We start from the raw sequence: 288358 nt of genomic DNA, 5'->3' as shown, positions 1-288358 counted from the left end.
AACCAAAGCACCACAGGGGTGGAATGGCAGAGGAGAGCAGCCAAAGCAACGAAGTAGCCAATTTGGAGACACAAATGACCTGGCACTTTCCCATAGTTAGACCCTAGAACAATACACAGGGACAGAGAGTGAATGTGACATTAGTGGTTTGGAGTGTATCCCTGTAGGCCAATACTCTGTCTATCTGTGTGTGTGTGTGTTGTCGCTGTGAGTAAGTTAGACAGTAAATGTGCCACAGGAAATGTCCATAACTCTGGGAAATCCTCTCGTACTGTGTTTCTGCACATGAAGATGAACATAAATAAATAATGAATTACTCATTCACTGTCATTCACTGGAGAAAGGCATCACTGATCATTACATTACTTATATTCTCACTACTAAGACTGTTTTCTACTTAAATCTAACATGAATTACTAACATGATCGTTACTGGTGAGAACAATAACCTGTAATGGACATCTGCCATGAACAGTTTGGAACTGTTTGACTTCATTTTCTCTTTCTTTCTCTTTGGATAATGTATGAGTTTGTGGATAATGTAAGGGTCAAGTTTACAGAGCAGAGTCCATTTGAACACCCCCCTCTTGTCCGTGAACCTCAGAATTTTCTTAAAGCTCAGAGTACATGAGTGATAACATGTTTGCTAATGTTCTCAGAAATGGTGGTTGCCATGGAATAGGGGTGTTGAAAATTATTGTTTCTATGATGCGGATGTGGACCATTCTGCATCAATGCAGTGACACAACATAATCAGTGTTGCTTGTTGATTTTCTGGCCTCGGCTGGACAATAAAGTTCTAAAGTTTAAAAACAGCCTCCTGTTAGGGACGCATTAGACGTAGCCGCGTTAGCCGTTTTCACTCTGAGAAGCTAACACCTGCTATTGTAAAGAAAATAGTGAAACCCTGCCAAGAATTGATGTGACTCTGTTGTGACGTGTTAGCAATAACGTGATTCTTGGACTGCGGTCACTGCGGAGTCTTATGTAACAATAACGGTACATTACATCGGCGAGGACTGGCAGATTATTTTGCATATGCTGCACACGAGAGCTGTTTATGAGTCTCATGCAGGTGCTCATCTGGTGGAGCTACTGGCTCATGTATGTCATGTTTGTGATGTCCTCTACATTCAGGAAGTGTCCTCTTTTAGAGCAGGAGACGGCTGCTGGAAACTGAAGCTCGACTGCAGAAGTATTAGTTTTGTTTTTGAGGATGGAACAATTTCTAACACAAATAAAGGAAGGCTAGATCGATACAATTTATTTATTTTGGTTTATAATGTAAAGACATTTATACTGACCCTTTTCTAAATAATAAAAAAGGGAGTTCATATTTATCTGACTGTTTTTATTCATTGATGAAGAAGTAGCCATGTACAGTAATATGGAAAATTTTGGATGCAACGCATCATGATGCATCGTGACATTGAATCGAGTCAAATTGTTCACAGGATAACTGTAATCAGATCGAATCGAAGATGCACATTCCTACCATGGAAGTTTTTTCACTGGATGGTGTAGTCATGTAGTGTTTTTCATTGGAATTTTATTTTATGTCAGAGGATATTGTTGATATTCTCAGTGGCGTGGTGTAATTGCTAGCACTGCAAAACACTGTTTCATTTAGGTGAGTTAGCAAGTAACTTGGTCAGTCTAATTGTTTATTGTTACTGAATTGAGCTCTGCAAACAAGATCCAAGTTGTGCGAAGAGGAAATTTCCCTTCAAATGTCCAAACCCAGCAACCCTCACTCCCCAGCTACTGCAAACATGGCGGCTGCCTGATAAATGGGCATCCCCTGTGCCTATAAACAAATCTCACACACATACACACACACACACACTCATGCAGAGGGGGCTCTGCACTCCATTCTAGCCCACTAATTCCTATTCATTTAAAACAGCCACCAGGGCACAGCGTAGCCTAGCCTGGCCCCAGACACCAGCCATTCATTATTCAGCTGCTTGCTTTATGAATGGCTTACAGGTGGATGCTACAACAGCAACTGAGAAACACTGCTCGTAAATCACAACACACACACACACGCACTTAAGTTTTTTTTTTTTTTTTGCCTTTTTTTTTTTTAAGGATACAGACCCTGAGGATGCAGAGCCCTGTGTGCGTCTGAGAATGGGGGGTGCACAGTGTCGTCAATTTCCCTCTGTGTGCTTTCTCTTGCTGCTGTTTAATTAGTAATGAGGACAAATATTTGTTTATTCCAACATCGTGGGAGGGGAGATCAGAGAGAGAGAGAGAGAGAGAGAGGGAGAGAGAAAGAGAGAGAGAGAGAGAACCCACCAGACTAAATTACTTTCCCCTTGTTTCTGTCAGAAACAAGCTGTCTAACTGTTGTTTGCTCTCCATAGGCAACCAATGATAGAGATGGCCACTATTCTGAGTCTGTGTGTCTCTGTGTGTGTGTGTCTGTGTGAACCAACACCAAAGCACAGGGCAGCTGTTTAACATAGTCTGTGCTATAACTAATAGATCTCACTGTGTTACATTTGTCAACGTGACACTTTCTCCTATATTGAGTTACACTCCAGGGCTCTCTCTCCTTCTTCTCCTCCCTTTCTGTGTTCTTCTTCACACTCCTCTTCTCTTGCTCTCTCACTCTCTGTTTGACCATCTAACCTCTGCAGTCTTTCCCAGTTTCTCTCTGCAAATCATGACTCAGACTACGCACAGAGAGAGAGACCGGCCTACCAGAACAATGCACTGGCCTGGTCAAGGTGTAGACACCGCTCTCATCCACAAACTATGATGGATGACAAGATGGACTGTGTGTTCTTTGAGAGTTTAGTCATGTTATATGTCAGGGTCCACTCAAATGCTCCTTTTATAGAACTACAAGACGCTGCTTAAATCTTCACATCTTTTTCTGTTCTTATCTGTGTCAGTGCTTATGTTCTATTTTCCTTTACCTCTGTTAAACATAAATATATTTGCTGCAGCAGGAATCTAAATTATCCACAGGAATCACTAATGTTTCATAGGAACATTGCAGTAACATTGGTTATTCAATCTTAAAATTTTGATTATAACATTATTCATATCTGCAATGGTCAAACTTATAACTATTTGTACAGGTTTTAACATGTTACAAAGTTATGGAAATTGTGAAAGGCAGATTAAATTTTTTTTGTTGTTGTTTCCAGTTTGTATTTCAGGCTCATAATTGGACTTTTGCGTTATCATCAGAACTGTATGAAAAGATAGCCGTTGCTGTTTTGGAGCTTTAGCACCAATAGTGCTCTTCTCCTCCTCAACGGCCCCACTATTATGGTTGTGGAGCTGTGCTTAGCTTGCAGGTGCTTCTTCAAATCTGAAGTAGAGCTCTTTGCAGCTGACAGACACTTATCATCCAAACACAATTTGAATTTTACTGTGAAATATAATAATATTTTCACAATGTAAAGGTTGTCCTTCTTGCCATCTCGCTGGCTGAGCTACACATGCACACTGTCACACTGTAGGATGGGATACCTTCCACTTGTACACTTGACTGCGAATGCATTTGCTCAGATTGCTTATTTGAAAATGCTTCAAATGACAAAAAAAGAAAAGAAAAAAAAAAAACCCTGAACAGATTTAGAACAAAGAAAATATCATCACAAATCATTACAAGATTAATTTGTAGGAACTTCTGATGAAAATGTACTTAGTAATACTAATGATGCAAACACACACAGTGTTAGATGAAAACAGAATGAAATAGAATAAGAATCAGACCTCATTATTTACCATAGCTTACTCTTTGTTCATTTGTATGTTTTGTGTGTTTCATGTGCACTGTGTGTGTGTGTGTATTTGTGTGAGAGTGGAGGTATTGCAGCTGTGATTGATGGATCCCTCTTTTTCTTCCAGATGCTTCCACTCAGCTTGTCTTTCACAGCCAGGCCTGTGATTCTGTTTCCACTCTGTCACTCACTCACCTAAACACACCTACACATCCTTGCCCATGCACACATGCACACACACACACACACACAAACTCTGATTCTGTTTCCAGTTCGTCAGTCACGCAGATACACACTGAGATATGAAAGCAGTATGTGACAGCGCATCTCATGGCGCTCTCAGCAGCCGCACACGGTCGCACACACATGCACACACACACACTCTCAGTGTTGCTCAGTGTTAGTTTTTGTTTTCCCCAGCTGACCTCTTGAAGAAAATAGCTTGTTTCAGGTTGTGCTGTCTTTGCAGTTGTCAGGTCGATGGATATAAATAGATTCAAAGGTCATAATTAAAATGTTATGCATTTGAAAAATTGTGTTTTACTGATCTGGTGCATGCATGTGAGTACTTCACATTCAGTTAACTAAAACTATATGGTTATGGACTAACTATATGGTTTGTTCATGGTTCAAAAAACAGATGCTCATGTAGACACTTCCATCCACTCCTGCTGAGGTCTTTCCACAAACAGTGACCCATACTTTGTGCTTTGCCACTGAATGTAATATAATTTTAAGCTTTTCAACCAAATGACAGCTCACAATGGAGTGACGTTTTACAGTGAAACTATTTAACTGCAGTGGTATATAAGCATAGTTAGAGTGGCCCTTTGCTTAGCTTGTTGTGTAGCAGTTAGAGACTAACCAATCCCTAAGAGAAGCAGCCAGCTGTGAGGTTTAGATAACATATGGGACTAACTACCTGCATGCACACACACACACACACACTTGCATGTACTGTGATTCATAACCCAGTGTGTTGCCTTTTGACACAAAGGCAATAGGAGCAGCGGCCTGTACAAGCCTGGACTTTTATTCCTTTCAATTTGTCTTGCTTAAAAAACAAACCAGCCGTGAGCCAGTGAATAAATAAATAAAGCTGTAGGCGCTGAGGGAGGGAGAAAGGATGGATGAATGGCCCTGTCTCAGCAGTGAGGAGGGGGCACCGGGGAGGGTGGTAGACCTACCTTGCAGAAGAAAGTCTGGGGTGTATGTGAGTGTGTGTATGTTGTAATTTTTTTGTCCACACATAGGTGCCTTTTTGTGTTGGCAGGTGTATATGGGCAAGCATGCTTTCTATGTAGAGTATGTTTGCATGTGTGCCATATTACAGAACAATAAGTGCAGATGCAGTTTTATGTTTGTTGATGTGCAAGCATGTCTTTGTCTATATTAATATTTGTTTTATGTGTATATGTGAGGTCTAAAAAAGCCTGAGCATGCATACCTGCTTGGATATATATGTGTGTGTGTGTGTGTGTGTGTGCGCGTGTGTCTCATGGCCTCCTGTTGATCACAGTGTGTGTATACAGTGACAACATTTCATCTATCAGAGCCCATCCCAGACAGACAAAAGCAGACGGGACTGCTCCTCTTCTCATCGTCTCAGCTTGGGACTGGAACAAGCTGAAAACTTTTGTTATCATGTTCTGTTTTGAAATGCTTGGTGGTTATTCAAAATGAATAATATTAAATAACAGTTGATTCTATTTCAATGGGCTTTATTGGCAGTAGTGTATTTAGATACAGTATAGCAAAAGCTCAAACAATTGAGGAAATAAGGAAACTTAAGTTTAAAAATGAATCTGTTTTCTTACACAGAAAACTCCCTCAAATAGGCTTTATTCATATTTTATACTACAGGCTTAAATGGTTCTACAGGCTTGTTGGTGTGAAAATCGTTTAGTTTTTTTGTTGGAAATGCTGTCATTAATACACGTACAAATCAATGAAACATTAAAACATTTTTGCTCCAGATAATTTTACCATCTTGAAACAAAATGAATAAAGGACAAATAAACCACCAGTGACAAGAGAATTGTTGTTAATTCAAGGATACAAGAATATGTAAAATTAACGATGATGATGTGTCACTATTTTGCTTTTCAGTTTTTAAGGAAGTAGAACTTTTAGCCTAAATGTGAGACAGTCAGATCAGTTCAGTCAAGGTATGTTTAATCGTAACACAATGACAACAGTGAAAAATTCTACACCTGTTATAATTCATAATAAGAAAACTCTTGTTTGTACAGCTGACTCAGCCATGTTCAGCAGAAAGACACCAAGTGACTCACGTTAGTTACTCATACTGTCTCTCTCCCTCCTGAACTGTTTTACTCTCTACATTTGGACAAAATCACACTACTCGATTTCTAAGATAATATACGTACTGTACATATTTAAAATAAATGTAAAAGGTAGAGTAAAATGAATTCTGCATGTGTTTTTCTTTAGGACACTCAGTCTTGATTTGTGAACATAAACAAGTCTCCCCTCTGGAGGTTTGGTGGATATGGGAATCATTACTTAACAGCAAGTAGAGCAAACACATTAAATATCTCATCCCTCCATCCTTCTCTACCTCCTCCCATCTGCTGTCCTTCTTGCTCCCTGGACTGCCCTGTACTTTTAAACACACACTTTCCTGACAATAACACAGCATTGATCCTGGTCAGTGCGCACACACACACACACACACATGTGGAGAGAGAGAGCTATACAAGTCAAAACCCAGGAGATTGTTCTGTTAGAAGTGGATTAAGGGGGGACATGTCACTAAGTGCTTGGTGTGTGTGTGTGTGTGTGTGTGTGTATGTATGGACGGTCAGGCCAATAAAGGGAGTATGTTTTATGACAAGTGAAACGAGCCCAGTGAGAAGCTGCCCAGTTCAATACCTCATCACACACACCAGATTGTGGATTGTGCTGTGTTGACGACACACACACACAAAAACTGATGTGTGTGCACCAGAGCTCATTTCACCACAAATAATCCGTTCCTGACAACAGTCACACTGAAGAGCAGTACACACACGTACACGTAATAACAGTAATCACACATATAACCAGTAATAATAAAATAAAAACTAAAAAACAAACAAAAACACACATACGGCACTGAGAGGAAGATGAGCAAGAATCTGAATTCTAAAATCATTCTTCAAAATAAGGGTGGTGAGGATTGAAATGTAAAGTTGTGAAGGCTGGGTGTGTCTCTGGTACCTTCCATGCATATTGATAGATTATGAGGTGGAATAGTATTTGCACAAAAATGTTGCAACCCGAGTTACTCTCTTGTTCAGGATTGTCCTGGATCACAGCTATTTCTGTTGGCTGGAGAGATCATGCAAAGCTGAGCAGATTACCGCAGTACATGCTCATTTGAAATGACGGCTCATGTTGTTAAAGCTGAAATCTACAACTTTATTGTTTAGAATATATAAATTCTTGTCATCTGCATAGTGGAGTGTTGTTACACATTAGGCACTAAACCCAGGTTTAACGTTGCTGGTTATACTCCTTGTATCACTGTGCTACCGTTCTGATTATCAAGCAAAACTGTTAATTTAATTTAATTAATTTTATCACATCAGCCGTGATTAAGAAATTATTAGAGGTATTGAGTTATCTGGTTTGGCAAAGAACATTCTCATAAATTAGCTACATACAACAATATGTAATCGTAATGAATCGTCTACCATCTTTGTTGTATTTTGATGATTTCTTGAAAAACCTCTTGCTGCCACAGAAAATAGCAGAAAGTCAAAAACTGTTGGTGTAGCCCTGCAATTGTCAATATTTTGCGCAGTTTCAGTAAGTCCAACGCCAAAGGCTTTAGACAAAATATGCAAAAATCCACAGAGGGCTGATTACAGCATTATAAGTGACTTTTTGTCATAAAACTGACTGAATAAAAGAGATAAATCGAATCCACAGCTGAAATGTCCATTTGAACATACTGTTTCGTGTCATGTGAAATGTAGCAGGTGGCGGCTGGTTCACAATTGAAACACAATGAAACACAATGGAAGCAGTTAAAGGTGAATGACTGGACATGTAGACTCACCCCAGCACAACCGGTGGGGAAATCAGTCAGTGTGTTTTGATGCCTGAGATGGCAACTTTTTTATGGAGGAGAGGCGTCTGTGGGACACTGATGATAGCGTTCCCATTTCTTTTGTGTCTGGGGGAGAAGGAATGCGAGGGCTCTTTAGACTTTGCAATTAAAAGATGTGTGTCCTGCATCAATAGGACACATTATTACAATTAAATCAGATATATGTATACTGCTTTTTAATGCCCATGTCTGATTTGCCTACAGCACTAATAAAGGTTACCTTATCTCAAGAGTGCAAAAACATATATGTCACTTTATAATAATGTATACCAAATTAACACAGATGCAGTCACTTACTATATACACACATGAACCTGCAAGCACACACACACATCCCTGCTTGGCCCAAACAACATGGTCCAATTAACAACTCCTTAATCTGCGCTCAGCAGACCCCCCACACCCAGAGCAGAACCCTCAGAACCCCGGCAACCTTTGGAATCGGCGAATCAAAGAGCAGACATCTCTCAACAAGGAAGTAATTGGCCTGACCCCGCGACCTCTCGTACCTTACATCAGGGACGCATCGAATCAAAACCGGCTACTACGAGACACACCCACACTGCTAACTAGCGCCTTGGTCGCTTAAAACGTGTGCACACACACACACTTAATGTATACAGTAACGCTCACACACACACACACACACACACACACGCACACACAAAGATGCGTCATTAGTGGCCCTGCTTCGCTCATCGCTCATTAGACACAAACTAGCGAGAGATGTTCAGTTGATGGGGAGGCGAAGAGGCTTCAACTGCTCACACACAGAACACATACACAGGCACATACAGACAAACATTAAAATGACTTGTCTTCATCTAGTGAGGACAAGACGTTGCAGGGCTAATAAGGCAGTCTTGCAAATAGGGAAGAAAGAGGAGAGGGGAGTAGGAAACGATGGAGAGACTTCCATTCCTCCCCACTGTTTAGAGGAGTTTGGATTGATGGTGGGACAGAAAGATTGAGACTTTTTTAATTAACCTCCCAGGAATGAAGAAATGTCTCTATGCTGCATGTATATACTAGAAAATACCGTCATTAGTTTTGTGAATACATGCATCCACATTGTAGCTTTAAGATAAAAAAAAAGCAAAAGTTCCGTTTTTTTCACAATTATGACTTTTACACCAAATTCACAGGAAGATAAAATCATGCAAAGCTTTTGTGTCAAGTTGAACTTCTAACTTCATGCTGCATCTTTGTGGTGTTAACAGATTAGTTGATAGCAAACTCTGTGAAGGGTGTAGTTTTCTGTAGGGGCAGTCATGCCTTAGAATCAAAAACAGAGGGGGGAATAATTTTAGCTAATGTCAATCCATGCTGTACTTTGGTAAAATATAAATTGTAGTACAAAGGCTCTGTGGTGTACTGTGAATAAATAAACACCAAAAGAAAAGGAAAGAAGGTGTCACAACAGGTAGGAAAAGTTCATACCTTTTTTAATGAGATAAAATTAGGCTATATGTTGTTGATAATTCCAAATCTTAAAAAAAAAAGAATGTATTGTATTAATAGATTTTTTGACCAAAAGGACACTGTAACAAGGTGTAAAAATGTACATATTATCATCAAGTTATTATTGCAAACATTATGGGCTTTATTTTTGTCAACCTGATGTGTTTGCTGTCCTTTTAGTTTTGTTTTGATATCTACCAACTCCTGAGGGAAATATCTGACCCTTTTCTCACTAAATCCTCCTTAATCTTAACTAGCGCTAACTTTATCTGCCATTTGGTCTTGGGCAGGTAGTGTACAGTGGGTTTTTAGAGCTTCAGCTGCCTGCTGTGGCTGGAACCAAGGCTGGTGAGAGCAGTAGCTGACTAGTGCAACTTTAAAATGTAAAGGTGGATGGATAAAAACATGGTTTCCCTGAGACTCTATACACTTTCACCAACAGTTAGCCAGAAAGGCAGATAGAACAACTCATCATGTGAAAGATCAATGTAAACTCAAACTCACATATTTCCAACAAAAGGCCTAGGAAACACTGCAATTCTTTATTGCCCCTCTTTCACTAAGCAGGGGAATTATTTAAGGCTGAAATGGTGCATAACTGACTGAAAAACATACACTGCACAATAATCACAGCCTACACATGCATCTGTCTTTAAATATCACCCATATTCACCCATAATAACACAGCATAATAAAGGTGTTTGCCAGCCATTGCGACGGTTGCTGTAAATGATGACACCCCATACAGGAGTTAAGTGATATTCATTCCATATGCACTACATGCTGTATGCTAATGAGGCCATTTTATTTACTGGACTTGGAGAAAAACTCATAAGATCATCCCTGTGGTTTATGTTGTTAACCAGGTGTAAATATGCTATTTGCATTGTTATCAGGGATAAATATGTTTCTTCTTCACATTGAGGGGACAAGCAGACTTAATTCCACATCAACATGCATTTAAATGGCACTAGGTTTCTGTGAGGGGGGGGTATTTATAGAGTGCACACTTTTCCCTGCCATGCATGTATTTGCACATTAATGTGCAAGTAATGCCTAGTACATATACACAAACATGCATTCTAAATATATTTAAAAACACACATACACAAGCACACACTTAGACACATGCACATTAATTCAAATGCAGACACAAACACACTCACAAATGTACATACAACAGCATGCAAATGCTCATACAATCACTCACACTATCACCCCTCTTAATTTGAACACACTCAGATACACACACACACACACGCACACACGATCACTCTTTTAAAATCACACTTGTACACACCCTCACCCTCCTCGCCTCACTACACACACACTGCACGGTACACAAACACACACGCTGTTAGTTAATCACCCTGTTAGATAGAGAGCGGACGCAGCCTATGCTAATGTCTCAGTTAATGCCTCGGTGGCTCTCCTTGAGAAATATATTTATCGCTTTATTATGGGCTCGTTTCTATAATTCATAGGAGGCTCACCATCTTAGATCACCCCCAGATGAATAGAGCCAGGGAGAGGGGAATTCACTGAGGTCTGCTGCTGATATGTCCCTCTTCACTTCTCTCTCTCAACCTCTTTTTTTCTTTTTCTCTGTGACTGTAGTTATGGATCATAATGTTATGATAGCTGTTGGTTGTACATGCGCCATTAATGATGTTGCCTCATGGGTGAGAGCAACTGTTTCAGCAAGTACAGACCCTTCTGGGAGCAATCAGAGAGAGAGAGAGAGAGAGAGAGCAACTGTTCTAATATCATCTTAACTTGGATTGGCATGAAGTATTGATTAAAAAAAAAAAAAATTGAAGGGCAACTCACACCAGCAGTATCATGATTTGTGGGTTGGTGTGTATTATCTTGTCAGGATACACCACTGTCTTAAGCATCCTACTATCCTGTTTCCTGAGTGTCAACTCTCCAGGAAAGCAGCATTTTGAAAAAAAATCAAATCCACTCCCCTGATTAGCACATTCCAGATAGTCTAACCACTTCTTCTGCCTATATGATATGATTTTTTGTGTGTGCCATGGGTGAAAATTTTTGAGGCTGATGTGTATTGTACTCAAGACAGCAATGCAAAGTGGCTCTGTGGAGCTGTAGAGCTTATTATATGAAAAGAGCGAAAAAACAAAAAACAAAACAAACAAAAATAACTTTTGAGATGGATAGAATTAGAGACTCAAAGTTTGTTTTTCCAGTTTCTGGAAATTGAAAGCAAAAATTTCCTGGGGAGTAGCGTTAGGGTAAATGTCTTTGGGAATTTATAGTATATCAGAAGGGTTTGTTGTGTTGGTAGCATTAAAATGTTAAGAGGGGTGTTTGGCAATATTACATAGGCAGGGGTTTTTTTTTTTTGTGTGTGTGTGTTTGGTGCTATCTGGTAGGTCAGTGATCTCGTAGTTGCTTAGACATTCCACTCAAAACCACACAGCAACCACTGCTGGCGAATGCTAAGGAGCTCACAAGTCATTATGATTCATCCTGTGGGGACCATGAATGTACAGAACGTCATGGCAGGTCATCATGATCTTATTATCAAGATTTCAATCTGGCGGAACCAGCTGTGTCAGTGACAGCTGACACTGACCAGTAAGAACAGGATGACATCTTGTTGCTGAGTATTAAAATTTTTAATTTATTCACATGCCCTCAACCAACGTGATGTGCATGTGGTCATTTGTTGTGGTACATCAATCATAGATAACCAGAACAGATTATGCTTACTTGTATTCAACAGATCTATAGGGCAATTGAATGGGTTTTCTACCAAAGTGCAGTGAATATGAATAGCTGGGTAAAGATGCCAGAGGTCATATAAAGGTGGGTCAAGCACAGGTTACCTGATCAGTTTGTTTTCCCCTGACTGGTCAATGTCGAAAGTTTACTTTCATGTCACTCTTTACTGGATGGTCAATCAGATACTCGTGCATTTGCTGAAAAAGTATGATTAATATAATTAATCAATTTCTGAAGCATGCTTGGAGCCAAAGATAACCACAAATAAATGAATAAAAGAAAACCCACATTTTAATTACTGCTACAGCAGGAGACTGATGTTTTTGTCACTAGTTTCTAGTTTACAGCATCATTGTACTCTGATGTGCTGCAGTGGTACCCTTTGTTTGGGACTATTTCTGACAGTGTGGGAGCCAGTGGAATACAGCTAAATTATAAATAATAAAATGCAAAAGAGGGAGGTAAAAAAGAAGAGGAGGGATTCCTCTTCTCTCCCTCCTGAGGGAGTGACTGTTTGCTCTGACATTTGCTTTGCCTACCTGAGTGTTTTCCCTAAATCATCCTGACTGCTATAAGCGATGGATGGAGGGAAAAGAGAGAAATGGTGGGTTTTGAGGGAGAGAGCAAAAGTGATGCAGGAATGGAGAAAGGAACTGTTAATTGAGGGAAAAGATAAGAGAAAAAAGTGGGAGTTAGAGAATAGTGAAAAAACTGAAGAATAAAGAGGGATCAAAGGAAAATGAAGGTATGCAAAGAATTGAAGTGGAGAAATAAAGGGAGAGATTAAACAATGTAAAAGCTTGTAGGTCACTTTGATTCATTATGTTAAAATACTACTTTTACCAAAAAAACACCATGTCAATGTACAACATGTAAGTTTGACAAAGGAGGGAGGAGGAAAGAGAGAAGAATGAGGGAATAAGTGTGCAAAAAGAAGAAGGCATCACACTCATGGAGGACTCATTTTCTCTCTGCCCGTATGTGTCACACACCATAAATGCACATCCACACACACACCATCCATCCACTTGGCAAGTATCTTAGAGCAAGCGTTGCCAGTGGTCCCTTTACTTGCTAAAGGGGTCAACGCTGCATTGAGGTGATTATTGTGTGTGTGTGTGTGTGTGTGTGTGTGTGTGTGTGTGTGTAATGGCGTTAGTATGTTGTGGCCTGACAGAGGCCTGGGTCACAGCACATTTACTCACTGACATGACTCTAATTACATGTCTCACACATACACACACACACATGCACACATGCACATACACTTCTAATTATGTCACACTGCTGTGTCACTGCACAGTGGAAACGAGGGCCACATAGGCCACACAGGCTACAAAGTAACGGTGACTTCTACGGTCTCTGATATATGACCCCTCTCTCCTCTGTCTCCTTTACTTGATGTGGATTGCATACAAAGATGTATTGTGTAAAAATGTGGTTGTGGTTGATATGACATTGACTGTATTCAAAGCTGTTGGGAGCAGATCATGACATTTGCTTGAGATAACATCCTCTCTGCCACATACACAAATCTGCAGCATGAGTGTTTCTCCAAAGACTGCATCAGACAAGAGTCATGACAGAACACATTTGTCTAATCACCACCAGTTATGATGCAAGAGAGAATAAAAGCTTAAATCTTTCTCCTAACCAGCTGCTTATGAACACAAGAGTGTTTCCCCTACCATTGTCTTTGCAGGTCCCCCCCGGCCAAACGGGACCCCCCCCACCCTCCCAAGAGAAGCAAAGAAAAAAATGTAAAGATTAAAAGATAATTTGGGATTGCGTCTCTCTCTCTCTCTCTCTCTGCTTCCTGTTTCATGTGAGTCTCTGTGTATGTGTCCGCACACAGGAGCGAAGAGCCCCAGAGGAGACAGGTGGATAACTCGCCGGTAAGTGCAGGATAAGCTCCGACAAGTGTTGAAAGTCGCTGAGTATCATAGACGGAGAGATGTCGACCCCAAACGTCTGAAAGTCAGACCAAATTATTAGTGTTTTTAGGCGCACTATCTGCCAACTGTGGCTATGCTGGCAGGGATGCTAGCCCTAGCTTATCTACCTTTGCAAGTATACAGTACAAAAAAGTTTTGGCAAATGTTCACATGATGATGGAAAGTTTAAGGAATCACCAAAGTTATTACAGTTCATCCTGAGGGAAACATGACTGTCAATGCCAAATCCATCCAGTACTCAAAACCACAAATGTTGTCCTCATGCGGCGAATGAGTAAATCTCTGAAGTCATCAGTATTCAATTTCTGGAGACAATGTATGTCTGTACCCATCTGCCTGGCATTCATCCAGTAGCTGCTGCAATATTTCATTCTGTCCCAAAGTGGTGGACCAACCAACACTCTCATTCCTAAACTACTAACATTAAAACCTGTGATGGCAGCATCATTCCTTGTGTTAACTGCATTTTGTTATTTTACTAACAGCAAATTGACACAGTTTGTCCTTTCTCTTTCTTTACTTCTCTCTCTTTATCTCTCTATCCCTCTTCCTCTTATCTTCCCCCTCCTTCCTCCCACTCTCACACTCTCTGACACACAATGACAGCATTATAGATCATTGGAGGTCATTTTATTTACTATGTGTGTGTGTGTGTGTGTGTGTGTGTGTGTGAATGGCTGACATTAGCTGACATTTGTCCTTTGCTGGACACGTTATGGCAATCACCCTGTATCATAAGTGTACACACACACACACACACACACACACACACATCTGTTGATGTGACAGAAAAGAGAGGTGAACAGCTGATTGGTGGTTAAAAAGAATGTCAGTAAAGGGGAGAGGGAGGGTCTCTGATATCTGAAGACCAGAGGAGATGATAGTCTTGTGCTTTTGTCAGAGCAGAAGGACAGATTAACAAGTGAGAAGGGGAACAAATCATTTTGTCTCTTCTCTATCCCTCTCGTTGCATTTACCAAACATTCATAATCATCATCATAATTGATAGTGAACAACACTTTATTATATTAGTGTGTAAGATGATCACTTATTTGTTTTGACATGTGATATACATTTAGACACACTTACTTCTATCAATCCATTTTACAGTTTAGGCTTATAGTGACATTCTAACAGTGAGCCTCAGTGATCCTGAACCCTAGGATGCCCAAACCACACCCATCTAAAAAGCTGCATATGCATTTTCAGTCCAAGGCCACTAAAGCACAAGAGGCAAAGTACCAACTTTTCCCTGATCGTGATATTGACAAGGCCTTGATAGAAACATTAATGAATTTGCATAAATCATTCTCCCATGCCCTTTGGTTATGCAGATGATGTATGGGAGAAATGAAAATCTCTGTTCGTTCGGTTTAATACACTCATAATCCATAGAGTGCTATTTCATCAGTCAATACTTGTTGTAAATGATGAATCGATGACAGAGTGTACAACTAAACTAGAGCTAGAAGGTTCTTCCTGGTGTATGACACCCTATGATGATAGACTGCCGATCTGCCCAGGGTGTACCCTTTGGCTCCAGCACCCCCCATGACCCTCACAGGATAAGTGGTATAACTGATGAACAGATGGATGGCTAAGAACCCACTGAGCAAGAAGCATTTATGGCCACAAAACCTTTTTTATTCATCACAGGTTGCCTTCAAGTTACATAAAACAAGGTTGAAGTTGTTTTCCAATGGGTAGATCTCAGATGGTCTAGCAAAATGAGGAAGAACAAATTCTGATGTCACTTAATAATGGAATAGGTCAGAAGAAACAGTGATATAACAGTAAATCTGTAGAGACAAAAAAACTTTACCACACTGGAACATATATCTACATATTATCTGTGTATCTGTGGCCAAATGTGGATCTGTATTTCGGTCATTGACATAGGGGCAGCTGAGAACCTCTGAAGGTGCAAATGGTCTGGAAGTTGATTAAGACTGAGGGGAGCACTCCACTACCTGCTTGCCCCTTAAAGAGCTCTTTATCCTGGACATGATGAGTCCCAAGGACCCCTCTCTCCAACCATCCAGGGATAGACTACAGACAACCAGGCAGGCCAGCAGACAGTGACAGACAAATGCAGAACAGAGAAATAAAGTGCCTCTTCACACTGCCAGTTAATAGTACCAGAGTGGGGAGCAGGGTGGAGAGGAACCCCTTGGCTGCCTGACCCTATGAAGAGCTCTCAATCCTGTGCTCACTGAGTCCCAGAGCCCCCCTCTCTCTCCTAGACCTCCGCCCCTCCAGCCCTGTGGGGTCAGAGCTAACCCCACAACCCTACTCTGTAGGCCTGGTAATAGGGCCTGGATGAACTCTTCAAGGGGATTAAAAGCCTCTTCTGTCCCCTGGGCTTGGGCTCTTTAAACTGGCTGAATTTCCACTGCCTGCCAAAACTGTTCCAAATACAGTCTTAAGACTACAGTTTTTAGATAAGTGATGCCAAGTGGGCTGACATTCTTGATGATGTTTCCTGGTGAAGACAATCTCATATTAACATTGAAATAAAGTCTGCAGTTTGGATAAAAACGTTTCACCTGGAGGACAGGTATAATTTAGGACTTAAAAACCAATGAATGCAGAAATGTTCCACAACATGGCAACATGGTTTTGGAGCTCCAGTGGAAACAAAACCACTGTTGGGGTAGGTGGGAGAGCTGGTGCATGGAGGACATGTGAAGAGGCAGAGTGGCAGTTAATTGGAGGGATGGAGTGGTGAACTGGAGTCAGGGTGGAGGAGAAGAGATGCAGAGATCAACACAGGTGAGAGGAGGGTAGATCGGGAGGAGAGGAGAGGAGACAACAGGATACTGAAGTCCCATTCTGAGCTACAGTACAGCATGGTGGTTTAATCATAGAATAGTTCACACGAAACAAAACTTGGATTCCTACAGTTTACCTCACAAGCACAATTTTCCAACTCATGCAGCAATTCAGTCTCAATTCCAGCCCATTAAATATCTCTAAAATTATATGTCATCAGTTTATATGGCTGACATCTAGTTTTTCTCTCATCAGTTTGCAGGTTTAGGAGGGGTTACACATGGCCAAGTCTATTGGTGAGATTTCAGTATAGTCCGCATACTTGACCAAGAAACAGTCTCACATATTACAACCTTGTAAAACCCCAAACTGTTGTTTAACTCCTGAGATTTTTAAAAGGGAAAATACTTCTATTACTACAGCTATTCAGCTGCTGCAACAAAGTAATATTGGTTTTTCGACAGTAGTGAGCATTCAACATACAGGTTTGAGAATATCCTTTCCATAACAGGTCCATAACAAAATTGTTTTCCCACTTTGGTGTGAAAAAATCTGAACGGCCTGCAGAGTCCTAATCTCAGCCTCATCCAAACAGTTTGAATGAACTCGAACATCAACTGTGAGACTTGATCAACTGATCTCTCCTCTAATAATGTCAACTGAACTAAACTACAACCATGAACCATAGAATATACTAAGATTCAAAATGTGTTCAACATTTCATCCATTATATGTCAGTACCTACATTAACAGAGACAATTGTGACAATGTACACCAATCAAAGAATGTGAGAATATATCATATATATTTATATTATACATATATTTCCCTCTCTCCCTCTAACTGTAATTCTGCCTCCCCCTCTGCCTCCTCCTGTCTTGTTTCTGTGTGATGGCATGGCACAGTGGAGGGTGCAGTCACGTTAGGGGCTATGCAGGGTTAAACTCTAGCACTCTCATTCTGTGTGGCAATTAGGCAAGCGCGCCTTTTGGAGCTACTGGGATTGCTTTAGTCACTTGTGGGAGGTAATTTGGTGCATTTTATGTAAATGTGACCTGGAGAAAAACAGTCGATTTTCTTCATTTGTTTTTTTTTCCCTTACAGTTTTACGCGTTTACTGTTAGTCTCCTTCCCCACCGCTTTACCTGTCTCTCCCTCAGTTGCCACAATGTCGACAAGCGTCTTCCTCCACCCACCTCCTCCCTCTCTCTTTCTATCTCTCTTCCCCTTCATCTCTCCTTCCCCTTCCATCTCCTTGGTCCACACTTTCCAATCTCCCACAACACCCCTCTTCCACCATACAAATCTCCCTCTTTCTCTCCCTCTCTGAGTCAGGTGACACCAGCCAGACCACTAATTAGAATTCTGTCACTAAGTAAATGCATTGTGACCGGTGGCTGACAGCTCCGTGTGTGTGTGTGCGTGTCCACGCGTGTGTGAGTGTGTGACAGTTTGGGCAGCTTGTTGGCGGTGACGATGGCAGCCGCCTGGCATTTTTAACGTGGCAAGGTGCTGCTCTCGCCACTGACCTGACAGTCATTTAAATTACACAGAGGATGGCTGCTGTGTGTGTGTGTGTGTGTGTGTATGTAAGGAGAATGAGAGAGAGATTGAGGAAGGACCATTAGTAGCTGTGGGATAATTCACTGACTCGCAGGTTGACTGATTGTGTAGCTGACTGACTCACTGACTCATTGTTGGAAAACAGACAGACAGATAGGAAAGGCTTGTTTACCATGTCAGCTCACCAATATAACACAAATCTCCCTCTCTCTCATTTACACGTACTCACACACACACACACACACACATGCACGCACTCACACACAAGCGTACAGAGAAAAAAAAATATATAATGTGAGGAGAGCAAGAGATGAGAGTGGGAGGAAAATAAAATAGTAGAGCTAAAAAAACAAAATTGGCTTTCATTGCCTGGCATTCAACTTTTGCAGCTTGATAAAGAGATTGACGGCGATGGAAGGAAGGAATGGGTGAGGCGGATAAATCTGTAAACAGCATTTACCTGTCGAAGGTTTTTCAGTCACACAGATGTTATCAGATTGTTTTCAAAAGGTTCACCATCCATCCTACAACACTGAACCACAGAAACAAACACTCTGGGCACACACAGGGCATCAGAGCCTGCAGTGCTCCAGCTTTTTATGACAAGCAGATTTAAAACTTTTTCAAGGTGATGTTTGCTAAGAGAAAATCTGAATTATGGTGCATACAAGCAAGTCAGGGGAAAACCAAAACAAATGTTATAAATATCAGTGTTTTCATAAACCTTTGCTTTCCACATCCACAAAGGTCCAATTCGCCCACTTTGACAGAACATCTCTGAAAAGCTTCTTATAGTGAATCAGGGGCCAAAATAAAAGAGTGTGTAATTCATGGACATGATGCACACTAAAACCATCTCCAGCATCTGTCTCTCTTTCTGCACAAGCCTCAGCCTACTGTACATTACAGTCAGAATCTAGACTTTTGAATAGAAATTATGGGCAAAAAGAGGAAGTTTAATATCTAAGTGATGTTTTAGTAATGCTATAGCTTGGATAACAACATGTACACACACACACACAGTCTCAGAAGTCATGAATTGAAGTATAGACATTTCCATCCCCACAGATGCAGCATAATGGGCAGATACTATAAATACATCAAGTAATATTTTCATATGATTGCGCTAGTTCAAGTAGATGGAACTGGAAAGGCTTCTTTATGTGTCAACACATTAAAAATTTCTCACAAAGAGAATAGCTGTGAAGTGAATTGATCTGATGTTTGACAGAATAACTGCAATAACACAAGGTCCAATAAACTCTCAACACTTTAAGTTTCCATTTTCAAGGTCAAGAATGAACCTTCCAGATAAAATTTAGTGTTGCCTTTCACAGTAACTGTTTTTTTGGTCCATGCAGACACCTTGTAAGCAGAACAGAGGGAGTATGATGAGTCAGGTTAGGCTCCTAAGTTTGAACCTTTTATGGAAATGATTTTGGTATTTGTGTTCGTAACAAGTTGGGATAAGTCTCAGTGTAGAGTTAGTAGAGGAAGGAGGAGGAGAGCCATCATCAAGAGACAGAGGGAGAGACTGTCACTTATTGACTGGAGCTGGCATTCTAACAAATAAACCCACTTGCTGCTCTCTCAAATGCAGACGCTCAGTCTGTGACTCCAGAGAAGTACTGATCACTCAGTGTGTCATGCCATCTCAGCTTTTTGCTGCAAAAACAATCGACGGCAGTTGATCATTATTACAATAATGTTAGAAAAGGTTTCCAGATTTGTCTTTGTTTCCTTGCTCTGTATCTGATTCCTGATTATTTAATGTACATACTTGACCAGTAAACATCCTCAACAACCTGATGTACCCTCAGCTGAAGCTCAAATTTGAGTTTAGATAATGGTATATGACATCATGGTGTACTCTGTCAAGCTAGCTAACGACGGACCTACCAATTGTGTGTTTGGAAATGTGCCTGTGTGTGTGTGTGTGTGTTTAGCTGAGACTCTGACTGGAATCAGAACTCACCAGAAGCTCCAGTTATTTCTGTTATCTCCTTTCAATCTCTTCAGATTTATGAAGCAAATTAATAAATAATTAATATGCCCTGGAATATGCTCTTTTTTTTTCGCTCAAGTTGAATAATTTGAACATATGAGTTCATGAGTTGTCAGTGTGAATTGGCAAAACCAAGGTCAATGGTGGGCAAAAATGTTTCAATTAAAAAAAAAATTAACGCATTTATTTCATTGCTTTATGAACCCAGGGTGGATCAGGCTAAGTAATAACAGAAATTTTGTTATTATTGTGCTAAAAGAATTGGTGATAAAACACAGGCAAATGTCAGTGAAATAGAGACAGTGGTTACACCCTGAAAAAGGAATATGGCTGAAGAAGTTTACATATAGATTAATGCAGAGACTGAAGAATACTATGAAAAAAAAAAAAAAATTTCTTCAAAGTTAAAGTCAACGCTCATCAGTGTTTATGTTAGGTTATCTACACCCTGGAGGTGGAATAGAACAGATTGTTTTTACAGCCATTTTATCTTTTGATGTAATTTCACATTTAGCTCCTTTACCTGGAGACAGCTCCAGGGGTGGAAAGTAACAGCAGAGTCACACAGTGATGGCTCTCAGCAAAAGCTCTCACCAAGTGACCATCACACCGCCTTCTCCTCCATTTTCAGCAGCAGAGAAAATGCACAAATAGCCCATTTAAAGAAAAATAAATCATGTACTCAAGTGTATGCTTTGAACTATGAGTTTACTTTTTACTGTGCATGTCCCTCTCTAGTGTGTCATTCACTCATCCTTCCCAAAGCTTGTTATTAGGTTGTCAGGATGCACATTTGCCCTCCATTTCCCTTTCTGGAAGAAAAGTTAGAGAGAGAGGGGAAAAAAGACGTGATCATTGGAAAATTAAGTCTATCAGAAAAAGGGGATATACATTTATTGTAAAGGACAAAGTACAAAACATTGCAGAGAGCGAGAGAGGCAACACAGTCGACCCTTACAGAGCAGTCCCTTTAAGGAAAACAGCACTCAGTGTCACCGCCAGCAGACAAGCCACAATGACAGCAGCATGGTAAAACACCTCTAATGCACCTCTATGGGTTTTTACTGCTTCTCGTATAGCAGCAAGGACACACACATGACACATGACTGTGCACGCATGCATACAAACACACACACACACACACACACACACACACAAACAAACCAGCGATGGGGACACTTGAGATTCACGTTTTTGTTTTTCACCGGGGCAACATGCTCCAGTACAAACTCACGTACACAATGTGGATATGTATTATTCACGCTTTTGTTTTGTACACAGACAACATGCTTGGTGGAGAGAGAGAGAGAGAGAGAGCGAGGGAGGGAGGGAGATAAATAACAGTGATAAGTCTTGTCTTGTCAGAGGAGAGAAGAATGGCTGAGTGACATATGATTGGTCTCCCGGTCGTGAAATATGCATGGCTTTTTCAGCAGCCAGAGGAGAGGAGTTAATTTAGGCCTCTCGCTATGCTCGGGGTAATTAAAAGAGATGATCGATAGTTTCCCCCCCGTGACTGATAACAACCACCACACACATACACACACACTTACACAGAGGCGCAAGCAAGCAAACATGCTTGCATTTGAACACACAGACACTGACAATGCACAGACAAGTGCACCGGGTACACATGCACACGCCAAAACACGCTCACACTTGCAGAAAAACAAACAAGGAATAAAGAAGCAGAACAATGGCACCTTATTCAGCCTGCATGTCACGTTATTGACAAAAAACTAATTTTCTTTTTGAGCATCTCAGTGCATTATGTCACCAAATTTACTGTATCTTATGATGGTGATGATAATTATAATACCTTTTTTTGTCATTACAATTACACTTTGGCCACAAATAAGTTTCCATAACTCATACAATCAGACTTTCAGATGTGTTCACATCTAAAATCATACAAGTGCGCATAGATATTTGAAACCTAAGGACTAAATGTTCCAACTTTCCTTCTTTGTGCCTTTCTTTCAACTGTTCAGAGACAATGTTAACTAACCTAAACATATCAGAATTAAACAACTGAGAAAACAGTCTCACCACATAGTATATTTAGAAGGTCTTGTGGAGCTTTCAGTCATATCTCATGATCTTCATCAGCAGATTCGAGTTTGCCTAGTTGTCATAGAATTGCATTGCATAACTTGAAGAATTGATATTGAATAATTCAAATAAAAATTGTGATTTTTTTTTAAAACTGGAACCTGCTCGTATAAAAGAACGACCCATGTGTGGAACACCTTACCCTGCTCTGGACTTGACTATGAGTCATCGCTAAAGAGTGAATGGTGATTTCATAATACTGAATGGCACTTTTTCTTCAGTATAAACATTACATTGTGCTAAGTGAGGCTTATCATCAGTCTGGGTGCAGGATCTGGTGATATCTTTTTTGGACAAAGAAAGATAACAAAAATACCAAGTCAAATGAAACACTATTATGTAATGCACTCAACTTTTACTTGCAAGTGTATCCTTTCTGCATTATTCCCCTTAAAAATAAAAATCCATTATGAATTCATACTGCTGTTCCTAGATGTTGATTTGTATTCTGTAGTCTGTGATAACAAGGCAGAGAAGAAGAGAGCTCAGTACTCCAATCTCTTCCATAAACAGGCACTCTGTCATCAATATTGTAGAGGAATCCATACTGCAGGACTAGAAGACTAATTAGAGCCAGCTCTAAATTATTTAACTCCCTCTGATTTTATTGATTTGTCAGTTTGGAGCTGCGACTCAGAGCTGTAAAATTGACTCTGCTGAAAGAGACATGCTCGTCTGCTGGTTTATGGCTGTCAGCACATAGACAGAGACAGACAGTGATGTACTAATACGGCCGCTTCACACATGCAGACACACACAGAACAAACAGAATGAGACACAACGTAATCGTACATGTGGACAAAAGCGCACATGCACACGGGATAATATAGTAAAAACATCAAGTTGCAGCATTAACCAGCTTAATTAACAGTTCTGCAATTAAACTCTCCAACATGTACTCAGCACACACACACACACACACACACCACACATACGCACTCACACACAATCTCGTATACTAATTACATATCTCCCTCAATTAACACAGATCTTCATGTGGAGTGCATGGAGCCCCAGGGATCCTAGTTAGCCACCTGTTACTAATATCTCAATTCAAGCATGATAACATCAGTACACACAGATGCACACAATCATACATTCCTCAATATTGGCCTTCAATCAAATGCACAAACCACAATAAACAGCAGTGCATTCTGAGCAGGCCTGACTCATCTGCCTTGTTAGATGTTTGCTAAATTGGTTAGATGCCTAATTGGTTAATTGCAGAGGGATTATGTTCAGATGACTGGGAATCAATTGACCGGGCACAAACATTAGCATGTATGATTGACAGAAGCAGGAAATGATCTCATAGGCTTTGAAGCAAATCAAGATCAAATGATTAACCAATCAGAGCAGATGTCAATTGATCTAGCAGGGCTGGAGGCGAGTTGGAGCTTATGACAGAAATAGTCAAATAAATGTTATTAATGGAACATTTGAACCTGCTCTGGATTGATATTGAATATTTTTTAATGTTTTGATAGATGCATTGATTTTGAAGTGCTGTTTGGAGATAAGGCTCTTGTTAAGGAAAAGAAAGGAAGGTTTTTAGTTTGCATGAATGATGGTATATCTAATCTAGTGAATTTCTCTTTTACACATTGAAGTCTGTTTAATTGTCTCAAGTGATGTCATTTGAGTCTGCGTGGGTTCGGACTGAAGACTACAAGTTTGAAAATGAACATAGTCTGGGTGGCTTTAGAAAGAAGTGAATTTACCAGAGCTCCTTTGCCATCTAACATGCCTGAAACCCTGACTACACTGTTGCTGTTGTATTGTGGGTAATGCAGGCATCCGGTGTTGATAAGGAAGAAGAATGCCTGGAATAAAGCTCCTGCTAATGTTGCCTCACTTTAGATACTCTTTAAAGTAGTTACAGCTTATCACAAATGACACACCTTATTGTTTAATCCTCAGTGAGCAGTGGAAGAGTCAGTGCCTTGCTCAAGGGCATCTAGCAGTAGTTGTTCAGGAAGAGTGGTGTGTCACTTATTTATTTTCTACTCACAGATGTTCCTTAATTAAAGAACAAGTGTTATTCCTTCACAGGCTTAAAACTACCAGTGCTCTGTTTCCACTGTGATGTACAATTCAGTTGTAACTGGCACTTTCCCCGATGCCCTGTACATGTGTGGGTGTAGGTGCTTAGTGTGGTGTAAGTTCACAGGTGAAATTCATAGGTCAAGCAGTGATTTAACAGTTACGTTTGGCCATCAGTGGGTTGCAGCTGCGGCCTCGTGAAAAAAAAGATTGGTAGATTTTATTCAGCTCTTTTACGTCTTTCATGACAATAATCTTTGGTTTTAATTACTCCAGTGTCAGTACATTTAGGGGAGTGGCCAGCATAACTGAAAACTCACACAAACACACTGCAGCTTAAACTCAAGTGTGTGTTTTGTTTTGTTTTTGTTTACTTAGCAGTTTTGCACGTTCAGCATCAGCTGTCACTTGCCAAGAGCTGTCTTCAGCAGTGGAAAACAACACCCATGTTAACTCTTGTTTTGCTTCAGTTTCTTTTTTCTGCTGAAGTTAGTTATGCTAACCAGCTAGCCCCTGCTCACTCAGCCTGTCTCATCACTTTCTGATACTGAGTACATTACATGGTGACATGTTTAATGTTGTCATGTTGGACACCAATTTGCCTAAATCCTGAACTTTTCAATGCTGACGTGTACGAAAGCAGGTAACTAACATTCCTGAATGACAAAGACCACTGGCAATTTCAGCAGCCAACACAACAGCAGCAGATGCTTCAGATGTTAGAGGATTGCAGTCAATCCATCACTCTCCAATCATTTATCAAGCTCTCTCACTCTGTCTTTCTTGCTCCCTTTCTCTCTCTCTTCATTTATCAAATTCTCCAAACCAAAAGAAAACCAGCGGACCCTGAGGAACACCTGGTCTGCAGTGACAGCAACCATCTCACACACACACACACACACAAACAATGAAAAAAGCTCCCAGCAACAAAAGAATTTCATTCGTAACCCCAGTGTCAATCAGCAGCAAAGAGATGTGACTATTTTTCATGTAGGTGAAACTGTGGCAGCTCTGCAAGTGTGTGTGTTTGTGTGTGCGTGAGTGCGTGCGTGCATGCGTCTGTGTGTGTATCAGGGCTGACTGGACACAGATTAGAGGTGGCGTTACAGGCCACTCCCTCATTGAGCAACACCTAGAGTGTGACTGCTGTCCTTCTCTATTACTCTCTCCCTCTGTTTAGCCCACTGCAACAGCAATTTCTTTTTCTTTCTTTCTTGTTTTGTCCACAGACCCACACCCTCAGGACCTGATATTAAAAAGCCCAGGATACTGTCATGGAGTTTTGTTGGTCATGGTTGGTCAAACAAATGTGTTGTCGAATCAACAAAGTAACAGTAATCAACATTTACCACTGCAAAGAGCATATTGTTGCAGAGGTGGGTTGAGCAGTCAGGAGCGACAGTTTCTTTTTAGGAGAATAATATGTGTAAGAATAAGAACAAGGTTGTTTTGAGAATTTTCTGTTGAATAAAGCACAGAGTCAACAGTTGTCTTTCTGTAGGTTTAATTCATATATTTGCAAACGGACCCACTGCAGTCCTCAAGAATGAGAAGCACAATGAGTACAGAGTACAACAGATTATAGGTTAAATGCAAAAGAAACAAGGTTATGTCTGGAGATGAAAAGGAAAACCTCTTCTTCTTATTCTTACTGTCTGTCTTGTATGTTGCCTGAGAGGTGACACCCACAACAAAAAGTCTGCCGATCATAAAACTGTCAGATCACAAAGGAATAAATATCACTCGGATGAATGTGTTAACATCGTGATCAACTCAGAGCATCTCTCATCAGGATTATGGTGGTTAGTTAATAAGACTGAAGCTGTAAAAGTTGGAGGGATAAGATTGAAAATTCCAGCAACACTTGTAGGAAAAGAGCAACTTTAGTATGAGACCAGTGCTTTTTGGCTTGTGGCTGCCATCAGGGCCATCATGCAACACATTATAAAGAACATTAATAGGATGGATATGAAACCAAACAAACAAACAAGAAATATTTCAACATGTATGTTGCACATACACACTGGACATAATGATACTATATAACACATTTTTGGTAAGAAGTGGTCTGCACTGCATGACCCCTGGACACCATTTTGTGTCACCAGCTGGCTCTTCTTAAACATCCCAATTTGTAAAGTACAACAGTAAAGCAAAAAAGAACTTGGTGCCAAAGCCTAACGTGCACTTAACAGTTCAGACTTTGTGCTAAACCAGACTCAGTGGAAAACCAGCATCATGATACGTTCTGCATTTCACTTGGTATGTGCTGGGATTGGCTGGAGCACAACTAGACTTAACAGAATAAGAATAAATGAGTCAATATTCTGGTTAGTGATAAATGCTGAGGTTTTTGTGCCATGGCTCAGTTTGATAGTTACTCTGTGTGAGCAGACGCCACATTACAACTGTCTGTCCAGGATATTAAGTGATTACCAAACCTACATTACATAGTGGTTAATGAACAACCTCATGATGGAAAGCAACTCACTGACTCCACCAATCAATTCACATATTTAGATACTCTTGGTCTTGGTCTAAATTACATGAACTGCATCACTCTGTGTGTACGTGTGTGTGCTGTATATATTAAGATATGCACGTATGCACCCAAAGACACACTTAAGTTTGCATGTATGTCTTAAACATACGTCTCTTCTTGTCAATAAATGCGCTTGTGTGTGTGTGTGTTTGCGTGTGTGTGAGGGGGCGACAGACATATCCAGTGGCAGTCCCATGAAGAATGAAGTCACCTGGCTTTCCCCTGTCTTTGAAGGTCAAGGAGACCCACTTGCATATTCATGGCCGAGCGCGTGCTTGCATTCGTGTGCTTTATGTGTGTGTGTGTGTTTTTGTATATGCATGCGTATGTGTGTATTCATGCGCGTCCATGTGTGAGTGTGTGCTGGGATCGATGGCTTTTAATTGTTTTTTCCTGAGCTGTGGAAGGAAGTGCCAGCAGTTATTGATTGGATGGAGGGATGGAAGGAGAGAGAGAGAGAGAGAGAGAGAGAGAGAGAGAGAGAGAGAGAGGATAGGAAGACAGAGAGAGTACAAAAGAGGAAGACGGAGAGAGAGAGACAGTGTGGCAGACAAGAAGGAAATGTGACAAGACAGGGTGGCGACATGGAACATAGAATCACTGTCTAGTGGGTGGATGAGGGGGGAGGTGTGTGTCTGTGTGTGTGTGTGTGTGTGTGTGTGTGTGTGTGTGTGAGAGAGAGAGGAGGGGGGTTTATGGGTGCCATGCGTGCATATCTAAGTGTTTGCATGGTTGTATGCACGCGTGTTAGTATGTGTGTGCATGTGTGAGGGGAATGTCACAGGGTGTCTGATCTGGATGCTACACACACACTGCATCCCACATTCACTAGGTGCATTATTGAGTCAGGTTTAGTGTGTGAGTGTGTGTCTGAATATGTGGGATTCATTCAGCTGGTTCATGTCATTGGCAGAAAAGGCCTAAATATCGTATCATTTTCATTTTCATTTAAAATGTTTTATCTCAACAGTAAATGCAGAAAATTTTTGACAGGTGAACAAGACAAAATAATAGGATATGTGTATTTATACTGCATGTGTAAACAAAAAGAAGAATATATGGATGGAACAATTAGGATTAACCTGCCTGCAGGTATTTGCTGTCCTAATACAAAAATGTCTTTGGGTTCTTTTTAAGTCTTGGAATGGTAATTTCCCATGATTTATTAATAAATAAAAAATCCTGCTTTCCAATATTTTCTTGTTTTATTCCAGGGAATGGTGAAAGTGTGAGAAACGTACTTTTTTCATGTGAACTTTAATGTGATTTTTGTTATTGTGAGCTCATTCTCACAGCCTAATAAAACGTACTTCATGTTGCAGTGATGTGTGTGTGTTAGAGAGGAACAAAAATAAACACATTTCTTTTTCTTGCTTCCCCAGCAGCAAAAGGAAATGATTTGCTAAAAGAGCTCACGTGTCAAGGCCATCATGAGTTGATGAATCATTAAAATAAATATTAAATAAACTGACCCAGAATCACTGTCATTGGCTGGTTTGACTCTCAGATGTGATGATGTGAGATGCAGACCCATCACTGCAGAGAGGAGGAGATATTACAATATCATAATAAAATCATTTTTCAGAAACCTTAATGCTCATGTAACTTACACTATATGCCACTGCATAATACCTGCAGGGTCTTTTAGATATACCTAATAGCCCAAGATCTGTACTGCCTTCCTCTCTCAAGAAATGTAATTTTATTTTTCATTTATTTATCAGTTCATTTTCTGTGAATAAAAATTTACCATCATATAGGTCTAATTGCTGCTTCTAGATAGTAAATATTTAATAAATGTATTAATTTTAGGTGGGAAATTGTGAATCTTTTTGTGTATTTTGTTGGCTGAAAAGGAGTCAAATTTATATAAACTGTATCTAAAAATACAGGACTTTTTAGCCCAGTTGAAACCTTGTATTTGAATTGTCTTAGCTGTAGAACACCTTAAAGTTTTTAAAACAGACATTAATGAAGTTATTAAAGGTTTTTGGTCCCTCATATTAAATTATGTAAATGAATACATCTTGTATTCAAATGAGTGTTGGGGGGGGCTTTTTGAAAGACACATTTATTTCCTTGTTAGCTTTCAAGTCACATTGTTAAACTTGGCTTTACAGCGATTAGTTTCTAGTGTTAGGAAAGAGAAAGAGAAAGAAAACAAGCGGGCTCACATTTGAGCTACAGGGCAAGATGAAATTGGAGTCAATGGTGTTGGTCAACCCTGACCCAGTGTTAGCTCAGGCTTGTTTGGATGAAATGTGTGTGTATCTCTATTGTGTGTGTGAGTGCATTTGTGTGTGTTAGTGTGTGTGTTTGGACTAAAAGTAACAAGCTTTATTCCCTAACAATGTTCCACCATGCCCTCATTACACACAGGTTAGAGTGGCACTCGGCCCTGTCTAGACAGCTAAAGAGAGCACACACACACACACACACACACACACACACCCACCTACACACAGGTGAGAGTAGACTGTGGCCCGGTTTCACTGCTGACCAGACCACAAGCCCTCAATCATAGAATAGTGAGAGGGAGAGATTGAGATGATGTGTGTATGTGTGTATGTGTGTGTGTGTGTGTGTGTTATTTCTTAATTGCATTTAATGCGATCTAAACACCAGGGCTGACCAGCTGTAACAGAGGAAAAAGGCCTGATAAAAACACTTGTGTTGTTACAGCTTACACTGTAGCTATTGCTGCTGTTTTTATCACTGCAGATACTGTAGCTGCTGTTAATGTTTATGCTTTTGATTATTGCTTGGTCCAGTTGTTATTGTTGTTTTGGTTAGTGTTGTTTTCATAGTGGTAGTTTGTTGTTGGTGCTGTGTTACTTTGTTTTTGCTGTGATGTTACATGACACTTTAATGTATTTACATTTCTTTATTTAGCAATATCATAGGTTCATATTTTATTTAGGTTCATTTGATTACTGTTTGTTGATGATTATTGACTTTTCTTTGTCCCAGATCAGACCCACATTCACTATTATATAATAGACACCTGTTTATTTACTCCATAGTGAACAGTAAATGTGTCATCTCTTCAGCATTTCAGGTCATCACTGTCCCTTTGACTTTATTTTTATTACAAATTCATCATCAGTTCTCAGACATTTCCAAACATTTTTATCGCAAGTTTTCTGGATATAATCATGTAATGAGGCAGTAACATAAAGTAAAACACAGAGTTCAGTCAGACTCTCAATGCCTTAATTATAATGAAATGTTTAACTAACCTGATTGAGAGTATTTTAGTTAATGCACAGCAGCTCAGCTGAACAATAATGGGCAATATCCACACAGTAATGTCCATTTGAACAATCAAGTTTCTGATAATAAATGAATGATAAATAAATATTTACTAATGGAGCAGTGCTTTAAATGACAGCTACATCTGCTTTTAAACTCAACACAAATTACACAGAAAAAAAAAAATCTTAATTTTCCATTTAAGTAGGAACAAATCTAGAGGTTAAATCCAGGAAAGTTTTTTTATTGTTACTTTTATTGTGAAATTTTTTAGGCAAAAACGGACATAATACATTGTGGTATTGGTAGCAAAAAGTAGTGTACATGCCATGGACATGACTTTTTATACAGGCACTATAAAGTGCATAAATTCAATGTGGATGTGGACATTCAAATGAAATGGCTGGGGGTAAATGTAGTGCAGTTCGTAGCAAATAGGGAACAAGTTTCAGTCACAGCCCAAGTGTCCAAGGACATGCAAGACAGTAAGGGTGCACATACACTCACTACCAGGGTCTCCACAGTATTTTCCCTCTCTAAAAGAAGTGTTTCTTATTCTTCCTCCATTGCACCCCAGTCTCTACATCTCTGAGTCTCTCTCTCTCTCTCTCTCTCCCCCACTCTCTGTCTCGCTCTGTGCCCAAAAACCTCCATTCCAAAAGACGTGATAATCAGCGTCTACTGAAGCACGGCAGAAAAACATTTAAGTGAAGACAAGGTGGGGTGGTGGTGGTGGTGGTAGAAGAAGCAGGGATTGGGGTGGTGAAGTGGTGTTTGGTTGGGAGGAGGAGGGTGATGCTGGTGGGGAGACTGCAGCGACAACACACACACACACACACACACACACACACATACACACAAGGCTTTGCTCTGCTCTGCCACACTGTCAAATCTGCCTTGTATTCACACACAAACACACACACACACAAAGATTCTCTGTAATAGATTCTCGTCTTGACACTCAATTCCGTGGCGAGACGATCCCGCTTTATCCCTCCCTGCATCAAATATTTAAACACTTGTATTAGTGGCTGTGTCATCCCCTCAAACACCCGCAGCTTAGGGCACCAATCTCTCTCTCTCTCTCTTTCTCTTTCTCTGTCTTCTTATTTCTTGTCTGTGTCTCCTCCACCCCTCTCTCACTTTCTTTCCTCATCTTCCGCAATTCCACCCCTAATATCCACAATGTTATCACCTGCTTGCCTCCCTCTACCACCCCATCATTTTATATTTTCAATACTTCAACCTTTTTTTCTCATGGAGTGTGATAGAAGGAGGGACATAGAGGAGGGTTTTTTTTTTTTTTTTGCTCCCCTGTTCTTTTCAGGCTTTTTGTCGCGGGCCGAGGGCCCTTTTCAATCCTAAGAGGCGAAGCTCTACAGATTGCAACAAGGAGAGGGGAAGATGGAATGGAGAAAGCTGGATAAAGGAAGGAGGGGAAAGGAGAAGGTGGAGGGGGAGAGAGTGAGAGAGAGGGAGAAGGGAGTGGGGATCGGTGGCGGCGGCTGTGCGCTTGAATGATGTCTTTCAAGAGGAGCAGTCTAGCTTGTCAAATCGCCGGCTGCGGAATGAATTGGCATATCTGTTGGGCTCGGCGCAGAGATGTCGCGCCACGGCGTTTCATATTCCTCGATAAGGCCAAATAACGCAATTGTCAGAGAGACAGAGGGAGTGTGACAGAGAATGAGAGAGTAGAGCCAGTTAGAAGAGAGAGGTGGTGGAGGGGGGAGGAGAGAGCGAAACTGGCAACAATGGAGTGTGTATGATAGACAGAAAGAGCTTTTACACCTGATATTCTGCCTGTCTGAGGGTTGTGTTATGACAGCCTAATGCAAACCTTTTAAAACCACTCAGCACATGAATCTGCCGGCTTAAATCTGATTGCTTGCCATTGAAGTTTTCCACCTTACGGCCAAAAAGAGCTAATACCATGACCTGCTCATTTTTGCAAGATTATTATAGGGCATTACTCCTTTAGATGGAACACAATAAAATACACTAAGAATGTCAAGAGAAGGAAAAGCATGATAAAGGTCACGAGCCAGATGTGAACTCTACAATACCTCCTCAGCCAGTGTTAGGACCCCACAGCACTGACACTGTCCATATAACTCTGCTTCTCACATTGAGGTGTTGGTTCCTTTTTGCATCACAAACTACAGAGATGATTTATCCTGCGTCTCTTTATGAAATCAGGCACTGAGTATTCATGGTTTCTAAAGCTGTTTTACACATAGAGATTACTTTATTTGTCATGGGGAATACTAAAGCAGCTGCTTGATGTCTTCTGTTGGTCTAAAGAAGCTTTGAAAAATAACCCTTGTGATGATATCCACTCAGGCTTGGACACTTGGACAATTTTAACAAAAAATGTAGGATGCTATGTTTTTGAAGCTTGACACATATTGAGACTCAAAGTATCCTGATCTAGTCCCCAAACTTTATAACAGTACAGTACTACTAGAAATCATTAGAGCACTGGTGCCCAACCTTTGGGTTGTCACCATTTACAACCAATCACTGCCTACGCCTGACCCACTTGTTACAGATCACACATGTCTGTTAGCTTTAAGTAACCTCTAACAAATCACCATCTATTAAATGCTTTTTTGCAAAGCCAAAAGTTGATATTTGACACGTGTACTAGGAGTAAACATTTTTGCATTTCTTTGTAAATTTGAACATTTCTAGTACATTTCTAGAGAGAAACATTACATTGACATTTTATTGACTCATTTGGCAGACACCTCTATCCAAAGTGAGTGTGGGACAACACTAAAGCTTCAGTGCAGTAGGAGACCTTGAAATAAGTACTTAGTGCTAAATCTGCTCAACAAGGCAGAGTACAAGGAGATCAGGTAAAGAAGTGCACTGAAGGTGCTGTATTAGATGATAAATGTGCAATTTGATACAAATAAATACTATTTTTGGTATTCAAAGCTCAGTCTGCTTTCCATCTTTGAGGGTTGCAGGGGGCTGGAGCTTATCCCAGCTGGCATTGGGCAAGAGGTGGGGTACAGCCTGTACAGATCGCCAGTCAACACAGGGCCAACACATAGAGACAACCAACCGTTCACACTCACTTTCACACCTACAGTCACCAGTTAACCTACATGTCTTTGGACTGAGGGAGGAAGCTGGAGCACCTGGAGAAAATCCACACAGGCACAGGGAGAACATGCAAACTCCACACAGAAAAACACCAGGCAAACTCAGAACCTTCTTGCTGTGAGGCCACAGTGCTAACCACTGCACCACAGCGCTGCCCTCAGTCTGATTTAAAATAACTTATGATCTTATTGTCATGGGTTTGGCCATAGTCTCTCTCAGCAGTAAAATGGAATCATCAAATGAATATCTGAGATCTGCATGGGAAATGTAACAATATCAAAAATGTATTTTAAACAACTCACATGTTAGCAGAAGAAGAAAAGTAGAGAAAAGGAGATTTGACTTTGTACTTCAGTTTTCTTGAACAATGAGGGATTTTTGAGTCACTGCCTTTTAGTTTTACCTGATCATTTGACTGCTTGTTTTTCCAGCCCTGTCAGACTGTAATTAACTGGGTGAGAGCAGTGTTATCATAACCAGTAAAACCAGTGGCAAAGCAAACATAGATCCATATTTCAATATTTCAACAGAGTTATCCTTTTAAAGACCAGAGATCATATCCTCTGAAGCTTTTATTTTTCACCATACCTTCTTCCTCTTGTGTCTATGTGTTGTGGGGGTTGGGGTGAGGAGGGGTTGTGTGATGTGTCACTGGGCTGTTGAGGGTTGTGCTGTCCAACAGCAGACTACAGTCTGGTTTGGGTCTGACAAACTGAGACTTGTTTGTTCAGTAGCACCGAGTCCAACAAGAGAGACTGGGAGAGTATCGTTAAGGGAGACCACTGTCTCCTGAGTGCATGATGAGGCGACATACCGTAACACACACACACACACACACATACACATACATAGGAAAGTGCAGTGGTGGGCTTGAGTCTGGTAGCGGTATAGTATGTGACAAACTCTGAGCAGGGTTGTTTGAAGCCGTAGTCCAGTTGGAAAGAAGAGGAAGACTGGACAGACTTGTCTTGTTTTTTATTACTACTGCAGGTGTTTTTGTGTGTCTGTGTGCGTGTGTGTATGCGTGTTGGGTACTGCAAAGGTGATGGCAGATAGAAGCTCCCCAGGTTCATGGTTACTAAGAAATATGCAAAAGAAACAAGAAAATGCTGTCAGACTCTGACACTGTTTCATACATGAATACCTACAGTACACAAACACACACACACACACACACACACACAATCACACACACACACACATACACAGATACAGTCTCATACACCCACATGCACACTTACTCCCACACACACACATATACAGATAGAGTCTCATACACACACACACACATGCACACTTATTCACACACACACACACATATGATAAAATATCCTCTAGTGATTGTGCTGTTGGAATAAGTAAAGTTTTCTGCTAATACACACTCATACATAATTCACAAAACTCTTTTCAGATAGAGATTAATGCAAAAATAAATATATATAAAAGAACATTAATGTAGTAAATCATGAGGGTGAATTTGAATTGTGTATTTGTTCGTTCAAAGTGATTTATCTAAAGCACCGACTTTGCGAGCTGCGATTCTTGTCGCCACAGAGAGGACAAAGTCTGTTTGTTTTAGTATATGACATCCCCACACCAACACATTCTCTGTACCTTTAGTGCCTAAAACTTTTGTACAGTGCTGTACACTGCTCTGTGACAGTAGAAAAATAAGCACAAGGTGGTTTCTCTAAAACATTTTTCAGATCAGTCTGAGAATTTTTCAAAGGTGCGTTCTTGCTCTCCCATCCTTCCCAACACTTGATTGCAGCCTTTCCTTCCCCTCCATCTGTTACAGCCGCCTCTCTCTTCTGTGGTCGGCCCATTAACTGGGTGACCAGTGGACTATGACAGGGTGGCCTGGTCATGGCAACACACAGCTGTAACATGGATGGTGCCTTCCACATTAGTGTGGTGAACAAGGAGCAGGAGCTTTTCCATTAGCACCTCCCACGAGCTGCCAAGATCCTGACAGAGAGCGAGAGAGCGCTACACAGACCATGTTTTCAAATGGATCTGAGCCACACTCTGGGCAGGGCTATCACCCCATATTCATACACTGAGGAGTGAGAGAGACTGCGAGGCATACTGTAGAAACCCAACCAACCCAAAATGACATGTAAAAAATGACCCTTTCTGAATGTTAACTTTGACTTTCTGGTGATTGAATAGTTCATCAGGGAAATAGATAATACACCACCCAGTCATTAGTTTTTGAGTTTGGTTGATGATAATTAGTCTAACTGACTTTTCTTTTCAGGTTTTTATTTTCTTGTTGGGATCAATAACTCTGATTTTGTCTTGCAGCATGTTGTACAGTGAATATGAGGTGTTCTCACACACATTCAATACAATATTTTAACTCATCGTAGCAGGAAATTTACAGCCCCTGGCTTTGTTCTATTTAGGTGTGTGAGTGAATTGTCGCCATACCCTTAAGCCAGGAGCAGAGGTAGCCACAGAGCCAAATCAGTGTCTGTATAAAAGGGAGAGCTGGTGTGGCCGAACAGACACAGACCAATGTTGAAACTACATGTCACACCCCTGATTCTGTGATGCCTGCATGCTGTATAAAATCACACACTGGGTGGCATTAACTCACCTTTGTGTCGTTCTGTGTAAACAAGAAAAGGTGGCACATTTGAGGGTCTGCACAATCTCTGTATAAAAGGTTTGACAGAGACAGATAACCATTCACACTCACATTAACACCTATGGGCAATTTTGAGATGCCATACTGTGCCAAAACAATCCTTGAAAATGAGCTCCTATTACAACCAATCTAAAATTTAAAAGGGAATTCCAGCAACATTTTCAATTTGAGGGAGGGTGTGAAAATGCCCCCAAAAATTATATTGGATTGGATTGGATTGTATTGGAAAAAGGTTTTCACGCTGCAGCTGAGGTGGAAAACTGCATCAAAGTATAAAGTGTTTATCTTGATGAACCAAGCCCTAACATTTGCATAAGGGCAGTGGAAGCATGTTAATTCACATTTTCTTTTGCCAGTTTTCTGTAAACTCAGTTACATTTGTGCTAGATTTGGATGGAAAACTAGCTTCCATGAAATTGAAAGACTTAAAAGACTTCAATACTACAATTCCCATGTTGTATGTTAAAAGCGTCTCCTTGTTAAGGCATATATCCCTAACAAATTCCCACTTCCTTTGTGACACAGGCTACTAAAGTTAGCATGCTAACCAGCTAGCTCCAGCCTGTCTTGTCACTTTCTGAAAGCAACTCACAGCAGTGTCCAGACTGCCCTTAAGAGGTACCGCTGTTCAAAGGGTGTATTATAACCTCATGTCTTGTAAATGCAACAATGGCAAAAACTCTTGGCAAGCAGCCATCACCACCGCCAGCCGCCAGCAAGAAACCATGTTCACACCAGAAAAAAATGCACAAATAAAGATTTTAATACTACAATTCCCACATTGTAGTATTGACTTGGTCTTTAAACTGAAGAAAGATATTGTGGTTGGCTCACAGCCAGTGTGAAAATATAGATTATTAGCTTAGTACGCAAATGCTCACGATGATTTTTTTTTAAACAAAACCCTACAAATGCAACTTAAATCGCAATGTCCACCTATGGTTCTTCATTAATTCCAAAGATTATCTAATTGTATTTCAGTGTTACCAAACATGCACATTATTTTTTGGTCTGTGATTCTTGTAATTTCCTATGAATGTGCTGCTTTTCTTTTCCATTTGATTCCCCCCCCCCAAAGTCTTGAGGTATAATTACAACTGAGGCATTGAAAAGGGTTACCTAGCATTTCATCAATGCTTTGCTTTTTAAAATTTCTTTGTTTCTTCTTCATCTCCAAAGGTAGCATTGACGTCTCTTTTGATAAAGTGATCAAATGATGAGGGTCTCATTTTCTGTGATCACAGGGCCACACGTTCCCAGGCAAAGTCTATTGAGTTCTTTATTTATTTCATCTTTTTTGTTTTGTGTTTCAGTGTCATCTTCTTCTCTTGTCTGTTCCCTTGTAATCTGATGTGGAGATGCTCGTTATGGCAGATCAAAGACAGCCATCTGCGGTCTGTCAGCCTCCCTCAGACAAAGTGGGAGGTGAGACGAGATGACGTACAACATGCATTTCACGTGAAAGACAGAGAGAGAGAGAGAGAGAGAGAGGGTCAATGAGGGGTGGATGTACTGACAGACTAGGACAGAGTGTAAAAAAGTTTGAAAAGCAAAATCCAAAAGAGCAAAAATTAAATAAACATACATATATACATGTATATTAAGTATATTGATCACAATAGTAAATGCTTTAAATTTCATTCAGTAATTGTAAATAAATGTGAGTATGGAGTTTCACTCTTGACCTTGGGAACAGTATGTGTGGCAAACTCATTTCAACTCAGAGATCCACTGACGGCTTTTTCAAAACGTCTCATGGTCTTCATCAGTGAAACTGAAGTGTCATTATAGTGTATCGTCATACTGCTTTCATTCTTCTCTGTCCCAGTTTTCAACACTGGATAAAAACACACACCACCATGTAATGCAGCCTCAGTGCTGAACTGTGCGCGACTGTCCTGGAAGAACTTCTCCTCCATGACACCACTCCACCAACTGTAGAAATCCATCTAGTAAAATCCTTTTTAACAGCAGACTTTTTAACATCCCTCTGTGAAAATAATTAAATGTAATTGATAATAGCTAAAGTCCATTTAGCTGCTTCAGTTTCAGGGTCCTGGTATTGTGCAAACGGACTCACTTTCACATTGTTGTCTTACTGGGACACAGAATAGAGCCATTGTTAATGTTATTAGTAACACCTACTTTCCTAATACAACTTCACACCCTCTGTATCTTTGAGTGAGCCTCATATTTAATTTGCTATATATTGCTTGGTTTGTCCCTTTGACAAAATGATGAAAGAAATTAATGAATGATATGGAGAGGTGTGCATCGATGAAAAGTTCTCTTTTTTGAGTGAGGCTATAGCATGGTTTACTATTATTCTAGGTTATTTTCACCAACAGTGACAAACAGTATGATACAATATAATCCTTTTTCATTACTCAAATTTTAACTTGCTAAGCAGAGGTGCAATTGATAATGCTGATATTATTCCAGTTGGGTGCTTCAGTGCCAAGGCCCTGGAATTGTGCATGCTGGCTGACTGGTACACCCAAAAGTTGCAGAGCCTTAATTGATGTTATTAGTTGCTTGTGTGCTCTTGCTGCCATGACAAGTCAAGATTTCTGCTGTGAAAAAGGTCCATTACCTGCACTTTAATACATGGCCGAATTTTAAACAAAACTTATGATGTTGTTAAACACAAGCACCTCAGTCCTGACTGCATCACTTTCATGCTCAAATGACGTTAAAGCACACCCTCGAGTGTAATATTGCAATTATACAACTATTTCCTACAAAGTAAAATGTATAATCAAGATCTGTTCATGTTGAGGAGCAATTTGCTCTTAAAATTAAAAGTTTTTTGCAAGTGTTTTTCCCATTTCCATGGAAATACATGGGGTCTGACTAATAACTGGAACACAATCAGTCACGTCAGACTCTATGTGTAATGGATCTGAGTTTACCACTACAGCAAATAATCAGACCCTTAGTAACGACCTAGCAACAGAAATGATTTTCTAGTCCCAGATGAGTGAACTCTGAGCTGACGCTAATGCTTTATCGAGGTCTCGGAATTAACCATACTAAATCAACAGCCTACTGCACAAATGAATGTTTACTTTTATCAACCGCGTTATAATAAAGATGCTGCATTTTTTACTCACACAGATGTAGCTTCTGCAACTACAAACTTTTACATGAATTTTAAGTTATAGCGCCGTGTCACCGACACAGCTGATGGAGAAAGCCAAGGCGCTTGCGCCGAGGTCCACAAGCATCACTGAAGTGCTCAAATGGCATTAAAACACACTCTAGAGTGTAACATTGCAATTATACAACTATTACCAACAAAGTAAAATGTGTATGACAGAGTAATATTTTTAGTGATGAGTAAGGTGTGCTGTCATGCTGATATGAGCACATTCTAAATGTCTTGTTGACCAATCAGATTGCTTGGTCGGAACTACTTATTGTATAATTGCTCATTTAAAGCTATGCTAATCAATATTTTCATATTAATAATGGATCAAATGACTATAGGTAAAGTGGGTCACTTGTAATGACAGACCAACTGAGAATTATGACACAACCCTGCTCTTTGCCCTCAGCTCTACAGAGCTTTTCAGCTTCTTTCAGCTTCTTTCAGCCCACTGTTTTAGTTTTATAGCTCCCAACTTTGTTTTCATTCAGCCTATAACAACTTCATTCCCAGCAGCAGTGGGCAGCTTTTGCCAGCAACAAAAAATTCAGATAATCTCACTGAACAATATGTGCTCAGTTCCATATAGCAGGAAGACAAAGTTAACAACTAGCTGATGAACACAGTGGATATTTAGCTGCTAAAGATTTTTGTTGGAAGGTGGCAGAGACCAAAACAGAGCTAAAAGGAGAGTGACACATGATGTGTAAACATGACACAAAGTAGTATGGTATGCTTAACCTGTATATAAATGATACATACCTTTTCAGATATGTCAAATTCAACACATTTAGATGTCACATCCAGAGCACAACCTTGCCTTATGCTCACACATTAGTACACATCAGTTCAAAACATCAGATTTATACATTAGTTGGTTATTCTGTTTAAATGTATTCTGCGATATCGAATGGTTAACGGTGACCAAAGGACAAGAAATTCAGTCATTTGATGTGTTTTCACTCAGACTGCATGTAAAAGTTAGCTGTAAGCTATCTACCTTAAATACTCCATATCAATTTGTGTAATGGTGACTATCCAATAAGTGCTTCTGTGATAAGTGCATAGATGTACAAGATGTAGCATGACAAGACAATAGCTGTCTGGTGATGAAGGGCACACATTACATGGAACAAGACACAGAAATGGACAAGACAGGACACTGTAGGCACATAATGGTACAAGACCCTCATTACACAGGATAAGACACTGCAGAGGACAGGACATTAAGTGATCGAACCGTCTCAAGAGAGATAAAAGAGATGAGAATGACAGAGCGAGGGACAGGGGATGAGAGAGTTGGGGAGAGGACGAAAGAATGAACGGAGGGATGAAATAGGGGGACAACTCCTCTCAGAGAGACCCTATCCCTCAAAGTAATGATGATGTCTTAGTTGGTTAAAAAGCAGTGTTAAGTATTGGCCGTGTTGAATATCAGGGAGACCTGGCTCAGAGAGATGGATGGCTTCTTAAGTAACAGCACCCTGATAGATATGTTGGCACAGGAGCCAGGCATTTGACGTTTACTGTAGGGAGAGGAGGGTGTGAAATATTACAGGGGCAGGGAAAAAGGAGAGAGAGGGAGAGGAGGCTACCAATGTTTCAGAAAGAAAGTCACACTTATTCAGTATAAAAAGTGACATTTTTGACATTAAATTTATCATACATGAAAAGGTAAACATTTCAATGGTTTACAGGAATGTAAAGGTTATCATGGCGTGAGCCTGAGCCAAAATGTCTACATTTGATCCTGCAGTTTCTGCCTTGATAACAGAGTGCTAAGAGCAACTGTTGGACTCTTCAGCCATGTTAGTGGCTCTGTGATGCTATAGGTACAGCAGTGCTTTTTGGCTAACTCATCAGCATTTTTAACATGCTCACAAAAGTCAAATGCATAAAGCATAGCATTGTCAGCTAACAATAACAGTGGTAATATATCACTGTTGTTCAGTGGATATACCACATTCACCATGCAGGCCTCAACAGTGTGAGTGTTTTGCTCGCACATGTGACGGAAAATGTGAAAAATGATTTGGGTGGACCAATGTGAATGACTCCAAGTACATATGTTTAGAAATTCCTTAGTAATCTGCTCGTTATGCTAGTTTGCCCCTGCATCATGCATAACTTATGTTTTATGTTTGATAAAGGGATACAAAATATTCACTGTTAAATTAATTTTCATTTGTGCCCCTAAGTTTTTTCTGAGCATCAGTGCCCTTAAAAATAAATGTAAGTACTGAGTCCTCTCATGTTAACCATCTTGGTTTAGCGTGTTAGCATACTAACATTATGTTTTTTTAAACAAAACCCTACAAATACAACTTAAGTCACAATGTCCACCTATGGTTCTTCATTAATTCCAAAGATTATCTAATTGTATTTCAATGCTACCAAACATGCACATTATTATTTTTTTTCTGTGATTCCTGTAATTTCCTACAAATGTGCTGCTTTTCTTTTCCATTTGATTTTTTCCCCTCAAAGTCTTGAGGTATATGTTAGCATTATACTCAAAGCACAGCTTGATAGAACTTGGAATAGCAATAGTTTTGCAGGTATTTGCTCATAAATAAAAGTATTGAACAACCTCAGCAAACAGTCAAATAATGTGACGTGAGTGAAGACTAGCTCTTGCTGCCATTGTCTCTCCATCTAACATCACTTCCAGTTGAATCTTTTTCCTTAGCTTTTTCCAGAATGCAGCAGTAACCATATTTTTGAAGAAGATGGATGGAAGATTTTGTGTTATTGCAGAAATGCAGCAGTTGTTTAATGTTGCAACCCTAACATTAGTCTTCTGTACCTGTCATCCACTGCATCTAGTGTTTTAGTAATAACCTATGGGATAGTGAGAAAAAGACAGACATGATGAACTGATGTATTCTTATGTGTTTCAGGTCAGAAAAAAGGGCATTCATTAAGTGAAGTTAAGTTTAGTGGAAATTCTATATGATCTGATCTATAATTCTTATGACAGGAAATTTTGTCGCATTGAATCTGGCAATGTACAAAATGGGAAGATGTTGAATTTTATTATCACTGGTGAAACATTTTCTTAAAGAAGAGAGTGCATGACCTTACAAATTTTTCATTATGACAAACACTTTTTGCAGAATATACTTTTGTAAATATCTGAAAGAGAAGGTTTATTTGTCATCAAGATGATATGTTGCTGAGAAGAAGGAAAAAAACAGACAAACCTGAAGCTTGCCTTTGAAAATATGTCCATTTATCATCACCTTTAGACTGCTCTTACCCTCGGAGGGTTATTTTGTCTGATGGGACTGAACCAGCCCTCCTCCCCAACCACTCCAATAAGTGTTTTTCAATTACTGCTGTCAGCCCGTAATCATCTGGTGATGAATAGTCTGATATCCAGCCTTTATATTCATCTGCCTTCTTTGTTAGATTGTTTCTAGACAAGGCTGCACTTGTGTGTGTGAGTAGAGGGAGAGGTAATGTATTTTTTTATTTACAAAGTATAGAAGGTGAGATTAAATGAATGGCAAAGTTAATGAATTTTGCCTTGTTTAATTTTTCATAACACAAACGAATATAAATGCTGCTTTTGTGAACAATTAAACCATCTGCAGTCATTCCTGAGAAGAAGCACAAGGTTTTACTTTGATCAAATATTTATGATTATTACTCATCATGGATAATTATTGCAATTTATTTCTCTTTTCCAGCTCTTTTGGTGCTTATAACAAAAGCAAAAGCACAAGCAAAAGTAGCCTAATATTATCATTAGAAGCATTATGTAAATACAGTATTATGCAAAAAGCTTGTAATTGCACCAAACGAATGGCCATACGAAGCAGACAGGGAAAACACTGACTTCATTGCTTTTGGGTCATTATAGCAAGAGCAGAATGGTCAAATATTAACACTGGAAACATTTTGTAAATACAGTAAAATCATTTCTATTATGTTTATGGAGGAAACAAAAACAATAAAATAGTTACAATGTGACTATTGATATTGTTTCTAAGTTGTCCTGTGGCCTCAGAAATCCAGGGGCCCTGTAAGCTTTAGGTTTTCGGTATAGTACGTGAACTGCTTTTACACAATTTAGTTGAAATTTTGTAAAGAAATATGCACCATAATATCAGGTGGCATCAGTATGTTTAAAACAAATATCGAAATGGAAAAGTGTCATTTCTTTGAATAGCCATGCTTGAAGGCTGGACAAAAAGCCTGTCATCACAGCCTTATATTAGCTGCAGCCTGTTGCCTCAGTGTCACTCTGTGTCCGAGAATCGCGTGTCTTCTGTTTGTCTTGTAGTCTTGATGCAATGAATGATGTTGCATGAAGACAAACTTGAAGTGACTGAGGAGAAGCTGATGCTACCCTGAGTAACTGGCAGCACACCACAGTAATAGACAAAATGCAGGGATGCAGGAAGAAAAATAAATATACTGTCTTTGGTGTGATTCTGCAAGTACAAAAATTTCACTGCCACACTGTGCAGCACTCCTGTCACTTCATACTCTGGAGCTGGACCCCAATATTCGACTATTTGTTGGGTAGGTATTCAGTTTTCAATTTTGGGATTTGGATGTTTGTTTTTTCCCTAAATGTGGGCTATCAATAGTGGCAAACTGCAAAATGGCATTCCACATATCAAGCATGAAAACTCCCCTGAACGCTGTAATAGTCTATTGTTTGACGGTGCAAAACTGAGACCATACTGGCTAGCAAACTCAACTTAGCTAATGTCTGTTGTCCAGTCACCACGATGAAGCTGCTTTTATCTACCATTTAAACAGTAGCGTTACACTAATAGGAATGTGCACTTACTTCACTTGGAATATAGCTGCAACTGATCCGAACTGATCTGACTTATGGAAGCAGTGAGATTTTTACTGATGCACTACAGCAAAAACAAATGAGACTTTGCTACTTCTACCTGAAGTTTGAAGTAAAGTGTTTTGAAATGAAAAACAAGATAAGGAGGATGAAAATATATTTTTTATTTTATCATAGTGTGACAAAATAACTCGCACTGCACACATCTAGACACAAACATGCATCCATGACCAACACAAACACATCTGCTAATCAGGTACAGCCAACGTGTAAATACTGTTGTGTTTTTTCCCTACATACTTACATGGTGGAAATCTTAAAAAGTAATTTCCTAGAAACAATAAAACAAAATCCATGTGCAGGCAGAGGAAGGACCCCCTGCCCTCCTCCCCTCCCCTCCCTCTTCCACCCTTCTCCGCTCTCCATCTATCACATCCAGCAGGTACCACAGGCCACTGACCAAGCCTGTCCTCCCGTCATTAGCCCTGCGTTCTCCCTACGCGATCCGTGTGGCTACCCCTGTCTCCTCTCTCCAGCCCGACACCCCATAATAATATCTCTTTCAACCTTCACACCGTGATAAATAGGAGCGTGCAGAACAAAAGGGATGGTGGCAGAGGAGGGAGGGAGAACAGAGGGGTGAAGTGTGGATTAGAATTGGGGTAAAGAAAGAAAAAGAGGGGAACTCTGACACAGTTCTTGTGTGTGTGTGTTTATCTGTAGTGGTCTGCTCTGTTAAAATATGACATGGTCAGGTTATAACTGGGAACCTTTTTTCATAGGATATATACAACCTTTATGCATTAGTTACAGTACATTTCCTAAAAACAAATTTAGATTAGTTTTATGAGAAACACAACATTAAAGCATGCTCAGCTACAAAATGGAGTCTAGGTGACATCATTAATATCATAAATATCAAAATTGCCATCAGTAAAATCACTCTAAGTCAAACAGCATAAAAATGTTTACTACTTAAAATTAAAACTGAAAATATAACTGAAATTGTGGTTGCACTTTTGTGCATGCACAGGTAACTTAGCACACATCATTAAGAGGAAAGTGTAGAATTTAATCTAATTATGTATAACTTTTATAAGGGCAGTTCACATTGTTATGGATGATACTGGTAAATGTGATGATATGATCCAAATGGCAAATTTTCTGCCATTTTCCCTGGGACAGAGTATCCATTAAAAATAACTTTAAAACAGACATTAAGAATAGTGAGGCAAATACTATATATACCAGCAAGCAGACATCAGTTTAAGAACCTGGCATATCTTAAACAGACTTTTAATACAGACTTTCTCATATACTGAAAACATCCAGTATATGCTTTTTTTTTTTTTTTTTTTTTTTTTACTAATTCTCCATTTCAAAGTAACTATTGTACTTTTTATACCCCATTACATTTAGTTAACAGTTATAGTTAACAATTACTTTGCAGATAAAGATTCAAGCACAATATGTGATCAGATCAGTGATCAGATAGCACAATATTATGTTTTGTTAGATTAAGATTAAGCCAACCTTTCTCAACCTACCTCAACCATCTGGTGAAATGCTGCATACCTATTAATTACTATTATTCTTCTTCTTATTATTATGAATGCATATATTCTATACTCATCAGATAATTAAATTTTTAAGTACATTTTGCTGATAAGACTTTATCTATACTATAATTGAATATTTTTATATTGAGATACTTCCACTATTATAAAGGATGTAAAAGTCACATTCATTTATTTGTCTCACAAGATTTTGTAAATTTACATGTAAATGAAGAATCACTTTGGTTAGTCTTTACCATTATTATTTTTTTCCCTTTATCTTTACCATTATGTTTATCTTTATGCTAATACAACTTGCAACTTGGAACCCCAATAACAACAACTCACTTTATAGATTCTGTTTTCCCCATGACAAAATACTGTTAAACATGAAGACTTGAGATAATCTGAGGAATCTGTATGGGATTATGAAGGATATAAAAAGTGTAATAATAAAACATTGTTTTACATTTCAGGATGTGGAATCGCAGGTTGCTTATCTCCTCCACTCTCTCCCAGTCTCTTTGTTTTTTTCATTCATTTAATAGTGCAAATAATAATAATAATAAAAAAATAAATCAACAGACACAGGGGGAGATGAAATCATTATGCAGAATCCCCTGAGACATGTTTTGAGTTTGATGTTTAAGTCATAATTAAAAAGTCTCTCTCCTCTCCTCTGTCTCAATCCCTGCTCTTGTAATATTTGTGTGATTTATTAGCACAGCCACAAATTACAGCTTTTTTTCTCTCTCTGTATGAGATATGTGTAATATTACATTTCAGCTGTTAAGCAAATTGTTATGTGTGTGTGTGTGTGTGTGTGTGTGTGTACAAGGCCTGTGCTCCATCTCAACATTTGCTTTGATCGATGTCGTGCTGTTTTCATGTCCAGTGAAGGACTGTGGATATGAACTAGTTGTCACATCTTTATCACCTGCTGAGATGAATCCTTCTGGTTATCAGTGGGGGGCTGGCTTACTGTGACTAACTAGGCATGTGTGTTTGTGTAATTGTCTGTGTTAATGTGTAGGTTACAGGTTTACTTTTAATATCAGTTTGAAGTTAGATAGTGAGTGAAACAATATGTCATGTCAGAAGAGGTAAGGTTGTTAATTAAGGTTTCCTCTTTTGTTTGTAACACTAAACAATGTTGAATTACTCTGACTTCCTCTCCCTCTTTCTATTTGTTCCTCCAGCGCTAATCCCTCCATTTTTTCCTCTGTCCATCCTTCCATCTATCCATCCATCCTTGCCACCCTCTGTCTCTCCCCAACTTGATTTAAGAGTTGCCTTCATGGCTGTGACACATCGCTATTTCTATCAGGGCAGATTAGAACTGTGTGTGTGTGTGTGTGAGAGAGAGAGAGAGAGAGAGAGAGAGAGAGAGAGAGAGAGAGAAGGGAGAGAGATATCCATGATGATTCAAATATAATAGCTCTGTATTGCTGCCTTCTATCTTCAACTGTACTGTTCAGGCTCAGAGATTAATATGTGTGCGTGTGTCTCTACTGTTGTGTGCGTGTGCATGTACAATAGTGTGGCTACACATTTTAGCGCAGACAGTAATATCTGCCATGCATACATTACCCATCCTCCCTATTATCCAGAAATCACGGGCAGAAGAATTAAAGTGAGCTTCCTCTCAGTCTTGTTGGTGCTTCTGAGCAGACTGAACTGCTGTTGCCTTCCCCCACAGTCAGAGGTTAAGATAGCAATCAGGACCAGACTGCAGATGGAGGCAGACATTTTAATATTATTTTAATATTCGCAGCGGCTGGTAATTGTTAAAGGACTGCCCCGTCCCCATTGCTCTCCCTCAGAGTCCTGGTAATTGCGTCAAAGGCTACAAAGCACAGAGACTACAGGGCAATGACCACAAGAACTGAAGACAGGAAACACGGATGGTAAAGTGGCTCCTGGACTGTCAGACCATTAGGATGATGTGGCTGAAGCAAACAGCTTTTCATTCCATTAATTGCTCTTATTTATTCTGATAATTTGTGTATTGGTCTAGAAAGACCCACAAAGTCCCAAATTAGTTTTCAAAATTTGTGGACACATTTTAGATAATGTCACAGGGCACCTGGAAAAAGATTATGCTAATCCCTTATGTTCTGTGCAAGCACATTACATTTATAGATTTCCCTGTAATCTAGGATTATCTTCATTAACAACATTTTAAAAACTTCTGTGTACAGTCTTTGCTCATGGCAACTACACTATGGAAAAAGTTTAACTATGGTTAAGGTCAGGCTTTGGCAACTTAAACACCTGGTTGAGGTCAGGGAGAGATCATGGTCACAGTTTATGTAGGACTATGTAAGGGCTAACATTAAATGCAGAGCTTGCATAGTGACACACAAAATGGATTAAAGGAGCTATATGTTAATTTTTTGCTATTGCTACATACCTAGTGTTAGCATTAATAGCTGTTTATGTACCTGTCCAGTCTGCCCTGAGGAAGTACTGTTGTTCAGAATGTGTATTATAACCTCCTCTATTGTAAACACAATGATGGCTGAAGCACTAGCAAGAGACTGTCACCACCACCCGCTCCTGGCAATAAACTGTTTGACAGCAGAGAAAATTCTTTACAGCAATTATTATTGCTGTATGTTATTCATATACCATTTGGTGAGACCAGGATGTTTCACTCTGACACTGCCCTATAGATTTAAAAAAAAATGTAATTCAATTCTGCCAACTCTACTTGCAAAATTTTATTTACTTTCAGTTGTGGTGGAGGCAAATTATAAATAACAAATTATAAAATCTATCTGCATGGCTACAAATCAGTAGAGGTAACTGAGAGAATAACATGGGTGAATTGGTCTTTTGATGACAAGAAAACTGTGAATGGGTTAAGCCATTTTGTTGATCCAATTGTCTTTTTGTTGATGATCCAAATAAATTAGAACACAACACAGAGCAGTGGTGTAAAATGGAACCATGCATTTTATTTTAAACATGTAGAGTTATGGAATCAGATGTCAAACCTGATTGACAGGCACATTGAAAGGAGAGAATACAACTTTGATGAAATTCCTTTCCCAGCCTTGAAGCCCTGTATTAGAACTACAACATCTGTGGTGGCTGAATGAAACAGGGATAGATGGAAAATAAAGGGAGTTGACACCAAAATAGCCTGGCTCCTCTGCATGCTCCTTGCTGTTATGCATCAATCTATCAGCCAGTCTTATTACTATTCAGATTACACACACCACACACACACTATTCAGATTAGAGGCTAAGGTGTACGGGACATTGAGGGGCACAGCGGAGACATGAGTGACCTTTTCAATCGTTGCTGGACACTTTGAGTTGGCAGTGAATCCATCTCGGCGAACTGGTGTGATAGGCGATTTCTTGAAGCATGTCAAATGCTTTTCAGATCTACTACCAGGCTATTGTAATGTATGCACATTACATTTGTTCACCTGTGTACTGCTGTACTCTTGTATTTCTTTGATTCGGCTTGTTTTCTGCTGGTGCTGTTAACTGATAATATTTTTCACCAGTGTTTGATCAGAAAAATCTAATTTCAGGTAACATGGGTTGATATGAATAAATATCTATTGTGGTGGTCCAGGAGCAGTTTCCATGCCGTGATTGTAAACCACAGTACTGTATGGGCTTTATCAGTCAAGTTGAAATAGGAATTGGACTCACTTTGAATTATTCTCCTTATTCCCACAGATATCACAGATGATATAGCTAGGTGTGTAGAAACTGTTGAAGATGTTACAGCTCTGGAAATATTTGGATAACCACTTTGTTCTCCAAAGTAAGTTGACTATTTTCTTCACCACAGTAACTTTCAAGGCTATTATATCACCAATACTCAAACTTGATTAATTTGGAGATCTGAATACACACCCACAATGCCTCACTGACTAAATGAAATCAAGTTACATTCATCTTGACAGCATGCATTATAACATTCAAAGTGCTCCCACATGTGGACTTTCTGGTCAGTGAGCTGCTGATGTGAACAGTTTGATTTGTGCTTGGTGTGTATACTTTATCTTTGTATGCACATTCCAAGATTGTAGATTTTTTCTTTTATTCTTTTTTTGTATTTTTTTATTCTTTTCTTTGTGTTGAATGTGATGATATCAACCTGGGACAAATATTCGAATGCCACTCACCCAGGAGTTGGGGTGGGTTAATGGTAAAGAGGGCAGTGCCAACAACCACTGCTGCAGTTTCTGCAGCTTGCTACTGATTGACTAGAGTAAAATAAAATGCCAGTAAAAATTACAATAAAGCCACATAAGTTACAAACATTTATGTCTATGTACTTTATATGTAAAATATAGAGTGACACTTGTCAAGTGCAGCAACACTAGGCCAAGAAAAAATTCCCTATGGGGTAAATAGATTGTATCGTATCATATCATATCGCACAGTACCATGTTATTACCAACAAACACTACTCATTATGAGGAAAGAGTGGGCTGCTGATTGATAAAACAACTGGCCTGAGTTTGCTATGTGATGAGTACAGCTTGGGGGAAATAATACTTACACACACAGTTTTCAGTCTGAGTTGTGTCATGTAATGTCTTAATGTCTCTCTGCAAGCTGATGATGTGGCAGTAAGACACAATTTGTCTTTGTGACAGCTGATGCAAAATACTGCAACTGTGTAACTCAAATAGTTACTAAAAACTTCAAGATACTAATTCATGAGCAGCTTTATATGGTGTTTTTTTAGTGGCCAGAGAGGCTGTTTCTGCTTTCACACCAGGAAGTTAAAGGCAAATGGTTGTGATTCATAAGCAATAAAGTCAATTGCCTATGTTAATGGTGAAATTTACCTACTGCTGGGTTAATTGATATGTTAACATTATGTGCAGGTAAGAAAATGGTATTCACAGTAACCTCCATATGATGAGAACATGGCATATATGTTTTTTTTTTTTTTTTTTTTTTTTTTTTTTTTGCCTGAAGAACTCTCTTGTTAGATGAATAATAAAATCGCACACAACCATGTACCATATACACACTTACTGAAGTGACAGTGTGCACGTATGCAAGCACACACACAGTACAATGGTGAGTTGGTGCTCTGTCATGCATTTCAAGCCACAGTCCTGGTTAATTATCCACACCATTAATCTATCACTTTTGTATATTTGTTGCTTATTAATCCTCCAGTGGGAGATAGAACTCAACACTCCAGCTCTCTCTCTATTGCTCTCTGTGTGGAGTTTAACTGCAGTGTAACTGGCCCCAACAGGGACCAAAAGTATAAGGAATGCAAAAATACACACACACATAAGCAACCACACCACGGTTTACAACCAATTTTTTTAAGACTCAAATTCCTTCATATTGAGTTTGAGTCCAAAATAGAGGCTTGTATGATTAAACTTTTTTGTTGTTTTTTTATTGATAATGTAATCAAATCACATCTTTGTGGGAGGAAACCGGAAAACCCGGAGAAAAAACCCACATAGACATGGGGGAGAACATGCAAACTCACAGAATGAAGATGCTGCTGAACCAGCAGCAGGTTAGGGGAAAGGACTGGGGGCAGAGGGTAGGGAGTTGTAGTGTAGGGAGAGAGGAGAGACGGAGCAGGATGAAGGAGAACATGTGAGATAGGAGTAGGCTTAGATGTTAGGAGTGATATTACTGTGAGAGATCAGACTGAGGTTGGGTCCTTCCAGTTTTTCCAAAGATCTCCCCAGAGATCTCCTTTTTGTTTTTTTCACAATCTGATTGTCCTTCATCTGATTTTCGCGATGCATCAGGCTTCCCATTAGTTCCAGGGCCAATGCATTTTTAAGGTTGGCGATGCATCAGGCTTCCCATTAGTTCCAGGGCCAATGCATTTTTAAGGTTGGACATTTCCTCATCCCTTCTGGCAAGGCGTGTCTCAGTCTTCTCTCTTTTCTTGGTCTCATCTTTGAGAGCTTCCTCCAGCTGCTGTACTTTGAGGGAAACATCCCATTCCATTTTAACAGAGGATGACAGGTCAGCAATAAGATGTTTCTTCTCCTCTCTCATCTCTTCCAGCTCTTTTCTAAGTTGGTCTTCCCTCTTGGTTAAGGTCTGCCCTCTTTGCTTTAGCTCTGGAATTTGGATGAGACTCTCATTGGTCATCCATGTCTGAACTGGCGTCGAGTCTGAGGTCTGCCTCAAACAGACATTGAACTGAGGGCGGAAGAGGAGACTCAGCTGCCTCTGCTTCCATCTCAACTGCAGACGCCCAGTCGATGGCCTGGTTTAGTTCCTCAATGAAGTGAGGTGTGTCCTTCTCTTGTGGTTCCATTCTTCTTTCAGGAAGTTAGGTTAGGTTTGTTTCTATGCGTTGCTTCTCTGTTTGTTGAACTTCTGATCATAGTGGAAAAACTAAGTGTGATTTAAATTTGAGATCTCACTAAGTTGCAGGGAATTATGACATGTCATATATACATGAGTGATGGGGCTGAGATTAAAAAGACAGAGACAAAAAACATGAATTTAAGCCTGGATGAGAATACAGTGTGTGCCTACAGAGAGGTCTTTATTTGCTCTGTGGGCTGGAATGAGAATAGATAGATTGATAGAGCTTTCTTATTTCTCTGTCTGAAGACCTAAAAAAGTTCAAAAGTTGTTGAAATCTCTGAATTAATTTAGAGTTTGATGAGATCTCTTTTGAAACTTAAAAGGAGACTAATTTGAGACTATGTGCTTCTTCCTGTTCTGGAGAAAAAACTGAGAGACAGGAGAAATAAGCCATAATCTCATTTTGGTTTCACAGACTTCAGAGTTGCCCAGGAGAAATAAATGAAACATTTTTGAGAGCTCATCTCTAATTTTCCTTTCTTCTGGGACAACAACTTTTCTATTTATGTAGATACAAAATACAAGTTAAAATAATCGACTTCTTTTATCCCAATTTACTGTTATCTCTGTCTGATCCAGTAATAACCTTCCTCTTAGCTTATGGTGTTTTCTGTCTCTTTTTCTTTTTTTTCTTTTTTAATTCAGATTTTTATTTCCATGTGGTTCCGTGAGCAATGCATGAAGCTCTCCTGTAATAGATCAAACACACACTATTGAAATCTTTGGTACAAAATAATAGCCTCCATAAAAAGCCTACAACAGACACACAGACAGAAAAGTCAGCAGACACCTACACAAAGACAAGGGAGGGATCTCAAGCGGCAGATAACTTAATAGTGGGATCGGACAAGGGCTAAAAAAGAAGAGTGAAATCATTAGAATGCAAATGAGAGGGAACGATTAGCATGTGTGTGAGAGATTGAAAGAGATACTGTATGAAAGGCGGAGGAATAGATTGAGTCGTCCCTGCTTTCACTGGGGTTTTCACACTGAAAGCAACAACTGTCACATGTTCGCTGTCAAAGATCCAAGCGACGAGTGTAATTAATTTTACAGTGATGACTATTTTACCCGCTGCAGGAATTTGTTTTACAATGCCGCGACTCATCCCACTGTCCAAACCATTTCAGGCAGCATTTTATCAAAGACATGACGTCAGTGACAGACATGTATTTTGTTTGATCTGCAACAAACTATAGGCAAATTTACTGAGCTTTTCAAAAATATTATTCAGAAGGTTTTACTATTTAATTTATGGTATGTTCTACTGTTTTTGTCTTTCTTAATACTTATAATTTAATTGTGCATATACTAAATATGTGGAGATGGAAAATACATATAATCTTTCTATGTCAAAGGTCAATCTTAAGGTACTCTGATAACGGCATGTAAAAGATTTGGAGTAATCTGACATCCTTTATAGCCCAGTGAAGTGCTGATTGAGAACAGCAATACAAGAAATGGAGAGTCCCATTACTATTATAGGATAAATCTGGTGATGTTAATTTTTTTTTTTTTATTGTCAATAAATCACATGGTAATTTATCTAAATATCATAATATGATCTTAATAAGCTGATACAGTCCAAAAACACCCCATTGCACTGAGTGACATTTTCCCTCTAGGGCTGTCACTTTTTCAAAAAATCACAGTCAAAAATTTTTTAAATGAAACAAAATTCATTCGAATTAATTAGAACGTGCCTCCCTCCCCCGTGCACTCACAACCGCTCCCCCTCTTTGAAGTCGTCATGGTAAGCTATTAGGTGAGTCAGCAGATTTGTTGTCGTTGGAGACTAACAGCCTTATCTTTATTTGTGACTTTGCCAGCCACAGTGTAGAATCCAACATACCTCCACACGTTTCTTCTCAGATGTTTTGATGTAGCGATTGTTTGCTCAGGACAACTCTACTTGGTGTTCTCCATTTTCATAACAAAACAACACTGCATTATCATTAGCCTAGTTTACGATAGGTCAATAGGGCATGCAATAGGTCAAGCTGATAGAGCACACTCTACTGGATCACAAAGCAAACTACTTCAACTGGTCTGTTGGCTTATAGAGACTGCAGCCTACATTTCTTACAGGTCATTACAGCTTGAATATGAACTCTTCACCCCAAATGACTGAGTTTTGAATTAAAAGTGACAGCCATAGTTCCTTCAGTACCATGAACATACACTTTATTGTAGTTTGTTCAAGTAAATCCCATAAACTCCATCATGGATGGTACACACGAGGGCACAAATACATATTAATCAGTTGAGCATCCTGAACAAATGCACTATTTTCTCCTGTTTGAAGAACATTTAAAACAAACCACAGTGCCCAGCTGCTTTAGAAAATTATAGAGCCTTTTAGAAAAAGTAAAATTATATATTTGTGGCCAGTTTTAAAAGATTTACATTAGCGCTGGTAGCACTGAAAACCACAGACAGAATAGGATTCACAAAGTGTTGAAAAATGGACTAAAGTAATGTTGGATTTGGTCTTGTCATGGCATTTGTTGACAGCAAAGAAAATATAGAAAAATGGCAACTGTGTTAGGCCAATATTTTGAATGGCTATAATTTGCTAGGTTATAACATCATCATTGTCATCATCATCAAGATAATACATGTCAATTTCTTTACAGAACACATTGAACATACTGTATATCGACCAAAGAACTTCACAGAGACTTTTAAATGTGCAACAATGAGAATGAAATAGCTGAACAAATCATAAAATGTATTTTTGTTTTAAAAGGCGCATGTGTGTGTTTATGTGTACTATACCTGTGTGTGTGTGTGTGTGTGTGCGCGTTGTTAATGAAAGTACATGCTTGAGGTACTTACTATAAATATTTGACCCTGCTGTGTTTTTATGCCTCACATAAATTGTACCTTTCTCCTCTTTTACATTCTTTTTTGTTTTTTTTTTCTTTGTATTTTCCTTTCACCTGTTTTTCCCTCACATTCCTCCTGTGTTCTTCACCAGCCCAAATGAGGTGAGAGGGTTCGCACCACTCTGTTAGCCGCTGTCTTAGCCTGTTGAGTCTCTTCATAAAACAGAAATATGTAGTGGCTCGGGCCAAAGCCACGACCAAATAAAATCCAGCCAAGTGTCTTCCAGGGAACCCATCCATTCACATCATAAAAATGGCTCTTTATTTGTGTTTTCAGTCTGTCAGTCTGTTCTTGGCCATTTTGTTCGTCTTAGGCACTGGGATATCGCTCCTGTCCATAAATCCCCCTCTCATCTCTCTCTCTCTTTTTTTTTCTCCTTAACTCTCTGTCGTCGTCTCTGTGAGTGTTTCATGGTGCATCATGTGAGATTTATTTCCAAATATACTGTTGCGAAATGTACTGTGTGTCTTCTTGTTTTGAGGAGGGATTTACTCCCCGTTAAGAAGAGTTATGTACACTGAGGCGTTTTACACCCTGACTCTTGGTAACAGGGTGTTCGGACATATTTCACCTGGGCCTTCGTCTAATCCACATATCAATCCACAGCCTGCTATGGAAACACTTTCACATACATTTACAGGAAGAGAACAAGATCTCACAGGGTATTTGTCAACAATATTTTTACATCTGAGGTTTTCTTTTGTTTTCACTAAGAAATAATAAAATTACAGAGAAATGTTGAAAGTAATTTTGGAATTTGAACACTTTAGATTTTTGTTTTGAAATGGTGTCATATTTACCCTCATTTATTTTATTAGAAGCACCATATTTAAGCAGTTGCTACAATTCATATATTTAATTAATGTCAGTGTCAACACAAACATGTTTTGTTGGAAACGTAATTGCAGCTGCATTACATGTTCTACTAGCATAATGAGGATATGTTGTTTCTCAGTTAACAACCCAAACCCCATTAGTATTATAGAAAAATAATTTGGTTGGTACGTAAGAGTTGAGTGTTAACTCTCCTGGTCATCTTTATATAACCGATGTGTCGTTTCAAACCATGGGGTGTTTGGCAGTGCTGTAAATAAATGCACAGCTTCTTCCTAAGGCATTTGTTATAGAGTGGCTGTTCAGGCTGTGTTTGATGCTACCTTGTGGAGGACCGATGTGACGTTGTGGGCCCTGTATTATTAAAACATGGAGTATTTTCTAATACAACCAGTTACCACAGATGTCATATTTTTGCACTCTTTCTCTCTATGATGATAATTAATTGAGTGATGCAGTCTTTTCATATTTACCACATATATTGCAGAGAGGAAGAAGAGGAAATTGCTCTACCACTGTACATACACTGATACACATACAGTGTTACTGTCCATGACCTTTGGTATTTGCTGTACAGAGTATAGAATCCACACATTAGTGAGAGTGTGACTTCTGGGGCTGTTTTCTCAAGGCCTGGAGCCACATATACACACAAACATATGCCCCTGCAGCCCCCTTTCACACATGAGGTATGCTACATTGCTGTAAACATTTCAGAGTATGGTAGTTTGTCTTTAAACTGAATGGTTGTGACTGTAATGAGGAAATGCTAAAAGAGAAAAAGGACCCAACCAATGACTCTTCCCTTTAATTCCTTAATCCTGCAACTAAGAAACAAGGCAGTTAAAGCTTGTCTCCCATCCTCCCTCTCTTTCTCCTCATCTGTTCTCATATTTCTGTTGAATTTCTGTCTGAATTTCTCACTCTGTCTACCTCTGTTATTTCATGTCACAGCAAAACTGTCCAAGTCATTCCACACCATTTAAACAGGAGAACTCTGACCATGCAGATGAGCTGATTCCTGTTAACTTATCCTGAAAACTAGGACTCAGTTTGAGATTAAATGATTTTCTGAGATGGATCATTTTGGCTGTGCTTCCCTCTGTAGTTTCACAGTTCTCTCCTTTTCTTCCCATCTTTCTCTCTCTCTCTCTCTCTCTCTCTCTCTCTCTCTCTCTCTCTCTCCTCAGGCTATGTATCAGGGCTCTATGTTAATGACAGTTGACAGATAGTTGAAGGGCACGGGCTGCTCCCTGTCAGCCCTGTTTTGGACTCATAATTATTTCACCAGTGTCATGTCACTGTCACCCTTGCCTGCTTAACACTGTCACACACACACACACACATAGAACCCCTCCTCACCCCACCACCCCCCAACCCAGCCACCCTGCCTGCTGAGCCTTGAGGAGAGAGCAGAGAGTGTGTGTGTGTGTGTGTGCGCTTCTGGCTGTCACTCGACCTCAGCGTTGGCCGTTTCCCTGCCAAGACAAGCATCGCTGCCACACGGCAACCGTCGCCTTGCGTGCTCGTCTCCGTGGTAACAAACCAGAACCACAGCCTTGTGGCAGTGTGTTGGCGTGAAGGAAGGTGACTTCCCAACTGGATACCAAAATAATGTTTGGGGAATATGTTCTACAACTGGCAACAGATGTGCTGAGGTCTGCACGAGAGGGACTTCAGGAGGAATATGAGCAGCCTGGCAGTTTTTATCGGTTTCTTTGAATGAACTGAATAAAAATGATTAATGTATGAAGCATGCCCAGAAAGACACGTTTACTTTAAAACTATCAAAACTCCCGTCACTGCCATTTAAAACTGCCATACAATATCAGCTTAACCCTTGTGTTTTGTTGACGTTGGTTTTCCTACCTCATTGTATTTTTGTTATCTGCCTCGTTTTGATTGCTATTTCAGATTCTCTTTGCCCTTGTGAAATATTTTCTTTCATCTCAGTGGGGATTTCCTGCTACAGTTGGAGCACTTGTAAATAATAATAATCATTAACTTTTTCTTAAAAATGTAGATTTTTCTTCTGACTTTATCAAAACAAGTGATGACACGATGCGGAAATTGTAGTATGGACATCACAGCCAATAAGGACATATTTTTAAGTTTTATATTTTATATAGGTTGTGGATGAACAAATGTCTATTTCTTTTGTTTGCTAAAAAATCATTGACAGACAAAGAAATATACATGATATTATCCTGCTTAGTCTGTGGTGAATTAGATCCCAGAGAGGTCCAACAACAGATATTGAACAAGCCATATTAACTGTACTAACTGGAATGTTATAAAACTCAGATCTCACCTTTTTTTATTATTTTCTTAAATATGTCAACAATTCAAAGTCAGGTTTATGAGCTATTCCCATTAAATTAAGAAAAAAAAAAGTCAAGTGCTTAAAGAGGGCCCAGGTCTCCAGAGCCCCGAACAGAACATTGGGGTTGCATATATTACAACAAGGGGTTAAATATGTTACTGAGATGACACAGTCCTTGGCCAGATAATGTTTTCCCTCATGCCAAGAGTCTTTTATATGCTGTTTGGCAAACACCAAGCAGGCTGTCATATCCCTTTTACTCAAAGTGGCTTCTGTCTAGTCAGTCTACCTCAAAGGCCTGACTGATGGAGTGCTGCTCAGATGGTTGTTTCCATCCACAACTGTTATGCAAATATTAGGAGTTGGGCTCATTGGGATAAACAGCTGGTGGCGCTACTCCTCTGTTCAGGTGCCATTGGAGATGAAGTCATTAAAAGGGTGCAAGTCAAATGAAGGAAAACAATGCAGAAAACACAATGAAAATATGGAATTTATGTTGTTTGTATCATGTAATAATTTGAGGAATGTTACAACCTTCTCATTGCTGCACACAGTTTTGTTTTTTCAACAAGTCCTCCGACTTAATGAACCATACAAGTTACATATCTCTGCCCTCAAATATGAGCCATAGAAGCGCACCAGCAGCAGGCGTACTGGACTTTTGAGGTCAAAAATAATAAATACACAGTTAAGGATGAGGAACAGTCATGGTTTGGTTAGTGTTGGCACAAAAGCTATTTGGTTAGGTTTAGGAAAGGATCATGGGTGGTCACGGGGAAAAGAAACAACGCTGATTATCGATATCACTCAGGAACACACACCCATCCACCCAAACCTCACCCTAATGTGGACTTTGTCCCTCTAAATACTACGTCACCTAAATTCCTCCTCTGCTCCCATGGTGATTACAATGGCAGCTAGAGGTCACGTAACAACAAAATATAACTCTGGGTCCTAATAACCTGCTCACATAGATGACATACAGGCTCATTTTTTTTTACTGGAGGAGAGTTTTGATGTTTTCATCTGCTGCTGTATTTTGTCTCTTTGCTGGGTATTAGCCAGACGCTTAATGTATGTCATGATTTCCATTCCACTATGCTACATCTTGTTTTCTCAACAGTTTTTTTCTTCTTTTCTAAATATCTGATGTTTCCACATCTAAAGCCATAAAATGAAAAATGTGTATAGATTAGATCTGTCTTCATCATGATCCACAGAATCCTCCATATCATAATTCTGACACACAGAGAAATGTTTACAAAATTTAATCTAAACTGCAACAGAGAAAAGCCATACAGCCACACAGCCATAACAGTGAAATAGACAGTTAATAGTGCCTATATTAGACAGAAATAGATCAGTTCAGACAATGAGAAGCTAATATATTGCTTCAGAACCTTTAACAACCGTAAGAAGAAGAGAATGGAGAAAAAATGCAGCTGAGAGAGGACAACAACATGAAGATACAGTATGTGTTTGTCAAAGAGAGAAAGGGAAAGGTGAAGAAGACAGGAGGCCTGTGTGACAGTCACAGTCACCTGAGGTGAGGTAGAGAGTCAGATTGAAAAGCAGAACAGCATAAAAAAGAGGGAGTGAGATAGATAAATAGATAGGTAGAGAGAAACAAGAGAGAAAAGGGAAGCAATCAATGATTTAAACAATAATGCAGTGCTCTGTATTCACTGTCACACTCTCACTCTCAGCCGCCATCAGGATTGTCTCTCAGACACACACGAGTCGAGACTGTCCATCTGGTTTAGGCTCTATCTTGAAGCTGTTTGTAAGGTGGACTCAGCCTCCTCTTCCTCTTCTTCCCCCCACTTTCTATCTCTCTCTCCACTCTGTCCCGCCTCTTGTGTTTGTCTCTCTCAGACTTTGTTACTTACACCATCACGTCACGATCAAGTCACTTCTGCTTAATCTACTGTGCCTTCTCTTTCCATGCTCTCTCTGTCTGTTTTTCTGATGTAAGTATGTCTATTTTTTATAAGCTCTACTAACCATAAACACACTGTCTTCCTTTTCCTCACACACTCTCTCTGTATATATCTGTCTGGGCATCGCTATTTCCATATTTTCACCTTTTTGAATGGTTGATTGCAATTTGAAAAATAAAAATAGGAAAGATAGGGGAGTATTTGAGGATCTGGACCCACAATCTTTGTAAAAAGCACCTGCTATAAGACACCGTGGAAACACCTGCGCTTCATTCCCTCACTCCTCACCTCCCTCAGTCTTTGCCTCTCTCCTACTTACAGCCTTCTGTTTAAATTAAGGTGGGCTGACAAACAAATTAAATCTGTCACATCCTGTTTGCATGAAGCAGACAGAAAGTCAATATCATCAGCCATGTTGGTTAGCTGGAGTTCTAATCACACTTCAATGCCATGGCAACAGAGATGAGGGGAGTGGCCACCCGGGCTTCACCTTTATATCTGTTGGCCTACTCACTATGGTGCAGATTTAAGGCAAATTTCTTCTTTTTTCTTCATCAAGAGTTGAAAGTCAGATGCCAGATAGTTGCAGAATTAGCTTAATGGTTACGCTCCTTTGCCAAATGATGCATGTAGTTAAAGCGACAGTCGGCTCAAAAGCTGGTCAAAGAAGAAAATGATGCCATGTAACAAAACTAAACATTCACAAAAAGAGTTTTAAAAAATGTAAAAATTAATTAGCTTCAAACACAAAGTACAGCTGAGGCTGATGTGAAAGTTATTTGTTTTGAAGGTATTTCTGCAGTAATCAAAGTACAGAGCAGAGAATTAACATTTTGACTGGATGATGTTACAATTAGCAAAGTTCTGAAAATTCATCCTGTAGGGAATATGAATATGTCAACCAAATTTAATGGCAATCCATCCAATAGTTGTTGAAACCATTCACTCAAATCTACAAATGTCAACCCCATTGTGACATTAGTTGAGAAGTCAGGGGATCACCAGAGTCTTTAGGATTTATCCTCTGGAGACAATGAATGTCTATACGAAATTTTATGGCAACTCATTCAGTGGTTGTTGAAATCTTTCAGTCTGGACCAAAGCAATGGACCAGTAGACCAACACTGCCATCCCTAGAGCCACACCTCTACTGTAGCAAACAAGCATAAAGGTATTTATTGCATGTGAAACACATTTACATGTTTATCACGTGTGACATCTAGATATTTAGCATATTAATTGAAAGATGTAACATGTAAAATAAATGCGGAGCATGTATTTAACTTGGTTTCCTGACATTTTATATCATAAATCACATAAAAACTTTGCAGTATGAGGTCATTTGGCCTTGATGATGTCCTCTTTTGTATATATGGAAATCACTTTTGGCCCTGGTACACATCATATTCATACCTTTCATGAACATGGGTCTTGGGTGATCTGATCACAAGTGGACAGCTCTTAGTACAGACGTGAATACACCAAAGATTGAGATCCACTCACACAGACCACATTTGGAGGAGGTCTGGGCCACATTCTTCTTACAGTGTATACATGAATGAATCACTGAGGGAAACCTAGTCAGCTCCTCTGCTGAAGTGGAAGTACGCACTCATTCTAACTCATTTCAGTTGGCCAAGGTAGCATGATGTCACAAAAGTCACAGAAAAAAATCACACACATAGCAAGTCATTCAGTCATGCTCATGCCCAGACACACACATGGAGAAGACCAAAGGTCACTGTAGTCTTCGTGTCTTTAGCCTCTGTTTGTAAAATCAATGCAGACCTTCTCTTTCCCCCACACGTTCTCTCCATCTCTCTGCCTCACACACACACACACACACTCAGAAAGACATATGCTCTCCGCTGTGTTCTACTCCCTGTGGAGACATATAGCTAATCTCAACGACATCAGTCAGAGTCACATGCTGGAGGCTGTGTGTGTAGGTGTGCATTTTTGTGCATGTGTGTGTTTGCTCTTGAAGGTCAAGAGTCAGAGGTCAAGGCACCTGCAGGGCAGAGTTTGACCCCGCTGCCCCCTAAATACACAGGTTTCACACCAGGATCTTTAATTCAGTAAATTTGTGACTATAAAGATTCAACAAGGAGAAAGGAAATGGGATGATAACACAAGGGCAGAACAGAGAGAACAGTTTTTGTCTGATTTTTCTTTATGGTGCATGTTTATCAGGACTTACATTCAGGAGGAGGAAGATCTATGGAACAAAAATACTGTAACTTCATTTTACTGTCTGTAATAGTCACTCACTTTCTCATGCAGGCTGGGTAAAAAAGGGTAATGTGTGTCTAAATAGTAATGTAATTTTTTTCCCACAAACAGCAACAGTTTTTGCATTCGCTCTGCTCATCCACGCTTACATACCAAATTGGTCCATCTCTCCTGCACTCCCTCCTCCTTTTTTCTTTCCCTCAGGTTAAGTCATGTTTACTCATTTGACCCCATTGGTCTGCTGTTTAAAAATGCATGAACAATAAATAAGGATGCTCCCTCTCCCTTTCTCTTTAACTTGCTCTCTCTCTCGCTCCATTCATCCATCCATCCATCTGTTTGTGTTTGTGCAGAGCTCATTCAGCCTCTTAAAGGAAATGGAAATCCTCTGTAGTGACCCTGTAGTCACCGAGGAGACTAACTGATATCCTCTCGGTCAACATTTACGATTCTTTGGCTACAAGGTACGAAGCCATCAGGAACTCCATATCCCATGGGGCACTGGGGCTGATGTTTTTAAAGGGTCTTGTTGATCCCTATGACCTTGACGATGAGGCTCTCTAAGAATCTAGATGCCCCATAGAGCATCAGACATGCTTCATATGTGAAGCACTTACTGGAACTACATATCCCAGAGGGCCACAGTGCTGTAGCTTCCTTGCTTATGACACATTCACAAAAGATGTGTCAGAGTAGACATGCTTTTTTTTTTTTTTTTTTGCATATCATACATTCTACAAACTTGTATTAGTGTCAGTATAACTGATCATTTTGATTTATGTTGCTGTGTAGTAGAAGTGGGAGATATCAGAGGACACAAACTATTCCATTTACACTATTTTGCTGTTGTGACACTCTAACATCTGGATAATTTATATAGGGAAAACACATAAATACTTCACACTATATTTTTTTTTTGTTTGTTTGTTTTTTCCTTTTACTGTCAACCCTCACACTTGCAATACAGTAACTTCTTTTCTTGCCTTCAAAAACCAGGTAACATCAGGTTTTTCTCCTGTGGATAATGAGGGAAACCACTGCTGCTGTCCAATGTCACCCTTTAGTAAATACACTTGTCATGATGGCTGCACATCCAAAATCCCCTTTCTCCTGGCTGTGGACACAAACCAGAGACATTCAACATCTACATGCAAAGCTAAAATATATGGGCTAAACGGAGAGGACCTCAGTGGGAGAAGTGAGATGATGTCAAGTCCAAAAAAGCTCTGAGTAAGTTTTATCAATGTTAAACCGTCATGCTTTAAGAATTCATAATGATAAACGATGAGGTGTCTTGTCTTACATGTGTGTCTGTTGTAATGTTTACCATTGTTCGGCTCTGGGAAAAAATTGGAAGTAAATATTAGGATACACTCCAAAGTGGGTAAAGTCATAGACAGTAGAGTGAATATGTGTAGCAAGGACCTACGGTTCACACATTGCTGATGTCTGCACAGATGTCCTCATAGACAAGTGCAGAAAACTAAATTTACATCCCATGGACACTGGTGGCTACATGGAAGCAGAAAGTATAATTTGAGCTTAACGTTGACTCTCTCATGCCAAGTGCTGTGTTTAATGGCAGATTGCATGTTGTATACTTTTCTCCATGCTCCACTGTAAATTCTGTCTCTTGAGGTGTTCATAGGATCTTATAGGTAGCCCTAAATTCCACCAGGGGTGGTGAAAATTGTAATCTGCAGAGAGAGAGAGAGAGAGAGAGAGAGGCCCCTCTCATTACAGCCTGTGAAACGTTTGTATTAAAGGTACGAATGCAGAATAGGTGGGCATTGTTGCTCTGCCTTTAACCCAGCAGTGGAGGTGATCACAGAGCCAAATCAACGTCTGTGCAGAAGGGAGAGCCAGCATGGTGAGATAGATGCCGATGCTGCTGTTACATGTCATGCCTCTGATTCTTGAACACTAACATTCAATCTAAAATCACACGAGGGCAGTATTATGCCGCCTTTGTATGGTTAAGTGTAAACAAGCAAAAGTGGCAAAGTGCAGGATCTTCTTGATGGCATCATTGTCATGTCCTATAATATCTCTCTTAATACTAATAATCTTTTGCAAAACAAAATTCATCAGACAAATTGCGTAAAATATGTGAATTAAAAGCAAAAAAATTTCAACTGCACTTTGAGTTTGTTTCAATGTCACATTCAGAGATACATCTGCATCATTAAACAGATGTCTGGGTACGTAACTCTGGTACAATAGAAGATGAATAGAAAAAACAGACCAGCAAGGACAAACGTTTTAAAACAGCAGGAAAGCCATCAATCTTTCCCCAGATCAATTTCCGAAAGGCCAGGGGATCAGGAATAAAGCCAGAATGGGGTTAATCTGTGGAAATTATTTTGTTATTAATAATAATTTCTTAAATATCTAACGGCCGGGAAAGACGAACTGTAACACTAATGAAAGCTGATGGGAGAGTCTGTCTCTGCGCATCAGAAAATTTCCACCCCTTGATTGCTTTAAGTGGTGTATGGATTTAGTTCCTACGTACTCATTCCAAGCAAAAAATGAAATGTATTAATCCCAATGTATTTCAATTAAACACAATGGAATTCTTTGCTTGTGGTAGTTCAACATTTTAACCTTGTCTCAATTACTTTAATAGAAGTTTTACACATAAACATTACATTCAGTGAGATTAGTCGTTGGTAAGTCAGCAGTTTTCATCATAAAGTAAATGTACGCTGATTCAGTTTAACTGCTGTGTTGCTCATAAATAGTCACAATATTATGTTGTTAATAGATTCAGTGGCCTAACTGTGTGTGTGTATGTGTGGCATAATGAAGTAGCAAAAAGCTGCCTTCATCCTGAGACCCCTGAAACAAGCAATTATGGCTAATTTGTCCTTTTAAAAAGACACAGGGAAGCCATTTGTCCTTAAACACACACATACACACACACACACACACACACACACACAAGCACAATGAGAGAATATTCATGTCTCTTCCTCCCCCTCCACAAACACTTAGGAGCTAATTATTGTTATTAGCATCATGGTTGAAATCCCTCCACAAGGACATGTCAGCACACTTCAACATCTGTACACTTCTGTTCTTTCATCAAAGAAACAACAGAGACGGGAGAATAGGAGGGAAGAAGTGACACATAAAAATGTCCTGAGATCACCTTGAAAAGGCCTAATCAAAATGGTCCACATTTCCAAGTCATTTTGTTTCACACACAGTGACACCTTTTCACTACAGCCATAATTGCCTCTTGCAAAATATTGGCCTAATATATACATGAATATTGATTTAACCATAAGCAGAACCATTCCCATTATAGGCAATGTTGCTCTGATTTTGCTATTATTTCAATCACAAGGCCATTATGGACAAACATGTTTGTTACAATGACAATATATTAACTATAAAACATGGATTAGACTATGGACTGATTCCTATTCAAAATGAATGCTATAAACATGGGTGAAGATCAATAAACTGTGGATTAACTTACATATAATGCATGTCAGTGGACCAACAGGACTAAATGAAGCATGTTCTGCAACAGTGTATCTCATTGGTATATGCAATATCATGTCTAATTTTAAAAACCATTGATCAACTGGCTAATGTTTAGTTCAGTTTAGTTTTGACAAATCCATCCATCCATCCATCCATCCATCCAGGGCAAGGCAACCCAGGTGTCCTTCTCCACAGCCATGTCTTCCAGCTCTTTTCTTTGGGGGGGACATCCCTCCATCCTGTTATCGATTTGTCCTGTAGTCTCCTCCTTGTTGGACGTATCCAGAATGCCACCACAGGTAAATTTCTGTGAAGAATCCTGATCAGACGCACAAATCACGTTCACTAGCTCTACTTAAAAATCCTTCCGGTGTTTGGTGAGAGTAAACCTGGACACTCTTTAACGGCACTTATTTCTGAGTACAAATGAGTACAAACTCATTCTTTTTGTCATTACCCAAATTTCACGACCATAGTTAAGAGTCGGTAGTTTTTGATTGTTACATTTTTACATCTTTGTTAAGGGGTTATACTGTAGCTGCATTGCATTTTACCAGCAGAAGTTACACCATAGCTGATATGCACCACCTCAAAAATATGACTGGTCTGGTGTGGGGCTGCTGTAGAGATACAACATAGGTTCCAGAAGAACTGTGATGGGGTAGGTAGATGCAGTACCATGTTAGTCTGAGCATAGCTGAAGTCTCCTTCCATCCAACATCGCCTTGACCTTTTCTGTCAATTTTCCAATTTGATCACTTTAAAATCCATTGTATCCATTGGAAATATTTTGATATCTATTTCCCTTTCTACATTTAACCAGTTTCCCATTAGAGAAAGAAAAACACACCTATGAACAAAAAACAAGAATGAAGATTGCTAGGGATATACTCAATAGCTGTGTTTTAATACTGTTAACACATTGTGGATTTTAACTTTAAACTAAGATACTGCTTATATTGACCGCATAATGTTCTTTTGTTATTCTACAACACAATGGACAGGCTTTAGCCAGTGACTGTTTGATTTTTCTGTGTCTACTACAAAGACACATGCTGCCGAATAACCACACGCGCACTCACACTCAGGCGCACAAAATTAACTGTCTTGCTCTCATGTCTAATGCATCTGTCATATCAGGGATAAGCCCCTTTGATCTCTCGCTCCCTCCCTCTCTGACAGTTGGCTTGCTGCTCACTGGTCCTAAATGAATTGATATTTCTTCTGGCCACTTGAATTTGTCACTTGACTTCTCTGTGTAATCTTCACTCCTTAGTGACTGCGGTGTCTGCCTGTGTGCATGTGCTCAGAAACCTGGGTAACACAGTTCTGTGTTTTGGATGAAAACACATGGCTAATAGAGTCACTGACTGTCAGGCCGCCAAGTCAGGCAAAATGCCTCTAGAAGGCCCCCATGATGAACCTGTCAGAGGTGATCTCATTTTTCCTTCAGACACAACAATGAAACGTTATCGCCTGCAGAAGCATGACTAACACAGTGGAAGAGAAATCAAAATTTACAGGCAGTACACAGTGTAGCTGTGTGTGTGTGTGTGTGTGTGTGTGTATGTGTGTGTTATTGTTTGTATATCGCTAGAATACTCAGGGGATCTGTGGGTTCTAAAAAATCTGGAAAAACCTTACAGCTCCAGTAAGCAAGAGTTGTGTCATTTTTATCTTAAGGGTGCTAGATGTAAATTTTGCTATCACAGCATAGCCAACAGCCTTTCATTTGTACTTACCAGTCTAGAAGAAACAGTTCAGTTCAGTTCAGTTATCGGCCTTCATTTACTCATCAAGAGTTGGTGCCTGTTCCCTCTCTTAATACCACTTTACCACTTTAATGCCACATATTCAGTCTACCTTCATACCAACATGAGAGCCTCTTGTAAACTCAACAGTGGCTGAAGCTCTTGCAAGGTTATGGCAGTTACTGCTAACACTGGCTATGTAGTGATAGAAAAAAAAACACACACATACATGTCGCTTTTTGACCTTTAAGTCAAAAAATGCACTTTGTTACCCTTAACTGGGTCAGGGGTGCAAGAATGGGTCTGGAGCAAAAACATACAGATTACACTTACAGGTTATGAACCTTGTCCATCGACAGCATCACAACTGTGCATTTACCCCCAAGAGAAAATAAGGAAATAATCAAGCAATAACATCAGTCACCTGAATCCCACAAGAAAACTTTATAAGCAGAGAGTAATACGTCTTACATTTAATCTTTTTGCCCTGTGTTTTCCTCACACCATGTGTTCAAGTGTTGTTCTTTACATTTCAATCTTCTAGTATAATGGCAGGCTGCAGAAAAAGAAGCACTAATGTAAATCAGTGTATAAAATGTACATTTTAATTACATTTTTCAAAAGAGGCAAAAACCACAGACCTACTATCCCATATTCTTTTCATCCCCTGGCTTTGCTTCAGTCTTAATGTATCTGTCTTCCTTTTGTGTCTGAGTCCAATCACTCCATATCTCTATCAAAAGCACTCTAGAGGAATATGGCACAATAATATTCAGCATAAAATCAATGGCTTGTTTAATTTAAACAAGGAGGAAGTGGGAAGGCTGGGTAATTGCAGAGAAAGGCCCACAAATCAGCCGTCCTTGTTATCCCATTTGACGGACCATTAAACATCTGCAGGAATAAACATTATTTTTAGCTTAACTACCAGCTTCTGCCAGCTATAGAGTAGATGGGCAAATCATTTCAACAAAAAATAAAAGTGGTCTTTTGAGGTGCAGAAGTCAGGGGTGTTTGTTTATTCCATCATATTTGTATTTAAATGTTTTCCTACATTAATTGACAACTGACACTGTAGCATATGTGGACAATGTTTAGATGTCAATTATGGTCATTTTACAAAACATACAGTATATTTCCAAGCACACAGTACAGGTGACAAAAGAAATGACACAAAAACCTGAAATCATAAGCAATAAACCACATCCTAGTTCAACTCAATGCTCAGTACTTTGAAATGTTAGCTGGTTTGTTACCGTCAAAGTCAGTTATCTTCACACTTAATAGAGAAAAATAGTAAAATGTTTCTATCATGCTTTGTCAGTTGGCAAAAAAATATTTTTTTTTCCCTTACTCAAACATGAATGCTAATAAACATTAGCATTAGTGCTATAAGCACAAAGTAATTCACCATTTTCAATAAGGGATGCAAACATTGCTACTCAAAGCACGATGAGGGACAAAACTGTATTATGTCGTAGACCTTGTACATGACGATGAAAGTATCTCTTGCAGTACACTGGATATCTGAACAACTTCAACTCATTTGTTCTTCTTTATAAATTATGGTGTTCTCAGTATATACTTATTACTTTTGAAATTAGGACCAAGTGTCATCCACCACAACTGAATCTTGAAACCAGTGCAGAAATGCTTCTACATGTTGTATCTAGAGAGATGAAAGGCCAGTGTTACACATCTACAAGTATGCGAGGGTCCGCAAAAAGTTGATTTTGTCATCCGGTATAAACAACACTGCATCTGTGGTGTCCACAGCTCTTCGTGTTCAGGCCCAGAGGGGAGTATATGACTGAGGCTTAGGGGCTCCAATATGCTATTTGCTACAATCTTGTCTTCTCTGATGTGTATGCACTGTCCACAACAGTTGTGTGTACACACTTGATACTGTAGTGTGCACTGTGGAACAGTCTACAGCAAGCCCATGGGAAGGTTGCTGTGGAAGAAGAAAGCTGTACGTGCCAGTTGTTTGTTAACACTTTTACAGTTTCTGTGTGTTAGAGTTGTACTTGCTTTTTTGTTTGTTGGTTGTCTAATTAATGGAGTGTTTTGGAAGGAGGCATATAAGGAAGTGACTGGGTCGGGTTCACACAGACCAAGAAGGTTATCATCAACAAGGATTCATGTGCAGACTGTTAATAACTGCTGGGACCAAGACAAAACATTAGAATACATTTTTAAATTAATAACATAATTATGTTATATTTTAAACTGAGATTTCCTGAAGATGCCTGCGATGGATGGATGGCAATCTCTTCAGGGTGTACCTTGCCAATGTCAGGTGGGATAGGATCAAGCCCCCCGCAACCCTTACGGATAAGCAGTATAGATGATGGATGGATGGATTTCCTGGAGATCCAAACTTTGTGTAGTGATTTAATTCTGGAAAATAAAGGGTTGCATTTCTAATCAGTGTGTAAAAATGGTCCTCCAGTGCACCAGACAATAGCAGCAGGTACAGTTTCAGTGGAGTAATACGGAGATTACTTGGACTATGAAATAGGATGGTTTTACTGGGTAGATGATGATAGGAGGCCACTTCACCATCTTCACCTGACTGACTGAGGAAATTACTCATTCTCTTTCTGTCACTGTAGTTACCCCCCTCATATTTATCTCTGTTTCAGAGAACAAAGCAGATGTATGTTAGATTCTCATGTAACCCCCCCAGCTCCTCTCTTCTTTTTCACAGATAAGACATTTTTTATATGTTGCCCTTGATAAATGTTCCCCGAGGGAGTTGTCAGAAATTAACTTTATCTGGTCTTTAATTACAGTACATGTGCTCTGATGCATCTCTCACGCACCCCTAAACCCCAACATCACCCCCCTCAGCCCACCCCAACACTGTCATTTTCAAAGCTATTTTAAGACAATGTGTGATTATCTGTGACATTGCTTGACATGTGCCTCAAGGCTATCTTTCTCTTCACTATCTCCGCTCTCTCCCTGTGCCTCCCTCTCTCTTTCTTTCTGTCTCTCTCTAATCAAAAAGCCAAACCATGCAGACAGCTCAGAGCAAATAACAAGTCACTCCCCCTGGATGTTTGAAGATGACGGCACGACCGGAGAAACGAGGAAGGAAACACACACTGATTGTTCTCAGTCTTGAAACCAGCACAATATTTCAACCCATATTTTTGCACCAGCATTTTTTCAGATTTTCTTGTTTTTGTTGTGATCCATGGATATAGGTGTGATATATGCAATGTAACAGTGCACCTGGACTTTCTTCCAAATGCTTAGATTTGTAGACCCAATCCCTCAAGTGCTAGGAATTTTTATATTGTGCCACATGTATGTTAGAACAGAGTAAAATTTTTGATGATAAATAGACTGTTTAGTTTAAACAGTGAATTTTCAGAATGAGGAGCACACAATAGCAGCAGAAAAGCATGAACTAAGAAGAGTACTCATGTGCTCAGAGCGTGAACTAATTTAAGACAGATTTCCATGTAGTACAGATGCTTAAAGCATTACTCTAATATCCATTATAAAACAACTGGTATGAGCCATTTCTGATTCACCATCTCTTTACCCAGAGCCAGTAAATTTTAAGCGAATAAACCGGCTTGATAAAGGTTAGGGAAAGATCACGATCATGGTTACAAGAAGCCAGCATTGAATGTTGGGAATGGGAAAAAAACAGCTGTCTCTTGTGTCAGAGTCGCCTCCAAACATTCCAAACATCCACCGAGACCTCCTGCCTTTGAGAGTTCACGGTGTTGTAACCAAGAGATGCTGCCAGTCATTACTTGTATATCGCCAAAAGAGTTGCACGTTAGCAAATCTTTGACAAAAGTCACTTTAGGCAGTGATTCTGAATCTAGTACTAGTCCATGGAATATTTGAATATTTCTCCTGAGAAAGTCCACCCAAGACCAAATATGATTGAAGTCTCTGGAATATAGTAGGAAGTGGATCATGAGTTGATACTTTATTTATTTATTTTGTTAGTTAGTTACACTATCAGGATACTGACTTCAAAAACAAAGTCGACCCTCAGTTCATTCAGTGATCAGCCTGTCATTACCTCTTGTACTTTGTTGCCATGTGTTGAGGATAGCTGGCTTATATGAGTTAATGACAAAAACAGTGAGTTTGAGAGACAGCTCACTTTTTCTTTTGAGGAGGTAGATACCTCCAGCCCAGTAATCCCAGGAATTATATCCATATTGGACAATTCTACAACTCATGAGTAAGTCCAATTCCAGTGTCCAAATGCAGGGAGTAGTTAGCAAGGCGAAAAGTAAGAGTAGTAGGGCAGAGTGGTGGATGTAGTACATCTGACTTTCTTTCTTTTTGTTGAACCTAAAAGTGATCTTTTGTCTAACCATGTGCTTCAGTTGCCTTACCCTTGCCTTAACCATAGTTGCCAAACACAGGTACTGTATGATGTAAAAAGTTTGTGTTTGGTGAAACATCCAATATGAAGCTCTTGTCTGGTGATAGGGTTGGATAACCCTGGATGGCAACAATGCCATGATGTAAAAATGTTTGGCACTGCAAGAACAGTTGAGGACCCTTGTTTTGCCGCTTGAACAAGTGACCAATGCTCTCATGTATCTGTGAGGACCTCAGTTAAGCTCAACATAACTGTACTAAGTCCCAGTTATTCACTGAAAGTTGTGACTCACCAAATATAACAAAAGTTTTTAAATATCTGGTTTATTTTTCACCATTATCAAGGTGATCAATTTTAGTCAGAGTCTAAATCTTACAGCATACATATCAGAAACTAAGAAAAAGCCTCAGTTCTGTTTTCTAAACACATCTAACCTTTTAATTCATCAGATCTCATGTCTTTCCCCCTCTTTCTTCATGCACGCCATAATATAATGACTGCAATTGTTTTTAAGTGAACAGTTGCCAAGTCTGTAAGTTACGACTGGGGGGAAAAAATCAACATTTATATTAAAGCAGGTTTACATGGCAAGCAGTGAAACATTGATGAAATTACCCATCTACCTTCCCTCAGAATGTTGCCCATGTATCATAGCCAGAACAAATACCACATAATTACATAATTAATCAGATCATGTATGTTTCCCTTCCCTTCCTTCATTTTTTGTTCTTTTGTACAAGAGTCAAATGCATGTAATCGCTTGTTCTGTAATGTAATCTGATGAGGGCCATGTAATTCTTCATTTTCCAACAGCTCCCTGGAGCAATGGATCTGAGGGTGAGATGAATGTGGCTGAGTCTCTGTCCCTCCTCTCTCTGTCTCTCTGCTTTCCTTTCACTAAATGTGGCTCCTTCACTGTGGTTAACCGCTTGGCTGTGTAGCTGCTGGCAGCTGCGTCTCTTGCCACAAGACAATATCTCTTCTCCTCACTTGTCTCTTATCTATCCATCCATCCAAGCCCCACTTCCCTTTCCTCCTCTCAACCCTCTCCTCTGGCCAGCTATTCCTCTTCTTCTTCCTCCTCATCCTCCCCTCTTCTCCTCCTCTTGCACTTTTTATTTCCTGTGTCCTCTTCTCTTTCTCCTCTCCCTTGTCGTCCTCCTCCTCCCTCTCTTCAGTGGCGACACCAACCATCAGGTCCCATCTATCTGTGTGTACGTCAGCAATTAGAGCGTCGTGGCAGCCAAATGCCAGCCATGTCCCCAAGCTACACACACACACACACACACACTCAAAGGCTATGCCCTGACAAAACAGCAAGAGAACAAATCACACCATAATTTATAATCTCGCTGCGCTAAAATCTCATTATATTACAGACATATGGATTTGGCGGCATGCAGGGCTGGGGAGCCGGTGCTATAAATTCCACCAATCGTAAATTATTAAAGGAAAGATAGAAATGACCGTCGCCTGTCCAGATTAGCTGTAAATCACACTCAAACATGGTTTGTTTAAGGAATTAAGTCCCACGTGGTGTAAAGGACCTTACAGGGTATTGCTTAAGTCACTGGGTGGCAGGGAGGGTCAAGTATGAGCTGCCTTAAAATATCAAAGGATTACAGGTTCAAGCCATAAAATAGACGAGGGTCTGCTGCAAGGAAACCTCGTCTTTATCTGCAAATACACCAACCAGCTCAACCTTTTTTTTTACAGGGATTGCCCAATAGCCTAGCCAACAGTTGACATAAACAAAACAGAAACCCCTAGCTTGTCCCACCTTCAGTCTCACCCTCTTAAGACTTTTAAAAAGTGGAATTCAATTTAAGGATAAACTCGACCAAGTAGGGGTGAACGCAGGCTGCGAGAGGGCAGCCACGGCCCTCTGCTGTCAGCTTGGCTTTTCATTATCACTCTGTCATTTCAGAGGAGATGTCAGAGGTTTCATAACATCAGAACATGATTCAGTTCAGATGGATGCTAGGGAATCTGCTGAGAACAGAACAAGTCCTGATGTTAATCCGTGTCTGCTAACACGCCATGTTGTGTCATGTCATCACTGACGGGAGCTCTGGCTGAGCAGGAAATACTTTTTCCAGCTACATTTTCCTTTTGGGATCATACAAGTAGAATGTTAACGCATTTGCTGATTCTGTGAATAACAAAAAAAAAAAAAAAACATTTTCGATGTATTCTATTCTAAGGCCACATTCAGACAGACAAGAGCAATTTGTGAAAAACTAGCCACTCCCTCATTTATTCGAATGGCATTGGTGTGTTGGCTCAGGCTGACAAACAACAACAGCAACAAGAGCAAAAAAGCTGGTTATGGCTTTATTTTTACCAGAATGCAATGCAACATCTTCTGGCAAGGCACAGCACTGGCCAAACAAGCACCTGCAACCACTCATTCATGGTAATTACTTTATATTGTGAACACTGTATTTTTACTGTTTCATTCACAATCATCGTAAAGAAAGATTCAATGTTTGCAGACCTGTTAACCCTCCTGGAGGTTAGTAGCCCTTTCAGAATCACGGATCTGTTACTCCCTGGATTGGAATTAATTGTTTCCCTGGTACCTGGAGCAACATGTTCCCACCAACACAGCCCCAGTTTTTTAAAACACAGAGCTGTTTTCAGTCTAACGTGCTAATATAATCTGACCAGCCTTGGTCTGGGTTTCTGTGGACAAATGAAGGATACACTGCCCCTCACAAAATATTCAGCTTTTTAAACTTTTGTTAGTTGAGTTGTAGAGGTCATTGATGCATGTTTCCATGATGACTGTGAATTAAACAGTAGAAACATAGAGTGTGACATCAGGTTGTGTTGCGGTCAAAGCTGAGAGATGTTCAGCTGCAATCTGCATTCAGCGATGGCACCCCCACTGCATCACAGGACAAGTCTCATTCAAATGAATAAGGGTACTGCATTTTTTCACACAGGGCTAAAGTCAATCTAAAGTTTACTCTGGATAAGAACCCTAAAACCTAGGAAATAAAAAAACAACACTATCTGCACAGCTACTTATTTTGAGTGAATCTGCCTTTTAGAAATTCCATATGTCTTACACTCAGTTGGGCACATTTAAAGTATCCTTTCCACCCCTGGTACAGTATCTGCATGGGAAATGTCTTTGCTGTATAGTTGGGGGGGGGGGGGCAGTGTGGATGCCTCAGCAGTGAAACAGGTGGTATCAAAGTGCTTCCTAGTCAATACACACAGAGGCAGCATTTAAAAACATCAGGGGGGTTGGACTAAAGGGTGGCATTAGACTTTGAATAGAGAGGGATCTAATACATGGATGGTCCTCTTCCCCAGTCAGCCCATTGACTCCAAACTGAGCCTATTAGCAAGACAACACACCACTAATGGCACTGCTACTGCTGCTACTGCCCCTCATGTGTATGGAGACCACCCAGCGCATACACACACACACACACAACCAACCCTCTTCACTTTTCCCACGCCATTGTTACCTAAAACATTAGTATATTATAGCGTGAAACCAGATCAAAGTGTTAGTTCCATTAGAAAACTATCACACTATCACACCCTGTTAGGGCTAAATGTGCTTGTAGGTCCTGTTTGATGAACTGTAGGTGGGAGACAGAATGTGGGGAGAGAAATTACATGGCATCTTCCTTATTGGCACTAATTGTTAAAGGTTGGTTAAGATCAACAGAGCAGAGAGAAACTTTATCAGCAGCTTCTGTTGTTTTAAACTTGTTTAACTTTGACGTGTTTGGGCTTTTTGGAGCCTGAAGAGTTTTATGTCTTGAAAGCTGATGTATGCAAGAAAGAGTATGGAATGTTTATCATGTAAGACTTCTTCTGGACCTACTAAAGATATGTAGTATTTGTAGAATCTGCTTTTACCTTTACAGAATCATTTCAGCAGTTTTGGGAAGACATCTGGCTGCAGACTTTCAAGGTCTGCAATTTTAGCCTTAAGTATTTCTGTGTGTCAGGAATTGTCATGTATCTCCCATTTTCATTCGCTATAAAAATAATTTGTTCTATTTCTGCAGCAGCCCAGGTTTAGCCCAGTATTTCATCTCTTTAGTCAATCCAAAAATAAAATGTATTTTTCCCAGTATGTGTTCTGTCCAGCTACAGTAAAATGCTATTGGGTGGACATTTTTCACACCCGCAACCTAATCCTTTCCTGACATTTTTTTGGTGTGGGTGCTGAGGTCACCTACAGCAATTTCCTCATAACTCGAAGAGATTTGTTTATTTTAAGCACTGTTTAATCAATCCAGCGCCCCAGTTCAAATCAAACCATGAAAACACACATTTGTGCCACTTAGTTGGTGATAGTTCCTGAACCAAAGTGATTTAAAACAGAAGACAAAAAGTGAGTTAATGGCTGTTAGGACTATTGGTCAGTTCCACATGTGACCAGCAGGGGGGTGTAGCGGAGAGGAAGACAGAGGACACCCCTCTGCATGTCTCTCACACTCTCTCGCTCTAAACACACACTCACATACACACACGTTATCTTGTCCAGTGCTCACATTATTTAGCCCTTTTCTTTCAGCCACAGACAGAAAATGTGAAGGTCGAATACTCCAGCGCTAATTGTTAGAGGAATAACTAAAGACTTAGTACTTGTGTTTGTCCCATACAACAGCTGTGCCCAGTTAATTTCCATAATGTAACTCTGACAGTTTGTAGAAAATTGTGATCAGATAATTGTGGTCAAAATACACGGTTCTGTCAGTGTTTTGTCGCTGGTTGTGGAGTTATGGAGTTTAAAGCTGATCTTGGATGAAGTTGGATGCTGCGGGTCATTTCCATTAAACATGATCTAATGTTTCCTCACCGGGTAGTTAGGTGGGTCACTTGTAACACTGATAATTTCTCCTATAAAATATATTTAACTAAATTCAAACGTCTTGAAAGTTTTGGCTGATCGATGCCGCACAGCTCCGGGTTTAGTGAACTTCCCTCTGTCTCACTAACTTCAGTCTCTAGTGCGCACTTTATAAGAGTGTCTGGTAGTCCACCTCTTTTTGTTAAGAGGTGGACTTCATTGGCTTTATGGCGAGCAGCAGTCTCTCCAAGGGGTGAGAGAGAGAGAGAGAGAGAGAGAGAGAGGAGGGGGATAATTCATTCACTTTGCGCACAAAGCGCAGTGGAAATCACCCTGGGGAACGAAACACCAGACAGAAGGGAGAGGCAGGATGGTGGCGGGATGGTTGGGGTGTTGAGAAACAGTGTCCACACACGCACACGGACAAACAGAAAACACTTAATTTCCCCTCCGATTCCTTACTTTTCTCATAATTTCTCTTCATGTTGAAGTGGAAAGACAGTTTTTGGTGCAGCTGACTTTATCATGACAGAATATATCGCCACTATGTCGAATTTAACGTGCAAAAGAACAACACAAATAAAGGGAGATTAACACTGTGCGGTCCCCTGATCTCACAGGAGAGGAAAATGATCCAGATTCTTTTAAAGCACAACAGAGCGCACTGTGTGATCAGTGTGGTGGCCTTATAGAAAAAGCTCTCATGGACACGGCTGAGAAGTAAAGATTAATAACAAGTGTATCGTTTTCGAGCAAGAAAAAGGCAGAGGTGGGAGCCTCTGTCAGCGTCTGTCAGTCAGTCATTGAGCGACCCGAGCGCTGCGCGGCAGTACTGCACCTCGGAGCTGCTCTGGACCCTGGACACCCCCCCTCCTCCCCATCCACCCCCACACTCTCCCCGCTCAGCCTCGCGCAGCCCAGCTCCAGCCTCGCACACACACACACACACACGTCGCTGTAGAGCACTGTGAGACCCTCACCCCCCCACACCTCCTCCTCCTCTCCCCTCACACCGCCGCCGCTGCCGCCACCCACCACCACCACCACTGCCTGCCACCGTCTCTGCGATCCTGCGCGCTCCTTCACCGGCTTCACTCCTCTTTCCTCTCACTGATCGGTCCCTCTCGGTGTTTTTCAGCGGAGGGGCTGCACGCGCGATCGCGCTATTGATAGCCACTTTACACTTTGTGTCTGTGTGGAAAGTCAGCCTCTCTTTCTCTCTCCCTCGCTCTCCCTGTCCTCCTCCTCCTCTCTCTCTCTCTCTCTCTCTCTCTCTCTCTCTCTCTCCCTCCCTGGCTGCGCTTTGGTAACCTAACAGGGAGGTGTTAACTACTTTTGCTTCCCCAAAGCGCCTCCCGTTATCTCCGGTGCTGCTGCGCAAGAGCCAGAAGGGCCACTGCTACTGATATTCCCACTCCGCAGAAAAGTTTTCGGTTTGTTGTGAGGATAAAAAAAACAGAAGAAGCCGGAAACCGAGGAGTCGTCTGTACAAGAAGCGGATTGTTCCACGCCGAGGTGAGTAACTGACTGTCTTTTTGTTGTTGTTGTTGGGTTTGAAGCTTATACAGTTTGTGCCTCCACGCCTTTTTTTTTCGCGCTCCGCCGTCCTCTCTGCTGTGGAAGCGGATTTCGGATCGTTTGACTAAACTTTCACGGGGGATTGTGCGCGCGGCTGCTGTTTCCACGCGTGAAAATAGATTTAAAAAAAAACAAAAAAACAGAAGAAGTCACGGCACCGGTTGTGTCCGTTTGGACACGGACTTTTACGCGTGTGCGCGTGAGTGCGTGTGCGTTCATATCTTTACGCGTCTCTGCGTGCGTGTGTGTGTGTAAGCGCGCGCGAGCGTGCACGTGCACATGCGAGGTTCCCAAACAAGAAAGTGGCTTCTTGAAAACACTTGAATTGTTGAGTATAGTGCGGGTGTCAGTGACATTACGCATACATTACCATCAGCACGCATCGGTCTGTTACAAATGTGCCGCACCGACACACTCTGCAGCCAATACTGAAACTTTTCAGCTAATATTGAGTTTGCTTTTGAGGAAGGCGGGTTTTGTCCTTTCAAAATTTATGATGAGATCATTGAATTATTCTCAAAAATTTAGTCAGTTAAAAATTAAAGTGGACAAATTCTGACAGAGAAAATTATCTGTATTATTCCTGCAGACATTTCCCATCACTAACCAGCAAACCTTGAATAATGATCAGCAGGCCTGCTGTGAATATGTTTATTTTAAAGTTACATTTAGTTCTTCAGTTGAAGACAGCAGGGGTTGGAGCTCACTGAATAGTTCAGTCGTTAGTTTTCAGTGAAAGTTACAGTTGCTTTGGAGCACTAAAGCCTCATAATGATGAGGACATGTGGCTTTAACTGCCGCATATTGGCCCCGTTAGTTTGGGTCCAATAAAGCTCCTGATGAGGCGGATTTTAACGCATCACGTAACACAGATCCAAATGTATGAAGGATTCCTGCGCTGTATTGTAATAAAGGGACTGAGCTAAATAAACGAATTTAGGTTTTAATCTCGGATTTTGAACTTTTATTTTTATTCAACCAAGTGTTAAAATAAAATTTACAAACAAAATTACCCCAATTATTGAAAAAAGAAAATAAAACGATTAAAGAGAGAAAATCCTCCTCCTGTGAGCGAGTGTGTACTCTCAAATGCGCAACAAATTATTCTCAGTTTCGCTCAAAGAGGCTTGAATTCAAAAAAGGGAGCCGTGCTGCGTAGCATGCGCGTGCATGTGCGCGCGTGCATGCACACATACACATACACACACACACACACACAGGCCTAAACACAGTTGGGAAACACCTGTTAACTAGGGAGCCACTATAATTTACATCCTCCCCCTAAATAAGCAGCTCCCAGCCAGAGGAAGTCCCCGGGGCCTCCCAGCTTCACGACCGAGCACAGTGAGCCCGAGGTCGGCTTCCCCCCAAGCGCCACGTCCTGCCGCTGCAGCGTCGGTATTACTAGATCCAACATTCTGTTTTAATTTATATTTTTGGCTCACTGCCTCGTCTCATTAAGAAGAAAAGATTATTGCTTTTAACAGAACCCAGCTTTATTTTTAAGCATTTTTGCCAAACAACTCCTTCATCTTTATCAGGACAGTTTCTGGGTTTTTAGTGCTGTCCCTCCTCATATTCTCTTCAGGCTTGGACAGCAACCTTTTATTTGTTTTTATTACATCTATTTATTTCTATTTATAAAGTTAAACTTTGTATTTAGAGCTCCGGCCACAGACAATAAAACTGACTTTCATTAAATCTTTTGTCAGTTTCTCACAACTTCTCACCGTTTACACTCGCTGTAATATTTCACTGACTTGTGTTCACTCCTTTATTCCTCTGCTCGTGTGCTCGGTTTGCCTTAATCACATCCATTCCGTTAAAATAAATAAATAAAACACCGACCTCACAGAAGCAAACAAGTGAGCAAATCGCGCACGCGCCCGGATCAGCGCGCACAGCCGAGCAAAGCCGCAACACTCAGAAGAGAGAATAATAAAATTAGTAGTGTGGGAAAAATGCAGCGGAGCCATTAGTAGTCATTTTCCAAGCTGAAAACTCCTCTCAGCGCCAGCAATAAATAGCGCGTAAAAACGCACTTTTGGAGCAAAGGTGCGCCCGAGGCGGGTCATTGAACTCACCGCAGTGTGAAGATTGAATTATAGTTCCTCAAAAAAAAAAAAAAAAAAAAAAAAAGAAAGAATCAGAAAGTGTGTTTCAGATCCACTGATCTCAGCGTGATGGATCCCTTCTGATTGATTTTATTGATTGTCAGATCAGGCGGTCCTCACCTCTAACGACCAGCCGAGCCTTTTCATTTCCCAGGCAAATACATTAGCGACCAATAATTATCTTTTTAAAAGTGCAAAATGAGGAAGGAGAAGAAGTGATACAGAAACATCTCTTTTAATTGGAATCACATTGAATAGATTCATGATGATTTCTGCTCGAGTCTGTTTCCGGTGCTGGGGAAAGTTTGAATTTTGCATCATGTTTCTTATTAATACAATTTACTAATAAAACAAAATGTAATAATTGTAGTTTTTATTCCTCTTAATTATCAGGATGTATGAGACATGTCATTTCTACATTAAAAACAACAGCACAGAGCCCGCTCCTCTTTTACACTGATAACAGTAAACGCATTCGTTTTAATTAATATTTCTGATGATTAATGTGAGTCAGTGAATAGATTTATTTGATGTATTTTCTCTTCTCATGTTTACACTCACGTAGCTGCTTTTGTAAAACGAGCCTGAATCACGCTTTAATTCACGTATTTTTTTTATTACATGTTAATGAGACATTAAGTGCAGTTTTATCAGGTTGATTTCACTCACATTTGTCACATCAAGTGTTACTAATGTAAACGATAATTTAAACAAGGCTGTTTCCTAAAATACCATTTTCATTTTTTTAATGAAGAACAAATATTTTTACTATATGTTTGGGTCAAATTAAAAGTGTTGGTGGTGTCATCCTGAGTGATGCACCGTCTTGTCAGTTTTTGTATCATTTGGTTCTTTGCCGCCTCAGTTTTCAGGGCTGATGATTTATAGGCCGCCGCTTAGATTTCTGGTGTCAGCTGAATTAAACCCGCATCTCCTCTGTCCGTGTTTAAACGCGCTTAAAAGGCCTGAAATTAATATTGAAAGTCGGATTTTAATTGTAACTTTTTTTAATGTCAAATGTAGAAGCTCTGCTCGGTTTGAATTCAGAGGATGTGTCCCGGAGCTGCAGGATTACATCTGAAAATATGAAAGAAATTGTTTGGACTGGAGCAGCAGGGCACAGGCCTTTGAATCGTAGTCAGGAGGAATTCTGTATATTTGTTTTCTCGACCAAATCCAATGCAACATCCTCGATTTTTAATGTGAAGTCTCAGAGTATCTGTCCTCTTTTTTAACTTCACTTATTTATTCATTTAGGCCTCATCCCCCTCTCTTTCTCTCTGTCCACTCCTCCCAGAGGAATACTCTGTAGGCGCAAAGAAGAGAAAAAAAAGTGTCGAGGTTGGAGGAAAAGTAGCAAAAGATGATTTATTTGTCAGCGTTTTCGATTCTCCCCCCTCTCCCCCCCCACCCCACCCCCACCCCCCTCTCTCTCAGCAGTCAGCTGTTATTGCTCGCCATTGATCTCCCTCACTCTCCTCCTTTTGCGCAGCGAGAAGTGAACTAAAATTAATGTCCATTTCACACCTCTCTCCTGGATCGATGGCCGCAGGGAAGGAAGTTTATTTTAATTCTTACCAGAAGAAGCGCCACGTCCGAAATAATAATAATGATAAAAATAACTTTTCCCAGCGGCTTAATTATCACCTTTATCGCGTCGTGGATGATCATTAAGTTGCTGGTAAGCAGCTTCAAAATCATATACATCACTGGAAGATGGTTTTATTAGTGAGTTAATTTATTTATTTTATTCATGTTGTTGGATTCATGCTGCTCACCGAGTTTTATTTAAAAGGAAAAGAGGAGAGGTGATCAAGAACGTAGAAGAGAAGCGGATGTAACTTTTGTTGCAACAGTCCGACATGTTTTTTTTTTTCTCTCTGTTTCTGAACGGAACAAATTTCCTCTGCATTCCCGTTCATCCGGGCCTGTTTAAAATGTGTTCTCATCCAAAAAGGCCATTTCTCATATCCAGGAATATGAATGCGTCATGACGCGTCTCTCCCTCCCTCTGCTCTCCCCCATAACATGACACTGATAGTAAATTAACCAATGGATCGCTCAGTCGCGACTAGTTTGATGACCCCCCCTCGGTCTATTAAGTCCTATCAATATGCACTAATTCCTCATCCTTTATTAAAAGCAGAACCAACTCCTCTCCACTTCTCCACCCCCCCACCCCCTCCTCTCCTTCCCCCTCAGCCTCCACCCTTCTTCCCGCGTTCCTCCCCTCCTCCTCCTCCTCCGTGAGTGTGTTTTATTATTTTGTTGTGCTAATAAACACCACGTTCGAGAGCTAATTTGACATGCAGACTGTAATTGAAATAAGCGCGTCGCCGGCAAATAACAAGTGTTTGAACACGCAGACACCAGAGCGGAGAAAGTCCCCCCCCCCCCCCCCCCCCCACCCCCGAGAGAGAACGGGTCCTGCGCGCTCTGCATCTTAAAACTTTGTCTTATTGTTGTCTTGTTATCGCTGTCATAATCACCATAATTAAGTGCGAAGAGGCGGATGCAATGATTTAATGGATAGATATTGCAGGGCTGTCTCTCGCTTATCAAACCAACCGAATGCTTCAACCTCACTGGAAATTGCAGCCTGTCCGCAACGCAGATTGTGTTTTGGGGCCGATTTTTTTTGATTGATTTGTCAAATATTCCATGTCTAAACTTCGATGAAAACTTTTTATTTGACACTTTTTCACGCACCGTCGCTCTCATTTCTAATATTTACTCTGCATTTGGTTCATTGTTGGTGTGTTTTAGGGAAATTGACAATTTGAGCATTATGTTTTTAACTGTGATAAATGAAAGTCATAGATGTGGGTGAGGGTGATTTTCTTTTATATTTTACTGGCTACAGAAACCTGTTGAATCATATTAAGCATTATATTCTCTTGCCATTTTTAAATATATCCATATATATATATATATATAATGCTTGGCTTCAGTGTTAATCAAATTATTATTTCTAACAAACTGAGCAACAGAAGGATTCTGCTGTGAACCTGAAGTTTATCCTCTTACTGCAAATATGCATGCAGAGCCAATTATTCCTTTTATTGATGACAGGAAAGGGGAGTAGCTCATGTCCAGTCATTATCTATTGGAAGGAAATCACTCCATGGAGGGAGATGCAGCTCTGTGTTTAATGGTTTGATTGCATTGGAGCAGGCAGCCACTGGTAATGCTGTTATAGGGGGAAATATCACTTGGAGACGTTATCGGCAACAAGAGAAAGTCAAAGAATTAGCCTAATGGGGGGGAGGGAAAGAAGTTGTGTCGGATGTCAGATACTTTCTATTTTCCATATTGCTCCGTGTCTCTTTCTCTCTGTGTCTATCGCAGTCCACCCCCCCCCAACCTTTGCCCTCCCCCTCTGCCGCCGCCACCCGCCACATCATATCTCTCTCAGGTTTCCCCCCCATTCGTCAATTACATCGTGAGCCGGATCACAAGCTCCCTGCTTGGAAAATAAGCTAATATTCACCCCCCCCCCCGCCTCCTCTCCCTCGCACACCTCCCCAGAAGACACACTGTTGGTGCATTTGCGCCCATCGATTGCAGACAGACAGTATTTGTGTAGCCTACTTATCATTTTTCTCTGTGCAGCCAGCCGGGCATCCAGGCAGGAGACGAGTCTGATACAGGAGGGGGCAGATCTAACCAACCAGTGCATAAATACACACACACACACACACACATATCTGCAGGAACACACACTTTTATTACATCTGCATGTCCACACACAGGCAGTTTGATATTCACCCTGCATGCTTTGCCTGGTGATAAGTTAAAGAATTTGAATCCTTCATGTTAGAAAGCGTCCTCTTTAATCCCCACTGCTGCTTTCGATCTGACTCTGACCTTTGACCTCCACGTGGACCAGAACAGGTCATTTCCCTGCAGCCATTAAAGAAGTTTCCCTTTGTTCCTATTATCATTATTAACTCCACAACAGAGGATTATTACAGCAAAAACAGTGTACCTGGCAACAGTTTTTCCTTGTTAAACTCAAACTAATTGGCTTGCACTTGCATGCAGCCTGCAGTACAAATCGGCCAGCCAGCCGCCTGTCTGCCTGCCAGCCAGCTAGATTAGTGGCTGCTGTTGTACACGCCGGCACAGCACAGCAATAAAGAGTCATAGTAGGTGCGACTGGTGCCACACACTCAGTCACACTCCTGCAGGACAGCAGATGAGCTCTGTCACCTGTCGGTCAGCAACAAGACACCAGTGTCATCTGTCAGGGTTTTTTTTTTTTCATTTCTGAAATGCCAAAAGTTCAAGTATTATGACTTCAACAGAGAGGGATAAATGTGAGGGGTAAGACATCTTCTCTGACTGCTGTTAAGCTCACTGTCGCAGTGCCAGGCACAGCCTCCGTATCAATGTTGCAGTGTAGATGAAGCACAGGAAAATGTTTTATTTCAAGAAGAAAGGAAAGGTGTTTAACCTAGGAGTAATTTCAAACTGAGATTTTCCATGTTTTCTGTGATTAACAATTGTTATTTTTTGGACTTTTTAAATCACATACATATTCAAAATACAAAGTACAGCTCTGGTCTTTCCACAACACAGGCCAATACTACGGCACCTGACAACAGCCAAACACACGATGTCCACTGAAGTGTATTTAACATCATTTCAGGGAAACAAAAAAGAAGGAAAAAAAGAGATGCTGAGATTTGGTTTACCAATGATCCAAAAATACACTTCAGGGATGGTAATCTATGAGCAATGGAATGGTGTGCTTTTCCCATTTAGCCTTAGTGTGGTACCAGGACTTAGCTGGCCCCGCTGAACTGAACCGGGCCTCACTGGTGCTGCCATGAATAGAAATCCCTGCCACAGGTCAGGGCCGACTTCCAGAATGATTTTTGTCTGCGGGCCATGGCTCTGTCTCCGAAATCACAAAGGCTTATTTGAGAAGTAAATCCTCTTTCTTTTTGCAAGAGCACCACATGAATGTCACAGAGGAAATATGAAAATAGGACCAGTGTCCCTCTTCTTTTTTCTTCGTCCAAAAAAAGCACCAATGAGTTGAGGTATTCCTCGCTAAGTAGCACATTCTACAAAATATATTTGTTGTTAGTTGACAGCTGCAGAGAGCTTGCATTTTCACTTTGCACGAGCTTGTCCAATCCTTATTGATTTTGGGGCTGAATATTGCCCAACTGTCATTACCCACCTCGGGATGATGTGTGTGTCTGTATATTATTAATCTTACTGTAATATTTTTTCCCCTGCTTGTACATATATCTCATGTTAACTGCAGCAGCTGTTGACTGAAGCAGATAACCTGGTTACAGATTTCATACCAGAGAGAACGAAAGAAAAAAGAACGAGAGAAACATAAGATTGGATATTTTGAAAGACATTTGGAAACTAAATTGGGGTTTCAACATCTGAAAAGAAAGACAAGGACAAATAATATGAGAGAGGGAGAGAGAGGAGGGGTGAGATAAATGGGTGTGATTCTTATTCACAAGGACATTTGAGCTTTGCCTCATGGCCAGACATGAATGAGTAGATTTCAATAGTATCGACTGTTGCTTCGGACATCAGCAAACACACGCAGACACACACACACATACATGCACGCGTAAACACACACATACACACACCTACTCATGCACAAGCACAAACACTGCAGTCTGTCTGGAATACAGAGCGGACCTGTCTGCAGGTCAGCTCATACTTTTTATGCTAAAAAGCTGTCTCTCTCTCTCTCTCACACACACACACACACACACACGTACACACACACTGTACAGACACAGTTGACTCTCTCGGTTTCCCTCTATGCGTGTGTCATGACGGCAAATATTTAATATCTGACAGCAGGGTTTTAAATAGCAGTGTTTTCTTTGTCTTCTGGCTGCTGAAATGTGTTTTCAGATCTGTCTGGTCTACTCTGCAGGGTTTGAAAAATGTCGTTTTTGACAAAACCAATTCAAGAAAACAGGAGAAGCTTTGTATTTCTATATATCATGTTGCGTTTGAACCATTTTAAGGCAGTTTTCTGCACTTTTTGCTGGTGTTTTGTTCTAGTTATGTCATATACATTGTGTTCATGAGAGAGAAGTTATATAAAGATTTTTTGTGTGTCTTCAGATGGACTGAAAGATGAAATGATCTTTTGTAAAACTCTTTTAAAAATGATCCTCTGACCTTCAGGCCTTATTTCTTGAGCTTGATTTCATGTTTGAACAGTGACGACATGTTTGATGATTGGGTGTTAGGTGTTCCATTTAGGAAAATGGCTCCTGCTCAGTTTCATTTTTAGCACTTTTTTCACATTGATATATATGTGTTATCATCCCTAAAATATGGCACTTACATTAGTATACTGTGCCTTGCTGTGTTGATAGCCTTAGAGGTTAATACTGTTAATAGTTGCCCACGCATATTTTTTATTTGGTTGGTTTTTACAGTGGTTAAAATGTACAGTGCTGTAATTACCCTAAAATAAGATTTGCCAAGTCTCTCAGGGTGCAGAACAGCAAGAGAAGTACAGTGTATGTTGATGGCAGAGGCTGAGTGTGGACTTAAGAGGCTGTAAATTTTAAATGCAGTTTCAGGGCTTCATGACATGAACATTTTGTTCTCAGGAGTTTCGTTTTCTCTTTTATGCCACATATGTTAGATTGCTTCTTATTACATAATATTAAAATCCATCATGAAAGTGAGTATTGAGATCATTTTACATGCACTTTAACAAATCAAATATGCTGTACGGTATGTTTTTGTGACTCTAAATTGTCTATACATACATGATGTGGTATGTATGAGAGAGATGAGTTGAATGACACTGCTTGGCATGTCTTGTAATAAAATGTAAAAGTGGCACTTTCACGCTTGTCAACAATCTCTAAATATACCCGTGAACCAGGAAGGGTGCGCACACACACACACACACACACACACACACATTCAGGCAGGCCTGTGGTTCTGACTGCTTTTCTCTCTGTCTCCATTAGGGAAAAAAAAAAAAAAAAAACTTCAGCTGCTTTGCTTCCCGACAGTCTCCGCAGACACACACTTAGACTCATGCATACACACACCAGTCACAGTCGACAAGACATTTTTATAACAAAAATTGGATTCCTCTTCGTTCCTCTCCGAAACTCAGCAGACACACTGGAAAACTCAATCTGACAAGTTTCGGTGACGTGTTAGAACAGCAAAAGCGTTGGTTACACACTCAAAGCAGCCATGCAAGAAAAATATTATTCCGACCAGTCAACAAAAAGGAAGGACAGGCACTCTTTGTCACTAGTGTAGTTATTTGGATCCCATTCTCCATTCTACTTTTCTAATCCTGACACTCAGATCTGCTTGTTTCCCTTCTCTCTTGATCAACAAAGGAATCTACTGTTACATCTGGAAGACAAAGACAGTGAGGTGACAGTGATTATACTTATCATTAGGTGTAAAGTGATATTTTGTATCAGTAATGCCACAATCAAAATGTCTTTAAGTCCTGAAATTTTGTTTCTGAGCAGCCCAACAAGCAAATAACCCCCCCACCCCACCCCCCAGTAGATCATATTTCCTGAGTGAAATTCCCCCCTCAGAATGATGTTAAAGCACATTGTTGTTGACACTGCAATTTCACTGACTGGTACAACATTGTCACTTAAAGTGCAGATTTGACGTGAAAAGCCCTCCTCGCTGTTTGTGTTTAATATCGCACTGACAGCTGTATCATTCTTGCACACTGTAATCAAATTATGACAGCGTGGTAAATGTTCCCCCGTGACATTTTCTATTATAAAATGCATACACCCGGTGTCATACAATGTGTGGGTGGTATCTCTAAGTGGCAAATGGGATTGTAAGTGGCAGCGACTGACATTATGCATGTGTGCGTTGGAGGTAATTGCAGTTGTATATTGATGATATGCATAGGTGTATGTCATCTGGAATTATAACTGTTGTTTTAGGGATAAGGTGAAGAAACATCACTGACTTCCAGCAACTTTGTGGCACTTCTATTAGTTTATTATCACAGGTATAGTTGGAATATACAATTACACACAGCATCACAGCATATTATTATATGATTAAGCATGGATACAAAAGCGAACACAAAAGTTAAATGTGGAGAGACCGTTAAGGGGCTGTTTGGTATTTATCACATACATGTGTATTTGTATATGTGTTTGTGTGTGTGTGTCAGTTGCCCAGGGAGATGATCACAAACTTCTTCTTTCCTCTTCTTTCCTTATTTCCTCGCCTCCCCTCTCCTTGTTTTCTTGTCTCTTTTTTCCTTGTTCCCTCTCTCTCCTTCCCATGTCTCCTCTCCTTTTCTTGTTTCTTCCTCTCCTCTCGCGGCCTGTAAGGGAACATCCACCATCCTCTTATTGGATTGGCTGCTTCATGTTGGCGGCCCTTCGCTCTCACCGCCCCTCGGCCTGCTGGGTAATGATAATAAAATTGAAATATCCCGGTACTTATCAGTGTATTACCTCCCTATCAACACCTCAGACACACTCCTACTTTAGAGGTTATACAGGAGAAAGCGTGATCTGATCTACAGCGCGAACGGAGCGAGGACGTCAGCCGAGAAAGTGAGAAAGACAGAGAGAGGAAGACAAGGAGAGGGAGTAAACTGATAGAGAGGGAAAGGGAGGGGAGAAAGATGGAAAGAAAAGAGTTTGGTTATGGCTGCATTTTCAAGGTGCTATTTCCAGGATGGATTGCCAAAGGTAGAGGGTGAAAAGAGGAGGTGGTGGAAGAGGAGGAATAGAGGCATGTAATGTGACTCTGTGGCATCTGTCCAGACCAGAGGCGTGTTAGCGTAAGCCATTCTCAACACTCCACACTAGGCTACTGTACATTTGCGGTAATGTAAAACATCTCACATCTCCCCATCTCTCTCTGTCTGTGGGCCCTGTCCTCTCTCCTCTCTCTTGGCAGTTGTTGGTGTGTGTGAGTGTGTGTGTGTGTTTCTTTGTGTGGGAGCTGGAGGAGCGTGCCAAAGCCGAGATCAGGTTTGGAAATTGATTTGAATGAGTGTTGTGGACAGCTGATAGCTATAAAAGATTTTCTCCTTTCATTTCCCAGGGAGTTTCTCCTTTGATGTTGGCTGGTAGTCAACGCAGCTTTGAAGCTCGTCTAGAGCGGGTCGGGCTGATACTTGATACTGTGTGAGTTTGTATTTGTTGTATGTTTATGCATGTGTGCACATGACTTCATGTTTGACCTTTTCAAGTTGTACTGGTGCTGAATTTTGAAGGCAGTGGTGACTTTTATAATAATATAGCCAAGCCACATTGCTTTTTCCCCAGCACAAAATGGCACATAAATTTTATCAGATTAAAAAAACAGGTAAAATTAATCATGATAACCTATTTGCATTTAGTCAGTCGTCTGATTTTCTTATCCTGAGCGACGCACAAAATCCCACAATCACTTATGTACTACAACCACATCTTTACCTACCCTAAATCTTAACATATTGGCTGCTTAACAAGTCAGCCACCTTCAAATTGCCCTTTGGGGATAAGAATCTCTGAAATGTTATTTTGTCGTTTCATCGACTGCCTCTCTGCATTCCCCAGACCGACCAATCGCACCCTCCAATCTAATCCCCATGAGGGAAGATTCTAGTCTGTTGCTACGGATGCTGGGGGGTCGTGAGGTCAAGTACGGCTAATTTATTCACTCAGTCAGATTTCCTCTGGCTCGTGGATAGCAGATGGAGAGGTCTGATATGATATCACCCATCTGAATCACCCAAGGGAGAAGAGGGAGGGAGAGATGGAGGGATGAGAGGAGAAGAGATTGACAGGAGAGATGTAAAGAGAAAGGAAGGACAGATAGTAAAAGTGGGGAATTAAAAGTGGTTAGATAGAGAGATAGGACAGAGAGTAGCATAGCCTGCAAGAGTGTGGAGTGTGCTCGCCCCACCGACTCGGGTGTCGAGCTGAACATTGAGCCACATAGCCTCTTATCAGATGTGTGTTGTGGGTGAAGTGTGGATGTGAGTGTGTCCTTATCTTAAGACAAGTGGTTCTGGTCCAATAATATCCTGGGAGATGGTAGGAATAAGCGGCTTAGACCAAGATCTGAGATGGAGGAGGGAGGGAAGAGAGATAGCACTAGGGAGATGAGAAGAGGAGATGAGGATGGAGAGAGGAGGAAGAGGAGGAGGAGATGGACAGATTAGGAGGGTGGAGGACAAGGAGGGGACATTTGGAAAGAGATGAGACGTGGAGGGTTGTAGAGATCAGAATGGAAAGATGTGATGTGGAAACAGTTTGGAGAAGTTTTTTTAAATAGCAGAAGAGAAAGGGGAGGGGAAAATAGGAGAAGTTTGGGGATTGAAATAGTTCTTGGCTTTTTGTCAAAGGGCAGGGGATTTACAGGATTTTATCAACAGTGTCAACTTGAGGACACTTTTTCCCAAGAGGTTTTGAATTTGTGGCTTCAACAACAGTGTGTGTTTAAGAACACTCTGTCCCCAAAGGCTTTGACTTCAAGTCTTGGCTTCCAGCAGCCCCTTTATTAAAAATTTTCCACTAAGCTCCCCTCCTTTCCACTACATACAGATTGAGGGCAAGACGTGTCTCTTGTCACTGAAAGTACCTATCATTAAGAAAAGATGAGGGGGTCTAAGATACATGTGAAAGGGTGCAAAAAGGGATTTAAATTTGTATTATGAATATTAAAAAGCAAAAGAGTTGATTTATAGCACTTTTGTAGGCACAGCTAGGATTTGAGGCCATCCAAAACAGCCACAAGAGATCTCTGAACAGAGAATTGTCAAATTGCAGGTCTTGTCTGACTGCAGATCTACTAAATAAATGATATGTAATTATCTGTACTTACCACATTTCAAATCTAAACAAGTTTAAGTAAAGCGCTCCACTGAGAGGTTACATAGCACTGTCTGATTAACTTGGCAGATCAGCTGGTCTTGCGATTTGCATGACAAATGGTTGATTACAAGACATTTTGAGTACAAAATTTTCAAGTTGTTTCTCTTGCTTTTGTAAAACATTGTTGATGTGGAACTACTCAAGACTCCTGAACAAAATCATACAACTCAGAAACTGAACTGGAATCTAATGCTTGTGTTTTATATCTCCTCAGTTTGGAGACCACATGAAGATGAGGAACCAGCTTTGATGTCCACCCTCCCAGGACCCTTTGGCTTCTGCACCATCTCCAACAAACTCTCCAAAAGGGAGGCTTTTACTGCTTTTTCCCAGGAGGACAAACTTAATCTTGAAAATTTATTGTATTTATTAAAAGGAACTGGTCCAAACTGTGAAGTCTATAAAGGACTGAACAAACCCAGCAGCACTTACCTGGCATGGAATAATCTGGACTGAATAGAGTTCCAGTGAATTTGACTGGAGACAGATTAACCCTCTTTAGTTCAACTGAAGAGAAATGAACTGAGCTAACCTGAACTGACATTGGCGGACATTCCTCAGTTTCTTCAAGAATACTCGTTTCCTACGAATGGCTCTTTTCTGAGCCTCTTCCTCCAAAATCTCAATTCCCTTATCTGACTCTCCAAGCCAGATTCTGTCACCCCTGCAGACCCTTTCCAAGGGTCTTGGACATTGTCTCCAATCTCACTGAGGAGGAATCATCTCCTCCTCTTCCTCCTAAAATCTTTACGACTTCTTTCTTCCGTCCAGACATGGACCTCCACAGGGCAGCCTTCAAAATGGAGAGCTCCTCCTACCTGCCCAATCCCCTGGCCTCCCCAGCCCTAATGGTCCTGGCATCCACCGCTGAAGCTTCTCGCGATGCCTCTATTCCCTGCCAGCAGCCACGTCCATTTGGTGTCCCGGTTTCTGTTGAGAAAGACGTCCATTTGCCATTTAACAATGGTTCTTACACTTTTGCATCAATGTACCACCGCCAAGGTGCAGTCCCACCAGGATTCCCCAACAGGGACTTCCCACCGTCCCTTCTCCACCTCCATCATCAGTTTGCCCCACCTAACCTGGACTGCTCGCCAATCAGCATGTTGAATCACAGTGGCGTTGGCGCCTTCAGACCTTTTGCCTCACCTCCGGAAGATCGGGATGGGGCACCAGGTGGATATCAGTCTGCTTTCACCCCAGCCAAGCGCCTCAAAGGCTGCCTGGATGCAGAAGCTTCACCCCACCTGCGGTACTCTGATGCAGAGGGGAAAGAGTATGACTTTGGTGGTGCTCAGATTCCTCCTGGAGGCTCACCCAGCAGCGCCCTGAAGGCAGTGGAGGACAGTGGGAAAAAGATCTTCGCGGTGTCAGGCCTCCTGTCTGATCGAGAGACTTCCTCCAGCCCTGAGGACCGCATTGAGCGCTGTAAGTTGCAATTCATAGCTGTTTTATGTTGCACTCAAACTACAACCACAATGCAATACAGACAGTCTGACAAATCATAAGACCATGACAATGATGTGAATTGTATACAATGATCTTTATAGTCACCAGATGGGATGGGAGATTTTGTAGCAACACGGTAGACAGTGGTCTCCACCACCTTGACAGAGAGATCTGAAGCTGTTCTGGAGGCTTTTCATAGACCTTAATACAGAATTTTATGTTTGTTTTTTCTTTCATACATATTTGTCACCCATCTGCATTTGAAATTAGCTTGTAATTTTACAATTAAGACAATACAAGCTTTACACATTATTGGAAATTATTGCATTATATTGATCAAATCAACACAAACACAGGTTTATACATTATTGTTCTGAAGTCTCTTCCACTGAAAACACAAATCAGCCTCATTATTTTCCTGTAATGATACAAAAATGATATGTTGTACAGTATTCGAGTGTGGTAAAATGACCACACTCCACATCAAATGTCCAAATATCCATTACCCATTTTCTCTCAGTTTATTAGAAATGTTTGTACTGATGCATGGGCTCTGACACACCCCTAAGAGCACAATTTCTAATATAATAGTTTGTGCTAGGTGTTTGGACTATTGTATGCATGATTTCACACAGTGTTACACATCCATTCATCAAACATTTTAGTAAAACTGTTATAACAACTTAAACCGCCATGCTTCAGGACTGTTCTACAGACAACTGTGATAATTAAACCTGCAAACAAGACAGTTACACAAACATATTTAGCAAGACACATAAAATCAAACACAGTCAAATCTAATTCTGGCTCTCAAATTAAAACCAAAGTACAACTTGCTGCAAATTGTAAAAGAAAACAAATTTTCACACACCAGCTCCACACACGCCAAAAAACAATCCCATCTATGTTCTCTTGTCATCATCTCTCCTGGCTCTCCCTATTCTTGTTTCACAAGCCCGCAAGCTCCGCTGGTCACATTAACATTCACCAGTGGAAGGATGCCATTTGGCCCTCACGCACTGGGAATCTGATTAGTGTTCGTGTGTGTGTATGTGTGTATGAATGACTGGTTCAGAGACCGGCCATGCTCTTTGCCATCAGCATTCATCATAGCTTTACGCTGGCAGCTTCGTTGCCAAAAGATTTACCCACATACCCCAAAATCTTGGCAGGCCATGTTTGTGTGTGTGTGTGTGTGTGTGTGTGTGTAATAAAGGGAGGTGGGAGAGGAATTGTACAAGCTCCAAGCACAAACACACAAGCATGCACAAACACTCCTCCAGACACACAAACAGCTCTCAGCATGAGCACCGACATCTCCTACACATGTCAACAAGCTGCATCGGATCTTGGTTGACAAATTAGGAGAGACACAGGCACAGAGACGTGCTTATAGTGTATAAGAGAAGAAAAAAGTCTCTGTGTTTTTAACTATTTAGTCTCTCTTCTCATCACATCCCTCCATTTTTGTCTTAACTTCACTCTTCCTTCCTTCCATCCTTCTTCATCTTTGAAGTGTGTGTGTGTGTGTGTATGTGTGTGTGTGTTTGAGGAATGTTTCCTTGATGGAACACATGAGAGACAGAGGCGACGACCTGAGACTGATCCGATAAAAAGACCACCGCAGGAGAGACAGAGGGGTGAGAAAGAGAGGGATGAAGGAAGGAATGGAGAGAAGGAAATTGGGAAAATGACACCCAGTGGCTGGCAAGGGGGGAATAAGAAAGAGGAGGAAGATATCAAAGAGCACATAAACTGAGAGAGGGTCGAGAAGAACAAAGAGACAAGAGAAAGGCAGACTTGCATTTGTGATAGGGAGTAGGATAATAATTTTTAGAGACGTTAGTCTGCTGATTTAACTTAAAATCCAGACCTGTTTCATGTGCATTTTCATTTTGTGTGTGGAGTATGTCACTGCCATATGTGCCACCTTATCACCACAGATTCATGAACACTAAGACTGAAGCCAGAAATAGAATAGGAGATGGGTGCAGGGCTCCATGTGCTGTCTTTTGGAACGGCTGAATCTGTATCTAATCAGGTTAAATCTTGGCACAAGTAGCCTCCACCTCTACCATAGGCTTCTAATGCAATTGGATGTGCAGAGGCACTGCTTACAGAAAAGAATTATGGGTTCTCCTTCACTGGTTTTGGCTGTCCAGTGGAGGCGTAAAGAACAAACAACACTTTGGTACAATCCCATGAGGACCGTGCTCTCGCTGCTTCACACACACATTAGCTAACTAGCAGCCTTTGTGCTGCTTCGCACGTACAGTGGAGGCCTCCTAACAGACTCACTGTGAAAAGAGCTTTAAATGCTTGGGATCATACAGTGTCATCAATATCTAAAGTTTGCTACACTCATACAGTAATAGTTCATTCAGAGCAGCATGACACTAGATTTTAGTCTGTCTTATGAACTTTGAACCACTATGTGTCATTAAATCTGTATCTTATCTATGTTGATATAATTTACATGGACACTATTTATAGCCGTTGCTAAAATACTGATATCTCTCCATTACAGTAATTACACATGGCTGATTATAATTCAGTGTTCAAAGCTGACAGGAAACACATCATTTTGCTTGCTCCCTATTCTCCAATATCTCAATAATCCAAATCATGTGCAAGTGAGTCACTAACTGAGCTGTCACATGTTTGCTTTATTAGCTGCTATGCAGCGACTACAGATGCACTGCATTTGAAACTATTAATTTCATCTTTAATCATGTCTGGAGTTTAGACAAAATTATGTTAACTTAGGGTTCTCTTACTAGCTTTTTCTGGAGCTTTCAGTTGCATATTATGGTCTTCAGGAGCAAATGGACACTATAAACAGTACAGATATACACTTCTTTTTTACATTATTTGATTACATTCTGATCATATGAATATTAATAACAGGTGCAGATATTTCTGTGTTTCACCATATTAGAAAACTCACTGCTGATGACTATCTAAAAACTTCTAAAATCTGATTTGGGAAGTGAGAGCGTCAAAGTTGAACTCCACCAAATCTTGTAAATATAAACACCTGTGTTTCACAGTCTTTTCATCACAGATACATGCAAATGTCAAGTGACAGGCGATCTTTGACTCAAAACAAAAATAATATTTTCCATGCCCTTTAAGATGTGATGGATCTGTGTGACATGAATTCTATCATCTGCATATTTTTGTGTCTGCAAGATCTGTGGGTAGAATCCATTTAATGTAGTAAAATATTTTGTTTTTTAAAAAAATCTACAAAATAAATTTCATTGCAGATGAATTTAAGTGACCTGATCCTAAATGTGACGCAGATCCTCAACACTGCTCTTTTTACATCTGTCCTGGATTTACACCTTGAATTTATCTGATCACAATCCAATCACTTGTTATACAGGTTAATCCCAGATGTGGAGGTGATCCTTGCTACTTGGCTTCACACACACACACACACAAAAAAAGGAATTAAACAACTTGAAAAACCCTACAACCCCAGCTTCCCTGTGCGGGATTCTGTCGAGCTCATGCGCATGCCACTCCAGGCAACAGTGGCCTACTCTACGCTAAGCCCTCGCAAATCCCAGCACTGCACAGGCAGGCACGTTGGCTGTTAACTAAACCCGCTAACCTGTCAGCTGCTAAACCTGTGCATAAAGGCCCCATCATGCCTTAAGAGGACTGTGCATGTCATATTATGGTAAAAGCTCTTACCATTTACTGTATTCACATTGTGAGGTTTTAGCAGGAGAATGAAGGGATTCAAAAGCGTTTTGTGCATACAGTAAAAGAGAGAATGAAATTATGGGATGTGTGATTGGAATTAATGGGAATGTTGACAAGTGAAACAATCCGCCCTCGTAGTGCACTTTTGTTTGTTTACAGAGGGGATTTGATGTTTTTGTGCAACATGTCGATTTGAGGTTGTTTGTGTGTGTGCTCCTCAGTAGCATCTCACCATCATTTTTCCATCTTTCCTTCACTCCCCCTCTACTCCTCTCCTTGTGTGTGTATGTGCATCTCCCCATACGAGTGTGTGACAGCTGTAGTCTGTTTACATTCTGTAGTAAGTTTGTTTACATTCTCTGTGCTCTCCACATTTACAAGGCTGAGAGATTTACACTGAACCTGACCCTGAATACCCAACCCAGCTTCCTTTTCTTACTTTCTGTTTTTCTTTCTTTCTTTCTTCCTTTTTTCTTTCTTTCCTCTGTATTTTCCCACTCACAATTGACATAGACAGTAAACACAAAAAGGGCAAAAAAAGTCACTTAGAAGACAAATGTACGATTGAAAAAAGAAACAGGAATCGCTGGCAGGAAAAGAAAGAAAACACAAATTCTTTTAGCACAGAGTGAAGGGAAGGAACATATGAGGAAGGGAGGAAGGCAGAGGAAGGGGGACGAGATAAAAGAAAGGATAAAAGCAATGAGGGAAAAAAGCGTTTTGTGGGAAGGGAAGGAGAGAAGGAAAGAGGGAGGATGGTGAGATGCTGAGCTGAAATGCAGATCCCATCTGCCTGACCGAAATAAAAGCAGAGGAATTCTTCTGACAGTTCACCACAGACAGGTAGATAGCAACAATATCCACAATTACTGCACTCACTTTAGGAGGGGTTTAGTTAAATAACACCGATGCACAGACAGAATGTGCTTCTTTTGCCTGTAACATTTTTTTTATGTCTTGTTCTTCTTGTATTCCCATCGACATACAACAGTTTTAAAGTTTAACTGAGTGCATCACCCACAGCTGTTAAAACACACAGTGAGAGGCCTCCTCTTCATCCTCGTCTCTGCCTTTCTTCTTCTGTTCTTTTTTCAGCGATGTTGCCTCCTTTCTTTGTGTATCTTTTTTTTTCTTTTTTGTCCGACCTTGCACCGAGCAAATGTCATGTTTGTGTGTTGTTTCTGGGGCAGAGTAGCACAAACTGCGAACAGCAGCAGAAAAAATAAACTGGGAAAAAATAGATTTCTCACAAAGGAAAAGATGGATGATACCGATTCTGATGTTGATGGATGACAAATAGATTTTGTTTGGAGTTTTGTCTCCATCTTTAGTGCTGAGCAGTCATTATTCTGGGATTTACACACAGAATTTCCCACAGACCACCTGTCAATCAAACGGTTTAGATTTTTTTGTTTTGTTTCTCCATTTAAAAAATAATAATTTTCCTTCATTTTCATGCGATTCTCTCACTTCCCTGGCATGCAAGGAGTTAAAAACCAACCAAGGAGACAGAAACGCTCATCCTTCTCCTTGTCCTCACAAAAATATGCCCTCCTCCCCCCACCCCACCCCCCTCCCACCCCCCTCCATCTCTGCCTGTCACGGTCTAGTGGCAGGGTTAAGTTAAGTAAGAGTGTTCTAATAATTAGGACTGGGACTCGCCTGCTCGCCCGCCCGCCTGTGCGCAAGTGTGTGTGTGTGTCTTCCTGTCAGTGCTTAGCCAGATGTTAAAAGGCTTGTCCCTCTCATGTTGCCTCCCTGTCAGTCTCCACTGTGTGCCACACACACTCAGCCCCACACACACACATAGGGGACTGTCCTACTTGTGGTGGCTTTGTTTACCCCCAAGTGTGTGCCCTTCTGCCCTTCTGGCAGCTCCCCCAGGGTGAAGAGTGTGTGTGTCTTTCCCTGTCAATACCATCCTCCAACTATAAGATCCATCCGTATTGTACACATATTACCTAATGATAGTTAATGGTGTCTTTAGGATAGTTTTCGCTTTTGCTATTAGGAACATTTTAATTTATATATTTTAATGAAATATTCAAATTCGGTACAGAAATATTTCTTTTCATTCATCTTTCAAGCCATTCCTTTCCCCTCCCTTTCTCTCTCTCTGGGTGGTAACTGGAACCAAGCAGCAATTGTCTATGTGTATGAGAGTGTGTATGCGTGGATGTGGGTGTGTGTGCGTGTGTGCTCGTGCAATTGTGTGTGTGTGTGTGTTGCTTGGTGTGAATCTTGTGGCCATTGTTGCGACGCTGCGCAGATCAAGGATTAGTCGCTTCCTGTCGAGCCTTTTGTCGGCCCAGCCACTCCATTTGGACACAGATCACTGTGTGTGTGTGTGTGTGTGTGTGTGTGTGTGTGTGTGTGGTGGAGTAGGGTACACAAATGAGCCACTGGAGCTGGTGTAGGGCAAATGAAGGAAGGAGGAGAGGATGACATGAGAGGATTCCCTCTGTAGCACCCTGCACAAATATTCATCCGCATTTTCACTCTTTAAATAGGATTTTAGTTGAAATGCTGCTAATGCTGTGACATGATGCTGTACTTTCCTTTACTCCCACTCTTGTTTGATTAGATTGTGGAATTTTCTAGAAACAGCAGAAACTTGTAAAATCGGGTTTATCACCGTAAGGGCAGGATGTCACTTTGCATTCAGGGAATTCTCTAAACAGGTTGCTTTGAAGTGGAGAGAGACAGCATTTCTGTAGCCCCCCTTCTCTGTCTCTGTCACACACTCACTCACACACACACACTCACACACTGAGCCAGGTCCATAACGTCCCAGGTTCCGGAATTCCACTTCGTTCCCTTGGTGATGTCAGTTTCGGCCAATAAAAACCCTGCGTTAAAACTCCACTGAGCCTCATACAATCGCAGCACACCTGGCAACGCAGCACACATTTAGCTTTTAATATCTGTACACAGACACACACACACACACACACACACACAAGCTCACATAAGGTCATGGCATGCCACAGCTCTGAACTTACCTCTGCACTTTTCTGTCAGCTTTTACAGCACAAAAGCTCACTAAAAACATAAATATACTGTAACTGTCAGAGTTTACCAGTGAAGTGCAAAACACGTTTGTAATCCCCAACATCCCCATCATGATTTAACTAAAGTATCCCAACTGAAAAGTGAAAATGTTACACTATACCATTCTCCATGTTGTACCAGACTGCAGGTATCTCTGCATGTTTGGCAGAAGCACAGACGTGCTCTTTCTCAACAGCGCTCCAGAATTCAGATGCCTCCTAATGCAGATGTGTTAAAAGATTCTTTTCTCTATAGTCTTCCTGCCACTGCCTCTCTTTCTCCATCCTTCCTTTTTCTCCATCCCTCCTCTTCTCTTCCCCCTCCCTCCATTCTGTCCTCATCTCCTTCTCTCCTCACCCCCCCGTTCTCCTCTCCTGTGCTCTCCTCAGTAATCTAATCTGCAGCCAGTTTGTGGATGCAGTCTAGTGTGACAGCCCCTCACCCCCCCACCCCCCTCGCGTTTCTCACTTTCACACACACATAGACGCATACACAAACAGCAGGCCTGTTTCCAAAAAAGCCCACTCACTTGGCAGAGGCGGCCCACCCCCCCACCTCCCAGACTTGGTCACACCTTCTTTAATATTGAATTATTCATCAAATCTGATTGGTTCCTCCTGATGGCGGCCATGATGCAAGCGAACAGTTTGTGGACTTGTGTGTGTGTGTGTGTGGCGGGGAGGGGTGGTGTTGCTGGTTCGAGATCGTTAGCTGTTCGTAATGCACAGTCGCCTTACAATGCTGGATGGGCCCGTTACTTAGCACGCACACACACACACACACACACACCTTATTTCTTTATGTGACAAGAATAACTAATCCACTTGCACCTGTAGCTTTTTAGGAAGTGAAAAACATCTTTTAAAAAGGAAGAAGTATGTTTTTCTATATTATTATTTGACCATGAACTATTTATTTCCTTTTCTTGAAATTGAAAGCTGCGGTTAGTGATAAAGCAACCTGTGTGCTGTCATCACATTTGATTTCTTCCTCCTCGGTTTTTTAAGTTTCGGCCGTCACAGGAAGGCAAAGCTGAGCATCTGCTGCAAAAGTCCCTTAGAAAGAAATCAGTAATGGGTATTTTATATGCAGTGTGTTTGGATGTGTGTGTGCATACTCACAAAATGATTTGCATGCACCAAAATCTATACCATTCAATACTGGGAGTGCACTGTAGTAGCTCCAGAGACATAAAGGTCTCACAGAAGTTGATGTCCGTAATTTCCTTACAGTGTGCTCTAGGTTTATTCACTTTTCATAGGAAATTTGAGCGAAATCTGCTCCTAAAAGTCCCACACAAATGAGTATCATGACGGCTCCAACCAAGAGGCCATCTGAGAACACTGATTTCAAAGGGGATGTCCTCTCCCTCTATGAGAAGTTCCCCGCTTTTCTGCTGTAAAGGTGCATCAACTCCAAACATAATGGTGCATATCTCTCGTATGGCATAATCAGGTTTATCCACAACATTCTCCATACTTCTAGCGTGTGTTTGCATGTGTGTGTGAAATTGCATTCATGCGGCGGGCTTTGTTAAAGGCATAAAGAGTCGATGATCACGGATTTGCCCACACTTCAGAAAAAGACGGCGGATAAAGAAAGATGAGTGTGTCGACGTTTGTGCACGTGTGTGCGTTTGGTATCTCAAACTGCCTTGCGAGGCACTTCACGTTGACCCTGTGGTGCCTCTGCATATCTGAAAGGCATTAGAAGGACAAGGGAGTCTGTCCACGGGTGTTGCTGAGACACACACACTGCACTCATAAAATCACAGGTTTCAGTTCAGGTAATGACCTTTGTTGCAGGTCACACACACTCAGTGATTTTCCAAATGAAGAAGGAATCAGTTTTAGTGGACCTGTGCTACAAAAACATCAGTTACCTCTTCAGGCTCTTCATCCTCTGTATTCACACCCCTCTCACTCCTTGCCTTCATCCCTCCCCCTGCCTCTCTCTTCTTCTCCCCCGTCAACGGGTGTGTGTGGAAACCCTGCCCACTGTTCAGCGGATGAATAATTTAGCGGTGTGTGTATCATCTGTTTACCGTGCTAATCCATCTGTCAGCAGGCACCTATCGATTCGTGCCTGCCTGGTAATTGTGCATCTGCACCACACACACACACAAATGCGCATACACAAACACATGCACACATCCATGGACATACACACACGCATACTCTTGCACCTATATGATGTGCAGGTTAGCTCATATTCAGATCCTGTAGTTGTCAGCTGGCCACCCGGACACTTCATTTTCACTGAGTGAAACTGATTTTAGGGTCAAGGTCACAAAAAACAATCTTATATTGGACACAACAGCCATTGAGACATATGGATTTTTTTTTTGCAGACATAACAGATGTATGTGTTTATGGCTCTTCAAACTGTACTATTGTTCTTCTAATATTGGCTGTGTTTCATGTCTTTGTCTGCAGACATAAACAGGAAACACACTCACTGATATAAAATGCACCAGCAAAAGTCTGTACAGCCACAATTTTGAGGTTTAAAAAAAAGAAAAAAATGACAAGGACAGAAAGGCCAATTGCAGTGACTCAAGTATTCAAATCGAAATGTTAATTAGAACTGCAGATCAGAGTCAGTGACAAGAACTTCCAAAAAAATCATTTCCTGAGTTGACTAAAAGAAAAGAAACCTCTGCTGTTGTTTAGAGAGGAGACAGTGGCTGCATCGACAGTGGGTTAAATCTGAAATATGACAAAGAAGTGGGAAGTGTGTAAAACTCAGAAAGAAACATCCATCTCTCTTTTGGTCGTTTCAGTTCTGAGTGTTCTTTGGCAGTAACCAAATCATTTCTGCATTTTGTTTAAATGTCTCTGGTTCCATTTCTCCCTCTTTCCATCCTTGTCGTCTTCACCCCAGATTAAAGCCTTCTGATAGTGAGACTTTTAAAGTTATCTTAGCACATAAACACAACTGAACATTTACCTAAAACTTAAGGTTTACACAGGCTGTTCTGAATAATTATAATATTCTCTCTTTTGATTTTTCCTTCATTTATTGCAGTGAATCCTTTAACAAATAATGTTGTGGTATCTCAACTTACTGACCAAGGAGAAAATATTAATGTACAGAAAATATCTTTTGGAGGTGTTGAAGGAGGCATATTAATAGATACAGAGAAAGAAAGACACAAAGAAGAGATTCACAGAGAGCAAGTTGAGAGAGTGTGTGTGTAGTACTGGAGAGCGCAGTGCTACATCCATGGCTGCCCATTGACGGTTGTAATTATCAAATGGCTGGTTTTAAAAGCTCATTGATTGATGTCATTAGCTCCATGAGTGATTACTAATTGCTGCTCTAGTATGTTAACCACACAGGATGTATGCACACATGTACACACAGAGACACACATGCACATGAAAACATAAAGCAAACACACACACAGTGAAAGGATCATTGAGGGACACAGCATAATAAAATAATTTTCAGAACCAAAGGAAAAGAGAGAAATTGTATTAAGAAATATATTTCTCATGCTTCTAACATGTTTCAATGACAAGCTCAATAACAATCAGTCATGAAACAAGCTGTGAAAAAATGTAATTTTGTGAAGATGTACATTTTCATCATTTTTCTTCCCTCTTTCAGTCCCCCTGATCACTCCATTCTTTTAATCCATATCATATGATCCATTTCAAACGGCTGCGGGTACTTTGATCAGCTTTGTAATCATATCCATTAGGTGTAATTTTGCAATCATGAGTGAGGATATCCAGTATTTAAGACTATTATCTGCTTAACCCTGTGGTGTTTTTGTGCTGTTAAACCACACGGCCCACTTCACACCTGTTCGACAACAAAACTGCTACTCTGCTGATTCAGTAATCAGTTATTATGGATTCCTGTATGTTTGATCATCAAATTTTAAAAATTTGTTTTCACTAAATAATTTTAGATAATAAAAGTAACAAGCTGTTATACAGTGTAGAAAAACACACGATTTGTTTTGACTCACTGTAGAGCACAATGATATTATAAGCACTAAAATGTGACAGTGTCGTTAATATTCAAGGGGTGTCCATGCACTAGACCTAAAAGGACACATAAAGAAATAAAGTTTAGTGACTAATGATGATTTAAAAGATGTTACAGAGAACTTGCTTTCTTTCTTTAATGAGAATCCTACAATATCTTTTTGCAAGTTTCTTTGTTTTTGTCACCTTCTATTCTTTGTTCTTCTGCTGTCCTGGCTGCTTATATAAGTTGACTATATGGTTCCCTGTGATACCCTAGAAGAAGCTGGGGCTATTTGGAGTCAGATGGGGGAGATAGTTGCAGTAGTTTGCCATGATGTGAGGTAAAAGTCAAAAGCAGAGGGCTAATCTGGTTCTTGGGGTTTCTCTGTGTGTGTGAGTGTGTTTGAGTGTATATGTCAGTTCAGGTTTAATTGTATGTGTCCATTTTTAACCTCATACATTTCATTCTTTCCTCTCTGCTCTCTGTGTCATTGTGTGTGTCCTACCCAGAGTTACAACACTTGCCAAGGGTGTGGGTAGATCGTGTTGTCTTGTCCAAACCTGGCCTCCACCACCATTCTCTCACTCACACTCACATATGTGGACATACACACACTCAGCGGGGGACGCAGCGGGGTTCATTTCGATGTGGAATGTCTAATATCACATCCCTGCGGCAAAATGCTCGGAATTCTGCCCTCCTGGAGAAGCATCACATCTTTGTGTGTGTGTGTGTTTCTCCATCTACATGTGTGTGTGTGTGTGTGTGTCAGGGGGTGTTAGAAGCAGGCAGGGGCTTAGCAGAGCAAAAGAGAGCAAATCTGTCAGCTCTCCCTGGGCAGACAACCCTTCTGACCCTCATTCAAAGACATATTGATTCTCCTCTACACCCAACAGGGGAGGGTGTGTGTGTGTGTCTGTGTGTGCAAGAGTGTGTGTCTGTGTGCATAAGTGCACAAGTGCTAAACACAGCCTGATCTTTCCTCCTTGTTTCCCTCATAAGCAGAGAGCCTTGTTCCTGCAGCGCTGTTAAATAAGATAAAATATATTTGATTGTATAATCAATGAAACAGTTTTTATTGTTTAATATAAGTCCACATAGACATTAGAGTGTAAGACAGAGATTATTTAGCGAGTGAAACCACAAACCTTAAAACACAGCCTGACCTAGTTTACTGTTCTTCAGGGTTTTTATCTGTCCTGCTCTGTTTCCTGTCTGTTACACACTCAGTTTTGGTTCTGGAAAGAAAAAAAATCGTCAGTGGGCGCAAAAACACAAACCGAGCAAGCCACAGAGACGAGCTTTTCTCCCATCTTAACGCTAACACCACATTAAACCTCGCAGTGCACTTGTTAGCTCTGCCTTGTTTTCCAGGAAGAAGCCTAATGACCTATGGGACGTTGCCAGTCGGGGCTTTGCAGACTGTTAGGGACCCTGTGTGTATGTTCATGTAATTGTCAAAGCAGTGTCGCGCAAAGACTGGGTCAAGACTTAAAGGCCAGTGGTGGGAAGATTACAATCAGCCTCCCAAATCACACTGAAAATGGTGTTAACTAAAGGCTTTGGCTGTGAGTTGCCAAAGACTGTGAAGTGACTTCAGGGTTGGTTCATTACAAGACAACAGCTACTGACATAAACTGTCACTTCACAACACTATACAGCAGAGGAAACAAAGTATTAACAAAAAGCAGAGTGAGCACTAACAGCAACTTCACAGAGAAGACTTACAAGGAAGTGGTTTTGTATCCTCTCAACATATGATTAATAGCTAGAAAACAAGACAACATCTTGATTTTTGTCTTGAAGACAAACAGGAACCAAACAACGTTATTTTATGTTTCATTTCATACTTCTTTTGTTCAGAGTGACATGAAAAGATCAACGTCAAACTCATATCTGTGTGTTATTTAAGGAGCTAGCGTCAGTTTTATTTAATCTAGAATCTAGCTAAACAAAAGACTGGATTGGGGGGGGGGGTATAGCCTGGCTTTGTCCCAACTTGGATGCGCCGCAAAAAAATGTAAACACAACAGTGACATATTATCATATAGTTATGTATTAACACATCCAGCAGACATGGGACAACACACATTTGAATTTGTGCTCCAGAAGCCCAGTATTCACTTTGCCTTTACCTCACTTTTGGTCTCCTCAGGGAAGTATTTGCCTCTATATTTGCTTAACACACCACCATGTTCTCCAGGTAGTTGCTAAACTTTGTCTGTCTGATGTTCGGTGCTAAGTAGGTTGCACACAGTGGGTTGAGTGAAACAAAATGTTAAAGTTGCAGCCTGAAAAACCAAAACAATGAGCTGAAAGATGAAAACTCTCTGCAGAGCTGAGAGGAGCTTTTACTCATTTTACTCATTTGTCATATAGAAATGATACTGACCACAGCTTCACACAACCTACACATTAAGATACTAACAGTTGGAATAAAGTCTTTAACAGAAAAAAAAGCAACACTGACTTTGCATCAATGTCAGGAAGGCTTGTTGCACATATGTGTGTGTTTGTGTGAGTCTTTCAGGTCACATGTCTTGTGACCTGGCACGGGCAGCACAGTGTGAAGTCTCTGGTAATGGTTGGTCGTCGGGGGCAACCGGTCATGGCAGTTTGTGTGTGTTAGGGGGTAGTGTGGGGTGGGAGGCGCAGTCTCCTACATGGTGGGGTTGTTGTCTACAGAGTTTAAGAGCTGCAGCATAACGTTGGCAGGCCGCACGCTGACCCTGCTCCTGCCGACACAGGAACACATACACACACACACACACACACACACACACACACGGTCAGTGGTATAAGCTGAAAAGTGCTGGCTGCAATAATGAAAGGCAGGTGCACCAATAGGCCTTCACAGTAAGAGGAAGAGAAAATGAGAAGACAAAAAGAACATGTGAAAGTCAAAGCAGGTGAAGACTGACGGACTTCATGTGGATGACAATGATGTTTCATGTGTTTGTGCAAGAGACAGGTGGTCTGACGTCTAATAGCAAGACACATATAACACTAAAAGACCATCCTGTGTGTGTGTGTCATGTGTGTGTGTGTGTGTGTATGTATGTATGTAATTAATGCATTGTAGCACCTCAGGGCACTTTGACCACCTCTCTCCTGTCATCACCATGTTCATAATTCCTGTCAATACACACACGACACCCTGAGGTGGCACGCACATCTATAAGTGGTCAGAATGCTAATTGTGGCATTTGAATAGAGGGTTGACAAATGAAGGCAGCTAGTAATTTTTATTTCCTACATAAAGCATCATGATAGCTGGATGCCTTAAATAGTACACTACTGGCAACATTGTGCACAACGCATACGATGTACTGCAATGTACTATCATATATTGTTTGATCTGTGGCCTACAAACCTCTATACCAGATTGCATCATGGGATTTTAACTGTTTATTTCCAACATGACATTTCAAAATCATTTGTTTTAAATCAAGTATTAGGATGATGTCCTCAAAAAAAATCCTAGATAGCAACAAATCACATCATGATTAGAGCATATAAAATAAAAATACCAAGGAGAAATGATGCTGTCTTCTTCAGTCCCGAGACAAATATCAAGGAAATCAGTTCTTTTAAACTAACACACTCTTATTATTTGTGGACATGAGAAACTGAAACCCAAGACACAACATAAATCAGGGAGATTTTTTTGCTGAATTTGTTGCTGAGCTTGATTCAGAACAAAAAACACAATATGCACACCTTGTCTGAATCTGTTTCCCTCTGTCTCCATGTTCCTTTGTCACTGTCTCCCCTCTCTCTCTCTCTCTTATACACACACACACACACACACACACACACACACACACACACACAGGCACACTCGCACACAGTGTGGGCCACAGATGGCATGGTGGTGTCAGGGTGAGAGGGGTTTGTTAGGATCAAAGAGCTCCAGTGTGTGGCCCCTCCACCCTTCACTTGCTTTCTTCTTCTCTTTCTCTTTCTGTTTGTCATTTTATTCCTCCCCTTCCTCTGCTTTCAATCTCGCTTCCTCTCTCCCTCCCTTCCACCCCTCCTCCCTTTTCTCTCTCTCGCTCCATCTCTCTTCATTTTTTCCCCTAATCTGTCCATCAGAAGTGTTGATAAATTATTCATGCCTCTGTCTGTCCCCGACGCCTTGTCACCTCTCCTCCACTCGCCAGCTCCTCTGCTTCCTCTCCTCTGTTGCCTTCGTCCCTTCCTCCTCCTCCTCCTCCTGCTTTGCTCTCATCTCCTCTCCCCTCCTCCTCCTCCTCCTTCTGCCCTCTAGTCCTGCAGACAGCTCAACCACACACAATCTACCATCAAAAACCAAAGTGGTACAAGTTAATAAACAGATTTTAGATGATTCCAGCCACTTTAAGTGATCTTTTAATGGGTTGGAGCTGTGAGAGACAGAAGATAATTTAATCTATTAATATTCCTCAAGATTCCCCCATATATTCTTTTGCGCTACAAGCTTGATGGATGATAAATTGTTTCCTTAAAAATTTGAATTTTAGTCAGCAGAACTGATCAAAGTTGCCTTTACAACAGCCATATTTCTACAGCAATCTGTAGAGACTGTGCACACTAGACGCAAAAGAAAGAGGGATAAATGTATAAAAGAAAGAAATGAATTGAAAAGCACTAAAGACCTCTTTCATTATCTCCTTCTTTTCTTCTTCTCTCTCCTTTACATCCTCCCCCCTCCCCTTCCCTGCATCCCATATCCTGTTGGATGGAGTGCACAACTCAAAAGGCTAAAAGAGAGAAAGAGGTAAAAGAGGTAGAGTGTGAGTAACACAGTGAAAGATGCAATAGAAGGAGTAATCTTGTGGCTAATCCAACATTCTCTCCCCAAACAATTAAACACTGGTTTATGTCTGCTTATACTTTGGAGCACTTACTTCCAAACACACACACACACACACACACACACACACTCACACTCAAATGCAGTTTTCAGAGAGATAAAGTTTGCTGCGGAAAGCTATTAATCATAGGAAATCCAGATGAATACAAAGTTAGGGAGTCTAGTGATTAGTGATAAATTGCCTTGTATTTCCCCATAGGTGGTGTGTGTTTGTGTGTGTAGTGAGGATTGCATCTAAGGTATCAGTGTAGATGTGTGTGTGTCTGTGTGTTGTGGCTGATACAAGGGTGTAAAGCACTTGGGCTGAACCCTCGGGATATTAGAATGCAGCTGTGTGTGTGTGAGTGTGTGTGTATGTGTGTGTGTGTGTAGGCATGTGTGTATGTGTCACATATGGTCGCTCTCTCAAAAGATGGGCCTGTCTCAACCACTCTCATCCCCTGTTACCACAACGATTAATACATTTTAAAAAATGTCCCCTCCACTTTCCCCTAGTGCCGGTCACACACACACACACACACACACACACACACACTGTTCACTATTCAGTGGAGGTTACTGCTACATCAGCAGCACACACAGCACTGCCTTTAGAGGCTGATCAATCTGTACTGCTGCTTGCACTGATGAATTACAGAAGTCAAGACAGAAAGAGAGAGGGAGAAATGGAATGAGGGAGGGAGAATGAGGAGGAGGATGAAGAGAGGGGAAGCGAGTGGGAGGATGCAGAGGAGGAGGAAGATGAGAGAAGACAAAGACATGTAAAGTGAGGCTGGTGAAATCATGAGCAATAGGTGAGGATGACGATGATAGTGACAAATGTTATCAAAATCCGAGGGGAAAAAGGAAAAAAGTGCAGAAAATAGAAAAAGAGGAGGACCAGAGGAGGAAAACAGTAAAACCAGAGCAGAGGACCATCACATGGATCTCTCATTTAGGTGTAGTCAGTCCAGGTTCAAGGACAGACAGATGATATACAGAGGCCGAACACTTGAAATCCATCCCTAAAAGCACAGATGCATGGATAATATTGACTTTAGCTGTTACATTTTGACAGACAGGAGGAGTTTATGGGCAGGGAGACATGTAAGGCTTGAATAGATATCTTTGTTGGGCAGGGGGGAAATTGTTTTACGGAATGGAGACTTTCCAACACTGTTGTTTTAAAGAGCTGTCAAATGGGTCTGAGGCTGATAATGCATGCAGTGTTTTCAGATGGTGTTGCCAAGAAATAGGGTCAAGTGAGTAGTATTTTATCCCGATATATTGTTCTCATGCTCACTTGTAATACACATCTCTCTCAATTTGTATTTGATGTCTACACATGGTACTGCATTTACCTGACCTGTTTTTACTCAACATGATTTGTATTGCTTATTGGAGGTAGATCAAGTTTTGTGATTAATTTATTACATCTCAAAAATACTGGATAATGAATCTGAGATTGAGGATACATTTAAAGACCTGGTCACACCAACATTTAAAATGATGACATTCTGCAGCAAAATCAAATCATTCCAATGGAATCACCATGATGAGTGGATTTGTTTGTGGTGATAGAGTAAATCCTTGCAAATTTGTCATGCTCAACTTTGGCGAACTTTCACCTGTAGATTTGCACCTTTGATCAGTAGTAAACTGTCTTTACCATGCTAACCTTTGAGGGAATGGAAAACTGGAGAGGATAAAATGGAAGATGCTATCGTAGCTTATTAGCTGGCATGCTTGTAGAGACAGTTAGGAGACAGGAGTCAGTGGTATGAATACATCTTTTGAATAGAAAGTGTAAACTTAAAGCTCCATTAATGACAAAACTAACTGCTTGCAAGCTCATTATCTCAGAGAGCTTTTTCCCTCTTATAATTAATAAAATGCTTTATTGAAGGAAATGATGTACAGTCCTGAGAATAAAATGCCATGGAGGAGTAAATGGCCCATTTTGGAGGATATAGTTTGTGCCACTGTTTAATTGTATTGCATGACTGTTATTTTGCCAACCCTATTCATATCAGTGAGGATAAGCTAAATAAAAAAACACAATATCAATAAAAACTGAACATTATATCCTTCATAAAGGCAGGATTTATTGCAGGGCTTTTGGAATTAGGCCGCATTAGTTTTTGCCAAGTGTACCTAATAAACTGCCAAATTAGTAAATCTACCACTTTCGACTTTTTTTGCAGCATTCTCTTACACTGATTGTCTGCCTAACTCGCTCTTTATTCCGTTTTTTTCCTCTGTCCTTCCATCTCATTTCAATTTTTTACATTTTTCTTCCCATTGAAAACATGATTAAACTTTAGAGTAGGTGGATTTACCCTCTGCTCTGTCTCAGGCAATATGTGAAATATATTTTTTCACTCCCTCCCTCTCCCCTCATTGTTGCCAGTGATAAATCCATAGCTATCTATGACAGCTTTGTTGCTGCTGGGAGGCCCCTCCTGCCTTGTTTGGCTGTGATTCCAGCCGACAGCTTTAGGAGCGTGTCTTTATTTAAGAGCTGCTGTAATTACACAGGCTTTAGCATATGTAGACGGCCAGATATGATTCAAACCACCACGCGATGGGGAGAGGGGAGAGTGGAGAGGGAAGCTCAATGGGTGAATGAGAAGAGAGATAAACTACAATGGCGGGAAGAGCAAGAGAGAGAGAGAGGGCGAGGGAAAGGGAGGAGATGGAGAGAATGAGGGGAGGAAAGAGACAGAGAAGGAGAGATATGGTGAGCAGGGCAGACTGATAGAGCAATTGAGAGACGAGGAGAGGGCAGTCAGGAGGGGGGGGGGAGAGGAAGAGATATGGTTTGGCAAATAAAAGAGGAGCACGGCGCTGCTGCAAACTGTTCGCCTTATGATGCCTCATTAGGGCTTAGGGCTGCAGATAGTGCCTGTTAGAGAGATGTATGGCCTCAGCACTGAGAGAGAGGCAGAAGGCAAGAAAGAGAGAGAAGAAGAGCAGGGCAAAGGGAGAGAGAGATGCAAAGATGCACAGATAACATGTAAAATACAGAAACAAGAATGAAATAAAATGATTACAACAACTTCCTGTAACATTTTACTGAATGAAATGTTATGTCAAGATTTGTGTGAGAATAACAAATGTTCAAGTTCCTAGGACCTAGGCCCAACCCAAGGTCCTCTCACTTGCTGCAGAGCTTTCAGCCATTTCACATGGTCTTTACCAGCATGACACTGTGGACTGTTCTTTAACGACTTCTTGTACATGTTGGCAGCTTTGATTCCACTGTCTGGTTACTTTCTGTGTGAGGTTTTGTGCACACAACAGTTCTCCTCTACTGACTTGTTTCTTCACTACTGACACTGTTAAATAGTGAGGACATTTTTTTAAATTTATTAAAATGAATAAAATAAAATGATGTAGTGAAATGATAAAATGATCACTAATGAAACACATTTTAAAATCTACTTGATTGAAACAGATCTTGTTTAGTTGAAATACTGCTAATGAAATTTAAAACTGATTCCAGTGTTAAACTTTATAAGCAAGAACTTGAAATGAAGCAGTGAGGTTGATGCATTTATATCCCTTAAACTATAGCCTCTCCCATCCGTTTTTACTATGGTCAAAATTATATGAAGCAAAGAATGTGGATAATATGTATGTGCGTGCGTTCACATCCAACCCAAAATGAGTGCAGGAGCAGGAAAAAGAAATGTATTGATACAACAGTATAAGGTATTTATCTGTCAATCAGGAATGAATGCTTACACTTTTTTGTTTTGCCAATTGCCAAACTGCAGTCGAAGAAAATGTCACTGCACTTTTTTGGCAGAATCCTCTGAGGACGGGATCCCTGCTGAGCCAACACAATGGTCTGATTGAAACAAACGAGGAGGCTGCATTTTTGTGACACAGTGCTAATTCTGGTCTGAACATGAACTAATTTGACATAGCAACAGACAGGCTGAAAGGAGAAGAGCAATAGAGCTAAATGGAGAACAAAGGAGAGCGAGAGAGGGAGCAGAGCAGATAAGGAATCAGACACTGTCCAGGCGACACAGAAAAGAAAAGAGAAAGAGCAAGGACCACTAAAATAAATGTCTCCTTTTCTTCAGCATGTGTAAGAAAGATAGCAGATAGTATATCACCAGGCTCCACAAGCACTAATTAGGAGCTGGATTTTAACAAGCAGAGAGAAACAGTGAGGCAGAGAAAGAGAGAGGGAGGGAGAGGGAGAGACGGGAGGAAGGCTGAAGGCGGACCGTTAATCCACCGTCCATTGTCAGTCGCTACAGGAAGAACCGTGTTGGATGTTTCGCCATGGGAGACGGCCGTAAATCTACGACGCAACCTTTACACGCCGTGCTCACAATACACGCAGATGCAGCCGTACATGATACCGGCTGACACAAGTGTAGCCACCCAGTGACAGATTGCTTTCATCAGAGAGACCACACAAATCAACTGCCTACCACTCGCATAACACACACACACACAGTGAGGGAAGCATAATCAGGCATTTTGTTGCAGTTATCCAAAGTAGTAAATCAGAACCTGTTGTTTCTATCATCAAAGGCCAGTGCTTATCTGCAAGCTACAGGTGTGTGTATGTGTGTGTGTGTGTGTGTGTGTATGGTCTGATGGTTTCCTTTATCTTGTAACCACAGAGGGGCCTTTTGTTGTCTGTTGCTGATTAGCTGTCTGTACACATGCCCAGTCGTAAATTTACCTATGTGAACCAATATTAGTGCTAATGAGGCATAAGTAAAGGAAGAGTGTATGTGTGTGTGACATATTTGTTTGGATGTGTGCTAATAATTCCAGTGTAATTTCCATAGGGGTCTGGTCCAAGTTTTCTGGGGGAATTTATGAGGTAGATTCACAAGAACTGGATACCTGCTGCCTTAGAGGGCCTTAGAGACCACTTTGTTACACACATACAGCACAGACGTTCTTGCATACTGACAGCACACACATGAACATATGCATTACCCACAGCCATAGTCCTGACCCATGCTGGGATCTTGCCCTTCCCTAATCATAACATACAACCCCAAAACAACAATGTATATGGAGTTCCCACTGTCCGGTACACCTGCAGACACAAACACAATATGTACAAAGCTCCCACTGTATCTCCCAGGCCTAAACATGCACGTTCTTCATCCTAACCACCATCATTTCCCTAACTACCACTTATGTTGCCCCAGAGGATCCCCTTTAGATACTGATCATAGTCATGATGCGCTGTTAGGCATGCAGGACGCCCTGCAGGACGCTACAGAAACTGTGGTCCAAGAGGACAATTGCTCAGACCTCAAACTGTTTAGACCACCTTACTGTATTCTTTAAAGGTATGAAAAAATATACACTTGGGCGTAAGGCAATATGCAGTGATCTTTTCCTTAAACGAAAATGCTCTGTCTGGTTTTCTGGTCCTTTCACAATGAAAAAGCATCAAACCTTACCACGCAGACATACAACACTTAAAGTTTAAAGTCAAAAAATCTTACTTGAATGTAACAAATGGCAAAAGACCTAATAATGGCAATGCAATTTGCTGAGGCAATTTGTAGGTCAATCTTAAACCTGCAATAACTGAATTTTGGCCACCTGGGGCTGAGCTGTTAACTCAACTTAACACTTGGCATCTTATCATAAAGTTAACAAAGAATTAGCGATTATTTAGAGGTGGGTTACTGGTCATCTAATGAATCTAAGCCCAGTATTCATGCCACTCTTACCTCTGTTTTGGTCTCTGTATTACTGTATTTCCCTTCAGTAGCCAATGGACCCACTACATTCACCAGATATGTGCTGACTCTGCCTGTCTGCAAGTTAGTGTAGACTGGATTTGTTTTTCAAACAGGGTTGACTAAAGCTGTGAGAGTTTACCAAAATGTGAAGCTGCAGGTCATAAAACCAAAACAGTTCAGAAACTAAAACGCCCAGTAGAGCGGAGCAGATTGAGATGATAATTCTCTGTGCGTTTATTACTATTAGTGACACCTTTCACATTGCACATTGTAATTGTTGACATTGTTGACATCAAAAAAAATTAATTAGTGCAGCTTTGAGTTTAGATTTTTAGCTTCTCGTACATAGAGAGGTGAAGCAATCTGCAATTACAACTCTACTCGGACAAACAGGTTGAATCTCACTGGGTCTGGTAAAGACATTTCTCTCAGTTGCAGAGGAGGTTTCTGGCACTGGACACTTCAAGCAGTTGAAAAGTGACTACAACGCACACTAATAGGGGTTTAACTGGGTGCGAAATGTTTGGTCTCCCTCTCATTGCTCTTCCTAATGGGACCTATTGACTGTTTGTGCAATCAGAGTACATCACTATGTATGTACAGTAGATTAGAGACTAGAACAGCAGCCTCTGCCTCTCCCTCACACTCTCTTTACATCTATTTATCTCTTTATGTATCTTTTTCTCTCGTGTTGTCTCTTTCAGTTTGTGTAATTTGCAGTTCAACTGAAAGATGCTTTACTGGCACGGCTGTAGAAGAATTAAACATGTTGACAAAGCAGTTAACAATACATAATGATCACAACAATACAAAGAAATGATTAAGATAACGCAATCATTTATGCTGCCTTTGTTTCTCTTTGCATATCTCCCTCTCTCCCTCTGTATAACTGCAGGTAAACAGTCTTGTAGCTCGTAGTGGTTATGTGATTCAGTAGCATGGCGCGTTTCCGAATGGTAATTTGCAGAAATGAAAACTTAATCAAGCATGCTGCAGAAGTGGCCCTGAATAATTTAGCAGTGAGGGGAGAATGAGGAAGAGGACAAGAGGAGGATGGGAGGAGGAGGGTGTGAGCACAGAGAGAGAGAAGGAAGGTGAGATGGTAGATTCTTCCCTCTGTCCTGCTTTATATCCAGTCTTCTACCTTTCCTCAGACTTGCCTTTCTCCTTTTTAATCCATTTTTTTTCTTTATTTCTTTGCTTTTTTAATTTCCATTTTTGTATCTCCTTTTATTTCTTCCTCTTTTTATTTTTCTTTTCTACTTTATACCCTGCTTCCTTGCATTTTTGCTCCCTTCTTCCTATCTGCCTGTCTTCTTTGACACCTGACATCCTGCCTACTCTTTTTCATATTTCTCTCCTTCATTAGTATGTTTATACTTCTCTCACTTCTCCTTTTTTCTGTTTTTCTCTCATATTTCTCCATTTTCTTTTTCAACCTTTCAGCTTTTTTCCTCACTTTTGCCTCCATTCTTTTTTTCCTCTTCTCCTCAGCTCTCACCATCTTTTCCTTTGCTGTTATCCTTCTCCTCTTCCATCCCTCCACCTTTCTTGACACTCTTCTATTTTCTATCTCTATCCTTTCTTCCTTCCCTCCCTCCCTCCTGTCTTTCCTCTACATATGATCCTACTTTTTGTGATGTACTCACCCAGACAGTGTATAAGCAGAAACAAATCTTCATTCGGAAGAGTTTATCTTTGTCAAACGCTTTCTGAGAGGATAATTAATTACTTAGCCCCAGTTAAACTTTTAATATCTTCCTTCTCCCTTTCTATCTTTAATTAATTTCTCATCCTGAGAAAGAAAGAGTTTCATTAATACTAAAGCCATCTGTCTTCTAGCAGGAAGAAAGCCCATATTGGGTCGTTACAGACGACTCCCTCAGCCCCCTAAATGATTAGAGAGGTACAGAGTAAACATTTTTCTTCTTTCTGCCCGGTCTGTCTGACAAGTGCCAATACATGACCCCCTCTGTTAATGTCCCTTTTTCTCTTTACATGTATAAAGACGCATGATCCCCATACACAGCCATTCATATCACAATAATCTCATCGTTTGTTAATGTATACAATGATTGATCTTGGCCCTTACCATCAGTATTTTTACTTATTTAGGTGAATATAAAAAAAAAAAATAATAATTATCAAGACTATTTGATTAAAAGTGGCATGCACTTTTGATAAAAATAAAAGTGTAGTGAAAAAAATGTCAACTTTTACTTGAGACTTACAGTTATGTACTGAGAAAGTTTTTCCTAAGGTAATTTAACTTTTGTGAAGAACAAAAAATATCAGACACAAATTATTATTTTAAAGGGAATCATTTTCTGTGTCTTAAAACATATAATTAGGGAATCATTAATTTCTTCTGATTTCAATTTTGATCAAAGAAAGAGAGAGAAAGATAAGGCATTTCAGATTTTATTGCATTAAGTTCAAATTTCTGTCAAATTTAATGTCCTGAAAAGTTAGTAGCTGCTGTATTATTTTTAACAGATGTTGGGATAATCTGCTGCAAGAAAAATTGTAAAATATGCGTTAAAATGCTAAATACAGATAATTTGTTGTTCAGCTGATCTTTCATTCTTTCTCGTCCCGTCTCTCTTGCTGTCTCTCTCTCTCTGTCTGGCCAAACTATATACTTTGGCAAATTGGAGTGAGAATGAACTGCAGACCCAGATGCTAGTTTGTGAAAGCTCTGCGTTCCCCTTCTCTAATGGAAATTAAGGGCCATGCATGTGTATGCTTGTGTTTGTGTGTGTGTGTGTGTGAGAGAGAGAGAGAGAGAAAGAGAGAGATGTGCCAGGCTTTTGTGACATGGCCTCGCAGGGCTCAGATTTTATTAAGTACCCTTTAGAGAAAGAGAGAGAAACAAAATAAGGGAAAAGTCCCCCCCCCCCCCCCCCCCTCTCACTCACACACACGCACGCACGCACATGCACACACGAAGCCCAGACTCAGAATTTTATTAAGTACCCTTTAGAAAGAGTGAGAGTGAGACAAGAGGGGAAAAGTCACCGGCAGCATGGTAATCAGGCCCGCTAACCGAGACACCAAGAAAAGAGGAGAGTTTGTTAAAGGAGAAAAGAAAAGACAGAGAGAGGAAAAGAAGAGGAGGGGGAGTGGGGAGATGTTTTCAGAACACTTTTCTTTTTTGTAAAACCAGAGAAGAAAAAAAACAGGAGTTAAAGAAACTTAACATGCAAACAAAATGCAGTTTTTCTTTGAAACAGGTGTTTTTTTTTAAAGCACGATGGTTTGATACATGAACCGCTTTCATTCTTTGCTTGTATGTCTTTACACACTGTGTGTATTTAAAGGAACTGGGTTATAGATATGTTAGACATCAGTTGTCAATGAATCCTGTCATATTATGGGAATTTTCAGTTCATTATAAGTGAGAGAATCAAGCTTATCTGCACATTTGGCTAAAAGGCTTTTTGACGATCTAATCTATCATAACAAACATGTTATTTTATTTCTGTGTACATGCCAAGGATCTTGTGTGTGAGAGGTTAATGTAAGGCAAAGGTACAGGTTTTAGTCACACTACGAGCAGAACACAGAGAAATAACAGAGCTGTATAACACACATACAAGATGGACATGGAGTGCCGTGGAGAGCAGGAGGAGAAAGGGGGACAGGGAGCAACAGGAGATAGCAGGAGGAGGAGCTGGGTGATACCTTGCATGACTGCTCTTTCCCTAGACGAGCCCTGCCCCACACACACACACACACACACACGTACACACTGAGTGACGGCTGGTGTGCGGGTGGCTGTCTTGTTGGCAAGGGTTTCTGATTTCACGGCCTACTGGGTGGTGGCATTCAGCCTCCATCAGGCACCCCTCTTTCAGCCTTTCACACACACACACACACACACAGACTGACCCATCCTCTCTTCCCTGTCCACCCAATACCTCCCAGTTTATTTTTGCTTAACTTATCTAATAGATTTTAAATATTAGATTTAACTTGTAAATTTCCCCATTGTGGGACTAATAAAGGATTTTCTTATCTTAACTTCTGTAATTGAAGTCCCACACTCATGACTGGATGATTGGTAACAGGTAAAGATCAGTGTGTGAGAGTAACAAAAAAACTAGTGGAAACAAAGTCAGTCTGCAGTGTCAGGGGTCCAATTTCCTGAGTGCAAGTCACTAAATGGCCCCCAGTTTCGAGAGGGAATGCTGATAATGCTGACAAGCTGCTTTTCTTTCACTGAATGGTGAGGACAGACCCCCTGCTTTCCCAACACACACACACACAAACCAAGTGACAAGTAGCTCATCAAGAAAAATGGTGGATTGAAAATTAGCATTTTGAGTGAGTGCGTCCACTGAAGTTGAGGCAGATGATGCACGCTCAATCTGGACAAATGATAATTGATAGAGAGAGGGTGAGAGCGAAAGACACAGAGAGAAGGTGGGGGGTCCTGTCAGCTTGTGTCTGAGTGGGTCAGCTTGGACTGAGGGCTCCAGAGGTCAAGAAACAAGAGGTCTCATAGACACACACGCACACTGACGCTATACTCCGCACTTTCTTTTCTCAGGCATTCAGGCTTTGTTATGTGAGAGAATTTATTGCTCAGCAAACCAGCTCCGGTCAGTGAGAGATTATTTGACTTCATGAAGTTCTCTCTCTCTTTCTCTTCCTCTCAGAAAATACTAAAGAATCCAGTGGAGGCCCATGATGAATTTTGTCCATAACAAAATTATTTACAGCTTTACTTCTTTTGGGATTCTTCCTATGGCTACAGATTAGTCTACTCTGTAATTCAGTACAAATGCAAATATCCTCTTGCTTGTATCAATCCGCAGCTGAAAATAGTCCCTCGCAGATGTACCATTTACTCCAGTTTAAATGACTTTTACCATAAACTACAGTGCTCTGCTGTTTTAGAAAATTGGCCTCCTTTCACAAAGATGGAACCCTTTTTTTTTTTTTAAGATTTATGTCTTCTGTAGGAACTGATGAGCTTGGATCTGCCACAGAAAGTATAGGGGAGTCAGAAACAAGTTGTTAGTTGTAGTTATTTAATGGGATTTGCTAACAAATAGAAAAATATATGACATAACTGTATCAATATATAGTTAATTTGTGTTTCAGTGGTGCTCAAAATTACTTCATAGTGAATTATGATACAGTATAATTGTAATACTTAGTTACCTCTAGTTACCTCTCTAAAAATGTTATCAGTTTCTTCTAGAGATAATTGATTTTTTAAAGAGTAAGTTCCCACTGAGACTACTCACAGTGCTACAATATGTGTGAGAGAGAATGTATTAGATGGAGACACCCAATCCATCCTCCTCTTCCTCACCTCACTTAGTTTTACAGAAACACTAAATGAAGCCCTGTGTCCTTTAGATGAAGCTCTTCTTTTGATTTAATGCTCCACCGCCTTGAGAGAACCTGTTGAAAAATCACTTCCCTGGATTTAGTTTTGGACAATAAAACACTGTCCAAACGTAATTAAAAAACCCGCATAGTCTTTTTCTACAAACTGTTAACCTCTCGTGATACTTTTTAGGAATTACGCCATAAAGTTGAGAGTTTTTAATGGGCACAAATCAAACATGGTCCCATGTTAATTTAATTAAGGCTTGCCACCAAAATGTCCGGCCTTGGTCCAAATATTTGAGAAGAGCAATACTTTTCCCCCCTCCTCCAAGTTGATTAAAATATGTGATATTTCACATTAGTTTAGTTTTTATGGGCAGTGAGGTAATTCATTGTCAGTAAATGGCTTGTCAGAGTGCTCTGTGAGTGATGTAATGCTATGAAGTCTATCGTTTGAATTGCCCCTACGCCTATTAGAGAAAATCGACTTCTGGGCCCATTATTTGATTATCTTGCAGGAAGTTTGGAGAAGGCCATTGGCATCATGTTATGGGAAGGGATCACATCTTTCAGTTTTACAAGTGGGCTAATAGTATTAATACTTTGAATGTCTGGTATGAGTAGAAATGTTTAATACACATACAACTAATAATAATATATTAACAATAATTAAGATTAAATGAATTAAATGAATTTTTCAGAAAGTATTTTTAAATGATGAAGTCTTTTACCGTATGCTTGAACAATATGCAACCACCTCTCCGGCAGCTCATTTATACCCTTTAATTAAAATATGTCAGGTTCCCATTGGCTGTAAATGTACTTGAGCACGTTCCTCAGGTCCCGTATCAAGATAGGACCTAATACCTGGGCCTAATTAACACGCATTTAAAAATACTCATGATGCTAATTACCATTAACATCTGAACAGGGGTGCAGGAGGTAGGGGGATCGGGAGTGGGTGGCAGTGGTAAACGACAAGACAAGATAATTCGACTAATGCATATTTATCTCATGCTAATTGGCGTGCACGGCCAAAGAAAAGCGTGCACTTAATTAATTGACATGGGGGGGGGTGCAAATGAATTGTAGGCACTCAATCTGGAGAGGGAGACGACAACACAGGGGAGTGGGAGGGGGTGCTGGGGGGTATGAAGCCAGAGGAAAAAACAAAAACAGTTTTTAGTTTAGTTTTAGTTTAGTATCTTATTGCAGGGTATGTTTTTCATTAGAATAACCCTTTAATACATTAAATGAATTTGAACACATCTTTCAAACAGTTTGCAGCTGCTATAAAAACAATACCTCACAAAACCTATGATCAAAAATTTCAAAATTTCTTAAGACCACTATGATAAGGAAGAACCATAAACATAGTGGAGGTCTCCACTGGAGTGTCATAAATATAACAGTGATATAATAAAATACTGCAAAATCAAACAGTGCCACAGGCATCCAAGAGATATGCTATATTTTTAAGACTCGTGTACTTTCAGGAAATAATTCAAATATTCAAATCTGTACACGTCAGATTTGACTTAGTAAATCTGAGCAAGGGCTGAAAATGAATTTAAGCTAATTTGGCATTAAAAGCATTGGGACATGGTGGATTTTCTAAACTGGCCCTAAACGTCTGTCCCGGTTAGTCACTCTGTGTGTCCCTAGTGCCAGATTTCAGAGTGGTTTTGTTTCCAAAATAACTGTGTCTGTCCAGCTCGCCCCGTGTAATTTGGGTTGTGTAGTTGGCCCTGTGTTATAGGGGCCCTCATACATACACACACACACACACACACACACACACACACACACACTCCCTCTCTATCTCTCATTTATTTGTTTACGGTCCTCCCAACCCCCCTTTTTTTGGAAAGAAACCGATAGGACGCAGAAGCAGGACCTTTCACGCCTTACCCTCTTCTCGTACCAAGACCCCCACCCACCCCACCCCACCCCACCCTGTCTCTGCTCCGCCTGCTCAGGAGGCACAAGAATTAAAACAGAAATGTTTTTGAACACACACACATACACACACAACACTCATCCATTTCAAACCACAGATGGTCTTTTGAATGGAGCGGGGGGGTTCCCTTGTTTTGTGTGTGTGTGTATGAATCTGGGAGTTTACCCTCGCTTTTAGCCCTCTCTACCCCCCTTCCTCATCCTCCTCCTCCTCTGTGTCTAGGCAGCCGTTTTGCTCTTTCGTTTCTTTCTTTCTTTGTGATTCCTAACTTTCTCTTTTGGAAACGTCTTTTGTGTCAAACCCACGGCTGCTGACTAACTCTGCCTTCTGCTCATTTGCCCCCATTTTCACCTCACACATCCTGCTCCAAGTGTGTGTGTGTGTTTTTCAGAGATAGAGACCATTACTATTACTAATATAAACCTAGTTATAGTAAGCCTGTACTAAATCTTTAGAAAGCACGATACATCAAATTTATAGAAAAACTACAAATCCCTAGGGAGTATTATTGTAACAGCATTAGACGTTAAATACCAATATGCCATAAAATACAATACGGTAACTGTTGAGTACCATAGACACGATGTACTGTACACGATGTATATGTGTGTATATATATATATATATATATATACACGTGTGTGTGTGTGTGTGTGTGTGTTTTTTTTTGTTTTTTTTTACAATTTCTTAAAACAACACAATGTTATCCTAAAACTAACTTTCTATGTATATAACATTTCTCCAAAAACTACAAAAAACTCCACTGGCAGCCACCTCTGCAGCACTTAATCCTTTGTTATGTTGCAAGAAACAAACAGCAACATGCAGACATAATATTTGGACTGTGCTCAGATAATGTGTATACTTGTTGAAATTATTATCATACAGTGGCACAGTGTTCTCATTGTATTTTCATCTCTAGCCCCATGGAGAATCTGGTATTAAGGCAAACACATGCCCACTCAAATTAGTCAGGGTAACACTCAGATAAAGAGAGAGAGAGAAAAAATCATTGCTACTGTATGGCAAATTATAAAACTGGACACCTGTTTCTCACACACACTTGCACATAGACACTCATTCATATGGTCACTTCCACAGCATGTATTATCTTTCAGCTTATATGAATACTGTTAGTGCTACCAGAGCCAGCAGCTGTCGTAGTTGGTGGTCCCAGTCATGTGTTGAGTTTTTACTTCTATGTAAAAAGAAACCCAATCCTATTTGGTGTGCCATTCCCCATATAGTTTTGTTTTATAGCGTCATTTTAATTGTCTACATTCATTTTTGACATGGGGTGGGGGTGTGTGTGGGGTGGTGGTGGTGGTAAGATTTCATTCACTCATGTGGCTGCGTCCCACTTTTCAGCAATACATATTTAAAGGGCCACATGGAACAGAGCTAAAGGGAAAGAGCACAGACACCATGGCAAATAGGATGTTATTGCTTTTCTCTGTCTGACTTACTAATTTGTCTTCTCCCTTCCTCTCTGTTCGTCTCTCCTCTCCTCTCCTCTCCCTAGGTGGCTTGGGTAATAAACACACTAGCTGTCTGTCTGTCTTGCCGTCTTGGCAGGTTGAGGCCTACTTAACCAGGCGAAACCGCTGCTCTTTTCTAAGTCCCTTTGAATGCCTCCCTTTGTCGGCGACACGCTACCATGTTAATGTCATGTACCGTAGAAATTGCTGCAGCTATGGCTATTAGCTTCGCCGCTAAAGTACAGAGAGTGACGGAGAGAGAAAGAGCGAGAGAGGCTGCCACAAAACCCCACCGGCTTCAAATGCGGACCATAATTGCATTGCTGTGAAGAGGGTTAAACACCCTCCCCTCCTCTCTCCCTTCTTTTCCTCTCTCCATATCTTTTCCTTACCACCCCCCACCTCTGTCTTTTTCTCTTTCTCTCTCCCTTTTTGTGTGTGCGATTTGTCCCTTAAGCCGGCGTAACGTCTCGGCCGAGGCCGCAGAATGTGGAGAGCAAATTGGAGGCAGAGCGTGAACAATGGAACATGCATCGCTGCTGGGGCATTCTTCTTCTTTACTGGGAACTGTGGGAGGGGTAGAGGGAGAGAGAGTCATTTTGCAAGGAAACTCTAGTGCCATAGAGATCCATATAGACAGTGAGTGTGCAGTGAAGGCTTGTGATGCTGGATACAAACAGCTAATAACAAAGCAGAATAGTTTTACTCATACTTATTTCAAGTATCGAGTTGGAATAAAAATCAAATTAGAAATTGATACAATGACATAAAAGTTTGGGAAGAATGAGAGGAAAAAGTACAAAATGATATGGAGGGAGCAAACTGTAAGCATAGAATTAAAGAAAAAGCTCAGGCTGTTAAGAGTGCCAGAACCAGGAGTATATATTTCACGTGTTCAAAGTCAGGACATCATTATTTTTCTGTCTTTTACAGTTCCTTATGCTGCCCACCATGCAATGGCATTCACCAAGTTTGGCCCCCTTCGGCCTAAAACATGTTATGGCCCACAGAATTCAGAACTCTGTACAGACTTTATATGGATGCTTGCATGTAAGTTTCATTCCTCTGAAGTTAGACCACATGGGGAGAAAGCTCAACTGACATGAGGGGATGAGAAGAAACAAGAAGACAGGGAAGAGAATATAAATATGGAACATGCACGATAAGGAAAGCGGAAAAGAACAAGTGACAGCAGGGAAGCAAAGAGCAAAACTGAACTGAGGTGTACATAGGAGAAAAAAATAGAAATGATGAGGGGAGAGGGGGAAAAAAAAGCAGGACCAAGTAGAACAGATCAGATTAGAGCAAAGCAGGACAGATAAAAAGAAAGGCAGGTTAGTCCAGTCAGGGCAGTTTTTCACAGTAACCACATAATATCATCGTTGACTTCAGTCGTACTTTAGCGCTGAGGACTTTGAAGCCAGAGACTCAAAAGCAGACAAAACCAGAAAAAAATAGGGGCAGATGAGAAAAGAAGTCAAACACAGCACACAGGCGAAGAGAAGCAGAACAGCTTGTCTTCAGCGTTGAATAAGCAGTGTGTATCGTTCACATTGAGTCAACAGATTAGCGACAGAGGAAGCTTAGCTATTCCTGGCCTCCCTCGTTTGATGTTTTGGGAGGCCTAATTTGATTTTTCACCTCCCATTGTTTCAGCGCTGTGTGCCCCTAATCCACTTTAAAGTGGAGACAGCTTTCATCCTTTCTCCTCTCCCTCTCCGTCTTCCTCTTTCTGTCGCTGTGTCCCTCTTTCTTTTGTTACCCTCTTCTCTTCCACAAGTGCTCCACAGGCATATGTGCATTCCATAACATTATGGAACATGGAAAAAACTGCCTGGATTATTAGAGGAAACTTGCTTGCAACAGTTAAACAGGAGTGAGTTTAATCACAGTACCATCAATACATCTTAAATCTGCTGTTGGTTAAAATTAGAATAATTTTAAGTCTAATGAATACATGTTGTTGACGGAGTAAATGTTAGCTAGATGTTAATGTACATGCTACTTTGGCTGACTTAAGCAAAAGTTTCTACTTTGACATTTTGTAGTGTTGAATTTACAAGTTTATAAGTTACAGTGATTCATTCCTACATTGCATTTTAATGATCTAATTAACAATTTATTAATGTATTAAGTTATATATTTACATTTTTGTCAGTTTCATAGCAGCGTGGTTCAAAGTTAAGGGTAGTATATGTCATTAAGTGTTTTTTGTGTGTGCACTTTTTGAAGACATGATATTGTCTTGAGTTCATTTTTGTTCAGTTTTGCAGGTGTGATTCTTTTATCTTGAATAGATTATTTGATGGGACACTGGAGCCATGGCTGTTGGCTCCTGGACGATATGTTATGTGTTTTTTTACAAATGATCTTGGTTGTTATACTGTATGGGAATGTAGACTTAGTAGTAGCAACAGTAGCTGAGGGCTACTTGTCATTACTTAATATTTTCCAGTTTTCTTTTCAGTCCTATTTACTCTACTACTGTATATTGCATCCTACATATCGTTCACCTCACATATCAGTGGCTACGAAAAAGAAATATATCAAGCCCTCCTGCTCTTCTTGTCTTTCTCAGTTGGAGCTGAAGTGCTCCAACAGTTCTTGGTAGTAATAAAAGCCTTCGGGGTTGGAGGGGTTTAGTTTGGCCTTAAAGCGCTCCCCTCCACCAAGCCACCCCATCCCACCCTCTGCTGCAGGCTGTATTAACCCAGAAGAAAAGCCTCTGGAGAAGCAGAAGAATGGTTGGAGAAAAAAAAAGAGGTGGAAATTGTCACCACAGAGAGACCCCCACCTCTTCCTCCCCCTTCCCCTCCTTTTTTCCCCCTCAGTGAAAACAGCGAAATGACCAGCCCCTTGGCTCAGTGACTGCGCTCAGCTTGCTATAAGGGAGCTTAATGCACCCAACCCTCCACCCCATTGTCAAAGCCCCCGACCCCAAACTACCCCTGAAAAAGGGGTAGTCCCCCACTAACACACACATACACATTACCAACGCACACCCACAAAAACACCAGCCTTGAAAAGAGCCACACACATCAACTCCTTTTGTGTTGGCTTCTTCTCCAAACCATTGACTGACTGACTCACTGCTGCTGCATTGACACTCTCCTCCAACACCTCCGCACCATCCCTCCAGCCTCCCTCTTTCTTCCTTGTTCTCCATCTATCCATCCCTCTGTTCCTCCTTCGCGTCCTCTCTTCTCCTACCAAAGTGGTGGGGAAGAGCCCCGAAGCAGAGGTGGAATAAAATAGAGGAGGTGAATAAAGACAGACAGACTGTCAGTGCATATGTTGGGTGGGTGAGTCTAGTCCTCTACATTTAAAGAACCATCTGTGATAGTTTTTATTCAAAGAAGCAGCATCAATAGAATGTTTTAAAAAAGCTCCTTTTGTTCCTTCTTCCTTTCTCTTCATGTTCCTGCCCCTTTTTCTATTTCCATTCCTCTCAGCATTTTTTTTTCTCTGTTTGCACTGTTAATTTGTACAATTTGTAATAACACAAGGAACTGCAAGTTCACAAAGCTGCTAATCCATTTTAGTTGCATTGTCTTTTTATAGACAATGTATAATGTTCCAAAAACATCCAAGGCAGTGCAAACATGCTTTCTCACAACCACGAATAAAATAAAATAAAATAAAAACATTTAACAAAAAGATGAAGTCATTTTGAAATGTAAAAGTTAGAGTGCAAAACTTATGCTGTGATATCTGCTTCTGTACTGTATATATATTTGTGTGTGTGTGTGTGTGTGTGTGTGTGTGAGTGAGTGAGTGAGTGTGTGCCTGTGTGTGTGTGATGGATTAGCTCTGTAAGGGGCTCAGCGGTACACTGATATCTTTGCTCAGTGCTCACAGCATGATACACCAGATACTGGCACGTGCTCACACATACACACACACACACACACATACATATGAGCAGGGATTTGGTGTCCAGTAGCGTGTAGACAGCCCAGTGGTGAGCTGTCACTGTGTGTGTGTGTGTGTGTGTGTGTGTGTGTGTAGCCTTGTTCTTCTAACAGTCCTCTAATCCTTCTAGAGTGGCCCTGATAGGCCTAATGACACACACTGGGACACAACAGGGTGCTGCACCTGTATGTGTGTGTGTGTGTGTGTGTGTGTGTGTGTGTGTGTTGGAGCTATTACCACTTGCTGTGACACTTAAAATATTTTTCTTTCCTTTCCTGCTGCATTTCTTTTATGAAGTACATCTTGTGTCCTTACAGCACAAAAAAACAAAAAAAAAACAAAACAAAACAACAAAAAAAAAAACTACACAATTTTTGCATTTTCACAGTGAAAAAAGGCAAGTGACAGTTTTATATATAAAAAGTCAGTGACATAACTAAAAAAGACCTGTGCTCATAAAAGTCAAATGTGATTTTTTCTGGACACTTTAACACCCCTAAAATAGTTTGACCATCCAATTAAATCTTGCAGTGACCCCAGTTTGGGCTGTTGAAACACTTGAAAGAGCAGGGAAGTGTTGGCTCCTGGCACTGCTGCAGCAGCGACATGATGGTGACTCTGCCAGCTCCAGCAATGCCGCCGTACTCAGTTACAGCTGCAGCAAGGCAGACAAAGAAAGTGGTGTGTGTTAGTGTGTGAGGGTGACATCACCCCATATGGGTGTTGCGCCAGCATTGTCATCCTGAGTTTGGGGGTTAAACCACATTTTCTGTTATTCTATGCGCTGTTTAATTCTTAGCATTAGCTATTTTTTATTTTATTTTTTTCTGTTTTAGTAACTGATAGATAGATACATGGTATATTTACCCTTACGGTCACCAAGCAACTGTAGAAAACAGGCTGACACACACACACACACCCATGCACACCACTAAAAGAACTCCTACAGACACTGTCTCTCTCCATGTGAAACAGCCTACTTAGACTCATAAACTAAAAGCTACCTGTTAACTGGAACAGGTGGCTTAACAACTGTCTAGCCCCTGGCTACAGGGGCTAATGACTTCCTGTACATACGCACACACACAGTCTGTCTCTGTCTAAACACACACCCTGACCCACAGGAAATGTGTACATCTCTGTCAATGACAGGTCCCAGTGTATAGCACCGGTTCTTCCAAAGTGTGTAAAACAGTGCACTTCTCCCTCCGCTCTTCATACCATAATTACTTTTCAACCCAGTGCACACAATGCAAACATCACTCGTGTACCTGTATGGAAAAGGGAAAAAATGAAAGGTAAACTCAGCAAGCACTTCTCTGTCTGTGTAGACGTCAACCTCATAATTTTTTCAGATGAAATAAAAACCAGAGAAAGAAAGGGCGAGTCAGAAACAAGGAATTTGATTTCTTCATCAATATCTTACTGTTTGGAGCTCATTATTCGGACAAGGAGAAACTTTCTCTCTTTCTGTCTGTAGGTCTTGTCATTCTTTTCTTTCTTTCTTTTTTTCTTCCCATACCTCAAACATCTATTTGCTTGTGTCTAACAAAAATTACACGGGAAGAAAGAAGGAAAAGATAAAAACAGCACATGTAACAATCTGTTTGCTCTTGCGTATTTGTGTGCGTTTGTGTGTGTGTGTGCATGTGTGTGAGTGAGTGAGTGAGTGTGTGTGTATGATGGGAGCAAAGTGAGGTTAGATTATAGGGTCTGGTCTCTGAGAGAGAGGTGGAGGGAGGCGCAGGGGGTTGGTGGCACATGGACAGCTAGTGACATGATGGGACCCCTAATGGTCATAATTGGCAGTGGCTTTGACAGCAACTATATGATAGCTGCACAATATACACAACCCTGACTGTGTGTGTGTGTGTGTGTGTTTCTTTAAGGAGAAATTTACACAAAATTGCAGCGAGGTTGATGAACCGCTTGTTTGCAACTGCTGCCTGTTTCTCTCTTTTTCTTTGTGTGTATGTGTGTGTGTGTGTGTGTGTGTGCAAGTGTCTCAGATGCTCAGTTGAGTTGGCCACTGGCAGGTGTAAAAGGTAGCAGTTAAGCTTGTTCCCCTCCTACCTGTTTTCTTTATTGCTCTTTTTAATATTGCTTAAATTCACACAGACACAGCCGCAGATACACACACACCAATGGCATCGTGTTGCCATTTTCAAAAGGCTATAGCTGCCTTTTATCGAGACTTTTTTCAAAATGGAAATTAAATATTCAACTGCTCATCCATCCATCCATCTATCCACCCAACTGTGTGTCCAGCCTATCTCTAACATATGGAATTATTATTTGGAATATTACTTAGATTGTGAATAAAATTATGTGGTACAAATGATACTGCACTGATTGGTAAGTTTTAAATAAATTTTAAGGAAAACACACTGAGACAGAAGAAAATCAGTTAATGCAGAAAAGTGTTAACATTTACATCTGCTCCATTTGTGTACAAATGTAGGCTCTAAAAAACAAGAACACAAAATGGCTTGAACTGGCAGCTATGCTGGCTGCACTGTGCTAAACGCTGGGTGCTCTGACTCAGTTAGTGTCATGAGATTTATACTGTGTGTCTTTTAAAATAAGAAAATGGAGGAAGTGATAGCTATGGTAATTATGTCAAAGCCAAATAGCTATCACTGCAAAAGTACTGGGACTGGGCCACATTGTCACCTGTATGCACCCTGGTAAATAAGTCAGTAACTGTGTAATTGTAAACTATGAAGTGTTCAAAAATTTTCATGTTCTATCTAAACCATTAACATTAATGGTCTACATAACATCAGTATATTGTATATTTTCACCAGATGTTTAGTGCCTGCCTCTGTGCACAACTTCAGCAGGTTAACATCTTTGTACTTTGCTGCTTTAATTATTCCATGTTCTTTTTTCTTTGTTTATTGAATTTTACCAATGTACAGCTAGTAGACAGGCACAGAGGAAAATGCAAAAGAAAAAGGTGAATTCTCACACACAATCAGCACTGATATTATTAGAAATACAAACTTTCCATGCTCAATAGAGCTAAAATGTATTTCTCTCTTTTCTTGTTGCATTTATTTCTTTTTTCCATCATAGTAATATGATCTTAATAGTTAACAGGGGTCAGCAGAGCAAGCAAATATCTGATTATTCAATCTATCCAGGGTTGGATCTATGTGTGTGTGTGTTTGCAAGTCCCAAGAGTGAAAGAGTGAGGGACGTAGATAGAGAGATACAGGGGGACAGAGAGAAAGACTGGCAATCAAAACAGCAGACAATCTCTTGCACCTGAACGAGCAGCAGCACAGTGTGTGTGTCTGTGTGTGTGTGAGCCAAAATGCTCCCTCTGATCTCGGTTCAAAGGCAGCAGGGAAGAGGCTCAAAGCATTCTGGGTCCAGGGGAGAGATGGAGGGAAGAAGGTTAAAGAAGGAATGAGGGATGATGCAAAGAAAAAAGTCAAGGAGAGGAGGAGAGATAGATGCGGCGAAGATTCCCTGGGGTTGACAAATCATTACAAGCACAGATGGATACAGTATGTGGGTTTAAAAGCCAGTTTTGGATCAACTTAAGAGTTTGTCATATTCCAAATTGTATTACATTTTAGTGTAACTCAACTTTGATATTTCTTGGCATATATAACAACTATATTATGACCTAGAGATCATGTTAAATTCTCGATGCCATTAATCTGAATCACAGTGAGGGACATCAACAGTAGAATTTAGTTTCCTAGATTACAAATGAGGTGAATTTCTGGTGTTGTCTTTGTGCAAATCTGGGTCTGATGTGATATTCAGGCCTTGAATCTACATCTCTGATTAAGAGAATCAAGAAAGTACAAATTCCCGAACAAGAATTTCTACTCCTCTAGACCTAACTTTGACATCTGCTGTGGAAATCTTGCAGAGGATCATCAGTAGAGGGAGAATTAGTGTCACTGAAAGTCAGTGGGGGTAAGATAAGCTGTGGTACTGGATACTATTAGATACAAACCCCAGAAAGTTAAGGCCTTAAGTTTAGAAACAGTGCTGTCACCCCACTGTGTGCATGTGTGTGTCTTTGTGTGTGTGTGTGTGTGTAAGAGAGAGAAAGAGGGAGAGAGAGAGAGGAAGGGTCTGATGGTCTTAACAGTAAAACTAATAGTGGATGACTGCCTTAGCTGGAGGCTCACTTCTCTGTGAAGTTTCCAGCTGCTTTCAAAAGACAAGCACAGCACACACAAAAAACTTCACACACACACACAGATATGCGCGTGCGCACACACACACACACACACACACACACACTTTTTGTCAGAGTCAGACATTAAGCCATAGAGGTTGGATTTTAGTAAAAAGTAGAACAGGAAAAATACAATTTCATGTGGCGGGATGGCGTTATATAAATCTTATTTTTTCTCATCGATGTGAGTCATCTTTGCTCTCAGAGATCTCAGGGGTTTGTCTCATGATGGATGGAGTGGAGGGGGAGAGAGACAGAGAGGCAAGGGAAAACAATTTGGAGAAATTTACGCCTTAGTTTGGAGCAGTTTGTGGAGGGTAATGCGATGTTTTATGGCACGCTGTCTGAGTCCGTTTCCTCTCATTTTATTTCATTTAGGCTTATAGTTTCTTTACCTCTAGTTTATTTTGAAAAGACACACACCATCAACTACTGTGTCACTCATGTCTGTTTATCTGTCTATGTGGTGTTTGTCTTGGTCATAAAGTCGGAGCTGTAAATGCACATTTGGCCACTAAAACATGCAGACAGTCCTTTGGTGTGTGTGTGTGCATGTTTATGTGCTTGGCCCACCACTAAACAATGATTGTCAAGGTTTCTGTTTGTCTGGGGGTGGGGGGGGTGGTCTGATCTTATTCCCACCCCCCCTCCACACACACACGCACACACACACACACACACACACACACACACACACAGAAAGAGATGGACACATGGACAGGTTGGGTGTGTTTTTTTTTTTTTTTTTGCGAGAGGAAGGTGTCACGGGTCAGCGGGAGAGGCCAGGCCTGCTTTTTCATTGGTCGACCTCTACTTCCTACTTCCTGGATGACCTGGCACCATCTGGGGAAGTGATTGGCTGAGAAGAAGAAGTCTCTTTTAGGAGGGTTGAGTAGGGTTGCCTCTGGTAACCCCTCCGAGGCCTGTCACTCCAATGAGTCGTAGAGCCGCTGCTAATGATCAAACCAGCCTAGTCACGAACATTTTCACCTCCATGCATTTCAAAGGTCTGTCCATGGTTTTTATAGAATAGAAATGTCAAAAAAAGATATTGAATTAAAAAAAAATATTGGCAATAATACATTAAAACCATCTATGACTTAAGCTACCATTAGACTAGACTAAAAGGAGACTGTTAGTTACACTAGATGGAAATTATGACACAAATAATGAAAATCATTGGTCTAATAAACCAATAAATGACATAGCTGGCTGACAAGTTTAATTTTTGCATTTATTAATAAATAATGTGACATGAAAGTATTGCTTACTATGGAGAGAAGAGGCTATAATGACTATGATGAATGGGGAATAAGGAGAGGAAGAAAGGTAAGGAAAGGGAAGGTGAGGAGATTGGAGATAAGGAGAGGAGACTACAGGAGAGGAAGAAAGGGAATAAGAGATGATAAGAAAAGGCTTTTGGAAAGATAACAAGGTGAAAATAAAAGAGAGGAGAAGACAAGAAGAGATGTGAGGATAGGAGACGAATGAAAGACAGGCAAGAAAGGAGCTGAAGAGAGAAGAAGAAACAAGAGAGGGGAGGACATGAGAGGAAAGGCAAAGAGAGGAAATAAAGATAGGAGAGGAAGGGGGGAGAGGCAATATAGATTTAAGAGAAAGAGGGAAAAATGAGGGAAGAAGAGGAGAGGAAATGATTGAAGAGATGATAAGATGACAGAAGAGGAGAGGCAGGGAGAGTAAGTAAGGATAGTAGAGTAAATGAAAAGAGGAGAGGAGAGGAGAGGAGAGGACATATTTATTTCATTCATATCTCCATGTATTCCCTTGTTTCCTTCCTTCTCCCTTCCATCTGTCCTACAATCCCACATGCCTCCTTCCTCCTCCTTCCTCCCCTCTTTCCCTTTGTCCTCGTGTCTTTTCAGCCCTTCCTCCCTCTCTCTCCTCCCCCCTCTTGTCTTTACACCCCTCTACCTCCTTCCTCTGCCCGTCTCTCCCAGTCTCTCCTGTTTATGAAGGTAAATTTATAGGTCTACCAGGAGCTGTTAGCTGGAGGTGGCCTCTGCTGCTCGAACCACAACAAGGCTTCACCCTCCACATGGAACAGAAGCAGCATAGTGGGCATACTGGGCTGTTTCCATCACCACACATTACACATGATAGTGCACTCACACCTCCCATTATCTGCTAATGAGCATCTCTGTTTTCTTCCTGCTCTCCCTTCTGTGTAATGCCTCACTTCATCATATTCCTGATGAGTGGTTGGGTGGTTTTTTCTTTTTTTTCTGACTTTATATTGCTCTATCGAGCATTTGTTTTTTATTGGTCTACAAGGAGCAGTTAGCCAGTGGTGGGCTCCACTTTTTAACCAGCACATGTGTTGTACTGTTTTTCACACACTGCTGTTACAAGTCAGCTCACTCACTACATAGTTATATCATTTATGTAGTGTGTCCTCCCTGCTGTGCATTTGTCTTGTTTTATACTTATACTGCTGACTACTTCTTTTTTTAGAAAATGTGCAAACTCTAAGTGAATGTAGGGAAAATGGATCTAAGACAGACATGAAGGTATGAAATCAGTAGGGCTTTTTGGTGTTTGTTTTGGTGTATTAGTATTATCTGAAATTAATATATTCCTCAAGTAAAGTCAGACTTTACCTTTTTGAGCTTTTTTAATGAAGAGAACTGTCTCATGATCACATACATAAACCTTCCACTTGACTCACATCATCATGGAGAGTGTTACGTGTCTGCCATAACAAAAGGCTGCTCACTCTTTGGTGGACTGATCCCTCTCCCCACATTAGACAGTCAATTAGCCACAGAATGGAACAAGCTCATACAGGATAAAGTAAAGCTGGTCATTCACACACAAACAGAGCTGCATGGTCTCTCACATGAACCGATTTTTCAAAACCTATGCATGAAACATTATAATAAAAAGACAAAATTAAAATAATCCAAAAAGTTAAGAATACGGCATCTAAATGTCTATAAAAGGGCATAACCAAGTTGTAACAAACCAAAATTTTCCTTTAATAGCAGAATAACACAAGGTAGATGTTTTAATGGTGAAATGATTTGTTCATGGTGTAGAGTGTCTTATCCACAGGGAACCAGTACATGAAATGAGTTTTCCTGATAAACGTTTCTCCAATATTACCAAATTGAGTTTGATGTGTTTTGTTGTCAATTACAGATTGTTTCTAATGTTTTTTTGTCCTCTCTCTCTCTCTCTCTCTCTCTCTCTCTCTCTCTCTCTCTCTCTCTCTCTCTCTCTCTCTCTCTCTCTGGGGACCTGTGCTGCCTGTCTTCACCCCTGTCATCTCATTAACTCAGGTAAGTCAAATTTCCCTCTTTCACACACACACATTCACATTCAAACGCATCCTGAAAACACTAGATAGTGAGTTCATGTCAGCAGGATAACTGGGAAGTGAAGTGAAGGAAAGGAGGAGGTGAAGAGGGAGGAGTGGTGGGTTTAGGGGTAAGTGGGGGTTGAGGTGGGGGAGGTTCAGACTTTTATGAAGTCACTATGAGAAATGGCTTCGACTTGTGTGGCTGGCTGTTAAAATGGTCCCGGGCCATTCAGAGCAGGGTTACAGAGTATCAGCCACTACTGAATGGGAAATCAGCTATAGCCTCATACTCACCCCTAATGATAATAGCTCTAAGGAGACACACACACACACACACTTGCACTGACTCATTTGTACACACACACTCACGCAAATCTCTTTCACAGGTTAAGCTCATGTTGTTATCCAGAGTGACTTAACATGAGCGCCTCAGTAGCTCCAATTAGTTGGTCACAAACATCAGAGGCAGGAAAAAATAAGGAGTCTTAGTTTGCTAGTATATTACTGTGACCATGTTAATGCTAATCCCCCCCCCCCCCCCCCTCTCTCACACACACACACACACACACACACACACACGACTATCTCTCCTTCCTTTAACTCTCTGGAGTTTAACGGTTTTTATTTCTCTCAAGTATCCAGCTCTTACTCTCGCTCTCATTCTCTTTCTCTCTTTCGTGCCCTCCCCCCAAACACACACACACACACATTGTCACACAGTGACTGTAATTCCCCAGGGTGACGGGAGTCATGTCAGAGATTTTTACTGATCGCTTGTTGTCTGGAGGGACCAAGGTGACATTTCCTCTTATGACCTTAAATGTGAAACATAGTGCATTTCTATTTGTGTGTCTTTGTGTGTGTGTGTGTGTGTGTGTCTGTGTCCCTTTGATAATGAGAGGTCTATATGCAGGGTTGGCAGGATATTAAATATGTAACAGCAGGTTGAAAATGGGAGACAGAGGTGGCTTGTCTTACACAGAACCTCTTTCTTTCTTTCTTTCTTTCTTTCTTTCTTTCTTTCTTTCGCATTCCTCTCCTGCTACATTTTTTAAATGTTTTGTCCTCCTCCAGGACAGACAGACAGGTGTTTGGCTGCTTCTGCACAGAAATTAGTCACACACACACACACACACACACACACACACACACACACATACATCCAAACTTGTAAGAGTGAAGAAAGGAGAAGGAAGTGTCTCTGTGTGAGTGAGTGTGTGTATTTATGTGTGTGTGTTTGTTGTTGGATGCGGAGGAAGTAGGTGGGCTTCTGGACACCCTCACATTACTCCATCCAGTCTACAAATACACACACACACACATAAACCAAAGTCCATACCGGTCCCTCCCCCTGAATTCCATAGGATGGCTACATTTGTTTGCACCTTCTCTCAACTATAAAACTGAAAACATGCCTCAGATGTATCTTGAACACACAGCATCGCCTTGAACAGGGACTTAAATATCAGCATTTAAACTTTTTGCTGATATAAATATGAATGATATTTTGAACTCTCACACAGGAATAAAAGTATTCATTCCAATGGCTTTCCAGCATATACAGCCATTGGTGGACTGTTGTTTGGTTGCTAGGATGACTTCACAGCTATTCCCCAGCTGTGGCCAATAAGGACACACACACACACACACACACACACACACACACACACACACACACACACAAACATGCACACTACAAGGCAGTTTGTACCATTCAACAGGGGTTCCCACCCTCTCTTATCCTCAAAAGATGCCCATCGTAAAGACCCCAATCTATCTCTCTTTGTGTTTTCCTTCTTTCCTTCTCTTTCTCTCTCTCTCTTCCTTGCCTCCAGCCTTTTATCACCTCTGTCTTTATCCTCTCATTTTCTCTTTACCTCTGCCAAGATTGATTTCCTTTCCAACTATCTCCAGCAGCCCTCTCCTGCACTCTCCAATACAGTCAGCGTAGCTTGCTAATATGCACACACACACACACATGCATGTACACACACTTTTGAGAATCACTGTAATGGGATTAGAAGGGTCTGCTGAAATATTGAAGAGTCCCGATGCAAATAATGAATAGGCTGGCAATGTATCTGGATAAGTGTGTGCGAGTGTGTGTTGGGGGCTAGTGCAGGTGCTTAGCTGTGTCAAGTGTGTGTCTGTGTGAGTGTGTCTGTGCATGTGTGTATGGGTGTGTGTGTGTGTGTTATTAGCCAAAAGTAATGTATGGCTCACAAGTGTGGGTTCATGGCACAGTTAGTAGGGCCTGGAGGCGAAACAAAATACCAACCTCAAGTACACACGGATGTACACAGACACAGACACACACACACACACACAAGGTTGTAACAATGCTCTTCATCACCCAGCACTCTGTCTGTTCACCCCACAGTGACACCCCACTTACATCTGTCTTACAGCACAAGGAGGAGAGTGATGTCTTTGTGATATGTATATGTGTGTGGGTGAGAGCGTGTGTGTGTGTGTGTGTGTCTTCATGCATGTGAGCAAAGTATATGTGCAAATGTAAGTATGTATGCTATGTGTGTGTGTGTGTGTGTGTGTGTGTGTGTGTGTATCGTACCAATGTCTAAGGTTGCTGGCTGAATGGAGGAGAAAATTAGACCTGATATGATAGTCACGCTTCACACTGTCATCAATGTGTGTGTGTCTGTGTGTGAGTGTGTGATGACAGTCACTGGAGCCAATAGTACACAAAGACAGCAGAATACCAACAAGGTTTGATAGCAGAGTGACAAAACCCAGATATAAGAAAGCACTTAAGATAGTGAGAATTGTTGAGTTTTGTTGTCTGCTGATATGACTTTCTAATTCATCACTTCATGTTACTGAGATTCATTTGCATTTCATTGCCTGCAAGTTTCGGCTTGAATCTCCACTGAGTATGAGAATACATGTACTTATAGCTTGTGACAAAAGAAAATGATGCTAAAAGACTCAAACACTTATATGAGCCAGTATCATCAAGCCTTTGTTATGTTGCAACATCTTGTTCAAATACATATTAGTCCCATGTGTTACAGTGGGTGTACAGATTGAAAATAGGAATGCATTAAAAGATTGGCCTGACATTTTAGGAAATACCAGCTTTAAATCAGAAGATTGATACCACTCTCATGCCTCCAGGTCACATTGGGGACTGTTTGTAAGTTAGAGAACAAAGAGAATAGACTAAGAAGCAAAACATTGTTGCTGCTTTCCACCACTGGAGAGAGCTCTTGGTGGGAACAGGAGTGATGTTTAATAAACAGGTTAGCTATGTAGCGATAGCAAAACCTACCTGACCGTGTCGCTACAGGTACCAGTGACAAGATGAATATACAATCCAGGAAATCCATTTTAAGTACAAAACCCTACTTATATCATAAGTGAATCAATCCAGAATGTGCACTTGCACATGCTCAAATGATTTTGCATTTAAGCAGAAGTTTGGGTTAAAATTTTGCAATAGTTTTCCTATGTGCAATTGTATACTTTACCTTTAAAATCTTACCCTTTATAGCACTACTGTGCTTCCATGAGTCTCAGTCCCAGGGTGACTCTAAATTTACTCACTTTCAGTCCCAGCATGAAGAAGTTGCAGAAGTGTTAGTCTAGTCCATTGCCATTTTTCTTTCTCTACTTAGATTAGACTGTTGGGAGTAGCTAGAGACACAATCCAGAGGCGGTATAATGACCTGCTAGCTGTTATCAACTTGGTCTTATGTTAAATGAGACAGGAGAATGGACCTGAGCAGTCAGTGGTTAGCTGAATGGCTACAGGATCTAAGCAGCACAGACAACACTGTGATTGATTCTTCAGGATGGAGAGGCAGAGAGTGGACGGTAAAGATAGAGGATGAGGGACACAGGTAAATGAAAACTGTGGAAGTGTCTGAGACCTCATACTCACAAAATACCACAACACACAACAATAAACAAAAGAAAGTTACCCTGGCAAGTAGTAGTAGTAGTAGTCTTTTTCAAATGCATTTGTTAGCATTTCACAAGCAGCAACGTTCTTGAATAAAACAGAAGCTTGTTACTACATAGACACTGCAAAACATTGCATTTCCACTCATGTCACTTCATGCGTCTTATATGTGTAAATGTAAATGCAACAAAACAGATTCCAGATAGATCCCATTGCTCAAATTTTGAGACTTATTTTAGCCACAAATCTTCTTTGGATTAATGCATCTATTTCATTAGGATGCAGTGTAATTACATCAGTCAACACCCCTTGGAAATAGCCTCTACGGGGTCTGTCCCTGTGATAATAATGCTGAAGTTACACTGAAATGACACTGAACTCAGCCACTGGTTTTCAACTAGTACAATAACATAGTGTGCACCAGCTTTTTGTACACTTATCTGATCTCTGTTCAACCACCAAGAGTGGTTTGAGCACTGTCAGTAACGATAATAAAGCTTTTGACTTGCTCATAGTCTATAAACAGGATTCTTCAATGCCTTTGTGCTAGTGATTGAATAGCTGCTGATTACCTAAATAAACAGCAGTTTGCTTTTCACTAAAATTGCTGCTTCTGATGGAACCTCTGGGCTATGAAGAGTGTGACATGGAAGAAGCTGTGCTGAGTGTTTGGAACATACTGTAGTGAACACATGAATCAACAGCAGAGAAGTGGATTCTGCTGGAGTGGTTTGAAAAGTCTAGTAACATTTTTCATGTGTTTTGAATCCAGTCTGACTACAGCTGCCATATTATACATAGCAGCAGCCTATAAACATTTCAGAGCCACTTTTCAAACCTACATTTGGTGAGTCTTAAGTTTCCCTTGAAATACTGAAATGCTTTTTGTGTCATAATTCCATATCTTTAATTCACTTCACCATCATTGATGTTTCTCATCATTGTGGAAGTCAAATACTGCTCAGTAAGTGTTATTCCAGTACCTAATTTATTCAAATTCAGTCACAGTCAGACCTGACTGGATGAAAGGTCATGACTGACAGGTGTTTGAGCCAATAGCGTGCAGGTGTAAATCCCTCCCTTAGGAATAGAGCAGTCCTAATCAAGCCCTTGTAATACACTAGTTCCCGTTAGCTCCCAGGGGCTAATTAGCATTCTAATTACTGATTGCAAATGAGAGCTGCGTTGATTGTGTTCCGCCTGTGAGTGGAGAGGCTCGAGAGAGATACACACACACGTGCATGCACACACACACACACACTCACACGTATGCATTTCACACACGCACACACTGTCATACTCAAACACACTGAGTGATCATCGTTAAGAAGCTTATCATGCTCTTGTTCCTCTGCGCCTTTCCAGTCCCCTCTCATCTACAGTGTCTCATTAGGATCATAATGCAGTACATATACACACACAAGCCAGAGCACACGCATACACATAAATGTGCAAACACACCTACACACACATACGGCGATGAACATTAAAGATCGTAATAAAGAAACAAACATAAAACATTATATACTGCCAAAGTGTTGCTGTTGTTCCTACCAATTAACACAGCACTGATTTACTGCTCAGGGGAGAACACATGCGTACAAACCACAAAAGCATCACACACACCCACAAATACACACTACTGTGTGTATATGTGTGTAAAAATCAAGTGTGGCAGGGCGAAAGGGAGCAGAGTGGACTGAGGGGGCTAGAATAATGAAGGAATAATTCCTTATTACAGTACAACCACAATGTATCCATGTATGCTTGTGTATTTGTGTGTGGGTGTGGGTGTTTGTGTGTTTGTGAATAAGTGAGGGAGAGAGGCAGAGATAGTGTGGGGGAGTAGATAAGAGCGAACTCACCAACAGCAAATCATCATGTTATGCTGCACAGTTAGGTGCTTTAACAAGGCTCCTCTAAGCTGCACTTCAGTCCAGTGTCTGTATGAGTGTGTGTGAGTGTGTGTGTGTGAAAGAAATACCTCTGAACTGAACTGTGTTTTGATTGCTGCAGACAATTGTATCTACTTGGTTTTCTCACTCTCCTGTTACTTTCTCTCTGTCACCATCATGCTGGCGGAGTTACTTCTAAAGGAACATTACACTACACACATTTTTTCTTCACATATCTTTGAGTGTAAGTGATCTTAGGGTTGAGATGGGTTAAGTGGCACTGTTCTTGCTCTGATTGCCTGTAATGCTACTACCATCCAGGTACCTTGTTGTTATTTAAAACAATCTGCTGTTAAATGTAAATCCCTGTTTCTCCTCTGCCACACAACCAGACATTAAATACATGCAAACACACATTCCTGGTAGGATGCTTTGTAACATGGACAGCATAGTTTTACAGTTTACCATGACAGTATCATAAATCACTGTATAGTTTAGCATCTGATAAGGCTTCAAACTGATGGATGTACTGAGAGCAGCCATCGTGCCACGCAAACACTTCCCCTTTAAGTTTTTAAATGACAATCCAATAAATTATTAAATTATTAAATACTCAATCCAGCAGGTCAAGACTGAGACAGAATGTGGGTCTACAAACAGTAATGGATGTTTAGTGGGTTGATTGGGAAGTAATATTAACATCTGCCTTTGTTTTTGCTTTCAAGCAAGTATAGTAAAAGTTGTTGCACTGTTGGTGCTGCATCTCAAGACCTCATCAGTGAAGTTGTAGCAGGACATAAAACCTAGGCTGTAATAATGAATATCATGATGATGTATTAAGAAAACAAACAAAAATAGTTTTTTATATCCTGACAACAATTTTATATAGTTATAAATGTTTACTTGTTGTCTTATATTTCCATTGATTTCTCTATTTTGTGCTATCAGAGCTAGCCATTCAATGTCAAATATGTATCGCTTAACAAATGTTTTGAATCATTATGTTCTGATGTAGTAATTTCTGGCTACATGTTTAAGTTGTTATTATGTTATTATGTGCTGCTACAGAGACACCATTTCATAGGGATAATTTAAGAGCAAGTCAGTTTGTAATAACACACAGACACACATATACACAAACTGTCACCCGGGGTATTGTCTCGTCTTAGATTGTTCTGACCATATTCTGCGTAAAATTGGTGGAGGGGGAAAAAAGCAACAGTGAAATTGGAGACTCTCTCTCACTCTGTCTGCCGGTGTGTGTGATGTGATTGATGCTCGGCAACCGGTGTTTACTCTTGTTGGCCAATTGAAAACCCAGCGTGGCAGGCTGGGAAAGCACAATGGGGAGAGGAGCTAAAGTGGCGGTGTGAGGTGCTGAACACTGACACCGAGACAAATAGATAGAAAGCTGTTAGAGAGGAGAGGACACAGTGGGAGGGAGGGAGGGAGGACGAGCCAGACACAGACTACACTGAAAGGGAACATTAGATTTGATTTCAGCAACAGAGAAGAGTAGAAAAGGGAAAGAATGAGGGAATGATGAAAGGAGGGAAAGATGGAGGGAAGGAGGATATTCCAAAGGGAATAAAAAGGTGGCTAAGTAATGAAAGATAGTAAACAAAAGCTAATAAGGGAATCCAACACACCCAAAGACATAATTTGACTGATGGATGGAGAAAGGCAGATGGTTTAAGTAACAGACAGAAAGAGCGATAACAAGTAACGAGAAAGGGAGAGACAGACGGAGAGAGAGAGAGAAAGGACAAGAGGGAGAGTGGGAGGGATGGAGGAGTGGAGAAGCTGGTCATCCCTGTCAGCGGGCCTTTAAATGAAAGGCGACAGTGTGTGTTGGGGAGAAGATTGGAAGGCATTAAGGCCTGGCATGTCCTGTGACACCCTGAGAGGCAGAGGAACCTAGGGAGATGGAGAGCGAGAGAGACAGAGAGAGAGACAGAGAGAGAGAGAGAGAGAGAGAGGCCAATTGAATTCTTCTACCAAGTGCCCACTTGTCCATGTTAAATCTCTCAGTGCGTGAGTGTGTGCATGCATTCCTACAGTATAAGTGTGTGTGCACATGCCTTCATTCCAATGTGTTGATAAGTTGTGCATGTGTGTGATCCTGAAAGGTGAAGTGATTTAGCGAGAACAGAGGAGAGGGAGGATCTATAACGGCCATGCTGCCCTCGCCTTTGTTCACGACCAAAGCCTGTGCTTGGCTTATCGGCTGCACAGATTACTGCTGTATGTGAGTCTGCGTGTGTGTGTGTGTGTCTACATATAAATGAGAAGGACTAGAAAGTAAAACAGACAGATAGGCTTCTTGTGCCCATGGAAGTTCTCAGTTCTTCAGACTCAAAACATGACTTATAGACCAAAAATATGAGGTGTGACACTGGTAATCCTGTAGTTTTAAGGTGTAAGTACTTCAGCCTCCACTTCTCCTCTCCTCTCTCTCCTCTTTCACCATCAGAGCTTTGATTCAGACCAAAAATATCAGCCTGACTTAGGATAAACCAATATAGTCTCTTAACGCGATCCTACTTCATCCAAACTTTCTCAACCCATTTCCTCTTAGCCTGTTTCTTTCTTAGCCTGTTTCTTTCTTAAAGGTGCTATTAGTGAGTTTTTGCTATTGCTACATAGCCAATTTTAGCATTAACAGCTGTTTACCCACCAAGAGCTTCAGCCATTGTTGTGTTTACAAGACAAGAGGTTAGAATATGTCTGGCCAGTGCTACCTCTTTATCCTCTCATGTTCTAGGGGCAGACTGGACGCTACACTGACTCACTAAGTGGTATTATGAGATGGTATGGACTGGGGCTAGCTGGTTAGCATGCTAGCTTCAGTAAAAGAAAATTGAAGCAAAACAGGAATTAACACTGGTGTTGCTTTCTGCCACTGGAGACAGGTCCTGGCTAATAAAGGAATTACCTTTAAGATAGGAGATAAGAAAAAAGAGGCAGATAAACTCACAATATTGATGCAATATAATATTTAATATGTTGTTTGATTTGTATGATTTAAGGATAGAAAAGCTCAAAGAAACAAAACCAAACCCCAACAAAATCAGAGGAAATAAGAGCCCAACCTGTCTTTCACTGGTAAGGTTATGCCTAAATAAAGCCAGAGTCCAAAATCAAAGCTCTATGTGTATAGTAGCATTAGGAGTAAGGACTTAACTGAATAATAATGGATTTAAAAGTAAATAAATATGTGTCCATACTGTAGGTCTAGGTACTCTCCTGTAGCATTGATTTGCCGAGTACTACTCCTCAAATGCTTTCACCCCTAAGGTCTATAATGTGCAGTGGGGTCAAAAAAATAATGATGAAAAACTTAGGCGTATGGGATGACAGCCGAAAGGACCAGACTCTCGGCTGCTGGGACTAGCAGTGCTGCCTCTTTCTCTCTCCTCTTCACTCATTTTTCTATGTAAAAGGTTTCCTTTCTCTTTTTTCTTACCAGGCAGACCTGTCTATTGAGGAAAATGGACAGATATTTGACACATATAATCAAGACATCAACATGTACACATTAGCCAGACTGGCCCTCCTCAAAGCACTCAGCTTTGACGGGCTTGAAGATGCTCATTTCCTTGTTTGACCACAATGAAACCACCTTTGTGTATGTGTGTGTGTGTGTATGTGTGTGGAAAGAGGCAGTTCAGGAGGGGAGGGATGCTGTGTGAGAGTGTGTGTTTCTTAATAGAAGGTGGTTAGAGGTGTCACCCTGCACCCATTTTAATGTGCTCCACAATTACAGCTGTCATGGTTTGAAGATAATGTCTCGGTCTGTTTTTTTCTTTTTTGTTACACATTCACACACACACACACACACACATTAACACACACATACTAAAAGGGGTGAAATATGGTAGACAAGGAACAGGCCCTTATTCATAAAAAATGCCTCAACGACCTCCATCACCCTTGTGCGTGTGTGCGTGTGCATGCACTAAAGATGCAAGAGGGCTGCGAGGGCTATGCCTTTGCGCATGAATTATTATAGTCTGTGTCTGTGTAGATGCATGCTTACGTGGGTGTGTTTGTGTGTGCATTTGTGTATGTGTGTGTGTGTGACAATATTTGCTTTGTTGAATGAGCCCCTTGGTGAGAGTCAGGGTGGCTGTAGCATCTCTCATGCAGCAGTAGAGCAGCTTCAGTGATGTTAAAACACTGTAACAGCCACACACTTTAAGACCTTGATAAGACCTGTTTTATGTAAACAACAGGTAAATATGCCATGCAAAGACAAGGAAAGACTCCATGCAACATCATTCAGATTACAGTTCTCTCCTTTTCATCTCCAAAATCACAGATTTTTTTTTTTTTTTTTTTTTTTTTGTAGCATCATCTAGAGATGGTATGAAGGCAATTACACATACTTACACTGCACCTCACTGTCACATTATGCTGAGAGAAAGGTTAAGTGTATAATATTGAATCCCTGGATACAATATGTCTTATCTAATATTCTAGAAGTTGAAAAAAAAAAACAGTCCTAGGTGATCACACATTTTGCAGGAAACAAAGAAACACAATTTGTTCTTGGCTGCCAAATGGCACCAATGACCCTATTAACTAGAAAACAGCCTGTAAAGATGAAAAAATGTGTGAAAAACGTGAGAAATTATCTGCCCCACGCCCAACACAGGTGTTTTTGTGAGGTTTTTACTCAATAAACTAAGATCACAAGTGATCATGATGGTCATGATGATGAGAGGTGTACTCATTTTTTCCACCATAACAGGTGAAACTAAATGAAAAGTAGAGTCAGGAAGATATCAGTCTACCACAGTCCTGCGAATAGGTCTAATCAGACACTTTGTTTTCTACTATGAATCTCAGTAGTTGGCAGTAAATACCAAATATTATACCAAAATCTGGGATTTTGTTAAATCTCTAAAATGCTACATACTCAGACCCACATGATAGGGTACCATAACCTAAAATGAATATTTCATTGAGTCCATCCTTGACCTGGGAAAAAAATAAGTTCGTCACAGGGTTCATTTAGCAGCTTTTTCATTACATTATATGATTATCATCAACAGATGGACCCTGAACATTTTAAGGACTTCTCATCTCAAGTTGTAAAACAGGGGTATATACAATAACTTAGTTAGTACTGTACACACACTGTATAAAATGGCATATCCAGGTCTGTAAATCTCGTAGCTTACATATGTATATTAACCTCTCTGCCTTGGAACACATACCCTTTAAAACCTTGAAAAAGTAATTATCATGCATGCTTTCTTTCTTTTTTCCTAAGTCAAAACTATCTCCAGATGAGTATGACTGCTAAATGGTGTTTTGTATTGACTTGACCTCCTCAGTATCTGACCTCACTGTCATAAGCAAGGTAACCTGGGGGCTTTGAGTGCTCTTGGTATACCCCTCTCTCTCTGTCTGACTCTGTCTCAGTCTACCTCTCTCTACCCCTGTCTTTGAGTGCTCCATAGATTGGTAACATGACCTCTAACTCTCCCGAGACGAATATGTGCACATGGATAAAAATGAGACAAACGACAAGGAGAGGAAGAAAAAAACCTCAAATGTCTGAAGAAGAATCGACTCGGTGGTGTTTTAATGTCACGCGTTTAAGGTGATGATGGCAGATTACACCACGTGGTGCACGCACACACACACACACAGACACACTCATATGCACATTTGGCTTTGTGGGTGTGTGAAATCAAATCTCTCCAAATCTCTATTCTGGCGTCACGGAGCTGAAGACGCAAACACAGATGATCACTACTCGCACATACGCACGCACACATTACATGCATGCACGCCTACACATATGCAAACACATGCATTTGACACACACACACACACACACACATACACACCTATGCAGATGCACACGTGGAGGGGTAACCCTGGTAGATTTATCAGTGGAGGTCTGCAGCACAGTGGCTGCCTTTCTCATTTCATAGGCCACCGGGGCAGAACAGGCATGGGCTTGTTCAAATCCAACCCAGCAAGACCAACACATACATACACACACACACACACACACACACATGCATATGCACTTTCTCTTTAGCGGCTTAACAGATGCCAGCCAGAATCGGTGGAGAGGAAAGGAGGGAGGGATAGAAGAGGGGAGGCAGAGACAAGCTGGTGGGAGGAAGAAGGTGAAGAAGAAAAAAAGATATCGAGTACTTCTGAAGAGACAGACAAAGAGAGAATGATCGACACAGACCAACAGATGCAGAAAGAGAGAGAGAGAGTCACGCAGGTTCTTCACGACAAATACAGAGATATCATGAACATGGACAGCTGGTTTATTCTGCCCTTGTTGAAACACACACACACAAAATGCAAGCGAGCTAAGAGAGGGAAAGATTACTGCACCATGCCTGAAACATTTTGTGTGTGTGTGTGAGTGTGTGTATGTGTGTGTGTTTGCACATTCTCAATGGAGAAAATCTGTGTTTTCAGAGTGCAGCATTGTAAGACCGAAATTTAATTGGATTCTTTGGAAATGATGCAGGCTTATTGGTGTAATGGCTTGCTCATGGTGCGGTTGGAGTGAGTCCCTGTAACAATACCTAGTGCCTCGTTAGCTTGGCAGCCACACACACACACACACACACACACACACACACACACACACAGGCACACATGCTAAAGAGAGTGTGTAACAAGCGGGCAAGACCATGGGTGGGTTTGAAGCTTTGATGAAGGGCCCTATAAGCTGAAAATGGCTACTGTCTGCAATGAGAGCTCAGTGGGAGGACAAATGAGGACACACATGCACACACACACACACACACACACACACACAACCTTGCAAGTTCCCTGACATGCATACACAAACACACACATTGTAACAGTTAAGACACCGTTATACTCCTCATATAGGATTTGTATGTAATAAATAAAGTTAAAATGCTGAGTAAAATAAAGTGCAGCCAAGCCCTTTAGCAAACACTGAAGTTCCACAAAGAATGTAGCCTTTGGATGATTATCAGTCTTCGTTCCCATGGTATCACAACTGAGATTCTGGAAATGACGGCAAGCCTGACCTGTTTTTTCCTCTCTCTCCATCCTCTTGTCCTATCCTTCTTTTTCCATCTTTTTTCCTCCTCTCCCCTGCAGTCGTAAAACTCAAAGGCCTCAGAGGTACAGCTGGTTGTTTCAGATGAGTAGACAAACACTTTACACCTTCCTCTGCATCCATTCTCCTTCTCTCAACCTTGGTGGTTCTAAAAAAAAAAGAGAGAGAGAAAAAAGCAGGCATGGTAGGTCTGGATGAAGGCATGGAAGGACGTAAGGTTAAGGCGCTCTTTGATCTGAACGGTTTCAGCCGAGGGAAAATAAAGAGGCGGCCAGGGAAAAATATACAAGGCCCCGGGTGGAGCCTGGGCTTCACCCGTGGGAGGCGACCCAGCGGAAGAGCCCTGCGTTAGGCTTGAGCTGGGCCAGTGCTGCTCGTGTTATTCTAACATGGTTAGCACATGGGCTAAACTCCCCAGTCATTTATTTAACACACAGACTCCCCATGGCGCTCCCAGATGCCACGAGGCTAAAGGGAGCTACAAACACCTCATGTGAGACCTACTCCACGGGGCAGCTTGTTGCTTTTTTTTTTTTTCTCCTCATGTGTTTTTTATTCAGTTATTTCCAGTAAATGTCTGCAGGTTGCTCTAGACAGGAGGATGAAGGTGCACAGCCTTACTATTGGTATAATGTCGTGATCTGCCATGCTATTTTAACCATCACTATTTTCTTCTACAGCCATGCATGGATTAATCTGTTATGGAGCCCTGGAGCAAAAGTTTGTTGTTGGACCCCTGTTGATCCCCACAGTGTGGAGCACACAGCAGACTGTACATGGCAGCTTCATTATTTTCCCAGAACCCAGAAACCAACCTCTAGTCATAAACTGGAATAATACCACTTCTGGTGATAGGGTTACCACACGTCTCCCGCTATATGAGCGTAGTAGTCATCTTCAAGTTCCCAACAAGTACATTCCTCACAGCAGACTGCACATGGCAACTTTACTATTTGTCCAGAATTGTTGATATTGTACCTTAGTGTTGCAAATTCCTATACAATTGAGCAATTAATATGATTATATAAACCCAGTTTTGGGGCCCCTGAGTATCTTGGGCCTTGGGGCAGATATTGGCATCACTTCATTTGTAGAAATGCATTTCTACCACTAAATGTTTCACAGTTATTTGTCTTTGTGTTTTGTTATTGTTATATTTGTTCTGTTCCTTTCTGTCTTCTAGAAGATTCAATTAAAAGTGACTAATTAAATTCAATGAATTATTGTCAGAGCCCAAGCTGACGTAATCTGATTGCTTGTTTTGTCCAACAAACAGTCCAAAATCCAGTTTAGTTTTCTATCATAGACAAAACAGAGAAGCCAGTCTATTTCACATTTGACTTTGAGGATGTTATTCTTGGTTATAGTTAATTAGTTTTCACTTGATCAACTAATTGTTAAAACAACAAATAGTTTCAGCTCCACATTAAAGCAAATGAGCACTGTATTGTGCTCATTCACACACACACACACACACACACACATACCCATACACACATGAACAAAAACAGCGAGTGGATGCCAGTTGGACATTCACTGTTTTAGCCTTGTGATATTTGGCAACCTTGTTCCACAAACAGACAGTACACACAATCCCTGTGGGCAGCTCGCTATACCACGGAGTGCATGTGTGTGTGTATGAGTGTGTTTACCCAGAGAGCAGCAGCAGCTGTGTCAGTAATAGCTCTCTAAGCTGCGGGCTAATGACAGAACTCAGAGAACGGGACTCTAACATGGATAGATGTTTAACCCCGTTTAGCCCCGATCTGAAGACCACTGGGCAAACACCATGCACACACACACACACCCAGACACTCACTCAAACACACACACACACACACATTATCCCTGCCCCTATTTCTTTTCTGGTGGCTTTAGTTGTGTGTGTATAAAGGAGACACAGAGAGAGAGACATATAGGAGTAAAGAGAGGGGGAACAACATCCTTCACCCTATATATCAGTCCTACCTCTTCCCCCCTGTTCCCGTGGCAACAAGACCCCACACACAACAACCAGACCCCAAATCAACCACCCTCCCACCATGGATACACACACACAAACACACACACACACACACACACACACACAAACACACACAAAGGCAAACACACACACACTGTCCTTTGGAGAGCAAGAGGGGGCAGGTGGTCACATCAGTAGAGTGTGTATGGGGGGTTGTTAGCTTTTAGGGTTAGTGTGTGTGTGTGTGTGTGCGTGCGTCACAGCCTGCTCATCGCTCAGCCAGCAGTCTATTGTCCAGTCCTGTGAAGTGACTGTGAGGTCTAATTAGCAAGTTAACAAGTTAAGAGGTGGAGTCTGTCAAACGCTTAGCTCTTTCACCCCAAGGGTCAGCCCACCACTGCTGGGTATGTATATGCATTTGTGTGTGTGGGAGTGTCACCAGCCCTATTTCAGGGCATCTAAATGTTCTTCTTTAGCTGTGAGAATGTTGATCGACCAGTCAAAATATTTACTTAATAAAGTCTAAATTAACAGTCTCCTGGCTGTAGCTTCATATTTAACTGACATATGGTGTGTTGTACATATGCTAATCTAACTCTTACTCTTAAGTGAATAAGCATATTTCCCAAAATGTCAAACCTTTCATTTAAAGTCAAAGTGAAGTGGAAAGTTGTGTTGTTTTACTAATAAAACTAACTCCTTCAAAGCTTATATGATTTTATGAATGGAAACCTTATAAACAGAGGATTATTAGCAGTCATAATAGTGGCATTAGCACTAAATTTAGCAAAAGCTGTGAAATTACCAATAACATCAGTGACGTTTGTAGTAGTTCTCCTTTTAGTGTGTGTGCATGTTTTGCTGAGAAGCCAGCGATATAATAATCAGTGTGGTGAGACGTTGGGTCTATTCTGGGCATCTTTACGAGGTTTGTCGAGACTCATTTGTAACCAAACCTGCCACAGAAACAGAAAAAAACGTGAAATTCCTGTCTCTACCAACATCTTAGCCCCTTTTCCCACATCTCCTTAATTCACTTATTTGAGACCTGCATGCCAACAGTTTAATGTACTGAATATATGTTAAAAGGTGCTTCATTAAAGGTGATTATCACAGTGTAGAATGTTGAATTTAACTATATTTTTTCTGTTATTTTCCATTTTTACAAAATTCTCTTAAAAACAATTTTCTGTGCAATATTTTGTCTAATTCTTTAGTTTTTTTTTTTTTATTCTAAAACTTTCAGTTCCATTCATTCCATGTGACCGGTTGATCCATCTTTCCCTCCTCGCTCACTCTCTCTTTCTCTGCCTTATGCACTCTCTGTCTTTCTCCCTGTTAATCTGTCTGTCTCTATATCACTCCCTCAATGAACTGAAGCTCTCTACCTCCCACAAAGGCAGCACCATATTTCTCCTCTTAAACATCGGGGGCAATATGCATTGTCTGGTGTGCAATGGAACTTGCCCACAATAGAGGCGGATGGCTCAGTGTGTGTGTGTGTGTGTGTGTCTGTTGGTGTGAGTGTGCAAAGTAGGGGTTCCCCACCCCCCTTTAAGCAGACAAAGACCCCAATTTGTCACCTCATGTACAGCTGTTGACCGGGTGGGTTCAGTTTGTATGTGCACGTATGTTTGTATCCCTGTGTGTGTGTTTCTGTGTGTGTGTGGTTGTATGATACTGGGGGGAGGCAAAAACAGGGAGGAGGCAAGGAGGGAGAAAGTGAGGTGGGATACCCTTTTCTGCCCCAGTACAACCTCTGAGGGGGCTGGTAAAGGGGGGGTGGGAGGTTAGTAAGTAAAAGGGGGTAAATGGTTTTCTGCCCCTTTTCTGTGGGAATGTTTGTGTAAGAGGACAAAGCAGCAGCCACTCTGTAGCTGTGTGTGTGGGAGAGTGAAAGTGGAGGGGCTAAAGGGGATGGTTTGGGAGGGGTGGGGTGGAGTGAGTAGGGTTAAAGCAGCCCTCAGGAGAAGGAGGAGTTTGGGCAGAGAAACACCCCCATCCATCCTCCATCCTTCATCCTCCCCATTTATCCAACCTTTACATCCACTAAAAGCATCACTGTCCATCACCACTTATAACTGAGCTCCTGTGTGTTGTATACATGCAGCTTCAAATGGATGCCTGTCAATCATATAAACCTGTATAATTTCTGATTATTTCGATGCCTGGGAGCACCATTGGGCTGCCTAATATATGGTATATGCACATCATTTATGTTTTAAACTCCTAGACCAAATCGGTAGAGGACAAATGCTGGGTAGGCTCTTATTTTGAAATAATTTACAGGGAATGTGAATTAGATACATGCACATTCCATGAACTTGAGCAAATTGCATATTTAGCCTTAACACATTAGGATTGAACGGATCATAGGGAAGAATAATAATTACTTATGTTAATTTTTTCATTAATTTTGTATCCATTAAAAAATATTGCCATCACACAAATTCCATTCTTCTGGCCCAGTCATATCAATACGTTCCAATCAAGCATAATTTCAGAAAATTGTTAATTTTGCATTTCCATAAATTTGGGGGACTTGAGATAGACCTTATTTTAAAATAAAGAATGGTGATAGTAAGGGCATGCCCTTTGAAGGTGAATTGTATGATGCATCACATCTCTTAAAGAGGTACCTAGTGCCTTAAAGCCAACTGAAGTGAGCTAGGATGTGGTTAGCAACAAGTCATCTTTACAAATCATTTAGCCTCATTTACTGTCCCACAACGATCATTTCCTCTCTGCCAAAATAGGGTAAGACAAACTCCACTTATTTCCAATGATTTCTTTTTTTTTAAATTATCTTAAGGAAACAAAGATTTCAAAACATAATACTATATATTGAATTATACACCCTATCCATTCCCCACCATTCACATCCCATTATGCCCCAGGCCTTCCTCACATTAAGCCATCAGCTCAGCGCCATCCTGCCTGCAGCTTTCTTCGTCCCCTGGCTGGCCCCTCATGTTGTGACTCCTGACAACTTCTCCAATTTGCTCTGCTGTGTGAAGAGGCAGGGAGCACATTGATGTCTTCCCACCTACACACACACACACACACACACACACACACACACACACACACACAGGCACAATCTATCTCTCCCCTGAACACACACACACACACACACACACACACACTATATATATATATATATATATACATATATATACATATATATATATATATATATATATATAAGCGCACACACACTGAAGTCATCAATATCCTCCCATTTATAAATGATCTGGCCCCAGGATAGAGTTTCAAACCTGCTGGGCCCTTCTGCTCCCTGCATGTCACACACACACACACACACACAGTCACACTCCTCATTGGTCATTGATTGCCTTCTCAGATTTAACACAGCTCCATCCGTTGTTTGAGCAGCAGTGGGGACCTCTGTCTCTGTCCATGTTCAAGCCTGTGTGTGTGTGTGTGTGTGTGTGTGTGTGTCTGTATTCGTGCAGTCATATCAGCAAATTTACCTGCACTGTGAATGAAGGTCAACGTGGCAGAGCATGATCACACTCTCATGTTAGCTGTATTGTTGTCAAAGTACCACCAAGTAACGAGGGAAACACGAGGAAGAGACACTGGCAGACAGACAGGATTGGGGAGGGGGGGTACTGGATGCTGTATCAGTGTAGATGATCTATTCATCAATTGATGTCAAACTGCTATTCATAGTTTTAGAGCATGTGGATGTGTGGGGCCCTGCAATCAATACCTGGTCAGGAATGTCACACTGAGACATAAATTATTTCCATTTTTTCTTTTTCTTATGATGGAGTGTGGTGGACAAGAACCCAGATCCTTCACTCACGTAAAAGTAGCAATGCCTCAGTGTAAAAATCCTCTATCCAACAAAGTCCAGCATTTACAAGTTTCTTTAAATAAAAGTACTGAAGGATTATGAGTAAATAGCCCTGTGATAGACTGTCCACCTCTTGCCCAGTGTCAACTGGGATTGGCTCCAGCCCCCCCTCAGCCCTTAAGGATAAGCAATATAGATAAGGGATTGACTATGGGTAAATGTACTCAAAATAACATTATGTCTATAATATCTGGATAATTATTATTGATGCATTAATATGTAAATAGCATTTTAATTTTGTAGCTGGTCATCGGGGAGTGAATTTCAGCTACTGTGTATGCTATTATACCAATCTATACAAAGCAGTGTTTTACAAGGTCATCATGTGTTATCTGTGTAAAATCTGAATTTGCAATGTAAATAAGAAGTAAAATATTTCTCCACGGAAATGTGGAGTTTAAAGTAATACAAGAAATCCTCAAATATTGTATCTCAAAACTGAACAAAAGTACTGTAGTTAATTAGTAATGCAGTAAAGTTGAGGCTTTACAGACGTAAACTCAAATGATCACAGTTTTATGTAGAATATAGTTTTAGAGCATGTGCAAATATTAATGTGATGTTCAGTATGCTGGAAATTAAAATTGTAAAGTCTTCTGTATCAGATGTCAGGTTGTGTTGTAGGTCACAACTGTATAAATCAACCAGATTATTAAAATGCAAGATGCAACAATATAGAATATTTCCATTGACTGAACGGTACAGCCTTGAGAAATATGGTGTGTTAGGTTTGAAAACTGTACTCAGTGTATCATATTCATCATATTACTTCATTAGAGGGTTGGAAGAAGCTGATACAGAATGTGCGCCATCAGACACTGCAAGATAAGATTATTGTTCCAATTTTAAAGCTACTTAAGGTGGAATTAAAGCGGGTAAACTGGATGTTAATTTGCATTCATTTTAATGAAAGTTTGCCTCATTGTGATCACCTTATATAGATCAGCGTTTGCCACAAAACCACTGCAAATGTGCGTCTTTAGCATAAAGCCACATACTGCTCCTCAACACCAATTCACCTACATACACTCACACCCACAGATACACACACACACACACACACACACACACTCACACTCTCTTTCTGTCTCCTCACACTCCGGTGGGCTGTGTCTCACTGTAGATTCCTTAAAACCTGATCCTGTCTAAATTTTCAGGCCTTTCCTCATTGATTTCCCCGGGTGAAAATAAGAGGATAGGAAAGCATGTTAGACGTCTCCGGAATCAGAGCCAATCCATTAGTAACGATCAATACACTGGCAGAGGGGAGAGAGAGAGAGAGAGAGAGAGAGGGAGAGGGAGAGGGAGAGAGAGATGGGGAGAGAAGGAGACGTGAGTGTTGACAAAACCAAATAAATATAGACGCGCAAAGAGAGGAGAAATCAGATTAGTGCCGAGAGAATCTAAGCACAACACTTTTAACCCCTAACCTAACAATCTGTGTTTACACCACAGTAAGGAGGGGAGGTGGGAGGGGAGGGAGGGAGGTAGAGGGAGGAGGGAGGTTGCGGTCGCGTGGAGAGTATGTCTGTTCCCGACTTGAATTTAACAAGGTTTTTCTGTGTTGCTGGGTGGCATTAAAAAACTATACACCCTCTCTCTTACACACACACATACACACACTCGACCAGGGCACGCATATAACTGTTGACATGCATGCTATTCACATAATTACTGTGGTGGAGAATAATGTGACTTTGGATTTACGGTCATCTTGTGGTGCTGTGAAAGTCCTTTTTCATATAAAGATCATTACATGGTTTCAGAGAGGCTGAATGTGGAAATACAGGCCATATGTTGCTTAGTAATGTTCCTAATATTGTCTCTTTTTCTTCCTCTGTTTTCCATGTGCCTTGTTCTCCCTCTGTTTGGCTTCTCTTCTCAGGTAAGTCCCATTTTTTTGTCTTTTATTTGTCCTCAAATCTACAAAACATTACACTCCGGCCATAAATTGGGAAACTTTCACAGTGAAATAAAAATGAAAAAAAGTCTTGATTTTCAATATGCACACACTCAAAATGAAGCATGCCAGAATGACTCTGACACCCTCTAAATGAACACATATTCCCCATATATTCCATTTTAAATCACTGGAACACATTACACACAGCAGCAAAATGTGGAGAAACAGATTTTTGCCTTGCACCTATACACCCTATATGTTACACAATGACTCATGCAATACACCCCACCCTCTGTGTCCCCTGTACATACACACATCATCATTGCTGTAATTATTATCAATGATAGCTTGGCATTCACTGAAATGAACATATGGTCTTTGCATACAGCAGCATCACAGTAATGATGCCAGTAGAAGCAAAGGAACTGAATGTGTCTGTGTGTCTGTGTGTGTGTGTGTGAGAGAGAGAGAGAGAGAGAGAGAGAGGGAGAGGAAGAGAGGAGGAGAGGAATGCAGACAGTCTTTTCTTTTAATCCTTCATTTTGAGGTCACAGAAACACACACACACATGGGCTCACGCTCGGCTGCTACCCAGATGGAGGCATAACCTGGCAGAAAATAACTGGCACTGATTAAATATTTAGTCGTCATTGAAGTGTCACGTCTTGGATGTTTGCTCCACTGCTGCAGCAGTGATGCTTCTCAGCAAATAGGAATTATTTGGATGTGCACTCATAAGAATAGTAATACAAGCAGGTAAGATATTGTAGACTTACAGGAATATCTGGTTTGTTATGACTTGGATCAAATTTCTTAGTTTTGCCAATTATTCTTCTATAGTAAGATTGTGCTCACCAGGCATATTTTCCCACCATATTTGTACACAAACACAGACATTTTGGCTGTGATCTGACTAAACTGTCAACTTGTTTACAAAGTGTCTGACTTTCTTGCCTTGTCAGACTTGGTTGTGGTAACATATTCCCAAATCTATTTAATTACTTTTTACAACAGAAACAGGGGCCAAAACTACAAATGTTTTGATACTTATAATACCTAAGTACTTTATAATTTTAATTATATCAAATTATAATTTTAATTTAAAGGAAGAGTTTTAGATTTTAGGAACTACTCATGTTTGCTTTTGTGATGGTCTACTATCCTCATGTCTGTTACAGAGCTGGAGCCATGAGATGGTTAGTTTAGATAAGAGACTGTAAGCAGAAGGAAATAGCTAGCCTAGCTTTCTTCAAAATTCAAAATACTTACCAACAAAAGCTCCCTAATTAGAGCATTGTGTAAAAGTGTAAAGGTTCTGGTTTTGTGGGGAACTACTTGGCAAACAGCAGCCGGGAGCAACCAGAGCCTTGTTGTCACTGTGAGCACCAAAGACCAGCAGTATTTTTATAATTCATAGTTGTACAAATTATTGAAATGACTTATAACATGTTATTTAGTTTAGCTTTAGGGTTGTTGATAGGTGTATTTTTGTAAATTTTGTAAACTACTGCATGAGTAGGCGACAGTCTGGTATGTATCAATTTGCTCATCTAATGCATCTGAATTAGAATAGTTCTCAAACAGTTCCTTTCTACCTATTTATCAGGTCAGTTTCAGTCTTGGGAAGAAATCACCCTCCATCACATCACTGCTGATGATCACTATTGCAATTGTTACTTCTATTGTAGCAGTACAGATGCATAAAATACATATATCTGCTCTCTCTCTCAAACACACACATGCTTGAAAATGCTCTGAAACACCTAAATGTTCATGCAAACAAGCACAATTCTACACATAAAGGACATAAACACACATACATCAACACAACTGAATGACCACAGATGCCTGCTGATTGACTCTCTGGTGAAAAGCCTGCGCAACCATCAGCAGCTGTGTGTGTGTGTGTGTGTGTGTGTGTGTGTGTGTGTGTACGCATGCATATGTGGAGCATAAAATACCCTATCTGGAACAGGAGAGGTTTGTAAAAGTGTCTGGGTTGACTTTGTTACACACACTCAAACACTCTCAAACACTGTGAAAATAGATGGTCATTTTTTCGCCCCTCTGGAAGATAATCACATTCAAACGATCGTTATACATTACCATGTAGTTCCCGTCAAAGAGTTATATTGAAGAGTGAAGAGGCATTCTCCTCAGCTCTGACTTTGATAGATGGTTCCCGTTTTCAACGCAAAATACTGATGTCATTAGCTATAGATTTGTATTCAATCAGTGTGTCTTTTTTTTTAGCCATACCCTCTAAAGTTGGTTTGTGTACAGAATATGCTATTACGTTGAATTAGATGCCTCATTGCACTTGGACTTCAATTCAAACACAAACTGGCAGTTTTTTGTTTGTGACTCACTTGGTGGTAACTTGAAATATTCTAGAGAAAACACAGGGAGGAAGAGGAGTATCATTTCTGTCTCTCTGTCTAGACTTTCTCTTTGTATGTCTCTATTTCTCTGTCTCCACCCTCCTCTTCATCGTAACAGGCTAACAAAGACATAACGTAATTTCATCTGAAGCTCAACTGGAAGTTAACTACATATATAGCCTTAACAGTGCAGACTCTCTAAATTCCCTCCTTTCCTTTATGGTGTATTGAGTGAAAGATAATAGCCGGTTTGGCTATGAAGACACTTTGCTTTGTTGTCTTTCTCCATGTATCCTAATGGCTGATGATTACCCCACAATGACAGTGTCTGTGTCTGTGTGTCAAATAGATGAGGGTACACATCTGTCTGTCTGAATATGTGTCTGTAAGTGTGTGTGTGTGTGTGTGTGTGTGTGTGTGTATGCATGTGTGTTTTAAGTTGTGTAAGCAGAGAACATTGTCTTTGGTAGCAACATGCTATTGGCAACTATGGAGTGTCAGGCTTTTATTTCTTGTGTATCGGCTAATTGTCATTGAGCTGGCTGACCAGAGACATTCTGATGAATTATATAGACAAACAGATAAATAGGCAGCATGTTAAGTCTGCATGCTTCCAAAATTGTTAGAGAAATGGTACAAATGAATGTAACAAAGTATATCAAATCTAATTGCAACTTTGCTATTCACAGAAAGTTTTCAATTAAAGTTCCCAAGTCCCCAACTGTTTAGCTATTCCCTATTATCAGTATTCTTAGGGTTAGGGTACTGATATCCTTCTAAACTGATCTGTAAAATCTGTTTTATTACATGACAGCTCTGTGGTTGAGGTTTGGTTAGGTTTAGGCACAAAAGCGATTGGATAGGTTTTGGGAAAGACTTTAGTTTGTGTTAAAACAAGTACATTGTTAAGGTTAAGTAACCATCATGGATTAGGTTAAATTGACTACTTCGTTGAGGTTGGGGGATCCCCATCGTCATGGTTGCAATAAGAACCATGTGGTTCAGGTTAGGGAATGATCATGGTCATGGTTAAAAGAAACCAGTGCTGACTCACAGCTTGAAATGGAGAAATGAGCAACATAGTAACCTGTGTGCAAATTCAGTGTTCTATTGACCCATCAGTCCACCATAATGTCACCTGACTTCCTCTTTTGCTCCCATCATGTTTCCTACAGCCGCTAGAGGGCTTTGTTACTTGAACTTGTACATATGTTGTTTCAGGGCATTTATTGAAACAACTGTCATTCTTGGGAGGACTGTCTGTAATGCTATGTGATGTACATCATTTAGAGGAATGGCAAAGTATATCTGTACAATTTGGACTGTAACTGCTTTTTAGAGGATGCCAAAAGGTAGAGGTTGAGAGGAGAGGAGAGGAGAAGAGAGGAGAGGAGGAAAAAGCTATTAATGTTGGCTAATGATTGGGCCTGGTAATAGTTATCAGTGTTTTAGGGCGAATATTATGGCCATGTAACGAAGGCCTTGATTACTTTATTAGCCTCTTCAAGTCATTTGGCTAGCGCTTACCGATGTGACCCCCTCCCAAGATCCCCTTAGTTCTCTCCTTTCAAACCCTCCACCACCATCACCTCCACCTTCTTCTCCTTTTCCCCTCCCGTCTCCCCCTCACCTCTCCCACAACATAACCCTCTTCCCCCCTATTTCTTGCTGCGCCCCGTGATGATGAAATCAAATTAGGTGGACTGGATGGGCCTAAATCACAGCTCGCGTTGCGGGCCGTGACATAAAGAATGGCCACGACGAGGTTACCCAGAGTTCACGGCAGATAATGAAAGAGACAGGGAGGTAATAGCATGACGGAGTGGTGGGGTTCAGTATACTGGGGGTGGAGGGGATGGGGGTTAATACGAGGGGAGGGGTGGAGGTTCATTTGGAGGGTACCTGCGTATATGACCACTCCATCTGGTGAGGGACACTCATTCACCTCCTCTGTCGTCTTTTCCTTTCTCCACCTTTTCTGTACTCTTCTTCTGTTCTCTTAAGACTCTCTCCTGTCCTCTCCTTCATCCTCTACCAGCATCCTTTCTCTCCTCTGCCTCTTTCATCCATCCATCCCTCTTCCCTTTTCTGTCTTGATGGTGATAAAGGTTTCACACTCAATTAAGTAAAGTATCACCTAAAAGGGAGTCTAGCTGGAGTTATCAGGAGACATTCACTTAGTACTTCAGTGGTTAGCTTTCATAATGGCATATCTCTTCCAAGTCTATTTGTCAGAGAAAAACTGCCATGTCCACTTTTGTCATTTGGCTTGTTTTAATTGACAACTGACATTGTCCCTCCGCTCTCCTTTTGTAAAAGTATAAGGACACCCAACATTAACCCATAAGCGATTGTTGCAAGTCTTGTTCCAAAACCATGGGCATTAATGTGTTACTGTAACAGCCTGCACTCCTCCTCTGAGAAGGTTTTCCAATCAGATTTTGGAAGCTGATTCCATCGATTTGCTTTAGTTAGGTCAAGCACTGATTTTGGACAGTAAGGTCTAGAAGGTAGTAGGTGTCCCAAACTGCTGCATTGTTACAATGAAACATGAAGAGACCTTCCCCAGACTGTTGCCACAAAGTTGGAAGCACATTATTGTTTAAAGCAGATTTCCTTCAAATGATACACTAACGTACCTGAACTGGAGAATCTGCATGACCATTGCCCACATAGTTTATTTGAGATGACGTTCAGAGTGCACCCCAAAACTTAGATATCTTCAATTATTACTGTCTTTTGAGGTGTTTAATCATTTTTCCCAGATGCTTGAATGCATGACTGAAAAAAAGGTAGATGACCTGTGACATACAGTAGTTTAAAATCAGAAATCACAGACCGATGATTCAACTTTGACTCCATTAACCATTAATTATGAATCCAACATGAACTGCTTGAACCCACATTATGAAAGCAACAGTTATTCTGGTATATCTTAATTAGACTTGGTTAAACATTAAATGTGGACATAATAAGATATTAATAACCCTTGATATTTCTGATAAAAATACAACTTTATTGGAATGGTGTTTATGGCATCAGTCATTGGTATCTGCTACTGTGTCATGTTGTCTAAATCTTTGTGTCAGTTGGAGTTTAAACAGTTTATCTAACTGATTGAACATAGTTTGCTGAAGACATTTGGAATTCATCTACATTGGATAATCTTGTCAGTTACAAAGACAAAACACTGAAATGTTTCTCCAGAGCATTACCAGATGGTTGCTTGCAGGTGTGTGTGTGTGTGTGTGTGTGTGTGTGTGTGTGTGTGTGTGTGTGTGTGTGTGTCCTGGTAATTCTAACCTAACAAGACACCTGTCGCTGTTTACAGTCTGTTCCTCTGTTTTTCCTCTCATTACTGAATACCACCACATGGAGTATCCTGTTCTCACACACATGACTTACCTTTGACACATGGCACCAGTTATTCTGCTCTGACACCACAACATGGGCTGACCCTTGACCTTTTCCTCTGAGATCTTTTGCTTCCTCTTCCTTCCTAAATGGAGCAGGTAAGGTAAATGAGATCACTGGGGTCACAGTGGATTTGTTGGGTTGCTGCCAAAGTACACTGCTAATTAGTGTAACTGCTAACTTGTAGCTTCATTCCGGCTGTTCAATAGAAATAGTGCCAGCGATAATGAGCTTTTGGTGTCTCCTGACTGTTTAAAATAATTGCTATGCAGTACTATATTCATTGCTTGCTTGTATTTTAAGATTTTCTTTCCGGAAAAGGAGACTGGGCCTTCACCATCACATAACATTCCTGTATCCAAGGATGGCAGCAGATTCAGATGTGTCCTTTTTTAGACCCTGTGACATGTCTGTTCACCATCCCTGTACAACATGTCTTCAACAAATTAGTTTAGAATACTCTGACAAATGAAAATCCACAAATTCTAATTCAGGTTGGGAATATGTGAAGTATCTGAGTAATTTCTGGATGCCTGTACCTTATTTAGGACCCGTAACACTATGCTGTGGTCTAAATTAAGAAGAATTTGATGTTGAACAATGAGCATGAGGATTGTCGTGGGGCCACAACAGGAGGTTTTAACATTTTCTTAGCTAAAAATAGATGTTTTATTCTGTATATTTAAACTAGGTAATTTCCTGCCTTTTAGTCATTTAGTTGTCAGAAATGTTGACAATGGACTACTACAAGAACATGTATATATCCATATTTATTGAGACCTGTGCCTCCTGTGGGTCTTGGTTTGAAACCTAAAGGTGTCCTCCTCATCCTGCAGCTCTCCCACTGACCTTGAGGCCACCTTGTCCTTCATTCACCAAACTGGGCTTTAATTCTTTAGGCTGGGGCGACCAAACGGAAATAAAAAGCCCATTATGCGTTGCCCGCGGCGGGGGCTTGTTGACTGGGTTTTATTACAGCAGGGGATGAGAGCGCTTGATGCCTTCATTTAGGGCCCCGAGCACCCGGCGCTGACAGTTCTGTGACAGTACTGGTCCCTGTGGCACTGCTAAAAGAGATCGTGACAGAGAGACACACACTGTGTGTGTGTGTGTGTTTGTGTGTGTGTGTGTATAACAGTGACTGTGTCCTGGCTGTCTGTAGTCCAGGCTGGCATGGTGAGGCTTGCCTGTATAAACGCCCTCATAAAGCTGACAGCTAGACATATGTATGGATCCCCCATTAAAATTTTACTACAAATCACTATGGATGGCCTGCCTGGCCACTACCTGGCTGACGACTCGAACACACACCATCTTGCATACTGTATGCATTCATAAAAATATGCATACATGCACAAAAACCCACCAATGTGCACATGGATATGCATTTACACATTCAAATGCATTTGCACTCACTTCCCAGCCATACAGATAACATAATCTTCCTTTGTCAGTTGTTGAACTCACTGACTGATGTCCAGTCCATTATTATTAGCAACAAGACAGCAGCTACTGTCCATTGTACAGTGTAATGGAAAGTTTTTAAAGCCACACTAATCGAAATTTTAACAGCATCTTCCAGCTCATTGTTTTGGCTTTACAACACCAACTTTAATGTTTTGGGCCAGTGTCAACGCTCACATGATTCTCATTTCCAGCAACAGAAGGCAGCAGTTTCCAGCCAAAAAGCTGTGCTGAACCCACTGTACCACTACCTGACCAATATCAGCTGGCAGTCAGACAAAATAAGCGACTTGCTGAGAAATAGAATAAGGCAAGAATATTGTATTAGAAAAGAATTTCAACAGAGGTTTCAAGGGCAATGTCCAGGAAGGCTAACTAGCACAAGGACTGATTCCAAGTATATGGGTTACATGGGTTTGTTACTTTCAAGTGGTAACCAATGTTTTCAGGAACCATTGGTGTCCCTCCCTAATTTGGACTTTGCTGCTCTCTTGGTGTCATTACTGTAATGTATATGGCTGCATAACTTAATTAAGGTTATCAGTGGTATGATCTGTCCATCACACCAAACATATCATCGATATATTATCAAGATCTGCAGTGCACAGTAATACTTTAAGTGTAAAGAGCAGGTTGCAGGGTCATTAAAAATGATGTTAGTCAGTGAAAATTATTAATCTCATTAAATGTTAGAAAATCTACACAAGGGTTCAATCTCAACTGTATTTTCCCCTTCATAACAGCATTATGTAGTTCCTGTTTCTCACAGTGGATCTAGGTAAAGTTCATCAAAGGGTTGGCAGACTCATAAAAGTCTATGTTGCGTATCTTAAGACCCTTCCACGTTGTGTTGAAACGTTATCAGCTGAAGTGTCAAAAGGAATGGATGGCATGGGAGGGGCACTGCAGGAAACGTTGTGAAAAAAACTGAAGGTGTAAGGATACGTGTGGAATGTCAGGTTCTCTGCTAATAAACTAGGTCTTTCAGTGACCTCCTCAGAGAGGACACCTTATGTAGGCACAAACCTAGTCTCCTATAGACAGGATCAATCTGTGACAATTCTGATGGTGGCGTTTTAAGTTCTTTAATTGTCTTAAATAAAACAGAAATGTAAAAATTGTCTTTCAGTGGACCAGAGGACAAGATATGCCCTCATAAACCTTTGATAGGCTGGTGATTAGCTGACATTTTTTATATGAAAATGTCACAGATTATTATCTATGAGATTATGATTTACAGAATGTAGATCCCAGGCCTCATAAGTTGTCACCAGCCCAGTTATAAAATTATGAAATATCATATGTTTACATGTCTTCCCATGAGAAACAGTCAGCAAAAAGTTTGTTTTCCTCCACCTCCATCCCATCCTCCTCCCTCTTTCTGCCCTGCTTCCATAAATTCCCATCTTCTCAGCTTCAGGTAAAGGTGCATGACTTAAGGAAGGTCAAAGAGTTACTCTTACTGTGCCCTGTCTTGTGAAGGTTATCTAAATCAGTGTTATAAAGGCCCCCTAATATGCCTGCCTAATGTCCCCGTTGGTTATGGTGTGACAGGCTGTGTGTGTCAGACGTGTGTGTTTGTGTGCGTCGGTGGAGTAAATAAACACATCGTTGGGGAGGTCACAGAGGCAAAGGTGAAACAGCGGTTGCAATCGATACCCCCAGGGTATGTGTGTGTGTGTGTGTGTGTGTATGTGTGGGTGGGCAGGTGTAAGCAAAGCACCCCTCCTCCCCTGGTCTCTCTCTTGCTAACTCCGTTACCCCACTTGTTAGCCAGTGAAGGGTGACCCCACACACTCTCTCAAATGCACCTGACTAATGGGCTGTAATGAGAGGCGAACAGAGAGGGAAGCTTCTTTAATGGCTCGCCCAGGGGACTCAGGACTTTGTGTGCGTGGTGTGTGTATGCATGTTCATAGGTCATTTGATGTGTGTGCATGTCTGCATGCGTTTGTATAGGTGCACCGTGGGTAACCCTGTTGCAACACCGACGTGTATGTCCTAATATCATTAGCAGGGGGCAGTGTGAGGTCAGGCTGCTGTACGTAGAGCATCCTGACTTACAGTAGAGCCCAGAGGGCGTATTAGACAAGCAGTCGACCTGGTAAGACATTTTCCTTGTTATCACAAATTATTACCTTGAGTTAAGTATAGATTTTAAGGTGCAATGACAATTTAGCCTCCCCCCATCTCTATGGGTGGAGTGCAAGAGAGAATTTAACAGAAAGAATTGAATCACTACTGAAAGGTTTGGAGCTTCTTTATTTTCAGTCATTCGGTCTTTAAAACATGAGCAAGTAGTGAAAAATATCCATCACTAGTTCCTTTTGGGGTGTGGTACACAAAAACCAGTTGAAAGAGTTATGACTGAGTGGATCTTTTTAATCATTTAAACTTGCCCAAGTTGAGATCTTCAAACAGCTTTTTTTGTCTGAGAAGCAGTTCCAAACCCAAAGATATTCATTTTGAAAAAAAAAAAAAAAAATAGAAAAGGAAAAGTAAAAATCAGCCAAACCTCACATTGAAAAAAAGCTGGAGCCAACAAATAATTCCTGGGAACCTTTGTGATGAAAAAAATGGTCAGGGAATTTTTTTAGTCTGGTATATTGGTCTAAAACAGATACAAATTTCAGTCTTGAAGTGGAATGGTAAAAGCAGATTGATTACACACATCAGTTACCTAACAGCGCCTGAGGAACATCTTTTTTCAGTTTAAAGTTTGGCATTTTTGTGTCAGAAATGGGGCTAAACCAATCAAAATTGATGTCTTTGGCTACATAGCAGAAGCTCAAGGTTCTCTCCTGAAGAGAAGACAAGAGAAGAGAGGACAAATCTTCCTCAACATCCATATATCCATTCCCAATCCTCAAATAGTAACCGCTGATTACTGCCTGTCTGTCAGTGTAATGCCTCAAGATTAGATCACCTACAGTATGTGTTGCCTAGACATGACCACCAATCTTAGCTCCCTCTTTCTCTCCCTGTCTGTCACCCTCTCTGAGTCGATAAGCCTCTATTCTCCTCTTTTCGCTGATATGATCGGTGTCTTCAGAAGCACTCAGGCCACTTTTACAGCAACCGCTAACTAGTGTTCCAGGCAGCGAGCAGCTATCAGGGAAAATCACGCGAGTCTGTCTGCCTATGTAAGTGTGTGGCCGCCCTCCGTGCATGTGTGTTCTGCTGTGAGTGACTCCACTCGTCCATCTAGCTGTCGGCGTCTATCGACCAGGGCCATCATGCGTGTTTTGGCCTGAGCGAGGCCACAGATGCTGCAGGGCTATTAGGTGCCCATTGTTTGTTTTGAATGGCAACGGAAACAAAATTGGTCTCATTCTGATCTTATTGTGGGTAACCCTACCTCCCTCTGTGGCCAGGGGAGGCAAAAACCAATCCTAATTCACTTACCCCACCCCAACATTGGCTTTTCTAATGCTTTTTGAGGGATGAAAATATGGCAACATGCAATAAGTGTCGACTGTACAGAGGTCTTAAAAGCAAGCAGTGGAAACAAATAGATGGATAGATAGGTGGAGGGGAAGATAGATTTAAAAAATCTTGTCTCTATCCCCTTGTTTCTTTGTTTCTTTCTTGCAGTTTCCCCATTGTTATTATTCTCTCCATCATGACTACTTTCCTGTCATTCTCCTTCTGAACTCTCCCTATTTCCTTTCCTTCTTCTTTATCTCCTTGTATCCTACCTCCCGTGCTTGGTGACTCCAGCCAGAGCATTAGTGAAGCATCGTGATTGGTTTGTAATTTATGGAGACCATAAGTGGGCCAGATTGATAGCGCTGTTTATGGGGAGCACACCGAGATGCCACTTAATTTAATACACAGAGACAGACCCTGAAGATATAGGTTTAACCTCAGTCAGCATGAACACACACACACATATGTGGACATACAGTATATGTATGTGCTGTACATGTGGTAACATACCTGTACACAAACTTACGTATACTCCAATTAAAGTGTGTTTTTCATTTAGACTTTTTTAGAAGTAAGAGGGAAAATATTTATTTGAAAATTGTGTGAACAGGTCCTTTAATTATTATATTCTCATTTGCATTACAGTGCACATAAACCATAAAAATATGGATGTATAGGACAATTAATGATTGAGGAGAGAAAGGAGAGTGTGTACATGATGTCTCCTTTGAAACAAGGTAGACACAGGTCGATGGTCAGGCTTGTCAAACAGCAACCTTGTTGTACACCTGTGGTTATAATATTTAATTCCTAATAAATCATAACAGATGCGCCAAAAATGTCTACTAGCTTTCATAAAAATCCTTTGACACCAATCTATTTACCCTTGATGCACACCCAAACTGAGACATTATTCAGTACAGCCTTCAATATTTGCTTGTTTTGGTGTTTAAAACACAAAACGGGTCTGTCCAGTCTCACCCTCCTTGTCAGGATAAACCCTCTGCTCTCAACCCAGCAGCATGTATCCAATCCTCACAGGCCAAAGCTCTGGAGGGAAAGATGATCTGCCCACAGCGGCCAACCCTGCCCTCTCATCTGCCCTTCACACAAACACATATGCACACACACACACATGCGCAGCCTTGCCCTCTCCTCTGCCCCCTGCACACCCACTGTAATGATGTCTGTTGACCTCTAACACAGAGGCTGCCCTGGAAGATTAGTTTACAAGTGGCCTAGGGACTCTGGGTTTCAAATCTTAACCCCTACGATTTTCTGCATCGATTATGAATACTTGTTTTCCTACGTGTGGTCATGCCACCATTGTCAGGGCAGCTGGTGAGCGATGAAATATCAGTTTATCCCCATAAATATGTGTCATATTTTTCAAGCAGTCCAAGTTAGGAATACTCTGAACTACTTATTAGAAATTGTGCTGGCATGCAGAGTCACAAAATACCCTAAATTTGACATAATAAAGTTTAAAGTAACAGCCAACAGTGCAAATTTTTTTCCATTCATTCAAAATGGAATGCAGATAAAGCTAATGAGTGAACTTTGAGCTATTACTACTTACTAGCTTTGTAAGTTTTGTCATGTACATTGAAATGGGGTTGAAAGTTTGGTGGTATGTGGACATTAACTAACAATTTATTTTCTTGTTAGATTCTAGTTTCCGAGTTTGAGAATAATCTTTCATGATCATACCAACTGCCCCTCTGCTTTTTATTACTGCTTAAGTTCCATCGTCCCTTCCTCCACAGGTTAAAGGGGATCTAATACTGACTTACATAACATGTTCAATCTAAAAAACACACACACACATACTCCCCCACAATAAAACATAAGTACCCCCAATCCCTAAATGCCTACTCTGTCACCTCTAACCAATATATGCACACACAGAAACACACACACACACATACACACACACTCAGACATCAGTGATGATAAGTGGCGAGTGAGTAATAGCCTAGCTGTCTGGCAGCCAGCTGCTAGGCCTACTGTTTACATGCCAACTGATTACCCTAATTTTAAACGCATGCATGGCAGCTAGGCTGATAAATAGTCCCCCCCCACCACCACCACCATCACCACCTTCTATTTCTCTATTGTCAGCCACTGCAGGCTAGTTGGCCAGTCAGACCCATAATACCTTTTTGATTATTCAATAAATAACCCATAATTCGACATTGATTGGGGCTGTGAATGGGCTTTGTGGGGAGGACGAGGAGGAAGAAGGGATGGTGGGGAGGAGGGATAGGTTAGGTGGTAGAGAGGACGGGGTGGGTGGAAGGGTATTGACCAGTGGCGGTCATTGCTTCGATGGCCACCGGTCGTTGAGGTCACCACTTTGTTTGAATACACACAAATAGGCAGAAACACATTTGTGTAGAAGCACACACCTTTCCCTCTCTGCTGATGTAATTAGAATAAGGGTCATTAGTTCAGCCTCATTGCTTATTGTCCAAACAAAGATGTCCAAGACTAATGAAGGCCACTTAATAATTTGAGTGAAAGATGAGCAACAGTGAAACACTGTAGATTGACAACCATTTTTCTCTGCCTGATGTCACCTTTTTCTTCAATTTAGCCATTATGGATCACATTTGAAAATATTGCTGGAATATCTCTATCTACATTTAAATGATTACATGTAAGTTAGTTGTAAAGCTGAGGCACTCAGTAGAAAACAACGAGTCAAGTGATCCCTACTGTTACAGCTCACCAGAAGTGAACACCAGCTTGACAATGATTATAACCAAGAGTATTTGGTCACATTTGTTGGCCTAGGGCCCATTATGTTAACCACCTTGATGAACATTGATTGCTAATTCCTATCTCTGCTTCTGGCAATATGACCTCACTTCATTGCTTCAAAAATTTGCCAATGTATCTTGGCCCAAATTATCCCCATTGCTTTTGGTGAGCGCTTCACCGTGACATGGTTAGTATGGACCGTATTGAAACCTGTCCCCAAATGGATTATTCCTTTCTCCTAAGTAGGATGGATTTTATGGTGCTTGCCTGATCACTATCTGAAACCCACTAATCGTTTGTGTGTGTGTGTGTGTGTGTGTAAACCCCACTGCCTTGATGTTGCCATTGAAGTGTCCCTGGCGTTGTACTTATTGGAGTTCCCTGATGTTAGATATTGGAATATTGATCTTGAAGAATGTTTAGCTTTCACTCTTCTCTAGTTTCATTTATATGCTCACACAGCTGACGCCCGCTTCACACAGCAGTACAAGCTGCAGATGTGGCAGTACATGAGGGACCTAGATCAAATCAAACTCTCAATCAATGCTGGAGAAAAAAAATCTGAGTAAAAGATTTGGGTTTCAGAGGGATTTCACACACAACATCTTGCATATCTGACAGAAGACTGGAGCTAGATCAAGTAAACAGCAATCAATTGTGTAAAGGTCTTTGAAAATGAACTATTTTGTCATTTTATTTAAAAATTAAGGTTGTATGGGGCAAAAACTTTGAAAAAGAGACAAATAAATGGATTCTGTTTCACCAAAGACCATTTAAACAGAGGTAGGAAATGCTGTTTTTTTGTCATGGTATGTCATCTGACCTTAACCCTAAAACCTTACAACTAACAGTACAGTTTGATTAGACTGCACTTTGTTCTGTTGGCAGTCCCATTACCCCATGAGTTGACATCACAGCTCAGAACACACACACACACACACACTCCAGTGTCTCCAGAACAGACTCATGCAGTCATCACCACTTAACAGGCAGCTGATGACTTCAAAAGGAAAATAGTGAGCAGCAGCCCTCCACATTTCAGAGACACCGGCTGAGTGAGTCTCCCTTTAACAACAGTTGCATTACAGCACAATGTCGGTTTCCTATTAAATACCTTCTCCCAATTACCCATTATTTCCCCCTATAAAACCACTGCAGACTGCATTGAAAGGCTGTTTTATCCCCCCGTCACCCTACGTCCTTTTGTTTCGGAAAACATGTTTCAACTAAATGCAACTAGGAGAGCTATGAGAGAAAAAGAGAGCGAGAGAGCAAGAGAAGGAGGGGAAAGAAAAGGTAATTTAATGAAGTGAAACGTTTGATGTTGTAAATAAAAAGCAGACTGGTCGTGGGTGAGAGGCTGGGGCTAATGGACTTTGTTGGATGGTAGGTGTGGAGCTGCTGATCTTTAAAAAGCCTAAATAAAAAAAGTGAACTTCTCAGAAACGATGCCAAGAAAACCACCGCCCCCCCTGTGCTGGATCCCTCGCCTGGGGCATTCACATTACTGGTGGGGCTTATTATGCAATTACAGCAAGGTAAAAAGCACCGCCAACCCCTTCATCTGAGTGTGTGGATGTATGATTATGTGTGTTTGTATCCACGTATGCGTGTGTCTTAAATACCTTTACACTGTTATAGTTTTCATTTCAGCAAACCACAAAGGTCTGCTGATTTAGGTGTGTAGAACAGCAGCCTGAGAAGAAATGAAAAAAAAGAAAAGTAATGTCATAGAAGAGCAGTGGAGAGAATGGGGAGTGACAGGAAAGAAAAAAATAGGGGGAATAAAGCACGAGTAGTTAAGATGTTAAAAGCAAAAAGAGGAAGGAGTGAGGGAGAAAAGTAAACTAAAAGAATTATGAGGTTTGTGTTAAGAGATTGGGGGGTGACAGGAAAGAAGAACAGAGGACATGAATAAAAGAAAAGACACAAGTAGTTATGAAGTTAAAAGGAGAAGGGGAAAGAAGGAGGAAAGCAAAGAAATGAGAACACACGATTATGAAGGTTAAACAATGGCAGTGGTCATTACGCTTCACTTTCAATGAGAAGGAGGAGAGAAATCACCCCCCATTTATAATTCATATCCTCAATTACCACTAATAAAGTGGCATGAATGGGGCCAGCCTAGGGAATGGTGCAGGCACAATTACATGTAGTATAGCTTGGCATTAACATTTTCTATTTGAACATTTTTCAGCCTCAATTTCTCTTGGAGTTAATAAGAGCGATGATCCCTCCTTGACTTTTTCATGAAATTATTGTATGGTTATAATATTCCAATCTATTAGCCCCCCTCTTCTCTATAATGTATTCTACCATTTAATAGCCTGACCTGGCTGGATAGAGAGATGGAAAGAGAGAGAGGGAGAGAGAGAAAGAGAGAGAACATGACATTGATGAGAAGAGTAGGTCTTGTCGTTTTGACCCCACAGGGGGTGAGACAAAGGTCTGATATATCCCATACAGCGTTTGAATTGAGGTCTCTCATAAGGCCGTGCCTATCATCTGAAAAGCTTTCTGTAGCAGTGCTGCTTTTGTCACCAGCTGTCTGGGAACCACTGCAGGGTTGATTTTTAATCTTACCATGTAGTCACTGCAAGCAACCTGGTTGGCTGAGTTTCTGTGGTATAAACTGAGGAATAAATTGACTTATGGTGACTTGGGTTGCTTGCAGTTTGAGAGCATTGTACAGGTTTAGGGAAATTACTAAGTACTAAAAAGTATGTATATATATATATATATATATATATATATATATATATATATATATATATATATATATATATATATACGACGTAAATATGACAGCAGCCTGACCACTGATGAATGGATCACTGCAGTGATACCCAGGACCAAAACAATAGAACAAAGTTCTATTTTACAGATAGAAGTAGTAATGCACAATATCAGTGGTGATTAATGTGTTGACTTGTGGTTTGTAAAGCATTTTAACAGCAAATATCTGCACGCTGGGTAAGCTGCCAACTGTTCAGCTTTATCCAGCTTGATGTCTTGTTTGCCATGTGATCAAGGCTCAGGAACAGCACTGAGAATACAAGAGAGGAGCTCATTTTACTGCTATTTCAATACCTTAAATTGTCATCTTTCGACCAGGATTTGAAAATATCAGTTTATAAGAGCAGGCCCAAAGCAAAACAGCAGCAAAGTTGGGTTATATTTGGTTTGGCCCAATAAGATCTGCCATATTATTGTGCCATTTAGCTTATATTTCTATTTTGGCTATATTCCTATTTAAAATGTAATTCATTAGACATGGTGGCTTGATAGCAGCAGTCGATAAAGGATTAGGATATACAGTACATAGCTGGTGGCTACAGAGGGAAGTTGTGCCCTGCTGCTACCCTGCTCAAAATATAGAACACCAACATCAGTGAGCAACAGATGTGACAGTAACACTAGATGTTTGAGTTGTGTTAGAAATGTTAGCACTACCCATTAAGGGTAGTGAAAAGGATGTTGGCATAGACAGTGCAATATTTCTGCAGAACACAGTGACTCTGTAAACTAAACCAGTGTTAGTAAAATCAAAAGGAGCGTACAGTATAATTTAACCCAGAGACACATGAAAGCATCAAAGTTACAAGACCATGCTCCAGCATTGTGTTGCATTATTATGCCAGTGGTCCCTGCTCACTGCAGTATGGAGCCACGTGCCCAATCCTCAGACTGGTTGTCTAATGGGCCTGTTTACTCCACCTTTCCTCTCCTGCTCTTTCACTGCCTCCCTCCCTCTCTCCTTCATCCTCCCACATAAAATGGCAAAAGTATTCAGCAAACCTGCCTGCCTGCTTTTATATAAAATAACAAAGTGTTCAAAGCTTGTAAAACACTGCAGGACTGACAGTTTAGCAGACTCCCCTCAGTCTAGAAACTTCTATTGTGGAGGCGGCAACAAGGAACCAAAGCAGATAGAATAGAATAGAATAGAATAGAATAGAATATAGGCGATAAGCCAGCCTAAGTACAGACATAAACTATTAGGGAAGAACTCCTAAATCTAACCTCACGCCATTGTGGTGAGGTGACTTATTTAAGTGCTACACCTCTGGAAGAGGGATTTCAGGGGCAGTCACACTCCCCACTAACACACACACAGTGTAACACACACACACAGAAATGGAGAAAGAAGGGGACGGACTGAAAAACACCCTCTCTTGCTTACTGTTTCTTCTCTTACACACAATAATCACACACACACACACACACACACACACACCATGTGGCTAGCTGAGAGCCAGCTGTTCCTTTCCACTTCACATCACTATGGGCTAACGACTGCTAATCCCCCATAGCTTTTCCCTCAAAGGAACTAAGGCAGCAGCCATGATCTAACTCCTATTGAATTCCAATTACCCTCCACCGGGATTTCACAATAAGAGTCCCTCCTCTTACCACCACCTCCATCAACACCATCCCTTACTTCCAACATGGATTGCACTGTCACAATAAGAGCCACCCACACACATACAGCCAGAAGATAAAGTAACAAGGAACATGTGTTTATTGTTATATACCAGTTATTTATTTTTATGATTTCAATTCAGGTATATTCATATGCATTGCCAGTGCCCAATCACTCATCACTGATAACAATTACTTGATTGTAACAAAACTGAATTTTCCCCCCACATAGCAACAGTTCCATCCTTGGCTGGATTTGTCCACCCCTTTCTTTTTACCATGGCAGGTTTGCCCCTCTCTGCCAGGCAGGGTCCCTTGTAAAAGACCAGCTTCAATGAATGGAGGCCCAGCAGGGAGCCTGGCAAGCACACACTACTAAACCCTCCCCTCCCTTCAAGCACACAGACTCCCACACACCCTTCCTTGCCTCCTTCCACCATCCCCTTCTTCCCTCCTGCACTCTTGCTCCTTTAGTCAATAACTTTAAGGGCATGTATCTGGAATAATTTCAAAGTATAAAAAAATCACTAACAAACAGCCCATTCAAACAATAACAGGATGATAAATTTCATGGTTTGAAAACATGTTCAGTCCTATGGTCCGTAACCATCAATATCTATAATAGAATACAACAGTTCCAAAACCAAAGAACTTGCAGTAGTACAAATCTTTCTCCACACCCCTCCCTCACTTCCCCTTTTTCCCCACATATCTGGTTTGATTTTACCCCATGAAGCGGTGAATTCCAGTCTTTCAGTGAACAACACTGGGTAATAAAACAATGGGCGGCTCTGGGGTGTACGGTAGGGATGGAGGGCGATGGGATTCCTGGTAAAGTCTGAGACAAAATGCTGCTATGGTTACCGTGGGTGGGACTGGGGTGAAGAGGGCTAGACATGCTGGGAAAGTTGGTATAGTGTAGGGACAAAGGCTAGGAATCAGCAACATAGTGGAGGGTAAAACTATCTAAAGTGAGTTTACGCACCTTTTTGAAATTGGCATTTACAGTATATAAAGTCAAACTCACTTTTTTGGTTGACTGACATTTGTGGGCCACTGCTGCTAGAAAATAGGCTTGTGTCATATTTTGTGATCACACTACTGACTGGAGTCCATCAGAGCTCTCAGTCGTTTGTAGCATTGGTTAAGTACCCTTACTGATGTAGGAATGCCCATTATGCTGTCATGTTTATTATTCACTCAAAAAATGAAAGTGGAAGCTAGTTAGCCTAGCTTGCCAGAGTTAGCATTGATTTCCAGTAGATGTCACTTTTTATTTATGTTTATTCAACACCTGCTGAGTCATCAGTATGGTCTAGCTAGAATCTGTTTTCCATGAGTCCTTGTTGCGGTGGTCTGGCAGATAACCACACTGTGAAAAATAAGAGTGACAGTTAGCCTAATACTGTAGAAACATATGAGTTGAAACAATATGAGTAGAATGGGGAGTGCTCAGATTACCACTGTGACTTAAGAAGCAATTGCAAACAATGTCGGTCCCCCAGGTTGGTAACTGCCTGGATTTCTAATAGAATTGATATGGCAAACAATGACACCAAACAGATGTTGGACCAATCAGCCCAAACTAAAAACTATCTCTCTCTGGACACCAGTGTACGGGGGGCCATCACTGCAGGAAAATAAATGAAAATTCAATTTCTTCCCTCTGGTGATTACAAAGAAGTGCACAAATCAAAGCAAACGCCAAGGATACCCAATGATTTCTTTACAGAAAATAAGTTGTAATATCAGTTCTACTTGTGACAGTTTGAATTATAACACCAAGTAAATGTTTCCCAAAAGCAGACCTTCATTTGGTTTATATTTGCGATTGTTTGCTGTAATCATCATCATCTGGATGATTATTTACCATGACACCACTGCTGGTAATGACTTTGAGGTGGGTGAATGGAATAACAGAAAACAGAATCCATGTTAAACGAAAGTAATTATTACATCTACAGCCCTCACTGTGTCTGGTGGAACTGGGATAGAGGCTAAAGGTTAAAGTGAGTTTGTGTGGTACTCTCACTGTGGTATTGGCACTCATGTTTTTCCCCTTCTTAAAATGTCCTCATTCCCATTTTAATGTCTCTCTCTACTTTTAGATGATTACAGTATTATGGAGAGATGGAGTCATGGCATGGTTTATTACCACACACACACACACACACACACACACACATAGCCTTCTTGCATCCAAATAGCCCCAAGGACGCAGGGAGACTTAGTAACAGGAGTATAGTCCAACTAAGAAGATTAAATTTGAGTTTTCTGTGCTCAGACAGTTTGGTATGTTTTGACCTTTTGAATCTGAACATGACTCAAATGCTGTTTGCAGCAGAGCTATGTGTAGACCAAGCTCCTGTTTAATTAAATAGTCTTAACATAAATAGACATTTCAGATGCATTTCATAAACAAAGAAAAAACAGAAAGCTTTATGCTTTCCTTCTCTTTCATTTTTTTTTCATTTACGCCTCCCTCATTGATCCCCTTTTCTTCGTTTTACACATTTCCTTCCTTTTCCTTTCTTTTCCTTACCTTTTCATTTCTCCCTCATACACCTTTCTTTTCCACTTCCTTTACTTACCTTTTCTCTAGACCTTGCTTTCCCCTCTATTTCCACCTGCCTCTTTGTTTTGTTTTGTTTTCTTTTCTTTTTCTCTCCCTTTATACCTTAGTTTTTCCTCCTTCCCTTCACAGCTTTCACTGTTCTTATTATAGTTAATACTGTGCTCAGTTTTTTTTTTCTGAGTTAGGTCTAATATTAAGCCACAATATTTGACCAAATCTGAAATTTATACAAAGCAGGCATCAGGGATTGGAGGGTAGAAAAAATGTTTCACACTTCTTTTTAATCTCTTTTTTTCAGTTTTATATCCATGATTCAACTTTTACTCTGATGTGTTTGAAGTTAAAGGTTGTACAGTACAGAGCTATGTGCTGCACTGTTCCAAGGAAAATTGTAATCATATAATATTACGACTTCAGTTTTCCTTTGTTACACTAATGCAACACGTCATATTAATATCACAAAGGTGCAAAGTCTGGAAAATAAGTGACAACTGTTTCTCACTGAAACGAGAAAGAGCAGTCATTATCCCAAAGGAAACAGGCAAATAAAGACACCAGGCTCTTCACCCATGAGAGTTTAGTTGTTGCTGTTTTTTTCCCCTCTTGATATTCATGGTAATATATCATAGGTTTTATAAGCTACCCCTCTCAGTCCAGCTGTTAAATGAGACTAAAAGACAAGTAGAAGTGGGAGGCAATCTCTAAACAATCACAGTTATACAGGAAAGTGAGGAGATTCGCTGCCACACCAGAGCTCCAATCAGAGGAGACTGGGCCTTAAATGTCACAGCAAAATTGGACATAAGGGTGAATGGAAAAGCATGAGCAAGACATTGTTTGGTTAATTTCCTTTTCTTCTGTGAGTGTGTGTGTGTGTGTGTGTGTGTGTGTGCCATGGCCATCTATCCTCTCAGACATGTTTAATAGGGCTTTGGCTGCGTTGACCGAGGGTGTAAATGTGTCATACTTTATTAGAAATCCCAAAGAAGAGGGCTAACATTAATCACTGGCTCTTGTTTATGAAAGTCATAAATGTTTCACTGAGTGCTTTATTGTTGGCTGCCAGATTTGGAGAAGCATAGAGGGTCCTTAGTGTATGTGTGTGTGTAAGTATGTGCATGTGTGTCCAGGCCACCACTGCGTCATGATAGCACCCCAAACCTATGAGATATTCTCTCTCTCGCTCGCTCTCTCTCTCTCTCTCTCGCTTTTTGTCATGTTGTCAGAAAGTATGACATCACCCTGCCCTTTGACCCACGTAGTCAGGAGAGCGCTGATTGGATGATTGGCTTATAGAGGACATCCACATTGACTCCAAACTCAATTCTGCTGATGTCAGAAGCTATTACAACTGACGACATGCACACACAGATCGGACAGGACAGTGTGTGCGCGAGTGTGCATCTGCGTGTACAGTGTGTTTGTCCATGTGTGTTGGTGTGTGTAGTCATGTTCAGGGTTATATAGGTCAAATGTCTGAATCTAGAACATCTCCCAGCTGAAATACCAGGCGAAATGTCAAAGTCTGCCACTGAGCAATCCCTCAGATCAATAGTTCAATTGGACATAAAGGCATCACTCTGTTCACTGGGCTAACATGCTATATCATGTGCCAGCCTCTGTCTGAACTGCTATTACCACAGTACTGTAGTATCCCTGCAAAAATGAAGAGTTTTGGTTGTTGTGGATGAAAATTTTGAGCAGCTTTTTGCAGGAATATGTCAGTTTGTAGCTGCTTTTAACATGGGTAAGATCAGAAAATGCATTGTTAATGGGTTATTAGTGTTAAAAGAATACACAGCATCATTTTCTGCATGATAACACTTAAGCTACACCTGTATACACCTTTTTCACAGTACACATTTGGACTTGTCACAACTAGAAAAGCATGTTTAAGTAATAATACCAACAATGGCTCCCAGTATGCCCTACCACTGAGTCAACACATACAGTACTGGTACACCTGAATGGAACATAGCAATGATTGTTACAGGCCACACTTGTGACTGACAATTCTAAATGTTTTGCTTGTGAAGCACCATGAACATAATAAAATGAGAACTGGTCAGTGCTGTATTTTATTGCTTCTGAATCAAACATCAAACAGAGCAATGTGACTATCCCATTTGAGTTTGGCTACATGACAATTTGACTGATTGTCCACCAAGTTTTGGTGAAAATGTCTGGTTAACTATTCAACTGTAATCAACATCAATACAGCAGTTAATAGCAGTTAACAAACAAATATAGGGATAAAAATTACTGACAACAATGCTGCCCAAATATCTCTATATGCCCTTCAACAGTTTAGCACAGTTATAGCACAGTATTTGTTCAGATTTATCATGCAGAATAATGCTGTTGTTTTTAGTCATTTTTCTATACAAATCAATAGTTTTGCTAATTAAGCTAAAATTATATGGATAAAACAGTACTGACTCATCCATACTTTTGAATGGGGTGGATGCCACACAGTTGCATTTAAAATGAGAAACCTCAGTGACATGCTCCATCTATTTTAATAATCTCAGGTGGGTGCTGAACTTTTATTTTCCATCTAGAAAATGAATACTACATCCTATGGACATATTATGGAGCTGTAAGATGACAATTGCATGGTTTAAGTGTCAGATAGGGAATCTTTATTAGAGGTTTCATCTCTTCCTTTAGGATTTCTGTTGAGTCAATGTTCCTTAGAAGCTTGTGTCAGCTTCAGATTCTCACGTTAAATAGACTATAATATACAGTAGATCCACAAGATAGCTGCTGTACAACTCCACTGTGAGAATCCATCTCTCCACTCATGATCTCTGTGCAATCATCGCTGCTCTTTTAGCTTTCCCCCAAAGTCCCACGTCAAAGCATAAAAGTCATAACGATACATCTAAAAAGACAATGGTTCACCGAGGCTACGTTACTCATGAAATCACGACAAATCATAAATTCAAAGAGCCTCCGTCGCTTCCCCCCTCTGTCCTTGTCCTCCTCCTAGTTAAGTGTGGAATAATGTCATCTTAATGATTATTTTTTTGCGGTATGCCATAACAGCATAATTCAGAGAGGGCGTAATGATTTTTTATGCCCCTGACATATTGTTTTGCAGGGAGTGACATAAAAGCACGGTGACATGTGGCATTTTGGGAAAGGTCAGGCGCTCCGTCTCGGCCGCCCGTCCATCTTCATAACGTCGCCACTTGTCATATGGAAACTGGCATCACCAATCTTTGTCTCTCCCTTGTCGCTTGCTGCCCCTCCTATCCTCTCTCAGATCCTGATTCTCGTCTTTTTCCCGTCTCCTCCTCTTTCACTGCTTTTCCCCCTCTTTCTTTTTTTGTTGCTGCTTTTCCTGTCATACCATATCTCATGTTTTGTTGAGAACACAAAACCCTTTTCTCCCCTTTTGTGTTAAAATGGAGAAGATTATCACTGTAGGGAATATCAAATAATATTTCACATACACACATACAGAAACACACACACACACATTCACAAGGCCTCAGGGGTGCTGTGGGGGTCTGGGGACCGCATGTCAGCAGCAGCTGTGAGGATTGCAGTAACAGAGAGAAGGGCTAATACTAATGTGATAAATGCGTCAGCACTCATTCCAGGCACATTGAGTGTGTCTGTTTTTGTTTGGTGTTTTTTTTAGAAATTGCTCAGAGCCAGCCCCCGCTGCCAAACTGATATGCAGACAGCATTTTGCTTCTTAGAAGATGTTAATTTGTGGATGTCAAGGCCACAGTAATTTAAAAAATGGCTGTAATCAAAATGGACAATAGGAAAGTTAACTACTTAGAGAGAGACTAATGAAATATTTCCTGAGTTAAAGGTGTGATGTGCACCAAAAGTAACATGCAAGACATTTTGTGCTGCTTTATTGTTTTACAGGACAAAACATGAAAAAAAGCTCTGGTCTGCATCGTCCTGACTGAGGACAAGGAAGTTGGTCTTCATGCCATTAAGGCAATGTTCAGATCAAAAGTAACCCTGCATGAAGAAACACAGCCCTGTCATTCCTTTGAATGAGGTTTGTTTGTTGTTTCCAGTTCAGAGGCCTCCAGCCAAAAAGCTTGGCTCAACTTTTGCTGTAATGCAAAGCCCTCCAGTAAGACACTGTGATGACCAATCACAGTGTCTTAATGCAACATTACTTTGTAATGTGAACAATACAATCTTGGACTCAAGTCTGTATTTACTCTCAAGAAGTCACTGTACAAGTACAGTGGAAGCATGGAAACAGTAGAAATGTTGTAGAAAACAATGTAAAACACAATGACACCAGTGACAATGGAGAAACACATGTAAAATGAGAATTATGTTCATTAGTCTGTTGCCCCAATGCATTCTGGGAGGGTTTCCCTCAGGTTTATCTGAGGATACTACAATATAAAATATACTAAAAAATGAAAAAAAAGCAGTATCTGTCTTCTGCCATCAACTTAATTCAAGCCAAATGAAACCTTGTCCAAACCTTAAATTGAAATTCTTGAAATTTTAAGCATAAATAAATAATCTTATATATATATATATATATACTGAGAAGCAGCCATTATCCTTTTTTAGAGATGTTTCTGTTCTGTAAAAACACTGAACACCTATAGGGCTAAAGCAGCATCGTAATTCAGACAGGAAGTAAATTATTTTAATTTGACAGCCACTAATGTGACTAAGATTAGATAGAGGCTACCAATTAATTGTTGTGACCATAATCCAGCTGAGTTATCACATTTTTTGCTGTTTTATCATTTTCTGATGTTGGAAATTGCAAAACGCTGTAACTTTTACAAGAATCTTGAAATCTACCCCGCCTCCCGCTGTCCCTGTCCTCTCTGTTCTCCCTCAGTCTTCTGACTCTATCAAACCCTTCGCTCTTATTTCACCAGCCAGCGGTAGGTGTGGCAGTCCTGCCATCCTCCATCCCTTCCACTTCAAATTACAGTTTTTCTGACAACTGTGTCTTAAGGTCTTCAAATGGGCCCACCTCCCACCTCAATTTTTCAGCCCATGTATTTTTCTTTCCTTTCTCCTATGCATGTGAGCCTTAAACATCCTTCCCCAGCAAAACACAATGTGCATGTTTGTGTGTGTCAAGCAGGGGTGGCCTGTGGACTCCTAGTTGAAAATTATACAGTCCCCTGACACATGCTGAGGAAGATTCACTCTGCTGTGAGGATGGGCAGAGACAGAGGAAAACACATACACACATGTAGATACAGTCAACATTACATGCACATGGAGTCGCGGGTGCATGAGGACAGATGGAGAGCTTGTGTGTGTTTGCAGGTCACACGGTGTCATGGAGGGTGAGTGAGGTGTAATTTCTCTGCAGTAATACTCAACACTCCGGCCCTGACAGCTTTAATGGTGATGGCCTTATTATAGAGAAGACGCCTCGTGTGTGTATATGTGTGTGTGCATTCTAATGGTGATGGCCATATTATAGTGAGTGGAAGAGGGCTAAAAGGCTTGGATTTATACCAGGCCACGTTTACTGACATAAGAATAATAAGGCAGAGGAAGGCAGGGGGGGCTTTGGGGTGAATGCCATCTGGTGACTACTGAAGTAGTATGAGTGTAATGAGAGCTGTTTTGTGCTGATGAGGAAAACAGAATACACACATCTGTTAGAACAGAAGAAAAAATAGAATAGAATAGGACAGAACAGAATATGTCTTACCTCCATCATTTTTCAGTGTGTGCGTGTGTGTGTGTGTGCTTGCGGTGTGTACTTCCAGTAAGAACAGGGTAACACGACTCTATGGGCCTGCGGTTTATGTTATGCTGGTCTGATTTACAGTCACACACACACACATACACACCTTCACACCTCCCAACACTTTTCTCTCTCTCCTATCACCCAATCTCCTTTTCCTTCCCTCCCTCCACCACATTGTTAGCTAATCTCCTCGTCTGTCTCACTGTGGTACTCAGAGTCAAACTCACTTCCTGTAACTACACACTGTTACAGGACCAGCACCTGCCAAGCCGTTGCAATAGAGGAAAAGGGATGTGTGGTGTGTGTGGTTTCAGGAGAGCTAACGGACAGGCTTGTATCTACACTGCAGCATAAATTGTCGGGTAACGTAGGTTAACCTCTTCCTTGTATTACAAAACTAGGGCTGCACCAGGCTTCATTTGTGTTTTTCCACAAATGTAAATCATTCAGGACAGGCCAATCTCAAAACAGTTTCTCTCTCTATATATGGATTTTTATCAAAATGGATCTCAAAATTGCTATAGTAATATGACAGAAGTGCATTATAACAAGCCGGGGCCACAGGCCTCATTTAAGTACACGGTTAAAAACAACTGAGCAACTTGGAATAAATGATGATGAAATAAATGATTTGCTGTCTGAGTGTATATTTGTGTGTCTGATTGAGAGCTTAAAGGTAGTTTATGCCAAGTACGTTCCTCCTCCAAGCAGCGAGAGCACTTGATCCTAAAGGATCCGGCTCTCATTTCAGTCTGTAAATAAGCCCGCTGTTCTGTGTTTATCCTGGATCACTACGCCAGACCTAAACACGGCTCCCTTGCTCCCTAAATACATGACAAGTTCCCTTAATAGTTCCTCTAAATAGACATCTGTGAGTAACAAGCACCATTATTACACTCCCAGATGATTTTGTATGACTTAACAGGTACATTTTGGTGTATTGCTTCACAGCTGTGCATAACTAGCATGACCTTAAATTATTTTTATGAGCCCATAATCATGTTTTTGTTTGTTTGCTCTGGATCACCATGTAGGCCTCGATATGACTACCATACTTCCTTATTAGTAGGGATAATAACCTCCATTTAAATTACTATTTAAGTACATGCACATGACAGCTATTAGTAAACCATTAAAACATGGGTTTTACTATTATCATGCACTTATTCTGCACATGATATAAATAGGGGTCCATAAGGACATGTAAGAAATTTACTATATATACTATTTTTTTAAAAAGAGAAATCTATTTCAATAAAACAGTTTTATGTACATGAATATAACTTTTAATACTAACTGAAACCTGAATGTACACATATAACACAACATGTTGTGCTTATTAGTGTGCCATTATTTTGCTTCAGAACACATTAAACTGCAAAACGCAACACAAAAATCAAATGATTTAAAGATTGATAGCATATAGCAAATGCAGTATTTCTGTTTGAGTATGCATTCATGATATTTATTTACAATTTACCTTTTGGATAAAGCTAAATTCTGCTTCAACTTAGTGTCACATATCTCAGTAGGTGGCAATAACACAGTGTTTGTATCCAGACCCTGCTTGGCTGATAGTATGGCACACTGAGATAGGCCTTCCTTGTGCTTAGGACTACATTTTCATATCTAGTGGTCTCTTCAATATGCTTTTATTTCTGTATTGTTAGATGAAAGCGTATACTACCAAACAGCTTGTTACCCTCTCTGTCTCTCTGCTGCTCTGCAATGGAAATGAGACACAGTTGAAAGTCCCAGTGCTTTAGCAGTGCAAAGTGTTGGGCCTTAGGTGTGGGTGTGTGGGTGAGTATAATACACACATATTTACATCTTTTGTGTGTGTGATGCTGAGCATGTGCATATTTCTGTTTGTTCATTTGTGTATGTGTGTGTGTGTTCACTCACCAACAGCAGACACCCACGGAGACACAGGCCTGTCACGTCCTGTGTGTGAGATAAGCCCTAATGACAACGCCTTGTGACTGATTGAATTTTTGATTTGTCTGCTGACGTCTGTCAAGCTGGCATCCTTTTCATCTGAGATAAAAAAAATGGTGCCTCAAATGTGTGTGTGTGCGTGTGTGAATGTGTGTATGTGTGCCTCTGTACACAGCAGGTGATATTTGCCAATTTAACTCAACAAGAAGAGGCAAGTGAAGCTGTATTTGGGTTAGGGAGTATGTGTATTTAAAGAAAATCATATGTGTGTGTAAGGGTTATTACACCCAAATGAACTTATCAGGCTTGCCCACCATTATTTTTTTCCCTCAACAAACATATTTTAACCTTACCTGACTCAACTCACAGGGTGAGAGTGAAATGCTAGGTCCACACATTCAGGGTTGGCCTACATTAACTGAACCTTTTACCAGGGTTTAGTGACTCTAATGTAAATTGACCATTAATGCTAACAGTTAATACGTCAATTAGCCTGCCGATGCTAATCACTAAAGCTGGTATTTACTACGACATACATCCCAACCATGCATGTAGCTAAGATCAGATCCATACCATACTCTTACTTAAGTGTATAAAACATATTTATGACAACTAATCTGCAACACTGGTCATAATCATCATATGGTGTAGCTATTCAACCCCCACCCCTCACTCTCTTTGATGCATTCAGTGTTTTGTGAACCACATTTCACACTTTTTCCATTCCTAGCACATCTGAAAAAGAGACCACTCCTTCTATGACCGCAAAACTGTAAGGACAGTGTTTTCCTTCACGTCTACATCAGTGTCCTATGATCTCAGTGTTGCCCCCTCTGTCCTCTAATCTTGTTTGTCAGAACTAAATGAGCTGCCCCAGCGAGGTGTGTTAGCCACTAATGAATTTATTGCTTGATAAGAAGGGGGCCCACGCAGCTACAACTTACTGCAGTCATAAAACGCTGGGTAAAAAAAAAAAAAAAAAAAAAAACTACATAATTAACCTTTACAAGCTGTGTGCATAGGTGGTGCTGCTTGATGTGGTGCGTATGCATGTCAGTGGGAGATGTGTGTGTGTGTGTGTGCGCTTTCATCTGTGCTTGTTTGCATGTTTGCTGCAGTGTGTGTTCATACCTGCTGTATAATGTATGTGTGCATACAGTATGTGTGTGGTGCACTCATAGGGAGGAGGCAACACTATTGATAAGGCTTCAGCTACCAATTAATCGTTAATCACATTCTGCCAGATTAACACGTCATCTGATAGACTCCAGACTGACTGGAGACAATAAATACATATAGTCAATAAAACAGCAAAGTCCCATGGGAGAACAGAGAGGTGGGTGGGTGGGATTTTGGGGCTGTCGGAAGTTGACACATGCTCCACAGTGCCAACATCACAAGCTTAACCATAAACCTGATACTGGTTATATGGCTTTACACTCTCGCCTTATCTGGATGTACTCAATTAACACAGACGAGAGGAGAAGGGAAGAGAAGAGAAGAGAAGAGAAGAGAAGAGAAGAGAAGAGAAGAAGAGACATCATTAAGACTGATGTCCACACTTTCTCTTGCCATTCATTCACTAACAGGAAGCCTCTTGTCGTCCAGCAAGACATATAAGACCCGCGATTCTTCTTCTTCTCCTCCTTCTTCTACCACTGAGCCATTTCCTCCATTGTCAAAGACACATACACACTCTAATGGGTAATAGATACAGGACTAATGCCTGGGCTAAGGAATAAAGATAGATGGATAGGGAGGGAGGGAGGAGAAGGAGAGAGGAAAGAAAGAGAGGAGTGAGTTATGAAGCAGAACCCAGGGGGTTAATTTCTCACAGGCAGTTTTCATACGCTACACACACACAGAGTAAAGGTGATGTCTGGCTGTGCCAAGCCAGTAGCATGCTAGTTAAAAGTGAATAAGTTTATGGCCGGTGTAAGCCCTCATACATCAAGGAGCAGTTTGTTTAGCCAGCAGTGTGACAGGGTACAGTAACATGGGCAGGGCAGGAGAGTGGCTACAGCTGTGATAAATGGGGGGTTGCAGGAAGGATAGTGCCTCAGCATCAGTGTGTGTGTGAAAGAGAAAGAGACATCAAAGCATGTTTTTAGCTCTTAGATTAATGGCGATTCCAGTATTTGATCTAAGTGATTTTTTCCCTATTTGAAGAATCTCTTTTTGAAGCTGTAAATATTGCAAACACCCCCCTCGAGTTATCTTGCAGTACCTGGTGTGAAACGATATTTCTCTGCAATATTGACAAAGGCTTATGGGTTGCTGTATAATGTTTTAAATTGCAGAATATTTTTTTCTGCTTCAATTGTAAGTCTTGTTTATCTTTTCAGACAGAGTTGCTTTGAGTAAAGTCGTTAAAAAATCTGAAAGTAAAGGTTTCTTTGGAGTTGTAAAGTGAGTAATCTCATCCCTTTGTATTTCTAGTAATTTAGTTACAAAACAGCTATTTCATCAACATTTGAAAACTAGAAATTAGCTTTTCACTCCATATTCCTCTACATATATTTAGCACTTTTACTTTCCAAATAAAGGTTTTACAGAAAACATAATGCATTGCTCTAACTGTTTAAATGAAGTTCAAATGAGACACACTTCCACCAGCTAAAACAGGGCTACATCCTCTCAGTACATGTACTAATCAAATCTGGAAAAACTCCAGAGTCATTCTGCATAATGTGTACTTTTACTTTACATTTTTCTGATAATGCTTCTCTACTTATGTAAAATTATGAATGCAGGATTTTTACTTGTAATGAGGTATTTTTGCATTGTTGTATTGGTACATTTACATATATAAAAGTCGTCAATACCACTGCTTCTGCTTGTAGTTTCCTCCCCTTTTTTCACCTACTCCTTCCACTCTCACCCTTCTCTCCTTATACCATCCCTCTCTCTCACAGCCCTTGTCAGTCCTCTTTTCCTATCCATGAACATGCTCCTTTTCTCAGCCCTCTGTTCTTACCTCCTCCTCCTCTTCCTCACCCCATCCTTGTCCCAGGCTCTACCCTGCACGATCCAGCTGTGGATCTGACTGTACCACGGTGCTGAAAAACAATAGTCCACTCAGTCTGTGTGAGTGTGTGTGTGTCTATCAGGCTGCGGACAATAGGTTTATTATCAGTTGACCACAATAAGGGCAACAACTCTGTTCTCGTTTGTTCACTGTGGCACTGTGGCACTGTTGCCTGTTGCATTCTCCTTAGTTAGTGTCAGTCAGTCAGTCAGACAGACAGATGGACAGGAAGACAGGACAGATCCAGAGACAGTCAATGCGATAAATAGACATCCATGGAGACAGACAGGTAAACAAGCAGAGAAGGAACGAGCCCCTCGCCATCCAGCCAGCCGCCATTTCTCCCCCAATAACTCACTTTTCTCCCTCTTGGAGAGGGAAAACAATAAGATATAACAATTGGCAAATGGCTGAGGCAGGCAGAGCATTACAAATGAAATGTAATGTTGTTACAGTTTGGAAATAATGAATTATGAGGATAAGCGGGGATCTGTAAAATCGCTGTAGCGATTTACCAGGGTTTCATTTTTCAACTGTATTGAATTATGGGGAATTGGCCTCATTCAACTGCAAAATACAAAATGGGGAAAAGGAGGATGATTCACCGTTACATTCTGTGTGTGTGTGTGTGTGTGTGTGTGTGTGTTAGTGCAAATGCGTGAGTTTATGCAGTGTGTGCAAGCGTGTGCAACCCCTGACTGTTTATCTATTTGCCTGTGTTTATGTGCGTAAGTGTGCACGGATGCCTGCACATTTACATGCATGTGATGTGTGTGTATTTCTCAATGCTGAATGTGCGTGTGTCCAGACATGTGTGTGTGTTTGTGTGTGTGTTCCTCCCCCTAGACCTGTTGAGGGCTTTCTCTCGCTCACCCCACCGCACATGTGATAAATGTCCCTTATCGCCTCTGTCATTGTAATAGCCCCACAACAGGCCCAGAGAGAGAGGCGGAGAGGGGGGAAAAGAAGGATGGAAAGAGGGGTGAGAGAAGGGAGTAGGAGGGGATCGGGCCATGGAGGTATTGAGAGCGACCAAAAAAAAAAAAAAAAAATGGTGAGAGCGGGTGAAAGAGAGAAGAGAGAGGGAGGGATGGTGGAGTGGAATGGGATAGCTGGAGTTATCAGCCGGTCTTGTAGAGGAAGAATACGCATCAAGCTGCCAATCATCCGGCCTGAAAATTGCTCTGAGATTTGAGTCCCCAGACGGTGTGTGTGTGTGTGTGTGTATATGTGTGTGTGTCCAGAGAGAGAGAGTATCCAAAGCCCCTGTCGCCTCTGTGCTATTACTGCCCCCATCCCTTCATCCGACCATCTCGCCCTCCTTTTTTCTCACCATTTTTACAGCTCAAACTCAAAAAAACACATCTCTTCTCTCCCTGTCACTAAAACCTATACTCAAGTTGTTTGAAACACTGTTGTCATCAGTTGCACCAGCTATTAGGGGAGGGTGAGGGATGCAGAGAGAAAGGGAGGAAGAGAGAGGGAGGGATGATAGAGAAGATGGAAAAGACAGGAGAAGAAAGGCAAAGGAGAAAAGAGAGAGAAGGTTAATATGTGAGCAGAAACCATTTCGGTCTCTTTAATTTTCTATTGATCTGAGCTGCAGACCTGTCCCCTCAACCCTGTGTGTGTGTGTGTGTGTGTGTGTGTGTGTACACATATACATGTGTATGTGTGTGAGTTGAAAGCCTTCAAGCTGTCGCCATACTGAATCTGAGAGTACCTGAGAGTAAACAAAAGTAGAGACAGCATCGTCACTGTCCAGTGAAAACCATGAATCTCTTATTTTATTTTTTTCAGATAAACTGAAGGATTGAGGGTTCCTTATTGTGTTGAAGAAATGATCAAACTTCTTAAAAACAAACAAAAAAAGAAACAAAGAAAAAATTAAAAACTCATTGGATTGTCTGAACCGGGCTGTTTCCTGTAATTCATGTAAAGTTTGTGTTTTGGAGATACATGTTTTTTATAGGACAGCAACAATTTGAAGAGAGAAAGTGGTGCGATACATTGTGTGAACAGTGTAAAAATGTGTAAACAGATTAAAATTGTTGCCCTCTGAAGGCAAATAGGAATAACAAACTGCCTTTACTTTTTGTCCAGTTTCATCTGATAATTTTTCTATATTTTGTTCACATTAGTAGAGCAGCAGCTTGTATTATATTTCATGTAAGACATTTCTTCTAAAGAAATTCTGAAACAAGTGAAATGCTTTTGTAAAACAATGGAACTGTTTCATGTATTTGGCTCAAAATGACACTTTTAAGGGGACAAAGATTATAAAATTGTAAAATGAAAGGTTTGGACTTAATAATGGACGTTTTATGGAATGTTCCTTCTTCAGAGAAAAATACCAAAGGCCCCACAAAAGCAAAGTGTAGTGAAACATCCCCCTCTATTGGGCACTTTGATACCACCAGGCAGAGCGAGTGAGGGAAGCAGAGGACAAAAGCGGAAAGGAGAGGAAAGGAAAGGAAAGGAAAGGAAAGGGGGTAAATAAAGGACAGGAAATGAGAAGCAATGGATGGAGGAGGAGATGATAGGCAGAGTCCTGTAGAGCAGAGCGATAGCACATTGATAAAGATCACAATGATGTCCAATTGCAACTGCTGTGTGATGCAATCACACTGTCACACACACACACACACACACACACTCATGCACATAAATAAAATAGCCTCAGGTGTGACCTATGTAATACCCCACTCCAGCAGATAGACAGATTTAGTCTGTACCTATCAAGTGTTATATATATTTTTTGTGTACATTTTTATCCATTTCTGGGTTGTATAGCACAGCACAAGGACTGAGTAACAGACAGACAGGCTGACAGACAGAGGCATCAGAAAGAATGTAGTGTGGGTATAGAGTATTCATGTATTTTCGGCTGAACCAAAGCCATAAGACAACATGATTTTTCCATCTGGATTGGCTCTTTTCTCAAGTGGTACAAGTCAGTGTGGGTACAATTTAACAATTTGTTCTAATGTTTTCATGTTATTTTATTTTTATTTTTATTACTCTCTAAAATCTCATTTTAGAACAAAAGTGTTCATATAAATTATATTATGTGAGAGCTATATAAATGACTCTCTGTGACATTATGAAATGTTGTGAAAGTCGTGTTTTCACAAGCAAACCCTTGTCTGGTCCAGTTTAGAGCCAGGGAACACTCTGATTCTTGGAACTCAGGGTGACCCGCAGTGCCCACTGTCATGAGGACATGGCAGGCACCCAAACCACAACACAGCACCCCAAGGCGTAGGCCTGACCAGGAACTTAGGAAAGTTTTCATTATCTGGGTTGCAGTCATTTTTCCAAAGGGGCCTGTGGTCCATTTTTATTCCAACCAGGGCAACTGACACCCAAGGAAAACACTAAATTCCCATCAGTAACTAACATATACGTTTATCCTCAGTGTAAATAATTACACAGTATTTAACTCTTACAACCTGGCCAAACTCTGTTCGTAACACAAGTTTTGTTCTCATCAAACTTGCCATCTAAGTTGTGCCAACAGAGATTACCGAGATGCAGGAGGTTTGCTTTGTGTTCGTTTGATTTCTATTCCAGTGACACTCCGGTGAGAGGGGTAATATAGCAGACAGCTAGACAGACAGCGAGATAGATGGAAGGCCAGACTGCTCCCCTTGTATGAAGGATTATCCCCTATCCTCTGTTTGTGACAAGAGCTGATAAGGGCCTGAGAGGAGAGGCAGCAAGAGGCTGAGAGGGCCAGTGACACACACACACACACACACACACACACACACACACACACACACACACACATATGCACATATAATCCACAGTGAGAAAGATATCAATCCATCATTTAGAGCCGGGGATTCAGCAAGAGGAAATAGGTTCTTCTCAATTGCTGACAAGCCAACACACACGCACACACACACACATACATACAGACACACACACGCCTACAATAGCATATGCTGTACAAAGGGCTCATGAGGTTTCAGAGCTGAATGGGGCTGTTTGAATGACTGTTCAATTTCATCTATTTATCTGATTTACATTTGGCTATTGTTGTCACCACAGATGTATATCAGTGTTTTTATGGCCATTTTTGTGTAATAGAAACTCTAAATCTAAATGTTCCAAAGTTTGCTGTAAATCCAATTTTTTTCCTGTTCAAAGTCAAAACTCATTTAAAGAAGGAAGCGGAACACATGGATACATGCAACACAGTCTTTTATTAATCTTTTGTTTAATTTAGCTTTTACTCACAGTAAATGTATTTGTTCTAAAAATTTATCATCTGAACCATCATCTGAAAAAAGTTTAATTAAATGCATGTATTAGCGTGAAATATAGTTTAAGGACTTTTTTAGATGCACCTTTTTTGCAATATTGAAGGATGCATTTCAAGAAGAAATCATGCATTTAGAGGAAAAAGAAAACGAGTGACAGGTAGGAGAACTTCAGAGGGTCATAATACCAAGGTCCAGCCATCCTTTTGTTGGAGAGAAACAGCACAGGAATGGAAAACAAAAAAAATGTGGCGAACGTGATATAGTATTCAAAGTACTGAAGTACAATTCCATCTCCCAGTGTGAGCGTGACAGATGACCAGACAAACATAAAAAATCCCCACTCCTCTCCTTGACATGACCACATCTCTTGAGGGATACATATGTGCGTGAGCGTGTGCGAGCATTAACATGAATCTGATATGCGTGTCGGAGAATGCGGCAGGTGGAGCGCGGGGCAGCAAAAATCATATCAAACCATGGAAATGATCTGTATTCACTTCTACCTGTTCTATCTTTTTACTTCTTTGTCTTTCTTCTGCCACTATGTCTCACTGTAACCTGATTTCTGAATGTGGAGGAGAAACAGAGAGAGTTGTGAGTGCTGCTATTGATTACAGTTTGCAACAACAGGTCAAAGGGTTAACATGTGTAAGAGGAACCTTATTGCAAGGTGTGTGGGGGGTAGCTGCAGTGGGAAGTGGTTAAGGAGGTGCCTAAGGGTCTGCAGGGGCCTTAAAGATGATATAATACACTCACAGCCTTGGCTGAAGAGCTCAGCTTGATTTCCTGAAATATAGAGCACGATGTCTTGAAATAAAAACGTATGCTTTGGTGGGGGAGAGTGGTCCTGCTGTTACAAATGAATAGAGAGAGCTCTGTTGGTGGATTTTTGATGCTTTGAATCAACTGATTTTTAATCAATTCAGTAACTATGACGTTTAGCTGTAAATATGAAAGACATACTTTTGAGTGTGCTTAGTGCTTTCTGCAACAATCAGTTATACCAACGTGACAGGAGAATTTCTTTTATCAGGAATAATGCTGAAATATTAATAACAAATGGCCGTCACATATGCATTTATTGTTTTATTAAATTGTCCAGGATAAGCATGATATGGTCAAGAAAACTTTATAGAGGCTTTAAAGGTGGGAGAAAAAAATCCTTTCACAAACATCACCTCACCATTCTCCACTTTATAGTTCCTGGCTCCTTAGAAAAAGACGAGATAGCAAGAGAAAACCTGATGAAAAATAGAAGGTGACACAGAGAAGGTGAAAGAGATCCAAAGAGTAAGGAGAGAAATAATTTAGTCTAAGAAGGACAAAGACAAAATGTGTGAGTAGAGACAGAGAGGGAGGGAGGGCGTATTTGGCCCTGCATTGCTAAGCGCCAGGTTAGGTGGCAGGGCCATTTGGCGAAGGCGCCGGTGCTAGACTTGATGGATGAGACAAACTGCAAGCTCTTCTCTCTTGTAACTTTAAAATCATTAAGCCTTTTACACGGCCATGCAGATTTTTATAGCCACCTCAGACAATCTGCCGCTGTTCATGTCTTTAGATCGGCGGGGTGGTGAGAGAAGACACACAGAGGGAGGACGTGATCATTAGAACTTTATCTAACGTGCTGCATATTCACTCAAAGTTACAATGATTTGAAAAACGCCTCTTGAAATCTACAGTAGTTTACAATTAGTTTTTGTTTCATCATTTCTGTAAAGCAACACTAAAGATTGATTTTAATAAAGGTTGAATTTCTCTGCAATGTGCTCAGGGATACTGCCTCACAAAGGCAAAGAGCAGTTAGTGCAACAGTTAGTGCAACAGCAAGGATTTTTACTTGATGTAGGTCTTGTGGTTGGCTGTTTCTCTGTCACCAAGTATATTAAAGTCACTGCAGCCTGGTTGGCAACGCAAAACCAAAATACAGTAATTGTATAGTCAGACTGAAGTATTTACAGCTTGGTTTTTAGCTCTGTTTGTAGTTTGGTAGCTTTTTCGTCCCTTAACTCAATTTTCCATCAAATCTTCAGTTATTTCATTTTGTATTTAAAGGGCTGTTTAGACCTAGTACTTAAAGACTTTTATGTTTCTTTTGATGCTGTTCAATTTTTTTTTAAATTATCCAAAGGATTTGGTGTTGTTTATGGTCGGGAAACTTAAATTGTATTTGAGTAACAATGTAAATATTCAGCCCCCCTCCAAAAAAAAAGGATTAATAAACACCAAGATCTGAGACACAGTTTGTTCATAGCGCTGGATGAAAATATTCAAACCTTCTAAATGAAATAATGTGGAATTTAGGTTTATCCATAGGACCTTTCAGATTTCACATCTCATCCTTGTGATGCTGCTATCATAAAGCAGGTGAAAATGAAGTTCAGGTACGCAGCAGGTAATCTGGTGCTGAGAGGACAGCATGACATTGATCTAAGATTTTAATCTGCTGCTCCTCTTTGCCAGGCACGTTTTGCAATAACAAACACAGCCATGTATAACCAGGAGATACATGCTGAGGATATGAGTTCTGTTAACAAAACCTAGTTAGCTGAGACAAACTTCTACACAGCAAATAAAGGAAATGCACACAGTGACATAACATAATCATATCACTTTTTTCTTTTTTTTTCATTTTCCTGCATGTGTGTGTGAGTGTGTTTGAGACAGAGAAAGGCCAAGGATATTAATAATAAAACAGCAGCAACAACAGGGTAGGTGTTACTGCGATGCGCTCTAAATATTATCAATAACAAGCTGCATATGTACGTAAGTGCAAGCATGCCTCCATCCATCCATCCATCAATTCATCTATTCATCCATCCATCCATCCCTCTCATTCTCCCTCCACAGGCTGCCTCCTCCGCTGTTAGGATTCAATTAACACAGTGCAGGCAGCCACGGCACCCTCATTAAAGCTAATTAGTTAAAACATCAGCCAATCTAGCGTTAATTGGCTTTGGTAATTAATTCAGCCGCTAGACCATATGAAAGCACCAGGGAGAGAGATAAAGAGAGGGAGGGAGAGAGAGAGAGAGAGAGGCAAGAGAAGAGGAGGGATCAGGAGAGAGAAGAGGGGAGAGAAGAGATGAAAGAAGACAGAATGAAAGAAAAAAGGGAAGTAAATGAGACAGACATAACGAGTACGAGAGATGATGTGTAGGAAAAACTGATTTCTGTAAGCTCAGTCTCTGACATTCAACTGAATGATAAAGGAAGTTATAGTTACAGTTATATTAACATGCAATGTAATTTTCACATGTGCACATATTCACATATTCTGCTCATTGTTACTTAGCACACACATACACATAAGTGGGGTGTGTGTGTGTGTGTGTGTGTGTGTGTGTTTAGTGATTAAGGCTGACTCAGGGCGTCTATTCCAGACTTGCTGATGTCCCTCTTTGCCCACTGACACGGCATGTTCACGTTGTGATGAGGCCCTTTGGGATGGAAATGAGTGCCGACAGGCCTCACGCCCACACCTCTCCGTTAGGTATCCCTCCTCCTCCTCCTCCTCCTCCTCCTCCTCCACAGCTGAGGAAGGAGAAATGGAACCCAGTCAGTCAGCAAAGAGACAAGAAAATAGAGGCCATAGGTCAGCGAGAGCACATTTACAATTTTTTTTTTTTTTTGGTTGATAATCATAGTGGTGAGTGTAACAGTAAAACACATATAGACCATGATATAGCAAATATTTTACTGTGCAGTAACACATTAGATTGTGTTGTCCAGGTTCAAACATTACACCAGTAATGAATACTTTTATTCATCTGCCTTTAATATTAAAAATGCACAAGTTTCCAAAATCATGAAATATTAATTACTAATTACAAGTATTAATTATTCATTATTAATTATGAGATATTTTAATGTGTGGATTATGATGAGATAACTCATTTTTTGAAGAGAAAGGGAAGAACATGGCATCTGCTGTCTATTTTTCTTTTCTTTTTTTTCCTTTATCCGGCAGGTAGTGTCAGGAAGCTGTGGCTTGAAGTGTATGTGTGTGTGTCTGAGTGTGTGATAAGGGTCTTGAGTTGAGATTTGGCCTACAGCGGCTGCATGCACATCTGCTCTGTGGGTCAGTGCTTGGTTAATGCTCCATTAATTTACTCCCCCCCCCCCTTTACACACACACACGACACACACACACTGACAAGGTGATTGATTGAATAAACAGCTGTCAGTAACCTCACTAGCATCACACCACTGTCTTTCAGGCAGACACACAAACGTGCGTGGCAGGTTCCCAGGAGTAAAAAACCAACATTACACATGCTGACACATGCACGCACACACACGCACACACACACACACACACACACAGGGATCATCAGATGACCATTTGTCAGCACATGTTCAGACCAGGCAGCTGATGATTTATGATGTGTTAATTTCTTGGTCCTTCTCTTTTGCTTTCCTAAATCCTGCAAATTTCATAGACGTTTCTGTAATTTTTGCTCTCTGTTTTACAAGCAAAGCAGCCTTGAAAAGTCCCAAATCTTTTCCCAGTGACAGAAAGATGGAATATTCTGAATTTAGCAACAGCCACCGTTTTCCCACGTTGCCAAATGTCCTGTCCCTGTAAAATAAATGTATCTTCCAATTTACATCTCACTCCACTTCTCACAGTGCAACAAGCACATGTCCTCAGAAATATTTTGAGTCCCTTGACTTAAACAGACAGCAAACACATCTACACTTCTGCACTCACTCACACATACACACACACACCTTTCCCCTCTCTATCCCTCTATCCGGCTACCTCTTCATCCCTCCTCTCCACCGCGCCGACATTTCATTTGCTTTTCTAAAAGTGACAACCCCAGGGAGCGAGGGGAGGGAGGGAGGGAGGGATAGTGAAAGAGCCTGGTGATGAGTTTTGAGCAGGGCGTGGAGGAGTGCTATTTAAAAGTGCCATGCATCACTGTCAGGTAGTGAGACCACGCAAACGCATACACACGCACACACACACATGCGTGCGGTCAGACAGACACAGGAAACACACATATGCACAGAGTAGAGCGACGCAGCCTGGGTGGCAAACTGAAGCTGACCCCCGTTCCATTTCATCAAATGTCCTCTGAATGAGCCACACAGCCTCATCTATTTTGCACACACACACACACACACACACACACACACAGAGCTAGTGATCAGCCTAGTGTCTGGCCTGCTTAAATCACAGCTCACTTAAGAAAAAAACATATCACTTCACTGGGAGGCACACACACACACACACACCTTGCTAGTCCCATTTGTGTTAATACGGCCCCTGGTTTTGGGCTTTAGGGCTCATATTTGCCATTATGGAGATGATGGCTTTACGGGAGGCCTCTCACCTCACCTTGCGTTGGTTGGGGAGAAGAGAGGGGAGAGTCGAAATGAAGGCTGACACCTCTGCTGGATTTATTTGATTGTGGATGCGAGGCAGTGTCATTCTGGAGAAGGGGAGAATAAGAGGGGGGATGAGATGGGGAGGAAGGAGGAGGGGGAGGAGGCTCCGGACCCTTGGGCTAAGTGAAAAGAAGAAGAGGAGAAGATGGTGGGGTGGAGGGAAAAAAGGGAGAGGGAACGAAAGAAAGAGAGAGAAAGAGAGAGAGAGGATATAAAAAGGGAAAGATTGGAGGGGGAGCAGAAGTGGCCCTCTTTCCCTTTCCGTGAATCAAATCAAATTCCCCTTATCGCACATTATTTGAAGAGGTTATCGGGCGCGGTAATGCGGTTACACGCCGGGCCGCGGCTGAGAGATTTCCTTGTTTACCGATGTTGGCGGGTGTTATAGCTAACCGGCCGGGCGAGCTGCGAGAGGAGGAGGGGGCGGTGGAGAAGGGAGGAGGAGGGAAAGACGAGAAAAGAGGGGTAGCGGGCATAAACACTTGATGCATGTCAGAAAACTCATTTAGGGGAACAACAAGGAGGGGAATGGAAGTGTGTTTCTACACGCACACACACACAAGGAGAAGACAGTTGTTCAAGGACAGAAAAACAGCCTCTACATGTAGACACTTAGTAATTCCATTTGGGAAATGTGCTTGTGTGTTTTGCAAGTGTGTGTGTGCATGTGTGTCGCCCACAAACATACTGTATATGTGCCAACTCATAAATCCGGCCCTCCTCTTTTCTGACTCTTATTGTTGTGTTTAAATCCAGTTTACATGCTCAGTGCTCATTAGCTGATTGTGTGTATAATTTACAAGTTAATTCAATCCCTCGCAGTGGATTTTAAAGATAGGAAAGCTCACAGTGAGTCAGACATTTCTTTCAATTGAGCTGCTTGCATCTTGTAAAAGCATTCGAATGTAGAACTTCAGTTAATTCCTGTTTGGTTTAAGATAATATCCATTTGATTTACAGGCAGTACATAACAGATTTTTTTAGTTTTTGGTTTCAGGGACAGTCCGACATACACCTATACTCCTGTTTCCTGAGAGGCAGGATGATGGGCAAGATAAAAGCAAAAGGGATGACACGCAATACAGGTCATTAAATGGGATTTGGACCCACAGTGTTGTGAGTACAAGGTTTGCCTCTTAGCCCATTGAGCCATGAGGACACCCCAAATGGTTTTTTATCTGTGGTCCCATTGAGAGCAAGTATCGAGCTGACAATCCCTGTCCTCTCTGGAGGTGGCCTTTTACCTCAGCTCATTGTAGTCTGTGACTGGGAGCCCGCGCTATCTAGCATCTATTGATTCCCACTTCATCTGGACCAAAGGGATGCAGGGAGAGGGGGAGAGAGACACTGAGAGACAGTGAGAGGGAGAGGGAGAGAGACAGAGAGAGAGGTGTGTGTGTATGTGTGTGCAGCAGAGGAGAAAAGTAAAAAAAGAAGCAAGATGAAGGATGCTGCAAGTGTTAAAAGCGATTAAATTTGCCATATGATGATGGACATCATCTGATGAATTTTCAGTAAAGAGCTAAATCCTCTAAAAGCTACAATAATCATGCAGCTGCAGGTGCACAAAGACAGAAAGAAGGAAAGATTGTAAGAGAAAGAATGAAAGATGACAGGCAGAAAGGTAAGATGTACTGAGGAAGAAAGGCCAGAGGAAAGTAAGGAAATAAAGGAAGGAAAGCAGGAAGGAAAGGAAAAATTATTAGGATGAAAGTGAGGGTGAAAGTGAAACAATACAAAAGGGAGGGAGGATTCCTCCTCTTTGCTCTCCACTCTTCCATATGATCTAGCTCTATCCTCCTCACCATCTGGTGTCTATAATTGCCTGTCTAGTTGTGTGTGAAATCCCTGTCATTATTTAAAATGTACAGAATTATAGAAGCCTAATCAAGGATCTTATGTGATGTTGAATATGGATTATATGTGGGTTTGTTTTTGTTTTTTTGATTTTTTACATTTTTAATATTAAATGGGGCTGTTTTTGGCCTTGTTTATGTCGAGTCAAGCTGCTTTATTTCTTTAACAGCTCGAAAAACGTACTTACATGGCTTCATTATATTAATACTTGATGATTTTGAAACTGATATTTTTCAGGTCCACTACAGAAAATGACCCATTGCTTCTGCTGTGGTTCCCAGAGACCCCTGTGTCTATATTTGTGGTTGGTGTTGACTGTACTGTATGCAGCACTGCTCCTCCCAAATCCAAAATAGGACTATTTGGATATCTGTTATTAGAGAATTTTATGATTCTTCTGTACATTCCTGTGTCAAAGTCACACACCTACTGTACAGCAGAAATGAGTGACGCTCTGGATTGAGTCAGTCCAGCTGAGGTGTACATGTCAGCGCTCCAGCAGCCAGTAAATAAATCAGACAGAAGATGCAAAAAGTCAGAGGATATGCTTCCTGCCAGCTGAGTGACATATTGTTTAGTGACATGAACAAAAACCAGCGAGCACCATTAACTGGGGCAAGTGACAGAGATGAAAAGGAGGGAAGTTGGTGTAAGAAGAGGGAGTGATGGAGAGATGGGTTTGGGGTTAAATAAAGAGGGGGATAGGGTCTGGAAGGAGAAACAAGAGGGTGCAATCGGGAAGACTGGAGATAGAGGGAGTAGGAGAGAGTGAGGTGGAAAGACAGATGGAGGGAAAGAGAAGGGAAAGAAAGAGAGATGAGACAATCCATCTTGGCACATTAGGGGGGATCAGGCCAACACTCCATCATGGCTGTCAGAGAGATGCACACCTCCTCTCTCCTCTCCTCCATCCACGCATCCATCCATCCCTCGTTCGCTCCGCCAGCTGGCATTCACTGAGGAATCTCGACACTAAAAAGTCCTGTCAGGCCTATTTCCTTGTTATTGTCCAGCCCTCTTCTCACCTCCACCCTCTCCCCCCACCCACCCTCTCTGACTCCAGTACCTTCTCTCTGCTCCCCGAGATTAAACGCACCCTTGTTGTGCCGCAGGGTGTGTGTGTGTGTGTGTGTGTATTTGTTGAGCTGTGAGGTCCAAAGCAGGACATGTGGGTTGTGTGTGTGTGTGTGTGTGTGTGTGCGCGTGTGTGTGTTGCCCCCACATTAATCATCTTTAAGGCGCTGACAAGCCCCGTGTGCGACATCACATCACCCCCCCCCCTCTTTTTCTCTTCTTCTTTTTCTTCTCCTCTTCCACTGGATTTATCTGTTCGTCCACCTCTCTCCCCATCACTCACTTCCCTCAGGGAGCGTTTGACAGAGAGAAGGGGAAAAATTGAGGGAGAGAAAGAAAGAAAGGTAGAAGTGTGAAAGAATGAGAGAGATTGACAGCAGAAAAAGGTGAGCAGAAACATGAAAAAGAAAAAAGGGAAGACAGAGAGAAAGAAGGGAAAATAAAACTGATAAGAGACAAAACAAATTACAGACAAAGATGAAAAGTAAACATATGGACATAAGTCTTTCAATTTAGCAAAATTTTGAATGATTAGCATTAGAAAATATATATTTTGAAGGACTCAAGTTGGAACATTGACTTAATTTGTTGTAATGATATCATTTCATTTGTTGGATAAATACTGTAACTGAGAATCTGAATGGGTGACTGCTGGTGTTTTTAATCACTCTGAACTTCAGATGATCAAATTAATTATTATTTATCAAATAAAAAGTATATATACATTCTATTCTGTTTTATTCTGTTCTATTCTTTCATGGGTGTTGATTTCCCACCTGTTCCACCACATCAGAGCCAGTATAATTTGAATGTATATGTGTTTTCTGTTAACAGGTTGTTTTGGGGCCTTTTTGTAAAAATTGAATTCAAATCAATTCACAGAACACAAAACTCCTCCACTTAAGTCTTCTCTTTTGTTGATTGTTGCCGTTCTTTTGTCACACCCATGCATTTACATTCTGTTATCATCAGCCTATCACCTGCACAAATAAAAGTCACATCCACAAAGAAAATTACACAAATCAAAAGAAAATCACTGCACATTGAAATGCAAAAAAGTAAACTCACAATGTGCAAAATAAGCTTTTTTTTTAAATGTGATATTGCAAAAGCCTAAAAATAATCAAGCATAGGCATGTTTGTGTGCATGCCTGTGTGTGTGTGTGTCCATGTCCTCCAGGTGTGTGTTTGCCCGCAGAATAGAAAGAGCCCCATCAGCTGCAGACAGGGATTGGATCTTTCTTTGTTTGCTGTGGTGGATGGTGACGGCTTCAGCATGACTCAAATTATCTTGTCAAAGCAATAAAGGGGAGAAGGGAGGAGAGGGGGGTAGAAAAAAAGAGATGGAGAAACAAGGAGAGAAAGGGAAATATACCAAAGGGAGCACAGTGGACGAGACAATAAGGCAGAGAAGAGGAGAAGGAAAGAAAGGAGATGAGAAACATAGATGAATAGAGAGATGAGGGGATGGAAAGAAAGTGAAATAATGGAAGAAGAGATATGAGGTAGAGGAGGAGAAAGAAATGAAACAAATAAAAGGGTGGTAGGGAGCAGAAAATTAGAAATGGATGAGAGAAAGTGTGTGGGAGGGATAGGTGTGGAAAAAGAAAAAAAAGAAGAGGTAGAGAAAGGTGGCAGAGAGAGAGATAGAGAGTAATCGATTACCTATTTTTCAAAGTCACTTAACGTGTCCAGTGCTGTGGGCTCTGTTAAGTAGCAGTGCAGGAGAATGGGAGGCCGGTATGCACACACACGCTCCGAGGAAGAGAGGGAGGGAGGGAATGACGTGTGTGGCATTGTGTGTGTGTGTATGTGTGTGTTCGCTGCTAGTTGTCTCTTGATGAGTCCTCTTGCAGGAAACTGTTCTGACAGACCAATATGTGAGCAAGGATACATGTCCCCAGAGGGCTGCATGTGCATGTCTATGTATATGTGTGTGTGTTTGTGCGTAAGAAGAGAGAAACACAGAAGACAAGACAGATGGGGGTCCCCTTACCTGGTCCTCCTGTTACCGTGGTGACAAGCAGTCTAAACAGGATATCCTGCCTAAGGCGGAGCCTATTGTTCGTGGCCTAAAAAAAGCCCATTTGATTGGCTAAATACAGGAAATTTAGGAAGTGTCCTCCAACATTAAGCACCGAGACACTTTCAATAGATGATATTTTTAGCCAACTTAGACATGCTCAAAGATAAACTTGAGAAAGTAGGATGTGCAGTACTATACACACACTTACGCACACACAAACATAAAGGCTGTTTTGCTGAGTGCACACTTAACAATACACACACTGTTCACACATACCCCCAGAAACACAATGACACACAGACACACACGTACAGGTGCACCCCACCCTGTGCCCTGCTGATCAAGGACAATGAAGTGAGGTAGTGTTGGCAGACTCAATACAGCATTATCTCATCCATGGCTGATTCTTTAAATCTGCTTTGACCTGTGAGAAACATTACACAATGGAGCCTGTGCAGCACTCTGCTCCCCATTTGGGGCATGTGTGTAATGTGCAGAATTAAATTGCACATCCACTGAAAGGTGCTATATGTATATTTTAGCTATCGCTATATAGCCAATGTTAGCATTAATAGCTGTTTACTTACCAGTCTGAAAGAAACATTGCAAGTTCAGCATTAAATGTCATTCTTTTACTCGCCAAGAGCTGTCTCCATAGAGGGAAAGCAATGGCAATATTAACTCTTGTTTTGCTTCTACTTCTGTCACCTCTATTTTTCTACAGAAGTTAGCATGCTAACCAGCTAGCCCCGACACGTTCTGTCTTGTTATATGACTGTGATAGTGAGTCACTGTAGCATCCAGTCTGCCCTCACTCTCAGGAATGTGTGTGATTTTAGAGGCAAAAATCACAGCTCAAGCATTTGTGCTTGCAAGAATACACAGGTATACACAAGTTTTGCCCATGATGCTGAATCTTTTCACTAATCTTAATTTTTCACCACAAAAAAAAATTGTTGCTATGAAAAGCCTTGGTGCAGGAGATACCCAATAACTGCAGTAATCTTTGGTGTCCATTTATTTCTCTATGTTGCACTAGTGGCAGTTCAGACAGATAAAACAGACGAAAAGTGAAATGTGATCATTAGCGGTCACTTGAGATTCATTTGAGATTCATTCTGCTGCCATATGTAGACGCAATCCAATATAATGTGTCTGAAAACAAGAAATGTTTGGGTGCTTGGCTCTTGTTTGTCCTATGCACATACTGATGTCTCTCTCTTTGTAATTGCTTCCTATCTCATCTCCAGGTAAAAAGAAGATGTCCCTGTACGACAGCCAGGCTCCAGTCTGTCCCATCTGCCAGGTGCTGCTCAGGCCCGGAGAGCTACAGGAGCACATGGAGACAGAGATAGAGAGGCTAGCCTCCATATGCCTCAGGTAGGTTGTTAATACATCTCCCTCTTTCTCTCAGATACACAAACACACACACACACAATGTACACTTTCTTCATTCAAGTCAAAGTTGAAATCACAATTGAGCTAACCAACCGAGCAAGCTAACCAGATAAAACAAGCTTAAGCTAAGCTAAACTTAACTGCTTATCTTTGTTTACGCAGTGAAAACAAAAAGTCTGAATGTCAAAAAAGCTTAGATTTTGATTTTTAGCTTGACTCAAGTGACATTATCTGGACACTAATATAGCAAGAAAGGTAAACAAGACTTTGAGGAGTCATAAAGATGAATATAATATAAGCTTTAACTCAGTTTTTATGTCAGGCTCAGGGACGCTTTTTTTTTCCAAGCTGAGATTTTGGTGCCATAAATCTGCATAAAAGGCAGAGGCACGCCATCGACGTAGCGCTAAGTGTTTCCTACAGGGATTAGGATTCAAACCTGTGACCCGAAGTTCACTGCTGCCCCCTTCTTCTCCTCATGGCAGTTGCACGAGCTGTTTTACGGTGGATAAATCAACTACAAGCCCTTTTAACGATGGGACACAACCATTAGGATCCATATTTCACCTTGACCGCACGTCTGGCTGTGTGTAATGTGTGTGTATGTGTGTGCGCTTGTGTACATACATGTGTGGCCTGTGTGTGGGTGTGTTGCTGTGTGACCCGGTGTCCACCTAAGCGGCCCAGCTTTATGATAGTCCCCATTAACCCGGAGGAATGGGGCAACAGATAGCGTCACCCCACGTGGAAATCACACTTCATTTACCCCCGTTTACACCTACTACACCCCTCCTCCTGTCTGTACATCAGTCCTCCTTATTCCCCCTCTTCTTCTCTCTGCTGTGATCACTCTATCCTCCTTTCTTGCCTTCTTGTCTTCCCATCTCTCCATATTTCTTTTTTTCCTTCATTTTTCCTAATGCTCCCTATTCTCTCTTGTCCTCACCCTTCTCATTTTCTCCTCTTCACAACTTTCCATCTTTCTTACCATCACTACATGATTTTGCTTTGTTTCCAGAAGCTGTAAACTAACATTTAATTAGCCATACACCAAAGTACTGTCCTGGGATAAACCCATTGTCCTCAGAGTGAATGGGTCAACATGTATAATTGTTCTTGGCTTTGAGAGGTGGAAAGGATGTATGTAGAGACAGACAGACAGTTAGAGAGGAAGCTTATATCACAACACATTCTCACTCCACCAGCTCGTCACATCGGACGCTTGGTCAGGAACGATTCAGTGATTACTGAAGCAGACTGCAACATAGGGTTTTTTTTTTTTTTTTTTAGCATTACATTTATTAATGGCTGTGGAGTCACCAGGAAGCAGTAGGTGGATGCAAGGCTCAAAAAGCACAGGACTGCGAACACGAAGGAAACAGATGTTTGTTTGCAAGATGAAGAATATAATTGTAAATAATAATAAAAAATAAATAAATAAAATAAAAAAATCTCATCACAAGTTTCACTTGGAGCTTTCAGCCTCATCTCATGCCCTTCATCGGTGGATAGAGTTTGCTCTGTTGTCACAGAAATGGTTTAGTTGTTATCCAGAGTTCCTTTAACAATTAAACCATCAACTAACTCTGTCATGAGATGTGGCTGAAAGCTCTGGAAAAACCAAGTAAACTGAGCTTGAGATTAGAGCTCTAATAGAGTAGAATAGGAAGAACAGCAAGGCAAGACTCAGCCATCCATCATCAGGTGATATAGTGAGGTATATGTGTATGTGCTTCAATAATTAATAAAGGTTAGTAGTCTGCCCTTCCCTCTGGGGGTCTGAGATACTCCATAAGCCAGGGGAAGCTCAAAACCCGCATACACACACATACACACACACACACACACACACACACACACACACACACACACACACACACATGGTTATTTAAGGAAACAGCATCATCCCTGGGTGAGATGGGATGGTGGCCAGCGTCACGGCTGGCTGATTTAGCTACTCACCATTAACCCATCCTATACATACATACACCACAAGAGAAAAAAAAGAGGACAAGAGAGGGGGGAGGAGAAAAAAAAGATACAATTTTAACATATTTTTGAGAGAAATTTCCTTTACACACACACAAAGTCGCAGAATGTCTCAGTGTGACTTTGTATGTTTGTGCATGTTTGAGGGAATGTGAGCAGGAGATGAAATGAAGCCAGAAAACGTATGTGTGTGTGTGTGTGTTATATCGCAAAAGCAACCTCGTTCTATGTAACATGCACACACGCACACACACACACACACACACACTGTCTTCCCCTCTCCCTCTCTCTGGCTCTCTGCATGGTATCAGCCATCATTGAAAGTGACAGTGGGAATTTGGTCCAATTTGTAGTAAATCTGCCTTTAATGACGACCAGCACTTGCTGAATGAAAGAGCTGTGGGTATGGAGACGAAGGTGTGCGTGTTTGAGTATGCCGGTGCGAAAAATGTGTGTGTCCCATATCTGCCTGGTCTCCTCTACAGATATCTGTCCTTCTGTGTGTTTGCTTGGTTTCTATTTCCTCTCCTCTCCTTTCTGTTCTGTTCTCCCTGTGTGTGTCTGTGTGTGTGTGTGTGTGTGTGTGTGTGTGTGTTTGATTACAACTGCCAACCTGTCCTCTCTTGTGACTGTGAGCTCCGTCGCTTGTTCATGGGCCACAGCCTCTCATGTATGGACATGGAAATCACACACACACACACACACACGTAGAGTTGAGCAAATGGAAATCTATCATGCCCTGTACATGTCAGGTGGCTCGTGGGGGCAAAGTAATCTACATACCCCATCACCCCTCCTCTTCATATCCCCTCTTCTTCCTCCTCCTCCTCCATAATCAATTTGCCTCCACTAGAGGAGCCCCCACCTCTCTAGCAGACAACACAAAAAGGCAAAAAGCAATCAGTATGGTGAGGTTAGCACCATTCCTGCATTCCTCCTTCATCTATTCTACCCAACTCCCACTGAAAAAAAAAAACTTCTCTCTCTCTGCTCTCCTTTGGTAGGAAGAGGAGGAGGGAGGGACAGAGTGCCCTGCTAGCTGTCAGTCAAACTTGATCTATTTCTGCTTGTGTAGGATTGATGCAGATTTAATCAGGTTTGGGGAGGGTGGGCAGCGTTGCTGATTGGGATTGCTTCCAAATTACTAATCAACCCAATGCAAACTATTGCTGTACTGACTACTGACACAGGAGATTGGTCCAGATAAAACTAAGTAGCTGATGTAATCTGAGTATCTTGTGGGTTATTTTTGCTTGATTATTTTTCAAATATACTTTTTCTAGTTGTTGTAATAATTTTAAAATGTTGCACACTATTAGGTAGCTGGCAGGCCGTTTCATTTTTTTTCAGTTTTTGACAAGTTTTAGATGCAACAACAATATATAACTGGAGCTACAGATCACAACAATGATTGTCATTGTTGTGATCTGTAGTTCCAGTTATATATTGTTATTGTTGAGCAGTAATTAACAGGAAATCACAAAGATCATTCATCTTATACAAATGATGAAAGGTCATTCATCATGCTGTAATTCTGGTATCACAGAACAAAGTTACACTAACATCTCAAATGAAACTTATGATGATTCCTCACTATAGTGGCAAAGTATTGTGAGAGATGCAGAGCAGTGTAGATTAATGTAACATCACTTCACAGAAGTTCTGAATCCAAACATTTTGAACTTTCCAAAGTTGAAACTATGATTCTGCATTACAAGTTTTTTTTTTCTTCATACAACAAGTTGACTATTGCACTGACTGCTCAACATTAGCTTCCTTATGTATTGGGTAATTTAGCTATAGACTTAAGAATTACTACCGAAAACCTGTGCTACAAATTAGGTGTGTAGCGTTGGTGTTAATTGGCAAAGAGTGACTAACAAAAAATTCAATTCATTCAATTCATTCATTTGAGTTGCAGTATGGGAAATGTATATTTTATTTTTATTTTTTTCAATCAGAATCCTTTACTAATCCCTTGCGGGAAATTGTTGGATTACAAACCCAATCCACAAAAAATAGTGATAATAATAATATAAAATAAAAAAAATAGAAATAAAAGATAGAAAATCAAGAAGAAAATAAAGAAATATACCCCTTCAATATCTGGGCCACTGCTCTCTGCATTTCAGGCACCTTTTTTAAAAAATCTATCTCTTGCAAGTCCCCCAACCTAATGGAAGTATAATACTAAACCAACATGCGTTATATAGTAATATTATAGGAAAAGTTGAATGAATATGAGACAAATATCCACTTTTACTTTATTTTGAAAAACATAAAGTCCATCTCTCCTGCCTTTTCCTCTTTCCTTCATTACCGATGGCAAACAACAAAATGGTACCTTTGACCCCTCAGTTGATCCCTGGCACCTTTATTGTATGACTACTTCCTGTTTATGATCTCACAGGTTCTTATCCCTTCTTTAGGTTGAGTCAGTTCAGAGAAGGTGCTGTATGATGCGATGGGACAATGTGTTGTAAGATTTGTTTGAAACAACCAACATTCCCTCACCTGTCTCACCCTGTTTGCACACATGCCTCATTACCACAACACATTTTAGATTGCTTCATGTCCCATCTTTCATTCCTCCCTCCCTTCCTTTTCCTCTTTGTCTGTCTGTGTGTTTGTTTCACTTTGCTGTGTTGCTCATTTCCACACTCTTCTCCTTGCTTTGAAATGGCAGGCAGCTGGAATTTCCAGCCCCATAACCCTCGCCATCAAAAATTCATAGAACCGGGCAAACAGACGTGTGAAGCTGCGAGAAGAGGCGGTGGTGACACACAAACTCTCCCATCACTCCCTCTCTTTCTTTTTCTCGATTTCTGTCTCCTTTCATCTTTTCCTCACTCGATCTCTCTCTTTATGTTGCCCGCTCTTCCTCTCTCACCACATCTCTCTCTCTCTCTCTCTCACCTCACATTTCATCTCCTTCTACCTCTACCACCACCCCCCCTTCACTCTCCTTTCATCTCTCTATCACCCCCTCTGTCATTCTGGCAATTTCCTCCCATCGTGGCAGGTATACCACTGCTGTCCTCTCTCACTCTCTCTTCCTCTCTTTTCCTCTCTCTCCCTCTCCCTCCTTCTCTTGTTGCTGTTTGACACTGTCAACAAGCAGGTAGAGGTGGCTGTTATTGTTGATGCCTCTGCAGAGGTTCCAGGTAATGAATAAAAGAGAGATAGAGGGAGAAGGAGAGAGAGATGACAGAGACAGAGATAGAAAAGGGGTAAGAGCAGTGTGTGTGTGTGTGTGTGTGTGTGTCCATGTGTGTGTGTGAGTGGGGTGTTGGCAGATTCCCCTGCATTACACGGCAGCTTGACTGTGTCACCCATGTTTATTCTCTTTGTTGGTGGAGGTGAGGCCCGCTGTTCGGCTTTCACACATGAGACACGGACACACACGCATACACGCAGTTGGAAGAGATGCACATGCACATCCACAGAGCACAGAAACAGTAATGATATGTTTTCACAGACAGTTTCACCATGAACAAAAGCTTTTAATGCAAACACATGTGCATACTGTTCAGTTTGACTACACTGTCTTTACAACACATTTAACTAATTTATCTCAGAACAAAAAAGAATCAGTCACATTAGTGCAAAATTGGAGGCTAATGAAAATGAATCACAACTAATAACTGATATTGATAATAACCAACAACTCAACAGGCTAATATCTACTCATTTGATAATTCTTCTGCTTTATTTTGTCAAGTTTTCAGGCTAACCATTCATTACACCACATTCATTCATACCCATTTTTGAACATTCCAACTAAATTTGGAGGATTTAACCAAATCTAGTATGTAATGGATTTATACCCAGCCCATATACTCCATTTCACTCACATTTAGGAGCCAAAGGGTGTTTTCACTGGGCTTTTAAAGGGATACTCAAGCAATTTAATATTTCACTTCCATCAAGTTGGAAGACTCATAAAAGACAGATTAGTGAAATAGTTAAAATCAAAGCACAGCTGCTTCAGTTTTCAGGCCAAAATATCAGAAAATTTAGCCCCTTGTATGTGTCAAGTTCCAAAAACACTGGATCCTATATTCCTCATATTTTCATTAGACTTTTTCTGCCCAGTGAATGTCCACATATTCAAAATCCAAATCTGGAGTCTGTAATACAGGCTTCCTGTTATAAATCTGTTGTGGCCAAACCCAAACCAAAATAATCCTGATGATATCATCAGGGTTATTTTCTCAGACTTGACAAATCTACAGAACAACAAAAGACATGACACAACAGTTTTCGCAGGTTGAGTTGTACTCCCAGTTACTAATAAACTGGTCTTTATCAGTAAAATCTGTGCCTCTTTAAATGCATGGTGTTTGCTCTCATTAAAGATGTAAAGTCTAAACTCATGGTTTGCACCCAAAAAATGTATATATTGGAGTAATGTTGAGTATTTCAGATAGACAAGATGATGTGCAGTACAACTTACTGTATATCACAGGATGTGTATGAGTAAATAATCCTTTCACAGAACTTCATATATCCACCAACCCCTCCCTCATCATATATTCCTAACTCAGCTATGTATCATATTTCACTGGTCTTATTTTTTTCTTGTCTTGCTCTCATGCTTCTTTGTGCACCACTTTGTAAATTCTCCTCTCAGATAAGTGACATATAAATAAGGCTTCTTATTCTTATTATCCACCCATCCATCCATTGAAAAAGGAAATCCCTTGTCTGCCAAGGCATGCTGTCAGATTAGAGGTTGCGCTCAATTCAGTTTCAGGCCCCATTCTTTCCATGGTTTGCCAGTGTGTGTGTGTGTGTGTGTGTGTGTGCGTGTGTGTGTGTATGTGTGTGTGTGTGTGTGTGTGTGTGTGTGTGTGTCCAAGAAGGTCTGGAGTGCTAACAGGGTCTCAAAGCAGACATGACAACCCTGTCTCGCTTTGTCAACATCAAGTCTCTTGCAACAGTTCAAGAGGCTCGGAGAAATTTATCTCTGTGTTCGGGTGAAAGTCAGTGAGAGAAAGAGGCACGTAGAGAAAGGGGTGGGGGGGATGAAAGAAAAGGCGACTAAAAAGAAATGAAAGAACAACAAATCAATTGAGAATGGGGGCATGGTAAATGAAAAGACAGAAAAAATGCCAGAAAAAGAGGTCAGAAATGAAGTGACATGAGAATTGAATGTGTCTGATTTGTTGGCAGAATACAGGGTACTCCATTCATTTCCAATCTAAAATGTTACACATGCACCCATGTGCTTACTGAATCAAATCTGACATATTGGTCCAAGGTGACCCGTCTAAAAAATGACTGGATATTCTACAGCTTCTTCAGAAAATTCAAGGAAGTCTTTGACATTACAGATCTGAACACACATCAGTATACATTGAATAACAACACTTGTAAAACACATAAACAGATTAAACTCTGCACTCCATCATGTAATATAACCTCACTATATTTTATATTTTCTTTATTTCAGTAAGAACCCATCACCCAAGGATGGAGCAGCCACTCCAGGAACCCCGAAGGTGAGTTCAACCTCATTTTCTTGTACAGTATTTATTCACAGGCAGCATGTAATATGATATATACATTTATATAAAGATAAATATTGCTATAGCAAAAAGAGAGAGAGAGAAAGATTTAAAATAATTGAATGCAATGAGTGCAGTCTATCAGAGCTGTTACTCTGATGCTGATACTCTGTTCCTCTCTGCTGGACTGAGGGTAAATCAGCTGTACTGTAGGCCTGTGTCTTATATCTTACAAACACACTCACTCACACACGCACACACACACACACACAGAAGTACCAGTCTCCTGTGATCCAATGGGCAGCCGAGGCCAAGAGGCACTGTACTGTGATTGTTCCAATTAAAGAGACACAGAGAGAGACGCAGACAGACAGAAAAGGAAGGAAAAAAGGGGGGAAAGGCAGATAATGTCAAACTGTAGGAAGACAGATTCATGATTCCATCAGACAGCATTCCCTTATAGTGTCTGCCTCCACTAACTCATCTGAACGCATCACCAGCTGCCAGACTGAGACCCCTTTTAAAAAGAAAAGACCTTTCCACATCTTTAACATGTTCTCTAGATAGAAAAGTCAAACTCTCACTGCAGAGGACTTTGGATAAGCTGCAGGGGTGATGGATAGATGTTATAAAACACAGAAAGACAGAGAGGAAATAGCAAGATGGTGGAATGGTTTTATGATGGTCATCAACTTGTTTCAAGAAGCTACTTCACATATAACTTCAAAACCACCTAATCTTGCAATCATTTTTCATAATCTTTTTTTGCATTATCAGGTTCTGACATGCATTGAGTACTTGTTGTATAATGTTAAAGCACAATAGAGTCGCAGTTTCTTTTCCTAAATTCCACTGCTATAAAAACAGACCAAGTTCATTTAAATGTGGATATCATTCATTTGGAGAGTGAAGCACTCCTGTCTCTGGATTATCATCCAGTGGTACTTCCACTGAAATTTACATTGTGAAATTTACATTTTTGATGGTACATGAGATGACAATGTAGAGATTTCATCCAATATGACTGAGAACATGCAGTTGAATCACAAATATACAGTAGCTTTGCTCTGCTCTTCATCGTTACTAAGACATGAGAATCCCTAAAGCAATCAGGTACTTCATCATTTCCAACTAAAAACCAAACCAAGCCAAAACAAAAGTACAAATAATGTGCCAATGAATGCAACATGAGAATTCTAGAATAATTTGGGGGATCCATTTTTATTCCCACACACCTTTAGGTGCTGACCCAGGCTTAGAGCAGTGCTCACAGCACTGTGGGTGGGCTTGTACTTGAGAAAGGCAGACAGAGCGGGGTTGAGGGGTGAGCGTCGGCCTTCCTTCTCCGACCGTGACTGCGCATCTCACCGCTGTTGTTTAGTATTCAGCAGCAGAGCATGGAGAATGAAGAGGGCCAGTCTGAAGCACATGGGCCTGTTTTAGCGTCTCCTCCCCGGTATGCACCACCCAACCCTGTTAGACCGGAGATTAACCCCAATGCACTACCTTATGGGGTGTTAGGCCCACTTGCAAAGCTAAGGTGATTGTGTTAGAGGAGAGACATGTGACATCTGTAGGGGCCACACACTCTCTCACACACAGCCATGTTGGTTACTACACCATTACACATGGACGTGAAATGATTTAGACACTTGCCTTTTTGTCTTTGTCTCTCTTTATGTCCTCATTTTTGATCTGCACTTCCAAAACGCAGATTTAAACATGTTCAACTTTTTACAGTGCAAATTCACAGAATGCACTTTGTTTTACACAGTCAAATTTAGAGATACAATTTCTGTCCGAGTAGGTGTAAATCCAGTGGTTCACCTGAATGTAGCTTTGAATGCAGAATGGAGCCAATCTCTCTGCATGTTGCTTTAATTGGTTGGTTTAAAAGACCAAAATTTCAATGGAAGATCTTCATTTATAACGTAGAGTACCGTTAAATGTCATATTCTAATGATAAAACTTAAGCATATTCCCAGACGCCCTCAGGTAAATGATTCCTGACCTTTTTAAACCTAGGTAAAAGAGAGGGGGAAAAAGGGGCTGCACACACACACACACACACACACAGAAGCATAAAAGCACCATGCATAATGTCCAATTTACTGTGGCAGCACTGGAGGTTGGTCATTTCTCACATATTATTATTAGATTACTGCTGTCAAGCACTTAAGCCTCTGCTCTGCCCCTTTCCACTTGATTAATAGGAGACGACTGTAAATACAAATATTTCATAGCTGCCTTGTAAAAAAAAAAAAAAAAAGAAAAAAAAAGCAGCAGCCCAGGCACACATGAAAACATAAGTGCACACACACACACAACTCTGTCAGGGCTAAGCCTTGTAAAAAACTGATATTGCCTCTCATTTGTTCTGTTGCTCTCTTTTTTATCTGCTTGATTCTTGTTCACTTGAGGAATTCCCTGGATTGTCTTTGTCACAGAGTGGGTTAGAGGCTGATGTGGCTTTATATGTGTGTGCCTGCTTGTGAGAAAGAGAGAGTGTGTTGTGAGACAGATTTATGGACAGGCAGTGTCCCGTAATGTCAGACAGTTACTCTCCTCCTTTTCAGATGTTTACCCTTCCTCCTCTTCCCTCCTCATCTCCTGCCTCCTCTTTTTCCAATCTCCCCTTCTTCCCTAACTCCTCTTAATGTCCCATAAACATTAACTCTAATCAGTGGAAGGGATTTTATAGACAAAGTCAGGCAGGTTACAGTCATCATCAATGACGTGTCGCTCTCAGCATCATGGCCATAACACTCCTGAAATACTCCAAGGGTAAAGATTACCATTCTTCTTGTTTTTATTTTCTTTGTGAGAGATCTATTGTATTATACAAATAAACTTTGAATTTTAGAAGTGTAATTTTTTTTTTTTTTTTAATGTTCGGTCCATATAGATAAACAAAGTCAGATTCTAATTCTAAATTAAAAAATCCAACCAACATTTAATCAAATTACTTTCACAGCTACTGACTTTTCAGATTTAATCTCTTGTGTCAAATTCAGACTACGCAACACCTCTATCTGATGATGGTCACTGTATAAAATGCGTTGGACGCGAATATTTGGATATTTGTTGTCCATTTTCAATTTTGGGATTCAGATATTTAGTCTATAAATAAAGGCAAACTGTAAAGTGGCCTACTTCAGTGGCACAACAAGCATGAAAACTCACCTGCTGTCTTTCATGATCGTCACGTGTGATGTCATTAGGAGGCGGTCCCAGGGATTGATTGATTTCCAGGAGCAAGAGCGTAAACGCAGAGGAGTCTGAAATTTCAGCTCTTTTCACTGCTTGAACTTAATCTTTTCTAATTCCTTTTTGCCACTTGCATTTCAGCTTCACTCTGCAGTTAAATTGACACTTTAGCTTCATTCAGTGCTTACGCTTCTTTCAGCTCTTCCATTTTAACTGCTTTTCAGATTCGTTAATTTGTACTTCAGCGGCCATTTGAGTCACAGCTTTATCACTTCAGCAGCCAGAATGCAGATGTTTTCTTCACATTTACCCCTGTCTCGCTGGAGTATTGGGTCTGTATGGACTTTTGAAATAAAGTAATACATAAAGAAATAAAGAAATAAGAAATAAAAAGTCAAGGGACCTTACAGCCATGTAAAATCATTCAAATGATCTTATTGTTGAGCCAAGCTGGGGTGTATCTAAATTTCTTTTGAAACAGCATTACTCTTGCCTTGTCCATGATTATTGATTGTTCCATGCAGCAACTGCCATGTGAGGACAGGTGCAGGTGTAGTCACTGCTCCAGAGGTGATAATATAACAAGATCATCTGCATATAGAAGACATTTTATTTATCTCCCTCTCTCTCTCTCTCTCTCTCCTCTCTCTCTCCCTCTCCCTCCAGTCAATGCTGTTGTCGGTGCACATCAAGCGTGAGGGAGAATCACCCGTGGTCTCGCCTCTGTCCTCTGAGGACGCCCACCACTCCGACAGATACCAGGTCACACTCATTCACGGACACACACACACACACAAAGAGCACCACATACCACTAGTATTTAAGTAATAAGACATACCTTCACTTATAGTAATGAATGACCAGAAGAACTACAATCATGGAATGTACACCTTGTCAGATATTAATATGCATTGCCAATCATGACTAAGATTGCACATTGGCCATAATACAATGTTAAATATAAAAATGGAAATTCCATCTCTCTTATAGCACACTCAAATGAATACCTTCAGTCTCTAAGTTAAGGTGTGGTCCTTAAGAGACTAAATCAAAGTTCTAATTATGTGATATTATTATAATTTTGGAAAACAACAGCACTGGCCTCTTAATGTTCTAATATTCTACTTTTGTTATGTTTAATGTCAAAGTAAGTTGAAAATGTAAATGCAGGGCACCTTCTAAGCATTGCCTTTTTGGCTGTATTAACAGCATAACAAATCATGGACTTAGTATTGAATCAAATGTTGAATTTCCCTAATCATGACCAATGTGTAATAATAAAGCTGGGGATGATGGTGGATTTTGGTTTTTATGCCCTCTCAGCAGTTAAGTTGACCAACAGGCCAATCTCCTTAAATCTCAGCTGTCTTTAAAGCCCTCCCTGACTGCTTTTATCTCTTATATTCATCAAAGTTTGTTCGGGTAATTCTTCTGGCCGTGATGTATCTCTGGGTTAAGTGGGTTTCCCCCCTCACACCATAAAATAAGAACTATTAAGTCCATGCAGACGTTACATCCATACGTTCAGGATGACACAGCTCATAAAGACCTTAAAGCGATAAAGTAGATTTTCTCATTAAGTGAAACTGCTGAAATCACCTTATATTATACAAATGATTAAGTCAATGGTGACTCTTTTTACCACCCTGAAAATGAAGCATAATAGCAGACTTTGACACCTCCTCTCGGCCTGTCAGTCTGTCGTCTCAGCGCTCTTCTCCTCTCCACCCCTTCCCTCCTTCTAAAAATCTGACCTATTCGCAGCCATTCAGTGAGTGTATCATAATGATACTGTAGTAGTGGCCATGCACGGCAAGTGGGCCTATAACTCAAGTGCTGGTAGGGAGGGGAGAGGAGGGAGGAGAAGGAAGGAGTGAGGAGATGAATGAAGGGCTAGAACAGAGGGAGGAGGCCCTGGCAGCTTGACGGCTCTCGCTGATGAACGATAGACTGACAATGAGAGGACTAAACTGCTGCCTACTCACTGTTGCTGTGTCAAAGAGAGGGCATCCATAACTGAGACTGGGGATGCTTTAGTCAGCACATGCAGTATAGCTAAAGACATACAGACCTCTGGGTTTGAATCTCTGTAGGCCTGAGGCGTACATTCTGCAGACATAGAGAGGATGAAGAAATCTGACCTCACTTCATCTATTTTATAATTCTATACTTTTAATGTTATGGCCATTATTTTTAATGATGCAGGAATTTACCCCAGGCATCCTGAACCATCCCAGACCCAAATGTTAGAGATTCACTCAGATAAATAATTTAATTGTACACCACAGATGCCAGGGGTGGACAGTAACTGAACACACTTATAAAAGTACTGTGCTTAAGTTCAGTTCATTTTTGAGGTGCTTTTTCCCCATTATATGCTACTTTATATTTTTACTTCACCACAGCGGGAGATATTGTACAGTTTAATCTACATTTATTTGACGGACTACTTTGCAGAATTTACATAGAACATGCAGTTCACGGTTTCAGCTTTGATCTTAGGTTCCCATCCCTTTTGGTTTATGACCCTTTACAAAAAAGTAGCATGTAGCTGGGGCGTCTTGTTACATTTGAGATCCAAAAATGTCAAATCTCCCAAAAAACACAGAAAAGTCCAAAATATGAGGACAAATTTGTGTAACAGAAATTTGTTTCCACTCCCCAGATTTAACTTGTGACCCCCTTCCAAGGGTCACAAGTTAAATGGAAGGGGGTCCAACCGTTTATGTTGGGAACCGTTACCTTGGGAACCACTGGACATATATGTGTATACACACATACACATGCATAATGAATACTTTAACTTTATGTACTTTTTGCTGATAATATTAATGTACATTTACTTAAATAGGATTTTGAATGCAGGATTAGAACTTTTACTAGCAGAGGATCTGAATATGTCTTCCACCACTTACTACAATTGCATAATAATAATAAAAAAAATATATGTTTGATTAGTTACAACTACAAAGCTCAATAATCTGGGATATCTAGGGTTAAAATGTGTAAAAACTACTCTTTAGGAGTAAGAAATAGCTCATGTCCACAAAAAAACAACAAAAACCCCACAAAAATTATAAAGTTTAGCAACATGTTTATCATCATTTTTATCAGGGAAAATATCCTTACTGTTCTTTTCTGTACTGGTTTATATAAACAAAAGTATAGAAGAGTAGTAGTGCAATAGTTGTGTATCTAATGTAGTCTGGACAAACCAAACTCATTAGTAAAAAGGAAAGTGGTTAATGAAACCTGCTGCTACCCCCCAGTGGTCGCCACCTGGAACAACATGTGACGTTTCCCCACTTCCGTCTGTAGCGCGTCACATGATCAAAACAAGGCAACATGGCGTCGGACATGAGTAGATTTTGCCGATACGGGCGCCACTTTGAATCCCTTTCCATCCGTATGAAAGTATAGACACAACATTTAGTTTGCAGTGATGAACAGTATCTGGAGACACACTCGGGTTGTTTGCAGCAGTGAGTTTTAGCGGCTGTAGAAGAAGCTGTGTCAGAAAGCCGACAGTTATGGAGGAGGTGGAAAACAAGAGAGAAGTAGGTCTAATTGTTTACAGTACCACAGTCAAAGTAGACAAGCCTTCAGCATCCAAAGCAATCTCATTCTGAAAAGTTACATTTGTCCTTGTAAACATTTTATAATGCTTCTCTAGTATCTAATGTGTATTTCCTTCCTCTTCTTTTCCTTTTTGCTTGCAGACATTTTTACGAGTTCGGGCAAACAGGCAAACAAGATTGAATGGTACGTACACATATCGTCTCATCTACTGAGTTATACTTAATGATGCTTTTCAATACACATTGTATGGCTCCAACGAATTCATTTGATCAAAATGTCCATATTAAGGGTTTATTACTGTTCTCAGACTTAAATTTGGTCATTGAAGTTGGTCATTGATTTTAGAGATAAGGTAGAATACATTGGAAAATTAAAGAAAATGGAATAAACACAGTGTCATATAAAGCAGAAAAGTTATATGTAACAGTAAATTTCCAGCAGTTAAAATACATGTGTAAAAGGAAAAAGAAAAAGTAATTATCATAACCACAAATAACTGAGTAACATTATGATATCACTGATGTTAAGGCTCAGGAGACAAAGTTTTTTTGTTATGCAGTATGTTTATATCATGAAAGTTAATTACCTGATGTTTTGTTAGCTCTGAAAGGTTTGTGTTCTACCACTGTGTATGTCCTGGGGTGTCAGAGGATGTTGATCTATCATCATCCCGTATTGATGATATCATGTGATGACACCTGTGGCTCCTACTGTAGATTTTTGTGTTAGTCTCAACAAGAGGTTTTCAAGGTGTGGTGGTGGTGACAATTTTTTTAAACACTCGCTCTTTCTGTAAAATACAAGAGCAATATATTCAAATTATTTTGAGTGAAAATATAACAAAAAATATATAAATGTATACCAGTATAGCAGTATAGCTGATGTCAAGAATTTAACTATTACTTCACTTTGTACAAATTGAACATGGACCTTTGTCATTTCCAGCTACCATCTTCATGTGAATAAGGAAAAGTAGGCACAATTTGGGAAAAGGGCTAAATGACAGAATTACAATCAGAACAATTTTAAGTGTTGATAAACAACATTCCAGGTTTTTCAAAGATTGACAGGTACTTTTTCTTTTGAGATTATCTGTGAGCTGTGCTCTATGACTGATATATTTTGGTAATATTTTCTAGCTGGCTTCGTGAAAGCCATAACAGCCTTAACAGGCATCACTGAAGGCTTCATAAAAGGTGTTAGACAGGTGGCAATGTGGCCAATAGGCTGCACACTCAGGATCCTAGTATGGTCCATGCTGGCTCATTGTCTCACTGTCAAGGCTCAGTGGGACACTTGAATAGAACAGTCATTATAACGCTATTAGTCACACCTGTGCTGCACCTGTGCCTACTACAACAAAATGTCTGCTGTGAAAATGCCTCATCATTTGATGCTAATTTGATCTAAAGAAACTGCTTACAATACAGTGTATATTCCTGCAAGCACCTTGTGTTATATACCACAACATCAACAGATGTTCCCTCCTGATGACTGAAAATCATCTCACATTTCAGTATTTTTTTGGCACCATGTATTCGTAGCGGTCATCATCTTCAAAGGAAGAGTGTTACTTGCTTTCCCTTTCTTCTCAGTCTTGATGCAGCACACAGATAACTTGCTTTTAGTCAGAGCCCATGACAAGAGCAGAAGAAGTCTTAGTTTAAACTTCACCCTCCATTACTTTCTCTCTCCCCTCATGTGGAACCAGGGATCATTCTCATGTGGGGTATAACAGCTGAGGGGGGGCAGAAATCCCTGCTGGACCTAATTAGCAGCCCTTTCCCTTTTGTATTCAACAACGCTCCCCTCGATTAGTGTCAGGGGAGGACTGGTGAGGAGGAGGAGGAGGAGGCCATTTCTCTTTTTAACCCTCACAGCCTCACTCCCTCCATCTCCTTCCCCTGCAGTAATGGTGTATTGCCTTATGTCCTCCTCTTCTCCCTCCGCCTCTTGCCACAGTCCCTCTTGGCCTCCTCTGCTTTCCCAGGCAGCTAAAAATTAATGTCCCTGTGCACCATTTGCAGTTAAGAAAAAACGACAGAGACTCGGGGCGCAATGACGGCTGTTCTGCTCTGTTAAATTTCTAATTAAATGTGTGTGTGTGTGTGTGTGTGTGTGTGTGTGTGTGTGTGTGTGTGTGTGGTGGGGAGAAGCTGTGGGGGGAAGGAGAGGAAAATGGGAAGAAATGGAGGGAGAGGGGTGGCATAGATGTAGAGGAGGATTGAGACTGTCACATCCAGCTCTTGTCATTTCTTTCATAACACATTTCAGGAGGAGGCCAAATTTAGCCACCTGAGCTGCTCGTAGGCTTGTACAGAACTGAGAATAGAGGGCAGGCCTGCTGGGGAGTTATATTACATCCAATCAAAGAACACATTCATCTGACATAAATATCCCTCAGGCCTTTTTAGATTGTCTCCTGTGCCTTGAAACCAGTGATATTATTGTGTAAGGAAAACTTGAATAATTATTAAAATTTAAAAGCAACTTGACAATAAAAATCTCTCTCTCTCTCTCCCCCTCTCTTTCTTTCTTTGTTTGAATACCACCTGTGTCTCCAGCCCGTATAGGGAAGATGAAGAGGAGGAAGCCTGAGGAGGGGGGCCAGGTATGTCCGCTGTGCAGCACTCCATTGGCTGGGAGCGAGGAGGAGATGAGTAGACATGTGGAACAATGCCTGATCCAGGTAGTACAATCTGGGCCCCGAACCCCGCCTACCGCCAGTCGGACAGCCTATCAACCCTTCTTTTCCTATAGATGCTGTCCAGTCACATCTGTACTGTAGTGAAGATACCAGCCAGTAGCAACAGTAGTTCATCTAGATACTGACCACCTGAGCTCTTTAACATTCTTTAAATGGCGGGTACTGCATTCATATCATATGGGAGTAACTGTCAGATAGACTGGGACATATATACAACAGTGACATAAACATTTGTACATGTTTAAACTCACTTGAATCTGTCTAATTCGCAGATTAAAGCTTGTGATAGACCTTGGTTACAGCTTTTTCAGAATCAGATTTTCTGGCAAAATTCAGTTTGCATATATAAGAAAATTTACTAATTTTTTTTTTACCTTTAGTATCATTTTTGACAAATGACATAAACATTTGTACATGTTTAAACTCACTTGAATCTGTCTAATTCGCAGATTAAAGCTTGTGATAGACCTTGGTTACAGCTTTTTCAGAATCAGATTTTCTGGCAAAATTCAGTTTGCATATATAAGAAAATTTACTAATTTTTTTTTTACCTTTAGTGTCATTTTTCTCCTTTATGTGTGCATTTGTTTGCATTTACTGCATTTGCATTCAGCAAATTTGCACAGCTTACCCACTTCAAAGTTGCCATTAACAGCAGTTTCAAGAAGCTCATATCTGCAGTTTCTCCCATATGACATGGCTGCATCATTTTCATTGGCATGTTGCTCCTGTATGAGCATAACGATCACGTCTGTAGTTTTTTTTTTTTAATTGTCAATCAGTAGCAGGCCTTCCTGTTGCAGTTGGGTACCTCTTGTTTTCGTGTAGATTCTGAGGATGTAGCTTCTTTCTTACTGTAGAAAAGTGACAACAAATCCTTCTCACCACTAATCACCACTCCTCCTGTATCTCACCTCACTGACTATCCATTACCCTAGCTAGACACTAATATCTCTTATTCAGTATCACACTTTTGTTCTTCCAGTACTGTACCTTGTTACGGGAGCTGTGTTCACAGCACAGGATTTTCCAATTTTTTTGAGCAACAAGAGCATATACTGTATTTATAAAATAATTTAAAATAAGGCATAATTGACTTAAGATTTGAATCCTCCCTAAACTTATTGAATTGGTTTATTCTGAAGCAGTTGCAGAAAGTGGAACATTATCCACAGAGGCCAAGTCTTGGCTCAGTAAAAATCAAGTGAAACATAATTTGGACATTTTTCCGCATTTTTTTCAGCAAATATATTTCAGACCCCTCCAAGGTGGAATAGACTTTATTATAGCTACAAGCACAGTTAAACGAAGCTGTTGCAAAAACAGTCTCCTTTCTTTGCTTTGCTGTTTGGCTTTGTTTAAAATGCTGCAAAAGAGGAGGAAAAGAGAGAGACGTTTAGGTGTTAGTACAGTTGGAGCAAACCCCAAACTTTGACCATGTAAGTGTCTATTCCCTTGCCATTCTTGTCCTTTGGATATCCTCAACATACTGTAGACCTGGGGGATAAAAAAGTAACATTAATTCAAAATTCTGATATAATTTTCTTTAATAGAATATATCATTGTGTCAATACATATTATGTAATATAATAAATGGCCAATAAGTATTCAGTACAGTTGATTTCCATGCTTAGACAGCATGCACAGAAATTAATCACCACCTGCCAATCACGTCGCAGGATTAGAGGTATTCATTGTGCAAGATAGGTTTTAGATTAGCTTGGTTAGATTTTATCATTGTAATTGTCTGTACCTCAGATTTGTGAAATATTCCACTGTTAGCAAATTTTATTGTGATAACATTTGTGGCCACATCACCCAGCCCTACCTCAACATGGCAACAGTACAGTTCCTGATCACAGCTCCCCTTGATTTGGTACAGCACAGGTTTAGTGTACTATGGAAATTGGCCTATCTTTCACAGTAGAGCAGTAAAATCGTGCCTTTTAGGCTGTTGAAATCTGTGAGGAAAAAAATCTCAATTTAAAAGACATGTATCTCCAAAAAAGTAAAACAAAACAGTTGCTCTTTCCTTTAAAAAAAAAAAAAAGTATATTGTTGCTGTGATTAATATGTGCCCTTGTGTTTGTGTGTCAGCGGGAGGGTGCGTTAGGCGACGATGACTCTGCTGACATGGATGGAGAGAATGGGCGGGGCTTCGAGGAGTACGAGTGGGCGGGGCAGAAGAGGATCAGAGCTACAGCTTTGCTGGAGGGAGGCTTCAGAGGTACAAACACACACACACACCTCCTCTCATGTAACACCATGCTGGTTGTATTTCAAATGTTAACTTTCTTTTCAGAGGTAGGTTGTCTTTCCTGTCATTTTCTGAAGCAGCAGTGTTGTCAGTGCTGGTGTGCATGCTGTGTGATGATGTAGGGTGTCCAGTTATCTGCTTGTTAGATGACTGACTGACCTGTCACAGCTCCATGGTCGTGTCCAGTCACAGTAGTTTACAGTGTGTAGACAGGGTCAGCCCAGCTCCCTGTTTGTTCTCTCCTTCCCCTCTCTCTGTCTGCCTGTCTCCTCCTTTGTTTCTCTGCTCATCCATCATTCCCTCTGTTACTGTCCAGTGTGAGCAGTGTTAGCTCTGTAAGACCAGTGTTGAATGTGACCAGGGAGCTGTAATGGTGCCAGTGGTCTGGTGGCAGTGTGGGCTGGCCCGGGGTCAGCCCAGCTCAGCTTGGCTCGGCCCCCACACAACCCTCTTAGCAAGGGGAAGGAAAACACATTTAGCTGGGCAATTGACCTGTTGGTCACCACTCACTCTCTCTCTCTCTCTGTGTGTGTGTGAGTGAGCCCAGAAATGCAATTATAGAACTGGATGGGAGAGCTGGTCACTGGGGAGCACAGCAACTGCTCTGTGACTCAACACACCTACAGTGCTCCCACTTACCTCTCTGTCACTGTCTTTTTTTAGTCTCTCTTCTCAAACTTATAGTTTATATATGTTTAATTAATATCAGTTTCAGGTGTTTTAAGAACTGATTCATCAGTTCAGTCCTTGTTCCAAGCAAAAATGTCAGAATAAGTAATTAAAAAATGTCACTTTAGGCTCTGGGAAACTGAACTCCTCCAAAATGCAGGTTACCTACACTCAGAACTGTACCTGAACACAGATGGAGCTGCTGCTCTGCTAACGCACACACACGCTCTCTTGTGTAGACACGACGTTTAATGATTAACTGCTGTCAAACATTTTTAGTAGTCCCTCAAATTACTTAATTGATTATCTTTTGATTATTTCAGCAACATATGCAAGGATGCATTTGTCAATTCCACAAGTATAAGAAGGACTGGATATTGTTTCAACATTAGTGCTGATACAAAACCTGTGCTTTGGTATTAATAGCAAAATAAAATCTACCACAGTTCTCAAATATAAAAGTTTGTCACACAAGCAACTTTTCCAGAGTAAAATGATGTAAAATTGTCAAAGCGAGGATTTTAATTCAGAAGAAAAAGTAAGGAAAAGTATAAATCATAGTGTTTGATGGCAGCTTTCAGTACCTGACATATTTTGATGCTGCTATGATATGCAGTATAATAATACTAAAGTAATTCAATACAATGACTCACTGCTCTAATTACATGTGATTATGAAAACCAATGTTGTTTGCTTGCTAGACGAACCATGTAAGTCCAAGCCAAATTATGTTCTTCTAAACAGAACAGACATTTTATTTCTGTGTTAGAGATAAATGCAGCTTTGAACTGCACTGTGCTTCACAGTGGCCTCCTGTTGTGGCTTGAGTTGTGTTTGTGTGTAAAATGTGAAGAGAAAGCAAGGCATCAGCAAGTGCACAGAGAGAGTTAAAGAGTTGTTGTCATCTCTAAGAGGCTCTTTCAGACTCTCTTGGCTCTGCCTCTGCTTTCATCTGTCCCTCTTCCTGCTCTCCTCCTTCTCTCCGCGTTCGATCCGTTGTTAAACACTCACATGCTGAGCCTCACCTGCCTCCCTCTCTCCCCCTCCCTCCCCTCTCTGCAAGCCAGAGAGAGAGGAGACAAGATAGATCAATGTTGAAATCTCAACTAAGAGGAGCTCGTGGGGTGGGAGGTGGCTTCTCCACCCGTCCATCCATCTCCCAGACGCTCCCTCCATCCGTCCATCTCTCTTTTCACGTTGTTAAACGAGCAGACACAGGACCCTTCTGCCGTGCTCTAATAGGGCACCTTGTGATGTGACACAGATAACTGAGGTGGCCTGGAGAGAGCGACTTGAAACACACGCATACACACACACACACACACACACACACACACACACACACACACTTGGCAGAAGGCTCAGAAGGTGGATTTGTCTTGAAAGCTCCTCAGTGGTTCTAACACGCCGCTGAATCCAGCAGGCTCTCGGCAGGCTAGACGGATATAGAGATGTTGCAGGGGGGTCTCCTCAGCTGGCGGGATGAAGAGAGGGCCTATCCCTCTGTGAAGTGCCACCATCCTTCCCTGCCTTTGAGACTGCAAGGAAGAAAGGCAGAGGAACGAGGCCCTTTCAAGGGGAGAGAGGAGAGAGGGAGGGTGGGAGTAAGGGACTGAGGAAAAATCGAACAGGATCAGTTTATGATTCAACTCTGTGTGAGGGAAGACTTCCCTGTGTCTCGCACCAGCTTAGCCAGGTTGAAAGGACCCATATAGCACAGACAGAGAACTTTCTTTATCTGTCTAGTGGACGGTCTAAGTCTCTGTTTTATGAGCTGGGAAGTAACTAGATTTTACTTCATAACTTCATTTCAATTTGTTATGATAGAGTAGGTTGTTGTTTTAAAACTTTTTGATACTAGTGCCAGTCTGACATACAGAGTTGGTACAAATGACTGGTACCAAAACAATAATTATTTTTCTGTAACTGTGTTTTAAGATATTAAGATATTTTTGCAAGACCATTCATTTCATTTGCAATTAGAACTTCTGCACATCAGAGTAATTGTTGAGATCTGGTTACACGGCAACATCTCTACAACAAAGTCTGACTAATGCCGGGGTCAGACTACACAAATTCAGTCTGATTATGACCTGAATTTCCAGCATCAGGCCTAAATATGAATGTTGGGAATGATGAACGTGACACAGGAAGACAGACCTGTGATATATAATTATATATAATTCATTATGGATCAGGAAAGTAACACATCTGTAACAGCTACAAATAATATGAAATATATTGTTATTCAAGTAATCCACACACTTGTAGTTTTCCATCCATGTAGTTTTGTCTTCAAAGTGCTCAGCTTTGGTTTTTTGTTTACTCTATATGTGTTTTTAATTTTTTACATTTTTATTTTTATTTTTCCTGCTGCTCTATGTTTCTCTCTCTTGCTGTAGCTAAATATTCAGCAACATCCTCACCAAGCTGGAAAACACAAACTGTAACTGTTTGGAACAAAATAGTTGATCTGTTAGTGTGGCAGCGGAGAGACCGATGGAACGACAGACAGACAGATCCTGAAGTTTGATATGAGGCTGTCCTGAGAGACGAGGAGGAGAAGAGGGGGATTACTGCAGGTTGAGATGGCACAGAGGGATGGAGGAAGAGGAGAAATCCCTTCTTTGTAAATGGACTTCAAAGATGGCCGTCTCATGTCTTTGTGTCTGCGTCCCTTTCCCCATCTCTCTCTGACCTGTAAATGGCAGAAAGATAGTGCGATGACCTTTGACACCCCTCCTTTCTGCTTCTTATGGGGTCCCGATAATTGCTATGGTAACGGGGTGTCGCTGAGGTCGGTCGATGGGTTGATCTGGGCTCCCAGTCAGCCTGATGAGTCCTTTGATCCTGCCAGTCTCTTCAGATCTGTCCTTGTTGTGTTGTTGTGGTGACATATATGTAAATTGAATGTCTCCTGTGTTGCTGTCATGAAGCATGTAAGTCGGGCGATAAAATGTGTAGTTAGCATGTTCAGAGTTAACGATATTCAGGAGTTAGTTATGATAATGAGACCAGGATGGCTGTGCAGGAGGATGTGTGTGTATTGATCCTGTCCTTTCTAGCAGAAAAGAGGGGAACAGTTCATTGAGCAGGACTGGTATAGCAAAGGGAGAACCAGAACAGGTGATACATGAGTAGAGAGAAAAATAGAGTGGTGGTGGAAGAGATGTGCAAACTGTTGAAAAAACAAGGGAAGTGAAGAAAAGTGAAGAGACGATAGGTGGGAGAAATGTGAAAGAATAAAGGTGATGATCCAAAAGGGAGGGGAAAGGAGGTGAAGAAAGGAGGAATGAAGAGGAAGAGAGGTGAAGGAAAAAAGTGGGGAGGGGGGGGGCGCGTTGGTGCATAATGTGAGTGAAAAGCAGTTAGAGTGGGGCTGACCTTTTCCTGGCCAGATTAGATTGGCCTGCCAAGACTGCTTAGAGGGACAGGTAAAAGCACTGGGAACACACACACACACACACACACACACACACACATACATACATATCAAACAGGCCACACTTATACTCACAGTGAAAGCATTACAGATATGTACAGTATACACTCTAGCTGTGTGCAATCCAGTTTGGAAGTAGATGTACATGTGTATCAATAAGATTTTAAAAAAAATGAAAACTTCTGTGTCACTGTTCTATTAAAGCGATGGCTATCCTCAGTGAGTTCTTGGACTGCAACTCATTTTTTTCAGGGGTCTTCATTATCAATTAATCTGCTAATTATTTAGATGAATAATTGATTGTTATGTCTATACAGGAGACTTTTTTCAGCATCAGTGCTGCCAGATGCTGGACCCGTATTTACACATATCTATGGATGAAAAAGCTTAAAACGAATTGTCATATGATCATCGCCTAAAAGTGTACAGGACAAAGTTTGAAGTTGGAATCCCATATTATCAGGACATAGATTTTGTGTATGTTTTTGCAGGCCAAACAAAAATCTGTGCTGGCACCATTTGTCATAAAACTAACATTACATTTTAAGGCATCCCATTAATGACTCCAAAATGATCTCATTGATTTGTATCTTTTATGCACGTTTGTGTAAGCAAAGCAAACATGTGAGCTTCATTAATTCTCAGGTTATCACATTTTATTCCTCTGATGTATGCTACTTATAACTTGAATAAAGCACAGATGGTTGTTTTGTGAATCAGGACACTTTGGAGTCACCTAGGTATTAACAGGGTGCTGACAGAATAGCCTTATACTTAAATTTTTAATATAAAATTTCTCATAAATGGATAGAGCACAGATTTTTATTTTATGTGCACAAATGAATTGGGATGATTTTGATCATGTCTTGATCACCTGGGGTGCCTAATCAGAAATCAAATGTTAGGCATTTTTGCTTGAAAAATGGAAAGTGATTATTAGAAAACAGTTGCAGATTTTTTTAGATTGATTAGTCAACTAATTGCTGCAGCTCTACAGATGTCTAATGAAGATACAATATAAGGACTAAAAGTGGTTGATAAAACCCTTACATGTACCAGTACAAAAACATCACATAAACTGTTCATATCTAATAAATGTTGTTAGATATGACATTGGAAATTGAACTAGGTTTTCACTGGTGGGGAAAAAAATTATCTTTCAAATTGAAGATATGGAACATGCATGGAAGTCCAGGCGTTTCTGTCTACTATAACATGCTCTGTTCACCTTCTGCCATGCCCTGAAAACCTATAGCCTCAGTAGCTGAACAGAGCCAGCAGGCTGCTAGATTTACACTGTGCAACCATTGTTCCCATATGTTCCCCTCTGCCGCTGAGACCAAATAAAAGTTAAAAGGTCCTTTTTATTTGATCACTAAAAACCATGGGCCTGTTGTAAAATGGCTTAGCATTGGTGGCGCGTTTTATCACAGCAGCTTTCATTCGTTCCATGCTCACAGTCTCTCCTCTCCCTGCTCATTTTTTATTCTTTCCAGAGTAAGAGTGAAATGAATTACAGAGTTAGGTAGGACAAGAAGCGGTGGCAGCTGCTTAAATCCCAGAAGAACCTTGGAGACGAGCCCTAGCGGCTGATTTGCACTTTGACAAAGACACTGTAGTGTAGTGAGACACCGTACTGCACTGAGACCAACTGTTAGAGGAAGTCTAGTATCGAGACGCGTGCGCATGCACACACACACATACATGGACTGGGACAGAGGGTTAAATAAGATGGCTGTCAACTCTGTCTACCTTGTATCTGATCCCACACACTCTTGTCGCACACACACACTAGTCCAGCTGAGAGCTTGTAGAAATTGGGATAGGTGTAAATAAGATGGCTGTCAGGCCTGTCACTGGTAGACACACACAGACACCTTCAAACTCACATCGCAAGTGAAGCACAAGTGTGCACATACACACACATACTACCTACCTTCAAGTGCTTAAATAGTCAGGGTGTAAGTGACATACACACTTTAACGTTCCTGCACACTCACACACACCTACCTTTGCGTAGTAGATAGACATGGTCTAAGTGACAGGTAGACAGACTCTCACACTCGTGCACACACACACACACCTTCAAGGGGTTGGTGAGACAGGGCCTAAGTGACAGAGGGACAGACAGTCTCAAACAAACACTGAAGAGACGCCTCTAAGTGACGGACACACACACACACACACACACACACACACACACACACACACACACACACACACACACACACACACACACACACACACACACACACACACAGCCAGCTCTGTGGCTAAGTGAAGCTGAAGGGAGCAGTCAGGCAGCGGTAAGGGTTTGTCTGAGCGTTCATCACTGGATTTATCTCTCTCTCTCCCTCTCTCTCTCTCTCAGAGATTGATGGGTAAGGTGTCGGTCTTCATCAGTTCATCCCATGCTGTCTCTCTCTCTCCACCCTCTTCTGACCAGATTTTCCTGTTTTTCTCACCTTCCTCCTGGTTATCTCAAAATAGAAATAAGCTGAGCCAAATTTAAGATAAAGTTTTGAAACGTCTTAAAAACAGGCGATGGAGTCCTGAAAGGGTGTTTTTTTTTAATGCAGGATGATATTTGATTTAATTGTTTTATTAAACTTATTAATCATTTTTCCTGTGATTTGACCAAAGCTTCTTACTATGATATAAGAACTGGGCAGGTTTACTATGAGGTGTGACTTGCAGTTACCACCTATTGAGCAAAACCTTGCCCCTTGCCCTGTTCTGGAAAAGTCATGAGGCCTGTAATTGTAGTACAGCGCTACCATTGTAGGTGAATACATTTGATTTGTGTCTAAGCAGAGTGCAGGTTAGACTGTGTGTCAGTGACCTGAGGCCTGAGGTTTTCACTGATTCCTAGTGTCTTACTTTGTACTTTGTATAAGTGAAAGTAATGCTGAAAAGTGTCTCTGTTGTTTCACAGGAACAGGTTTTGCCACGTGTAACATCAAGGAAAGCGCAGCGGACAGCGACGCCGACCTGGATGTGGACGGAGACGACACCTTGGAGTACGGCAAAGCCCAGTACACCGAGGCCGATATCATCCCCTGCTCTGGAGCTGGAGAGGACCAAGGAGAGGCCAGAGAGAGGGAGGCGCTACGGGGAGCCGTGCTCAAGTACGTTGGCTACTAGATGAGCAAAATACTTCACCATAGCACTGTCTGGGGCTGTTTTCTTTATCAATTAGTCTACTGATTATTTTCTTGTTGAATTGTTGAGTTTATAAAATATCCATTCTGACAAATGTCTTTTGTCCAACCAGAAGTCCAAGACCACTGACAACCAAAACTATTCAATTTACAACAATATAAAATAAGAATATTCATATTCAAGAGGCTGGGAACAGACATTTTTTGGTGTTCTTCCCTTGATAAATGAATTGAATGATCTAACACTTATTAAAATAGTTGCCAATTATTTTCCTGTCAGTCAATTAATTGACAAATCGTTTCATTCAAGTACTGTTATACTACTACTACTACTGATATATCTTAAAGGTCTTGCTCACACCAGTGTTTGTGTGTCTGTGTTGTAGCGGTGGGATGCCTTCTAACAGAATAACGCCTGAGTTCTCCAAATGGGCCAGTGATGGTAAGTTTAGACAAGACAGCAGTTTAAACTAACCACTACTCCATATGTCATATCAAAACTTTCATTTCTAATTTGGATGAAAAACCAGTAAGATTCAAGTAAAGCCGTGAGCAGACATGATCCCATACTTTTTTAATCTGTAAAGTTTATAGCAGCGTTTTCTTATTTTTTCTGTGCAGGTGTGTATTAACCATTTTGCTATTGTGTATGTCTACAGAGATGCCTTCAACAAGCAATGGAGAGAGCAGCAAGACAGACCCCAGCACTCCTTCATCATCATCCTCTTCCTCCTGCGCCCCGCGCACCTGTAAAAACAGCGAGATCGAAAAGTAGGTTACCCAGAAATAATGCACACAAACACACATGTCATGAAGTAGTTGTAAAAAGGTGAGACAGAAAACGACTCATTCATAGTGATTCTATGACTGTGATGAGTTTTCTTACTTGTGGGGGAGTCGACTTGTAGGGGTCATAAATGATACATTTTGTGCAGGGTCTGTTTTTGCTGTGTGTGTGTGTGTGTGTGTGTGTGTGTGTGTGTGAGTGAGAGTGAGAGAAAGGGGGGTCTCCAGGTATTGATTTTCTCTGCAGTTGTGTTCTCTTAGAGCACAGAGCTGCCTTAGAATCATTAATGGGGACACAGACACAAACAGATACCAGACACACACTAGTGTCAAGGCAAATCTTTGTTCACACTGCTGTAAACACATGCCTCCAACACAGTTCAGACACTGACACATGATGCATAATAGTAAGCTTATATCATAGTTTTCAAGTTGAAGACTGAAAATCACACTTGGCATTCATACAGATAGTGCTTCGATTTTCTTTGTATTGTTTGTGTTTTTTTGTGTGTATTGCCTCTCATGACAAGTAATTAGACTTTCATGTCTAAAATCAGTGGAATGCCCCTTTGATAAACACTAGCAAATAAATAAGACTGTATGTCTGTAAGTACAGCAGAAGTACTGTAATGTTCACTTCCTAAATGATGTCAAGGTGCAAAAAAACAAAAAAAAAATCCTTTACCTGGTTACTGTTCAAACACACACTGCCACCCTATCCTATCCATTAGAACACCCTGCATGTGAAAGGCCAGTGCTCTGTAATTCACCCCTTTCCATCTCCTTATCCATATTCTTCCACAAGTAAACAATCTTACACATTCATACATGCACCATCCCCTGCAATAGTAATAGAGGTCAGCTCATTGTGAGAATGAGAGCAAAACATCAGCGGGTAAGCAAGCAAAGAGACAGAGGGATATGGTTGATTAGTTGCTTTTGCATGTCTGGCATATTCTCCTGTCCTTTTGCCCTGTGTAATTACACACACACACACACACACACACAGACCTGGGGTCAGCATTCTGCTGTCTGCTTGTTGCCTTCCATCCCAATCCATATTTTTTAAAGTGATTTCCTTTGTCCACCTCAAGCGCCCCTTAAAAATCACCACTCTTACCTCCTTTTTAACCTTTCCCACTTCAGTCATTTCCTCAGGTAAAATGTTAGAGTGAGGAGATATTTCATGGATGTGTTTTCCCTGTCATTGGATGCCTGAGTCAAAGGCCACACTGTCTGCTGACCAGTAAACTAATGACAGAATGTGGTGATTTTAGGTTTAAAACGCATACCCACTGAAATATTACCTGCATGGTTATAGCTTCTCATAACCCCTTCCCTTTGATGTCTGAGGGGGGCTGCATGTGATAAATGGTTCATTTAAATGAATCAATCAGCAGCGGTGTGTGTGTGTTCCTTGTATTAAATATCAGCAGAGGTGATAACTGGTGAATAAGCAGAGCAGCTTGAGGCGTATTGATCAGAGACAGCCCTGCAAGGCAAGAGCTGTGCGTGTGTGTGTTTGCTGAACGAGGGGATGCATTCGATAATTTGCGGCGTGATCGTCCCTGTTTTAGCTTGTCTGTTTGTGTTTGAGAGACAGAGATGTAGAGCGGTCAGTCACTGTGTTGAGAGGCAGCGGTCAGACATAGCTTTTTTTTTATGATTTGGGAAAAGGAAGAGAGCAGTGATATCATATTGCTTAGGCTTCGGCTGATATATAGCAGGACGTAATGCAGCCTATACCACCAACCTGGATCACTGAAGGCATTACCTCAGTGATACAGTATAGTCAGTGCTGCTATTCCTAAATTCTTGGTTCTTAAGATTTTTCTCAAAGCTCTTGTAAATCCTGTTGCTAAATTTCACCTAAAGAACATCGTCCAGGACCATAAATATTAATTTCTCTTCAGACAGTCGGATCTTATGACTGTTTTATGGCCCAAATGTAGGTTTGGGTGTTACAACATGATGTTCTAGCTGAGGTCTTAGTGGCCACCTGGAGCAGAACATGCCTTAATCTAAGTATCCATTTAAAGGGAGCCAACTAGATGCTGAATGATTGCATTGGAACAAGCAGTCGGCTGGCTGGCTGGAACAATTCCCTGCCTTACTCCTCTCCGTTTGCTATAAATGCCCGTATTTGTGGAGCTTCTGTGTCCCTCCGTCCCCAAATGAAAATGAGATTTGTCTCCTTTCGTTACATTGATACATTGTACGTGTGTGTGTGTGTGTGTGTGTGTGTGTGTGTGTGTGTGTGTGTGTGTGTGTGTGTGTGTGTGTGTGTGTGTTTGTGTTTGTGTGGGGTTTTGCACAGGGCAGTGTTAGTGAAATCCCTCTCTCTCTCTCTCTCTCTCTCTCTCTGTCTCTGATCCCAGATGGGTAATGATCTGGTCGCCTCCCGGGGCGTCTTCGTTCCCCTGCTCATTCCCCTGCAAGATAAATGAGCTCACACACACACAGTCACGCGCACACATACATACATATACACGTACAACGCCTGAGACGCTCTTTCCCTCCAAGATAAATGGCCCCTCCAATGCCGCCAATGCGATTGCTGCCAAATTTGGTGCTCCAGCTGGAACAATGCGGAGAGATTTCCATGTGGTTTCTGCAAATAATTGAATCTGTCCTCAATTTGGAAGTGATGAAGCTAGATTTCTACCCCCCCCCCCATACTCACACACACACACACACACACACACACACACTGGCCAGTCTCTTTCTCAGCCTTTTCCTCTCCTCTTTATTGTTCTGTCCCTACACCACATTTCTCTCTCTTTCTCCCTTCTTCCTCTTTCCCATTTCTCTTTTCTTCCAGTCCTCTGTCTCAATTTTTCTTGGGCACTTACAAGACGCCCTCCACCCCTTCCCTTTTGCCATCTGAGATCTACACATACACACATACATACACACACATCGGGCTGAGGCAGGGGAAATCAATAGTGACTTAAATGTTTTATCATGGTGTGTCAGTGTAGTTAAGGCCTTGGTTAACAGGGTGCAGCAGAGAACGATGCTCTAAAGGGATTTACTGCTGCTCTTTTCACAGCACATACATGTGAGAAATTTATTTTTCCTACCTGGTAGATGAAATGTTTGGTTCAATTTGGTGCCAAAATAGGCTTTTTAATTAATTGTAACATAATTTTTTCATTTTGTTTGTCCCTGTGTGGAGAGGGAAGCTGAGTGAGGCTGAAATGTAGGTAGATAGTAGATTAAGACACAGGGCTTATTGAGATGGATGGCAGAGGTCTTCACCTACACATAGACACACACACACACACGCTAATGAAATGAGAAATAGCCCCACACATGTTGGGGACAGAGCTCTAAATAGAGAGGAGGCAGAGCCATCTATCTGTCCCTTTCCGGCTCTCTCCTTTTTTGCCATAGGGATGACTTGAGATAGACATGTACTGCAGTTTCACCCACAAACATGTACACACCATCCACACAGCCCTATGGGGCAGTAACTAAGTTGGAGCAGTAGCATGTTGTGTAAATGGAAGCTGTATTTCAGTGCTTGTAGCTCCGGTTTTATGATGCCATGTCTTCAGATCAAGGCCACAACTTCAGTTAAAACCAACCAGACCAGAGCATAGTCCCACTGAGCTCACAAACACTCTAAAACACATAAAGTCATGCACAGTTGAAGAGAGCAAACAGATGTACAGTACATACCTGTAAATATCCATGTTTGAAGGACTGTTGTACTGACAGCAAAATATACTCAACAGAGAGTCATGGAGTCCCTGATGTAGGAGAACAACCATTGCTGTACTGGAGGTAGACTGAACAATGTAGGGTCGGGTTCTAAGCCTTTTTTCATTTCCTCAAAAATGTCCTCATTTTGGTAGAATACACAAATTTGTTCCATTTTAAAGTTGCATTGTATTTCTTCTTGCTAAATTTAATTAGCATCGATCCAGGTACAAAACATACAGGTAGCAAAAATGTCATATTTAGGGGATATTAACAGTCACTTTTGTCAGTTGAATTTACAAACAAAATGGCAGCAATTATAGACGTAATTAGTTGTAGCTACTTAATGGGGCCTACAAAACTAAACTGATAAAAGGCTAAGGTTATAACCACAGAAGGTTAAAGGATAACTTTATCTTTACTAACTAAATGTTTGATAGAGACGAAAATCTTTGGAATCAGTGGAATCCTGCAACTGTGAACAGCTGCTGCAATGTAATCCAATTAGCAGTTGTCAAAGTAGGTCCAGTAAAATGCCTGTTTTTGCCACTGACAGACTCAAATTGCGTCTGACAACATTATGGATAGAATTCCTACAGAGATAGACCTTTGTATTAAAGAGTAAGTTTGTTTAACCAGGAACAGCAGTTTTATCACTACCAGACTCCATCAACAAAACACACAGGAGGTGCTGAGTTACAGCTGATCAGTCATACTTTGTAAAGGATTTCAATTCTTCTTCCAGCACTGAAAGCGACACAAGAGCTACGCTCTTGATTCAGATTCTGTTTGGGATTCAAAAGGATCCTGATTTGATAAGCACATTGAAAAGTGATAAAATCACACTCAACACAGGTTATAGGGCAGACATTCATGGAAACTTTGACTGTTTCACCGAGCAGGGGCCAAGTCAGACCATCCTCGTATAGTCCTTCACTGAGGAATACCTTACATTTTAAAGTTATAACCCAATTTGAACTGTTAGTTTGTTCCTGCAAGTTCACATGACAGTGCTTTCTAAGCCTGGGTCCCAGAGTGAGATAAATTTTCCTATTTTGGCTCCAAGACTGCAAAGGTTGAAAACCCCTGAGCCAGCTTAAATCAGCGACACACACACAAATAGCATAAAACTTTAAACTCAAGGATTTTTACTTGTGGATCTTGCTGGTTGAGAGGCTGTTTATCTCTCTGTGTGCCACATTTAGCCCTAGAGAGTTGTCTTGCCTTTCCTTAGCCATGTGAAATCATCCTGTTCTCCTTTTTTCTTTTTTACCTCCATTAAATCTTTGCTCCTCCTCCTTCTCCTCTCACTTTCCCCTCCACCTCCCTGTTCCTCTGTTGAGATGTCCACAGCCACATAAAGATAAATTAACACAACATTTTATCACATTTGGAAATGAAACAACTGTTTAAATGTGGTTCTATATAAATTAGTCATACTAAATGAATATTCATCATAAAGATAGCATGGATAACAGAGAGGAGAGAGGAGGAGTGCTGGGGGGAAAAAAATTAGTTGATGAATCTTTTTTAAGAGTAAAACTTTTTTCCATCTCCTTTCTTAAACTCACTTCGGACATGGAAGGAGAACCCCTTGGCAGAGTTTTGTGGTGGACTGAGAAACAGAGGGATTTATTGGAGCTCTTAAAAGAAAGAGACAGCCTTGTTTGAGGGACAGCCCCAGTCCAGTCCCATCCAAGCCAGAGTCCACTGCTGCTTTATAAGCTAGCAGGCTAATCAAGGCTAAATGGCTTTTTACAAGCTCAGGACTTATAAGAGGAGAGGGTAAAGCAGTTTATAGGGCATGGAGTGGCGAGTCAGGCTAGGAGTCCCAGCTAGGTCTTTATAAACATGGGATGGTGATGGGGTTACAGGGAGGAGCTTTTCCGAAGACCTCATGGAGGAAGCAGAACCTCCTGTTATTTGTGCGGTGGCGGGGTGGTTCAGTGTTTAGAGGTGGTGTCCTTGAAGTCCCTTTGACAACAAACAGTCAACCTGTTGAAATGTTCATGACGAAGACCTGAGTCCTGAGCCTCAGTAATGCTGCTCTGTTAGTCTGTTAGTCTTGACATCTGATTTCCTTCTGGAGATATATTTTCTTTGTGTAAGGGATAATACCTAACAAATTGTACGTTCCTCTGTTGTAATGGATGGAACAGAAACAGAACCACCCAACTCGAAGCAATAAAATGCCTCGAACAGGGCTGCAATGTAATCTGTTGGTTATTTTTATGATAAAGCATTAAGTCTATATAATGTTAAAAAAAAAGGTGAAAAACTTCTGTCACAAGTTCTCAGAACCCAGTGTCACTTCTTATTGCTTGATTTCCCAGACCTGCAATCAAATCCTAAAAGATTTTCAGTTTACAATGACCTGCCAACCAGTCATAAAAGTGGCTGTGGTATAATCTGGAAATATCTTGTGGTTTAGGATTTAAGAGTTGGAGCAGAAAGGATGCTCACCATTTTCTTCTTTTTTTTGAATAATTTTTCTATGTTGTTCAGCTCATCATTTTTTTCTCATGTGCAAGTGTGGAATGTGCCCATGTACGTACATCCTCATTTGTAGTGTGTATAGTAGTGAATGCATGTCCGCTGAATGTGTGTAAGTGCGCAGCTGTTAGCGTTTGAGTGTGATCAAGACTTAAGCTGCCAAAGTGAGTTTTCATTGCTCCTGATCAAGTTTCCCTACTGCAATCATGAAGTTTCTCTGCTAAGCTGCACAATTCTGCTTAATTCTGGGGATGCTGCAATGGCCATGTAAACCTGCAATGTTTAATTTTGATTTAAGTTTCAATTTAGTTTAAATACTCAATTTATTTTAATGAGCTTGTTTGGAGAGAAAAATTAAGGAAATAAGATGTAAAAATACTGCTGTTGCACAGATGCACACAAAAACACGGCTCTTAGAAGGAAATTGAGAAAGTCGATCCTTGTCTCCTTTCCCTTGTAGCCTCTGCTGTTTGCGGATGCAGCAAATGAAGCCATATCCTTGGACACACACACACACACGCACAGCCACTTATAATTCCCTTTTGCACTCATCCTCCCTTCCTTTTCTGCGCTTGTCCTTCCCCATCCAGATCAATACCATAGATCAGCCAGCTATCAGGGTGCAAAATGACCACATCACCATAAACACACACACTCCTTTTAACACACATACACACACGCACACACACACACACACACACACTGCAATTGCATCTTTCTAGAGACCGAGCGGATGGCTATAATAAACACCAGCTGGCTCGTGCGGCCTCGTCTCCCCACGCCAAATCATCATCATCATCAGCGTTGTGGTCTGTGCGTCGGTTGTATTGATTTAGTTATGGCTGCTTCATATGCTGTCGGACAGTGTTAAATGCACATTTTCTGTTATCATGCTTCACATTAATCAGAGGCTGCTTAGAGGCAGGAAGAAAGGGAGAACGGTGGATGGAATGAAGGAGAGAGTTGAAGGAGAGAGAGATGCAGGAAGGACACAAGGAGAAGAGGAGATAAATACAGAGGCAAGGAAATAAATTGCAAGGGATAGATGGACATGGGGATGGATAGGAAAACATAACAGAGGAGATGCAGGGGATGAAAGGTGAACGTGAGCTGTTAGAAAAAGACGACAGGGCATTTAAGTTAAAGTTGGGGAGGGGCGAGAACGAGGAGTGAAAAGGAGGGCAGAGGCTGACCAAAATTAAAGGATAGTGGGAATGAATGAGGGAGGGGGCTGAAGTTGTAAATCTGTGGCCATATAGGGCCTCTGAGGATACAGCTGTGTTAAATAGAAGGCTATCATACTATATATTGGACATGGAGAGTGGAAGAAAGGATGGGAGGTTTTAAAGATACCTGGCTGTGAGACTGCAGAGAGAGAGAGGAGGTGATGAAAAAGAGGTGTTCAACAAAAACATGTCATACTACATACTGAGTGACAGAGAGCAGAAAGGGCCATAATCAGATGGCAGTGAAATAAAGCTGTGGAGAATCCAGGGCTGGACAATAAAACGACAACATCAATTATCAGGATACAAAAGATTTTATCATTGTAATTGTGTTTCTGCGTCGGATTTTTTAAAATGTTCCAGTAAATTAAATTCATGCGTAGTTATTGTTCATGTAAAACATCTTGAAAACCCCACCTGTGTGGACAAACATCATTTTCACATGTTAACACTGTTTTCAGATTTATTTACCTCAGCCTGACTTTACCTAGTCAGTGCTGGCTGGTGTGGAATTTCACACACCGTCTCACAACAAGCTATATGTCTTTTAATGTCAAACCTCATCAAGTCTGTCTCTGTTTCTTTCTCTTCCTCTGCTCCAGGGTAACAGAGGAGGAGTCCACAGCTACCACTATGGAGGCCCTGAAGGCTCGAATCAGAGAGCTGGAGAAGCAGATACTGAGAGGAGACCGATACAAGTGTCTCATCTGCATGGTGAGTATAACATGCATGCAGCTGTTTTCTTGTTTCTCTGCACATCAAGCCTTAATGGCGGTATTGTGCTTTTTGTCAAAGGGCACTACATCTGGCATTTTCTAAAACTTCATGTAGCTCTATAAACAAGTGAGGCCATGGTTTACAGTGAGTAATAGTAGCTAAACAATCCCTGAGGAGACCCTCCAAGGAGGATGTCTCCCTCCTCCTGTCCTCCAGTCTAGCTGATTTCCAACCAGGTGCACACAGATTTTACACCCAATTTAGTGAGAGGAAGGAATCTTTTAAGCATCCCACAAAAAGGAGACCTCAGGCTTTCCTTGTGAGCTTGTGGCCACATTGTACTCCACAGATAGTTGGTTTGAGGTGGTCATCAGTCACTGACAGGTACGTCACAACTTTCACAAGATAATGGAAGTCAGGTATAAACTGATATACAGAGAAAAGGGAATTATACAATTATAGTTTTACTATTAATATAACAGAAGACCATGTGCCAGTGATCCATCATGTGTCAAAGTTAGGATCCATACTCCCTCTATGGATTCAGATCCAGTGTAAATAATCTTTCATCATACTGGTCACTTTTTAGTTGGGGATACAATTTCCCACTTAACTAATATTGTCCATCGAGCAAAAACAAACCTTTCAGATTTGTTTTACTTTGACCAGATTCCAAAACGTGGTTAGTTAGTGTACTCTGTTGTGTGCTGGATAAGTGTGCATGTTATTTCTTAAGTGTTCTGGGTAGCTGTTTTGAGTGCTGGTGGTGTTGTGTTACTGTTGCGGTGGTTTCTGCTCTTGCATGGCTTTGCAAGTCAATAGGGTTGTCTGCTGGCTACAAGGTTTCCGCTACTTATTATTTCACTTTACCGTCTTAAGAGCTTCATTTGAAGAATACAGAACTACACATATTTAAATAACAAAATATATTCATGACTGTACAGCACACACAAAAGATTAATTTTGCACAAAATCTGACACACAGCAGCTAGAGTAAAGATTGGGGTCCAGCATTATTGCATTGTAAAGTGAAAAGATCCTCCTGTGCCTCAGGTTGTATAGGTGATTGATTGGGCTCCCAGATCAATGATATAAGCTGCATGTTGTTCTGTGATAATATCAGGCAGAATGAGGGACATTGTCAATATTCATGTTCATCAGATGCTTGAGATGTGATGTTACACCCCCCATCAGTGCTTGCATTCCCCACTTTGTGTCAAGTTGTAGTATCATGTCATCCTTCAAGCTTGTGGACAGTGCAGCGTCGGCATCCTGTGCTTGTGTGTGTGTGTTTGTGTGTGTGTGTGTGTATGCGAGAGAGAGAAGTGGGTAATTACCGACGCCTGCGCTTCCTAAAGGTCGCTGGGTGCCCGAGGTGACACGGAGGGCAAGGCACAGCGATCGATCACTCACTGCCCCGTGGACACAAGGCTCTTCTCTGCTCATCTGTCACTGTCCCACATCTCACACACACACAGGCAAACTGAGAAACACAAATATGTGTACACACAGGGACGTCTTGCATCTAATCTGTCTCTGTCTGTCTTTAACCTGTCACTGCAACCCTCCCCTGTCACTGTGTGTCTGATCTCAAAGTCATCAGATTACTCTCACTATTTGGTAGTTGAAACATGGAAAGTGTATCAAGAAGCTGGAGGTTTTCACTGCAGCCTTAACACTTTCAGCAGATGTATAACTAGAGGAACATTAAGAATGAGCTCTGCTGTCAAGTCTTCGCTCATGTTCTGTCAAAAAATGTTCATGGGAGGTTGTATGTAAACAGAAAAATGCTCTGCTGTACCCAAGTTGGCTCAACTTGTCCTTTCCTGGCCCTGAAGTGAGCTCAGCGCTGTGTTCAGTCAGTGGATTTCTACCCCCATCTACTGGTCATTTACAGAAGGAACATTCAACTACAACTGGCTTGATGAGATGCCTGATAGTAGTTCTGTTATTGCATTTATTCACATGACAAGAGGTACTATTTAATAAAAAAAATAATGCTAGTAACATTCTTGGTTATCATAATGGACAAAAGCACTGAAAACAGTTAGAATGTTGGAAGACTGATATTTGACTACGCTACATAACTGTTTTTACGTGGTGACCCCCTCCAAACTAAGGCTGTCAGCACATATTTTTGTTTTAAATTAGCCAGGTTATCCATATTATTATACTACAGCCACTTAATATTGCACTTACAAGATTTGTGAGAGACAGTTAAAAAAGAAAGACACAAATCAAAGCAGCAGAGGCCAAAATATCCAGATTTAGTTTTAATTAAGGGTAAAGCTTCAAGAACACAGTATCCCACAGTTTCCCATATTGCTATTCAGTAACATCTTTTTTAGACCTTCCTTTCCTCCTAAATGCCCACCTCTTTCAAATGCCACACCTCCTGTTTGTTAAAATTTTTTAGTCTCAAACCCTGGTCAAGATAACCCTGATGACATCATCAAAATTTATATTTTTCTTCATTGATAGCAATTGCGTTGATATGCCAACAGTGTGTTGATTCACTGATTTTGCAGATTCCTGCAGTTTAGATCTTAGCAACCATTTTACACCATCTCTCCCTGAAACAATATTACTGTGTTTGTCTCAAGTCTTCATAAGTAACATGATACTGATAACAGTATTATGAAGATTCACATGTGAGCAGGAGCACGCCGACGACGACCATAAACATTCATCACACCCACCTCAGTGTATTCCTGTGTTGAATAGACGTCAGTGTATGATGAAGCCATTTATCTCAACATTTGGATGATGAGTCCCTTATTCCTGTGTCAGAAGCCTTCTGTTGGCTTCACGCAGCTTAGCCAAATCATCATCCATCAGACTTCTCAAAGTTGCACAAAGTTGTCCTCAAGCTTCATTGCACTTTGTTCATTGGCTGTCTGGCTGTCATTAGCGCACGCTCTTACATCTGTGTGTGCGTGGGTCAGCGTGTTTGTCCACACACGTGTTCATATTGCACTGTGGTGTATGTGTATGCGCGACCAGCACAAGCCTGGCACTATGATTAGTTGCCACCTTTCGCCCACCCCCTCTCCTCCCCCACCCCCACCCCCTCCCTTCCGCAGAGGAAGCCTGCTATCCAGTCAGGCGCGGATTTCAAGAGCCTAGGGGTGTGGCCAGGGCCCCGGCCACTGGCCAGTGAGGTCGGAGAGAGGCAGCCTAAGTCCCTCCCCCTCGGCCTGTACTGCCTGTACAGGGGCCTTGTGATTGGTGGCTACGGCAGCGGCATAAAGAGGCTCCTCCCACAGCCCCTACGGAGGGTAAGGCACTCCCTCCCCCCACCCCCTCCTCCTCCCTCATCTCTCCGTTCTTTTCGAGAAGAAAAGAAAAGAGCACCCATCGGACTGGGTTCACTCATGGCTTTCTCCCTCATCCTCTCCTCCCTCTGCCTGCTTCCCTCTGTCTGCCCGTTGCCTGCCCGATATCGTGTCTGTGTGCGCGCGTGTGTGTGTGTCTGTGTGTGACCTGCAGGTTGCCGGTTCATTGCCCCCCCCATGCTGCCTTGCTCAGTGGTTCTGTGGCTGCTGGCTGTGTCGTTTGATGGTTAGTGGTTTGATGCTGTTGGTTGGTCAGGGAATGTACCGTGTTGTTCTGGTTGTTGCTAACTGGGCATGTGTGTGTGTGTCGCTTGAATTTGGTGTAATTTCTTTTTTCCTGTCTTGTTTTTTTAGGACTCCTACACAATGCCGCTCACCTCCATCCAGTGCTGGCATGTCCATTGTGAAGAATGCTGGCTCAGGACTCTGGTACGCAGTAACTCTCATGTGTTCACTCACACACACACACACACACTTATTCCTGTAGGGCAGCTCCTCATGACATGCAGTTATTGCAGCCTCATTTCATAGTCAGTGAGTTTCTCTCTGTTCATGCCCCATAGGGAGGAACTAAAATGGAATATTCCCCAAATGACCTGTTCTCTCGCTGCACACACACATTCACACACACTCTCACACATACACAATCCAGGCAACACAAACACTTCCAGTTCTCAGTAGGGGAAAAGCTTAGATGGAATGGTCCCCAAAAGGCTTGTTAAAATGTTAGAATAAAGTGGTCAACTCAATCCTCCAACGAGTTCTACACAGTGCCTCAGGTCCACACACACACACACACATACACACACACAGACCACAGTGGTCTTGTTGGTTATTAGTTAGTCTAATACATTCAGTAGTGTGTAATTAGCTGGTGCTAATGTGGTAAATGGAGCGCAGAGAAAAACAGTGTTCCTGCTGGAGGAGGATAAACAGACTCCCCATTGGCTTTCTCTCATTTCTTTACTCTTATCTCCTTTTTTCTTTCTACATTCTTCAGTATTGTCAGTTTTTTGGTCTCACTTCATGGCATTCTCATCATTTCCTGCTCACCATTCCTTTTTCAACTCAAGCATTTTCAGTCTGGGCACTTAGTTGACTTTTGACACACTCAGGGCAACAGTTATTAACAAGCAGTTCCCTACCATTAGCTCCATTTGTCATGCTTTCAAATTACAATACACTCTTAGCATAATTACAGGACCAAACACAAAGACAGGGATAGAAATGTATGGACGAATGATTGTGTGCAGTAAGTGAACCTCATTCATGACATTCATTCTACTGAGGGCATGAATCCAGATCCTTAAAGCTGTTTGTAAGTTTTGATATCGCTGTATAGCCAATGTTAGCATTAACAGCTGTTTATTTATTTACCAGTCTAGAAGAAATGTTGTGAGTTCATCAAACTCTCTCATCAAGAGTTGTCTCCAGTGGTGGGAAGCAACAAGGTTTTGCTTGGAGCTCCATCACTTATTCTCTAGTCTCATCACTTTCCGACACCAGGTGATGGCTGAAGCTCGACCATCATAACCAACCTCTCCTGGCAAGAAACCATGTTCAGCAACAAAGAAAACTCATATACATTCTTTAAAATCTTTCAGTGAACCACCATCAGTAGTTCAAAATTTCAACTTGCCCAACACAAAGATCATGACAGGATTCCCCAAAAGCTAATCAGCATCTGTAATACTTTGATCTAAGCAGCAGGTTACCCTGCCCCTCACTAGCGGTAAGGATCTAAGCACGTCAAAGCTGTCACCAGTTTTCACCCATCAAACAAAGGTTATTTTCTGTCATGAAATCAGTATTGCAGCCTTACAGTCCACCTGTGAGGCTATAGATTTTTAGCCCTGTCAGGGTATTTTTTGAAATGGTTTGGGCCAGTGTAGTACAAAGATTGCACACGTTTGATTGTACAATGCATAAAACCTCACTAATTATGGCATTATTGTTTCCAGCAAATTACAGTCATCATCTGAATTGTACTGCCGTGGCTGAATTTGAAGCAAAGTAATATCATGCATCCAATTTAAGATCAGAATTGATTCATGAAATATTTTATTTGGTCTTTGCCAATTTAATGAGTTACTTGTAGGGTTTTTTTTCCACATTTTAATTTTTCAATCATATTCAGTTTTTTTAAGACAGTGAGAAAACGTTCATGAATGAGACCCATTGTTTCCATCTGCCAGGTATCTGTGTTCACTGTGTGTGTACATGTGCATGCTGCCGTCACTGCTCTAATATACAGGGCATAAAACTCTTAGTTTGGAGACAGCTATAAAAACAGGAGAGCCAAGCTGATCAAAGTAAATGCCTGGGAATCTAGTTAACGTCAGCCCAGCCCCTCACCGCTTTAATGAGCAAGGCAGCTGGAGCGCAGCGTGACGGGCACACACCCACACACACTTAACCACCCACACTAAACAGGAGTACAGAACTTCGACAGGCATGCAAACAAACAGGAGGGCTCCCTCACACAGCATACGAATGACAACCACTCTTATTTCCTAGATTAGTTAGGTTAGATTTTATCATTATAATTGTTTTCCTACCTCAGATTTGTGAAATGTTCCACTGTTTTCTGACCATAAAGAATAGTTTAAAACTACGATTGATGCCTGGTTTCTTCGGCTTTCACTCAGGTGCAAAAATCTGAAAGAAATAATCATTTGATATTTATCATAATAATTAGCAGTATCAGAATATGTGACAGTTAACTAATCAATTAATCAACTAATCACAGCACCTCTATGCTGTGATTAGTTTAGATTAGTGTACGCATTTTTACATACTGTAGTGGTTAATACTATACTGGTCAATGAACCTCGTCCTTTTTGGTACCAACTGAAATGTTTCCATAGCACCAAGACATGTTTATCTTCCTTACAGTAACATAGTGGCTTTACAGACAGTCATGTAACATAAAACGTGTAGGCACTAGTGTAAGACAAATCACTAACAATACCCAGCCTTAAACCATTTGTAGGATCCTTGATTTTTCTCCACACCCCCCACCCTTCCTCCTCTCTCCTCCACTCCTCTCCATCTCTTCACCTCCACACTTTCCCCCTTCTTATTCATTCTCTCCTGAGACATGAAGAGACTGTTTTGAGTACTCTGGAGCCACAAATCCTCTTAGCAGGAGTGTGTGAGATCTGTCGGTACTCTTACACCACCTCAGTTCCTCCTGTGTGTGTGTATGTGTTCACCCCTCAGAGTACCTTCGCCCATGCACCCATTCCAAAGAGTTTATTCAGTGGCTTACAGGAAAAGAAGCCTATAAATCTCCAGGGTCAGACGAGCCTGAACATTTGTACTGACCAGCAGGGATTTGGAAGGTGCAGGCGCTCCAGTTATGCGATCTTTGCATTCCGTCGTACCTGTGTTAGATATCGCACACACAGCATTTCCTCTCATAAAGACTCCATTACATAACTCACACCCTTGACATTTTGCACACCTTCTACACAGATCCCACTGGACTGAGTACAGTCTTCACATACCAGAGAGATAGTTTAATGATTGAGTATTCAACATTTGTAGCCTTTCAGGAGGGTATAATATATAGACCAATGTTAAATTATGATAAACGAGTCATAACTATTAGAAATTATTCTATCATGACTTAAAAGAGCCAATTACTACAACTTCCTCTCCTAGTTAACTCCAGATGTACCACTGTACTTCAGTCATTTACATAATCTAGTCTGACATTTATGTGTTCATACATCTGTAACCAATGCAGAAAGAGAACAGTGAAAACTGTCAGCAGGAATGCGCCTGCAGCCGGCACTTACCAGCCAAGACAAGAGAGGAACAAGCCGACTGCTAAAGCGAGGCACTGAGAAAGAGTCAGAGAGAGGTGGAGGACAGTGGTGGAGACCACCCAGTCAGAGTGTTGTTACACTGTCAGTGCTGTGTTGCATATTATCACCTGCTGCTTTACTGCAGATGGCACACTATCAAAGCAGTGCAGAGGGAAGAGGAGGAGGGCAGAGAGGGAGGACTGTGAGATGGGACTCCGCTGCAAACAGGCAGCTTTTAGATTCACTTTGAAAGAGGAGGTGGTAGCAGTTATATGACAAACTGTGGCTCACCTGTCAAGCACTGGTAAACTGTCAAAAGGCACATTGTATTATGAATGTGGAGAGCAGAGTGAATGATTTTAGGTCAATGTGTCCTCTACATCACCACTAATACAGAGTGGAGAGGCTAAGTTTGTAAGTCTGCAGTCTGTTGAATGTTTTAAAAAACACGCCTTGATAAATATCCATCACAAGTTTGAAGAACTCTAATGATGACATCATCAAATTGCTTGTTTTTTGTCCAGCCAACAGTCCAGTATAGGAGTGTGCCATATAATATTGTTCATGATATATACCAGTATAAGGCCTACTATAGTACAAACTAGTTTATGTTACGACTATGTACAGCAGCACCACAGAAGAAGTGTTATTTTTGGTGTCGCTGTAGAGGAGTTGGTTCCAAAAACAGCAACAACTTGTGTAGTTTGGACATTTTTCCACAGCCACACATGCTGTCATTTAAATGCTCTGACTGTGAGATGTGTTTTGATTTACTAATCTTATTGTACGTTAGTTTTGTGGTGATAAAGCAGAGGAAGTATGTCACAACTTTGGTGAAAGAAGAAAGAAAATCTAAAGTGTTACAAGGTGGCAAAAATAGAGACAAATAGCTCAATCTTTCACGATCAGGAGGGCATGTGTGAGGACAAACACACCACACAAGCAAAAGTTAGTTAGTTAATCATCAGCTGCAGTTAGTTTCAACTCTTACCAGAGTGTTTCTGTACAGTAGAACACAATGCCACAGCTTTGTACAGTTATGATGTAATATTCTAACTGTAGACTGATATTACATCCTCACAAAAAGGTAATTGCAAGAATACTTTTCAGTATTGCACAATATTGTTTTCAGGGCATATTATCCACCACAACTCAGACATTAAATTTACAGAGAAAAGAAGCAAATTGTTTGGTAGTTCAGTTTGATAAATTGAGAGTATCAAATGTTTCTGATAAATTTTCTGTGTTTTGACTAATCGATTGATTGACTGATAATTTTGCCACTGTAATCCTGAATGAGTGAATGAATCCATTTGTGAGTGGTTCCGATATCTTCATGTAATTCTCTTAACACCCAAACTAACCACTGTCTCTCTGTCCATCACAGGGGAACAAGAAGCTGTGCCCACAGTGCAACACCATCACCTCACCCGGAGACCTGAGGCGTGTCTACTTGTAAAGAGCACACCCCCCCCCCTCCCCCTCACTGCCTCTTCGTCCCTCTAATCCATTCCTCCTTCCATCTTGGATTACATCATCCTCCACGTCGATCTGCATTTGTTTTCTCTCTCTTTCTCTCTCTCTCTCTCTCTCTCTCTCGTGGACTGGATCATCGCTCAAAAACCCTGTGGGAGCGTAAGACGGCTGTCTTTGAGACTCGGCTGAATCTTTGAGGAGGTCAAAACTGGTTTGAATGAATGACTGAGCAGCACTAACTGACTCTCTGGTTGCCTGGCTATCCATAATAAAAAATGAAAACACAGAGACCTGCAATCTCACAGAGGCTCGTTTCCTCTGCCTCACTGGCATGACTCCCTCTACATGTAACGCGGGACATTGTTCACTGAATGACTTTTAAGTCAGTGGAGACGCCCAGCACCCAGCTACGCCCTGCTGAGACATGGCAGCTTCATGCTGCTGGAGCTGGACCTGAAAGGAACTTCATAATACAGAATATAAAGACTTCTTTTTTCCCCTCTAGCTCTTCTTTGACATTTCAGTGGTGCTGGACAACAGGCTCTACCCTGAAGACTTGACAGAAAGCTTCAGTTTGTTTTTTCGTTTCCTATTCCAGAAAGAAAACTCTATCTTCATGCCCCTGTTGCTTGAGAGAATTAAAAAAGGGCCACTAAAACTGAGCTTTGAACCAAACTGAGAATAACCTCACAACCTGGAAAAGGAGTTTGCCACTCCTTCTCCTCTTCCACCTCCTCTTCTTCTTCTTCTTCTTCTTCTACTCGCGGGCCCTTCCCTCTCCTCTTCCCTCTTTTGTGGTGTTCTAGTGAAGTAAACCAAAATTTCCCCCCCCCCCTCCAAGATGCAGTGCAAGCACATGTAATATAGTTCTATGTATGTTTACAGTGTTGGGTGTAAATGACATAGAGTTCACACACATGTTCACACACACATACACACACGCAGGCACACACACACATACTACCATCAGACACACAGACGTATATAATATCAAAGTCCTGTTTTTAGTTGGAAGGGTTTGGGAATCACATTTGGGGGAAAAAATGGCTGGAATTAAAAAAGCCTTCTGTATTTTTAAAAAAAAAGATCATTTGAAGAGCCGTTAAAGTTTTATTTCATTGTACAGGAATAAAAAATTTAAGTAATAATAAACTACTCAAGACTAGATGGTCAAGATTTAGATGGTGTAATTTTTCTGCAGAGTACTGGAGAGATTCCTATTGCCCAAAATTTCCTGCAAACAAGCAGAATGATGGATCTACTCTTTAGTTGCAACAAATGTCCAACTGAGCCTCTTTTTTTTTTAAACCTCCATTTCTACTGCCTCTCAGTTGGGGTAACAACATGCTCAGATCATAGTCTAGACACGTTTAGTTCTACCCGTACACGTCTCAAAAAAGAAGCTTTTTCCATTGTTCTCATACTGCTATGCTGCAAAAAGGTCCCAAAATGGCAACCCTTAAGGGCAGGTTCTTTCTAAGTTATAACAGATTAGGGAAGTCTGTGGAAAAGAAGGATGGTCAAGGCTGAACTGGCAACCTCAACATTTCTTGCCCTCCTCCTCCCTTCCCTCTTCGGCAGCAGCAGCCAAGGTGGTGGTGTGCTTTGTGTTTGTAAAACTATGTATTCTGTGACGTCTGTATTGTTGTAAGAAATGCTGAAAAAAACAAGAAAAAATAAAACTTCTCAAATACCATGAGTGGTCCTGTTGACACAAACCTGGGTGGTAAATTAAGACATAGTGAAGAAAAATGTTGCTGTGTTCACTGAAAAAAAAGGTGAGGAAGATGGCCTTAATGCAAAAGACACACTTATTCTGTTTATGTGCATTTTTAATAGACTGTGTGTCATCTCGGTGTCAGTGTTCGCTCTCTCTCATTGGACTTTTTTGCATCTGAAGTTGATCATCTCCATCCAATGTGAAATAATGTAAAAGGCCCACAGTTTAAAACATTCATCATTTGTTTTCAGAAAGAAATAAATGGGGTCTGGGATCCTTCTTTATAGCAAGACGAATAATCCTGGGGCGAGAAAAGCATGAGTCCATCTCTACTGATGAATCTTTACATTCTTTTAGCTCTGTTACCTTTGGTTTTAGCTCCTCATGTAGTCACACATCCTGGTAGGTAAATGCTGAATAGGAAAAAGGATGTGATGCTGCTCTGTTAAGTTCACGTTGTGATTCCTCTGATCTTCCGTTGATTCGAACCTGCCCCAAAGATGACAAATTGCACAAGAGGATTGTGTCAGAACTAATTTGTGTCTTGTATATTCTTGGAAATGGTACATGTCTTTCCCGTTTGTAAACTACATTTGACATTAATTAAATGATTGTAAATCTCAGTTACCGCCCTTGGCTTTTCTTGTTTCAATTCCCCTCATTGCTGCCAACACATGTGCCAAGGAAGCTATTCAGTTTTTATTTATTTTTTCAGTCCTTGGGAGTCAGAACTAATGTTTTATTATCCTCCCATTATTACTGAAAATTTTAATCCCGATGCAACTCCGTAGAGTACCTACAATGGCTGTGAAATATCATAACCTGATGATTAACCATTTATCTTGAGTGATCCACTAAGGCAGTGGTTCCCAACCTTTTTGTCTGATGTACTCCTGCAGACTGTTCAGGTGAACTCAAGTACCCCCTCAAAGAGAGCACATATCATGTACAAAATGTATCCAAATGCAAGGACTTAACAGTTAACACTCTTTATTATGTAAAAATGAATAATGTTGATTTAGAGTGGTTTCAACCTTTTATCCAATACTTTTATACTATATACAACTAATCCATTTGGCCATTGCTTTTTCCCAATTTCAAAACATATTCAGTCATGCCTTTTAACAGCTTCAACCTATCCATTATATTAACTTGTTTTATTTATTGCTGTACTTGCATCTAATTATTTCAGCTTCTCTACTCACTGGCATATATATATATATATATATATATATATATATATAGTGTCACATATGAACAGGGAAGAAGAAGACTGCATGGTATTAAAACATGGATGTAAACAATGCTGGTTTCAAACTCTCAAGGAAAAATCTGCAATGTCAATGTTTCACAAAGATAGAAATGCATTTATGAGGCTTATTAGCCCTCAGGGATGCACACAATGTGCTTTTGTGAGTTTGTACAAGGAAACACCACAGGGCAGGGCACCTACATGTTTTCTCCCACTGTAGCTGCTGGAAGTAGCTCAGAGAGAAAGTGCAGTATACCAGCATGTTACACACAGTTATACACATGCTACACAAAGACAGTGAGACACATCAGAGAAATCATTTTGAGCAGCTTAACTAGAGAGAGGGGTTTTTGTTAAGACCTTGGAGTTATTTGAATCCATGTAAAAGTTCCATCTGCTAATCCAATCTTCCACTGCAACTTATGTTTATGCCTTTGACCATCCATCCATTGCATATTTTTTCCAAAGTTCTGTATTTAATAGGGTTTCATTTTTGATGACTGTGGACAGTCCAAATAGGTTACTGCTGTTTCAGTAACTGTAACTCTGTGCCAAAACATTAGCATGCTCTCCAAACATATGACTAGATTACCAACAACTGCCAGAATCTAGTTTTAAAATCTTTATTAGTATCTTCATTATTATTATTTTAGTTTATACTTCGCTCACATGGTTCTTATTTTACTTTATTATTATAAAGTTGTGTCTAATCAAAATGAAACCAACAAACACACAGAACAACCTGATGCCAGGTTGTTTTAGCACAAGGTTACTGGTTGTTCTCTGGTCATACAATGAAACTGATGTCATGTGTAGTCTGGAAATCAACAATAGGGTTCAACAGCAAATTTTCACTTTGAGGTTGTCCAGCAGGTAAATCAATATATGTTGGAAACACAGATATTTTTGGTTCTTAATCTCTTATCATATAAAATAAGTGATTCTAAAAAGTGCTTTCACATTTGCACTAATCCATTTGTTTACTGCGTGAGATTATCCAAGACAGGCTGGCTGAAACAGAGCTTTGTAGAAGATGCTGCCATGCTAAAAGCCTGTTTTCCATAAGGTGTAATAACCACATGTATATGTGTTAGATCATTGTTTGAGTGAGTCATTAAGACAAGTGTTGTCAGATGCTAATAAAGTTTTATTGCAGGGGAGGAAAGCCACAGCAGGAGGTGAGTCTCACTGAAAACCCAACTGTTTTGTGATCAATTTTGGATGGCAAAGCAGCATGCTGGTTACACTGATCTCTAAACAGCTATGCTGATATGACATTCCTGCCACAGCCAGTTTGAGTACATCCATCCCAACAACCCCAAACCTACATATGTGAATGTTGACAGAAAGAGGTTAGAATATGCCCACTGAGCAGCACAACTTCTTCAGGGCAGTCTGAATGCTACAGTGAGTTGCTATCAAAAAGTAATGAGACAATCTAGCTGGTTAGCTGGTTAGCTAACTTCAGTAGAGGAGAAGTGATTGAGGTAGAGGCAAAACAAGAGTTAACATTGCCACCATTGGAGACAGCTTTTGGTTAGAATCCTATACTACGAGACAATAGACTTGCTGGTAACAGGTGCAAGGACATTAAACAAAACCTGGCACATTTTTTGGGCGATTTTTATGATGATTTATTACACCGTGACACCAGTCCTCCAGGTGTTATAACTCAGATAATTATTATCGTTAGTTAAGTTAGTAAGTTTATTAAGGTGACTTGTAGTGATCAGGGCTGCTCCAAATTTCACTGCTTAGTGAGGCAGACTAAGAGGGCAGCACTGCCATCTAGAGGACTTAAACACACACTCAATATTCTCTCCATAAAACTCCACATAAACCCACTACTGCTATCAGGCAGCTATGGGCAGATCACCAGATGGTGTCAGCATGCTTGAGGGAGAAGAGAGAGAGAGAGAGTGTGTGTGTGTGTGCCTGCATACTGTTGTTAAACACTGTTACAGAAACCGATCCTGCCAAACATCAGAGCTCATTTAACTGTAACATTAATTAGCAAGAATTACAACAGTATGATGTCTCTCACAGCTAGTTGCTGCTCAGATCTGTGTCCAAGCCTTAAACAAAAGCAGTATTTTCTTTTTTTTTAACCCTGACCAAGGTGAGGTCTTATTAGACCGAGCCCTGCCCAGTAAGTGCTCCTGTAAGTGCTGTCAGATGCTAGTAAAGTTGTACTGAATGAGAGGCAGGCACAGCAGCAGATAACCTTTGTAGAATATTCTGGAGTAATAGTAAAGTAATTTGAACACTGATAGTTAAAATTGCAGTAACAGATTTTTTCCCACTGGGGGGCAGCAAACATATCATCACCTTTTAAGATGATATAGCAAACATGTTAGTAGACAGGTACTTATTTAAACATCCAGCAGCTGTGGGGCAACATTAGCATTCATTCCGCAGGGCTGTGTAAAAAGTTTTAGGCATTAAAACTAAAGTGAGGATTCCATGGATAGTTTTTGTTACACAGCAAGTTCATACAAAAAAAAAATCTAAATCAAATCAATGTTTGGTGTGACTACCCTTTTCCTTTAAAACAGCACCAATGCTGTCTTTTTCAATGTACTTAGCAGGTGGCTTGTTCCAAGCATCTTGGAGAACTTATGATAGGTTAATAGATTAATGTCAAAACATCATTTAACATTACTACTGGGTTTCAAAGGGAATGCTTACCAAACTTTTAGTATATTTCACTTCTGTGTGTGTAACTGAGTAACTGAGTGTAACTGGAAACTGTTGGGATTTACCTCAGCATCAGGTGAACAGTGAAGGAACTGTGAACTTAAGGGGACCAAAAGTATGACAAATTTACATTCCACATTTTGCCTGAGAGTAGTGACATGTATTAAGTGACCCTGTTCAAACATTGTGTTTTGATCATCCTACCGCTCACCTGTACAGTATGTGTAGGATTTGAAAAATTCTGACTCTAGTGATACCCAGTGGTACTGTAAAAGATAGACAGATAGATTAGCTGTGTCATTTTTGTACAAACTTACAGCATCTGAATATTTTCACTTTCAATAATCTAATAAATAATTCCACTCATACGGGCGTAAAAAAGTGTATTCAGCATTTTATCAGTGACGTAGGAGTTTGACTGCTGTAATGTGGATAGAACATTCAGTAGTCTAACCATTTAAAGAATAATTCTATAGGTCAATATTACTCATCAAATCAATTTTCTTTTATAGAAGTAGAGAATTGCATATTTATGAATAGAATATATTAATTTTCTAGCTAGCTTGGAACAGACTGCTAATGTGTGAAAAAAACACTGTATTTCTGATTTGTTTGTGTCTGTGTGTGTCTGTCTGCGTGTCTGTGTGTGCCCATGCACAGTTGTGAAACCCACTGAGATCAGATCCATGGAAATGTCTTTTGGAAGTCAGACAGTGTGTGTCTTACTGAGGATGTCCATGGTATGGTATGGTCATTATTGGCATTTTACAAACCCACACACACATTCTCTCTCTCTCTCTCTCTCTCTCTCTCTCTCTCTCTCTCTCTCTCTCTCTCTCTCTCTCTCACACACACACACACACACACACATACAGACTAATCAATATAATAGTACTCCCCCTGCCCTTCCAATATATATGATAGCGTACAGTGCACATGCAAAGACCCTTAAGTACAGACTCAGAAGTACACACACACACACACACAGTTTAACACAAACTGCATATTGATTTGATCACTGACTTACTCTGGGCAGATGAAGATAGTAGTATTGGTCAGGTCAACAAAACTGTGTGTGTGTGTGTGTGTGTGTGTGTGTGTGTGTGTGTATTTAGTTCCAGGTTGGGTGCCAGAAGTAGCAGGAAATCTATGCAAGAGGCGCCTGCAGAAAGAGGCAGGAAATGGAAGCAGTTGACAGAAGAACCCCCTCAAGGCTTTATCAGAATCATTAGAGCCATTCAGCTCATCAGCTAGCTCCACCCAAACCCACAGGCTGAGCTCCCATGGTTTTTGTGTCCTTTTCCAAATTCCATGATTGGGTTATAAATAATGAATAAAATAACAAAAATAGAAATACTAAAGTACTCAAGTACAGCTGTTTTAGTTTCTTTTGATACTTTACATGCATTTTGCTGATTGTATCTGTATTTTAAATACATTTTTGCCATTTTTCTTAAGAAAAAAATGGTAACAGAGATTTTGTACACAGAATTAATGATGCTTTGAATTATGAATCTCAACACCACTGCAATTAACATTGGGCACTAGCAGCTTGGTAAGTGCTGATAACCAACAAGTCTGACATTTTTCAAATAATTTACAAGAATAAATTGGTATTTGTCAATGCATTCTCACCTGCACCTACCCTGTCCTCCCGCTGTGAATCGAACTTTCCACATGGTGGCAGTGTTTGATAGCAAACACCTTTCCAGTGTGTCATAAAAGACCTTGTAGATGCTCCTAAGCATTTAACTCCGTACATTAACTCAGTGAAAGATGCAATATTTATATTTAGAATTTTGTCAAACTAACTTATTTAGCTCAGGATTGCAAGAAATGTGCTGGGCTGTGATTACAAAAAGGACATTCAAAGCTCATTTGCTAGTTTGCCGCAAACCTGACAGGTACGACCACAAAAATAAAAATCCCAAATACAATTGCTGGTTCACATATGAACCACAAACAGACATACAAAGAAATCAAGTATTTGAAGATGCTGTTTAACACAAACACAAATTGTCAGAACACACCAAACATAAATGAAACAGTGATATGGATATAAATATACAGTCCACTAAAGTTTGCTTTAATCAAAGTAGGAATACTAGGAGCCAATGTGGGAAAAGAACAGAGAGCTGAAAGAAAAGATGATGAGCGAGGTCATCTCACCTGTTTTATCTGCTCCTTCAGTCCCCTTCACCACTCCTCCTTTCATCTTGGTCAGCCCCCCAGGGGAGAACACTGGTCCTCTGTGTGTGTGTGTGTGTGTGTGTGTTGGGGAGAGAGGGGGGGTCTTGGGGTCTTGCCACAGGATCCCCATATCTTGAAAGGGGGAGATGACAACATGAGATAATGGTGAAAAGGACTAACAGGGTGTGTGGAACGTGTGTGTGTGTGTGTGTGTGTGTGTGTGTGTGTTTGTCCTAAAAAACCTGTGATATTCTACCTGCTTGTCTTCCCCCACTCAAACACTGAAGTTTCTATCAATTTTGTTTCCTTTGTTTGAACAAGAAAGAAAATATTACAATTTTACAAAACTCAACCCTTAGTGCTCCATTCCTATGACCCGTTGACCCATACTGTGCAAATGTAAAGACAATTGTTAATTTCACATCTGCATCTGTATTAGAATCATGGTGTGTGTACGTCATCTAACTGCACTTTCACAATTTTACCACTCTGTATTATTATGCACAATACTAAGGCAACCATTACTTTCCTTGTCAACATTGTGTTGAGTCAGTGTCATATTGAAAGAAGGACTTACAGAGTTATCTACTGAACATATTTGAAATATTGTAAACAACAGGAAAGTTTGGAGAAGTATGTCAGAGGTCTCTGGGGATTAGACCCTTTTTGTGATGTCACCATTTGACATAATTTTACAGACACACCATGAGCCACACAGGAACATACCACAGTCTTGACTCTGGTGTTGGTGGAAGAGCGAAGATCAATCACACTGGTTGAAAGTCTGTGCGGATGTGAAGTGAAGAGAGATTAGCTTCCAGGAAAAGGCTCATTGGACTGTTTGCTCTGATGAAACCTAGAGATGAATGGGGTGGAGATGGGTGGTGTTAATCGGAAGCTGAAATGACAGCTGACAGTAGCAGTATGGTTCATGTGCACTCGAGTATGGTCCGCCTCAGGTGCAAAAACAGCTGTGCTAAACCATGGAAGCAGTAGTTTACTCTTCTTCTTCTCTGTGTTTATTGGCAAATCACAATCCAGCTAGGTGGTGGGAGAGTGGTGAGGGTGGCAGTTGTACTCAGGCATGGTGCAAAGTGATCATACCTACTATGAAAATGCCTTTAATAATGTTCGCCCATCTTGAAGGAAGAAAAAAATACCAGCCTGTGAAAAAAACTGCAATGAGTTACTGCCATATGTAGTCAGTACACTGCAACTTTTAAAAAGTTTTAAGTTTTTACTTTATAACAATTCAACATATACACATTTTAAGTTGGGAACAAATAGATAACATACGTAACAATACCAGCATGTGACCAAAATCTACAATACCTTTAAACTCAAACAGACAACCAGTAATTAAAACATGTTAGACAAACACACAGAGGTTAACACATTAACACGATATTACTAACCTGCCAAAAGCATACTGCAAAATGACACCACTGCTGATTGTCTGACATGACTAACTTGATTATTTTAAACACAGTCATGCTGTTCAAAGTGTACATCTGATGTGGTGTATGCAAAGCTCACATCCTGCTCCTGCGCGTAAATTAAAACATATGAGGCATGACCTGTGTTCACTGGTACATCCTGACCTAGTATTGTCATGTTAATCCAAACTATGTGTTGTGACAAGAGGACAAACTGTTGACATATTAGGTGGGGCGGCAGATCACATTAGGACACATGACACATCACATTATGTTGGTCAGTTGGATTCCACTCTTTTGCAAGGTTTCTTCTTTGCTCTGGCTTATTTTACAAGTTGTCACAGAGCTCGTAATGAAATTCATTCATGGACCTTTAAACTTTCATAAAAAGGCTGCAAAAATGACCAAAATGTGCCATTAAGACTTGCAAATCCACTGACTGATAAAGAAAGGAAACACGTGACAGAATTGTATGTTTTTTCTCATATTTTGCAGTGTAAACAGTTGTCTTTTTAAAGTTGACTGAAGGGATTTCACTTATTAGGTAACAGCAGGCCTGTTTGAAGGTGCAACTAATCTTTCCAAAGCCTGACTGTAAGGTAATGATAGGTTTTGTTTGCATGGTTCTTTATGTACTTACCAAAGAGCTCAAGTAAAGATCAACAGAAGGTGATAGACAGCACACACATGCTATAGCTCACAACGAAGGAAGAAATGTAGTTGCAGCTCTCATTTGAATATGTGTTGTTTGAGGCTGAAAAATGGAAGCAGCATTAAAAATATCAGACCAAACCTCCACAAGTCTTCAAACAAAATATAAAAATAAATGTCTATAACAGACTTGCGTTGTTAGTGCTTTTGGACAACGTTGTCCACACATTGGTTGATAAAACTACACCTAAAATAAGGGTGCTGCTGAGTTTTACCAACCATATCACTGTATTTTCATATACACTCATCAGCCACAACATTACAACCACTGACAGGTGATGTGAATACCACTGATCATTTCTTCACAATACAATGTTCTGCTTTGAAACCTTGGCTCCTGACATGCATCTGGATGTTACTTTGACACATACCACCCACCTAAACATTGTTGTAAACAAGATAGCAAGGCACCACCGCTGCATGGTAAGGTGCCCGTCACACCACCAAAACTGTTCAGAAATGGCTCAAGGAACACGGCAAAGAACCCAAGGTATTGACCTGGTCACCAAACTCCCAATTACCAAATCTGATTGAGCATCTTTGGAATGCACTGGAACAAGTCAGATCCATGAAGGCCCCATCCTGCAACTCACAGGACCTAAAAGATCTGCTGCCAATGTTCCGATGCCAGACACCACGGGACACCCTCAGAGGTCCCATGTCCATGCTCCAGTGGGACAGAGCAGGCTTGGTGGTTTTAAGGTTGTGGCTGATCAGTGTATTTTTTAGTAATTGGAGATATAAGATGATGACTATAGCTCTATACTATACCTATGATAAATATGTTTTAACTTTGATGTCTCAACTGATGATAATGACTTGAGACTAGATGAATGCCTGAGACATGACTGAATCAGAATCAGGATCCTGTTATTCAAATTTTGGTCCAGGATATCTGTCAGTATTCAGTTAGTGTTTGTGAATGAAGCATTATTGTTGTGTTTGTGTTCAGTTGTTGTTTGTGAATGAAGCATTATTGTTGTGTTTGTGTTCAGTTGTTGTTTGTGAATGAAGCATTATTGTTGTGTTTGTGTTCAGTTGTTGTTTGTGAATGAAGCATTATTGTTGTGTTTGTGTTCAGTTGTTGTTTGTGAATGAGGCATTATTGTTCATTTTACAGTTCCTGCTTAAACACTCAAATGCTCTAGATGAAGTTGTGATAGGCAGCTGTTTACACAGTCTCCTGTGAAGCCCCTGTGGATTATCTTTTAGTAATCAGGTGGTAACACTTAACTGACAGAGGCTAATCCATGTAGAAATCCCATAACTAAGTCAGTTTGTCAAAGGGGAAGAGTCCAGCGTGGCTGTTATTGTTGTCATGATTTTTACAAGCAAATGGGTAAACTTCATGCTCTTACTCAAGCAAACAGTGAAACAATGCTCGGTTAGTGGAAGCTTAACACAGACGAGGATTATAGTCCTGCTGTTTTAACATTTGTACACATGCATGCGCACACACCCTCTGACACACAGTAGCCCATTGATCATTCATAGCAGCCTTCACAGTGGATTGTTACACAAACACCTTTTGAAAAGAAATTTGGACATTTTTGCAAACAGTGAAAAATCCTTTAAAGGTAACTGTTGAAAATGAAACACCCCCCACCCCACCACCACATTACTTCAGTCTATGGCTCAAAAGCGCTTTAGCACCTCTTTCTGAATGTCATGGAATTGAACAGAAAGTTCCTTTCACGTAAAGAAATATAATCTAATGTCGCTGCTAATGTGCAGATTGTACTATATTTAATAAAACAGTGTCTAACTTTCAGTGGAGGACCCATTGGAGTTTTATGTTTGTTATATCACTAGCTAGGCTACTGATTCCTACCAGGCGTTTTCTCTTGTTCATGTTATTTAATTACCTAATGAGTGAATGGCAGCTGCTGCACTCAACACTGCATTCCACAAAGCCAGTGTTAACTGACTTAACTGTCTGTATGGCCGTTGTAATTGAAATAATATTCCACTTTTTTCCTCAATATTTATTACATGCCCTCCCACACAGATATTGCCCCAATCATATTACCAGTACCAACAGTCAGTGTCAGTCAGTGCCAAGAATTCACACACCCTGTGTAGAGCACTAATGTTGTGTATGGTAATTTATACGAACATGAGTTGCAAAAAACACAAAGCATATAGATACTGATTTCTTAGCAAAAATGTATTTCGATATGAGTATGAGTTTAATTTAGGTTTTTCGATCAAGCTTTTGTTTTGGAGTCTTTTGCATAATGACGTGGCAGGGCCATAGAGGTCACAGAAAGACACACATCCTTTTACAAATGATTAGGTTCGTGCACAATCAAGTGTTTGTGTCATGTGTTTGCTGTGTACTCACTGTGATGCAGCATAAACTGAACTGGTTTTTGTACATGCCCATTGTTTAAGTGTACAGACCAACTGAATGCGTTACGTCTCTGAGTTTCTTTTGATCTTTTCACCCATTTTCTTCAGTTAGTTTTGGAAACAAAGGAGCAGTGTCAGCTCTATTTATGGTGTCTGTTATCCTCATGAAATCTTGAAAACATGTTTATTAATTTAACATGACATTACATTTTAATTTGTTTGGTCACACAGTCATTCTATTTATGCTGTGCTATTTATGTATCCAATTACAGCAAGAAAAAACAATGCAGACACTCATGTGTGTGTGTGTGTGTGTGTGTGTGTGTGTGGTGGCGGCAGGGTGTGCAGGGGGTTGTTCCCAGAGTGGGGGGTGAAATGAGGGATGAATGAAAAGGCCAGAGGAGAGTTGTCTGTCTTTCTGAGTTGAGTAGCTGAATAGATGAGAGCCAGTGTTGCCTCGGGCTCTACCTGACAGGCTGGCTGACTGCCTACCTGCATATCACTCTTTGACTAACTGTACTCACCTGTTCAAATACATCTTGCTTTCATTTTAACCCCCGCTTAGTGTCTCAGCCCAGGGTTTTTTTCAGCCAGTGACATCCTCATTATACCGCTTTTTATGGATATAATACAACAGCGATTAAAATATATTCAGGTCATACAATTCAACTGTGTTAGGTTGATATATTACCACAGAAGAATACAAGTGTGACAAATATACAACAAATAGACAAGACAAGTGACAAACTGAAATAAGATAAAGGCATTATTGCATATTTGCCATCTCTAATTACATGTGTTTTGTTTGCATTCTCACAAATGTAAAACCAGAGGTTTATGTTCTTTAGGTTTTAGAATAAATAACTGAGAATTGCTGATTATCCAAGCTGAATGGTTGTAATGATTTATGTGCTCAGGCTGAGCTACATTACACTGGGTTTGGCGCCAGAGGAAATGTTTTTCCAAGTGAGGAGTAGAATGGCACGCTGAATGACTGGAAGCTAAGATAGTTTGAAAAGCATTCTGTTAATACTAGTAGTGTGATAAGGACAACACTAAGCGTATCTACCAGCTCTGACTGTTTCTTACATAGGGCTTTCTTTCTAGGTAGCAGACTTAGTGTGAGTCTGCATAGAAAGCAATGTAACAACTAGGTTGAGTTTAACATTTCTGAATAGCAGAATAGCAACAGTATTGTTTTAAAAAAAGTATTCTTGATGTGAAGCAGGCTAAATTGACATGGCTGTTTTCTTAAGAATAAAAAACCTTGGTTGACATTTCCCTGAAGATAATCAGGGAGAGAAAAAAAAATATGCCAACACCAGTACAAAGAAATAACTCATATCCTCTTTCGCTGGCTTTTACTTTGCAAATATTACTCTTTATTTTTTAAAGTTATGCAGATTGAGCTGTTATTATCCATCAAGACTGTGACTGCACACGTACAGATACACATTACAAAGCATGGTATTTTTGGGTGTATTTTACAAATCAGTCCTTTCTTAAACAGCAAGAACACCAACAATGAGACTGACACCAAACAAATTAGACATATCAACGAGTGCCTTTCCAACAACTGGTCCAAAACTGGAATACATTTACCAAAACATCATCTCTGATACTCTTTCACCCCTCATTCTTGCACTTTCTCCTCCTCTCTGCTCTCCCTGTCCCTGCGCAGAGGCAGATTTTGATGTTGTCTCAGACAATGGACAATTTGGGTGATTTCCTGTGCGCCAGTGTCAGATGATTTTGTCCCGAGGCAGCGTTGTTTCAGAGTCTTTTGTCTAGCTGGCCTGAGCCATGGAAGTCAGACTTCCCTCTTTCTCTCCTTCCCTTTTCATGTGGCCTGTGTGAATGAGCCGAGTCCACAGCTATTGTGGCGTGATTTAGTGATTTATCCACTGGATCCAATGACCGAGGGTTTGACATGCAGTGTTAACTGTGTATTTGATACTACCAGCCAGGTCTTTCACAGGGATAGTCTCTCCACATAGGAAAGACTTGTGCATTGTGGGAAACAATAGCTTTTGTTGCGTTGGATAATAGATACGGTTTTAGAAAAGGTATTCATGTTCCTGTGGTGATTAGATGGTTTTAATGTTTAAGTTGCATTAAAAATGACAATAATCCTGTCTTTCACTCCAATGACGTCTTTACTGTCGGCTTGTTTTTTTGTCCTCAAACTTCATTTTAAATGAGCTGTTGGATTTCAATCAGTCTAAGTCAATTATATCACCTTTACAATCATGTAATTCATGCCTGTGTGGAGATGACATGTTGAGGAGCTAAGCAGAACTGAGGTGGTGTAATTAACAAGCGGAAATGTGTGTAACTGTGTGATTGAAATGGCAGGTGATAGACTGGATTGACATGGATGGTTGAAATGATCTTAATCAGGACATGTCAGCCTGAACATAGGGATTCTCTCTGTCCCAGCATGCTCATGTCCTGAGGATATACAAAAGGCATCAGTATGTTATGAATGTGACTGAGCTTCAAATTCCAACTTGTGCTGTTCTCTCAGATAGAGTGGTTAGAGGTGGTGTGACTGCATGCAAATGAAACGAGGCAAATGGGGCGAGATGGTGCAGCTTCATTCAAAATGTGGACTGAAGCTTGGTGCAGTAGTTAGCACTGTCGCCTCACAGCAAGAAGGTTCGAGCCCGGGGCTTTTCTGTGTGGAGTTTGTATGTTCTCCCTGTGCCTACATGGTTTCATTCCGGATACTCCAGCTTCCTCCCACCATCCAAAGACATACAGGTTAGGTTAATTGGCTATAGCTGTGAATGTATCCTGCCTCTCGCCCTACCTCAACCCTTAATGGATAAGTGGTATAGATAATGAATGAATGAAATCAATAAAGTCAAGAAAAAAGACTGCCATCCCTCTTTGTGTTGTACCAACTGTTGTGTCTGTTTGTAAGACTAAGGCTCCTACATATTTGTCAGTCAAACCCCTGGTTGTTCTCTGAACCTATAGTCACAGCTCAAAGTGAATCATCACAGGACGGACCATCTCAGATGAATTAAACTTTGAACATGGACTGGATCCAGCCAGCATGCACTTTCCAGATCACATGATTGCTGCTTGATAACCTGATATGCCAGAGTTCATATCAATTCAATTTAAGCTTGTTGTTCCTTGGTGTTCCAGATGTTCAGATCAAAATTTAATATTTTAGAAGTGTGTTTGAGCAACTTGAGTTTATGATTTGATTGGAATTTTTAGAGCTTGATTATGCTGAGTGAAATAGGGAAACTTGAAAATAGCTTTTGTATATCAAACACGTGATTTTTTTTCTCTGAAAATGAGAACCAGCACATAAAGATATACTGGAAAATACTGGAGATAGTGTGTAAAATTGGCTACATCACATAAATGATGATAAAGATGGTTTCTAAAGTCAAATATTTCAGTGCAATAAACTGAACTAATTTAACACTAATTAAAAGTGAGCATTTGCAATTCCTATTGCATGACTATGTTTGGCTTAAGAGGATGCTGGCAAGGGGATGTGCAGATCTGCAAAGGAAGAGTCAAAAACAAGGTCTAATATTCATAATGACAATAACCAGAGGTTACTTGCAGTCATAGGACATACAGCACTACAAACACTCCAGTTACTGCTTCAGAAAAAAAACACCACAGCAGCAGGAAATTTTAAGAGCAAAGAACCGGGAACCAAAACATGAACTTTCCTGTGTTCTGAGAAAATTTTCTGGCTTCCCAGAAAAGGTTCTTCCATGGATAAGTGGAAACCCTGATGTCAGTTCTCTCTGCAATACTCAGACAGAAGTCAAACAGAGAAGAAAAGAGGGTTCTTGCTGGACGTGTCATCAAGGATTTGGAACATAGCATCAAAAACACAGCACATGCTTGGCTTTATTTATTTTTTATGCCTCGCAAACAGTCACACAGAATCCAAAGAGGGTTTTGAAGAATAATTTCTCTGTAGGAAACTTTTTGCATCAGAAGTGCTGTCATACACTAACTGAACATTTCCTCTGTGTGTCTGCAGCTCTGTCTGTCACCTCCTGTGACCTCCGGTGAAGACAGACCTGTTGGCTTTGATCACACACTTGCTCTTCCACAATGTGCACCACACGCACACACACACACACACAACTGGCCTGCATAATGCTTGTCCCTCTTTAAAATAAGCTATGTGTGTGTGTGTGTGTGTGTGTGTCTGTGCGCAATTTGATCCTCTTATGGAGGATAGTTGTGAGTGAGATGTTATGATCAAACCTGCTGATACTGAAAACCAAGATGAGATGTGACATATGAGAAGAGAGAAGAGAAGGAGAGATAGAAGGGGTGTGTGTGTGTTTGTGTGAGTTTATGAAACCAAGCAGATCTTATCTACCTTTAAAAACTATACACTAAACATTTTTTTTGTGCTGTACACATAATCACATTTGTTTGTGTACAATGTTAAAACAGGTGAGTTTTCTAACAATACATATATTGTGTAAAAACTTTTTTTCTGATCAAAACTGTCCTCTTGGATTTGAAAAATCAGTTCAGCTAAATTCTCTGACTCCTCCCTAACTACTATGTAATAGGCAGTCTATGTCATGTGATGACACCACGCCAATTGTAGATAATGGAACAGCCCCAGTTTGTGCCTCTAACACATAGCTGCTGGTTGCATTAGCAACATTAGCAAGCCTGACAAACACAGGTAGAAAAACAATGTTGTATATGAACAAGATTTATTCCTGTGCAGTGGCAGTAAGCATGAGATGTGCCAGTGTAAATGTGCTTCTGGTGACTGACACAGAAGAGTCTGACAGTAGCTTCTCTTGGCAGGTTAGCTCTGACCGGCTCTACGATGGATAATGTAGAAAATCTGTAGCTGCTGCAGGTGCAGTGCAGTGTATAATATTATCAGAAATATGAGGTTGATATTTTTTCTTTATTATTTTCAGTGTAATTAAGCATGTTTTTAAAGCTTAGGCTGAGATGTAATAGCTAATGGTGTTTTGTGTGCTTTAGCTGACATGTTGCAGTGAGTTAGCAGAGATAATTAGCTTATTTCACTCTCCAAATCACCCAGACACAGAAGCAGCAAAAATGCTTGTTTCAGTAACACAAGGTTTCACTATAACATTAGCTTGCAAATAGCATCAGCACATATGATATATCATATATAGCTCTTCAGTGTGAATTTGACCAAAAACTGGAAAATTGCGTATTTTCACCCAATATTCTGTACATATAGAATATGTTCAGTAACAAGCCACCTCTTAAACAGTCCAGCTCAGTGTCGCAGTGCTGATGATAAATGTTTTTTTTTTGTTTGTTGTTGTTTTTTTGTTTTTTTTAATCTTTGTTGAAATACCAATGTAAAGCCAGGAATCACATTTTTTACCCACTGCAGTCAATGCGGTCTGAAACATTCATGCTAGTTCAGAAGCACTACATCACTGAGAGTTAGCAAATACAATTCAACCAGCATCCAGTACAGAGGGTGCTGGTGTTGCATAATCTGAACAGTGGCCACGTATCATCTGATTCATGTGCCTTTGCGTAGTGAAACCTGTTAGTATATTTTAAACTCTGTAAACTTTAACACAAGTTGAAAGTAGTGAAAAAGCAAATTATGTGTCACTATATCCCCGAATCTCCTGATGATCTATCCTGACATGATATTTTTTTATGATTGCAAAACAGTGTATTTGCATGCTTTTGACTTTTCTCTCTGTGATCTTGGTATAACACAGAGAGAAGAAAGTGTTTTAACTGTGCTCTGATGCTCATTATTTTGCATTGAGACTGCATGTAAGACATACATTTAATACCACTGCCAGTCTAGTCTAACTACACACATACTGTGAGGCATTCTGCATCTTCCATCTTAATGAGACCTGTAGTGTTTTGCATGGGTTTTTATAATACTGCAAAAACATCCCCTGCTTTTCTCATACAATGAAATACACAATATTGCACAATTTAAACATAGCGGTTGTGAAACGGATACAGTAATTAAAGTCAGGTTTTACTAACCATTCATTCTCATTTATGGGTTCGATCTTATCAAACCGCCATGAATGCAGGTCAAACATCAGGATGTGTGTTCTCATGTTTTTATGGCACCATTTTTTTTATGACTGATGTGCCATTGTGCCGCTCTGTCTTTAAAGATGCCCTCAAAGAGCATACAGCTGATTTTATCAAAAATGTAGGTGTGTTTTGTATGTTTATATAACATGTTGACCAAAAGTTTATTTTCTCAACCATATTTTGGTTGACTTTTTCAGTCATCTTTCACATCAAGCAATTAGACACTAAAATCAGCCCTACATGTAGCCGATCACTGCAGTGCGGCATGGAAACACTTTAACATACTGTGTTGACTGATAGAAAGTAACTACCCTTGTCTACGAGCACATTGCCTTTGTTCATATCACATACTCCATTTTTTCCCTTAATGTCTGTGCCCATTTGGATATGTTTCACTTTCAAACATATCCAACAATAATAACTGACAATTTGCCATTCAGAGCCGGGCAGTGTTTCACAGATGGAGGTTAGTGTTCCCAAACAAAGATGTCTTTTATCATAATTTGGTCACTAGGTACAGATAGTAATCTAAACTGAACTGATACGGGGCAAACAGCCATGTATACAAGCAGCAACAGAGTTACGTAATGCCTGGACACCTGCCTACTTTGTGCAGGAATTGTGATTGTGTGTGTGTGTGTGTGTGTGTGTAAGAGAGACAGTGCTGGTGTGCACTCATTTCTAACTATTGCACGATTACACTTGAAAACAGGCATATGTACACATGCAGTTTTGAATGAATTCATTTTAATCTCTGAAATTGGAAATGCCTCAGTGCTGCATACATTGTGGTAAAATGATTTTTTGGTTCATGTTTGTATATTAGAATTTGAGTAATCCCAGTCACAAAGGGCTCTCTATGTTCAGGAAAAATGTGCAGTTCTGTCATTAACCACCTGAGGACAGTGTATTTCAATGTCAGTTGAGTGAATTTGAGCCTAATCACAGAGCACTGTAGAAAATAAGGCGGGCCTGATACAGTAATATATCCAGTAATAATATCTTATTCTCCCTGGACTTCAAGGCAATAATGCTCATTAACAGAATGATCATACCTGTAACTTATGAGTGCAACTTAAGCAAAATTCAATTAGGGAAAACTTTAAAGCATTCCGGAGGATCTTAAAGATTTGGTTTCAGGTGTGTATATAGAGTACTGTGCATAGTACTGTGCATGTCTCAGAAACTTCTATCTCTTCATGTTATCCCTGACTACATATATGCATACCCTTATGGCCACAGTTTACACATATTTTAATGGCTGCTTCCAGCACGGTAAAACACCACGTCACAAGCCAAAATTCTATATTCAGTGAGTTCAGTGAACTTCAACAGAACACTTCTGGGAAGTGATACAATGGGAGACTAGCAGCATGACTGTGCAGCTGACAAATCTGGAGAAATTATGTAATGCAATCATGTCAATATAGACCAGTATGTTTCCAACATCTGAAGCTGTTCTGCGGGCAAAGGGAAGCCCTGCCCAGTATTAGTACAGTGCTGGATGAGTGCATATGCAGCAGGACATTATAAATGTAACTCTGTTATATCATGCTGACCAGGAACTCAGTTTCAATTTGCTTTATGTATATTGCTCTGTCAATAATACTTGCAACTGCCACACTACTAAACCCGCTCTTTTATTTGTTTTGTTTCCTTCTTCCCTTTGTTTGATTTCTCCCTGCACACATACTGTATGTGTGTGCATACAGATAATTACCCAGATTTACCGGTATGCTATTAATGTATTTGCGTGTGAGTGCCTGAGCACGTTTTCCTCTCCAGTCCAGAAACTCGTCTGCCTTCTTGTTTGTGTATAGCATGGCCTGTGATAACCTATCACAATCCTCCAGGAGAGGCTGTTCAGATGTCTGAGTAAGAGTACAGTCTGTGTGTGTGAGCTGAGGTTAACTCATCACGTCTCCTCTTCCTTATCAGTCAATTATGTTTATGAGTTGTCTGTATGGACATAATGACTTTGTGGAACCAGGCAAGTACACACACACACACACACTGTCCCAGGACATACAACAGTGAATGAAGGGAGGTTTATGAGGTTTATGTGATAATTTATAAGAGGTGTTTATGAATTTTCCAATTATTTTTGCCTAAACTGATTCACTTTTTTGACGCACACTGAGGGAAACAACAGCAGAGGGACCTGAAAGCATCTGACAGGACATGAATCACTGGGACACTTGAAAGCTTTGACTAAAACAACACATGACACGGAGATACACATCAAAGTGTAAGACAAACAAATTGGCTGTTGAAGTTATCTTCAGTATTTATGCTGTTTGATGTGGAGCGCTATGTCAAGCATGCATACTGTATACTTTTCTCACTCAAGCTTAAGACTTCAAAAAACAGTGGAAAAATTAATGACTGAGGAGATGGAGGGAATGAGGTCAAGTGAGAGAGTTATAAAAGGGGGGGGGGCAACAACAGAATACCACATGCCGGGTTTCCTAGATGTTTGATAGTGCTGCCGTGGTGCCACTGCTGCAATAGCATCTAAATAGAAAATCTCCCTGAGCAAATGAGCGTCCCATCTGGGGCCTTTGAAGTTCCTCGGCAGCGAGACCCAACGCTTCCTCTTTGCATTACAGAGCCAGTTTGTGGTCCGTTTCTCAAGGGAATTAACAATACGTGCCTTGATCCATGTGTGCCTATGTGTGTGTGTTTATCATAATTCTGCAAGCCAGACTAGGGTGGATGGGTGCCATACCGCTATAAGCTGGAAAGTTATTGCATTGTCTTTCATCTTCTTTTTTCACATGCACACTGTACACACACATACTGCAAGTCAGTGCATTCATGTGATGAGCATACAGACAGAAAGTTGATATAAACATACAGTAAAATACTTAATGACTTTGATGCTAATTTGCTCTTGTGTGTAATGTAGCTTAACGTCAATTGAATATCTGATAACAGAGAAAACTGAGCACCATGCTGATAGGATTCCATTTACATTCTTGTTAAATGAAGCTCATTTGTCGTCAGACCTAACTGTCAATGTGTGCTGTGCACTGGAGCCTATCTTTTACTAGAAGTGGACAGAGTTGAGTTGTCGATTTTAATTCACGGCATATTCAGGTTGTGTTTTCTTGTTGTTTTTTCCTGTCATAGTTTTCTGTCTTTCGAAGAAATATTCTAAAGAAAAGCCATTTTTAAGTCAATATCAAATAGACGTGATTGATGGCTCTGTTTCACAAAAATAGCAACAGATTTCAGTGGCAGGCTGGAGTCACAGCCAGGAAAAAAAAAACATTAAACTCCCTGCAGCATAATACACTTGTCCGCCTTTTATTCATATCAATAAATCCTCCCTTAACCACAAATCAAAGGATTAAAGGATAAACCTGGTGTTCTTCTTTGTTTTTGCTACTGCCAGTAAAACAACACATTTGTCTGCCACTCAATACCCTCTGAGTTCCCTACATTTCCTGTGGCTCATACTAAAGACATAACTCCATAAAGATGACTCACATAAATATAGTTTAATATTTTAAAAAGGTTAAATAATCCCCTAAAACAAGTGTACTTGATACTGGTGTAAACTACTGTACTGGGTTTTTTTTGGCAGCAGGACAGTGTGTGTGGTATTGACTGACAAAACACTACAGCTATGTTTGCAGGAAAACAATGGAACATGTCCCTCAGTGCACCAGCGTGGCTTGTTGATGTGTCTGGAACAGTTTTTGGACGACAATGGAGCTCTATGCCACAGAGGAGTACATCAGCTGCACAGCCAGTACTTGGGATGCATGCATGGGATTTGTTACAACACACATTTAGATCCATAGTCTTTGGAAGCTCCAGTAAATGTAAGATGGTGGATAATACCAACAGGATCTGATCTTTTTGTCCTAATGTTGTTTCCCCATAAAGGAGGGGATGTTGTAGGGAACCATTACAGAACAGAATAGGGATGTTCCTAAAATGTCCTCTTTTAGTTATGAAAGTGCTGCACCCCAGAGTACCCCACATTACTTTAGGAAGACGTTAAACTCACATGTTCACATAATAATGTACAAAGGGACATTTGGGACATAAACAGAATGTTCCTATATGGTCCCTTGTCGGTCAAATGAGAATATTTCACTGAGACCTCAGAACATTTGTATGGAACCATATAGGTTTACATTCCAAATATACTCTTTGTAATATTGCTCTGTTACCATAAAATAACCAAAATAGAATCTCACATTAACAGATATCATCATCCTCAGGACTTTCATTTTTCACCAAAGCATTTGTGTCTTTTCCCCACATGCACCATCACGGACACATGTAGACTAAAGTTGTCCGCATGTAGCTTTGTGTCTGCTCGCCAACAGGACTCAGTGTCCTTTGTTTGCTCTGCTCTCCACATTCTGCAGGTGCACCAGTGAACACTATCAAGAAGTCTATAATCATTCTTGGCTTATAGCCCAAACTCATATCTCCCTTATGATGTTATTTTATAGTGATAGCATTCAAACTTCATCTAACAACTGTTAGAAATTACGTACTGTGTGTTTGCATGTTGAACCAAAACAGTGGAGGAGATAATGTATTATAAAAGGGTTTGGCAATTCATACCACATTTCTTTGGTGTATATACAATGGATAATTAAGTTACCATTAATAAGAGTTATCACTAAGAGTAAAAGAGCTAATGTAGAACTTGGAGGCTTTTACATCAGTAATGGCTCATCTGGTGTGCAGTCTGGAAAACTGAAATGATTGTGTAATAATGCCTCCACTCTTTTATTCTTCCAATTTGAACTTGTGTTGCATGTTGTTATTCTTTGTGTTAGTCACATGTTTGCAGCAGTTGCTCATATAACTGACTGGCAGTCAATTCAGTTCTGATTCAGTGGCTATTCCCAAACACTGTCAGGTTTGAACAGCTACCTGAAGGATTGTAGTGCATGTTATTTCAGAGACCAATACTACAGGCTGTAGGCTGACTAGTTGTCTCAAGTTTTCAATGACAAACATGCAGTCTATTTAAGGTTAGTCACAAGCACAGATGCTGATCTAATCTGACAGCCCACTCTCACGAAATTGAGTATGACTAACAGACCAAGTCATTTAACATTTTTTTCATTTGGTGTGACAACCCCTAACCCCTAACCCTCTCCTCCCATAACCCTAAACTCTGACTAAAAAGGCATTAAAAAATAACATCAGAGAGTAAAGGCATGCTTGGACATGCAGAAAGCTTAAAGTGCACAGACAAAACGTCCTGAAAGTGGCTTGGTATTGGTACGCAATCCCATGAGATCACATTAAATCTGACAAGAGCGTGTAGTAAGAGAGAGATTCTTCTGTTCAGAATACACATAATACTATGAAGATGAGAATGATGAGAGTTTTACCTTACTGCAAGTAAGGTGAAACTGAAATCTGGGTAAGGATAATCACAGTGGTATTAATCAATAAAACTACATTAAATGGAAAACATGCAGCTCCAGAGCTTCTTTTAAAATAACAAAACATTAACCAACAGGAGTGAATGCTCCCTTGTAATGTTTATACATGTGCATATACAACCCACACAGCTGTATGACTAAATTGGTAAACAGCAAGCCAAGCTTCTCAGTTTAGGTTGCCACACCTTGACTGATAAGAAGACACCTCCAACCACAAACCACCACACAGTCACACAGTCCCTTTGCCTGTTCATTCTATCCTTCTGTCTCTGACTTGCAGACTCTGTGTGCCATTTCCACACCACTGGGAAGTTGGGAAAATAAAGTGGCTCACTTTCCGTCTTTGAGGGCTAATGGTGCCACTGGGTAATAGTCTCCAGAGGAGTAGCATTTCCTCCACTGAGGGAAACACACACACACACACACACACACACACACACACACACAGAGCCCCAGTAGTTCCGGTTGCCCACGATGGGATCCAGTCTCCTTCCCTTATTTTGCTTTGTCTCCATCAGTTAGCCCCAGATTATTAAGAAGGGCCAGTGGGGGCTAGTTAGTTGTCTAGCCTGGCCATTTCTGGTCTCGTGTCATATCTTCATACGCTGTAACTGTAGGGATCAAGAGAACAAAAGGGTTTCTGTGTTAAGACGTTCAAGTCTGACACTGTGACTGAGGCTTAAACGCCTTCTGTGTAGACATGCAGTCATATAAAATCATCACCATCAGGGTACAGTTTCAAGAAAGAATTCAATGTAAAAATGAAATATTAACAGATTTAATGATTTAAATGTTTAGATATGTAAGATAGGATGCTGTGTCTACTAACTCTGTGACCATAATTCATTTTTAAAATTCATTTTACAATTCTGAAACTTTGAATAAAAATGAAAATTTACCAATTAATGAAATCCCAGTTAAACACTGGCATTCAAGAACATCTTGTGAGGCACTGGGCAAAATGTTTGAGGACCTTTTGAACTGGGGTTCACAGGCCACACAGGAAGCGGGGATTCCATGGGGGGGTGGGGTTTCCCTCCACTTTCTACCTCCACGGTTGAGGTGAACAGTGGAGACAGGATTATGTGGGAAATATTTATGTTGTTCAGAGTAACAGAGCAAGTTATACATGATATGCAAGAAAGCTCATGAAGCAGAGATTGTATCATTAACACGATCAGATGAGGAATAAATGATTGAGTTCCTGCTCAGTCTGCAGTTTGGCATATTATGTCCTTGATTTGGACATGGCTACAGTACAGAGTAGCTTTGGACTTACGTGACGTAAGAATGTAAGCAACTGTGTATCAGACAAAAGGAAATTCAGAGGGGCCAGTGATTGGTGTGATTGATATTTGATTTCATCTGATTTCATCTCATCTTTTACAATGAAATTGACTGACCTGAACAAATGAAGTACAAATGACATGCTCAGTTTGTGACTGGATATAACAATGAATAAATTATCATGCATGTCATGTCATGCTGAGATGAACCTGAGTGGATGAAATACACGATAAAGTCACTGTTTACTCTGTAACACCCATGATGGTAACATGATTTGATAGATAGTTATCTTATTCTGTCTGGTTCTTTGGAACTGAAGATATTTAACAGCTTGACAGCTGCGGAAAAACCCAGTGAGAGCTTCATCTTAATGAAAGCTATCAAACGTATTTTATATACAGGGCGTAGAGTAGAAAAGGGAGGCACCCGAGCTAAATGTCAAGTGTCATAGCAAAGGGTCTGAATACTTGCCAGTGGGATATTTCAGTTTTTCTCTTATATAATAAGGTTGCAAAAAAATACTTTCTGACTCTACTGTACACACACATATCTTAGAGAACGTATGCAGAGAAAGGTGTCATGTACGGCTGTAGGCCACAGCGGAGGTGATGCATACACCTCCCAAATTTCATCGATGCATAGTGCGAACATGTGCATCAAGCAAGGTGAACCAGCATCCTGCTGGGTAGATTTCTCTATTTTTTTTTTCCACTTTTCCACATTGTTATTTGTGTTAATAAATCCAGATTCTTTCATGTGCATTTCAGGGATGCAGGGGTTGTGTACACTGTGGTGACGCGCTGATTTCCTCCATGTTCTCTGTCAATGGTGTTCTGAATGTCTCACTGTTTCCTAGTCGATGCATGTTATACTCGTGGTGCATTCAAGGATAAAAGAAACACTATGCGTCTTTCTGATTGGCATGGAGAAAAGACATATTATGTTGTGGGTAATTCTTCACAGGGACATGAAGACATCAGACATCATATTTAGAATGTTTTAAGATCAGGTAAGACTCATAATCAGGACACTGCATCTATTGTGTGTGCAGTAGTGTCTTCAACTTGTCATGTTTTTCAGTTAAACAAAAGATATAATGATAGCAGTTTATCTACACCCTATTAAAATGAAAGTAGAATGTCATGCTCAGCTACATGCAGGTGTTCCTTTTTCATAGATGGCTATCAAAACCACACAGAACACATTGCAGTGAGAGACTTGCTTTCGATCATACTACATTAAGCATCAGAAGTCAAAAGCAGTGTCACCTGAGACTGGCCCAGCTCCCTCGTGATCCTCAAAGGATAACTAGTATGGCTAATGAATGGATGGATGCAATGGTACAGTCAACCTCTTCCACCAATTAACAAAAGAATTATTTAACCATGCAGTTATATAAATAAGTGTACAATGAGATTCAGTTTCCCTCTCTCAAACTGGAGGGACACTGGAGAGGCCTATGATCTTGCAAGTTAAAGTTCAATTACACTGAACACTACACAAGATGAACAAGAGTGAGTCAGTTTGAGTCCAAATATGCACAAAGAATAATGTTACCACCAATGCACTCTTATCTGTCACAATGCTGTCTATCTGATTTGTCTATAGTCACATTCACTTTCCACTGAAATCCATCACAACTATTCTATCTGCATGAAAATATGAAGCACCACTCCTACATGTTGAAAGATTAATCCATCTCAAGATAGTCACAAAAGACAGAGTGTACTGCTAAAATGTCAAAACCCTTGTTTATTTTCATACAGCACTGTTGCAATTGAACAAGCCCTATATTTCAGACAGGTGCGATGCCAGCAGAGGTGCAAGGGAGCAAAACAGCTGAAATTAGACAAACATAATATAAAAAGTCATCAAAGGAGTCTGCTAATCAACACTAAACCTAAACTAAATGATAATTCATTTGAAAGCCTTGCTCTTAGTTTGTCCCACCCAAGGTGGAAAACACTAAAGTCAATTCTATTTGTTATAGTGTACTGCCCTCCTGGCCCATACTCCGATTTCTTATCTGAATTTTCTGAGTTCCTGTCGAGTTTGGTACTTAAAACAGATAAAGTCATTATAGTAGGTGACTTCAATATTCATGTGGATGCCAGCAATGACAGCCATTTCCTCATTACTAGACTGTATTGGCTTCTCTCAGTGTGTAAATAAACCCACTCACCATTTCAGCCACACTCTTGTTTTAGCTTATGGTATTGATATTGAACATGTAACAGTCTTCCCACAGAACCCCCTTCTATCAGACCACTTTTTAATCACTTTGAATTCATATTGCTGGATTATGTACAACCAGCAAAAACGTCCTGACTAAAAATATTTGATAATACAGTAGCGAAATTCAAGGAAATGATTCCCACTAACTTAAGGCCAGTGCCTCATCTTAATTTAGCAGAAGTTACTCCCTCCCAGCTTGATCATCTTGTAGACAGTGTTGCAGACTCACTGCGTACTACTCCAGACTCCATCGCCCCCCTAAAAATGAGAACAATAAAGAGAAAGAGGCAAGCTCCATGGTTCAGTTCTCAAACCCGTTCACTGAAACAAACAGCACGTAGGCTCGAAAGAGTGTGGCGTTTCAGTAAACTGGAAGAATCCTGCTTAGCCTGGCAGGATAGTGTCAAAAGATATAAAAAGGCTCTGTGTAATTCAAGAGGTGCCTATTACTCATCATTAATAGAGGATAATAAGAACAACCCCAGGTTTCTTTTCAGCACTGTAGCCAGGCTGACAGAGTCTCACAGCTCTATAGATCCACGCATCCCTATAACCCTCAGCAGCAATGATTTTATGAACTTTTTCAATGATAAAATTTCCACCATTAGAGATAAAATGAATCGTATCCTGCCTTCAACCAGCACTGACTTATGTCAAAACACAGGATCCATAGAGTTAGTTGCACAACCTAACCTAGACTCTTTTTCTCCCATCGACCTCCCCCAGCTCACATCAATTATTTCGGCATCTAAACCTTCAACATGCCTCTTAGACCCCATCCCAACTAGGTTGCTTAAGGAAGCTCTGCCCTTAATTTGCAGTTCTGTATTAGATATGTTAAATCTGTCCTTGGTGACAGGTTATGTGCCGCAGTCGTACAAAGTAGATGTAATCAAACCTCTTCTAAAAAAGCCCACTCCAGATCCAGAAATATTAGCCAATTTCAGACCTATATCTAACCTCCCATTTCTTTCCAAAATCCTAAAGAAAGCAATTGAAAAACAGTTGTGTGACTTTCTACAGGATAATAGTTTATTTGAGGATTTTCAGTCAGGATTTTGATTTTATCATAGCACAGAGACAGCACAAAAGTTGTAAAAGTTATGAACGACCTCCTAATCACATCAGACAACGGACTTGTTTCTGTACTTGTCTTGTTAGATCTCAGTGCTGCTTTTGATACGATAGACCATCACATCCTTTTACAGAGACTGGAGCACTTAATTGGCATTAAAGGAACGGCACTAAACTGGTTTAAGTCCTATCTATCTGATAGGCTTCAGTTTGTACATGTTAATAACAATTCCTCCATGTACACAAAAGTTAGACATGGAGTTCCACAAGGTTCATTGCTTGGACCATTCCGCTTCACTTTGTATATGCTTCCCTTGGGCAATATTATCAGGAAACACTCCATAAATTTCCATTCTTATGCAGATGATAAACAACTTTATCTGTCAATGAAGCCTGATGAAACCAATCAGCTAGCCAAACTCCAGGCTTGTTTTAGGGACATTAAAACTTGGATGACAAGCAATTTTTTACTACTGAACTCAGATAAAACTGAAGTCATTGTAATCAGTCCCGAACACATCAGAAATACATTTTCTAAAGATGTAGTTAGATTAGATGGCATTGCCCTGGCTCCCAGCTCCACTGTAAAGAATCTGGGAGTGATCTTTGATCAGGATATGTCCTTTAACTCACATATAAAACAAACTTCTAGGACTGCCTTCTTTCACCTGCGTACTATCACCAAAATTAGACATTTTCTGTCTCAAAAGGATGCAGAAAAACTAGTCCATGCATTTGTTACTTCTAGACTGGACTATTGTAATTCACTATTACCTGGCTGCTCCAACAAGTCTCTAAAGACTGCAGCTGATCCGAAATGCTGCAGCACGATTACTGACAGGAACTAGGAAAAGAGACCATATTTCTCCTGTGCTAGCCTACATTCTTTAAATTTCAACCCTAACGTGTCATAGCAGGGCACAACAAGATACATACACACACACACACACATATATATATATATATATATATATATATATATATATATATATAACATAAGTAACAATAAATACTTTCCTTTTTAATAATGCTTATAGTTAGGGTTGGCTCAGGCTTGAACCATCCCTTAGTTATGCTGCTACAGGCCTAGACTGCTGGGAGACCTCCCATGATGCACTGAGCTTCTCTCTCGCTCTCTCTCTCTCTCTCTCTCTCCATTAGTATGAATATCCCATAAACATGTTATTAACTCAATATCTACCCTTTCCCGTAGAAATTACTTATACTGCTATTAGTTTTAGTGCTTCATTAGCAGTTAATACTTAAATTATTACTTATTAATTATTATTATTGCCGCCCACCCTGAGTCCGGTTCTGCTCGAGGTTTCTGCCTCTTAAAGGAAGTTTTTCCTTGCCACTGTCGCCTAGTGCTGCTCATGGTGGGATCTGTTGGGTCTCTCTCTGTAAATACCTATTTTAAAAAGTATGATCTAGACGTGCTCTTTATGAAAAGTGCCTTGAGATGACTTTTGTTGTGATATGGCGCTATATAAATAAAATTGAAATTGAAATTGAAATATGCAGACAAACACAGTATCCACAGCAAAATAGTAAAAACTAGCAAGATTGACATTGTTTTTACAGGTTTAACAGCTCTAAAGTGACTGAAGACAGGCCTAAACATGGAAAGTAAATCTGCAGGAACACACAAAAAAAAAGAAAGAAAGAAAAGAAAAAGAGGGATTGTATAACTTGTATAACAGTTAACAGCAGTTAGTGGAACAGAAGCTAATCTGGACTTGAGGTCATGACCTCAGCTCTCTATAAATATAGGTGGTAATTATGGAGTACAAGTGGTAATGTTCAGTGTATTAATAAATTACATGCGTGTTGAACCTAAGTGTGTTTCTCATGCAGCTTGTGTAACAACACATTGCTGTTTTACACGTCAAGCTCTGATGGTGCACAATCATTTTCCCCTGTGGCTAGAACACTGAAACTCAAATGTCATGACAACAGGCTTTAATGGTGTTTAATTATCAGTTAAGAGCAGGTTTGTTAAGATTTATTTACTGTGTCTTCAAAAAAACAAAAATGGACATAAAAACTTTACAATTACACCATTTTGAGAGGAAAATATCTTTACTTGTGTTGCATCATTGCTCGTCATCTCAGAAAGGCCAAATGTGTTTGTTCTCTCTGAGCTCATTAGTTGGCAGGTTGACAGACCATTTCCCCTCTGGATAAATACCTGAGAGGTGGACACTAAGATGGAGCAATAGTGACTTTCTTAACACTGTCATTACTGTCTCCGTAGGACATGATCAAGGAGTGTGGACTGGGAGCACATTCATTTGTGTGTGTGTTTGTGCGTGTTTGCGTAGGTGTATGTATTAATGAGTGAATGCCAACAGGAGTGCCAGAGGTAGGAATTCCAATTGGCACAGCAGGAGATGGGTGTTGGCTAGACTCAAGTAAGTCTGGCAATGGTTGGATGAAGAGAGGCATAACTCATCAAAAACTTGTCCCCATTAAAATTCTGCCTCCTAACGACAGTGTTCCCAGGACAATGAAGGTCATCACAATTCTTTGTGTGAGGAACAGTCAGTCAGGTCAGTTACCTGTTTAAACAGAGAAAATCTTTTTTTGTTTTGTTTTGTTTTAGCTTCGTTTCTGGATGTACTGTTAAACACAATTAGCAGGAATTTTGGGATAATTACATACATATCTGGGACTATTCAGGGTAAAGAGGCAAATTGAAATTGAAATTGCAGAGTAATTATAGCTTAGAGTAAAGGATGTTTATGCACTTGGAACCACCTCAAAGGCTGATCTTTAGTATCTGCAGTGACGTTGAGTGATTGAGAAGTCAAAGAACCCACGTAATGTCTCCATGGTGATCTGAAAACCAAACTAAATCACCAAGAGTGCCAGGTAGGAACTGTCCTACCAGAATGAAGAATGAAATATAAATAAATAGTGACATCTAATCAAAAGGTCAAGTCATACAATTGCATTTTTTTAATGAATACGATTGAAATAAAGTCTTTTTCAGAAAAGCTGTGTTTACTGAGATTACAAACTGAGAAGCAAACCTTCTTGCATGGACTTTAAAAAACATCGGCCATCACCTCTTGCATTAGACACTGCAAAACTGATCACAAAATTAACATTCAATTTACTGGGAAAAGTTGTAGTTGCATCATTTGTGGCAATGTGGTGAGTGGTGCAGAAAAAAAAAACATGCAGCCCAGCCAGTAAAGCAGGTTTATTACATCAACGAAGTTAAGTAACTATCAATCACTTCATGGGAACAAATACAACTTCTGTTTTTCTTTTGAATCATAGCAAATGAAACAGGTGTAGTGATGTAAGATGACACGAAAGAGTGCATTTCTTTGTTTCTTACAATTGTACTTTATGGTAATATATTGCTTCCTATTTGTTTGAAGTATGAATTTGACAGTCAGTCCAGTGACACATTGTCCCTTTAAGATATAGAACCTTTATATCCTATCATTGTGGTACTTTAATAAAATTAGTTCCATAGTAAGAGCAATACCCAGTATCTTAAGACTCTGGTAAGTCACATATATTTAGGCTAGCCCTTCTGAAATCTAAAGGGCAAGGACTTGATGTGTGTGTGATGTTAGCATGCCCAGCCAACAAGCTTACTATTTCCCACTGTGTGGAAGCTGGTCTTATACAACTAGAGTGAATAATAATGTTACTAACTCTGTCTGGGTTTGGGGATGTTTACACTACAGCAAGTCTTTGTTTCCATGTCTTCTACATGCATCATCAATGGGTGAAGATTCACATTCAGCAGCTTTAGGCAAAGTTTTGAAGTATGATATCATGAATCCAACCATGATGTGCATCTTTAAGACAATTTTACAGGTCAATTTTACAAGTCAAATAGAAATATTTAAAAAGTCGACTGGAGCTATTGTTAGCCTAATTAGCTGAATAGCCACAGCAACTAAAATCTATCCCTAACAGCTGTCATTTCAGCTGGCAGAATGGACAAGTTACCTCCTAGAATGGAGAAGCTGCCTTTTTCTTTCTTTCTTTCTTTCTTTCTTTTTTATTTATTTATTTATTTTTTTTTACCTTTGTCTGAATTCGAGGAGCAATTTCTTCAAAAATTACAAGGAGTACTGAGTACTGACTCTGCCAGCACTATTGTTACAAACTGCACATGTACCAAGAATGGAAATCATCAGTAACTAAGCAGGAGAGCAGGGGTTAGCAGAGCAACAGTCAGTTGCTCATTTACTGAACATTGTCTTTATCTAACCTACCTCTCTGCTGCTTATGTCACAAAAAAGCACAATGCAAACACTGAAAACTGTTAGTAGTGTAGGTGAATGTGCTGTGCCCTTTATTAATTCAGTTTGAGTAAGTGGTGTCATTCCTTAAGGTCAGTTCAACCTGATAACACTGACAAAAAGCAGGAAGGGTGAAGGCATTAATGTCATGCGTGGTGGAGAGAGAAAAATGTTTATGACGCTGGTCCGATCTTTTAGCTTCAGCCAAGAGCCACAAACCTCAGGAAATTTAAAGAACCACACCAAAGTCGAACTTCAGCTCATCTCTGTGCTAAGCATTTCCAGCTATTAAGAGCTACCTGCCTCAATACACTGCTCCCACAATCAGAAAACATATCCTGCTCAAATTCAGTTCAATGTTTTTAGTGGTTATTTTGTATTCTTCAGGACAAATGCAATTTACAGCTGAGTTATTAATCAGGTCACACTGTCACAAATAAATTGTTATATTTTCACTACATATTCGTCTGCACTTTTGTCTTCTTTTTTTCTGTTTCCCTCTCTCTCCAGTGGATTTCTGTGTTTTTACAGCTGGCTGTACTCTGGTTGTGTCACTCCTGTGTCATCATTCACAGTAACAAGGGATGGTGAGGAAAAGAACAAAAGGAAGGAGGAAGGAAAGATTTGAGGAGAGAGAGGGAAAGATGACGACTGGAGCGAAGTCAGGAAATACAAAGAGAAAAGGAAAAGTGCTGTGTATGCCAAGTTCAAGCTACGGCATCCAAGAGAGGTGTGAGAGGGTGAAACAGGAGGGATGTACACATTCATTTAGGACTGTTTGTTTGATCAGACATTGAAGGGCCTTTGAAAGAGATTAACCACCTTTATGGACAGAACAGCACTTATAACTTAAGACATTCACAACTCAAGACATTTGTTTTTTTTTTTTTACTTCACTCTTTTTTCATGACAACAATATGTGCTTAAGTATCAAATGTAAAAACATTGTGCAGAGTAGAGCCTATACAGGTTTACTATTATATACACCAATAGGTTACAGTGTATGCTGCATGTTAACTTTGTAGCTGGTCAAAGTGGAGATTGTGTTAATTACTTAATATGTAGCTTAAAGACGGACAATGAATCAAGATGAACATAGGTTTTATATGTAATAGTTAGTTACATTCTACCACTGATAACAACTATTACTAGAACTATATACTAGTAATAGTTGTAACTATATAAACTATATACTGTTTTCAAAGTCCACAATCTGACTATTGATCTGGCTGATTTTGAAATTGTATCATAGGCCAAAATTATACTTTTTATTTTTAAATTATGCACTATGTTTCTGTTGTGTTGGCTAATGGTGATGTGCAGTAATTATGAATATTCAAATACTTTCTCTGATCTCATGTTGACATTACTTTCTAATTTCCTAATACTGTGCTTAATTGTATAAAAACTGCCACTCAGCAGCAAGAAATATTGTAGCACATTTCAAATGCCTTTAGGGGATTTCTCTTCAGTGAGGTCAAAGGTCAGGGTCAGCTGTAGAGCAGCAGCCCTGGAGCTGTTGGTGACTTGTCGTAAAGACAGGTCAGCAGGGTGGACACCAGAGCTTAAATCCAGGTCTTTTGATTGGACGGTGTCAGGGCTGTGTTCCACCTGCGCCTATGATTCAACCTAATGTTCGTGACAGTACAGTAAACTGACACAGTGAGTGTCATCGGGCTTTTAGTACAAACTCAACATGACCTGCTGGACACCTGAGCTGAGCTTTGTTCTGTCATTCTGCAGCCTCCAGGGGGGATGAACATCCATTCACACCTTAACACACACACACACACTCACAGGGAAACACACACCTACTGTACATGCACATCAAAATACATGGAAATAGACAAACTTGTATACACATACTCTGAACAGACATGCACAAACTCTCACCTATAGGAGGTATGTCATGTACACACACCTAGATCCCTACACACACCTATACACTCACACAGAAGCTAGGAAAACACACAGATCCACACACAGAAGTCAAATAATGCACACATGCATTTATCACAAATGTATACATGAGAACACATATATCAAATGTAAAAAGGACAGACAAACCCACATGCACATACATTTTCTCCCACACATTTACACATATATATACTTTGCTAAGTACACACAGAGAGGACCCTGCCCTCTCATATTGACAATACTTACTGCATATTGTGTCTCATAACCTCAGTGTTACTTTAGCACTTCTTTACACACTTTGATTCTCACATGAGAGATTACTGCCAGAGTTTGCTGTTGATTTTGTGCTGTCTTTCTTGCTATTGACAAGCTGACACATCCTGAGTTGCAGCCTCTTTGTTTTTTTTGGGTGTGTAAATAAGACAGGCCCTCTTTGGGCAAATGTGGAGGGACAAGTTCGAGCTTATGTTGTACAGTGGTGCCCCATCAGGCCATGCAGGCTGTTGGTGCAGTGGAGTGCATGATCTACCTGAGATCTGGAATGTCTCTCTTGGCTTTCATCAGCCAGATGTAAATACTCTAACATGTTCTTCTAAAGAACTATTCAATGTTTTGGAAAAAGGGGTTATTCAGTTTGCCCAGAGATAGATTAGAAGGTCATTACTACTAAATATGAAGCAACAGCCAGCTCAGCTTAGCTTAGCATAACAACTGTAAATGGACTGTAAACGGGGGATTTAACATGTTAGTTAGTGAGCTTCAGAGTTGGTAGGTGTATTATGTTACATTTAGACAGAGCCTCGTTACCCGCTTCCCCCTGTTTCTGTTAAGTTAAGCTAACTAGCTGCTGACTGTAGCGCAACAAAATATCAAAGTATTCCTTCAAGGGTTCATATGAAATTACCATTATTGTGTAAAAACAGAAAAAAATTTAAAATATTTAAACACTGATGAAAATACTTTAAATACAGTAGTTGCTCCTAGTGAATGTAACTTTTGACAGTGATATTAACATACACTGTATTTATACATGCTTTGTGATGTGTGAGTATGTGATATAAATTAGCATCTTTCTGCAATCTAGCATACTTTCTATAATATAAATCCTTTTTTAAAACTTGATTTGACCATTCTTTCTTCACAGATCCATAAATGAACAGCATAAACAAGAATTCACAAAAGCAAGAAATTCTCAGGAGGTAAACTTAATTTACAAATCCCCCCTTTTTGCATGCTGCTTTACTGAGCACAATGCTTTATTCACAGCAATAAACAAGTCCTGACAGACTGACTGACTGTGTGTATGTGAGTGTGCTCTGCCGGGGTGTGTGTTCCCTCTCCTGCAGTGTTATTTGCTGTTATGCTGGGACTCTGGGGGTGTTTGATATCATCCCCTGCGGTGCCCTCTTTAGACCCTCTTTAGCGCCTGGTGGGGCGGCCCAAAGGCTAGGGCAAGCCTGTGATTGTAGCCCCCTGCAGTGCCGGGAATGAGGGGCCTGCCTCCCTCCAATTACACCCAACCCAGCCCCATGAAACGCAGGGCTTTACGGCTCTTATCCAATATGAACCCCAGGCAATAGAGGGCAGGGAGAATAGGGCAGCAGCAGGTAGTAATGGAGCTTAAATGGCAACAGGCATTCCACAGTGTGAGGCCTCTCCCACTGCAGGAGACAGCCAGGGTGACAGGTGAGGGATGGACGGTACAACGGCAGAGAGGGTTCACGCACAGGTACACGTGAACACAGTCACACCAAAACATGCCTGTGCAAGTACTGGCACGCACACACACACACACACACACACACACACACTTCTATGGGACAGTCATCATTTATATAACTATACCAGCCAAAACCCAGCCCAGATTAACAAGCCCTAACCCTAACTCTAAAGAAAAAATAAAAATATGTATAAGACCATATAAAGTTGATATAAAAAGAGGCTTTGTTGCTGTATGTTGTTGCATCAGCAAGTGCAAATATGTCTGTAGAGATTAAACTCATAAAGACATATTTCAGTCAGTAAAGAAGCATTGCTAATACAGCTTCCAGTGTCTTTAAGTGAGGATCTGTCATCACTATTATATGTTTTATGTCCATCTTTCAACACAGCACTAACAAGCCTGAAAGGCTTGTTGCCTGGAAGGCATGGTATAGTATAATGTACAATACCTATAAGGCCCAGAGGAAAGGTTTAGTCACACACTGTAACGTCTGGTGTGAAGCACACTTTGGCAGCCTGGGTAGAATGGTGCCATCACCACATTGTTCTAGCAGCATTTTACAGTATATTTATCCCCAAACAGCAGATAGTAAATTGAGCTGTAGGCCATTCATAAATAATTGTGATTTTATGGTAGGAGGGTCCTCAGGAAAGGGGCTGGTCAGGTATTGTAGCCCCTACTGTGAGGCCCACTGGGCAGCCCTGTGAGGCACAGCAGGGGCAGACATCCCAGTGAAACTGTCTGACAGTCAGTTGTAAATTAAAGTTACTGATATTATTTGTATAGTTCCTCATATAAAATCAAATTGATTTGAAGAATGTTTTTGGGCAGATATAGGAAATGTATTTTTCCTTAGGGAAAAGGGAGAAATGTATTTTTCCTTGTATTCATTAATTTTTATTCTATTTTAATTCTGCACAATTTTCATACAAAACTTCTGTCACTTCCTGTATATTATCTGTTAGAGACCACATATGACAACATTAATTTGAGGTTAATTAATTTGTTATTCCCCCGGAGACATAGACTGGCAAGATGGGTGTTCTTCCTGTTTTCTGTTTTTTTTTATTTGTTTGTTTTAAAATAACAATCTTGCATAATAGAGCTTTAATTAAACAAAACATTCCCCCAGACCCATGAAGACCAAATCTGCAAATACACCAGTGATTTTGTATGTTTAAATATCATCATCATCATGTCCATCCTCATGAATGTGTGAAAGACGAGAGAGGGTGGGTGGAACAGACTACGGGGAAAGGTGTTGTCCAGGTATACTGTAGCTGCCCCTGCTGCTAGCCCACTGTGTAACTCCATGGGGTAAACTAATGGCACCCCAGCCCAACTTCCTCTGTGGTTCAGTTTTAATTAAACTAGCATTGTTCACATTTTACTAGATATATTTTTAGAACATTCCTGTCCTAAACAACCAAGTGTAATTTGAGCTGCAGGCTTTCCATGAATAACAACTGTGATTTTATGGTAGGCGGGATCCCGGGAAAGGGGCTGGACAGGTATTGTAGCCCCTGTGGTGAGACCCACTGGGCAGCTCTTAAAGGCACAATGCATGGTGGAACTGTCAGTTATAAATCAAAGCTGTATTTTTATTTATTGTAATCTCCAGATATTTATTTTTTGTTCTAATGTGTCCATAGGCTGTCCTCTGCCAGTCAGTTAATTAAAAAAAAAACGAAAAAAAAAAAACATGAACTTGAAGAATCATTGTGTGCCGCAGTTAAAACCATTTCAACTTACTCGTCAGATTTTAGGTTTTTGAATAATTCAGTGGATAACTGCAAGAGGTTTCAACATGTTTCTAAAAACAAATTTAAAAAGTAATTCAAAACAATTTTACAAAATTTTGCCTTTATTAGATAGAACAGTGAAGAGAGACAGGAAATGCAGGGAGGGACATGCAGCAAGGGTCCAGCCAGATCAGTCGAGCTTGGGATTCACTGCTCAGGGCACTAAAGGCCATGTGGTACGCAATCTAACTATTCAGCTATCCAGTTCAAAAAGAATAGAACTGATTAAACTACCATATTAATAAATAGTTTACTATAATATAAATTATATGTCCATACAGGAAAATAATCCATCACAGCAAAGCTTTTTCTTTTGATTTGATCAAAGCTTTAATTGTTGTTGTTGTTTTTGCTGCCTCCAAATCAGGTGTTTTCATGTCAGTGTGACCACTATGTTGCAGTCTACATGTTGCAGTCTCATCACATTTATTTCTTAAGTTTTTTACATGTCTTTCTATTGAACAGCAGCTTCAAGCTAGGTGGCAACATATTCTGCATTTGACTAATGTAGTGGAACTTTCATCATGTCAAGGGGGTATCTAAGGGAAATTGTGCTTATTGTTTTTCTTTAGCAACAGAGCCAGTGTTGTTTTTGGCCATGGATCATCTGCCTGTGATCCTTTTTTATGCCATCTGACCTCTGGCATCAGAGCAGCAGTTATGGAAGCACTTCCTCCCTGCCAGGAATTCAGCGAAGCAATTAACAAAAATTCTCTCTGATGTCTTATCTGTGTGTGTGTGTGTGTGTATGTGTGTGTGTGTGTGTGTGTGTGTGCGTGTGTGTGTGTGTGTGTGTGTGCGTGTAGTCAGAAATGGAAAGAGAGCAGAGGTATTATGATGCATTACAATGTAGCAGAAACACCAGCAGTTACTTTGCCAGTCAAGGGAATCACAGATCTGTGTTTTGAAGGCTATGGACTAATTATTCTGGGATGTGTAAACTAAACCTTATCTCAGAGTATATTAGGGAACATGGAAACAGCCATTACATGAGTTTCAAAACATGTTTTCACATCACCACTTTTACACCACAAAAATACACTGACCTGCCGACCTCATCTTTTAAAGGAGATTTTTAAACCTTTACATAACAGACATGGCAAAGTTTTATCTGATAGCATCAGAACACACTCCTAACCTGTCCTGTGCTTACCGCAAGCTGACCACATTTGAATATGAATAACCCTTGTAATCAAGGTGTACAAACCCCCATTCACAATCAAACAACCCTGGCTGTAAACTGTAGACTCCTGTTATTTGAAGGGCTGAAGCTGTAAAGTTAAACTAAAGTGCAGTGAGTCTTCTTTAATCTGACCTCTATCAGGCCCCTCCTATGAAACCCTGATAGTCTAAGCTTCATCACTGCATATAATATGCCAGACAAATCATATATATATATATAAAAAAAGAGAGAATGGCATGAAATGGAAATGGAATAGATATTAATATGTTTTCTTAAGCTGAGCAGATGAAAATGTTTTGCATGGTTAGTTACCAGAGTTATTGATCTTCCCACCAATTCAGTCTGCATAGTTATAGTAGTCTATATATGTTATTTTATCATCAGAAAATGTTAAGAGTTTTAAAGTGCATTTAAATACATACAGTGATGGATGATAGTTGGATATGTGTTTCAGATTTTCTTTAATTCAACTGATGCAGTAACAGAAATTTATGAGGAAATAAAAATTTTTGAAATTTCAAAGCAATCCATCCAACAGCAGTTGAGATATTTCAGTTTGGACCACAGTAGCGAACCAATTGACCGTTGAGTTTTTTGTGACATCCTGACAGAAGCTGAGAAAAATGTTTTGGGTAATTGAAGGGAGAGGTGGTAACAAGCATGGAACTGTACCTCCAGGCATAGAAAAAGTAGAGCTGTGAATTAGCATCCCACTGTTTTTGGTGGAGTCGGCTCTCTACTTAACTCATGAGATGAGGTGGGGCACTGGCTCCCTTGCTGAGCTCAGGTGTGTCCAGGATGGGTGGACAGCATGACCAATGAAAACTGGATGAAGTAGACAATTGTTACTGCATATTCTGAATGCCAAGATTTCAACCATGCAAGCTCTCTGGATGTCAGTGGTCTTGAGAGCTGTATTAGATTTGGGGACACAACTCTCCCTTAAAAACTATTTAGGTGAGATAAGATCAGCTTTGGGTGTAACTCTTAGTTCATCAGCCAATCTTACTACATTATTTTAGCTTCCTTTTGCCAAATTTTCTGGTGTCAAGACGCACAATTGAATCTCAGGATACATCAAAATTGGTGATGTTGACTAGCTAAAACTGTTTTTAATAAGTTAATAAGTTTAAACAGAGTTTGAGGTTTAATGACAATAGTGAAAGTCATAATAATCAAGTTACAGAGTCTTTTTCCTCTCAATACACTGATCATCGTTCTACTGTACATCCACTGTTGTTTATCACGGTTCTCTGTAAACATGGTGCCTATACACTAGAGCTATTTGTCACTGCATGTTCATAAGAAGGGTACATTCTTTAAAGGGTGGTTAGTCTTGTTGCAAATATCCCACACAGAGAGATACCAGTTTACTATGAGTCATAAGTGCTTTGATCAGTAACCTCTGCACAGGCACACACAAGTAAATTCTCAATAAAGCCGGAAACAGTGGAAATAACTCTAAAAGCTCACAGGCTCAAGGCAGATTTAGCATAATGTGCAATCTGTTAAGCAATAGTCACATCATACTTACCCATTTTATTACATTTATTTTGGTGCTATGGGTCCTATTTCCTCTTCCTAACAGTTAATTTGGATTTTCAGATACATGCAAATATAATATTTAATATCTGTATGAGTTTCAGTGAGTCACTATCCTTTTCTATCGTTGATGTTGGTGGTTACACAAATAACCCTAGCTCCAAGCTCCTTAGCTGAAGCTCAGCTATCACTGTCTCTGTACATAGTTTAATGCTTTTGTCTAGTTAAAATGTCCGGTTACAAAAAAAATAAATCCACTCCTTCCAACCAATCACAATCCAGAATTTTCAGTGCCCGTGGTATAAGTAAAAGATTATTCCCAACAAGTTGAACATTCTACTTACACCGTGGCCACATGCCAACAGTGTCATGTAGTCAGATTTAAAATGAAATTTACTTATTGTTGTACCGTGGGGTATGTTTCAAAGTTTGTTTGTTCTGTGTAGTTTTGGTCACATTTGATTTCATTTTTACCATGCACCTGTCACATCTACAGACTACCACTGGAGCTAATATTATCTTCTTTCGTACTTCCTCCTACTGCTTGTTGATTTGGACATCTAGATTCACACAAACGTAAAACACATCTAAAATTAAATGTGCATTAGAGAGTAAGAGTTGTGTAGCTATTTTGATTGTTGGTTACACATAAAATACCAGCACTGAGTTCTGTAATTAAACCTCATTGTTACCATGCCAAGAGCATTAATTTAGGCCAGAAGTTAACACTACAAGCAATTCCTGAATCTATCAAGATGTTCGTTTGGAGGTTTTACAAGATTTAACAAGTTTTGAGAAGCATTATTTAAAACAAGAGAAGATCAGGAAACAGAAAGCCTCCATACTAAAATATATACAAGATACAATATACTTAAAGAGATTAGGGACTGTCTCTAATATAAACTAAATTTGAAATAAAGGCCTGGTTCTCTGCCACTGAAGTAAATACAGGAAACCAATATTTTATTCTCCTAGACTTGGAGTCAAAACTAGAGATTATTTTGTCAACATTTTTACAGTAAATATCTCAACATGTGCAACTACACCACGTATTGCTAAAAATACAACCTCTCAGAATTTAACAGAAGTAATGGTATTACTCATAAGCCAGTTAGAGAACAGTTAGATCAAAAAATAAGATATGCTTGACCTGTAGGAAAACATGAAACAGACATTTTTGGTCCTAATAAAGCTGTGATGACACTCATTGGTATAATACAGCTTAAACCTAATTGTAACCAGCTAAAACTGTATCTTTTACTAACAAAAAAAGATATGTACACACATGCAAGCAAAGCCTGAATGCACCTGAGTGTACAGAGATGCTTTATCAATTATGAATGACTTCACTTGCCACACATCGACTTGTTGTGTAAAGGATGGTTATATGCAAATGAGTTTCCTGTGAATTCGACTGTCAGGTTGATGACTATCCACTGGTTCACAGTAAACACTGTAAAATGTGAT

General features: G+C 40.6%; 1 protein-coding gene across 5 annotated transcripts; it reads left to right on the top strand.

Moving 5' to 3' along the window:
• The first annotated feature begins 77869 nt into the window (after positions 1–77869).
• Positions 77870–248347, top strand: rnf220a (ring finger protein 220a). Of its 5 annotated transcripts, XM_018677563.2 has the most exons (16): positions 77877–78096; positions 89346–89428; positions 91377–92590; positions 201786–201915; positions 209378–209426; positions 213306–213401; positions 216359–216401; positions 218783–218907; positions 221023–221152; positions 228229–228421; positions 228841–228896; positions 229114–229225; positions 237267–237378; positions 240465–240659; positions 241071–241145; positions 245916–248347. In XM_018677563.2, exons 3-16 carry the CDS (start codon positions 91936–91938, stop codon positions 245985–245987), a joined length of 2043 nt encoding a protein of 680 aa, XP_018533079.1. In that variant the 5' UTR covers positions 77877–78096; positions 89346–89428; positions 91377–91935; the 3' UTR covers positions 245988–248347. The 5 variants fall into 5 exon arrangements, with proteins under 5 accessions (XP_050926124.1, XP_018533079.1, XP_050926123.1 ...); XM_051070167.1 differs by lacking the exon at positions 89346–89428 and having other exon boundaries at positions 77870–78096; positions 218783–218829; XM_051070166.1 differs by lacking the exon at positions 89346–89428.
• Positions 248348–288358: the final 40011 nt, after the last annotated feature.

Source organism: Lates calcarifer, linkage group LG4, assembly GCF_001640805.2.
Source record: "Lates calcarifer isolate ASB-BC8 linkage group LG4, TLL_Latcal_v3, whole genome shotgun sequence".
NCBI lineage: Eukaryota > Metazoa > Chordata > Actinopteri > Centropomidae > Lates > Lates calcarifer.
Note: the sequence above shows the minus strand (reverse complement) of the source record. Positions and strands in the feature narration are given on the sequence as shown.

What these genes read in the sequence shown, in the direction of transcription:
- rnf220a (XM_051070166.1), top strand. Translation starts at nt 91,936, where the DNA reads ATGGACCTCCACAGGGCAGCCTTCAAAATGGAGAGCTCCTCCTACCTG. An exon ending in CTAGCCTCCATATGCCTCAG is followed by an intron (nt 201,916 to 209,377) that starts GTAGGTTGTTAA and finishes TCTTTATTTCAG; the next exon opens with TAAGAACCCATCACCCAAGG. An exon ending in CAGGCAAACAAGATTGAATG is followed by an intron (nt 216,402 to 218,782) that starts GTACGTACACAT and finishes CTGTGTCTCCAG; the next exon opens with CCCGTATAGGGAAGATGAAG.